General features: G+C 36.4%; 2 protein-coding genes across 4 annotated transcripts in view; one reads left to right on the top strand and one right to left on the bottom strand.

Annotated features, from left to right (window-relative positions):
* The first annotated feature begins 12303 nt into the window (after positions 1 to 12303).
* LOC114049826 (gremlin-2) lies at positions 12304 to 144426 on the top strand. Of its 3 annotated transcripts, none has more exons than XM_027871243.1 (2): positions 12304 to 12577; positions 142654 to 144426. In XM_027871243.1, the coding sequence occupies exon 2, from the start codon at positions 142655 to 142657 to the stop codon at positions 143159 to 143161; it is 507 nt and encodes a 168-aa protein (XP_027727044.1). In that variant the 5' UTR covers positions 12304 to 12577; position 142654; the 3' UTR covers positions 143162 to 144426. The 3 variants fall into 3 exon arrangements, with proteins under 3 accessions (XP_027727044.1, XP_027727046.1, XP_027727045.1); XM_027871245.1 differs by lacking the exon at positions 12304 to 12577 and adding an exon at positions 50860 to 50878; XM_027871244.1 differs by lacking the exon at positions 12304 to 12577 and adding an exon at positions 51083 to 51125.
* Positions 144427 to 175112: 30686 nt separating this feature from the next.
* The window catches only part of LOC114050000 (formin-2-like), a 473042-nt gene continuing 393202 nt past the window's right edge, over positions 175113 to 254952 (bottom strand). Inside the window, exons 13-15 of the mRNA XM_027871502.1 lie at positions 225978 to 226127; positions 177511 to 177592; positions 175113 to 175221 (exon numbers count right to left, since the gene is read on the bottom strand). Of these exons, the coding sequence (XP_027727303.1) occupies positions 175195 to 175221; positions 177511 to 177592; positions 225978 to 226127 (259 nt within the window). The 3' untranslated portion in view covers positions 175113 to 175194. The remainder of the gene's footprint in view (positions 175222 to 177510; positions 177593 to 225977; positions 226128 to 254952) is intronic.

The following is a 254952-nucleotide window of genomic DNA, read 5'->3' as shown; positions in this document are numbered from 1 at the left end:
TAGATAGATAGATAGATAGATAGATAGATAGATAGATAGATAGATAGATAGATAGATAGATAGATGATAGATAGATAGATAGATAGACAGATGATGGATAGATAGTCTCCAAAGTCTTAATGATATGTGTGAGTGTGGTATCTCTATGTGTGTGTATATTTGTAGGGAATTTACCAGTGTTTTCATTATTATAGGGAGCTCCTAGGTAGGGAAACTCTATCAATTCAAGCTAGTACTTTCTCAGGAACTTATATTCTTAGAGAATTTCTAGAGCACTGAGACATTGTGACTTTTCCAGGGTCACCCAGCCAGCGTATGTCAAAAGTCAGACTTAAACACAGGTCTTTCTGACTTTAAGTCCAGCTCTCTATCCATTGCACATTCTGCCTAGTACATGTGTAAGTATGTGAACGTATACATACATGCATATTCACATACATGCATGCGTATTTATCCCCTACAGAACTCTGTCCTATGCATTCTTTGTCATTTATGTTGCTCATTATTTTTTCCCAGAACATATGAGAATGAAATGAAGAAAGCAGGATGGAATTTGATTAACCTGGACCTCTTCAGGGGGCAGACAGGTGGCACAATGGATAGAGAACTGAGTCTGGAGTTCAGAAGATGTATTAGAATTTCCTCTCAGATCCTTATTAGCTATGTGACCTTAGACAAGTCACTTAACCTCTGTCTACCTCTGTTTCCTCAACTACAAAATGGGAACAATAATACCACTTACCTCCCAGTGTCGATGTGAGGATCAAATGAGATAATATTTGTAAAGCCCTTAGCACAGTACTTAGCACATAATAGGAACACAATATAAATTCCTATTTCCTTCCTTCCTTTACCTGTTTTTTTTTTTACTAAAACAATGAAGCCATTCTCAGAAAGCTCCCTTTTCTGTCCTGTTCCTCATTTCACATCACTCAGATGCCAAAGAGGACCCTTCTCCTCATGAAGGCAAACTCCTTTATGAGCATAAGTGACCCTATCCCAACCTATCTTCATTAGCAAATTGCACTCTGTATCATCTCTATTCTGTCACTAATCTTCAATTACTCCCAGCTTACTGGCTGCTTTCTTACTATCTACAAACATGTCCATATCTCTCCCATCCTCAATAAACTTCCCTCAATTTGTCCAACCCCTGTAGCTATGACCTTATATCTCTCCTCCCCTTTGTGGCTAAACTTGAGAAGGCTGTCTACAATAGGTGCTTCCTCTTCCTTTTCTCTCACTTACTTAACTTTATGTAGTCTGGTTTCTGATCTCACCATTCAATCGAAACTGTTCTCTCTTAATTTACTAATGATGTCTTAACTCCTATATTTAATGGCATTTTCTCAATCCTCAATCTTCTTGACCTCTCTGCAGATTCTGATGCTGTCAATTGCCCTGTTCTCCTTCAGGCTGTCTTCTCTCCAGGTTTTTGTAACACTGCTTCCTCCTCTTCCATAGACATCATGAAGTCAAAATGTCCAATGAATACATTATTTTCCCCTCTTCCTAACTTCTCTAGTACTGTCAAGGGTACTACTATCTCCCTAGTCACCTAGACTTACAAACCTAGATGTCATCCTGCTCATTTTATCTTCCCCTCTCATCCCCATATCCAAATTAATTGTCAAGTCCTATCATTTTTAGCTTTATAACATCTCTCATATGCACACCCTTCTGTCCTCTGACAATACTACTATCTTGGTGTCGAATCTCATCACCTCACTCCTAGACTATTTAAGTAGCTTGCTGTTTGGGCTTCCTGCTCAATCTTTCCCCAGTATAATTCATCCACTACTAAGATGTCAAACTGATCTTCCTAAAGTGCAGATTTGACCCTATAACTCCCCTAGTCATTATATGCCAGTAGCTCCCTATAACCTCTATAATCAGATTGAAAGTCCTCTGCTTGGCCTTTAAAGCCCTTTTTAATCTAGACCCTTCCAACTTTTCCAGTATTTTTATGCCTTATTTCCCTCCATGTACTTTGTGATCCAGTGACCCTAGCGTCTTTGATGCCCACACACACAACACTCCATCTTTCAACACTGAGAATTTTCTCTGACTGTCCTCCGGGCCTGGAATTCTTTCCTTCCTCATGTCCACCTCCTACCTTCCCTGACTTCCTTCAAGTCTCAGCTATAGTCTTACCTTCTTGGAGAATCCTTTTCTCATCTTCCTTATTCTTAGGGTCATTCCTCTAATACTATCCCCAACTTATCACGTAGATAGATAGATAGATAATGTTGTTTGTACAAAGCTGTTTGCATGTTGTTTCCTCCATTAGAATGTGAACAACCTGATGGCAAGGATTGCTTTTTGTCTCTCTTTGTACCTCCAACTCTTAGCAAAGTACCTGACTCATTTGTTGTTTGGTTATTTCAGTCATCCAGTCCTATTCGTTGTGACCCCATTTGGGATTTTCTTGGCAAGTAGTTTGCCATTTCCTTCTCCAGCTCATTTTACAAATGAGGAAACTGAGGCAAGCAGGGTTAAGTGACTTGCCCAGGGTCACACAGCTATTAAGTGTCTAAGGCCCAATTTGAACTCATAAAGATGAGTCTTCCTGAGTCCAGGCCTGGTGCTCAATCTGCTGTGCCACCTAGCTGCCCATCTGTTGCATAATAAGTACTTATTATGTTAATTGTCTGAATTGTGCTTATTTGTATGTATTAATAATTCCTTTCTAGTACCTTTTGGAATAATACAGTCATATCATTGCCAAAAGCATACAAGAGAGGCAGGAGTAGCTCTGGATAAAACTTTTCTTTGATCGTATTATTTATACAAGCTCTCCTTAATTCCTTATCATATGTTGCAATATTCTCATACCCACCACATCTCTACCTGGGCCTCTTAGTAACATTCACTTTTTAGAAAATTCTCCAGTCAACTTCAACCGCAAAAGTCCACCAGTAGAATATTGGTATTAAAAAGTTAGGATTTTGTTCCTGAGAGAAATATACTCAAAGTTGTTATTAATCTTCCATCAAATTGAATAAGTTTATGTACTTCAAAAGTGATGAGTAAGACAACTGATCTCTATTACCAAATGACAAGAGACCCAGACCCAGGCTCATCTTCTCTATAAGACTTTCAGAAAAACTAGGTAAGAGTAGTGTGAGATTCTTCTACCAATTTCTCATGTACATCTCTATACCTCAGCACTTAATCTTTTTATAGTTTGTTATCTTTTACATCTGTCTCATAAGTGCTATTAGGATATCTTCTCTGTGTTACAAATTCCCCCTAAGCAAACCTCTAAGCAAACAGTATCACGCCAATGACCTTTGTGACATTCAATAAGCATAGAATGAAGAACTGAAAATATACCTCACCTACTTGTTCCCAGGAGTGGAAAGAGAATATAGGCTTCAAATGGATTATGTGGCCTCTTACTCTTTTGTTAAATTGGCATTTGTTTTTCTAGTTCTTCTATAGATGAATTGGAGGTGTCAGACCTGCCACCCCTGTGGTATGCAGAGTGTAGCTAGAACCAATTAAAATGCAATTGGGAAATGTTTTAAAAAATTAATAAAATACAATATAACATAGACATTGTTAATTTGTGGTTTTCTAAGTCATTATGTTTCTGGTAGGAATCCGTTTCTTTTGAATTTGACACCATTGTCTTAGACTATCTGTACTATTGCAATGACATGGAAATAACAGATGGAATTATAATACTCATGGAGAGTGACTAGGTCATAGCATAATGTTAGGATTATTTATTGGGCAACTATTCCTAATACTTTTAAATACTCTGAAAAAGAATATTGTGACTCAAGAAGAACATATTCTGTTAATCAGACTACATGAGACTTATTTTAGAAGAGAATATATGTATACATTATCTGTTTATGTGCACAGAGAAAATATTTCCCTATAAAATATAGTTATAATAATAGCTACCATTTATAAAGCACTTCCAAGGTTTGGAATGCACTTTGCAGATATTATTATCTCATTTATCCTCTCAACAACCCTGGGAGATAGGTGCTATTTTTTTTTATCTCCATTTTAGAAATGAGGTAACTGAATTAAGGAAAAGTTAAAGAGTTTTGTCTAGGGTCACAGAACTAATAAATATCTGAGGCCATATTTAAACTCAGGTCTTCCTGACTCCAGTTCTAATGTTCTATCTATTGCGCCACCTAGTTGTTTCTGATAAACTGGTGGTAGAAAGAAATAAGTTAAAAAAATATATTTTTTCTCATTTACTACTATGATAATCAGTCTGGTGGAGTGAATACAGAAGTGCCCCATGAGTCAGGAAAATCTGGGGAAAAGATCTACCTCTGATAAATACTACCAAGAGGTTACTGATTTCTCAGTTTCCCTGGCAACTTTCTAATCCTATAAATTAGAAGCAGTTACAGATCTAAACTGGTGCAGGGAATATTTTCACTTGAAGATCCCTATGCTCCCTAAGGTTTGCCTCCTAAGCCCCTAAATGAAAAACAATAACCACAAATACTTTAAACATTTTAAAGTCAAGTGATGATGATAGCTTTGGGACTATGGTAGTTATAAAAGAGAAAAGGGTTTAGTGAGTGCTTATATGGTACTCTCTAATCTGGGATATTAGTGATATGGATGTTTCCACTAATGATGCAGATCAGAAACCATTAATGCCCACCAGTCCTCTTGTATTCTTATGTATAGCTTTCTATATTGTCACCACTAGGGCTTGGGAGAAAGACTCTCCAGCTAGCCAACATCCTGAGGACTTTTTTCCCTTTTTCCTGATGTTGTGAATATAACAGCAAACCCCCAGAATATTGGTAATTCTTCACTCTCTAAATGTGAATATCTCATCTTTTTTTTTTAACTTATGCTTTTTTTGTTCACGTTCTTTACTCTGGTTCTCCTTTGATGTACCTGGTTATGTGTTATAGCCTGCTCATACCCACCACACACCTCACTCTAGGCCTCTGAGTAACACTCATTTTTACTTCTTCAGAGTCTATAGTGTAATTTGTCTTGCCACCGTATAGTACCACCAGAAGAATATTGGTATTTTTAAAAATGAGACTTTTTGGGGCAGCTAGGTGGCACAGTGGATAGAGCACCAGCCCTGAAGTTAGGAGGACCTGAGTTCAAATTTGACCTCAGACTAAACACTTGACACTTACTAGCTGTGTGACCCTGGGCAAGTCACTTAACCCCAATTGCCTAAAAATAAGAAAAAAAATTTTAAAAATGAGACTTTTTAGATTAGCATCATTAAAAGAACTTTAAATTTGTATATATACATGTATGTGTATTTTATATGCATGTATATAGATATATTCCTGTTGTTCAGTCATTTTTCAGTCATGTTTGATTCTTTATGACCCCATTTGGAATTTTATTGGCAAAGTTACTTGAGTAGTTTGCCATTTCCTTCTCCAGCTCATTTTTACAGATGAGGAAACTGAGGCAAACAAGGGTTAAGTGGCTTTGCCCAGGGTCTCACAGCTATTAAGTATCTGAAGCCAGATTTGAACTCAGGAAGAAGAGTCTTCTTGACCTCTGGCCTGGTATGCACTCTATCCACTAGCAGATAGGTAGGTAGATAGGTAGATAGATAGATAGATAGATAGATAGATAGATAGATAGATAGATAGACAGGGAAGAAAGTGTAGATTTCCTTTAGGACATTTTAAACACCATATAATGACTCCATTATTTTCTCATAAAGTCTTATTTAAAATATTCTACATATATACATATATGCACACATATTTGTAATTATACATATGTATAGATAGAGCTTTATAGGTTGTTAATCCAACTAGAGAGCACATTCTGGACAGTAGAAATTCACTTTCCACTTGGTTTTTCTTGTGTGCAAGGTTATCAAATTCTTTTGAATTAGACAGGATCTTATTGAGTAGAGTACAATGTTTCAGGGTTTGATGTAACTGGCACAATGTCATTTGCAAACAGGAGCATTTGGAAGACCTCACCATATATAAGGAATCCCCTTTCTACTTGGTTTCTCTGTTGGTTATTTTTTGTGAGAGTGGCAAATACCTTTGCCAAGTATAAATCTCCTTGTTCTATGTCTTGCCTAATATAAATGATCAGAGGGTCATCAAATCAATCAATAGACAAGCATTTATTAAGTGTCTATTATGTGCCAAGCATTGTGCCACACACTGGAATTATAAGACAAAAAAAGATATTGCTTTTAGTGAGTTAACATTCTATGAAAGAGACAATAAGAATACAAGCACATACAGAATAAATACAAATAAATCCAAGACAATTAGGGAGGCAGAGTCGGAGGGAGGGACCAAGAAAAGCTTCATGTACATTATAGTATTTGTGTCTGTTGCTTTCTCTTTACTCACACAACTATCACCTTATTGCAAGTATTCATCACTTCTCCCTTAAGTTATTGCAATGGTTTTCTAAGGGGTTTTCCTCAAGCCTCTCCTGACTTCATTCTATCTTCTATACCAGGTGTGGTGATGTTGCAACCTTGGGGCCACCTGCCCTCTAGGTCCTCAAGTGCGGCCCTTTGACTGAATCGAAACTTCAGAGAACAAATTCCCTTAATAAAAAGATTTGTTCTGTAAAACTTGGACTCAGTCAAAAGGCTGTACCCAAGGATAGTCTATACAACTGTCAAAGTGAATTACCTTAAGTACAGATCTGACCATGTCATGCCCTCACTCAATAAACTCCAGTGGCTCCCGATATTAATATTATTAACTATAAACTCCTTTTTTAGCTTTTAAAAACTCTGCATAACTTTGCCCCACTCTATCTTTATATCTTTTTTCTCTTTCTTTCTTTCTCTCTTTCTCTCTTTCTCTTTCTTTTTTTCTTTCTTTCTTTCTTTCTTTCTTTCTTTCTTTCTTTCTTTCTTTCTTTCTTTCTTTCTTCCTTTCTTTCTTCATTTCTGTGTTTCCCTCTCTCTCACAATCTGTGGTTTAGCCCAGCACTTCTTGAACTGTGTCACAATCCCATATGGGGTCATATTTTGACAACAGTAAAAGGTTTCTGAACACAACAACCAAAAATTAATTAAAAATCAAACGTTTAATGAATCTGAGGTGTTTCTGACAGCGCTTGCCCATGTTGCATCGCAACTTTACTGTAGCCTTGCTTCTGAATGCAAAGCATGTGCAAAGCCAATGAACTCTGTCCAAATGTGAAAAAGGGTCGCAAATAGAGAAAGTTTAAGAAGCTCTGGCTCAAGTAGCCTCTTCTTTACACAAAATACTATCTTTCCCATTGATGGGGTACAGGCCCAAGCCAAGACCTTTGGGTTCCATTTGTCTATGGGCCCCAGAAGACCCTTAAACTTTCCTTGAACTCACTTTGTCAAAGAAGTCTCAAGTGGTGCCTGAGGCTATAATCCACTCAAATGGCCTTTCCTTATCCTTCTAAACCCAATCTCCCAATTCTTTATTATCTTAATTAAACCTAGCCCTCCAATATCTATTCCCAGATGACCCCATTCAACCTCCCAGACACTCCCATCAGGATTCTCCCAGGACCCTTTCCCCCAGTCACCCCAGCTTCAAGATCCTCCTTCAAGTCTCTCCTCCTATCACTCCAAACTACTTGGTTGTATATAAGATCCATCTTGGCCACCATTTAGGGGCTAAGACTTCCTCATACCCGCTCATCCTTATGAGTGTCACAAATGTTCAGATTCCTTAAGAGTCTGGCTTGTATGGTTCATCTGTAATAAACCTTGTCTTTGACTGAAGAAGGCTTGGGTGAAATTCTTTCGGGCAGGACCCACATGTCATGATTTTGGGGTCAAGCACCCCTAAGCTTCTAAACCTCAACACCATTTGTGTTACTTTGCACTGGCTTCCTGTCCTGCTTTGAATGTACAACCTCTTCACCTCTACCTTTTCAAATCTCTCTCTTCTTTCAACTCAAATACAATATTCTATATGAAACCTTTCCTAACACCTCCAACAACTATTGTCCTCTCTCAAAGTACCTTGTACTTAACCATTTTATATTTGTTCTTTTTTATGTTTACTCTGTGTATTCTTAAATATATGCTTCTCTTCCCCATGAAAATGTACAAGCTTTGTATTTGTATTCCTAGTGCTTAGCACACTGCCTGGCATATAATAGGCACCTAAGAAATATTTGTTGTTGATTGATTGACTGCATCGAGTCTTAAAGGAATTCAGTGAGACACAGGTGAGAAGGGAATATATTCCAGGTATGAGTATTAGTACTGCAAGGGTAAGAGATGGGTAAAGAATGGAATGAAGGTCAGTTTGGTTGTATTATAGACTAGAGGAAGGAAAAGTTTGCGTTGCAAGTCTGAAATGATAGTCTGGAACCAAGTTATAAAGGTCTTTAAAAGACAAAAGGAATTCTGTTTGATCCTGGAGATGACAGGGAGTCATTGTACTCTGTTGAGTAAGAGAGTGACCTGGTAGTTTTGTAAAAGATGGATTGGCGTGGACAATGACTTGAGGCAGGAGGTGAATTTGGAGGCCATTGAATAGTCCAGTCAAGAGGTGATTAGGGCTTGAATGAAGTGTCAACATTACTGTCCCTTGCCTTTTTCTCTTCTCTTTCCTAGTCCTTCAAATAAATGCCCATTTATAAATTGATACCCCATATAATATGATCCCGATGTCCTTTGCCATCCTGGTTGCCTTCCTTAGGACATTCTTCAGCTTTTCTGCTTCTTCAGTTACAAATATCAGTGGATAGAATCCTGGATCTGAAGTTAGGAAGACCTGAGTTCAAAAGCAGACAGACACTTCACTACTTGTCTGACCCTGGGCAAGTTACTTAATCTTTCTACCTCAGTTTCCTAGAGTATAAAACCTCGCAAGGTTATCATAAGGATCAAATGAGATAATATTTGTGAAGCATTTTGCCAGCCTTAAGATGTCGTGTAAATGCCAGCTATTATTAGTTATTATTAATACTCCTGAAATATCCTAACAAGGCAAAGCCCTTCAGGATAGCATTCCTCATAGTCTTTCATCGAACTTTGCCACTTCTTGGCACTTCTACCATAGTATGGAATGGAAAAGGGTAAAAGGGAACACATTCCAATTATCCATTGTTTGGTGCCGTGCTAACAGATGGGATAAGGGGCTGACCTGTGATTTCATTGCTATTGGAAACTCCCAGATGAGGATTTTCCTACCAATGCAGGTCAACACCTCTGCATGTTAGAGAATTGTCCAAGACAGAAGTGTTAGACATTAGGCCTACTGGGTACCTGTAGACCAAAGTACTCCCCAGTGTGGTGAGAACCAGATTAAAATATAATTGAGAAATATTTAATAAAAAATAAAAATATAATGAAACATAGACAGTTTTAATATGTTTTATAAGTCACTCTGCACCTGCAAAGATCCTTTTGTACAGTTTAGTGGCCCCTGTTTCTACTAAGTTTAAAACCCACTGGTCTAGAGCACTGAGAGGCTTGCTCAAGATCACATGGTCATTATGTATCAAAGGCAGGACTCAAACCCGTGTCTTCCTGGCTCCAAGGCCAGCTTTATATCCATTATGCCGTGTTTCTTTTCCAGAAGTCGCAGAGAAGTTAAAAATAAAATGTACCGAAAACAATAATAACTGATATTTTTATGGTATACTACAAGAACTTTTCTTTTACCCTGTTTCATTTGATCCTACCATTAAAACAATGAGGTAAGCAGTACTAGTCTTCACAAAATAATTCACAGATAATCGCAGAATATCAAAGTTGAAAGGTCATTTATCTATTATTTACACCATCCCCATTCACAGACCCAGAGAACTAAAATTGCTTATGTAGCTAGTAAACGGCAGAATCAGAATTTATTTTCTGATTCTAAGAATGTCTCTTTCTATTGGACCATTATGTCTAATTCACAGATGAGGAAATTGAGGATCATAAAGGTTAAGTTATTATAGCTAACTAACATTTGTATAGCACTTAAAGTTTTGTAAAGTATTTTACAAACATTAACTTTAACCTCACAACCTTGGAAGGTAGGTTCTATAATTATCTCCATTTCATTGATGAGGAAACTAAAGCAGACAGAAGTTAAGTGATTTGCACAGGGTCCCAAAGCTAGCAAGTGTCTGAGGTAGGATTTGAACTCAGGTTGCATAGAAGATAAGTAAAAAAGTAGAAGAGAAACATCAGTCTTCTGACTGAAAATGCAGGGTTCATTCATTATACCACAGTAGCTGGCCAGGAAGTATACAAATTATCAATTGCTTTCAAATGTTGATTGAGAGTTGCCTATTATTATTATTGTTGTTGTTACTATTAATTATCATTTGAGTCATGTTTTAGTCCTGGAAATGCAAAAATAAATGTAACAGACCTTGGTCCTTTTTTTAGGGCAGTCTTTCCGGATAGATGGCAAAAATAATAAAACAAATTCTTGGCTACTAACCTCCAGGATAGTGCATAAGTAATTATTTCCAGAGTTGGCTAAATGGTTTCATGAATGCAATTGATCTCCTGCATCATCCCTTCCTTTCCTTTGAGTGGCATAGCAAATATGCAATGCTAATTTTAAAGAGGGAGGGAAGGAAGCACCGAAGGAAGGGAGAAAGTAAAGACTAAGAGGGAAGGAAGAAAGAAAGGAAGACACTTCCAGCAGATAGAATAAGCTTTGTATTTCAACTTGGTGCTGTTATTTGCAAAAGTTAGAAACAAATCCCTTTACCATTCTGTGACTTTTTTATTCCATAAATCTAATACCTATTTTCTGCTTTCTTCACAAGACTGGTCATCTGTCATTAAAAAAAAAGAAAGATAGTTTACAAACTCAGATTGGAAGATTTACAATGATGAATTTAAAAATGTGTTGACAAAAGGAAAATGGGTCTATTTTAATTCTTCAGGTAATAAGGGAATGTCAAATGAAGTTGGAGTGTGTGATGGCAGGTAACCAAATGTGCAATGTTTGTGTAACTTCCAGCTGCTGTTAGGTTAATCATTCCTGGAAATGAGTGTTAGATTCATGAGATTTGCCTAGCTAGAGGAAGAAATCAAATAGCCTATATAAAAATGATCAATTCCCAGCCCTTATTTTTATTTCTTAGGCTTTTGCTACTCTTTGTGTGTATGCATGTATTCATGGATGATGATGATGATGATGATGATGATGATGATGAACTTACCTCACATCAGCTCACAAAGTCAGGGTAACTATTGTACCAAAGGCCTAACAGGAGGTTGAGGATTTTGTTCTAAGCTGAAAATCAAAATAGGGCAAAGTAATTTGTGTAGCAATGGCTACTTGTCAAGAATAACTGTCATTAAAATTTCCATAAGCTCCAGTGAAATTGATGTTGTGGGAAAGGCTTCGGGAGGGTCTATTACAAAGCACAGTGAATTTCTTCCCAATTTTCCCAGCCAAGTTTGGAAAATCTTAAAAGATCTTTTTCCCCCCTTGGGCTCTTCCTCTGCCCACAGGCCAAAGGTCTATCTCTATTCATCCCCATGTATTCAACATTTGAATCCAGGAGCATATGTCAGCTGAGGCTGAATTCTCTCCTCTGGTCAGAGTACCACCTTAAAAAGCAGCCAAGAGCAGAGAAGATGAAAAAAAAATAACAAAAAGAGAAGGAAACTAGCAGGCATCACTCGCAGACCCTCTGATATAACCAACTGAGTTTACTGAACAGAAGAATTGGTCTGGCGTCATTGTTCCAGTTTTTCCCAATGTTGCAGGGTCTGATTTGCATTAGAAACCTCTGCATTCAATAAACAAAAATAGGGATAATAATGACCGAATCGCTGTTGGAAACACAAACCAAACTCAAGCAATGAACCCTTTGCGCTGCCTTAATTGAAGATTTTACTGAAGGAGCCCTCACTTTGGTCAGGAGGCTCATTGGGCTTTTAATTTTACTAGCCTCACTCAAAACAAAAGGACCACGGCTTGCGTGTGTGTGTGTGTGTGTGTGTGTGTGAATGTCAGATCTGTCACACAACGGGCTGCAGCCTTCTTCGTGCATTCTTCACATTGCAAGCCCATCAACAAAAGGAGGAAGAAGATCTGAAGGGAACGAGCGGTTTTTGCGGGCTGGGCGATGGAGAATTCCTCTACATAAACAAGAAGGTTTGGGTTGGAAGTCTGCTAAAAAAAATGTTAGAGCTGACCACAAGGTTGTAAATCCACAGACTGGAAGGAGGAAAAGAGAAACATTGCAAGCGACTGAAGTGTGTGTGGCTGCAATGTTTGTGGGTTAGATGAGAAACAAGCGCTGAGTGAACCAGGGAGGGGAGGGGGGCGGGGGGTGGCTGGTGTGATTTGTTTGGTAATCAGAGCCAATAGAAAGCCTAGATTGTGATAATATACCCATGCAGTGACTGAGAGGAGTCAGAGCTAAGACTCCAGTGCTCCTTTTCACGTCTGTAGCCGGAGACAGCCTGAGACCGTGCAAAGCAAGGCACGGTCTCCCATTTCCAGCTCACTTAGCCTGTGCTCTGTCTTATGGGCATCTGCCGCAGCCTGGCTAAGGCAGAGCTGAACCCGGCCGCAGGAGATCAAACTTAGGCGCCCCTTTGGACTATATCACCCCCAGAGGAGGGAGAGAGAGCGAGAAGAGAGCTGAGCAGAGAACTCCAACAGCATTGCAGGTACGAGCTCATCACAACTCATCTGGCACGGACATGGTTTCTCACTCGCACGTTTTCTGTAGGTTTTGCTCGGTTCTTGCCTTTGCCTTTCCTTAGCTTTTTAGAATAGAACACATAGAATAACTCTCTCATTTCATTCACCCTATATTGTATGCTGTTGACATCCACCTATTGGATTTTCAGGGAGTGTGAATTACATACCTGCAAACTTAGCAGTGTCTTCTCCACCCCCAATACAACCAAGAGATATGCTGTCATGATACCTTTTTGGGGGGGGTGGCACATATTGATGTCCTAGATGATAATTATGTGTAATAGGAAGCAAATAGCTGTCTGACTTCTGTAAAGCAACCTTTTAACATTCCCTGTGGTTTTATTATGTCAAGTTACTATCAGACTTACGTAATCCTCCTGATATAATCAGCGAAATGGAATGACTTTTGCTTGGTTTTGAATCGAATAGGATGTGTTAAGATGCGCTAACTTTATACATATAATGCTCTCCTTTTGTTATAGAAGTTGATAAAAAAATTTTTTTTAAGTTTTTTTCCAGTCCTCTCTTCCTGTGCGCCTGAATCGATTTTTAACATTTGAGCTTAAGATAGATTTTCATTCTATATCTCCATATAGAATGACTTCAAGGAGATCTGGGATTACATTTACAATTTAAAGACTGGGCATACTGATTAATATAATACTTCCAAGGAAATGCCAAGGATGAGTTTGATATTGATGCTAACATGAGAAGAATCTTTGACTTTTGCTGTTGTTGATATGGAGGTTGTAAAAAGAAAGGAAGAGAGTATTGGTAGTTTACCGATGACTAAATTATTTTTCAGTTTTTTGAATCAGGTGACTACGTAATTTCGTTTTTGTCTGTGGATTTCTCAGGGTAAAATTAACAGTTCATTGTAACTCCAGCCTTTCTCAACCAAAGGCAGAACAAGCTGAATGAAAGCTCAGTTAAAAGCCTGCTTTGAATGCTTTGAGTGACTCTGGAGTACATGTGCTCAGCTGCTTTGAATCTCTGTAGAAAGAGTAGCTCCTGCAGTGGGAAAAAAAAAATACAGATTAGGTAGGATTGACTCCACAGTCTTGCAGAGAATGGTTCCTGCAGCAGGTGCAGCTGCAAGTCCAATGCGTTCTCCGAGGCCTAATTAGCACTTTGCATAGCAGACCCCATCCAGACCCCTGCATGCTTAATGCACTGCAAATTTCCCATCTGTTTAGAGCTTCAGCCAGTGCTTAATTCAGGTGTCATCCCCATTCAGTGCCACTTGCCTGTCCAATGATGAGAAGCAAGTCTTGTCAATGATACTTGTTTCATCTGCCTTTGCACATTCAGGAAGGAGAATTTGTATTGTTGTTACCTTGACCTAGATTCTTCAGACTAAGGCTTCTCTTATTTATGCAGGGAAACTCTGGCTTAGCTATTATGTAAATTGACTGAAAGCTGTTCCCATTCTCCATTAATAACTACTCAGTTTGATTTGATAGAGTCTTACTGAATTCCACTAAAAAGATATTTTGTTGGAGGGAGGGAGAGGAATAGATGGAAAGTAAATTCTCTTTTGGGGGGTTATCAGCATTGATCCATTATTTTACTCTCTATGCATCATAAGGGTTTTTTTTTATTAAAGAAAACTTAGTGGCAAGAGGGCAATTGACAATGCAAATTAATGTAGCTAAGACCCAATCAAATACTATCAATTGAATCTAATGGACACGTTTTTTAGTATATATAGTATACTCTTAACCATAAGTAGATTATGTGCAATAAATTCATACTACAACACATACAAAGTAATGAATTACTAACAATGCAACAAAGTTGGAAGGTGTTGAGGGCTCAGCGCAGAGGGAGTGACTCTGAATGTCAGAATCTTCTCTGACAAAATACTTCATGCCTTGATTTTGTAATGTGTGTATCCAAAACTAGCCTATGTGACCTTGGATAAATCCCTTAACCTTTTTGAGTATTGGTTTCCTCATCTGTAAAATAAGGATTAGAAGATCACATATTTACATCTGGAAAGGACCATAGAGTCCATCCAGGCCAACCTCCTCACCCAGGGCCACACAACTAGTAAGAGTCTAGGGCAGGGGATTGGACTAGTGGATTTAAAAGACTTTTTCAAGCCCTAAAACCCAATAATCGGCAGATTGTCGGTTGTTTTGTATTATTTGTACAGTTCTCCAATGGGATAAATAATTCATAGAGTTGACTACAGTTCTATTTCACAGCCAGCCACAGCTTAAACTTGAGGCTTCCTTGAATTGCTAGTGAGGTAAAGTTTAAACAATGTACACTCCTTCAAATCTGCTATAAAATAAACACTTCCTCCCTCAGCTTTCTCCCACTGGAACAAAGAAAGAGCATTAGGCTCTCAAACTTAGCATGGTATTCTTATTGATATGAATAGAACTGACATACCTGGTCAAGGACAGAGTTACTCTGGAGGGTTGTGGAGTTTTGGGTACACTATCAGATAAGGTTGGACCTTCCAATCTGCTACATGCAGGAAAACTTTTATATTTGTTTCCTCCTTGTTGGGGGTACTTTAAGAGTTGGGTTTGTGGGCACTGTGTTTAAAGCCATGATTTATTGTCTTGGCCAGGATAAATTCGACAAAAATTGTGCCTGTGGCAGGAGGGGAAAGATGGAAAAGGGGTGAACACAAAATCATGTTTATGAGAGAGTGCTTATATGACTGTAAATTGTCTTGGGCTCCCTTTCTTATTCCACCACTCTTTTGGTAGTGGACTTCCTTATTTTCACCTCATTGTCTATGTAATGAGTCTTGTGAATGAAATGGGGGGGAAGAGATGAGAAACAACCATTTATCAAGCACCTAATATGTGCCAGACACTGTGCCACGCATTTTGCAAGTATTATCTCATTTTATTCTCACAACAACCCTGAGACCTAAGTGCTATTATGATTCCCATTTTTACAGTTGAAGAAACTAAGGCAGGTGGAGATGAAGTGACTTGCTCAGGGTCTCACAGCTAGTAAGTGTCTGAGGTGAGATTTGAATTTAGGTCTTTTTCACTATGTCCATTGCTCTTATTCACTGATCCTAGTTGCATTTTACCATTCCTACTAAATAAAATGTTAAACCACTCCTCCTGTTAGTAAATGGCTTTGGGGCCATGGAGAGTATGCTAGTCAATGACATTACTCTAGGGTTCTTGCACGCATTCTTCAAGTTATTTTTAGCTCCCATTGTTCATTTTGTAAAGTGCTACATGTTTGTGTTGTATGAATTTTCCTTTCTGAGTTGGATACCTTGAATGTTTGTGGAGTTTCAACTGTCTACTGAACCAGATCCTATTGGGCAAGGCCCATCGATTGGCATTTGGCCAACCAGTGTCATTCAGAAAACGTACTTTACTTAAGCACTTGTTTGAAGAGCTATGTCCTATGTCCATTTGTGGATGAAATATTCACAGAAGGATGTTGCATACAAGATGTTTCATTTATTTATGACATGACAGTAGGCATCCTCACTCTCAAAGCAAGAGGTAAAAGGATTAATGAGTATGTAAAAACAAAACAAAACAAAACAAAAATCGTCACCTGCAAGGAAGACCACATTGGAAGATTACCTGAGACAATAGAAGTGGGAAAATTTTATTGAAGCATTTACCCCATCATGCACAGGTGGGCAGTTAAATATTATCACTTGATTGTGACAACACATACACATAAAGACCAGGAGAGGGCAGTCTTCCAACTCTCAAAAGTGAGTACTACTCTAGTTGGCCATAGAGAGTAGAGAAACAGCTCTGTTTCCAGCCAATCTGAACATTTTCTGCCCTATTAAACGTACCCCTGTTGCTCCTTAATGTCAAGTGCAGTTAAGTTTCTTTTATTTCCCCAAATGGTATTAGCCTTGTCTGCCAGAAAAAGGAAAGTGAGAGACACTAAAAATAGAGCTAGCTTTACTTATGCTTTGTACATACTTAGCTTTGGTCTCTCCCTGCTGCTTTGCTGTTTGTCTTCTTCATATCCTTTTAATGGGGAAATGGAGAAAGAAAGGAGGAAGGAAAAGGGGAAAGAGAAGAAAAAAGGGGCTTCTTAAGCTGACCTTTAATGGTAGATGGTCTCAGCAGCCATGGACCAATGCCACTTCTGGCATTGGATCAATGTGAAATATACATTTGCAGAAGATGTGCTGAGTGCGTTTTCATACCTCTGGTAGTCACCAGTACCTAGGGTACTGCTTGTTTGTTATATTGAGTTTGGGATAACCAGAAGCAGGTTTTTGACAGTGGTTTTAGGAATCCTAGGCATATTTTCCCTAGAGTATGTATAGTAGGGAGTTGTAATTTCCAAGTATCTGGAAGATGATAGATAGCCAATCTTAATGTTAGAGCAGAAAAAGTATATGTGTCTCTTTTTCCTTTTCATAATCTCATAGTCTAACTGATTACTTTCCTTTTTTGCCTCCACATTTCTGGATCAGTCATAAGTCAGAGTTAACTAAGAAATGTCAGGGTTGAAATGGAGGGTAATTGTCATTAATGTTTATGACATTATGTTGCTCCATTCAGTAAATAGTCTGATATTCTGGTAGGTTAGTGCCAAGGTTTGGGAATATCACTCTTTCCTCTTTTTCATTTCTAGATCAGGCACTATAGAGTAAGGAATCCCAATATGTCTAATAGAAGAAAGCTTTAAAAAGTCTTATGATCCCACAGAGATTCTAGTGGAAAGAACTAGAATTTCTCCTGATCCAAAAGAGAGCTAAGGGGAATTCATAAGATACAATAATAGAAGAGAAGCTCCAGAAACTTACACAGAGGTGAATTTTGAGAGGTCTGGAAGTCTCAGGATCCTTTTGAAATGGCCAACACCAAGAATATTGTGATCTTTGTTTTTTGCACTCATGTTGTTAGGAATGTGACACACACACACAAATGATTTTTTGTTTTTGTTTTTTAGGCAATTGGGGTTAAGTGATTTGCCCAGGGTCACACAGCTAGTAAGTGTCAAGTGTTTGGTCTGAGGCTGGATTTGAACTCAGGTACTCCTGACTTCAGGGCCGGTGCTCTATCCACTGCGCCACCTAGTTGCCCCAACACAAATGACTGAATTGTGACACAGACTACTTTTTCAGGAACAAAGAAAAGGTTCCAGTGTGTCTAGAAGGAAAGGGAAGGTAATGTGTCTTATTGTCCTCTCTTTATGACAAAATTGCTCTACCCTTCCCTTTACCTCCAATTTAGTATTTGGCAAAAAAAATAGTGCTCTGATGACCTGAGAGCTTTGATGAATGTAAGTTATTTATTCTTCATCACCAAAAGATCAAGGATAATGCAGTAACAACATGATATTTAAGTAGGAGAGTGGCAAATAACAATTCTGGATGATTGGGAAGAACTGAAGACGTAACAGTGAACATAAAAGACCCTACATCTCTCTTCCTATTTTCAACAGTTAGAATAGCCCTTCACTGATTGTTCTTCAGAGACAGAAATACCAATTCCCTTCTCCTTTTTTTAACATTATTTTCCAATAAATATATTTAAGTCTTAAAAAAATAAATCTCTTTGAAGGAGTTCACCCCATTGAGAGGGAAAAAAAGTAAATAAGATAATAATGTTCTGGCCAATTCCATAAATCTCACCAGAAAATGTATTTCATGGTACAGAATACTATGAAAACACTCCTGGATAATGAATACAGGGGAATTAGACATAAAGAAAAGACAGTAACTTATGGAAAAATTCTCTTGGAAAACAGCTTTTGAAGGACATGACACCTAGAATACAAATACTCCTGAATATGATGTTCATGTTATGGATTACCAGCAATGCCAAACTAAGATCCTCATCTCCTATAATTTATTTAAACAGTGGGAAAGAGAAAAAAAAATACATTGAACTGGGGAACACTTGACTAGCTCGTGTGAAATGCTAAGTTGACTTTGTCTTGTACAAACATTGTCTGCATTAAAAATATTGTTCAACCTGGCGCTGGGACTGAGACTCCAAAGGGCTGGGAGGAACCTAATCTTATCATCCATGGAAAGTTAGCTGCCTTTCACTGTTTTTTTGCAATTATAACACTGACCCTGGGTAATCCATTATATTTTCTTATTATAACAGCAGCATTTTAAAGAAAGTAGGCAGTCAGATACTTTGCTTGAAAGCTCATAAAAATTTGGTAGCCCTGCAGTGAGATTTCCTTTCAGCTTCTTTTGCTCTGAATCTCAGTCTCAGCTGATTGTAGTGTAGTGATTTCCCTTTATGATGCATTTTGTGGTTCAGGGATGACCAAGCCTAGTGCTGCCACAATGTGAAAGGTATGTAAATTTGAGTATTGGCAGTTTTCTTGAATGATGGTGTCTTGCAAGTTATCAGTCCCCCAAAGCTTCAGTTTATTTTAATTACTTACATTTACATAGCCCCTTAAGCTTTACAAAATGTTTTCTCAATGTATCCTTGCAAAAACTCTGTGAGGTAGATAATACAAGTATTATCCCCATTTTGCAGATGAAGAATGAGGAAACTGAGTCTTGGAGAGGTTGTGATTTGAGTAACGTTACACAGCTAATGAGTTGCAGAATTGGAACTTGGAAATAAATCTTCAGGACCCAGATCCTATGCTATCTATGCCATATCATAACTGCCTAGGCTATAATGATTTTTTTATACTGGTGTTCTCATTTTATACTGGTGTTCATAAACCCCCTTGGAACTGATCTTATCAGTCTTTCACAGAATGAGATAATAAATTACAGTATTCTCTAAGTAGGAATTCATTTGTGCATGTATTTTTTGAATGCCTACCCTGAGCAAGGTACTATATTCATCATACACTCCAATGTCAAAGAAGAAAAAGGAAGTTTAAAACAAACTAAAACAGAATAAAACATGATGTACATAGTAAGAAAACTGCTGAAACACCCTGCCTGTCCAAAGAAGATCTGAAGATGTGGAAAAGGCATCAGATCTATGAAGTTAGAAAATCTAGGTGTTAATCTTGGCTTTTCTACTTAACACATTCATAGGGGCATAGATTTAAAACTGAAAGATACCTTAGAGGTCATCTAGTTCAACCCCACCCCTCTCATTTTACACATAGAGAAACTGAGGACCAATAAGTTTAAGTGACTTGTCCAAGGACTTAGAAATAGTAAGTGGTAGGTAGACCCATGCTTCAAATTGAAGTCCTCTGACTCTAAATCCAATGCTCTTCCTACTGCAATCATGGGCCTGGATAAGTCATGTAAGCTTTTTGGGCCTCAGTTTCCCTATCTATAAAATTAAGGTGTTGAACTAAATCAGACGTGTCAAACACTTGAATGCCACCTGCCACTGGAGCCAAATCAAAATGTAATTGGGAAATATTTAGCAAAATAAATAGAACTATAATAGAGAAGAGATAATGTTGATATGTGATTTTTTAAATTAGTATGTGGCCTGTAGTAATCCTTCGGGATGATTTATGGCCTCTGTTTCTATTTGAGTTTGACATCTTTGGACTAGGAAACCTTTGAAGGTCCTTTGCAGCTTTGAATCCTATAAACTGTTTTTCAGTGTTGGTCTAGGCTAGGGAAGGGAATAGCTTAGACCCATGGAGGGGAGCTCCCAGGAGTAAAGACATTTAGCACTCATCTCTTTTCTTAGTTGTCAAGTGGATCTACACATGACCATTACTCTCCTGCCTGGTGCCATGTGTTATGATACCTTCCATTTCCCTTGGGGTCCTTTGTGGCACACTGCAACCAGATCTAACCATCTTATGTGTGATATTTTTGCTTATCTTGGAGCTGTACAAAAAAAAATGTATAGGAGTTGACAGCTAGTCCTAGACCATCTGTTATGTATAGGTCAGGGGTTAGAGTACAATGGTAGGGCCCAGTTTCAGGGAGAGTCTAAGAAGGAATGCTAACTACACTTTTCTTTTCAAAGACCATAAAGAATGTGGTTTCTCCAGCAGTCAGGTAAGGTTTGCATCCATGTCTAAAACAGAGGACAAAAGGTATCATGAATGACTTACATAGCAGAGAAGACTGAGATATATGGCATAAGTATTTACATAAAACTGTCTCATATACTTTTATTACCTCTGATAATGGCTCACATTTATATAGTACTTTACCAGTTGAAACATGCTTTCCTCAAAATAGGCCTGAGGAATAAAGAGTGTGGTTAGTATAATCATGAGTTTACAAATGAATAAACAGTCTCAGGGAGGTTAAGTAATTTGTCCAGTGACACACATCAGCTCTGGACATTTTCTGTGGCAGTCCCACATGCTTGGAATGTTCTCTCTCCTCATCTTTGCCTGTTCGTTTCCCTGGCTTCCTTCAAGTCCCCCAAATCCCATCTTCTATAGGAATTCTTAATTCTAGTGCCTTCCCTTGCTTAATTATTCCCCATTTCTCCTGTATGTAGCTTGTTTTTACAGAGTTGTTTGCTTATCATCTCCTCTATTAGATTGTGAGGTCTTTGAGGGCATAGGTTATCTTTTGCCTCTCTCTGTATCCCTAAGTGCTTAGCACAATGCCTGGCACATAATAGGCCTTAAATCTTTTATTTAATGTTTGTTTATCGACAATGACTAGGTGATGCATTTTCACTTGGGTATAAATTGGATTTGAGTGAGGCAGAGTTGTCTGAAGTGGTCAACCTCACCTTCTCTTCCACAGTTATTAGAGCCCAGTGGCAAGACAAAAGTCAAGAGGACTGGCAATAGCTCTGTGTTCAGTGGATCACTTTGGTGTCTTGAGTGTCTAACCAAGCTCCAAGGGCTTCACAGCACCTGCTTCCCTGGTCTTTATGGCCCATTGAAACAAAATGTTCACATCCACCTATTCTGCCAGGGAAGTTTTCACAAGCTTGGGGTAGACACTCCCCTAACTCATTGACTGGTTTGAGGCCTGTCAATTACCCTCAGACTGGTTTAGCCCATCTGCCTATACATTTTATCGGGTATGACCACTACACATGCTACACGCTTCTTGGAGCCATAAATGACAGCTGGGTGGCAGGTGGACACCAAAGGTATATAAACAGCCCTGAACAGGGCTTGGCAGCCTTCACAACAGAAGTACTAATCCTTCCATGAATGCCACTGACTTACCAGCTACCACTGACATAGCTGGTAAGTGGCCAGGGTGGGCGACAGAACCCTGCCTTTTGACCATAATTGCAGTGGCCTCTAGTGTTACTTCACCAGTATGTTTGCCTATGCCCCTTTCCCCCACCAATAACTGATGTTATAACTTCCTCCAATCTCTTCCTCACTCCAGTCCATCCTCTATGTAGCTGCCAAAGTGATATTCCATTGCCCTGCTCATGAAGCTTTCTTGGTGTCTTATTGCTGTTAAGATAAAATAAGAATAATAATAATAGCTAGCACTTACATGTTGCAAAGTACCTTACATGTTTTATCTTGTTGGGTCCTCACAGTAGTTCAGTGAAATAGGTGCTACTATTATCCTCATTTAGCAGATGAAACTGAGACCCACAGAAGTTAAGTGACTTGCCCTGACTCCAAGTCAAGTGCTCTTTCCATTGGGGAACCTAGACACGAAACTCCTCCATTTTGGTGCCGTTCACAATTAATCTCCAATCTATTTCTGTAGCCTGGTTTTCCATTACTCTCCCCTCATACACTCCATATTTCAACTCAACTGTCTGCTTCGATGTTGCCCATTCCATTTCTTGGTTCTATGCCTATGTTCAGGCTGTTCTGCACACCTAGAATGCTCTCCCCATACACCTCTCCTCCTAGGAATGCCTTCTTCTCTTCAAGGCTTAGCTAAGGAGACCCTTCATATGCAAAGAATTTCTTGATATCTCCAATTGATAAGTGTTCTTTTCCCTAATCTCATACTCAGAAATTACCTTGTGTCTCTTAGTCATTTCTGTAAATTCTATTTTTCCCTCAGTAGTGACTTTGAGCTCCTTGAGACCAAGGTCTATCTTATTTTTATCTTTGTATCTCTAGGTCCTAGTTCAGTGCTTTGCACATAGTAGGTGCTTAACATGTGTTTACTGAAACAATTGAATTGAATATAGTTGCATTGTTATCACAAGAACTCCACAAATAGTGGGGCTGCCCATGCTACCCTACTCTCTGGAAACCATAGGATCTTTCTTTTTATCAATTCATAAGCATATTTTAAGCTTCTTTGTAACTTGATGAGCCTGATATGTTCTGCAAATGAATCTCTTAATTCGTCTCAAGTTATGGAAATGGTTCTAATGGGCTGGGCCTCTGTTAGCAATTGAAACAACATACCTAGGTCAAAATTTGAGTGGGAAATCTGTTTTAGAACAGCATTTTGATAAGTGAATTTTCATTCACATTGATAGGTTGATCTGGGAAAGGAAAAATTAAATCCATTCAGTATAGTACTAACTTGTAGCTCTACAGTCAAAACCATTTTCTTGTCTGCTGTACTCTAAAGATTCCAAATATTTTAGATACACTCTAACACTTGAGAGACAAAATGCTAATGCAATGCTAACATAATTGAAATAGTTTTAAATACAGATATTTTGAACTTAGATATGTTAGAGAATAGAGCTTTCACAGAGCCTCAACCAAACATGTCTCTCATGATATTCCTGAGAGCCTTTTGCCCTGTGTAATAGTTGGAGACTTTTTGATACCGAAAAAGTACTTAGTAATATTGTTTATATTTATTTTGGCTTCACTTACATAATCCCTAAGCAGCTGGACAGAACAGTCATTTCAATGAGAAAATCAATGTGTTAAAAAAAATTGATTCAGTCAAGATTTCAATAACAACCACAAAATTTTAAAGCTGGCAGGGATTGCTGTATCTATCTATATACATGAAATGTCTGCAACATGCCTGGCAACTTATTCTTGAAGCTTATTCTTGAATAGCACTGCCCCACCCCCACCCTATAGTGATGGAGAGCCCCCAATCTCCTGAAGCAGTTCATTGAACTTTTCAAGAGATCTGACTTTTAGAAATTTGTCCATGAAGTCTAAGTGTGCCTCTTTTCCTTGCCACAGCTCTTTAACTAGTTAAAGAGCTGTTAGGTTCCCTTTGCATCTTCTCTTCTTTAGGCTAAATTTTTGCTGCTCCTTCAGTATGCAGGCTGTTCTGTGGAGGTTCTTCAGCTCACCAGTGTCTTTCCTACACTGATTTGGCCATAACTGAACATAATCCTCCAGGTGTGATCTGGCAGAAGAAAAGTATAATGGGACTCTATACTCTAATTCGGGAAACTCTGCCTCTCTTAATGCAGCCCAGATTTACATTAGCTCCTTTGGATGCATTGATTACATATCACATGGTTGAGTCACATAGCAGATCAGTAACCCAGAAAACTCTTTAAGACTATAAATTTCAGAAGTATATTGGTGAAGACTCTTGCCTATATCAAGTAAATAACAGAACTGATCAATAGCTAAAGCATCATAAAGTGCTAAATGATTATATTTGTTTATGTAAGTATTCTACCAAGCTGTAAATGCCTGAAATTCTCCTATAGTTTGGAGGCCCTGAAATTTAACTATGTACCACTTGACTGAAATGTTTGTTTGGGGAAGGACTATTCAAATCTAAGAACCTTAAATCACTGACATAACTCTTCTGCACACGAAGAGGTTTTGGTGATGCACCAGACTTTTAGGATAAACTATAGAACTCACAGTGCCTAAGCCAGTTAAATTTTAGACTATATGAAGGCAGGAAGTATTTCTTCTAACTTTAAAAAAAATTGTCAACACAGCCAACCACAAGGCTTGTATACTGCAAATGCTTAAAAACTGTTAACAATCAAATTGTAATTTAAAAAGAAAGCATAGTTACATATGAATAAAAACTCTTAGTAACTTTATAAGTCATTAATCATTTTGTTATCCTTTCCTGGGTCATTGGGTCCCAAATTTTAGTGTTTTCTGGCAAGAACCAGGAGAATTCATCTAATCTAGGTAATCACTAAAGGGGATCCAGGGAGGTGATACCAGGACTGTTTTGTTTATATTTACTTCTCTCCAAGTGATCATAATTGTTGTTTTTTGTTTTTTGTTTTTTTGGAAAATATGAAACAAAAGTTCTTAGCTCTGAGGTTAGGGAAGGGGAAACAATGGGGAGTTTGAAGAGGGATAAAAAGCTTTGGAAAAGCTGATTTGGTAAGAGGAAATAGTGAATTGACCAGGAAATTGTAAAAGGATTGTTGCAATGAGGGCTCAGTTGAGATTATGCATTGTAAATTTGTAGTGGACCCAGTCAGCAAAGTTTTGTAATTTTTTCCTGGTTTATCCAGCAATATGTAAGTAGGAACCAAGACTGTGGGTAATGGAGAGTAATTCAAGGCTGAGGTTTAGGAAGGCAAGATTGATGATAGGCTAAAAGGGCAAGTGACTAGAGAGAAAAAGACAATGTAAAGTTGAACTGGCTCACCAAGGGGTCAAGATGGAGGAGGGAGGAAAGTGTAGCTAGTGCAGGGATGATGGCCTGGGAAAGAATGGAAGAGTAGAGAAATTGAAGGTCACAATGAGGACAAAGAAAAGGATTAGGGGTAGTAAGGCAGAGGGAGAGGTAGAATGACAGCCTATTATGCTTAGCCAAGGGACTTTCATAATTCATGAATGTCGAAGATGATTACTAATGGGTGATGGCAAGATCAAGGCTATGAGCATCTCTGTGCATAGCTGAAGTGAGGTAAAGTAGTAGGTCATGGGGAATTAGTAAGTTAAAGAACTAAAAAGTTAAGGTGTTTAGGGAAATATCAATGTGCCTAGTAGTATCAGAACAGGAGTTGGGGAGGAGAGAAAAAAACTGTGAAAAGGCACAGAATTCATTAAGGAAAGGAGAGGTTGACAACAGCTACCAGAATTTCAATTTTATGATAAATACGGACATTATGAACCTTAAAAGTGATGGTGGCATAGGGAGAGCCCAGAGTGGCATTGGGGAACAAGGAGTATTCAGATTCCCTGACTGTGACCAGCAAGTTGGTGGTATGAGTAAAAGCGTAACCAGTGCCGGAAAAAATGGTCAAGAAAATTATATAATTAGGAGAAAGCCAGATCTCAGTAAATGTGAGATTGAAGGAACAAGAAAAGGAAAGGTTTAAGATGAAAACAAATTTGTTACCTATAGAATTCCAGGTAGCACAATGGAAGGTCTGGATAGCTTTAGACTGAGGAACTGCATCCAAGGGAATGGGAATAAGGGAGTAGTCACAGTGGATGAAGAATGGAGTTTGAGCAATAACAGCTTGAGGTTTAGAATCACTGGGATGGGTGTGGCATGATGGGGTGAGGGTAGGTCAGTCATTGAGGAGCAAGTTCAGCTTGGATCTCATTATCAGGGTGGAGTTAACCTATGGTATCATGTAGCAGTGTGTAGTTAGAAAGGGGGCAGGTGTAGGCAAAGCCACTGGGGTGGATGTAGAGCTATAGGTGGCTTAAGGATGATGGGAGCAGAATGGCTGGCTGGCCCAGAGAAGTTAAGACACTTCCCTCCTGTCTTGGCAGCTGGTAAAGCAGCTGGTTTTATTGAACAAGCAGCTTTATTAGGTATCTACTATATGCCAAAATTTGTGTTAGATGCTGGGGATTTTTTTCTTTTTCTTTTCTTTTTGTTTCATTTCTCTTCTTTTTTTCTTTTTTCTTTTTGGATGAAGCTGCTTTTATCAATGGAGATCAGTACCTTTTTTGCAGTCTGTGGTCTCAGATGAGGCAAAAAATAGACAGTTCCTCTTTTGAAAGAGTTCACATTCTGTATTAGGGAGAAATGGTATGTACTTAGAAAATTAAAATTAAAATGCATTTATGGAGAGAGCTGTTTGTTAACAATGGAATAAGGGTTCCAAAGGCCATAATTGAAAAATAGAGTTGAGTAGGATAGAGACATGGGAATGGTAGAGTTGATATGGATGGTTATAAGAAAGCAATGAACAATAATAAAAATTAAGGACTCTAAGAAAACATCTTTGATTTTTATGTTTATCTGCAATATTTTCCCTGTGATGTTCCTGGTAAAATATAACATAAAACCCAGAAGATCATATTCTGACTGTCTTCTGTATGTAGGTGTAAAACAGATATTATCCTGCAAAGAAACAAGGATTAATTTTCTTATAAGATTCTGCTTTTCCCTTTCATGCTCTCTCCCTTCACTCCACCTGGCTTGCCACTCCGGAAATTTTCAATCGGAGATCTTGATGTGGCATTTGTTAGTGGTAGATTTTCTGAACTGTGAAGCAACCTGCGAGCTACCCTCTCACAGTAGCTTTTGACAACATTTAGTATCATTATCATGAATAAGGAGCATCTGAACATTAAGGCAATTTGTAGCCAGTCTGTTCCTGCTGGAAGTCACTTTTGCAGAGGAGCCAAGAAGAGACATATAACTCTTCTGGATGAGTATTGTGTTTGTAAAGTATATGTGTAAAGGTTCCATCCCTCAGTGAATTGTATACTTTTTCTGAGAGCTCCCACCCTGCCTGCCCTAGTTTTGGAAGCCTGAGACTTAGGTTTGAATTATGAGTCTGTTCCCTTATTCCCTATGTGACCTGAGGTAAATATTTTAACCTCTTTGTGCCTTAGTTTCCTCAGTTCTAAGGGGAGTTGAACTAGAAGAGAGCCTTTCTAGGTCTAGGCTATGTTCCTCATGATCTCTAGAATCCCTAATAGCTCCAAATCCTCTGATCCATGTCATAGACTTTTTAAATTGCCTCCTTCTCAATGAAGCTTTTCCTTATTGCCTAGCCCTAGACAAAGACTTATTTCTCTGTCCACTGAACTTCCATGGAAATTATTATTTTTATCATTAACATGGGTCTTAACATAAGCTGCCTTATATTCCATACATATTATATGTATTATCTCCCTAAATAGTAGTCTTTTACATATGGTAGGCACTCAACTATTTGTTGGATGAATGAATGAATGATATCCCTATTTTCAGACTAACTGTGGAAAAAGTATGATATACAGAATGTTAAACCTGGGCAAAGGTTAGGATACTAGTCTCAGTTCTGATGTTAGTGTGGAATAGTGGATAGAGTGTTATACCTACAGTCAAGAAGATAGATGTTCAGTCGTTTTTCAGTCATGTCCAACTCTTTGTGACCCCATTTGGGATTTTCTTGGTGGAGAAACTGGAGTGGTTTTGCCATTTCCTTCTCTAGCTTATTTTACAAATGAGGAAACTGAGGCAAACATGGTTGAGTGACTTGCTCAGGGTCACATAGCTATTAAGTGCCTGAGGCCAGATTTGAACAGATGAAGATGAACCTTCCTCATTCCAAGCCCACTGCTCTGTCTATCCACTCTGCCCTAAGGCCTGGGTTCAAAATGCAGCTGCCCTTAACCATGTGACCATGGGCAAGTCACATAACCTCTGAGTCTGTTTCCTTATTTGTAAAATGAGGAGGTAGAAGTAGATATCTTTTGAAGTCCATTCCAATTCTAAATGCATTATTCTATGAATCATTCTAAGCTTCAGTTATCACCAGTACAAAAAAAGGAAGTTGATTTAGTTGATTGCCAAAGTATTTTTTAACCATATTTTACCTGTGTAAAAAAATTGTGACGTAGGCATAATAACCAGGCAAAACTTAAATGCATGGATAGAGATACTTTTAAGCCTGTGTTTGGACGATTTTATTGTTGTTATCTTTCTCAGTCCCCATATTCAGTGACAATTCTGGTGAACCATACATTCTATCCTGTACTCCCAGTTATTGCTAAGCACCCCCTATGTGCCAGGCACTGTGCTAAGTGCTTTACAGATATCTCATTTGATCCTGTCAACCCTGGAAGCTAGGTGCTATTACAGCATTTACGGTTGACAAGCCTGAGGCAAACAGAGGTGAAGTGACTTGTCCAGGGTAATACAGCTAGTAAGGGTCTGATGCTGAATTTGAACTCAAGTCTTTCTGCCTCCAAACCCAGAACTCTCCACTGGGCCACCTAGCCTTCTGGTTAGGCCATGCAGGGTCTAAGACGAATAACATTATGTGTTTCTACTCCCACTTTTTCTCCTCTTTGCTCAACTACAATTATACATTGTTTATATTTTAGTGAAATTTGTCTAAAATTGCAGAATTTTAGAACAAGAAAGTATCTGAGAACATGAGCTGTCCCCCTCATACAGATGAGGAAATAGGCACATAAAGATTAAGTAACTTGCTCCAGGACACACTAATTTAGTGGTAGAGCTAGGCCTAGAAACCAGGTCTTAAAAACAAACAAACAAACAAACAAAAAAAAAACAGGTCTTCTGATTTCTAATCCAATTTTTTTTTCTTTTCACTAGACTGGACTACCTAAGCCCTAGTGTCTGGTCCCTACAGCAACTTAGAAAACATCCCCCTTTCCCAACATTGAGGCCAAATATTCCCAATTTTCTGGGCTATGGCCATGGTTATGGTTTCTGTATCAATAGTAGCTGTTGTTGATTGCTTCAATCAGTCAACCATGTGCTAGGCAAAGAGTTGGGGATCATAGATGAGATGGTCCTTCTGTCAAGGAGCTTACACTTTAATGAAAGAGAAAAGGGGGAGAGGAGCTGTATGTGAGTAGCCAGCATTTGATATAAATAATAGCTGTATCAGAAAAGAGAAAAAGAAGTTGAGAGGGAGGAGGGAAAGAAGAAGAAATGAACATAGAACTGGCCATTCAAAAATACATTTTCAATTCTGTGAATTAGTCTATCATCTTTCTGTCATGAGGTGGGCAGAATTCTTCATCAATTCTCTGGAATCATAGTTGATTATTTCCTTAATTAAAGTCTTTTAGAATTATTCATTTTTACAATATTGATGTTGTAGTATAAATTGGTCCTCTGACTCTGCTCACTTCACTCTGCATCAGTTCATATAAGTCTTCCCAGGTCCAGCTGAAACTATCTCTCTTAATTTCTTACAGCACAATTATATTCCATCACATTCATACACTATAATGTTTTTTAGTTATTCCTCAATCAGTGGCATCGCATTAGTTTCTCAGTCTTTGCCTTCACAAAAAGAGGTGCTATAAATATTTTTAGGTGAAGCTAGGTGGCCCAGTAGATAGTGCCAGGCCTAGAGTGAGGAAGACCTGAGTTCAAATCCAGCCTCAGTCACTTACTAGCAGTGTGACCCTGGGCAAATCATTTAATCTTGTTTGCCTCAGTTTCCTCATCTATAAAATGATCTGGAAAAGGAAATGGCAAACCACTTTAGTATCTTTGCCAAGAAAACCACAATTGGGGTCATGAAGAGTTGGACACAACTGAAACGACTGAACAACACAAATATTTTTGTACATATAGGACATATTTCTTTGCTGTCTTTGGGGTATAGGCCTAGTTGTAGGTATCCCTGGGGCAAAGGGCATCCACTGTTTACTGACTTTGGGGGCATTATTCCAAATTCCTTTCCGGAATGATTAGACCAATTCACAACTCCACCAACACTGCATCAGTGTGCCTATTTTCTCACAGTCCATGAAAAATTTTTTTATCAGATTTACCAAACTGATGGGTGTGAGACAAAGCTTTGGAGTTGTTTTAATTGACATTTATCTAGTTAATGACTTAAAGCATTTTTTTTTTTGCATGGCTTTGGATAACTTGGGTTTCTTTCTTTGAGAACTACAAGTTCAAATCCCTAAACTACTTATCAATTGAGGAATGGACCTTGCCCTCACTTTCCAGCACCAGCCAGCACATAAGACAATAATTTAAACTCCATAGGAAGATGGAGCCTTTGGCTCACAGATCCCCAGTCATGTTTTCAAAGAATGACCTTCCCTATGGGAAAAATTCCCCCCTCTCCTTAGTGGGATCAGTGCAGCCTAATTCCAAGCTACTCTGCAGCCAGGCCTACTGGAAGAAATGCTGGTCTCAGAATCAGAAGTACTGAGTTCCATTTCTGGCTCTAACATTTACTAGTTGAATGACTGGCAAGACCGTTTAACTTCTCTGAACCTTATTTTCCACATCTATAAAATGGAGGTATTATTTCTTAATATACTGACTTTTCAGGGCCATTATGAAGTGATTTATAAATAGGGAAGAAACGGTATGTTAGTACTTAATGAATGTTTGTTGACTGACTGAAAGCTCCGTAGGAAAGTTTGCTGCTTACCTAGGGAGATGCAATATTCTACTGACAAGTTATCTCAGTTATCTGACATAAGTAAGACACAGATAGGTGTAGAGAAGGAGCATAGGCCAGTCAGTATGTTTCCAAAGCCAAAAAACCCTATGCCATGGCTACTAACTAAGGCCTGCTGTTATATATCACTTGAAGTTTATATGCCACTGATTTTTGGTAGCTGGCTCATGGAAGATAAAACTCCAAACTAATACTAACACCTCATAAAATGTTCCCTTTATCTCAAGTTTGAGTCGAGGATTCTGACTGTTGCCTTCAGTGTAGCCTGAGCGCTGAGTAGTTTAAGATTGATGTCTGAATAGGCACCATGTGAATTGGTACATGGAGAAGGAAACAATTTTTTGATGTAAAAATGTCTTTTGCTGTCTTAAGGATAATATATACCCACATGTTCTTGGCAGGTGGTTTTGCTATAAATGATTATTCTTGGACTGATACAAAAATCCACTTTCAAAGAGATTGTACTTTTTTTTTTTTAAGATTATCAGTGCTGCATGCAAAATCTAACCACCTCTGACTGCAAAGATCAAAGGTAGAGAGGTCATTTAAGGTTGGAGACTCAAACTTCGACACTCAAGAACAATCTTTTGGTTACCAAAAAAAAAGTCATTAATAGGAGAGATTCTACTTTTATATAGTACCAAAAAAAGCATCCGTGGAAAGGGAAATATTATATGTCATAAACTCATTCATGTTGTCAAAAGAAAGCTAATTTAGTCTGTATCTATAAAATTAAAATTCTGACCATCTGGTGTTTTGGCCTTTCTGAGTTGCCAGTTTGGATTGCTGCACTGGTGATCTGATTGACTCTGCCAATTTAAGACATACAAAGTGATCAAATCAACCAAAAAGTGTTCATTCTTGTGGCTGGCTAATCAGAAGCCCAACTGAATTAATGGATAAAGTTAGAAAATTTTTGAGCAGGAAAGGGTTTTTGAAATCATTCTAGTCTATTTCTCTCCACCTCTCACCTTTAAAGATGGAGCAACTGAGACCAGAGTAGGGAATGTGTTTCCAAAGGAAAAATAGCTAATTAACATGAATTAGAGGCCACGCTGTTCTCCACCAATCTATTGTTCTTTAGACTGTTTGAAGAGATGACAGAGTCTTCCTTGTTGATGTCTTAGTTTTTTCCCAGTCTTTCTCTATTGTTTTTTATTCTTTTTTTAAAATAGCATTTTATTTTTTCCAATTATATGTATAGACATTTTTTAACATTCATTTAAAAAAATGAATTCCAAATTTTTCTCCCTCTTTAAACTGGTAAGCAATTTGATATAGCTTGATATCTTAATGTTAACCAATATTTTTACTGAAGGATGTCAACTTTGACTCTAACGAATCAAAAATAGCAATTTGAAAGACAGATTTCCTTGGTAAGGAATACGCCATGTTGCCTTGGAAGAGAAAAAGACAAGCCATTTCAAAGCTTTAATAGCTTAAAACTGCACTAAAACTTTTAGAATACCTTGTAGATTGAGCTTTATAAATCAGTCTCCTCCATCTTCTGTTTAGCAGAGTAGACATTTTTCTGTTATGGTTTTTCTAGTTTTTAAAAGTACAAGTAGACCTAACTTGTGACATCTGAAATATTCTCCTGATTTTATTGTCTCTCCTGGCTCTGAATCCTACCTTTGACAAACACAGCTCAGAAAACTGTAAAGTTCTGCCTTCTGAGTTCTGTTTATCTCTGGAGACTGGTTTCATTCCTGGTATTTCTTTTTAAGTCAAGTATTGCAGCTATGGTCATAAAACGTGATTTTTGGAATCCAAGCAACCTCTATTCAGGTGTAGTTCTTTGGAAAATGTGTTCTGCACAAAGGGAATGAAGAGTCAGACTCTGTGTTTCTGGTTTCATATCTGGGAATGGCAGGATATTAAGTTGTGAAAAAGAATGGTAGTTCAGGTCTGTAGTTTCCAGGCTTTATTTACTTGTGTATTGGCCAGAATGCAAGATGGAGAAAGTGAATATCAAAAGGTCATATCCTTTTCTTTTTTTCCAAGTGCGCAAAATAAGATAACCAAATGTTTGTATAGAAAAATGAGATAACCAAATGTTTGTTTTTCTATACCAGCACAAGTGTGGGTACATCTACGTGACTAGAAGCAGCTAAATTGAAATTCTCTTTCCCAATGTAGGCTTCCTCAGTGTGTTATAACTTGCTCTGAATATCCTCAACTGACATTTGAAGTGAATTCAGCTTTCTTTTGATCATTTAGCACAGAAGGAAAACTATTACCTGGAGCAGACGAATGGATTTACATTCTGGGCTGGACTGATGAATTGGGGTCTCTTGGGGTCTGTGTTTATTTGGTGTCCACTAGAAAACAGTGAGGGCAGCTAAGTGGTGCAGAGGATAGAGCACTAGACTCATCTTCCTTAGTTCTAATCTGGCTTTAGACACTTTACTAGCTGTGTGACCCTGGGCAAGTCACTTAACCATTTTTGCCTCAGTTTCCACATCCATATAATGAGCTGGAGAAGGCAATGGCAAACTGCTCCAGTATCTTTGTGAAGAAAACCCTAAAATGGGGTCACAAAGAATTGGACATGTCTGAACGACAGCAAGAAAACAGTTAAGTATCCTCAAAATTTTGTGTTGTTACTCCCATAACAGCATGCTGTATCAGAAAGCACACTCAATTTGGAGTGTGAAGCTCTGGATTCAAATACCAGTTACCTCTGTGACCTTGGACCACATACTTCTTTTCTCTAAAACTCAGTATTCTTATCGTAGAAAGAGAAAATTGGACTAGATGATCTTCACCTGTGACTCCCATTAGTGTGTGGGCTCCTCAAGGGCAAGGATAATGTCTTTGCCTTTCTTTCTATCCTTAGTACTTAATATAATATCTGGAACATAGTAAATGATTAATACATCCTTATGGACTATCTCATCCTATATTTTACAGGGCATAACCCATATGATGATACTCTAAAAACATCCAGGCCAGATGTTAAATATAAACAGATTAGGTGGAATGATTTAAAATATTTCTTTATTGATGTTTTCTATATCACCAAAATATCCCCCAGTAACCCTTTCTCCTTCCTTTCCTAAAGAGTCATTCCATAGAAAAATAGAATTTTTTAAAGACAAAGAAAGAAAAAGAAGAAAAAAATCAGCATTAATGATAAATGCATCAAAAAAGTCTGAAAAATATGCATTATATAAGATTTGTGGACCTTCCACCTCTGGAAAGTGGGGATGGGGTGGTGGTGAGGGTTGTTTTTCCTATCTTGTTTTAAGCCATACTTGTCCTTTAGTCCTTTTGTGGCATTTCCTTTTGAATTTTTCTCTAGTTCTTTCCATTAACATTTTTATAGTCATTTTTTTTTAGCTCTCCTTACTTCTCTTTGTGTCAGTTCATATTGAACTTTCCATGTTTCTCTGTATTCATCATATTTGTCATTTCTTTCAGTGGAGTAATATTTGTTTACATTCATATAACACAATTTGTTTAGCCTTTCCTCAACTGAAAGGTATTTCCTCTTCTTTTCTGTTCTGTTTTTGTTTCTAGTTTTGGTTCTAGTTCACACACAAAAAATTGTTACTATAAAGATTTTTGTATAGAGGGGACTTTCTTATCAGTGGCCTCCTTAGTGTATAAGCCTAATAATAGAGCATCAGGGTAGTATATGGACATTTTATTCTCTTTGCATAATTCCAAATTTCTTTTCAAAATTGTACTAATTCGCAACTCTATTATCAATGTACTGATGTCCATCAATCTTTTCAAAACCCCTCTAACATTGACCATTATTTCATTTTTGTCATCTTTGCCAATATGTAGTATCTGAGGTAGAACCTCAGAGTTATTTTGATTTTCATTTCTCTTGTTGTTTATTTTGAGCATTCTTTTATATGATTATTGGTAGTTTTTTTATTCTATTGAGAATTATTTGTTTATATTCTTTGACTAATTTTCGGTTGGAGAATATATACATATATGTGTAACTACATATATATGTATATATTTGTATTAATTTATCATATATCTTATATCTCAAACTCTTATCAGATAAATTTAATACAAATATTTCCCCTCTTCAACTACTTTGCTTCTTATCCTAGGTGCATTACTTTTGTTTCTGCAAATACTTTTCAGTCTCATATAATCAGTTACCCATTTTATTTTTTGCAATTGTTTCTATCCCTTGTTTAGTTAAGAATATATATTTTACTGATATATGTGCAAGGGATGTGGTCTTTTTCTCTTCTAGTTTTTTTATAGTTTAATCTTTAATATTAACGTCAGGTCTTCTTTTAGAAGGTATTGTGGAATATAGTATAAGGCATTTATCTAAACCTGATTTCTTCTAGGCTAATTTTTAATTTTTCTAGTAGTTATTTTTAATCAGATCAGTTTATTCTTATGTATTATGTATTTAACATTTTATCAAACACTGGGTTATTGACTTACATTATTTCTGATTCTACCTTGTTGAATGTGTTTCATTAATCTACTTCTCTATTTTTGACAAATACTAGATGATTTTGATGACTGCTGCTTTGTAATATAGTTCAAAGTCTGGAAGTGCTCATCTTAGCTCCAGCTCTTCATTGTTTCTCTTAAAATGCTAGATATTTTATTTTTCTAAGGGAAATTGTTATTATTTTAGCAAATTCTGAAGTTTATCGAGTTATAAAGTATGCTTTTGATTATATAATTTGATTGTAATAGCATTCAGGGTTTAAATTAACTTTGAAAATATTGTTTTTTTAAATTTTTGTTTACTTTTATCATGTTGGCACATCCCAGCCTTGAGCATTAAATAATCTTCCAGCTATTTATGTTGCTATTTATTTGTTTATTTATTTATTTTGTTTTTTGGCTATTTATTTATTTAAAGAACATTTTATAACTGAATCTATACAAGTATTTTATGTGTACTTTGGTAGATTGATCCTCAGATATTTTATATATTTTGTAGTTATTTGGAATAGGATTTACTTTCTATATTGCTACCTGGATTTTGTTGTTATTACATAGAAATTACTTTTGAGAATCTATTTTATGGCCTGCAACTTTGCTGGAGCTATTGTCTCAACTAATAACTTTGCTGATTCCATAGAGTTTTCTAAGTAAACAATAATAATTTCAAAGTTAAGGTTATTTTTATCTCCTCTTTACCTGTATTTATGCTTTTGATTTCTTCCTATTGTCTTATTGTTATTGTTAGCATGTCTGAAACTATATTGAAAAATAGTAGAGAGAGTAGACATCTTTGCTTTACTTCTGTATTTGTTGGGAATATTTCTAATCTATCCAAAATGCATATGATGTTTCCTATTGTTTTTAGATAAATACTTTTTAGGATTTTAAGAAAAGATCCTTCAATGCTTATACTTTCTAGTTTTTTCCACTTAAATGAGTGTTATATTCCTTTGTCAAAGACTTTTCCACACATCATTTGAGATACTCATGTGGTTTTGGATATTTTTATTTTTTAATGATTAATTATGTTGATTGTACAAGGCTGAATCATCCTGGCACCCCTGGGTATAAATCCAATTTGGTCATAATGAATGATTTCTTAGATCAATCTCTGTAGTCTGTTTGATAGGATTTTATTTACAATTTTCAATTTACAATTACAATTTACTTCTCCTTCATTTTATCTTTCCCAAGTTTAGGAATTAGGACTGTATTTTTCTCATAAAAAGAATTTGGTAGGATGCTTTCTCAATTTTTGAAAATAATATGTATAGTGTTATTATTGTTATTTGAAAGTTGATAAAATTATCTCTTGAACTCATCAGGACTGGGATTTTTTTATTTTCTTATTTTTCTCCCACCTTGGGCAGTTCTTAATAGCTGGCTCTATTTCCTTTTCTAAAGTTTGGTTATTTAAGGTCTATAGTTGTATTTTTTTAGTTACTGTTTTGTACTTTGGGAGGTGTTTCTCTTTTTTTCGTGCTTTTAGTTTTGTAAGCATTTAATTGTGCAGAGTAGGTTTCTATAATTCTTTTTTCTTCTTCTGATTTTGTTGTGATTTCACCTTCCCCATTTGCTATTTTATTATTTTGATTTTCTGTCCTTTTCATTGTAATCAGATTAGCTAAAAGTTTGTTAATTTTATTAGTATTTTCCAAGTTTTGGGTTCATTTACCATTTCAATGGTTAGATTTTTTTGGAGGGGTTGTCAGCTTAATTCTCTAACTTTTTTTTTAACATTTTTTTTGTACTTATTTTAGATTTGTTTATTTGTTGACTTTCTATTTTTTCAAATGCATATTCAGTTCTTTAATCTTCTCTTTTTCTATTTTGTTAATATATGTTTGTAGGAATATAATTTTTCCCTTGACTGCTTTAGCTTCATCTCAGCAATTTTGATATGTTGTTTCATTATTATCATTTTCTTTAATATAATTTTTAATTGTTTCTATGATTTGTTCTTTCATCTATCCATTATTTGGGATTTCATTCCTAGGTCTCCATTTGACTCTGTCTTTTGTTTGCTTCCTGAACCATTTACTTTCTTTCTGCATGATAATTTGTAGGGGATGTGTTTATGATTTCCACTTTTTTTTTACATTTTTTATAATAGCATGGTGCCCTAAGATATGGTCTTTTTTTTCTGGTAAAATCATGAACCCCTGATGACACCTGCTTTTGCCTTCTTATCCAATTCTCCTATGGGCTCTCTTTTTCCTGAGAGACTATAGGAGTTATTTCCTATTCATCATTAACCTGTGACTTGATTAGGGTATAACAAACATCCCTATCTTCTTTCTCTTTCCCCTTGTATTCATCCTGTTCTTCTGTAATTTAGCCCCACAAAACACTGACTCACCTGTAGGAGGGACTGTTGTGAGGTTTATTCATGATATTTTAGGCTGTTTCTCCACCATCATTTCTATTTGACTTCTGCTTTCACTCTTGTCTCTTTGTGTGCTTAAAAAAATTCTGTTAATAGTCTCATGATCTCTCTTTTTTGTTACGGTTGTCCTTGGGTACTTTATTTGTTTATCTTTGTTGTATTTTTTTTGGGGGGGGGTCTGGAGTGTTTGCAAAGTGAATTTTATTTTTTCAGGCTTGATTTTCTTTCCAGGAATGCTTCTAAGGTCACTATGTGTTGAACAGGCTCCTTTTCCATTAATGGTTAGATTAAGATTTACAGGATAGGGAATCTTAGTTTGCTTCTTTTTTTCCCCCTAAACGTCTCCCAAGTCAGATCCCTAGTGCTTAAAATTTGCTTAACAGGAGACATAGCCTTTCATTAAACAGTTATGAATGAAAATGAAAATAAGACTACTTGTGGGAGGTTAATTTGAATTAATTATTAATGAGAAGCAAATTACTGATATCAGTCCTTTTAGAGATGATTTTCATAAATAAAAGGGGGAGGAAAACAAGTAATTGAAGGTAATAAGATAAGGCTACCACCAAAGGTAGAAAAGGATGCAGAAAAGAAAGGCTTATGATGGCAGGCTTGTTTTTTTGGCCAATTTCAATTTGGTTCGTTTCAACAAATATTTATTGTGCAAAGCAATGTATTAATTCCCAGGGAAAATACAAAAATAAATGAGAGACAGTCCCTGCCCTCATAGAACTCATACTCTACTAGGGAGACATAATGCATGGAAAAAGTTATTGTAATACAGATTTAGTCCATAAAAAAGGCTTAAATAAAGTGCCAGCTCTACAAAGGACTCTCATATCACTGGTTTATTAGGATTAAGAGCAAATAAATATAACCTAGGTTGCTTTGATATGATTCCTGGGAAGGATGTCACTAATAGGCAGTTATAAAATGGTACCATATACAGATTAGTAACTCGGATTGAATACTTGATTTTTCCTTTGAATCTGTCCTTGAGCTAATCATTAAACTACCCGACTTTCCCACATGTGTATCTTTCTACACAATCCAGATAGCAATTGTAGTATTTGTGAGGTCTGTTGGTTCAATTCTCGTTATCTCAGCTTGGAGACAAGGAGCTATTTCTCTCCACTCTCCCTGAAATTTAGGGCTAGTAAAAAAAAAATAAACTGATTGTATTCATTCTGTAATATTTTTGGGGAGTCAACTACATGTAAAGATATCAGCTCTTTGTAGCAACCTTAATAATGAGAAGCAATGTGGTACAATGGAAGTAGTAGTAGCAGTAGTAATAGGAAGAGGAATAATAGCAGTAGTAGTAGTAGTAGTAGTAATAATAGTAGTAGTAGCAGAAGTAGTAGTAGTAGCAGTAGCAGCAACAGCTCACATCTCTATATATGGCACTTAAAGGTTTGCAAACCACTTTACTAATATTATCTCATTTTATACTCAGAAAACCTTATGAGGTAGGTGGTATTATTATCCTCATTTACGGATTGGAAAGCTGAGTCAGGCAAAGGTTAAGTGATTTTCCTAGGGTTGTATAACTAGCAAGTGTCTTGTGATACTTGAACTGACTCCAGGCAAACTGCTCTATCCACAGTGACACCTACCTTTGAGACTAATGGATTTGGTGTCATAGGACTTGAATTTGAATTCTGGCTCTGTCATTTATTACCTATGACCTTGAGTCATCTATCCTTTCTGGACTCAGTTTCCTCAAATGTAAAATAAGGTTGTTGGAATAATGACCTCTAACACTTCTTCCAGTCCTAAAAATATGATCCTATAAATGTTTCCCTTTCTAATATGGGGCCTAAAAATGGGCAGAAAGATATTGAGAGTGCCTTCCAGAATACTGAGAGAATAAGTTAGCTTGTTAGGTATCTTTGGCCTATCAATACTGGGATTATATACTTCATTCTAAAGCTAAGTATAGCACATACACACAGGGATATGTCTATGACTATGTCTATGTCTATGTCTATATACATACATATATATATATATATATATATATATATATATATATATATATATGTAGTACTTGTGCAAGGAAGACAGACATTCTCAATTCCATTCCTCCCAAATATAATAGCTGAGTTGATTGATGCATGTTTATACAAAGTTTGTTCTCTTCCTCTTGGGAGAAGGGGATTGGTCTCAGTGTTTACCAGAAGTTTGGAGATATATCAATGGATAATGAAAACTATAACACAGTAGTATTTTTAGGTTTCATGATTGGGGTGATTTTTTCCAAATTGAGGTATGAGAAAAAAAATTTCTAAAGTGGGGGTCCCAGAGGGGAGACAAATTGGAATCCATGATTTCCCAGTCTTTGTTCAAACTATTTCTAATGCCCAGCAGATCTTCCTTTTCCGTTCTTTGCCTGTTGAATTCCTATCCACCCCTTAAAGCTCAACTCAAATGCCACCTAATCCAGGAGACTTCCCTGATCCTTGCCCCTAGTAATGACCTTCCTTCTCACATTCCACAAGCACTTTCTTGTGTAAATCTCTACTGTACTTTTTCTTCCTTTATTTTTGACCCTAATCTACCTTTAAGCACATGTTGCACTGATATGAACATACATACTTGCTACCTAACAGTCTAACTTGTCCATCAAGGCCTCTCAATGGAGAAAATTCCCTTTGCCTGGGAAGATTAGCACCTGTTCTGGAGTTTATAGTCTTAGAGTGTTGTCTGGGGACACTGAGAGTTTAAATCATTTTTTTTCAAGGTTCTACAGTCAGTATATCAGAGCTTTGGGTTCATGCACTTTTCATGTAATACTGTTTATTATAGTTATCAGTATTTGTATCTTATGCCTTTTTGTTGTCAAGTCATTTTTCAGTCTTGTCCAACTCTTTGTGATCCTGTTTGGGGTTTTCTTGGCAAGGATACTAAAGTGGTTTACAATTTTACAGAGGAGGAGCTGAGGCAAACAGGGTTAAGTGACTTGCCCAAGATCACTAGTAAGTGTCTGAGGTCAGATTTGAATTGACGAAGAAGAGTCCTCCTGACTCCAAGCCCAGCGCTCTATCCACTGGGCCACCTCGCTGCCCTTATACCTAATACCTACTAGATTGTAAGCCTCTTGAAGATGGGAGCATTTCAAATCTGACCTTTATGTCCCTACAGCATATAGCTGTGTATGGTAGGAACTATATATGTAAGAAACCCTTCTACAATATATCATAAATAGTGAATAGTAATCTGTTCTTTTCTTGAAGACCTCACCCAAGGAAGTCCATTCCACTTTTAGAGAGCTCTAATTAATAGATTGCTGGGCCTAGAGTCAGGAAGACTCATTTTCCTGACTTCAAATCTGGCCTCAGATACTAATTAGTTGTGTGACTCGATGCAAGTCACTTAACTTTGTTTGCCTCAGTTTCCTAACCTGTAAAATGAGCTGGAGAAGGAAATGGCAAACCACTCTAGTATCTTTGTCCAGAAAACCCCAAATGGGGTCTTGGAAAGTTGGATGTGACTGAAAAAAGACTAAACCACAAAAAATTAATAGGAAGTTTTTCTTTATATTGAATTATTTGACATTTTTGGAATATCTACCCATTGTTTCTAGTTCTGTCCTCAGGGATTAAACAAAGTAACTCTAATATGTCTTCTATCTTACAGCTTTTCAAATACTTGAAAGCAGTTATCATGCTCCACTTAATTTTTATTTTACACAGTTTAAACATTTCCAATTCCTCCAGCCAACTCACATGTGGTAGAATATCCTAGCTATTCTCTGGATGCTCTCTAACTTTCCTCCTCAGAAATGATGCCTAGAACTGAACACAATATTCCAGTTATGGTCTAACTAGGGTAGAGTATAATGGGAGTATTACATCCTTGATACTAGACAAAATGCTTTTTAAAGTCCTAACCAACCTGGCCCCATCCATTTCTAGCCTTATTACTCATCATTCCTCTTCATGGACACTGTGGTTTGGCCAATATGGTCTTTTTGCTATTCCTCACACATGGCACTCCATTTCCATCCTCCACTGCTTTCTTCTTTGCTTAGAATATATTTCTACCTAACCTTTACCTCTTAGAATCCCTTCATATCTTTCAAGTCTTAGCTAAAACACCATCTTCTCCATAAAGCTTTTCCTGACTGACTCAGCTCCCAGAGCCTTCCTCCTAAAGTATTTTTCTATATAGTTTATGCTGTCTCCCTTCATTAATCCATAAACTTCTCAAAAATCAGTAGTTTTTCATTTTTATCTGAATTCCCAGTAATCAGGAGGTGTTTAATAAATACTGACTGAGTAATTTTAACATAGCATGAGATCACATCAGTGTTTTCAGGCTGCCATCATTATGTAGTTAATTCATCCTGAGTTTGCAGTGCACTATAACTCTGACAAAGGAGATAGCGTGCTGCTGTTGAAGTCAGGAAGACTTGAGTTCAAATCCTGCCTCAGATACTAGCTAATTGTGTGATCCTAGTAAGCCACTTAACCTCTCTCGCAAGCTTCACTTTCCTTATCTGTAAAATGGAGAGAATACCAACTGTCTCACAAAGAGTTGTTGGATCAAATGGCTATGCAAAGCACTATATAAACTTTAAAATATAAATGTAACTGTTTATACTCATTGTCTTTTTTAGATGACATGATGTCTAACTCTGTCTTCCTCATATTTAACTTGTTAAGATGATTTTTTGGACACAATATAAGACTTTCTACTATTCTATTAAATTTTATCTTATTAATTCATCCAAACACTCTAGCTTGTCAATGTATTTTTTGAATACTGAGTCCTATTCTTCAGTGTGTGATCTACAGGTTTTATAAGGATGCTGTCTATTCCTTTATGCAAGCCATTAATAAAATTATCTAACAGCAAAGGGCCAAACACAGATTCCTAGAGCACTCTTCTAGAAATGTCCTTTCAAGGGTACAGTGAATTATTACTGATTATTCATTTAGTTCAACCACAAATTTCACATGTAGCTATTTATACTTTTGTCTAGCTCACATCTCTGCATATTTTTCAGGTTTGCTAAAATCTAGATAAAATATCTTAGCCGTATTACCCTGACCTACAAACCTGTCAAAATGGAAATGAGTTAGTAAGGCTTAACTTGTTACTGATGGTGTGTAGACTTTTTGTGGACATAAATTCTTCCTATGTATTTATTTATTTAGTGAGGCAATTGGAGTTAAGTGACTTGCCTAGGGTCACACAGCTAGTAAGTGTCAAGTGTCTGAGGCTGGATTTGAACTCAGGTTCTCCTGACTCTAGGGTCAGTGCTCTATCCACTGTGCCACCTAGCTGTCCTCTTCGAATTTATTTTATGGAAGACACTTGTATGCAACATGCAATTCATATTTCTCTTTCTCGCCTATTGGTTTGAAGTGTAACTATATTCCATGTCATTTTTTGTAAGAGTCAGTGAAGGACACTATATTATTTCCCCTCCAGTACCAATAGAATCAGCATAGGGTTTTGTTTTTTTTTTGGTTTTTTTTTTTTGCTTTTTGGTGAGGCAATCAGGGTTAAGTGGCTTTCCCAGGGTCATGCAACTAGTAAGTGTCAAGTGTCTGAGGCCAGATTTGAACGCAGGTCCTCCTGACTCCAAGGTTGGTGCTCTATCCACTGCACCACCTAGCTGCCCCTCAGCATAGTTTTTAAATTCTCATCTGAAAGAGATACATGGGATCTGTGGAGGCCCCATTATCTGAAAGATTGGCAGGATCAGAAGGCATGGCTTCTCAACCTCCCTGTGATGGTAACTACTTATGTAACCTTGGGCAAATCACTTGAGTTCTTGACCTCAGGTTTCCCTGTCCATAGACCGGAAAAGTTAATAGTCACCCTACTAATTTCATAGATTCATTGTAGAGACTATGAATGGTAGTCAAGTGGCTTATTGGCTAATAGAGCACTGGACCTGGAGTCAAGGACACATAGGTTCAAATCTAACTGCAGACATTTACCAGCTGTGTTTCCTTGCACAAGTCACTTCACCTCTGTCTCTCTCAGTTTCCTCTTCTGTAAAGTGAAAAGAATAATAGCACTTTACAGCCTTGGGTTATTGTAAAATAAAATGAGATAATATTTATAAGTAACTTATAAAATTTAAAGTGCTACATAATTGCTAGCAATGATGATACTATGGTGATGTGTATAAAATTTTTTTTTAAAGTATAAAGTGCATGTAAACTACAGTAGGCCTGAACCAACCATTATACATATTTTGGGGAACTAGATAATTTTCTCATAATCTTTCTGCATGTAGTATGGGGCCTTCTATGACCTATGAGTGATAACTGTGCATGTAGCACTACTAGAGAAAAGAGATAGGAACAGCTAGGTGGTGCAGTGGATAGAGCACCATCTCTGGAGTCAGGAGGACCTGAGTTCAAATCTGGCCTCAGACCAGATACTTGACACTTACTGGCTGTGTGACCCTAGGCAAGTCACTTAACCCCAATTGCGTCACCACAAAAAAAGAGGTAACATAAGATCAGGTCAGCATTTAGGGGTTGAGGAGATTTGGAATGGCATCTACAATAACCTTTTCCATCTTGGTGGTCAAAATATGAAATAGAATTTTTTTACATTGCAAAAAAATAAGTTATTTTGACATTTGGTCATCCATGAATATGTGAAAGGCCTGTTATTTTTGCCAGTATCAGAAACTCCCTTCACTAATGTGAATCATATAATCTTTAGGCTCTTAAGATTATGGATTTAGAGCTAGCAGGTACCATAGAGGCTACCCATTCAATCCCTTTGATTTTACAGATGAGGGAACTGAGGCCCAGATAAGTTAAAATATTTGTTCAAGGTCATTCAAGTAGTCGGTATCAAATGCAGGATTCAAACTCAGATCCTCAGACTACAGAGCCAACCTTATTCCATTGTCTGCAGCACAAAAATATTAAATGTCCAGGGTCACATAGTTTGTAAGTGTCAAGTGTAGTATTTGAACCCAGGTCTTTCTGACTCCAAGCGTTGCATTCTATCCCCTATGCACCATGTTCTAAATCTGTCTAAACAGGTAGCTTGCACTTTTCCATGCCCTTGACGATCAACCTATTCTAAATTTAACATCATGATATATAATTCAGTGCAGGAAAACACATAAAAGCACATACACAATTACCCAAATATACAGATTCCAGAGTAGATTGGGATTGTACCAGGAATATCTTTAAAATATTTTATAGTATATCTAATAACTCCCCTCTAATTGTTCATGTAAAGTAATTTGTCTTTGTACCCTACTCTTTCTCCTTTCTTCTACTTATGTCATTTGTTTTCAGGGGGAAAAAAGTTAGGTCTTACTACCTTTATGTGAAATCTCAATTATGTATTTTAGGACCAGAAGTTGCCTTGTCAAAGGCGTCTTAAATAGAGATAGTCTAGGGAACTGAAACTAAAACTTCTGAACTTCATTCTTTGAGTCACCTTGTAGTGAGATAAATACCCTTTCAGCTCTCTGAAAGGAACGACAGAAGCATGCACTTGGTAATCTGACTAATCCTAAATCAGTATTCCCTAAAGCAGTGGTTCCTAATATTTTTTGTTCCTTGAATTCCCTTTCTTACAGCAACAAAAATGCACTGTGAACCACTAGGGTAATTGAGTTTACTACTCATAATATTCTTTAAAATTACTTACTGTTCATGGTAATAAAAATAAATAATTTTTAGTGCAAACTCCACTGTACCATTATCACAAACCCCGAAGCAGTCCGCAGACATTAAATGGGAACCCTTCTTCTGAGGAAATCAGAGTGAGCGCATATTGTTTTATTTGTTCTTTCTGTTTTAAAGGGTATTGTGACAGGTACTTTAATTGTTGTTGTGAATATCTCTAGGCCTATGTGGGGAAAATACAAACAAAATAACACCTTGTCTCAAATATCTTTAATTGGAAATCAGGCCTTTTCCTTCCAAAGAGTAACCTTCTTATCTGGGATAAATTTGTACAGGCCATGATCTTCTATTTGTAGGTTTTTCTAAGAACTAAAATGGAACCAATAGTACAGGGTATACAATCCCAACTCCTGATAAGTAATACTCCAATATGGATGATCCCTAAGGTTGTACTAATTCTCCATGTGGGAGGTGGGGTGGAGTGGGAGCTTTCATTTCTGTTTGAAAGTTCTAAGTATCTAGAAGAGCCTGCTTGAGTCTGGCAGAGAAATAAAAATTAACCTGTCCTTTTGCTAGCAATGGACTTCCAAGACCAGGGAGCTTTACAAGTATTAATAGCAATCTAGGTCTTGGCATATGGCAGTCATTAGTGAGCAAGTAACTTTATCCTCTAGAAATGATTTCGCTTTGTCACTATGTAGTAATCTTCATACTCATATTATGTAGAGATGGAGACAGAATTCTTCTTAAAGCTTGTCTCAAAGCATGACAGTCTTTTTCTTTGTCATAGTAAGTTATAATTAAGGCCTTCTTATTTTGGAAATTCTACCTAATTGTTTTTGGGTTTTTGTTGTTGTTGTTGTTGTTAATACGTGGGTTCTGTGTTAGAGAATAATTATTTTAAAGCAAATTTTAAGGGATGGGGCAGAGATTGTGGAGTGTTCTTTGGGTCAAGGTTGTACTAGAAGACCTCTGAGATCTGTTTCTAAAACTATTATTCCACACTCATGAGAGTCAAATTCTTGCTGAATGAGAGAGCTTTTCCATTCTAGTTTTCTTATCTCCATGTGCCTAAAATCCATTTGGACTGATGGGTAAAGAAAATTGGCTGCCACCTACCTGGAATAATTTCATGGAATCTTGCCTCCCCATCCCCTCTAGCCCTAGGTGGGAACTTTTTTCTTTAATTTTAGATTTTGAGCTTTGTTATAATATAAATGTACTGGGGAAGGGGACTATGAGGCTTATCAGTTATTTATACTTTAGTGTGAATGAACTCTAGACCCTATCTTGAGAATAAGTTTTGGTAGAGACAATGGGAAAGGATTGGGCTGCTGAAAGGTAATGAAGGAGAAAAAGGATTGCTACAAAAGAAAGCAAGTTTCAAAATTAGGAGGCTGGGTAAGCAAAAGGTAAAAATGTTTCCTAATCGAGAATTTTTCCCAAGGTCTCATTGCTCCAACTTATTTTACAGTCTAGCTCTTATTTGAACTATATATTTGTAGATTTTTTTTTACTTGCAAATATCATATATTTTATGTATTATATACCCATGTACATATTATATTTAAATGCCACTTATATTTATATATACATGTTCTAAACAGAAGTTCACAATTTCTTATGTTATCCTCTTTCCTGCTCTTTTTGGTATATTAAAATATAAGTGGTTGATTATAAATTTACAATAACAGCATTTTTAAACTAAAAACAATAATTAAAAAAAAAACTCTGCATACTCTACCTTACTTTTTTTTTGTATAGCCAAGGGAAATACAGTAATGGAAATTTTTAAAAAAGATAGAAGAGTAATAATAGCTAAGGCTACCATTATATGTCTCCATGGTTCTTTTTTCTGGGGGGGAGGGTTGCCTTCAGATTCTATATCATATTCTTTTGAATACTCAGAAGTATTACATCTTCATAATTTATAAATGAATTTGATTTTCAGGAAAATGTTTCTTAAAAATATCTATTCAGAGTCAAGCCTTGGTGAATGAAGAAGTAATTCACTTGTGTAATAATGACCCCAGTCATAATTGAGACGTATATGATGTTTCTGGTCAAATAATTTATTATATGCTTAGTATGTATCTCAAATGACAACATCAATTAATGTTTTATTTGGAAAACATTTGTTCTTTTAATAAATTCATTTTCAGGAAGTGCTTATGAAGTTATTCCTGCCCTACCCAATCTATGTTTTACATAAGCCTGCTCTACAACAAAAATTGTCTATCAATGAGTTATTAGCAATTTAAAAACTTATGAATCTACATATTTTAAGCTTCAGTTAAACATTTAGATATGTATAATATTATAGCTAGACAAAAAAATTTCTAGACTGACCAAGTAATGTGTTACATATATGTTACAGCTAGAGCCTTAACAGAAGCTAATGATCATAGCAACAGTTAACAATTTAATAAATCGGGTTCTTGTTTATGTAAACTTCCTTTGTTATTTAATCACTTGTTTTAAGTAAAACATTATATCTTGATTAGAGATGTCAGCACACTAATATGTTGATTGACCCAAGATTCCTGATGTGAAATGTAAAGCTTTGAAAATTCAAAGATATCTGCATTTGTTTAAAGTTACTTATAAATCTAATTGTTAGAATATTTAAAACAAATATAACTTCAAAAACAAAAGTGTGAATAGAACAACAATTAATGTGTCTACTACATGTTATTTTTCTGGGACATATATTCCATTTTTTGACCCTTAGCTTTGGCATGTATCTTGCCCCCGGCATAAGTCTCTTCACTGAAAGGAGAGTGGACTCTCCTCTTATAGAGGTATGTCATCTATTGATTTATGTGAGGAGAGGAAAAGAGTGTCTATTTTCAAGTATTCTGCTCACCAAGTTCTTGAGTCATACTGATCTACATAAATATATAACAGCAATGTGAGGATAAGGCTTTGGCCAATCTAGTCTCTACTTCCTTTCTCCCAGTTCTGGCCTCTGGGGCCAATCAAGCAATTCTAAACCCTCTTCCATGTGACAGCCCTTAAATAATTTGAACAATTTATGTCTCCTAAGTTTTCCTTTCAACAGAGTACATACTCCAACTTTCTCCAACTGATTCTCATGTGATTCTCAGCTTCCTCGTCTGTTAAATGAGAAGGCTAAAGGATTAGTCCCTTTGCTTCTTCAACGTTGCTTGTTTTCATGTTTTTAGAATTTCATCTTGAGAGCTTCCTATCCTTCTTGGGTTGACTTTTCCTATAGAACTTTTGCTTAGGGGATCATGCCTATTTATCCTTTCTCTGAACCCTTTGAAATCTTCTCTCCTAAAATCTACTATGCATGTCAAACTATGTTTGACTTTCTTCTCCTCTGGGGCCAAATTCTAAGAAAGGTCACTTTCCCATAAGGTTTCCGTGATTTCCAGCACTTCTTTCTGTTTGTTGGTGAGAATCAGATCCAGAATCTGCTTCCTCTACTTTTATTGAAGAATGCAATTATCCTTAAATCAAGTGAAATAATTTTTAACTGATGTGCTTTTGGTAACAAGAGAGCAAGAGTGGATCTCCAGGTAACTGAAGTCTCCTATTGCTCACTCTATTGTATGTGGTTAAATTAATCCTGTGTTCTTTCAAGATTTTTTTATAGGTGATTCATTAATCCTTGAAGATAACCACATCCCTAGAACCAAAGAAATTTATGTCTGGGCATTGGTAAACTTTATAACTAAAATCTGTTTTACCATTAGTATGATACAAATCATGTAACTTGAGTAGAGATTGGACTGACATGAATAAATAAAAGAAAAAATAAATAACAAGGTAGAAGATTTAACGTATCTACTTACCCAATGAGTGCGCCAATGAGGCAGACAAGAAGGGCAGCAAGCACTATTTCATCTCCATTTTAGAGATGAGCTAATCACAAGGAAGAGAATTATTTTTTTCCAGGGGAAAGCAATGGAGAAGTCATAAATGTAATTCATCCTGTAGACTAGAACAAGCTTCATAGATGTCTGTGACTTGAGCCTATGCCACTTATTGACAAAGGTGATTAGAAACCTCAAAAAAAACCCCTCCATCTTTACATGCACCTATATTTCAGGGCAGGGGGTGTCAGTAGTTTCCATAATTTAAATTATGCATAGTTAGTCACAGGCTGAACATTAACTTAGTCTGTGTCTACTTCTTTTACTTGGTGAGCAACATGTATAAGCAAAAATTTTAAAGTCCATCTATTGCTTTTATTATAGTAAGCTAAAAGTGGAGGTTTTTAACATACATTTTTTACAAGTTGCTAATATTTGTAACTAAATAGTTTGACAATTAGGATCTGGTGAAATTGTATGCAAACTGGACACTGGCACTAATTCATGCAACATTATTCTTTTAAGAGAAATGTGCTTTGTTGAAATCCACATTCAAGAAACACGTGTGTAAATACAAGATCCACCTCCCATCATCACTAGTTTATGCATACCTCTAAACTTCATTTTTTTCAAGCAACATTCAAATGGTGGGAATCAGTTCTGAAAAAAAAAGTATTTTTCAATACTCAGAGTAGCACAACATCTTTATGTGTGTGTCATTGTTGGAGAAAGTTATGTTTATAGTAAAGGAGAGGAATCTAAATTAAGAACATACTAAGATTTCCTTTTCTTCCATTTCTGCCTTGTATGACACATGACAGAAGAAACATGTTTTTAATTTCAGAACTTTTCTTTGTTGAAATAAGTTGCGACAACATCACTTTTATAGTTGGCTCAGTTCCATGTTAGTTTTCAGGAAAGAAACTTCTATTTATTTTGATATTGACAATGCCAGGAATATTTCTTAAGCTCAGTTAAAGGAGAGAGCCTGATTTTGCATGGATCTTAGAAGAGAATTAATAAAGGGGTTGCTTTGAATGCAGGGCTATTGTGATGCCTACTGGAAATTGAGACAAAAGAAATTTATTTGGGAAATTAAATTTTTTCCCCAAAATGAGGTTTATTAAATGTCATCCTGAAGGCTATTTTGGGGGTGAACAAGTGGTTGGGGGTTAGCACCTCAGTGTTAGCAGTCTTGCTAAAAACACATGTTCTAATCAAAATTCCAAATCTTACATGCAAAAAAGTTCTTGTCAAAATCTTTATATTTTTATTTTATCACATTAGAAAAATAAAAGTTTTAAAAAATAATGCAAACACAGGTGAGCAGATTTCAATAAGATCAGCATCATTACTGGCCAATTATATTTTCAGTGGATTTTATACAGCAAATCAGGGACTTCAAATATAAATTAGTTTTAGTCTTTAGTATTGACTATCTTATTAATATTTTGACTTCATTCTTTGACTATGATATAATGAGTTAAGGATAGAAAAGATTTTCTTAGAATAATACTACTTTTTTTTTCTTCATCTTCATCGTACATGCTTTCATTAGTGTTCTATCTAGGTCTATCAGTATGGTTAGAAATTTTAATATCTGTAGGTTTGTTTTGTGTTTACATGGAGTTTTTATTTGTTTAAGAAAGAAAGAAAAAAAATATTTTGAAACCAAACCAAAGTCATGATTCGAAGGGATTTGTGGGTTTGTCTGAAATCTGAACAGGAAGTATGGGCTAGTGATGTCCAGCTGTCACAAAGGTTTCATTACAATCCCCAAATGAAACCAGGAAGCTCAGTTAAGAAATATTTCAGTCTATCTAGAGAGGAAAGGCAGATTCATTTCCAAGTTCAATGAGAGACCAAATTTGGGAGGAAGGAAGCGGAGGTGCAAACCAAGGTGAGGACAGAGCATGGCCAGTTTAGTTGCTGGGCTTCCTGCAAAACAAACTGCATGTGATTTCCAATCTCAGACTAAATGTACATGCCGTCTTAACTCTGAAATGTTTGTCTGTCATTGAGCCCGTGGATTTTTTTTCTCCATTACTTATGTAGTCTAGCACTCTAGTTCAACAAGGTGCATGGATGTGTGCCATTGGATTACATTCCAGGGCATGTTCACGCTGCTTACTTCTTTGAGACATATGGTAATATTATTTATCTTTTTATATTTCTTTTGGCAGATATGGTTCCTTTTGTGGGTTTTACCATTGATGATACTGTAACTGATTTGACTGGATATGGTCCTTTCTTTCCTCATTTATTCCATGTAACATATGTGGACACACAGTCCAAATCTTGACATTGTTAATGTTTTTGCCTTTATACTGGCAATTTTTGAAATGAGTCTCGTAATATTTTGTATGGATGTTATATTAATAATACTATGTGTGGCATAATGGATAGAGAATTAGAGGAATATCTGGGTTCTGACACATAGTGGTTGTATGATCCTGGGCAAGTCATTAAAATTTTCATATCCTATACCAATAAAATAGCAGGGTCCAGCAAATAATTATAATAATGGTAAATGATGATGATGATGATGATGATGATATAGAATGGAATAAGCAGTCATATAGTATCTACTATATGCCAAAAACTATACTAAGCACTTTTGGAAATATTATCTCATTTGATCCTCACCACAACCCTTCAAGTAAGTGCTGTCATCCTCATTTTACGGTTAAGGAAACTGAGACAAAAAGAGATCAAATGCCTTGCCCAGGGTCACACAGCTAGTAAGTGCCTGAAGTCAGATATGAACGCAGTTCCTCTTTTTCCAGGCTTACTGCTCTATCCATTGCTGCTGCCTTCCTTTTGAGGGTATCACGAAAGGCTGAAAAAGAAGTTTTTTTTTTAAATTGACTATATAGTCAACTGACCTCCATTACAAAATCAGAGATATAGTCCATATGGTCCCACTTCAAAAAAATCTCCCAATAAAACCTGATAGTGAGAAAAATGTTAAAATAAGGAGGGAATTCTAGCAGTATGGTAGGAACTGCGTTACAGCAGAAATCTTTGCCTTCTAGGTATTACCACCAATTTTAAGTCACTTTCATTTGCCACACTTAAGGTACTTTGTAATACTTTTAAGCCTATAAGTTTCTATTTTTATTATTATTTACCCCTAAATTCAGGACCACAGTAATTTTCCTAGTGCTATGAATCTCCTCATGCTACACTGTAAAATTGAGCACAGTTATTCTATATTTCTTCCATAGTTTATTTTTGCAGTACTATAGAATTTCAGCTTTAGCAGGAATTGCAAACTCCTTCTTGTCCAACCCCTGCCTAAATAAGGATTTTTGCTATGGTAGGATAAATGATCACCCATCTTTTACTTAGAGATTTCTATTGACAAGGAATTCACCACTTCTGGAGGGAGACTAATCCATTTTGGGATAGCTCTTATGGTTAAAAAGTTTCTCTATTAATTGAGCTAAAATCTGTTCCTAGTTCTGTCCTTTGAGGCTGGGCAGAACCAGTCTAATACCACTTCCATGTGAATAACCTTCAAATACTTGAAGATAATTCTCAATGACTTCCCATGTCTTCTCTAAACTAAAACTTCTAGCTCCTTCAATTCATTTTCATATAGTATGGTCTTAAGGTCCTTCACCGTCCTGGTTGCTCTCATCAGGTAATTGCTTATCAATATCATTCCTTAAATGTGTTGCACAGAACTGGGCACAATACTTCAGAAGTATTTTGACCAGACCAGAAATGATGCAGTTTCCAGCATGATCAACACTCTTGTCCTAGATCCTGTGATTTTTAATTTAGCCTAAGATCACATTAGAATTTTCAGTTGCTGTATCATATTGCTAACTCATGTTGAATTTGTGGTTCACTAAAACTCCAAGACTTTTTTCTTTTTTCAGAATATTTGCAATGTCTAATATTACTGGGTTGAAATTTTATACTGGAACTAAAAAAATACTAAATACACTTAATCCTGAAAATTCCATAGGTTTGGATCTTTAGGTTATATGTAATAAGCTAACATCCTCCTTTAACAATTCTATATATATGCAATTATGAATGTGTATATATATCTGTATAGATATATAAATATATCTATACATATATCTCATTATGCCTATAATGATACACACCACTCATACACTGAGATACCGAGAGAGAGAGTTGCTTTATTTAGATAAAAGAATATATGTAGAGCTGAATTTGTAAACTTCGTCCTCTCCAGTTCATCCTTCCCTCTTTTCCCCTCACTTTGTAAATTCCATCTAGATTGAGAATGCCTCATTTAATCCCTTTATCTCCCCCAGTTCCAAGCACAATACTTCACATAAAGTAGGCATGTAGTATCTGTTGAAGTTCCATTACAAGTCCTTCATAAACTTGCCTGTTCCTGTCTTTGTAGTTTTCTTATATTTTATTCCCATTGTATCTTATGATTGAATACTTTCTTGCTTGCTGTCTCTTGCATACTACATACTTTATCCCAATTTTGTTCCATTCACTGGCTATCCATTTCTGAAATACTTTATCTTCTCACCTCTATTGACTTCTCTGAATTCCTTCAAAATTTAACTCAAATCTCACCTTCTTCAGGAAGCCTTCCCTTACTCTGCCTTACCCTTGTTGTTAGTGACTTCCCTCTAAAAATGCCATATATATGTATGTGTGTATGTATATATATTTACATGTATATATACACATACATGCATATATATGCATATACGTATCTTATAAATACATAGTTGTTATGTGTTATCTCCGCCATTTGAATTTGTGCTTCTTGAGAGTAATGTCTATATTTTTGCCTCTCTTTATATAACCAGTGCATAGCATAGTGCATTGTATAGATTAAGCACTTAATAAATGCTTGTTGACTGACAGGTTCCAATATTTGTGATTTCTTAAAAAATGTAATATGATGTAATAAAGTGTAGATTGTTCTCCCATCCAATGATACCTGTATTAAATTAATTAAATTTAAAAAATATGACTCACCCACTGTAGATAATGTACTGTATCCTTGTAAAATCTTAGTTATATTGATCTCTTACTGATCCCCTATCACATACACTAGAGGCTCTTCAAAAATGCTTCTGTAATCATCATTCTTCAAACCACACTCTTAACTTGCTCAATCTCAACCCATGACTTCAGACCTTACTTAGCAAACTCTGAGTAGATGCTCCTTATCCTGACCAGAGACAGGGAACTAGATCCAGTTAAACCATATGCATTTACTTGCACACATTTGCTTCCAGGCTCTTGAATAGTATAAATGAGAGTCTGGTAAATTGGGAGGTAACTCTGTCATGCAGACTGCCTAGCAAAGAGTACATGGTTAATCAATGCTTGTTGATTGATTGGTTGCCATGAACAATGGTATAATTCAGATCTTGGAAAATTCATTACCTTAAACCTATAAATTCTCCAGATCCACCGCAAACTAGTGAATAACTGGCCTCTATTCATGTAGGCTTAAAGTATATGAGATACTCTCTTGTAAGCAACAGAAAGGGCACTATCATTTTGTAATGGTATGGAAAATATGTATTCCTGAGGATAAGTCATGGTGATAAGTGGAGGATGTATATGTTTCTGTATTAGTCAGAAATGTTTCCCAGTAACACTAAGAAAGCCAAAAGCCTTTTCCTTGGAAGAAGAGGTAGAAGAATGGCCTTCAATGGAAGAATAGCATTTGTATTCTTATCTAAAGAAAGAGGATCAAAGCTTGAACCACCCACTGCAGATGTATTCCAGAGGCTCTGCTTGTGATTGAATCAGGGAGGAGGAAATATTTAAGCAAGGTGTTAGTTCAATACATAATGAAATAAAACTGTCAGATTGATTCAATTTGTGAGTTTCATAGTATGAGGGAGAGTATAGAAATATGTGACCAGGTAACTCTTGTTAACTTGCAGTTGTTTGGTTTTAGGGGGTCCAGTAACTTTTCCCACTTCCTCCAATAATCATTTTATTTCCCTCCTGGCCATTGAACTTCAGGAGAGGAGCTCAAGAGCTAGGGTTAATGGCCTTTCTATGTTGTCTCAGTATCTCCATAGTTGGGTTGCGTGATTCCAAGGCCCAGATACAGTACATTAAAGAAGATATTTGGGTATGAAGATGTGTCCTGCAGTGTTAGCCATGTATTTTAATCATTTGCAATTGAGTTTAATCTATAGTATCTTGGAGAGGATACCCATCTGTGCTTATCACAGTATTACAGATAGTTCCACTGTTCTATACTTTGGTTAGATCACATGTCGCATACTATAGTCCATTCTAGATACTACATTTTTTTTTACATAGGATATTGAAACTCTGGAGCATGAAAAGAAGGAAGGTACTAAGATGGTGAGGACCCAATAAATCACACCATAGGAATTTGATAGAAAAAAATGTAGACATTTAGGCTCAAGGAAAAAAAAAACAGTGGCAGTGATGTGATGGGGATAAGGGAAGACATAATTTCTGTCTTCAAATATTTAAATGGTTTTGATGCTGAAGGGAGATTAGCCTTTTACTGCTTGATCTTATACAATAGAATAATTATATTGTGTCAGCAAGTAGTAAGTTCCCTTTCACTAGAAGTATTGAAATGGAAACTGAATAACCCCTCCTCAGAAGTGTTACAGAGCCAATCCAAGTTCAGTTTTGTATCAGGCTAGAGATTCCCATCTAATTATGAGATTCTGTGATTTCATGATACTTATAAGGACACAGAGACTATCTCATCTGAGATATAGATCAGTATCTTGTCCATAGTAAAAATGAACTAAATTAATGAAAAACCAGATCCTTCACTTTGATCTCTACTTGTTTCATATTCTATGATTTTTCCAATGGAGAACTAAATCGAAGAAAGTGATTTTCTATTCTAGTCCACAAAAGATAAATGATCAAGGATATGAAAAGTTTTCAAAAGAAAAAGAAATCACTAGTAAATTACATGAAAAAACTACTTAGCCTCAATAATAATCAAAGAAATACAAATTAAGGTAAATTTTAGGTACTACCTTGCTAGAAAAGTAACAATTAAAAACAATGAAACAGTGCCAGCAGAGATGTAGAGATAAATGGGTACATTAATGCATTATTCTTGGGAGTACAAATTTGTTGAATATTTTTTGAGGAGCAATCTGGTAATACATAGTAATTGTCCTACAAATAATCAAATCTTTTTACCCAACAATTACATTCTTGGGAATGTATCTTGAAAGTTTTTTTTTTTTAATCCCCTCCAAGGGATATCTGTTTAAAGCTTTTTATAGCAGTCCAACAAAAGGGGAGTGATTGAATAAATTATGGTACATTAATAAAATGGAATGAAATTAACATCAATAGATATGGAGAATATAAAAATATGGAAAGAACTTTATGAACTAATGCAATGTGTAAAAAAAAGAGAACAAAGTACAATCTAATTAGGGCCATGTAAGAGGAAAAGCAATTGTGACTGGATGAAGAACCCTGATGGAGAGACTTAGAAGTGATTGATGTTTTATGTGCTGAAATTCATTTATTTACATAGAAATAGTTTCAACAAAAGTCTAAGTTTTTATTAATGTTTAATATCAAGTTTATCACTAATGTTTTTTAAAGAGGAGAAAAAGAAAGTCACTCTCTAAATGTCTTTTCATTTTGATGGCTCATATTCAATTACTCACTAGTTCCAACATAAGATCAATGGCATTATTTGATTGATGCCAATAAAATTATAGGTTTCTTAAGGCATTATAAATTCACACGAATTAGTTTCATCTATGCTGGAGTTCATAATTATTATTGTTTTTCAACCCATTTCCCTGAGCCTATGGCTCATAATAATGAAATGCTAAAAATAATTTGATCATTTCAGTAAAACAAATAATCATATTTGTTTAAAAAAATCTATGCGACCACGAGTTTTAATTAACTGATTGAAATTGCCAATCAATTCAATGAAGATGGTTGATTCAATAGTACATGCAAACACAACCTCTGAATTAAGGGTATGGGGTAGAATAGTTGTATATGAATACCTTAAACATGTAGGGTTAAGGACAGGAGGTAGCCTAGTACTAAAAACATTATTTCTAAAGCAACAGTCAGCAGAAACCTGAACTTGGTATTGACAATGCTTCCTCTGTTATAGTAGAGATTCAATTTGTCAATAGATGGAAAGACTTTGTAGTTTTTAGGTGGAATTTTGAGGTCCCAGTAGTTTATATGTTTCTATTTAGTTCAGAAGCAATACTAGTTGAACAAAAATAAGCCACAAGTATCCTAATACATCGTAATTTTGCTATGGTCATGTCATAGCATTATGGATCACTAACTTCACTAATCACTGGACAAAGTCAAATATGCATGGCCAGTCCAGTGCTTCAGAGAAGAGTCCAGAGTGCTTAATTTGTGGGAGTTTTCTTCATTTGAATATGCCAATTTTTAAGCTTTTTTTTAGTGAAAAACGTACACAATGCCACACATGCAAACACATAATCATGTTTTTCTCCTTTTTTAAGAAATAGAAACTGTTACAAACTTTCTTGTGTCCTGAGAACACTTTTGAGATATTCCAGCTGTAATTAAAACCTCAGGAAGATCACAAGAGCTAAGGAAGAAGATGCTTATTTATCCTCCTCAGTTCAGCTTCAATTACATCCTGAATTTAAAGGTGTCAAAATCCTCAAGGGATCATATGAAGATGTAATTAGAGCCAAAGTTAGATATTCCCCAGTGCAGTCATTCACCTCAGAGCAGTGATGGTGCCTAGTCCTGGCAGTCAAAAATGCTCAGTAATGATTCTTTAGAGGTGGTAGTCCATGAGGCAGGATCATTTAACTGATCTGCTATCATTGTGCTCATGGATCAAAGAAAGCTAAAATGGAGACTTCAGTTAGAAAGCTGAGAAGCCACTGGTAATGACTATTCAATTCTCTTTTGCAGCTGTTTTCCAAAAAAAAAAAAGAAACAAACAAACAAACAACAACAACAACAACAACAAAAAACTTTTGCAGGGAAGGACTGTCTATGCATACCAAGCAAGAAATTGACCCCACTGTTATTTAATAAGCCCACTCCTATAGATTAGTTGTAAGCATAGCATTTCAGAGCAAGAAGAGCCCTTAAAAGATCACCTAGTCTGACTTCCTGTTTGTACAAAGGAGGAAACTGAGTTTCAGGAAAGTTTAAGTGTTTTTCCCAAGGTGACATAACTAGTTTGTGTTTAAGTTGGATGTATATAATACAATCTTAAAAATAAACTTTTGTTTCAGTAGGATGACCTAGAAGAAAAATTTTTAAATTGATGGAAAAATATCTTGTCTTCTGACATGTAGTTTTCAGTCTTCTAAATTTTAAGTGGCTGGATTACCCATTCAAAATATACTTTAGCTTTTCCAATGAAATAGATGATTTTTTTTTTACAAATATTATCATTGAACAAAATTGTGTGAAAATGGGTAAGAAATATATTGGAAAGGTACTTCTGCTTTCCTGAATGGATGAAATTTAAAAAGTAGGAAATGAAAAAGTACTAATTTCAAAACAATATTTATTTGCTCCTAAAATGCCCAAAGAACAAATTCATTCTTCAACATAACTGTATTGTAACTTTACCCTTTTTCCTATCTGGAAAAGAACATTTCCCCCCAAAATAAAATTTTTTGTCTAAGTTGGGGACTGTCCCCTCAAATCTAAAATACACTTCTCATGCCTTTACCTCTAAGTTACCTTATAAATGTATTCTGTCCCTAACAGAATGTGAGCTCATTGAAGGAAGGGACCTTATTTCTGTCTTTGTATCTACAGCACTTAGAACAGTGCCTGGCACATATGATGCATTTAATACTTCTTGATTAGTTGATTGATAAAAGAATACAAAATTCTCCCCTTCTCCCAAAAACTCTTATTTGTGGGACAAATATTTGAATACTCACTACTGTGCAAGGCACATGTGGGCATCATTTTGTCAGACCAAAGAACAGAAGTCTCTACATTATCATTGGCAGAGAAAAGTCAAGACTGTCCCAAAGACAATTGTATATTTTTTTGATGATGACTTATGGGAGCTAATGCACATGAAAGTGCTTTGTAGATGTAAATATTATTTATGTTTATCATGATCATTATTATAATTCAAGAGAGTTAGGGAGGGAACATAGGACTGCTACCCTAGGGTTGTCTGTCAAATAACCTATCTTCATACAAAGTTGAATAGTCTGCTTTGAGGAAGTTGCCAAATCCTTCCTATTCTGTTTTAATAATGTATGGATTCACTTGCTGAATTGTATGGCACATCATAGGAAACATATAAACTGGTAAAGTCTTCAGTTACATTCTTTCTGATTTTCTCCATCATATGGTTCATTCATTCAGGATATACCAACACAGAACTTCTGTCCACACACAAAGATAAAGCATTCATACATAGAGATGAATAAAACTGGGGCTTTATGTCACACCATGTAGCAAACCCACCTATCCCTTTCCCAAACTATCATCTCCTAACATACGCAAGAGTGTGTGCGTATGCGTGCACACACACATACTTCTTCTATTGTAGGGAGAACACTTGAACACTCAAAAAAGGAAGAGGTAATCATTGTAAGGTAACATAAGTTTAGGGGAGAACTAACCTCATGTCCTTTTTCAACAGTGATGCTTGACTAGTAGAGCAGGGGAGTGCTATAAGCATAGTATAACGAATTTTATTGGAGTATTCACAGCCTCTCACAATATGCTTGTGAATAAGATGGAAAGATGCCCAGCTAGTTTACACAGTGAATAGTACACTGGGCCTGAAGTCAGGAAGATGAAAGTTCTAATCCAGTCTGAGACACTTAACTAGCTTTTTGACCCAGCAAGTCAAAAAAACCTCTGTATGCCTCAGTTTCTTCAATTGTAAAATGGAGATAATAATAGCATTTACCTCCCAGAGCTGTTGTGAGGATCAAATGACATAATGTTTGTTAAGTGCTTAGCGCAATGCTTGGAACTAATAATAATAAGGATAATTATTATTGTTATTGTTGATGTTGTTGGATGATAATAGTGTCACTCAGAATCAAAACTGGTTGCATGTCCAGACCCATGGATTAATTAATAGACTGTTGTCAAATTGGAGCAATATCTCTAGTGGAGTGTCCTAGGGATCTGTGCTTGGTTCTGCCCCATTCAGCATTTTTATCAGTAACTCATATGAAGAGATAGATGAAATGTTTGTCAGATTTATGGATGACAGAAAGGTGGGAGTAGGGATAGTTCATGTGTGGTATGACAGCATCAGTATCACAAAAGATTTGACAGGCTAGAATGGGCTGACTAATAAGATGAAATTTAATGAGAATAAATGTAAGGTTCTATACTTGGATTAAAAAAATATACAGGATTGGGGAGGCATGGTGAGACAAAGGTCTGTCTGAAAAAGATCTCAAGGTTTTAATAGATATCAAGCTACATGTGAATCAATAGACAGATACAGCCACCAAAAATAAAAACTAATTTGAGCTTGCATGGCGTTAAGAGGAACATATCACATACAGAACAAGAATGGTTATAGTTGTAACCTTATCAAACTACATCTGTAGTATTATAGTCTACTCTGCCCGCCACATTTAATTTTTTTTAAGTTTTAATTATGACTTTTAAAAATACCATAGTTATTTCCTCATCTGATTTATCTGCAACAGAATCCTCCCTTGTTACAAAGAAGAGCAGTTAAGAGAAACAAACTAACATAGTGACAGAGTCTGACAGTGTATGTCATATGTCCACTTCTGTCCCAAGAATTCCTGAGGAAATGTTTCAACATTTGTCTTCCAGAAACAAGTTTAACCATTACATTTAACACAAAGTTAGTGTTTATTTCAACAACAACAACTGAAATTGTTCTGCTAGTTCTACTATCTTTTATCTCCATTAGTTTATACAAGTTTTCCCAAATTTCTAACTATCTTTGGGTAGAAATGAATAATATTTTATTACCTTCATGTACTAAAATGTATTCAGCCATTCTTCAGTTGATAGGAACCTGCTTTTTTTCCCAGTTCTCAATGAAGGTCTTGCTATATTTTGTTATAAATGGAACTGTTCTTTCTATTTTTGACTTCCCTAGGATATATAGCCAGTGGTGAGATTGCTTGGTCAAAATGAATGAAGAGTTTAATAATTTTTTTCTCCAAATTCCAAATAGGCAGAATGAATCTAGAATAGTTGTACTGATTCACAATCTAATTGGCAGTATATTAGAGTTGCTTTCTTCTCACAGTCCCTCCACACTGACTCTTTTCATCTGCCAATTTTATGGGTATAAAGTGAAATCTCAGAATTGTTTCAACTTGCCCTTTTCTCATTAATAGCAATTTGAAACATTTTTATGTGGTTGTTGATAAATTTGCTTTTCTTCTTTTGAAAACTATTTATATCCTTGAGCACTTATTTATCGAGCAATAGATCTTAGTCATATATTTGTGACTATTATAGCTCCTTTATATGTTAAATACCTAATTGAAATAATTTATGCAAATATTTTTCTACACTGACAGTTTTCTTCTCATTCTAGTTACATTGATTTTGTTTGTTCAAACACTTTAAAATTTAATGTAATCAAAATTATCTATTTTATCTTTTGTGCAGTCCTCTGTCATTTGTTTAGATATGAATTTTTCTCCAACCTTAGCTTTGAAAGGTACCTCTTTCCAATATATACATAGATATGTGTGTATATGTGCACACATACATATATACATATATGCACATGTGTGTACATATCTACTTATGTCTTTATTATATTTAGCACATGCTTTATAGGTGCATATTACATAAATATACACACAAGCCTTCGAATAGACACGATGGCTATATCCAAATATTAGAAGGACTGACATGTGTAAGAAGGATTTTACTTATTTTACTTAGCCCAAGAAGGCAAACCCAGAACTGTACCCTTGGCAAATTCCAGTTTAATATATGAGGAAAACCTTCCAAATAAATAGAGCTATCTATAGGTCATATAAATTGTCTCAGGAAGTACTCACTTCCCTGTCACTATAGATCCTCAAAGGGAAGCTGGATGTTGCTTACATTTGGATAGGAACAAATGACCTCTGAGGACCTTTCCAACTCTGAGAGTGCAATATCCTTTGATTTGCTGAGAGCCATGTTTATCACATGTCTGCTGTTTTGGTACTGTGGTGTCAGGGCTCACAGAGTAAGAAAATGTAGTAGTAGCTCCCTTGATATGCTTTCAACCTAAACTTCCCCTTAGACAATGGGATGTAAATGTTAGAAACAAGGAAGAATCAAGGATTCATAGAAATTCCTGAACTAATAGAACTGGGAGAGGGCCCCTTCAGCCCATGGAATCCAACCCCCTCATTTTATAAATGAGGAAATTAAGATTCCGATAGGTCAAGTGATTTGCCAAAGGTCATATAATAAGTTAATGTCAGAATCAGAATGCCTTCCCATGGACTGTGAAATTTATTAGAGTGACTAGAGTCTGAAAGAGCTAGTTGAGAAAGATAGAGCAAATTCATGTCATCCATTTATAAATTAAATGAGCTGCCAGCGTGTTTTAATTAAGAATGCACCGGAAGATGGGAAAGAGTGCATATGTTCAATTGATGGCACATGAATCATTTTGCTTAGTTATATAATATGATAGTATTAAAATGTGTCAAACATTAGGCATTTCGTCTAACTATGCTACCTAGAGTATTATCATCTCTAAAATGTTCACTTGGCCAAAGGACGATAATGGTTAGTCATTCAACTGATTTCTCACCATGTGCGCAATTTTTTACTTGGCCAGGTAAGGAAAGGTGGTTTTAGACTTTGTTATTACTTGGCTATATTTTTTTTTAACTTCCATCTTTGGAGTGAAGAGAGGAGAAAAATAGGAGATAAGAGAGTACAGGGATACTTTCTTAACCAGATGCCTCAAATCCCTTGGATCTCTAAAAGATGGATACTTCTTGAATGGTACACTAGCATGTTACCATTGGATGAGATTTTTTGTGGAGATTTCTAGATTTTCTGAAATGAAATACTTTTTTTTTCATGGCGAATCTGTCTACCTATCCTATTCTATTCTATCTATTCATCTATTTATTTATGCATTCTCTCTCTCTCTCTCTCTTTCTCTCTCTCTTCCTGTATATTCAATCATTTATCTCCATATATTTATTTAAACTATGGGCCTAGAACAAGAGATACTAACCATTTTTGTATTATAGATTACTTTGTTAGTCTGATAAAGCTTGTGAAACCCTTCTCAGGAAAAAAAGTTTTTAAATGCATAAACAAAAATACATAGGATTATAAAGGATGCCAATTATGTTGTAATATAGTTATCAAAATATTTCTAAGTTCACAGAATGCAGGTTGAGAATCCATGGACTAGAATATCCTCAGGGTTTCCAGCAACCATGTCTTTCTTAATATAGCAAGTGGCTCATTTTATCAAGCTATAGTTTATATAGTTTACACAAGTTATAAGAAGGTGGCTATTTCTGAAGCCTTGACAGAACTTTCTTAACTCTTGAAAACAGGATGACTTAGACATGATCATTATCACCATGAAGCCAGCAAAGTAAAATAGAGTTCCATTAGAGTATTTGTTAGGTTTTAAACAACTTAAATTTTTTTGATACTAAGCTTCTTCCTTTTCAGAAAAAACTGGCAGTTTCACATTATTTGTGCATGTATACAAAGTGTAAAAAATTATCCACATAAATACCATACCTATATCAAAGAGTTTAAAATATTTTGATATCACTTTCAAAAGCAAAGTTAATGCCCCTGATTCAACATAATTGGGTCTGTTATGTATGAAATCTATCTACATACAATGTATAGGCCTAATATATATGACACGGTATTTTAGAAATAGCTTAGAATATAATGGGGCAACAGAACAAAATCTGATTCATAATAAAACAAATTCAGAGGCAAAGAAACACAAAATAAGACACACAGTTGTAGTCTTGGCTTACCTCCTACCCCTGCCCCTGTGACCTAGAAAAGGCCTCATTGTACACTTTAAGTTCCAGTTTTCATGTACATTGAGACCTTACTGTAAGGACCAGGCATCTAGTGCCTTGCCCAAGGGCAGCAAAATTTAAATAATAGTAAGGTTCATTCGTCAATATTGGAGGTTCCTGAATGGGATTCTTTACCATCACCATCACCTCACTCAACCATGAGTGAGACCCTTTCTGACTAGAAAGGATCCATCGTACTTGTTCCTTACTCTCCATGAGCCATATTATTCATGGCCAGCTTCTCTACCAGCAATCACATGATATCCTAAGGTCCTTTTCTCTTTAGTGCACCCCCACAACTGAACAAGGTACTTAGACCAGTGATATTACGGGAAGCTTGCCTCAAGTGCAAAAATACAAACTACAGTTCTACCTGCATGAGCCACTTGAGGAACACCACAAGAGACTTTTTCATATAGAAACTAAAGAATGAGATTGGATAAATGAAATTATTGGAAAGGGGTAGGTTGGTTAAGGAAGGTCACCTGAGAGAAAACACCAGGAAACCTCTAGAACACCGAGACAGTCACCTTTGCTCCTAGATACCTTGGCAGTTACCATGGCAACTAAATGGGGTCTTCACTAATGTGAAGGAAATGCAGACAAAAGGTAGCAACCCTATCCTATACTTGGATGAATAGCTGAGCACAGAATGACTTTTCCTTCCTCAGCTATTTCATTCTTGTCTAAATCAATTTGCTATGCCATTATGTTGCAGAACGTATTCATCAAGAAATTCTTGGTAATTCATTTAGTAGTCTTTAACAAGGAGCTTGAAACAAACTTGATTCAACCTTCAAGTTGACCTGGGGAATATATTGTAATTTCTGCTGGTTGTAGGTTCAGCTATGTTGGAGGACATGGAGAATACAAAGAGTTTATGGTAAAACAGACAGATCTCTGCTAATCAGTTACATGTGTGTATGCATATGTATAAACACATGTATATGTATATATACATATACACACATACATATGTAGATATATTTCCTTCACTGTGTGCACACACACACAACATACACACACACACGTACATAGTGAAGACGAAACAAAACAACACAACACAACATTCCTACCTTAAAGTTCTCAGCATGCTTAATGGTAAATCCCAAGAGAAAAACCCTCTGTCAGTCATAAATAATTCCCTGCAGGAATCTTGGAAATCCCAGGGCATTCTCTAGGATCCTGTCTCTTGGTGTCTTTCCCACAGAGAAACATTAAACTAATGGCAAGGATTACACCTACAGTGAAAGGGGAAATCGAACACCAAGACGGCCCCTGGAGGATTAAGTTTTGATTCCTGACACCACCTGTTAGTGCAGGAATCATAATCCCTGTGAGCCACAGAACGGCAGTGTCTCAGACACAGGGCTTGCTTCTAGAATTCAGAAGTGACCTTGTAATTTTTCAATTTCAATAACTTCATTAGCCTGACAAGGTATACAGTAAAAGGTTCTGATGGGAAAAGGACTATCGCTTTAGGTTTTTTGGAGCTAATGTGCCATGGTTTTACAGCAGGGTTAAAGGTTTTAGGACTACTCACCTCCATTTCTCATTTTTCTCCATTTCTGAGTCAATTACAATTATTCAAACTACCACCTTTAAATATTAATAACCATTTCCTAACCCATCAAACTCCACCCCCTCTCTACCTGTGAGAAAACATTCTTTCTATTGGGTCATTATCCATAAGCACAATATTTTATATTGAGAAAGCACTTTGTGGTAGTCATTCACAATTCTTTTTTTATGTATCTTATCAAGTAGTAGACTAATAGCTTTTGTTTGTTTGTTTTTTAATCTTTACACCCTAAAGCAGATTTTTCTCACTTGTCATTTTAGAAGTTATTATTATGCTGATTATAAATTCTGACCTCAAGTTTTTAGAGATTAATTTGGAGGAAGCTCATCTTTCTTGGAAAGAAAATGGAATATAAATGACTGATTCCGAGAAACTTGACTGTATTAAATGAGCTGAACACTGTGATATAATATATTCATGTGTCCAAGAGGACCTAGAACCACTTTATCTATTACTGCTGCTCATATAAGCCTATAAGTATAGAAAAATAGGATGGAAACAGAATATCAGAACTCAGAAATGTATGTTTTCAGCTGGGCTGGTCTTGGACTAATGGTATAGTCCTATGGTTACCAAATTATGCACAGGGACACCTCTCACAGGAGAGCAAAGAGATATTTTAAATTTTTGAGGGAAAACCTGCAATACTCAATGTTTGCTGACACCACTGCAAGAACTAGCTGGAGTTAGTTCATAGTTTCAACATTAGATCATGCTACATTCCTTTAGATGTTCTTGATGTTCGAGATTTTATATTTTTTACTTGAGCTATGCTGATAACTTCTCAAACTTTCTCATTTGTGACATATTTTTGGAAGCTGGGTTTTTAGTAGCATGTACAGTGTGAAAATCAGTGTGAAACAGGAAATGAGGGTGGTGGGTCCAATCTGATTCCAGGATTTGAGAGGTTGTACATTGCCTCCAAACCATTTATAAGCAATTGTGATTATTTGAGAATGATATAAAATGCTATTTTTTCTTTCAGTTTATGAATATATTACTTCTTCAAATGTCTACTAAGTTGTTAGGATATAAATAAAAGTTGGGTGAACCTAACTACTTAACAAATTCAACTAGTAGGTTCTTTTGGCCTTTGAAACAGTTACTGAAATGCTAAAGGTTTTGTGAACTGATAAAGTCTGGGAACCTCTGGTATAGATATTTTCCCATCTCAGCCACCCAGTAATCTCAATCTTAAATAGACTCCTACCTACTTCATTTAATCAGCCAGTATTGATGGATTAATTATCATATGTCAGCGCTATGGTTTACCAAAAGAATATATGAAATGTGTTTATGAAGTAGTAAGACATTTCCTGAGCCAAAAAGACATTCAAACAATCTCATCAATTATAGTTATACTTTGTAGGAAATGGTCCATTGCCTTTGAGAAACTTATAGAAACTTTGAGAAACATTTTAAGGAGTTAAGACACTTTCCTTTTGGTCTGGATGTGTGATTTCATTGATGTAGAGTACTTAGTGTGAAAAATCCCTTCAAGGACAGAGGTGGAGGGAAGGAAATAAACAAGTACAGAGTACCTACTATGTTTCAGGCACAGTGCTAGGTGCTTCATTGTTATTTCATTTGGTCAGAGATCAGCAACTCCTATACTGAGAGTTGTCTGGTTCTCTGAATGGTCAAGTGACATGTCTATGGTCACATAATTATTTTGTAGCAAAGATGAGATTGAATCCAGGTCTTTCTGATACCAAATACACCTCTTTGTCCACTATGCTGGAGCTTTGTATTTGAATAACATGGAAGCAATAAATTGTAGTATAGGATCAGAGGTTTAAAGGTGTGTATAATAGGCAAAGGTGAGTATAACAGGCATTCAGAGAAGAGAGAGGTTAATGGAGGTGATATGGACAGGTACAAGACTTATGATTGTGCTCATAGGGAACTTCTAGTTGAGAAAACTCCCCCTACCAAAATGAGTTGACACTTTATTTGCAAATTGTAGTCTTAGATTCACAAAAGTATTCCATTACTTTCATATACCGCAGCTTGTTCAGCCATTCCCCAATTGATAGGTATCCCCTCAATTTCCAATTCTTGGTCACCACAAAAAGAACTGCTATAAATATTTTTGTACAAATAGGTTCTTCCCCTCCCCACCCCACCCCCGCCACCTTTTTATCTCTTGGGGTTACAGACCTAAGTAGTGGTATTGTTGGATCAAAGGGTATGCACAGTTTTATAGCCCTTTGGGCATAGCTTCAAATTGTTTTCCAGAATGGTTGGATCAGTTTACAACTCCACCAACAATGCATTACTGTCCTAGTTTTCCCACATTCCCTCTAACATTTATCATTTTCCTTTTTTTGTCATGTTAGCCAATCTGATGGGCATGAGGTGGTACTTAAGAGTTGTTTTAATTTACATTGCTCTAATCAATAGTGATTTAGAGCATTTTTTCATATGACTATAGGCAGCTTTGATTTCTTCATCTGAAAACTGCCTGTTCATAATCTTTGGCCCTTTATTAATTGGGGAATGACTTGTATTTTTATAAATTTGATTCAGTTCTTTATATATTTGAGATATGAGGCCTGTATCAGAGAGATTTGCTGTAAATTTTTTCCCAGTTTTCTACTTTCCTTCTAATTTTGGTTGCATTGTTTTTATTTGTATAGAAACATTTTTTTCAATTTTAAATAATCAAAATTATCCATTTTATATTTTATAATGCTCTCTATTTTTTTTGGTCCTAAATTCTTCCCTTATCCATAGATCTGACAGGTAAACAGTTCCATGCCCCCCTTTAATCTTATGGTATCACTCTTTATGTCTAAATCATGTACTCATTTTGACCTTATCTTGGTATAAGGTATGAGAGGTTGGTCTATACCTAGTTTCTGCCATGTTGTTTTCCAGTTTTTACAGTAGTTTTTGTCAAATAATGAGTTTTTGTCCCAAAAGCTTGGATCTTTATCAAACACTAAATTACTATGGTCATTTACTACAATGTATTGTGTACCTATTCTGTTCTACTGATCTACTACTCTGTTTCTTAGCCAATACCAGATGTTTTGATAATTATCACTTCATAATACAATTTGCAATCTGGTATGGCTAGACCACCTTCTTTCACATTTTTCCCCATTGATTCTCTTGATATTCTTGACCTATTGTTTGTGTTTTTAAATGTATACCATAAAATACCTAGGATTACCAAGGAAACAAATTATATTGAATAAAGTTATCAAAATAGTTTAAAATCAAGTTCACAGGTTCCAGATTAGGAATCTCTGGCCTAGACTCTGTATATTCATTATTATGCTTTTATTTTTCTCTCTCTCTCTCTCTCTATATATATACCACCTAACTACCTGCATTACTTTCTCTAATTTTTTTACTGATTTTTATGATTAAAAGAAATGGAAGGGACTCACCATTGAATTAAAAAAATAACATTTATTAGGTGCCTACTATTTGCCAGGCCCTAGGCTAATTGGAGGACACAAATAAGAAAATAAAACACAGACCCTTCCCTCAAGTAGTTTACAACCTAAGCAAAAAGGAAATTGTAATTCACAACTTCTAACTTCTCCAAATATTGATTGATTTTTACACATTAATTTTGTATAAATGAATTGCTACAAGATACCTATAGAATGCAATATAATCCTAATATTAAATCTTATTACATTTTTTCTTCTGCTTAATTCTATATAGGAGGTTGAAATACTGTGTTTTTATTAGTTTCGAAGGTCCTTCCCCATTTTAAAATACCTCATTTTAAAGTCATTTAAATTATATTGGCTTCAATATGCCAATAATAAGGGAAAAATGATCTTGGATAATAAACGATGACTAAAATAAATCTATTATCATTGTCAACTACTATGTATTGATTTCATTGAGTAGCTCTGCATGATGGCTCCTATGAACTGGGAGCAAGTGTCATGGAGTAACCCTTGCCTATTGCCTTATCTTAGAAAAATAAATGTCATGAGGGAAATTAAGAACCATAGGCTCACAAAGCTGAGGTAGCTAAACTCCCTTGCCAATTAAATCACACTTTGTGAATGCTATGACTGTATCCAATCCCAGCTGTAGTTCTTGCATCTGTAACCAATGATCTGTGATTCTCTTAGCCCTGCTGTCTTCCAAGGATGGCTGGGGTGAATGAATGAGGAATTACATGTTAATTCTCCAGACCTTTTTTTGGAATATTTGGAAAATTTCTCATGTTTGGGGACTAGTATTCCCTCACAAGGTCCACTTCACACATCTCTCTTAATTTTGCATGTAAGTAGATCTTTTCCCTTAAAAAAAAATCCTTTATATTCAATGTTTTGTAACAACAGTGACTAAGAAGTTTTACTTTCAAAGTTTTGCCTAAAGACCCAGACCATAAACATAGGCATGAAGTTTGGAAGTCAAATTAGGAAGTCACATATATGCAGTGCCTAAAGCTAAAATTGGTCTTTTGGGGAATTATAATGGACTATATAATAGAATGCTTAATAAGGAATTCTGGTACTTAGTAGTAACTGAACTAGTAATGTTTCTGTCCTCAGCCAGTAATCTAGATTTCTAGAACTAGGCCCATTTCTACAAAAGGCATTTCTTGCCTTTGGAATAAATATGTTTCCAGGACCCTGTGAATTGCCCAAGGTAGAGTAAAGGCATTGCATACCCTTTGGAATTATAGCTCATTTTTTTTTTTTATTTTGGTTAATGATTATTCAACTAGAGCTTTGCTTTACTTTTTTCTTTAGGAAAAAAAAAGTACTGACATAGACTGAAATGACAAGATTTTAAACTTGAAACTGATTTTGAAATCTGAATGTGAAATACTTCTTCTCAAAGACTGAAACTTAAATGTGCTGTTTCCCCACTGAATTTTTCTTCATCAGGCCCAGACTTTCCAGGCATCCTGCTTCTTAATATTTAAACTCCTCCTCTGGAGTCTTTGGGATTGACCCAGGGGAAGTACACTTGGCAGATTACTATGGTGTGATTTGAAGGGCAGGTCAGGACCTCTTCTCTCCCATCCACCACTGTAGTCACCACTGCTGGGCTACTGAAGTACTTGAAATTTTCATCGGTAGGCTCTTCTTTGGGTTGTCTACATTGTTTCTCTAAAAATGTCAGTGTGCTACCAGGGATGTGTAACACAGGTTTAATTTCTAATTCTTTAACGTAGGATATTAGTGAAGAGGTAAGGAAGGACCCTCAGAAATCAGCTAGTCCAGCAATCTCCTTTTAAAGATGACGGAACCAAGGCACTTAGTGTATACAGTGCCTGGCACATAGTAGGCACTTAATTTATGTTTACTGAATGAACTTCAAGGTTGTTACTAAGCATCATAGATAGGATTTGAACTCAGTTCCTCAGATATGGGAGCCATTTCTCTTTCCACTGTACCACTGTGCCTCCTTGTGGTATTGTAGGGTAAGTACCAGGAAAAAGTCCTATTTTGGGAAGGTCATGGGCTTCAGGAGGACACCAGGTGCTGGCAAGAGGAGGTATTGCCAAAATAAAGAGAGAGAGAGAGAGAGAGAGAGAGAGAGAGACTGACTTCCTAAAGGGATTTACAGTGGTATCCCAAACGAATTGTGTCACCTTCACAATTTTCCTGAGGATCAACTCTGGGTTGATGTATTTCCTCCTTGTTGCCTAATTTATCTGTAGTATTTCCTAAGTAGGCTGGTTTAAGAGGTGTAATGTAACAGCTTCTCTTCTTACCTCTCTTACTTTTTGGAAAATTAGCCTGAGTCAAAAAGGTTTCCCTTTCATTTTTTATATCCACCAACATTAAATTGAGTTTTCAGAGCCAGCAGATCTACTTTATTATGCTTAATTTGCTGCTGTTGTTGGTTTTTTGTTTGTTTTTTTTTTTTTTGCTTTTGGAAGCAATCAGGGTTAAGTGACTTGCCCAGGGTCACACAGCTTGTATCTGAGGTCTTATTGAAACTCAGGTCCTCCTGATTCCAGGGCTAGACTGTATCCACTCTGCCACCTAGCTGTCCCAATTTGCTATATTTTAAAATAGAATTCTGGGATTCAGTGAAGCATTTTGCTATGGAACACTAATGTTCCTCTTTCCTGAAAGCTAATCTGACTATGAAAGAAAGTAAAATTCCCTTGGGGACTACAGCTACAAGTGGGTAGGTGTAGTTGGGAGAAAAGTAGCTTCCAGAGATAGAATAAGAGATCAGGAAGAGGATGGGTCACTGCTTCCTTTGGAATCAAGGAACAGACAAAGCAGAGATGGAATGGGTTCTTTTTTGTGCATATTTCCAGGTTGGAAAATGATAATTACTACACCTCAAGATTTAGGGGTACTCCTGGGCAGTGGAAATCAGGCAACATTTTCTAAGAGCCAAGGCTAAATTTTCTGTTGGTTTCAGATTTCTTGCTGTAAGTTTCACACAGCTCTGTTCTGAATCCATAACTGCCTGGAATGGGTTATTCACTTACACATTTTTGTTAAGGCATCTTGAGTCAGATTCTTATTTTATATAAATCTGTGGGGTCTTGTCCATGGAACAATATGAGACCAAAAAAAAAAAAAAGGTGGCCTAGAAAAGATAAGAGTTCAGAAGACATCCTTAGAGGAGTATGAACTCTGCATTAAATTACTGGTTTGAATATGTGTGGCTTTTTTTTTCTCCCCTTATCTCCTTGCACTTTCATTTCAATTGGTCTCAAAAGTATTTGATATGTATAAATAAACTTTGGCAGCCCCAAGACCTCACACTGCATTAAAGCATGAAGTGTTAACTGTTTAAATTGTGTAAGCTAGTCTGTGATTGCTAATTGGGGGCTTTGCGTAATTAAAAGTGGAGCCTGTCAAACTGTGTAAATATCTACATTTCACATTAGTTTCAGGAGACTTTTATTCATTTGTCAGGTTTTAAGGACCAAGCCCTAAATAGGACCCAAAGAGAAGTTCACTTAGTCTGAATCTTGAAGAATGCTAAATCATGCCTTTTGGACTGTAATCTTGAAACTGTGAATAGTCACATATTCCAATCCAACTTAACAAGCATATATTAAGTGCCTACTATGTGCAAGGTGCTAGGCTGTAGTTGGAAACACAAAGACAAAAATGAAGCAGCCCCTGCCTTCAAGGAACTTACATTCTTTTAGGGGAACACAGTATTTTCATGCATAAGTATATTCAGTTAGTTGTTCAATAGATATCTGTTAAGCACTTATTTACTATATGCCAGAAACAATATTAAAGGCTGTAGATACAAAAGGAAATTTCTTTTTTCTTTCTTTTTTTGGCTAGGCAATGAGGTTAAGTGACTTGCCCAGAGTTACACAGCTAGTGAGTGTTTTGTGTCTGAAGTCAAATTTGAACTCAGGTCCTCCTAAGTCCAGGGCCAGTGCTCTATCCAGTGCGCCACCTAGCAGCCCCAACAAAGGGAAATTTTAAGAGAAGCTAGGAAGCCTTAAGAACTAAGGAGATCAAGAAGCTTCCTGTAGGAGGTGGTACAAGCTAGAGGAGCTAGAGAATCAGTAGGTATCGAACTCCTTTTTAAACTTCCCATGGTAGCAGATTTTACTATCAAATGACAAAGTCCCTTTATTCAGCCTTTGTTGCACTTTGGTTGGGTCCCATTAACACTGTATAGTGTGAACTGGCAACTTGATGACCAGAGATAAGCTTTTTTTCTACTGAGCCAGAGATAAGATTATCTCAAGATAATATAAGATTTAATTATAAGATTATGCTCAAAACTCAGCACAGCTCATAATTCAAAAACTTCACAAGCCTTGCTGATGTGGCTAGAGTAACTTTCAAAGCTTTTTGATCCGAAAGCATGGAGAAATTAAACTTCCATACAAGACTTTTCAGTAATATTTCATTCAGGTTAAAAAAAAACATACCACCAAAACTGCTTCTTTATGGAATATTTTTTGGGGGGGTAGGCAATGGTGTTAAGTGACTTGCCCAGGGTCACGCAGCTAGTAAGTGTTATGTGTCTGAGGTCAGATTTGAACTCAGGTCCTCCTGAATCCAGGACCAGTGCTCTATCCACTACACCACCCAGCTGCCCCTTTGGAATATTTTTTTAGAACATTTTCTTCCTATCGATATTGTCTTTGCCTTTGGCTTATATAACCTTGACCTGTATTATACTTTTCTTTACTCCTGACTGATTTCCCTCTCCTTCACTGATCTTTTTTCCTTCTCGTTAAGTGTAAGTAGAGCCCCTAATGGGATTTTGTTGTAAGCCACATTTTTATTTCCTTCATTATTCTCTTGGTGATCTTCTTGACTCTAATGACCTCAATTAACAACTACATGCAGAGTCTTAGATCTATGTCTCTAGCCTAATTTCTTCTTTGAGTACCAGTTTCACAAACCCAACTGCCCATTGGATATCTCTACATCAACCTCACCATGTCAAATAAGGAAATAGGAATATTCTCACCAAAATATGTTGCTTTTCCTCATTTCTTTATTTTTATTGAAGGTGCTATCATCCTCACAATTAGTTCAGATCTTTAGAGTCACTTTTCATTCTTCACATTTCCTCATCCTCCATATCCAACCAGTCACTGAATTCTTCCTTCTACCTGTGCAATACCTCCCATATCTCTTCCTTCCTTTCCATTACCATCATCACAATTCCTGTTCATTCAATCATTATTTCTTGTGTGGATTATTGTAATAGTCTTCGAGTTTTTCCTGTCTCTATTTTTAGACATCTCTGATCCATCACTGACACTTCTAAGGCTTTGTTTATTCTGTTAACCACTTTATGTATCTTGATTTCCATCCGGAATGGATTATCCTCATTTCTGAAACTGGGGCAGCTAGGTGGCTCAGTGGGCCTGGATTCAGATAAACTGGTCCTGGAGTCAGAAAGCAGCTGAGTTTAAAACTGCTCTTAGATTCTAGCTCTGTGACATTGGACAAGCCACAACTGTTGTTTGCCTCAGTATCCTCAACTGTAAAATGGGGATAATAATAACTACCTCCCAGTGTTGTCATGAGGATTAAATGGGATAATAATGGTAAAGCACTTAGTTTATAGCCTGGCTCATGTTGATGATGATGATGATGATGACGATGATGATGATGATATTACTATCCTGCCCTATCCTACATCAGTGCTTTTTCACTCTTCAGTCCTCATATCCATGGGTTTTCTCTATATTTCTCCATGTTGAAATCTTTTCATTCTTTCCGGAAAATTGCCGCTTTGCCTATTAGAGAAAGCAGAGATAGTGATAGATGTATAAAAACCTATATACCTCTTTCATTCAGATTTCCCACTATTTCTGATCTAGTTTCTTCTTTTAGAATCCCTGTGGTCTGCTCCTCAGTACTTCTTAATGTTGGAGGCAACACCCTGCATTTTACATTCCAAGCTAAGCCTGATCTTCAGGTCTTGAAAGATGGTGCTTCTAATTGGTAGGTCAGTTATGACCTGCGAAACAGGAATCTATGTTCTCAGACCATTTGTGCCTTTGCTTTCTGAGATCTTATCTGGCAGAAGCCAACTCAGGTTTCCAATGATTTGAAAAATACCTAGAAGGTAAGGAATTACCAGCAAAAATTGCAGCATGGTAGAGACATGCTTACTTGGAAAGTTCCTAACCAAGGAAGGCCAGGTCAAGTCAACAAGTACATATTAAAGGCCTACTATGTGTCAAGTATCGCTCTAGGGATACAAAGAGAGGCAAAAAGCAGACCCTCAAAAAGTTCACAGGCTGATGGGAGAGACAACAAGCAAACAAATATACACAAAGAATGCTCATCCAGGATAAAATGTAGATATTCACAGTGGGAATGACCTAAGATTAAGGACCTAGAAAGGCTTCTTGTAGAAATTGGGATTTTAGCTGGGTAGGTCACTTAAAGGGACTTAATAGTTACATTCAAATGTGTAAATGGTGGTCATCAGGTATTCTTTATGGCAATGGAAGACTAAATGAGACATTATGATCTTAAATGAAAGCATAAGGGATTCTATTTATTCTATTTATTATAAGGAACCATTTGCTAAAAATTAAAGATACTTAGCAACTGAAATAAAAAAGTGTCTAGTTTTCTTCAGTGTGGGTCTTTAAAATCAGCATATAATTTCAACCATATGGTATTCTTTTAGTATTCCTTCCTGAAAGCAGAGGCATAGATTAGATGGCCTTTTGAAGTTCCAATCCTATGTTCAGTTGATATTGCAGCAAGAGAAATTTAGACTATCTGGGAAAAACCTCAAAATTTTAGGAAACTAAAAAGTTAGATAAGATTTTGCAAGCTGTCCTAGTGTTGGTGAAAAAGTACTGACCTAGAAGTCAGCATGCCTGCAGTCTAATCCCAGCTTCCAACTTACTAGTTGTATGACCTTGGATAAATCATTTTGCTTCCCTGGAGGCTTAAAGTCTTGTGTAAAAAAAGAGAGAATTGGAACAGATGACCCTCAATAACCCTCCTATCTCTAAAATGTATGATTCAGTGCATCTGCTTTTTGTCATTTTTTATTTCAACACACATTAATTGAGCACCCCATATTAGGTATTTGGTGACTAAAAAAGAAGGGACCTAATAACTGACGGGACAGAAGGAGCACTTCTGCAGGGTTTGGCTGGCTTTGTGTGTTAAATAAAGTAGTTGGTCCATTTCTTATAAATGAATCTGTTAAGTGTCAGATTCACTCACCAGAAATGGGCATTCTTCTCTAAACTCAGTTTTTAGCACAAATCAGTAAAGTCTTTTTAGTCACTAGGAATTTAAGACCTTCAAGCCATCTAACTCCCAAGGACCAATATTTAATCTTGCTTTGAACCTCCATGGAGCATGTCCAAAGAAAAAAGTCTCCTCTAACACTTAAGAAGGCTTTGAGCTTGGATCAGCTCCATAGAAGTCTAGGAAAGAGATGAAAAACTTATCCTATTTCAGAATAAGGCAATATAAATCAAACTTTAGAACACTAGGAAAGATGTAGCACACCATAGAACAATTTTTAGCTGCTTCATTTTGTCACCAAAGAATTATTTTGAGTTATTGCTTTTTTTAATTCCAAGTTTCCATTCCAATTAACCTTCCTGACTCCTCTGTATTTAAAGCAATGTGGCTAAAATATGTACGACCTTCTTTAAAGCAAGTATTCTGCAAGTGTTTTGAAAATTGGCAGACATTGTACACTAGAATATGGTATTGCTATTAAGCAAAGGTTACATTATTTAATAAAAGCAATCTAATTTGGGTTGGGTCACCATCTAACAATAAAGACCATCATCAAAAGATTTTCAGACTGGCCCCAAAAGGCAGTCCTATAACTTAAATGTGTAAAGAAAAATGTACTGAAATGTTACAAAAAAACCAGGAAAATAAACTGAAGATGTTTCTATACATGACATCACTTCCCTGAAGTCCTGTGCAAAGACAGAGTGGGATGCTCATTTTTTATGTTCTCTTCCAATTCAATTGTAGAAAAGAAAGGGTAGGCCTATCTCATGACCCCAAATACTATTCCAGTACCACCCTTCAATAATTTAATTTTTAAAAAAATTCCATGCTATTGGTTTAAGCTTCCTTGCTTACATCCTTCCTGACCTCTTCTAACACTCTCTACTGTAAAATGGGGATCATAATAACTCCTAACTCACAGGGTTATTGTGAGGATCAAAGGAAATAATATTTATAAAGCACTTAGAACAGTACCTGTCACATAGTAGGTGCTGAATAAATGCTTGTTCACTTTTTCTTGTTCTCTGTCCCCTCCTCTTCTGAGATAAACTCCTTGAGAAAGCTGTTTATGCTAGGTATTTCCACTTCACCTTTCAATTGCTTTTCATTTTTCTGCACTCTGACTTCTGACCTCATCATTCAACTGAAACTACTCTCTTCAAAGTTACCAAGAATCTCATAATTGCCAAATCTAATGGCCTCTTCTCAATCTTCATATTTCTTGATGTCTCTAAAACTAACACAATTGATTATTGTCTTCTTCTGGTTACTTGTTCCTTTATAGTTTTTAGTGACATTGCTCTCACCTGATTTTATTACACGTCCAACAGCTCCTTCTCAGTCTCTCTTGCTGGATCTTGATCCATCTCTTGTGCCCTAACTCTGAGAATCCGTTAAGTTTTTGTACTGGGTCTTCTTCTCTTCTCCCTCTACTATTCTTGATTGGTGATCTCATTATCTTTCATGGATACAACTATCATCTTTAGATAATTCTAAGATCTACATAACTATCCCTAGTCTCTCTCATAAACTCCAGTCCCATATCACCAACTGCTTTTTGCATATAATAATAGTAATAATAATAATTAACAATAATAATTAGCATTTATTAAATATTGGCATATTAAATGTTATGTTATCTTCTATTCACAACAATCCAGGGAAGTTGGTGCTGCTATTATCCCCATTTTATGAATGTTGAAACTAAGAAAGCAATTAAGTGAATTGTGGGAGCAGAAAGAGGGAGGAAGGAAGGGAGAGAGGGAGGGGAGAGGGAGAGATCAAAAGAGAGAGACAGACAGACAGAAAGAGACAGAGACAGAGACAGAGGAGGGGCAAGGGGGAGGTGGGGCAGAAAATGTGAATGTTCTTTCTCCCTCTGCCTTTTGGCTTCCCTGGCTTCTTTCAAGACTCAACTCAAATTCCACCTTCTGCATTGACATTTTCCCCATCTTCTTCCACTACTATGTCTTCCTTCTGAAATTACTTTCTTTTTTTGATGCATATATTGTTTATGTGCATAGTTATTTCCATATTGTCTCCTGCATTATAATGTAAGCTTTTTGAGGACAGGGAAAGTGCTCTTACATTTCTTAATATCCTCAGTACTTAACATGGTGCCTGGCACATAGCAAATGTTTTATAAATGTCTATTTACTGGATGACTAATTGAATCTTTAGTTTTTCCTCTCTATTGACTTTTTTTGTAACTATAAAAGTGATTCAGATTCTCTTATTTTGTCATTTTTTTAAAAAAGTTCCTTTGATCCTTCTTCCTTCTCAGTCTTCGTCTTTTCATTCTCTTTCCTTTAATAGCTAAATTTATTGAACACATTTCTGACTTATTTCCCCAACTTCCTTATCACCAGCTCCCTGCTTACCTCATTACAAGCTGACTTTTGCCTCTAAGGTCACTAATGACCTCTTTATTCTAGCAATTTCTCTTAGTATTCATTCTCTCTGACCTCCCTAAAGATTCAGTACTGTTAATCATCTCCTTTTGGAAAAATCTCTCTTCCCTCTGTTGGCTTCTAAGATACAATGCTGTTCTTGTTCACTGCCCACTTCCAAGTCCTTTGCTTTTTTCATTCACTGGATTCAATTCCTTTTCCCATACCCTCTGTATGAATGCACACTGTCTCAATCCTTGCCTTCTGGTCATGGTCAACTCTATATACACATATTCTCTCTCTGTCTCTGTCTATCTGTTTGTTTCTTCCATACCTTATCTTTCTCCTCCTGATCAACATTTTTACTTCAGACATCATATCTATGAGAATGACTGTCATCTATTTTCTCATGCTGTACTCTCTTCTGAGTTTTGTTTCCATTTCTCTAACCTCTTCATGAATATCTTTTTCTATCACCTCAGATGCAACATGACAAAAATAAAACTTATCCTCCTTCTCCCCCTAAAAATAAGCTCAATTTCTCCTCCAAACTCCTCTATTTCTAACAATACATTCATCTTTTTCCTTAGTCAACAAAACTTAAAATCTTGATATATTCCTTAATTACTTTCTCCTTTCCAATGTCCAGTTTGCCTTCAAGTCCTGTTTGTTATTCTTGCCTTGTGAAGTGGGACTTCCTTTTCCATTCTCACCTATCACCATGTTCATTTACCTTATGTCTGAATTACTGTAATTCTCTATTAAGTGGTCTGCCTGCTTTAAGGTGTCATGAAGAGTAGGACACAACCAAAAATGAGTGAACACACACAGCGGCTTTAGCCTCTCCCATCTTTTGGTGCTGTTAATTCAGTTATGTCCAACTCTTCATGCCCCTAATAGGGGTTTTCTTGACAAAGATACTGGAGTGGTTTGCCATTTCCTTATTCAGCTCATTTTACAGATGAGGAAACTGAGGCAAGCAGGATTAGGTGACTAGCCCAGGGTCACACAGCTAATAAATGGGTGAGGCCAGATCTGAACTCAGGTCTTTCTGACTTCAGGCCCAGTGGTCTATCTATTGCACCACCTAGCTGATGAATCTTAAAAATAAACAAAAATCAAAAAAAAAAAAAAACACTTCCACAAGATAAAGCCACGTGAAGTACCTCTTTGCATATATCACCATCCCACTCAAAAACTTCAGTGGTTCTCTATTGATTTATAAAAAGAAGGCAAATGTCTTAGTCTGGCATTCAAAGTCCTCCATGCTCTGATCCCTACCTCCAGATTTATTGTTGATTAGTTCCTTGAGCAAATTCTCAGCTAGAGCAAAACTTACTTATCTGTTTCCCCACAGGAGACATGCTTATCTCTTCACAAGATGTTCATACCATTTCCCCTGTCTCCATTTTACTTGCCCAAGTCATGCCCCTTCCTTCAAGATCTAGGAGAAATTCTACCTCATCCATGAAGCTTTCCCCAGTTGCCAAAGTACTTTGAACTCCTTCCGTGCTCACCAGCTATACTACTCATTTGGTAATTAGTCTCTTTTGACATGTATTTTTATATACAAACATGTTACCCTGCACATAGTTGACGTTTAATGACTTTTTGAATTGAATTGTTGTTTGTGTATCTGTAGGCTGGCTTCTCAAATAATTTTCAAGTGTCTTTATGAACAAATACCATACCTGAGATCTGCTTGTATGCCCAGGTGGTAGGTTTTTGTGCCTACCATAGTACCCTAGACTCTCTATAAAATTTTAAAAGTGGTTGTTGATTATGGTTACTGTCAATGAGTTATACATTTCCCTTACTTCTCCATCCATAAAAAAATACCATGGACAGTGCCTATGACTCATTTAATAACTTTTAAAAGAAGAGATATATCAATTAGAGGGAAAAGGTTATTGTAAATATTCATATGAATAATGACTACCAAAATCAGCAGGTGTTGTTTAAAACAAATACAAAATAAATGGGGAAGTTTATTTTGTACCATGCTGGAATTCAGGAAGACCTAAGTTCAAATCTGGTTTCAGACACTTACTGGTTATGTGACCTTGGGCATATAACCTCTCTCTGCCTCATTTCCCTCAACTGTAAAATAGTGATAATAATGGTACCTACCTCACAGGATTGTGATAAAATGAAATAATATTTATCAAGTTCTTAGCACAGTGCCTGCCACAGAGTAAGTGCTATAGAAATGCAAGTTATTATTAGGGAGATAATAATAGTCCCTATGTTCCAGGGTTGTTGTGAAGATCAAATGAGATAATAATTGTAAGGCACTTAACGGAGTGCCTAGAACACAGTAAATGCTATGTAAATAGTAGCTATTTTTATCTTTTTCCTTTTTAAAAAACAAAACAGAACATATACTACATTGATATTTTTAAAATAGTATAAACATAGGTTTTAGTCTTATTTACGAAAGGTACTAGTATGCCGTAATTGGATTTTGGGGCTCAAGCATTTCTAAATTGGGAGGCTGATGGATGGGGTAGTTATAAGCACCTTTGATACTATCTCTTGCCCTCCCTTGAGGTCCCCCACACAAATAAAGTTTTGAGAAACTTACTAGTCATACACACACACACACACACACACACACACACACGAACAATAAACAAAGATGCAATAGCCAAGAGAAGTGTTTTTTGAAAAATATGTGGGCAGCAAGGTGCCATAGTGGATAGAGTGCTGGGCCTGGAATCAGGAAGACCTGAGTTCAAATCCAGTCTCAGACATGTACTAGCTATGTGACCTTGGGCAGGTCACTTTACCCTGTTTGCCTCAGTTTCCTTATCTGTAAAATGAGCTGGAGGAAGAAATGGCAAACCACTCCAGTATCTTTGCCAAGAAAACCCCTAATGGGGTTATGAAGAGTCGAACATGGCTGAAATGACTGAACAACAACAACAATGTAAAGATAATTAAATTTGTTTTTTTATTTTATTTTATTGGTGAGGTGGTGAATGGGTATTCAAGTTCTGGCAAATATTTCAAACAATTAAAAGTTCTAGTATGGCGTGATTGAGGTTACCAAATCATTTTGATGGCAACATAAGTGGGATGACCCCAGATTGCTGGCTGGCTTGACAAGTGTTATTAGGTGGTATTAGTAGGGTCTTTCCAAAACACTACTAGACTTATTTTAAAATGTGTACTGCCTTTGTTATAGCTTTAGTGTTTCATATAGGCCAGTAGTGGGTGTGTGTGTGTGTGTACGCATGCACGCGTGTGTGTATATAATTAACTATAGTTTACTTATAGTTAACTATACACATTTGTATATAGTTAAAATTCTTGTCTATAATGTGCTACTGAATTTATGATTTTGAGTTTTAGATGCCATAAACCTGCATTTTAATTCTTTTTTTGATTTTGACTATTAATAATTATAAAGGATCAATGTAAATTCGGAATTAGTTTGATGAGTTGATAAATATGCTGTGCATTTATATCAAAGATAAAGATGGTAATAAGATTTTCCATTCCATGTCAGAGGAAATATTTAGGCTGAGTTCTTAGAGCTATACTTACTTCAATAATTAAATAGATTTTTGATTTTATATCTTCTCATTCTGTGCTGTTCTTGTCCCTATTTTTCCACAGCATGATGGGGCCATCACGTAAGCCCCCTCTTTTTTTTTTACATGTTATGATTACCAGTGCAACATTCTAGTTGTCATGTAATAACATGAATTTCAATAAAGATAAATGTAAATTCTTATACTTGTTCAAAAATTAACTTCATAAGTTATAAGATGAGGGAAGGTGGCACTAAATAGCAGTTCATCTGAAAAAAAATGAGGGTTTTAGTGGACTACAAGCTCAGTCTGAGTCCACAATATGATATGGGAGCTAAGAAAATGAATACAATTAGGCCAGGACTATGGATGTGAGACTGGCTTTCTTGCTGTTTCATGAACAAGTCATTGACTGACTTCTCCCAAGCAGCCAACTAAATGGTTGCTTTTGTCTGATGGTGCCCAAACCTGGAATTGGATCATGTCACTCCTATTAGATAATCCCTGCCTCCCTGCCATCTGCCTCCCTCCCACCTTATAGATGTAGTCTGCCCAGTTCAGAGCTTGAAGTTCTGAACTGGCCAAACTACATCTATAATATTTTATTGAGTTCTAGGTACCACATTTTGGGAAAGATATGGATGAGCTAGAAAGTGTTCAGGGGAGAATTTTTTTTAAATATAGTAAAAAGCCTTGAGTTAACTTCATGTGAAGATTGGTTCAAGGAACTGGGGATGCTTAGCCTAGAAAATAGAAGATTTAAGGAAAATATGGTAGCTGATTTTAAGTATTTGAATGGCTGTTATTTGGAAGAGGGATTAAAATTGTTCAGGTTGCAAAGAACAAAAATTAGGTTTGATGTAAAGAAAAACTTATTAAGGATTAGTGCTATGGAAAAATGAAATGGGCTGCCTTTGAAGACAATGCATTTTTCCATATTAGAGAACTCAAAGCAAAACTTAGATGACCATTTGTCATGTGTTTTAGAAGATATATATACATTTTCATGTATTGGTTGGATTAGATGTCCTTTACAGTTTCTTCCAAAACTTTGATTGGAGGATTCATCTATTATTCCTTCTAATTTTACTAATTCTTACCACATGACTAACCTACCACTTTCCCTGATCATATATTTCTGTGAAGTCCTGGAAATATAATCAATCCTAAAATGAGCTTTGACTAAGTACAATATTTAGGATTAGATAAAGAAGAGGGATCACCTTGGCACAGAAATAATGTTTTTGTCTGAATCAGAAGCATAACAAAAGGTAAGGAGAGAAGGAATTGGTTTAAGCTATATTTATGTAGTGCCAAAGCATCTGGCCGACTCAGTAAAGTGAGTTGAAACTTCAAGCAGATGGTGGGGAAGTAAGTGTCATTTAATAGGAGTGACATGATCCAATCCAGTTTTGGGCCCCATAAAATGAAAACAACCATCTGATTGGCTGGTTGGAGTCAGTCAGTCAGTAAGCACTTATTAAATACCTACTATGGGCCAGGCACTGTGCTAAGTGCTGGGGATTCAGAGGAAGGCAAAAAAAATATAGTGCTTGCCCTCATGGTGCTCATAGTCTAAGGGGGAGACCACAAGCAAACGTGTATGTACAAACAAGTTATATTTAGGATAAATAAGAAATTTTTAATGAAAGGAAGGCACTAGAATTAAGGGATTAGAAAAAGGCTTTCTGTAGAAGGAAGAATTTTAGTTGGGGCTTGAAGGAAGAAGCCAGGAGGCAGAGATGAGGAGGGATGAATATTTCAGCAATGGAGCACAGTCAGAGAAAATGCCCAGAGCCAAGAAAGAGAAATAATGTCTTGTTCATAGAACATCAAGGAAGCCAGTGTTATTGGATTGAAAAATATGGAGAGTGGAGTAAGGTGTAAAAATATTGGAAAGATCAGGGTGGAGGACAGTTAGGTTATAAAGATCCTTGAACACCAAAAAAGTTGATTTTAAAAAAAATTCAGCTGCTTGCTTTTTTTAAAAAAAATTCTTCGATACTTTAGTTAACAGAAGCCTGGAGAGAAAGAAGTCTGCCAATAGTAAATAAACAGATCAATGGGATCAATCTGTGATCTCATATGGGAGGGTTGCAGAAGGAAGTATAGAATAAGAGAAAGGAATGAGTCAATGAAATGAGAAACCTTGTCTACCACAGATGATTCACCTGGAAAATGCTGCATACATTAGTTTTAATGACATGGCACAGACCCTTGGCATCACACTCCCTCTACTTACAGTTTTCTCCAATTTATAAATGGTAACTTGATCCATATCCTCGCCATTTTAGAAACAACATAATGGGGTTTAGTCAGTATTGTTTGCCTTGGGAATATGTCTTGACTATGTACAAGCAAAGGGTTTCGAGATTCTTCCAATGCTTTATTGACCCACTTACAGTCAGTTCAACTCAACTTAAAAGGACATCAACCAAAAGAAACATATTTAAGACAAAAGGCAGCAGTAAAATGAAACCTGTCATCACATCCTAGCAAACTAATCAGTCTTTTTCACATGGCAAACAGTTTAGAATGTTTTGGAATTGGAACTTGTTAAGCAGAAAGGTGAAACACAGCATCAGGGGGTGGGGGTTGGCTGAGCAGAGCTTTCCAAGTGCGCAAGAGCCTCCATGGATGCCATCCAGTTCTGAGGCTCCCTGGGCCACAGTGGCTGCTCCGGATACTGGGAAGCCAGTTTGGCACAGGAGCCATTTCAAGCTACCATAGACAATCTGCCGCCACTTGTGTGGATCCCCTCCCTTTCCCCAAGGCCACTGTGGAGCAGTGAGCTCTGATCTCCACATTGAGGTCAATCTAAACTGAACCTCAGGCTTCTAAGGAGTGTTAAGAGATAATGTGATTTGATTCAAGTTGAACTCACTCCTTTATCCAGGGAAAGTTTTCAAGAGGGCCTTGGGCCCAAAATATTATATTTCCCCTAACATCTTAGCTTAAAAAGCCAAGGAGAGGCCTGGGTATCTTACATGCAACCCATATTCTTTCATTATCCAGGAATCCAAATTTAAAAAGATGTCTCAAAGAAGGCAAGCCAACTAAGGAAGAATCAGTACTGATGAGAAATGTTCAGGGTAGCCATAGGAAAGGAGTTGAGTGACTGTTATTTCCCCTTTTGCAGATTAACAAGGAATAGCTCTGCTTCCCTCCCTTCTCTCCTCCCCCCTTCTCTTTCTTGTTAGTTGTAGTTTTTCCAAGTATTATCATAGAGTCAAGACTCTAGATGTGTTCAAACTCTCCCTTTGGTAGTTACCAGCTGTCTGACCACTGGTGAATTGCTAAACCTCCCTTGAATTTGTTTTCTTATTTGTAAAATGGGAATAACAATTTTTGTAGGATTTACATCACAGGATTCTTGTGAATATCAAATAGGATAATATATGTAAAGCCCCTGAAATTCTTATAAATGTCAACTCTTATTATTACTAGAACAATATTTTGGTGTCTTTTATGCCTTGTGCCTTCTCTTCTCCCCCACCAACAGCAGTTACAAACTTTTCTCCCCACCAAAAAAAAATGTTTTAGGAAATAGCTTATTCATGGACAAATACTTTGGTTCTGTTTTGTTTATTTGTTGTTGTTGTTGTTTTTTCTTGGTCCTATTGATGTTTTTCTCTCCTCGTTGGTTGGCAGGAATTGAAGGACTAACGATACTTCTTTAAAAAAAAAGTAGAGGTCTTCAGTGTATTAACTTAGTCTAGACAAAGAAAATTAAGCTAATTAGCAGAAAGATTGGAAATGTGCTGTGTAGGAGGCCCTGTCATTATGGTCCCTCACCCAGGCTCCTGTGGTTTGGTGTGTGTTCAGAATGATAGTTCTGGTTTTCCTCTCTACAGAGAGGAATAAAATAATCCTGGGTTTCAATTAGAGACATAGCTACAATTCAGTCAGGGTCAGAGGGCCAGGGAAGATGACTGCTATGCCAAGCTAATGTCATAAAACATGAAATCCCAGCACATGGCAAAAGATCCTGAGGCCCTGGAATTACCGCAGCCCTCATATTCAATAAGAGACTAAGACTGCCAATTAGGATGCAGACAGAACAAATATTTACATTCTGAGAAAACAAGAGAGAAGGCATCAACAAACAGAATGAATCAAAAGCCACAGGATCTCAGATGTGGGCTAACGAAGTGTCACTGTCAGTGTGAAGCAGGAAGACCAAATTGGTTTCCAGTATTTGCAATGTTGGAGACCTAGATTACTGGAAAGTTTACAATAACATTTCATTGAAGAATCACTGCTTCATCCATGTTACCCATGGTTTAGAGTGTTGAGAAAGCTGCCCTTTTATTTCTTACATCCTCCAAAGCTCATTGGTAGTTCCAAGCTTTCCTTTACTCCATATCCATAGGGTTTATGATCTTGTGGATCTGAACAACATGCTACTAGTGATGCCCTTAAAAGACCTCAGGGTTTTAATAAACATTTCAATGCTGTTTATTGGGTCATCATTTCCATTTAAAAAAATGAGACTGATCATCTGATTCACTTACTGTTCAACCTCTGGGATAAGATAAACTCACACAAGGAAGCCTTCTATAGCTACACATAGGTAGTTTACAAAGATTTGGGGGAATGAGAAAGGGAAACAATTTGGTTTCTCTCCTTTAGAAGTTGTAGATTAAGGATTAACTCCCCTGAGTAACTTTATGGAGTTTTTTGTTGCATTGTGTATTGATGTGTATTGAGGGTAGAGAATGTGCAATTTTTTTCATCTTCTATGTCTCAGACATAGGTCAGGCCTAATTAATGTTTTCCAAACTGATTTGAAATTAGGTGAAATTCTTGGTAAATAAACATACATACAAATGCTGTCACCAAATCAAGAGGCCCTAAGATAACTTTATATAACTTAAGCAGGATTTTCAGCTTTGCCCTTAGTGTCAACTGTCAAGTTGTCCCAAGGAACTTAGGGGAGAGTAGCAAATTAGGATGGAAGGACTAATCAATCACAAAAGGAGCCTAATATATAAAGCTTGTCAATTATTGCTATCTTTTCTCACCTCAAATTTCACTAATTCTGAAACTGTATAAGCATGATATGATATCTCAGTTTTTTCTGTCCCATAATGGATAACTGCCATAATTACAGAATTTATACTTGGGAAAATGACTTTGCTGCCAATTATATAATACTGTGATTTTATTTCTACAATACTGCTATCTAAAATTGTTCTTTTGAGATTTTGCTTAAAGTATTGTTATCTGTTGTGCCAAGAGATAGGTTCATTTTGGGGTATTAATACTTACTGTTTGGGATAGGGGAGATGGAGAAATGTTCTAATTTTCATTTAATTATGGTCTAATAAGAATTCATATCTTTCCACATTAATATGAAAGTTTTGGGGACAGAGTAAATTGTTGCCTTTTTTGTTTTTTTTAAACAAAACTATGTGAGTTCACGTTGCCAAGGTTATCACATATACATAAAAAATATGGAGAGATCAACTCATAAAAGTTTAAGGAGAGCATAGTAGGAAGGATAAACAGTAAGAAAGTCAAGTCTGGTCCACAAACCACAGAATTTTAGAGGCACACCCAACCTGAACCCCTGAACTTTGAGGTTAAACTATAAGTAATAAGAATAGTGGTAATCCATGTCAAAGAGGCCAACAAATTCTGCTTTCTAGAGAGTCTGACCTCAACATGTCCCTTTATTTATTGACCTTTATTTCTTTGCATTACAAGATTTTAAACATATGAAACTCATTGTGGTTCAATTTTTTTTTCCAGTTTAATATTGGAAATATCAGTCCTTTTTAAAGATACTGTCAAGTAACTCAAAGATCAAAGTCTGAAGTAAAGTCTAATCAAGTGGGGATATCATGGCAGCTCTTACATAGATCATGGATTTTTAAAGTGTTGTTTTGAATTCATATAACATTTGACTATATTCAAAAGTCATGTTTTATTACTTAGCTTTTAATGAATCTCTTCTTGTGTTATTGGCCTCACATTAAATGCATGAAAGAAACTAAAGAAATTCTTAATTATTAGCCCCATGAAGGTCTGAAAGAAGTCTTTTAATTTTGAATGTCCCTTAGGTTTCTAATAAATATGTGTTGAATTAATTATTGAAGCACAGTTTAAATCATAGAACTATTGAGAATGCTACTATTCAAAATATAGTGTTCAGTTTCTTTAAAATTTCTCAAGTTGATACAAGGATCAAAAATATTTTGTTAATAATTGTTTCATGATTTCATTGACATTTCCTCCACCAGTATAGACTGCACTCCATTTGTACCTTCTCATCCTATATGATTCTGGCTCATGTCTTTCAATAATTGCTCCATGATTAATCCATATATTTGACTATTTCTTAACATTAGTGTGTGTGTACAAACACACACATGCATGATATATATACACACATATGTACACATATATGTATATATACATATATAGATATATGTATATATACATATATGTGTACATATATGTATGTATACACACATATGTGTGCATATATATGAAGGCTATATGTAAATTAGATATAAAGTATACATATTTATGTTTTATGTGTGAATATTTACCATACATGTATATATCTCTATATATTTCCATATATATACATGTATATATATAAAATATTTCTACATTTCCACATATCTATACAACTTCTTATATATGTACATATATATAAAATTAGAGGTATTCAACTCTTTCTTTATCTATCTATGTGTCTATCTATCTACATGAATTCAATACCAATGTAGTAACAAGTTGCCATTTATACTTACTCTCATAGCTTACCTTCTGTTTTTGGTTAAATATGTCATGATGTTATCTTTTATGTCTTGTATGCAAGTCATTATTTGTAATATACCTGCTGTTATCAACTTTTTGTCTTTGATTTGCCTTATGGATCACTTGACATTTTGATTCTCCTTATAGTGAGGTGTTTTATGGTGCAGAGCCGTATAGTATCACCAGGAGAATATTGGTATTAGAAGGATAGCATGTGACAGTAACAGTGCTTATGACCTTTCAGGCTCCTCCTCTTAAATTAAAAAAAATAATTTTTTTTGGTACTCTAAACCACTGGTCTCCAAAATGAGGGCTATGGCATTACTCCACGTGACATATGATCAACCACTCAGAGATTGGGGAAATGGTCTGGATCCCATCTTTCCTGAAATAACCAGTCATGGGGCTTGTCTTCAAACCAACTGGACCTACCTTTTGCCAATTATCTACTCACCCCCACTATAACCCCTATATGTTACACAACTATCTAAATGAACTACTTAAATAGTGGAGTTAGCTTTTTGGGATAACTATAACATGACTAGCAAAGGGAATCCACAGTAATAGTTGTACAGATACTATTGGGAAAATAACCACTCCCTGCCAACCATATTGCCTTATGGCTATGGTAGTCACCCCTTGGAAGTAGGGTTTTTGTTATGGGGCAATGATCATGAAAAAGAAGCCCTCCTCACCATTTTGCATCTTGGATAGAATAGACTAAGTCACATGGGATGAACAGACTTATTACATAATCTTTCCCCCATCCCCCAAGCCCCCATTTCTTCCAAACTTCTAGCAATGGTGCCACTATGTTTTTAGTCTCCCAGGTTCAGAACTTTAATGCTATCCTTGATGCCTCACTCTCTCATTCACCTTACATATTATCTTAACCAAGGCCTTTTTGTTTCTATCCTAACAATAGATTTTGTATATACCACTCTTAATCAGACCCTCATCTTTTACATGGACAAACCTTCTAATTGTTTTTACCTCCTCAAAACTAATAATGTCTCTCCAATCCATAGTCTACATAGCTGTCAAACTAATTTTCCTAAAATGAAGACCTAACCATGCTACTCCTTTAATCAATAGACTTCAGTGCTCACTATTACCTCTAGAATCAAGTATCATTTTATCTTTATCTTATCTTTATAACTTTTTTTGGTAAATTTCATAATGTACATAATTATTAGTATAGTAGTACATGTATATAATTTATAAATATAAATATGTATTAATTAGAGGTATTCAACTTTTTTTTTACTGTTTATAGGTACAGAATTTTTAAAAATTGGAAATCATTGTAATGTATTATGGAGTAGTAGATGCTAGTTGACATGACATTGTCCAGATATACGCCAGGCCAGATGGCAACTGCATGGACAAACTAACAAGTATTTATTGATTACTTATCAGGTGGCTAGTACAAGACTTAAATCATTCATCTCAATTAATTCATTGTCTATACAACCTCTAGGACCCATCTAGAAATATACTATGAGTTCATGGCAGCCCCAGGGGGAAGAAAATCTGAATATTTCTTCAAATCAAGTAGAGTTAGAACTTCCTGGAACTATTTTGGGATACCTTTATCTTCCTTAAGGATCCTTTATCTGGTCTAGTACAGATACTAGCAGTGATCCCAAATGTGACCAGCTTCCAAAGTTAAGGAAGAAGAGGTTTTTTCTTAGGGCTTTTATTTTTCCCTTGTTACCAAGTATATATGTAACTATGTCTTTATCTCCTAAAGCAGAAGTCCTTAATCTGGAGTCCATGGCATAGTTTTGTTTTGTTTTTAATGATAATGTATTTCAATATGAATAGTTTCCACTATAATCCTATATATTTTATTTTATTCATGTGCAGTATTTGTATGAGAAGTGTTCATCAGACAGCCAAAGAGATCTATGACATAAAAAGGTTAATAAGCCTTGCAAAGGATACACAAATATTATCTTTCCATTTCTCTCCCTCTTTTCTTTCTCCATATATATATATACATATATAAACATATATATATATATAATTATGTAGTATACATGTATTTACACACACACACACTAGGGCAGCTACGTGTTGCAGTAGATAGTACACCGTCCTTGGAGTTAGAAGGACCTGAGTTAAATCTGGCCTCCCTTATTGGCTGTGTGACCCTGGGCAAGTCATTTAACCATGTTTGCCTCAATTCCTCATTTGTAAAATGAGCTGGAGAGGGAAATGGTAAACCACTTCAGTATCCTTGCCGAGAAAATCCTATGTGGAGTCACGAAGATTCAGACATAACTGAAACAAGTAAACAACAATAATATACATAATGCAAATATGAAGTGAATCTCTGTATTAATAGATAATTCTAGCTACAATGATGGAGGGAAACCCCAGTGGCCATTATATTTAAGAAAGAACATATCACATGGATTATGACTTGTAGTCAGAAGGTGACAAGATGCCAGATGGGTGGAGAAACAGCCTTACCACATACCCAAATGCACTATACTATTTTGTTTCTTAATTTCCTTTGTTTGGAAGATTTTTTCCCCAGGAAAGGAAAAATAACTCAATGGAAAATTATGAAAGACTATTACACACACAAATATGATTTAAAATTACAGTTACTTGGTAAGCACTAAGTTGAGGAGGACACATTTCCCAGGTTTGGTATGCTGTTTTTTGAGGTTTATGAATCTTACCACCATTTCTGTCCCAATTTAATTATCTTGCCTTTCTATCCCCTATAAGGAGTCATCTTGCAAGTGAAAAAATAGCGTTGTATTTATATCATCAATTTCCCTGAGTTGTTCTAACAGTTTAGAGAGAGCCAATCTTCTATAAATAGAGATGGAGACATAACAGCAGAACAGAGAGAAAGTGAAAGGAAAAAGAATGATTAATACCAATCAGAAAGGGGAAAAAAGAAAGAAGACAAGCCTGGTTGACAGTATTCCTTCCCTTTAAGAGAGTCAATCAAGTCAATAAGCATTTAGTAAGTGCCTACTGAGTGCCAGGTATTGTGCAAGGATAAAATTTATAATGCAGTGACTAAAATTAAAATTCCCTGTACCCAAGGATCTTATATTCTACCTTTCTATTAGAGGGAAGCAACATGTTCAAAGATAAGTCAATAGAAAAATATCCAAGGCAAATATAGTGCAGATTGATGTGGAACTAACAACAGTGGGGAGGGTAAAGAAACACTTCATCTATGAGGTAGCTATTAAGCTGAAACTTAAGGGGAATTGGGATTTCAAAAAATAGATGCAGGAAGGGAGAGCATTCCAAGAATGGAGGACAGCCTGAGGAAAGGTAAAGATAGAAGCAAAGGAATGCTGTGAAAATGGCAATTAGGGCTATTTGTTGGAAATATAGAGAATGTGAGAGGTAGTAATGTGAAATAAGCTTACAGTTAAATTGTGACATTAGAGAGTCACTGAATCTTCTTGAGCAAGGGAGTGGTATGGTCATAACCATGCTATTTGAATATCATTTTGCCAACTTAGGTGAGGATCAATTGGAGAGAGGTGAAGCTGGAAGCAGAGAGACTGACTATGAGACTTTTGTAGTAATCCAGGTAACAGGTGATGGGGACCTGAACTGTGTGGTGACCAGGTCAGTGGAAGTGAAGATAAATATGTAATGAAAGTAGAATCAACAAGATTATGCAATTAATTGGATATAAGGGTTAAGGAAGAAGGAGCACTCAAAGATAACTCATAGCTTGTGAACCTGGCTGAATGGAAGGATAGTAATGTCCTCAAAAAACATGGAAGGGGAAAAGATATTGAGTAATGTTTTAAACATAATGAGTTCGAAATGCTATGGGGAAGCCAGTTCAAAATATCCAGTAGACAGTTGGAGAAGCAGAAGTAAAGTTAAGCAGATAGATAAGTGAAATCATGAGGACTAGCGAGGCCTCTGAGGGAAAGTGTAGAGAGATAAGACAAGACTGAGGACAGAGCTTTTGGGTACACCCACACGTAGAGAGAAGAATGAATGATAAGCCAACAATGGTGACTGAGAAAGAGAGGTCAGACAAACCACCATTCTTGACCCTGTTACCACCTTAAGCTGTCATGTTCTCTTTCCTGCCATTCAGATTAATTTCTAGAATTATTATTTCAGACTCACTGTTTCTACCTTTTCTATACTACTTACTCCTTAACCTCCAGTTTGACTTTTGTCTTCATAACTCTGCTGAAACTACTCTCATCAATGACTTCATTCCCAAATACAATGGTCTTTCTTTCTAAGTATCATAACTTTTTCTATAGATTTGATAATAGATTCTCTCTTAGATTCCCTGATACTGTTCTTTCTTTGCCCTACTCCTACATCTTCTCCTATTTCTTTATGAGTTTGTAATCTTCTATGCATTTAAACATTAACTCTTTGGTTAGTTTCATTTTTTCTTCATCAGCCCCCTAAATCGGAACGTTCCTCACTCCCCATCTCCATCCTGCCCCACCATAGACCTTGTTTTCAGCCCTCATCTCTTTTCTTCTCCCTCAGTGTCATCTTCCTTGGAAATCTTATCCACTATTATGTCTTGAATTATCACCTGTATGCAGATGACTAATATATCTTTCTCTCTGTACCCAACCTCTACTTTGATCATTAGTCCCACATTTCAACAATTTGTCATTCATCTTAACCTGAATTTTCCACCAGAATTTCAAATTTAACATGTCCAAAGTTTAAATCTTTATCTTACTTCTATAGCCATTCCTCCAAATATCCCTATTTTTCTTGATGGTGCCAACATTCTCCCAACCACCCATGTTCAAAACTCTAGATTCATTCTTAACTCTTACCTCTCTCTCATTATTTACCACTTCCTTCTATTCAATGGATTTTCCTGTGAATTTTTCTCTCCATAATATTTATCTTTTTCTCTCCATCCCCCAAAGCTGCCCCTCAGTTTAATTTTTATCTTTCATAATTTATGATCATTTCTCAACTGGTAACATTCCAACCCATTATTTATCCCATGAGGAAAATAATCTTTCTAATGAGCAGAGGCGAATACAGTACTGCCTAGTTTTAAAAAAAAAACAACCAAAGTGGCTCCTTTTTGTTTACTAAATAAAATGCAAATTTTTTGATCTATTGTTCAAGGCCTTTCAGAATTTGGCCTCAGCCTACCTTTTCAGGTATATTTCATACTATCTCTACCATTACCATCCCTCCCCTCCATCACACGTTCTCTGTTACAACCAAATAGAACTACTCACTGCTCCCTGACCCTTTTTGTGTACATCTCCTTTCTTATACCATGAAACTGTTAATTTACCATTCTGTCTTTGTTTAAGTCATAGATCAAGAACTTGCCAACACTACAATGCTTTTTCTACTCCTCTAGACAGATGTGTTCTCTTCTTCCATCTCTCAGATCCTTGTGTTTGGCATTTCCTATATACTTAATCATTTTCTCTCTTGTATTATAATCTTATTTACATATTTTACACCCCCTTTAGAATATAAACTGCTTTAAGAAGGTGACTATGTCATTGTTCATGGTATCCTCTATGTTTAATATGGTGACTTGCATGTATTAGGAACTGAATAAATATTTATTGAATTTGGTGATGAAGTTTGCAAGTGAAAAAGAGTAAAGAGATGGAAGTGATTGCTGGAAAGTAGAATTGAAGAATTTTTTTAGTGACTAGGAGCAGGGCATGTTTTTAAGCAGGAGAGAAGAGGCTAATAAAAAGACAAATATTGAAGTTACATTCTTCCTCTACTGCAGGAAAAAAAAACAGTAAAAACAACAAGAAAAGAAAATAAGAATAAACTCAACCAACAAGAAATGAGACCATTTTTACGGATCAAACTGTTAACCCACAATCACCTGGACATTATACTGATTCATAAAATCTTGAAAATGACCCTTTTTAAGGAAAATGATAAATGTTGGAGAGGATGTGGGAAAGTTGGGACACTAATGCACTGTTGGTGAACTGATCCAACCATTCTGGAGAGCAGTTTGGAACTATGGGGCAACCAAACTGTGCATACCCTTTGATCCAGCAATACCACTGCTAGGTCTGTATCCCAGTAAGATCATTAAAAAAGAAGGGAAAAGGACCTACATGTGCAAAAATATTTATAGCAGCCTTTTTATGGTGCAAACATTGGAAATTGAGGGAATGCCCATCGATTGGGGAATGGCTGAACAAACTGTGATATATGATTGTAATGGAATACCTTTGTGCAATAATAAATGATGAACAGGAAAATTTCAGAAAAACATGGAAAGATTTGTACAAAATGATGCAAAATGAAATGAGCAGAACCAGGAAAACAGTATCAGCAAGATTATGTGATGATCAACTAACTGAATAACTCGACTCTTCTCAGCAACACAGGGATCCAAGACAGGTATGAAGGATTCACAAAGGAAAATGTATCCACATCCAGATAAAGAACTTATGGACTCTGAATGCAGATTGAAACATCTTTTTTTCATTTACTTTATTCTTTTTTTGTGTTTTTTTCCTTTTGATCTGTTTCTTCTTTCACAACTGTGATTAATATATAAACATGTTTTATATGATAGCACACGTATAACCTATATCAAATTGCCTACCACTTTTGGAAGAGGGGAGGGAGAAAAATTTGGAGCTCAAAATCTTGTAAAAATGAATACTAAAACACGTAATCGTGAAAAAATAAAATACCATAGAAAAGAATGACCCTTTTTAATAGGTACTACCATCACACATACTCTATCTTTGAGCTACGTGGAACTAAAAGCTTTCAAAATATAGAGATATGTATGACAAGACCAAAATTATATAGGAACAGGATGAAATGTATGGAATCCCTGTTCACCCTTATACCACTGGAGCTCTCTGTGATCATACAGAGCGTGAGCTTATATCCCAATACTTTGATTCAACTACTAAAGCAGTGATTTTATCTATCTTTGCAGTAGTGTATAGAATCTTAAATACGAAGGAATAATCACAGTTTAGCAGCTTGCCATATCAGATCCTTATTTAAAAATGAGGCAGCTAGGTGGTAGAGTGGGGAGAGTACTGGGCACGAAGACAGGAAGACCTGAATTCAAATATGGTCTCAGAAAGTTACTTGCTTTAATGACCCTGGAAAAATCACTTAACTTCTCTCTTCCTCGGTTTCATCAATGTGTCAAATGGAAATAATAATATGTACCTCCCAGAGCTTGTGTGAGGATCAAATGAAATAATATTTATAAAGTGCTTTATAAACTTTAAATTAACTATATTAATGTTAGATGGTTATAAGGAGATAATAGAAATAGTTATTATGATGATAATTGCATTCAGCTACAAAAATCAGATATTTTACCTACTTGTCTAATGTTCTAGAGCAGGGGAGGGGGGAACCTGTGGCTTCAATGCCACATGTAGCTCCGAAAGTCCTCAAGTGCAGTCCTTTGGCTGAATTCAAACTCCCCCATAAGGAGATTTGTTCTGTGAAGTTTGGATTCAGTTGAAGGGCTGCACTTGAGGACCGAGAGGGCCACATGTAGCTTCAAGGCCACAGGTTCCTCACCCCTATTATAGAGAATACTAAACACAAAATAAAAAAATTATTGTTCAGTTGTATCCAACTCTTTATGATCCCATTTAGGGTTTTCTTGGCAAAGATACTGGAGTAGTTTGCCATTTCCTTCTCTAGCTCATTTTACAGATGAGAAAACTGAGCCAAACAGGATTAAGTGACTTGTTGAGGGTCACATAGCTAGTAAGTGTTTGAGGCCAGATTTGAACTCAGGAAGATGAGCCTGGAAGCTTGATGCTCTATCCACTGGGCCACCTAGCTGGCCCGAAATAAAAATAATAGGATAACAACTTGTCTCAGAACTGTGTCTATATGAACCTTATTAAAATGATGAAAATGAGATACAAATAATTAGCAGACATTTATATAGTCTTTGATGTTTGCAAAACACTCTGAATACATTATCTCATTTGGGCCTATATATAAATTTATAGTACATTTTTTCCTCTAAATAATATATTCAAAAGAATGAAAATTCCAGTAATTGACCAGACACAAACCATTTTAAGGCAAAGTATTTCAAAAGTCTGCAGTAATACTTATATTCTTCTTTCTGCTTATTAAATGCACATTCCAGGAAGAATTAGGTATTGTGTCTGTCTCAGAGTGTGTGCAAGTAAAACTAGAAAAGAAAACAATACCTAAATAAATGGAATAGTGACAATCAATAGAGAGGTATGTCACTTGGGCCTTTTAGTTTCTGGTTGTTAAAAGCAATTTGTAAGTCCAACATACTTTTTCTATTTCCAATCACTTTTCTGATGTATTAAGAAAACATTGAAACCAATTATAAAGAAATTAAAACTTGATAATTGACAAGGCATCTGGGGTATCGCATTGTCTTTTCCATTCTTCTGTCATGGCAAAAATCTATGTTGTTTTATAAATGGAGATCTGTGGAAAATATGCTAGTACCTCACTATAAGAGTATTTGCTATATAGTGGAATTCCATATGAGGCAGATCTGCATCGGCTTTCATCCAATGGTATTTAGTTATTGAGGGACCTCACTTTGAATATGGTTTCATTCTAGTCAGTGTCTTGGCATAGGCCATGAATGAGGACAGCCCAGGAGTTGGTGCCAATGTTTTGTTAAATGAATTGTCTTTTTTTTTATATTCTGGTTGTAGGCTCTGCCCTTCTATGCCTTAGTATTATTCTCTGGATTCTGGAATACAGATGTGCAGTCATAAATTTAGTATTCTCTAGGGGAAAGACTCATCATTGGAGAGGGAGAGAGAGGGAGAGAGGCACAGAGGACTTTTAATCGTTTAATCAAGTAGGCAAAATGTGTTTGGCCTGACATCATTTTAACCCAGCTTCAGGGAAGGTATTTATTTGTCTTTTGTTCTGTACCCAGACTTACTAGAGATGTCATGGGATCAGAGATTTAGGGCTAGAAGGGACTTTACAGCCATCTAGTCTATTTTACAGGTGAGTAAAGAAAGGTCCAAAGAGCTTAGGTGACCTGTCCAAAGTCACACAGGTAATTGGCAAAGCCAAGATTTTAATTCAGGTCTTTTGATTTCTAATGCAGAACATTTTCCTACTGCTTCCCAACACTGTTACCCTTCTACTGATCTTAGGATAAACTGCGAGTTTTCGTTGGTTTTTGACAGATACAGTAACATATGAAGATCTCAAAGTCTATATTGATATTCTTAACCTGTAGATATTTTTGGATTCTGGACACAAGGATCCACTGATTTCTGCCTTCACAAAAGCCCCAGGTGCCCTTTCATAGTACTACAAGAAATACAAAATAACTCAGGTTAAATGATTTTCCACAATGTTGTTTTGGCAACCCTTACCCTTAAATTCAAAGCTTACTGTGGATGCAGAGGATGACTTTAAGGCTAGAAAGTAATAAAAGCCCAGCAGTCATACAATTTATCATTGCCTTGGCAAAGCTCTAAGGAGAACTGGCACGGAGAGGACCAACTGATTTTAAAGGAACACTTTTATGAGCGCTGAGAGGATTGGCAAGGCATACTTTCAAACAGGAATTTGCCGAAATGATTCACTGAAAGCATAGAGGATTGAGTGGCATCAGGGCATAGTGAAAAGAGGACAGGGACTGGGAATCAAAAAACTTGAATTTGTGTCCTGGTTCTATCCTACTTAAAAGTCCTATGAACTTGGCCTAGTTATTAACCTCTAAACTCACTTTCTTCATCACTAATGTAAGAATGATAAAATTTCCAGTAAGTATTAAATCACATATGGGAAAGACCATCTATACAAGAATGCTTTGTAAATTGTTAAAAATGCTTCATAAATATAATAGATCAATAAATCAGCATTCTTTTTAAATTTGTGGCATGGATCTCAAAGAAATTAAATGACTTTCCCATGATCACAAAGCTTGTGTGTGCCAAAGAGAGAATTTGAACACATCTTCTTTACTCAAAGACCAGCATTCTATGTACCATGAATCTTTCATAAGCCATTATAAATTACATGATAATAATGACCTTGACAATTTATTTTTTGTTATTTATTTTCAAATTTTCCCCAGTTACATGTAAAACAATTTTTAACATTGATTTTTAAAGCTTTGAGTTCTAAATTCTCTCCCTTCCCCCCCCATTGAGAAGGCAAGCAATTCTACATAGGTTATACATGTGTAGCCATGCAAAACATATCCATAATAGTCATGTTATGAAAGAAAACATAGACAAAAAACCTCAAGAAAAATAAAGAAAGTAAGAAAAAGTATGCTTCAATCTTTATTCAGATACTATTAGTTCTTTGTCTGGGGATGGATAGAATTTTTCATCATAGGTCCTTCAGAGTTGTCTTGGATTGTTGGATTGCTGAGAATAGCTAAGTCATTCTACAATAATGCTATTACTTTGTACACAGTATATTTCACTTTGCATCAGTCCATGCATAACCTTAACAGTTTAAAAAATTATTTTTGTATTTCCTTTTGATTCTCATAATATCTAGCAAATATTTTAACACACTCATTTGCCAATCTGCTTTGAAGTTCCTCTTGATCTCCCTAGTTGTTAGTGCTTTCTCCCTTATCCCCATGCAGAGAAATTATTTTATATTTACTTTGTATTCATTCTGTTTTAACTAATTTATAGATTGTTGTTTCCTTTCAGTTGAATGTAAGCTCCTTGGAGTCAGCTGCCATTTTCATTTTTATCTTTTCATCCCCAGCACCTAGCACAATGTCTGGCACATAGCAGGGATTTGATAAATGATTGTTGAACGGGTAGCCAAATAATTCTTTCAAAAGTTAGGGTGACTGGGACGAAGGAGGATTACTTAACTAATGAAAAGGTAATGATTGACAGTTACCTTTCATTTCAAGTATCATAGTAAAACTCCATCAAATCTATATATTGCAAAATAGTGCACCAAAGAAGAAATTTCAAAATCCTGATAGAAAATTAATGTATAAAAATGGAAATAAAGTCCACCTAATGAAATGTGATTTGGGGAAAACACATATTTGATCTGTAACTGAGGAATTAGTATAATATGATTTCTAAGATGATTCCAGGGCAGCGAGGGAGTGCAGTGGATAGAGTTCCAGGCCTGGAATCATCAGGAAGACTTTTCTTCCTGAGTTCAAATTTGGCCTTGGACACTTACTAGCTGTGTGACCCTGGGCACATCACTTAACCCTGTTTGCCTCAGTTTCTCTATCTGTAAAATGAGCTGGAGGAGGAAATGGCAAACCGTTCTAGTATCTTTGCTAAGAAAACCCCAAATGGGGTCACAATGAGTTGGACTGAAACGACTGAACAACAACAACAACAAAGATAATTCCCAGCTCTAAGTCGATGATTCTATGATGCATATTTCACCAGAGGTGTTTCCTAGCTCTTTCCCTCTTCCCCCACTGCTTAATGTACTTCCTATCTCTTTTCTTAAGAGCTGGAAGCATAGGAGCATAGATGCAGGGAAAGGATGTCTTCCCCTTGAAGTTGGTCCAAAAGATAAGAAAGCAGATAAGAATCCAGCTCAATGATGATGAAAATTCCCATTTCCTTTAAAATAGAACATTTAAGAAGATTCTCAGTGAGGCTCTGGAGCATTTTCAAATTAGGAATTATAAGAACAAGGTTTGATTATAAATTGTCTGTATCTATTAATAATTTTAAATTTGTGCAGAGTAAGCTTCTTTTGTAGGTTTCAAATATACTGAGAAGAAATGTCAGAGCTAAACAAATAAATATTTATACTCAATGACTATGGGTAAATCTCAATTTCTTCATCTGTAAAATGGAGGTTGGACTAGATGACCTGTAAGGTCCCTTCTAATTCTGAATCTATGATTACTGAGCCCAATATTCCTCATTTCCATCACTTCCACTTAAAATCATAGATTTAGAGCTAAAAGAAAACTTAGAAATCATTGAGTTCAACACTCTTATTTTAGGGTCTAGGTAACTGAGGACCAGAGATATTGAATAACTTGCCAAAGGTTGCTTGGCTAGTAAGTGGTAGAACCAGAATTCTTCCCCACCACCTCACGTCTCACCCCTTATTTCTGTTCCTTTTCTGCTGATGCCATAAGCCTGTTATTGGCACCCACAAGCATTGCTTAGCTAGTAGTACTCCAGTTAATGGGGTTAAAGAGGTAATGAGGTAATTGACCCCTGTCCTAGAAGCTCATGTTTTCCTTCACACCAGGGTACTTGGGCTATATCTGCACATGCCCAGTGAAGTAAAATTTCAAAAATTTTTTCTCAGGGTGGTAGCATCTATGTGGCTTTTATCACAATACCAAAAAATGGAATGTTTCAATAAGACAATAGATTTGTTTGTCAAAAGAAAGAACAATGTCAATACTCCTCCTCTACGCTCTTCAATACACATACATACACACATATGTACCAGCAATACCATGTGAAAGAATTGCAAACTAAGCCTGGCGCATATCCAAAAGAGCTTGGTAAATAAGTAATAGAAAACTTAAATCAACATAGAAGCTATGAGACTTTTATTCCAATACAAGAATTCAGACATTTCAATAGGTCAATAGATTTGTAAAGCAAAGGAAAGGGCAACATTGACATGTTTCCTAGACTCTCTTCAAAATGCAATGTAGATACATATATATCTACATATATGTGACCAAGCATTGCTATTTGGAAGACCTGCAAAATGAGACTGGCCCAGGTCAGAGAGAGTTTGGTAGATCAGTAACAGAATATTTAAATCAAAGTACTTTCTGGGAGGAAGCCAAGTCAGAGAAAGATGACAGGGGAAACCTGATCTATGATTCTGGCACTGATGATAATATGAGCAGCTGCATTGAAAACCCTTTGGACTGTTTGATCGAATTGTCAAGAAGTTCATGGACTACAGAGTTATAACTGCTTTGATAAAGACATAGTAAAAATCGGATTTCTGAGTCTTGTGGGGCACTCAGTGGGGAGAAAGAAACACTTTAACCCACTGTGCTAGTGATAAGAAGTGCCATAATGGCAGAGAAAGAGAAAGAAAGAGAGAGAGAGAGGGAGAGAGAGAATAACTTAAGTTTTACAGATTCATTTTTGTGGTGGTGTGACTTGCAGATATAGGTCCTAAGGCCTCATGGAAAACTAATTGCCCACTGGCAAAGTTGCCTCCTTTAGGGGATGGATGGTGGAGGGATTCTAGATTTCGACCCATGTCCTCCAGAAGTCCTCCAGAATCCCACCTTGGGAACTATGAAGGATTTTAAGAGCCATTTCACAGACTGATTTAGTTCCAGCTTGAGTTCCCCAAAGACATATTGGAGAACTTTAGAGAAAAGAGATGGGCAAAACCCCCTCCAACTTACTCCACACCATCCTATCCTCCTGAATCCTCTACTCTTGCCTCCCCTGGATATGTAATACTTCTTTCTGAAGCACACAAAAACTTCTATCTCTGTTGATAGGGTTATTCTCAGTGACTAAGGGTCTAAATCACCAAAATTTCATGTAATTTCCAACCTGGAAAGTGTTTAGAGTTTAAGATTGACTAGTAGAAAAGGAAACAAACAAATTATCTATATACTCTTCTTTATATAATACCTCCCTTCTCCAATCCTGTGATAAATCTTCACAGATAAAAGGTTGAAGATAGCTGTATTCATTATATAAATAAATTTTATATATACACACATATATGTGTATACATGTATAACTATACATACATGCATACATAAAAGTATGAGTGTACATATAAATATGCACATACACATGTATATATGTATAGGATCACAGATTTAGTGTTGGAAAGAACCTCAAAAGTCATCTAGTCTAACCTCCTTATTTAGCAGATAAGAAAATTAAGGCCTAGCAAGGTTAAGTAATTTGCCCAAGGCTAGTTTAGTAAGTAACAGAGACTGGATTTGAATCTAGGCCCCTCTGGCTGCAAAGGCAGTGTTCTTTCCATTATAACCTGCAGCTATTTTATATATATGTGTGTGTGTGTGTGTGTGTGTGTGTGTGTGTGTGTGTATGTGAGTATAATACATACTCACATATACCAGTGTATATACACATGCACATATATGTATGTACATACATGTATATGCATATATATTTATATGCATATACTAGTACACATATGTGTGAGTGAACTAGATCTGTAATTTCATTGGAAACTTTATATTTCCAGTGAAGAAACTCTCCCAATGCTGATCAGCACCTACCATGCAATCTAGAGAGCTGCCTAGGCTACTGAAAGGTTTCGTGACTTGCTTGCCCAGGCTTATACAGCCAGTATAACAGAGGCAGAACTTGAACCCAGGTCCTCCTGACCCAAACTGGCTAGAATCTATGCACTATGTCCCATTGACTTTAGTGGTGTGACTTTGAGCTGAAGGAGGCTCTTCTGATTCAGCTGTATTACTGAGCTGGAGCCTTGGGGTAAGAAAGTTAGGAAAGACTGGCAAAATGACAAAGACACCTCACATTTATATAGCACTTAAGATTGAGCAGGCACATGCTCACCAGGATCCAGGCAGGTAACTTGTACAAGTATTTTTATTCTCATTTTTGAAATAAGGAAATTCAAGCTCAGATAAGCATTTTTCATACTATAGAAAGATATGTAAAATCTTTGTTTCTTCCAAAGCTTCTATTGTTTCACTGGAATCAGGGACCTATACAATGACTGTTTCACTATATTCTAGATAAAGGGTTATCTACTGGAAATGTAATGTTAGAGCAAAACTATTTGCATGGATTATAATATAAGATTATAATATTTGCATGGATTATAATATAAGAAGGGACACTAGAGAGATGGGATTTTTACCTTTCTTAGTATCCCCAGGACTTAGCTCAAAGCCTAGCATATCATAAGTGCTTAATAAATGCTTATTGAATTGATTAGTCCAATCTAGTCATTGTAGAATGAGGAAACTGAGGCTCGGAAAAACTTGCTCAAGGCCTCTCAGCAGCAAAGCTGTGATTGAAATCTCGATTCTGTGCCTCCATATCCAGGGTCATTTATTTGTTTGGAATGGTGTATTGTGCTATCCAAATGCCTAGGCAGATTATAACTTAAATTATCAAGGGTTTCAAATGAACCACTTTTCTTTTATTAAAAGACATAGATTTCTTTCAGAAGGTATCATATAAGGTAGAAGTGACCCAATTAAAATTAGTAACATTAATGTCTTTCTTGATGAATAGTTGAAAGTTTTATGGATATTATTCTACTAATTACAAATCTCTAGGGAACTACTGCACATCAGATGTTAGTGGCTACTGTTCCACACCACCAAAAGAAATTCTAGACCCCTAGAATTGCCCTTAAATGTTGGCTTCTGTTCTTCCAATTTTCCAGGGGCATTTAGGGTTGAAGATCACCATGATAAAAGTATTGCATCCATTCCCCAGTTGATAAATGGTCAAAGGCTATGAATAGTTTTCAGATGAAGAAATGAAAGCTATCTATAGTCATAAGAAAAAATGCTCTAAATCACTATTAATTAGAGAAATGCAAATTAAAACAACTCTGAGGTACCACCACACACCTATCCCATTGGCTAATATGACAAAAAAAGGAAAATGATAAATGTTGGAGAAGATGTGGAAAAATTGGACACTAATTCATTTTTGGTAGAGTTGTGAACTGATCCAACCATTCTGGAGAGCAGTTTGGTACTATGCCCAAAGAGCTATAAAACTGTGCTACCCTTTGATCCAACAATACCACGACTAGGTCTGTATCCCAAAAAGATTGTAAAAAGGGAAAAGGACTCACATGTACAAAAATATTTATAGCAGCTCTTTTTGTGGGTGCCAAGAATTAGAAATTGAGGGGATACCCATCAATTGGGGAATGGCTGAACAAGTTGTAGTATATGAATGTAATGGAATACTATTGTGCTATAAGAAATGATGAGCAGGAAAATTTCAGAAAAACCTGGAAAGACTTGCATGGACTGATGCTCAGTGAAGTGAGCAGAACCAGGAGAACATTGTACACAGTAATAGCAACCTTATGTGATGATCAGCTATGATAAACTTAGCTCTTCTGATAAACTTAGCTCTTCTCAGCAAGGCAATGATCTAAGACAATTCCAAAAGACTCGTGATGGAAAATGCTGTCCACATTCAGAGAGAGAACTATGGAGTGTGAATGCAGATCAAAGCATACTATTTTCACTTTTGTTGTTTTTTTTTCTTTTTCCTGGTTTTCCCTTTTTGCTCTGATTCTTCTTTCACATGAATGTGGACATTGGAAATATGTTTAACATGATTGTACATACATATCCTAAAAAAAAAGAAGAAAGAAGTATTGCATCTCTGGCTGTCTTTAGCAAAGCATATCATTTCACATATTATTAAGTGACTTGCCTATGACCACACCCAAAGGAATAAATAAAGGAGGTAGAATTCGACCACAAATATTCCAACTCTGAATTCAGTTTTGTTTAACATGGTCATATATAACAGTCCCATGTTCTGGGATATCTGTATATCTGAGAACATGTTAATGAGGGAATTAAGTTTTCCTGTATATTCAAGGTTAACTTTGCAGAGAGGTGAAGTGAAAAGACACATAGTATAATTTGAGGGTTACCAGGAAAGAGGTTGGTAGGTTTTTTTTTTTTCACCTGATATTCACAGTGGGCCAATGCCCCAGAGCCAGTGCTTGTCCTCCGAAGATTACTTGGCAAAATAGTTGATCTGGGGGACAAGAGTAGGTGGGGATCATTTTCTTAATTGTATCTCTACTGCTACTGATGTAGGTTTCCCAGGAATTGGTTAGGTTATTATTGCCCAAAGAGTATGGGAGAGGTCAGGAACTTGCTCAGAGGAAGAAGGGGACAGATTGGGGGAGCACTGGGGAATAAAGTAGATGTGGTTGTATTGGAAAAAAACCTCCATGGCAGCATGGGGAAGGATGTGACCATTTTCCTATCCTATAACTGACTGATCACATACCACTTGGGATCAAACCCTGCCCTTCACTTTGGAAACCACTCATTTAAGATATCATTTTACGTTTTAAACTGTGAATCTCCCCCATCATAGAGATTAGCACAAAGTAGATGTTTAATTCAACTTTTATATACACACACAAATGGCATTTCTTGTTTTAGATTAAATTGATATAAATATACAGTGTGTATTTATAAAACTGATAAATTAGATAAGTCACCTTTATCTTTTGTATTTCAAAGGTATTCATTCACCAAAGCTTTCCTTTAATTTAACTCCTCTAGTGCACTTAAAAATTAGTCAATTTACTTGCTCTCTCCCCCTGCCAAAAAAAAAATTGCAAAAACACTTTACACACCACTATCTTTTCTAGGAATGGCTATGTTTTATAAAACATTGTCAGTGGAAGATAGCAATGAATAATTTCCTCAAACTTTATATCTTCACCTTTTGAAAAGATCAATAGATGATAGAGATGATAAAAAGATGAGAGACAGATTGATCGACTGATTGATCTATAAACTGTTTAGTGTGCTTATAGTAAGCTGACATAAAACCTAGAATATATAAAAACATTCAGACTTATTGAAAACTTTCAGACATTCTGAACTTGAGAACTAGTAGTCATTTTTGGACAGTGACCAGTCAAGAAATACATTTCAGCTGAATGTCACAGACAAAGATTAGTCATTCTAGCAGTCATGTTTTGGTGATAGATTATATTGAACCATCAACACTCTAACTCAATTCTCTGGTGATTTTTTGTGACGACTGGGACAGAATGAAATCTTTGATTTTTGAAAAGACCTTTCTGTTCATGACTTGAAGTGCTCTGCATGGGGGTTGAATTCATGACTTCCTTCTCATGCAGATTGAATCAGATGGTTAATAAGAAGTCTCTTATGTTTCTTTTAGAAGTGTTATTATTGGTATAAAACTAGGCTTTTCTGGGTAAAATATAAAGAAAAAAAGATTACATCTCATTCATTGCAATGTTTGCTGAAGGTTTGTTTTTTGTTCATGACCCTGTGCTTCTCCTTTAAGAAGGAGAAAGAGGTAGTTAACAAAAAGCTACTAGTTCCAAGGTTCTTGATTTTGACCTTTATAATGGATTTAATTAGCCCAGTCTCTCTGACTGACAGCATATTTGATATATTGACTATTTTTAAAAACTGCTGTGATAGCTTCTGCATTAGCAATTCTAGGTCTGGCTCCTCTTAAAGAATGCATATTCGCTTCCAGACTGTCAATGGGTGTCTTACAGCTTGATCTCTCTGAGGAAGCAAGTATCTGTGAAAGAAAGGGCCCAAGATACATGAAATCAGCTCCTTGGTCCATGAGAAAAGACGCAAACATTGATGTGACTTCCAGAAATCACTGAGACGTTTTCAGTATTAAATAAATTGGAATTAGTGTCTAACAGACAGTTCCTGCTGTTTCAAGAGGAGCTTTTATAATATATGGCTCTATTGAAAAATGTTGAATTAAAGTTATGTGAATTTGGGTGTTTGGCAACTGGGAGAAATTCCAATCTGTGGGGAAAAAAAAGTAGCATTTCAAAGACCACAATTCATATAGTATTGAGAAATGAGTTCTTGATACAACATGTTTGTTTGACTTCTACTTAATACCATTAGTTTTTCCTAGCTAGAAAGTCTTGTTTCTTTGCTTTTTTTTTTTTTTGGCAAGGCATTTGGGGTTAAGTGACTTGCTCAGGGTCACAAAGCTGACGAGTGTTGTTTCTGAGGCCGAATTTGAACTCAGGTCCTCCTGACTCCAGGGCCAGGGCTCTATCCACTGCACCACCTAGCTGCCCCCCTTTACTTCTTTTAAAAATATTTATGCCTTTGTTTTTCAAACCCATTTATTTTCAAACATATCCCTCCTCCCAACAAGCAAGTCATTTCTTATGACAAAAATTTTAAAAGAAGAAAAAAGAAAAAGCAACCCACATAACCAACTTTTCTGAGAGTACATGGAATATTCTCCACTGCATGGAAAATTTAGTCCTCCAACTAAGCAATGGAATAAAAGAGATATATTTTCTTAACTGTTCTCTGGGGTCCCATTTCATATTTAAGAACCATGTAATCATTACTGAAAAATTCTTAAGATTTCTATAGAATGTTTTAAAACACATAGCATAATCTCAACAATGCCTTGAGTTTGATTGATTCAAGAAAATCTCATTGTTTAATACCTAACCTTACCATACTCTATAAGTAAAATATTTTTTGCTAAAATATTATTACTCACAATATTATTGCTATAATTTACATCCTCAGTTTTGTGAAGCCATGTATTTGAGGGTAGTAAACCTACCAAATTCAACATTAAATGTAATATTCTCCTTCCCTAAAAATGATATATATGTGTGAGGATAAGGGTGGGGAAGGAGAGGGAGAAAGAGTTTTGCAGGTTAAAGAGGATGTTTCTCCTCTTTCTCAAAGTGTGGTCCAGGGACCCCTGGGAATCTCTAGGACCATTTCAAAGGTCAAAACTATTTTCATAATAATACTAAGACATTTTAATTTCTAATATGGCAAATATCAATAAATATGATTGTCACTCCCTCTACTCAATAAACTTCAGTGGCTCCCTATCATCTCTAGGATCAAATACAAGATCTGTTCAGTATTCAAAGACACTCTCCATCTCTCAGCTGCAGGCATTTTCTCTAACTGTTCCCCATACCTAGAATGCCCTCTCTTCTCATCTCTGTTTTCCTGGCTTCCTTCAAATCCCAACCAAAATTCTACCTTCTTTCTATAGGAATCCTTTGCCAACTCTTCTTACTTCTGGTAGCTTCCCTATTTTAATTATTTCTTATTTATCCTTTAAATAGTTTGTTTATACATATTTGCTTGTCGTCACCCCCAAAAGATTGTGAGCTCCTTGAAAGAGTAGAGTATCTTTTGCTTCTTTTTGTATCCCTAGTGTTTAGGACAGTGCTTGATACATAGTAGGCACTTAAGAAATGCTTATTGACTGACTAACCCAAATAAACAAAAGTTCAATGTAGGGAAGGTGGGAAGAATCCTCAGTAATTTTTAAGAGTGTAAAGGGGTCCTGAGACCAAAATGTTTGAGAAATGCTATTCTAGACTAAGACAAGGGACTGATAGTCCCTAACGTCATTATCATTAATAAACAATAAATTCTGAATTATATATTGTAGTTCACACAGAAATCTAGATAAACACTCCTAACTTCTGGACCTCTAATTTTATTAAGCTTACACTACTAAACATATTGGGATAATAACAATGTCTCTGTCATTTCATGATAACATTGTTCATATGTAATAATGAACCACCCCATAGTATTTTGAAACCTACTGTAATATATTTTGGAGACCAGTTGTCCATTTATAAGATTTTTGTTTCCATATCTGAGTCCTCTGCCAGCAGAGGCACAGACACCCACACAGCTAAGGCGTAGGCAGACTGATAAAGGCCTGCTTTGAACTTGAAGCCTCAGAGTAAGTAAATGTGTCAAGGCCATGGAGCAAGCTAACTGTATGCCATCCAAATCTCTGTTTGCTCCCTGAATACCAGAAAGGACCTATTTGTTGACCCTAGTCTGATAGTTTCACTTGATGTCTGTCCATCAATGATTTTCCTGCTGACTTTGTTGTTTCCTTTCAGCTTTCCCCTTTAGACTTTGGTCAAAAATTTCCCTTTCTTGTTTCAAATTTCTCTGTTAGATTCCTGTCTGATGCGATGCTGATGGATTTTATCTTATTTGAATTTAACAAATGAAATTGGGGAAGGATGAGGCATGGCATGATATGAAGAGCTCCCTAGATTTGGCATCAGCTGGTGGTGCTGTGGATGGAATTGAAGACCTGGAGTCAGGAAGACCCGAGTTTAAATCGAGGATCAGACATTTACTAGCTCTGTGACTCTGTGACCCTGGGCAAGTCACTGAACCTTAGTCTGCCTTAATTTCCTCATCTCTAAAATAGCAATGATAGCATTTGCCTCCCAGGGTTGTTGTGAAAATCAAATACCATAATGTGTATAAAGCATTTTTGCAAATTGTAAAGACAGACATAAATGCTAATTGCTGTTAATATTATCATTGGTTTGAATCCTGGGTTCTGCCACTTACCATCAGTGTAAACTTGTACTAATTACTCAACCTCTTGAGATCTTAGTTTGCTTGTGTTTAAAATTGGGGATGAGGGTTAGACTAAGTGACTCCTAAGTTCTCTTTTAGCACAGAATCTAAGATCCTATGAAATGACTGAAGACTTAGAAGTTCCTAAGGAACTATCTGCCCTCTTAGCATCATCTATATAAAACTAATTAAAGATGTGGGACAGAGGGGAACAAACTGGAGAAATTCAACAAGAGTAGGCTTGCCAACTCTTCTGTCTGAATTTCCTACAATGTTTCAAACACAAAACAACAAAGCTTTGCACTGCTCTATCTCCTTTGACTACAAGCCCAAGGAGAAAATTTGAGATGGCCAGAAAAGTTTACCCTTGGCCCCTGGCAGGTCATATCATTAAATGCCTTCCAAGAGGAAAAGGTACAAAATCTTGCTAGAAAGTTTGTCAGAAAATTTCAGCCCTACATGTAGTTGCTAGTAATATCTGTGTTGCATTAGAGGAATGAATTTTGAGAACTCTGTACCAATATTCAAATCTCTTGACATTTGGATAGGAGCATTCCTGTTTCACTTTTGTCATAAATTCTAACAAGGACTTGGTGCCCAGGACATTGAAAAGCATTGTGTGATAGTGGAAAGGACAACCCTCAAAGTCAGGATATCAGATTGTAATTCTTCTCTGTCCATAGCCATAACAGCCTGAATACTGCCAGATCTTGTCTGATCTAGGAAGCTAAACAGCACCTGACGTGGTTAGTACTTAGATGGGAGACTGCCAAGCAGCTAGGTGGTGCCATGGATAAAGTGGTAGGCCTGAAGACAAGAAGACTCATCTTCATGAGTTCAAATCTGGCCTGAAATACTTACTAGCTTTGTGGCCTAGGCAAGTCATTTAACCCTGTTTGCCTCAGTTTCCTCATCTGTAAAATGAGATAGAGAAGGAAATGGCAAACCATTCCAGTATCTTTGCCAAGAAGATCTCAAATGGGGTCACCAAGAGTCAGTCATACGTGACTGAACAACAACAAATATAATGCCACAAATTTGTCTAAGGCCCTAAAATTTCTTTATGGGCAGCTGGGTAAAACAGTGATAAGAGCACCAGGACTAGAGTAAGAAAAACCCAAGTTCAGATCCAGCCTCAGACACTTACTAGTTGTGTGACCCTGGGCAAGTCACTTACCCTTGTTTGCCTCAATTTCCTCATCTGTAAAATGAGCTGGAGAAGGAAATGGCAAACCACTCCAGTGTCTTTGCCAAGCAAACCCCTAATGGTGATATGAAGACCCAAAAGGCTAAGCAGCAACAGCAAGAACAACAGTTCTGTCCTAATAATTAGTTGCGTGAAATTGGGCATCACTTAACCTCCCTAGGCTTGTAATATATCTGACCCTCAGTTGCCTCATTTGTGCTGAAGGAACAGATTTTTATTTTGAGACATTAGCTACTGTATGTACTTTTTGTTGTTCAGTCGTTCAGTTGTGTCCAACTTTCCATTACCCCATGGACCAGGCCCTTCTGTCTTCCACTGTCTCCCAAAGTCTGTCCAAGCAATACTGTCCATGGGGTTTTCTTGGCAAAAGATACTGGAGTGGTTTGCCATTTCCATCTCCAGAAGATCAGAACTCTCCATTATGACCTGTGCTTCTTGGGTAATCCTGTGCAGCATAGCTCATAGTTTCACTGAGCTAAGCAAGCCCTTGCCTCCACCATGATAATGCAGTGATCCAGGAGGGGCCTGTATGTATTAGTGAATTCTGTTAGTTGTTGTAGTGACCTAGGTTGGTGTAGTTGTGAAAAGAGGGTTACTTAATGCCAGTCATTTATACTATTTGGGCCTCATTTCCCTCATCTGTAAAACAAAGTGCTAAACCAGGTGATCTCTCAGGTCCTTTCAAGTCTGAATTCTGTAATTTGTCTAAGTTACTACCTCCAAAGGAAGAGCTGGATTACTAGAGGTAATATTGCCCATTTTTCTGTTTGAATCCCTCTAATTCAGTATTCTAATCAGTGCCTGCCATCTAGCTGTCCAAAGAGTGTGATTTCAGGGATACTACGGAACACTGGTGTTATCCAAAGAAATCTCTTCCTTTGGCTTCCCTTCCTACCATTGGAGGAGGCCTCAATTCTATTGTTCTTTATAGTCAATCCTTTGACAACTACGACTAAATGTTACTGTTTCTTTGCTCCTGTCAAAATGCACTCATTTTTAGGAAAGGAAAGAAGACCTCCATACACTCTTCCAAACTATTAAAAAATCTTGGAAAACAGAGGGCTTCTTCCTGGTAAATTTCAATACAGAAAAGGTTCATCTTGCTTAAAAATTTTTTTTTGTTGGACCCCTCCCTGAATCTTATCATTAGAGTGCCAGTTTTTTCTTGGTTGAATAAGTGTTTAATATTGTTAAAGGATATTTTGGGAAGCTTCAGTTTTGTGAAAAGACAACATTTTCTAATATATACAATCCTAAATTAAAGGAATAGGTTAAAAGAAACTGAGTTGGGATTTTATTGGTAACTCCCTGAGTCACCTTTAGGCCTGACTGCCAACCCACTTTCCACCCTTTTATTCCAACCTCCTCCCCACCCCCATCCCCACCAGATTTTTTTTTTACCTTAAATAGATCAATTTATAAAAGAAGAAAGCAATGCAACATTATTATTCAGAAGATTCAAGGGGAATGAGAAAGAGAGTTTCTAACTTACCAAAAGAAATGATATCAAACTCTATACTAAAACACCTCAACTTTTCTTCTAGCATATATTGAATGGAATATCTCCTGAAGCTAGCATGTACTAGGCATTATGGGTAATACCAAATAGATATAGAATGTGATACCTGACCTCATGAGTTCTAGTCTAGCTGGGGAAAACAAAGCAACCTATATGAAACCCATAGATGTGAACTGTCCTGATCGGCCTGTAAGAAATAAAATTAAGTTCACTGTCTTAAGACCTATTCAAAATTCAAAGAAGAATAGACTTAAGGAAGTTAAATTTTTCTTTTTTTGTTTGTTTTGTTTTTTTGACTAGGCAACTGGGGTTAAGTGACTTTCCCAGAGTCACACAGCTAGTAAGTATCAAGTGTCTGAGGTCAGTTTTGAACTCAGGTCCTCCTAACTCCAGGGCTGGTACTCTATTCACTGAGCCACCTAGCTGCCCCCAAAAAGGGCATTTAGTATTTTTTTTTTTAGGCAATTGGGGTTAAGTGACTTGCCCAGGGTCACACAGCTAGTAAGTGTCAAGTGTTTGGTCTGAGGCCAAATTTGAACTCAAGTCTTTCTGACTTCAGGGCTGGTGCTCTATCCACTGAGCCATCTAGCTGCCCCTTAAATTTTTCAGATACATCCTATTCGGTTTATATTCTAAAACAATTTGGTGCTGGGATTGTGATTAATCATAAGTATTAAGAACACTTTATTTTGAAAAACTATGCCTACTTCTAAAGTATGAGTTCCACATAGATTTAACTTTGTCACTCTTCAATATTTCTGTCCACTTCTATTCTATTCTGAATTCTATTTCCAGAATCTTAGACTATATCCTTGTTTGTTCCTTCTTTAGTCTTTCTGTGGAGTTAAAGTTAGTCAACAAGCATTTATTAAGGACCTATGTGCCAGATCCTTTGTGGAGTGCTGGGCATACAAAGGTATGCAAAAAAACAGTCCCTTCTCTCAAAGAGCACCCAGAGGAATGGGGGAGAAGACATGTTGTAACAACTATGTACAAACAAGATGCAAGATAAATTGGGGCTAATATCAGAGAGAAGGTACCTGCATTAAGGGGGAATCAAAAGGATTCTTGGAGATGTTAAAGCTTTAAGAGAGGTGAAAGTTTGATCTCACTCTTCTGTTTTCTTCTATCTTCTATTTTCTATAGTGGATCCTGCTTTATCCGTCTTCTTTTTAAATTGTATTAGAAATGTCAATTCATGAGGGAAACAATAGGGCAGAAGCAGCACCATGAGGGATGCTATGCAAGTAAAATAAGATGATGAGATAGTGTGTGAGAGATGCTTTGTGACCCTACAATATAAGAGAAGCCCTCAAGAAACATAAAAATAAGATATTATTCTTAATGAGAATCATTAATAATAATGTCATTGGAGAACAGTGCTTGGCAGGCCCTACTGTATAAAAGAAAAAATTAAATAAAATATAAGCAAGAAGAATAAGCAATATATAAAATATGCAGTATTATAAAATGTTTTATACCAAGAAAAAGAATGGTTCAGTATTAGAAAAATTATAAGTATAATAAATCATATCAATAACTGCTCATCTATATGCTTACCTTTCTACTGCTACAAATTTTTAGGAGAGTTATATACTCACACATCAAGGGTAGATATTTAGTGAAGAGTAAAAGTACAAAAGCAATTCCAAATAGATGGTGAGGTTATCAAAGTGTTTATAGAAAACATGTTAATTGCCTCAAATCCTGGAACACTGGAAGACCTTCCAATTTCAGTCAATAAAAACTTGCAAGTCTTGTAAATAAATATAGAAAAGAACTTTGATAAACCATGCCATCCATTTATATTTAAGAACCTAAAAGGTATAGGAATGATGGAGTTTGTCTTAACATGCTAAAAATAATTTATTTGAAACCAAGAGTTACAGATGCATGTAATAAAGAAATATTTGAGACATTGGCCCTAAGGACAAGACCATATATGCTCACCATTATTATTTTATAGAATTTAATAAATTCACCCCTACATATATACAAATTGAGTCAGAAAATATCATTAAGGAACTAAGAATTGTCAAAGAAGACTTTATATCATCTGATTTCAGATGATAAAACAGGTTTGTTTGTTTGTTTGTTATTAGAAAAACCAAGAGAATAAATAGCTTTTAGAGAATAGTGGGATACATGATAAAAAGTATAAAAATGATTAGCATTTCTCAGTCGCAACAGAAAACAAAATAAAATGTATAGAAAGAGAAATATCATCTGCAATAATAAAAATATATCAGATACTTGAGTATTAACTTACCAAGACACACATACACAATACCTATATAGAAACAATTATGTATCTCCACTACTTATCAGGCGCTGTGGCTTGGTTGGCTAGGGCTCTGGACTTGAAGTCAGGAAGCAGTAGATTCAAATCTCATCTTACATGTACACGAGCTGTGTGAACCTGAGAAAGATATCTAATCTGTCTGTACCTCAGTTTCAGAGGCCTGGAAAGGACTTTCCATGTATATACATGTATATGCATGAAACCTGAGTTGCACATAGGGTGAAGCAACTTGCTTAAAGTCATAGTAGCACAACTGAGAATGGACCTCCAAACTTGGGATTCTAGTCCAGTGCTCTTTCAACTACTTGCCTTCAGAAAGAAAGGAACAGAATAGGAGCAAAACTGAGGTCTTTCTTTTTGTTGTTGACTTAGCACATGTTTGTTAAGGACTTCTTACTGATTTATTGCTGCTTCATCAATGTTGTCATCATCATCATCATCATAATTTTCAGCTGTCATTTCTGCCATAGCCTTAAGGAAACAAAAGAATTAGTTTATTAATAACATCATAAGAGGAAGGAACAATGGGTAAAAATAATTTATTGCTATACAATAGAGAAGGAAACATTTTTAATTAATTTTTACTTAGTGAAGTCATTTTAATTTGTGGTACTTAAAAAGACACTGCTTTTCCCACTTAAGACTTTAGAATAGCTATCAAGTAAGCAAACATTTATTAAGCACCTACTCTGTGCTAGGGGGACTGCAGATACAAATACAAAAGTGAAAAAATATAGTTATAATTATATCCTAAAAGGGACAACATGTAAATATATAGGAAAATACCAAATATATATAAAGGGAGACACAAGGTAACCATGGGGGAGAGGAGACACTAACAGATATTAGTACCCAAAAAGTCTCAGGCACAAAGAGGTTTTTGAACTAATTTTTTAAGTCAACCCAGGATTTCAAGAAGTGGAGATGAGGAAGATCACACCAGGGATAGAGACAGCCAGTGCAAAGATATGAAGGTTAGATGGGTTATTGTATATTCAAATCTAGCTTCAGAAGCTTACTAGCTGTGTAATCCTGTGTAACACTTCACTTCTGTTTATCTCACAATTTTCTCACCTGTAAAATGGGGATAATAATAGCACCTATCTCTCAGTGTATTGTGATGATATAATGAAATAATATTTATAAAAGCACTATGCAGACCTTAAAGTGCTTGTAAATGTTGCTGTTGTTATTATCGGTGGTGGTCTTTTCCTAAAGGTTTGCTTCTCTGACTCTGTAAAAATTTTGTGGTCATATGTCTCATATAAGAAGTGCCTGTGAGAGTGACAAGTCAGAGAATTATAGCAGATGCAGGCAATTTACCTACTGTAATATTTGGCTGCTTCATCATCATAATTTCCAATCATTTCTGCCATAGCCTTAAGAAAAAAAGGAATTAGTGTATTTATAACAACATAGAAGGAAGGAGTTATAACAATGAGTAAAAAAGAGTAATACTGCTATCCAGTTCTCCATATTTCCTCCCTATGTTCCAGTAACAGGTCTGACCTATTCTCTGGGCTATATATGATATTAAATTAAGGCTGTCCCAGAGACTGAAAGCCTATGACTTGGCTAAGAACAACTCAGTGTTTTCTTTCATTGATCAAAGCTTGTATTTCTTTGGAAAGAAAAATAATTTAGTGTTTTTTCTGCAATAATCATAGAGTTTCATAGAATGTTGTATCTGGAAGGAGCAGTGGATATTATCACTAGTTTCTAGTTCTCATTTTATAGATGGGGAAGCTAAGACCCAGAAAGACCAAGAGACTTGTCTAAGTCTAGTTCCTAAGGAGCCAAGTCAGCAAAGCCAGCTGCCTTGATTTAAGTGTTCTTTCCTTAAACCAGGACACCACTTCTTTCTAACAGAAATATATTTCTTTGGGCAAATCCTGTGCTGGCTCTTCAATTCCAGAACATTCATGTAGAATTTCTTAAAATTTATTTTGAAAAGCAGCTCTTCTCCCTCCCCCTCCAAGAATCTCTGGATCTAAGAGAATTAGGCTAAATGTTACTGTAAGGAGACATATGGTTTATCAATGTTAAAGTTCAGTTAGTAAAGAAACAGTCAATTCAGAAATGTGTCACATTGTTACTGCTAGACAGGAATTTTTCTCATTTTTTAATAAATAAAAAATAACAGTACTCAACCTTTATTTAAAAAAATATTTCCATACATATTAATTTTTTTATGATTCTGGAAGCATTATTAGATCTCAGTTTCACTGACTGAGGTGAGAGACTGAATGATTTGCACAAATTACATGAAAGATAAAAGACAAAGTTCATCAAACCAGTTTCCAGAGTTGCATTTCTCTATATGCTCGTTACTTCCCACTTCTATGCTAGAGAAAAAGTCCTGGGTTCATTTTTTTTCTCTTGATTAATTTCTTGATTAATCTATTGAAATTACCTTTACACGGAAGTAAATTGCCTTTATACAGTAGAAAAAAAATCAGCTATAGATTATGAAATTAATCACAACTGTTAATGTAAGGGTAATGGTGGTAACTACCCCCATTTGACTTTGATGCCTTGATTAGGTGCAAACACTTTTTTGATTGAATCAAACAATCAGAACTGAATGAGAACAGGGCCTACACGTTGCCTTGAATCGATCAAAGCCACTAAGTGAGAGACTGGATCACATTCTAGGCACTTTATATAAAAGGAAGATGGTACTTCAAAATAGGGAAGAGATTTTGATTGTCCAGAAAATGGACCAAGCAGGGAAAAAAAGAGAAGACCGAAGTGTAGCAAAGAAAGGGGATACTGTTTTTTCTTCTGTTTTGTTTTGTATCTTCTTTCTTGTGTTTCCTCCAGTTCTTCTTTACAACATGACTAATGTGAAAATATGTTTAATAGAAATGTATATGTAGAGGCTATATCAGACTGCATGCTATCTTGGGGAGGGAAGGTGGAAGAACTAAAAATAAATTAATTTTTTTAAAAAAGGGAATACTGAGGAAAATCTTTGACTCACAAAGTTAGGACAACACAAATAGGAAAATCCAGGCTGAAGGAAGGCCAAAGAAAAAGTTGGTTCCTTCCCCAACTTCCCCTTACCCATACTTCTCTTATTCACAGACACTATAATTATAATCTGCTGTTTCATTACCCAGATGTTTCCAGTAAATTGATTTTTGCCTCAACCACAGAAGCCAGGTGTTGATTAGAAATAGACACATATGAAGTTGGGCAGAGACCCTAACCTTTGCCTAGGTGATAGCAGTTTTTCCCAATGGAGGTTTTTTGTAACATAATTTTTTTTAAACTCATAACTTTTCATCTAAAACAAACAGTCTAAAGTTGAAGAGGAGGAAATCAAAATCTTTATGTTGCTTCATAGACTTAATTATTATAGGAACTAATAAAAAGGTATTGCATTAAGCTTTGATGTGAACTAGGCTTTGTAAAAACTGAGTTTCATTTCAAAAAAAGCTTAGAAGTTGCCACTTTTATGTACTGTGTACTATAGTGGGTGTTCACGATATGAAGACAATGAAATCATTCCTGCCCTCCTTGTGTTTTTGCATCCTATTGGGGAAGAGAAGAAATATGAAATGTATACAGAGCAATTTGACTAACAGCTGGGGGAGGGGATATAGTTATAGGCATCCAGTAGGAGGACGCTTCAACTTGCCTTTGAAGAAAGCTGGGCATGCTAACAGGCAAGAGGTGACGTCAGAGTGCATTCTGCTACATTCCAGCATGTGCAAAAGCAGAAACGGGAGGTGGAATGTTTTTCTAGCGAATAGCACGCTAGTCAGGTTGGCTGGAACATTGAGTACATTCAAGAGAGTAATATGCAGTAGGCCTAGAAAGACTGGAGCCAGATTGTGCAAGGATTTCAAAACAGAAATTTGTAGTTTATCCTAGTGAGAGCACCTTGAACAAAAAGGAGCTCCTTGAGTTTTAAGGTCAGCCCTGCACTTTGGGGAACACAAACTTGATGTCTGATAGAGGATATTGGAGGATTGATTGAAGAAGAGACAAAATAGAGACAAGGAAACCCAGTTGGAGGGAGGATATTGTAATAGTTCAGACCAGAGATGATGACTGGAGAGTAGAGGATAGATATGAGATGTAGAGGTAAAATCAACAAGACCTGACTACTTATTGGATGCAAGAAGTAAGAGAAATAAATGGAAGAGCTGAAGATGATTCTGAGGTTGAGCACCTGGGTAATTGAAAGTTAGGTGTCCTCAACAGAAATAGAGATGTTGGGGAGGGGCGAAGAGTCAGGTGAAAAGATGAACAATTCTGCTTCAGACATATAGAATTTAAGATGCATATGGGACATACAGTAGTCAGCTGGCTGTGCAAGACTGGAGATCTAGGGTTAACTATGAATATCTGGGAGCTGTTTGCACAGATGTGATAGTTGAATCCATGGGAACTGAGGAAAGCTTAAAGAGAGGGAATTTAGGGAAAGAAGAAAGCATGGGAAAGAAAGTATCCTTAGATTTTCTGAAAGCAAATAATATTTAAAAGTAGACAGGTTTTCAGTGATTTCTTTTACCTTGAATACTTAGGCTACTCTCACCCCAACTCTTGTGTACTTAATTTTCTATTTGTAACTTATGTACTTTTATCACTCATTTCATTCTCTACTGGATTGTAAGTAGGAATTGTCACTTTTGTATACCTTTGTGCCTAGCTTAAAGTAGGTAGTTAATCAACATTGGTAAGATTTTAAACTTTACTAGTAATGTTTTCCCAAAAAATCACATTTTAAGACACAAAAGCTTTATCATTCAAGTTTAAGGGAGGAAGAGGAAATTCAAGAAAAATTGACTTGAATTCACCAAATACACAATTGGCTTCACTAGCAGTTTCACCAGAGACAGTGTTATGTAGTAGCTAGAGTTCTGCTGTTCTTGAGTCTGGTAAACCTGAGTTCAAAATCCTGTTTTTGACAATCATTAGTCATAAGCCTTAGTTTCCCCCTGTGTAAAATGGAAACAATGTAGTCCCTACCTCAAAGTTTTTGTAAGGATAAAATGAGAAACTATATACAGCATTTGGCAAAATTTAAAGAACTATATAAATGATTGTTATTGTTGTGAAAGAAAAATGACTTCCAAAATGTATCCATTCCTTTTGGATTTTGAATTTTCAACATTCTCCATTTGCCCCTCTTGTGGATGACACACTTGGGTAAGCATAACAAACTAACCTTAGAAACCTAATCAAAGACAAGGGTATTTAGAAATCTGATGATTTTAACATCCAAATTATTGGTATCTGAAAAGCAATTTTTGTAAAGATCTTACACATCATTGTGCATGCCATCATGATACACAGATTTGTCAATAACACTTCACTGTCATCTATGAAAATTATGGACTGGAAACTTTGGCATGAGAGTCGCCCTGTAGCTTTTTTAGAATTGTATTTTAATAGGAAAGGTTAGAGAGAACTCTATAACCTGACTCTAAACTGCAGTTCTAAGGAGTCCATGGAATAGATGGGAGGCTCTATCTCCATGGGAGGTCTACCATAAAGGCTTAGATCTTTTCTCATTATATGAAAGATTCATGATTTCAGTGACTGAGATTTTAGAAACCTTTAGGAACCAGAAGAGTCATCATCTAGTAATTTAGCATCAACTGTGTGGTTTAGTGGTGGGCTTTTTCATGTTTGGGAGTAGGGGGTGTGGGGGATTATGCAAACAATATAGCTGGTTTGAAACCCATCCAGGACCAATGCAAACACCAAGTGGGCTGACTGAAAAACCACACATTGTTTCCTTCAGACAAAAGATAATGATGCACTAATGAGTTTTACCCTTTATTACCCTCCCTGAAACATAGCCTCAGGAAAGAAAACCCACAAAACCAAGTTGTTAGGTTCAGAATTTAGGTTATTTTGCAATGACCCCTATCCCTTTTTCCTCAAGCAGTAGTATATGTATTGTTAAGTGTGTTGTTTAACCCATAAATTCCAATCCCATGTAATCTTGATAATGCTCTCACAGGAAGAGAAAGGAAATGAGGAAAGGTAATAATGGAACCATTTTTATATGTAGTGTTTCTCTATGGGATATGAAACTCTTCACTAATTCTAATTCCATTGAAATGGAAAATCATCAGAGACTAATATTCTTATTTTATAGATGGAGGAGTAAAGGAAGAGAAAGGTTAAACAATAAATCTAATACAGCTAATAAGTAGGACAGGGACAATAAGAGAGGACAAGTTAGTCTACTTGACAGATTCCAAAAGAATGGCATAAATAAAGTATTTACAAGTTTCCTCTAACCAAATTCTATATTTCAATAGAGGATGCTCTTGCATATATTCCTTTCACTGCTTCCATCCATTGGAATTTCTAAGTGATGACACAAATGTAGTTAAATGAAGAATTTAGGAAATAGAATCAGGGCCTACAATGTGATTGATTCCTTCTATTCTCCCATTGCTCCTTAGGTCAAACCAAAATATGAATCTAGCTTCTCTTTCTTTTAATCTACAAAATGTAGAATATTGTAATATTTCAGATATTATACCAAATTTTCTTTTAGATATAGGGAGAATAGATTAATAAATATATTGTCAACTAACAAGGAACAGCCTAGTTAAAATGGAAAGGGCTGTGGCAAGTTGGAAAAAATGGCTCTCCATTCAAAAAACCTAGATTCAAATTCTTCTATGGATACTTAATAATTAAATGATCTTGGTAAAGTCATTTAACCTTCTTGGTTGGGTTTCAGTTTGCTGAACTGTAAAATGAGGGTGTTGATCTCATCTAGATCTGTGATCTTGTATTTGCTTATTGTAATATTTGTTTCCAAACATTAGTCCTTCTCATTATGTTAGGATGAAGAAGGAGAAAAAATTCTGATGTAGTCAAAGACTAATGGTAGATTTGTAGAGGGTGATGCCCTAGTCTTCCTTTCTAGCTTTATTTCTACTATGTAGTTACTAAGCAATCTGGATAAGGCATCTGATTTCTTTGCATCTTTTTTTATGCAAAGTTTTTTTTTTCAGTTTGGATAATGGGATATTTTCCTAGTAGGTTTACAAAAATTGTCTCCATTTAAAACTATTTCTCGAATGCTTTATTTGTTGCTGTTAAAATGAAAAGAACTGTAAACTCATATTTTCCTTTTCTCTCCCTCATATCTTTTCCTATGACATGTCATTTTTAGAAGAACCTTTTCCTATAATCCACTCTTTTCCATACTTTACTTCTCTGTTTTGAAGATGCCATCACTGCTGCCAACTGAGACCTGCGTGTGGAGGACCTTTTGCTTTTCCACTAGAGCAAAGAGGTTAATTAAAACAGCTGCTTCCTGTGGTTGGGGGAGAGAGGGAAGTGGAGAATTAAGTCAGCTTTACACCTCCATTGAGCTTGGGGTATTGGTCCTCTCATGTATCTCTAACTCTGCTGCTTTAAACAGAGAACTTGAGGCTTCAGAAGTAACTTGGTCCATATTCCCCTAAGCTTCGAATCGTAAATCATAGACTATCAGATCTCGATAAAACTGTAACATGTTAACTAGTAGAACCTTTTACCTAATTCAGTAATTGCTTCTATGCCATTCTTGACTACTTTTCATGTTTTCCCCTTCTGTGATTAGAATGCTCTTCTTTACATTGAGCCAAAATCTGCTTTCTTGTAGCCTCCAATTATTGATTCCATTCCTAATCCTGCTCCTTGTCACAACCCAGAGTAAATAGATACTGTCTCTTCTAGGTGAAATCTCATCACCTGTATAAAGATAGCTTCAATTTCTCCTTAGTTTTTTTTTTTGGGTGGGGGGCAGCTAAATATCTGTAGTTCCCTTAAATATTCTTTATGAGTTATGGTGTCTAGGTCACCAACCATTCGAGTTACCCTGGTTGTGTTGTCACCAGTCAGTGCCCTTCTTAAGTAAACTCCACAATTGGACCGAATACCTACATACCTCATGTGTCTCACAGGAAGGTTGTAAGGATTGAATGAGTTATTGTATGGGAAAGCTATGAAGAACATAAAGAGCTGTATAAATTAAAGATTATTGTTTCTGGGTCCTAGACTGGATTCTGTGGATAGTGGACATTTTTGCTGTGTTTGAATCATCCAGATAGTATTCTTGACCATGCTGAGGAAATTTCTGTAAATGTTAGAAAGAAAGGAAATCCTAAATCTAAATGAGCACATCTTGATCACTTGCAAATCCTCCTCCTTCCATTGTCTTTTTGTTAGAAACAATGAATGCGATCTTTCCCACTCAACAATGAGGAATAGGAAGGAAGGAAAGGCGAGGGAAAATATCTATATTACAATTAATTGTTACTGATTGCTATGTAACTCCAGGTGAGTCATTGTTCCTTATAGAGTGGAAATAAGAACAATTAAGGTTGCCAGGGAAAGACAATACATATACTGTTATAATTCTCCCTTCCCTTAACCTTAGACTGAAAATAATGAATAAATATGGAAAATATAGTCAACTGAAGTTTTTTCTGAAGGAATGTGACATTTCTTGTATTCGTATTATATCATATGTTACAGATTTTCTATAAAGTTTGCTTAAGGCACATCCAAACAAAATGAATGCATCTTATTAAAATTATATTAGAAATTACTAGAATTATATTAGATAAGGTCAAATACAAAGGAAAAACTAGAGTCTGCCATATAAAGAGAATATATAGAATAGGTTTTTTTTGTGATTTCTTCTTGTGCTTAGTGTATATGTGTGTTTTTTAAGATATGGTCTCATCTTACCTAGGCTGTGGAAATACAAGAGCTCATCACAAACCTACTCCTGTCTTGATTGGTATAGATGTTTTGACCTTCTCCATCTCTAACCATAGGGACAAATGTGGTTGCCTCTCAATTCCAGAGCTCACCACACTAAGGTTGAACTTAGTGTGCGCCCTCTGTTGGCATAATTGGCTCACTGCAGCTCAGAACTCCTGATCTAAAGAGATTCCCCAGCATAAGCCCTCCTTAGAGGCAGGGATTATAGATATGAGCCATCATTCCATGCTGGACTAGTTTTGAGTTTTGTTTGTTTTTGTTTTATAAATCACTTTATATAGATATTTCATTTAATTAGAGAAAGAGGGTTCAGTATACTCTTGGGATTTGAGAATATGCATATCATAGGCAGTCAATAAATGTGTCACATGCATAAACAATTTACTTCATTCTGCTACAGTTTCCAAGACAGAGAAACTTTTTCCTCACAATCCCAGATGGTACCTTATGTATGTATCATCTTGAAGCAGTGTCCTCTCTGTATGATTGCCTGGCACATACTATCTCCCAAAGCTCTCTTAAATATTATGCTGTTGTCTAAAGTGACTTATGCAATCTCTGATCTTATGCTAGTTAGTTGAGGATCATCAACCTTTTTCAGAACACTCGGTTACCTTTTAACACAAGGATGGACCCACACCTGTTTGTAGGGCAGATTCACCCACTTGCTTTATTTCCCTCTGAACCTCAGGGTGATATTATGATGTTTGCTGTTTTGCATCCCAGAAAATCATTTCTGCTGCTTTGGGGCTATTTTTACCAATCTCATTCAAAATTAAAATTTGGGAATTAGAGCAATTGAAGAACTGTGGAAAAATAGGAATTGGCTAACTGACATTTCTAATGGCAGGTAATGTCACTTTGATTACCATATATAAGCAACACCATATTAGAGCTATAGGGTATCTGTTGGGTCCAGACAGAAAAAGTACAATGGACTAGGTGGGGACCCAGATAGCCAATGAGTAAGAAGCAGAGATTGGGGCAAAATGTATATCAGAACCTGCATAGACCAACAATGAAATCACAAAATACCAGAGGATAGCACAAGATGAGAAATCTAACATCCAAGAAAACAATCAGGAACAAGGACACCTACAGATATTAAAACAACCCAAAAAAGTAATCATAAAAGCTGATGCAGAATCCCAACAAGGACATACCTTAATTACAAGACATCTTTTCCATCCTAGGATGAGTGTTTTTAATATGGTTCTTGAGGAGAGAACTTCATTTCAAAATGACCATTCCAGTCTGAGTAAGCAACTGGAAATACTTGGCTGATAGTCCGCCACCCTTTGTGTGTGAATATCCCCCAAGGCTCTGTCCTTCTCTTTCCATATCATCTCTCAGGGATCTCATCTCTCTTGATCTAGGTCCAGGGCTAGAGTTTTACATCACCAATAGTATGCTGGATATCACTGCCTGAAGGTCCCATAGGTATCTCAAATTCCATACATCCAAAATGAAACTCATTTTCTTTATCCGAAGACATTTCTCTCCTCTAAATTTCCCTATTTTTGTTGAGCATCACCATTCTTCTAGTCAGTGAGGCCTTCAACTTTGGAGTCATTCTTGATTCTTCTTTCTCCTTGACCCCAATTCCACCTTGTTAACATGTTTCCCATCCATCTTCTACTTTCCACTTACATGGCTGCTGTCCTAGATAAGGTTTTCCTCAGTTCTCATCTGGATTTTTCCAATGGTTTTCTAACCTGTCCCCTGCTTCTCATTTCTTCCCCTTTAATCCATATTCTACACAGCTACAAAGGTGATTTTTTTTTTCTAATTCACATATCTGAAAATGTCACATTGCTATTTGAGAAGCTGTGGTGGTTCCCTAATGCCTCTTGAACAAAACCCTTGGGTCCCAGTTTAGCTTTCTAGATAAATCATGCTGTTCCCTCCTACACATTGGATACAGTGCTGGGCCTGGAATCAGGAGGACCCTAGTTTAAATCTGGCCTTAGACACTTACTAGCTGTCTGACCTAAGCAAATCACTTAGCTTTTGTTTGCCTCAGTTTTCTCAAGTGTAAAATGAAGATAATAATAGCATCTATTTCATAGGGTTGTTGTAAAGATCAAGTGAGTTATTGGTAAAGCACTTACACAGTGCCTTGTACATAGTAGACACTATATACATGTTAGCCATTATTTTATTATCATTATTATTTATTACTTGTACTACTGCTACTTTGAGTTCTAGCCAAACTAGCCGACTTGCTATTTCCCGTACATAATTTACCACCTCTATACCTTTGCATCATAGGCAACTAGGTGGCACAGTAGATAGAGTAGTGAGCCTGAAGTCAGGAACTCATCTTCTTGATGGCCTTAGACACTTACTAGCTATATGACCCTGGACAAGTCACTTAACACTGTTTTCCTCAATTTCCTCAACTGTAAAATGACCTAGAGAAGGAAATAGCAAACCACTCCAGTATCTTTGCCAAGAAAACCCCAAATGGGGTCACAAAGAGTTGGACACAACTGAACAACAACATACCTTTGCATTGGTATCTTTTATGCATGGAATGTCCTGCTTTCTCACTTTCTTTTCTTGAAATTTCTGGTTTTCTTCAAAAGTCAGCTGAGGTGCCCTCTCCTTCAAGAGGGATTTCTTCATCTTCCCTCTCTGCCTTTCCCTATTATCAAGTTGTTAGCTCTCTCCTAACCCCAAAAATATTTTCCATTTACTTTTAATTTCTTTATCTGTGTACATCTTATACCAATCCAGAAGAATATAAACTCTTTCAGATCAGGACCTGTTTTGATTTTAATCTGAGTATAGATTTGGAGATGAAAGGAAACTTGGGGGTCATCAAGTCAACCACCCTTGTTTTACAGATGAGGAAACCAATGTCATCAGAATGTTTGCCTAGTAATAAATGACTTCTAAATGGCATAAGGTAGGAAACCAAAGATAAACACATTGTACCAAATCCTCTGCTATCTCCAGGGTATTTATAGATAGAAGTTTTAAACAAGAGTATTAAAGATGAGTCCAAACTGATTCAAACTGATGATCCAAACTGATAATTCTGATTCCAGATACACGCCGATTAGTTCTTATGTTCCCTTTTTGAAATGTATCAACAGTATAATAATAATGATGATGAGCGGTGGTGGTGGTAGTGGTGTTCAGTTCTTTTTCAGTCATATCCACCTCTTCATGACGCCATTTGGGGTTTTCTTGGCAAAGATATTAGAGTAGTTTGCTATTTCCTTCTGCAGATCATGTTTACAGATGAGGAACTAAGGCAAACAGGGTTTTAAGTGACTTCCCCAAGGTCACACAGCTAGTAAGTGTCTGAGGCTGGATTTGAACTCAGTTCTTCCTGACTTCAAACTTGGCACTCTATCCACTGTGCCACCTATCTGCCTTCATGAAATAATACCACTACACTTTGCTGGATCCTCATGCAGGTCCTGTCAGCTAACCATGGGTATCTCCCATATCTCTCTACTGAGCACTCTTTTCTGCTCCCTTTATACTATTGTGTTTGGTGATCTCATCAGCTCCCAAACATTCATTGAACATCTCTATTCAAATAATTCTTAGATGTATTTTCCAGCCCTAATACCTCTCCTGACCCCAGTCTAGCATCTTCAACTTCTTGTTAGACATTGCAAACTGAAATCAAGAGAGTAGTTGGAGGAGAAACAGGAAAGGGAAGAGAGAATGCCATAATGAGGGAGATAGAAGGTGTCAAAGGCTGCAGAGAGATGAAGGATGAGGATTGAGAATCTTATTACATTTGCAGTTGAAGAGACATTGGTGACTTTGGAAAGAGCAGTTTCAGTTGAATGATGAGGTCAGAAGCCAGACTATTGAGAGATAAGAAGAGTGAGATGAAAGGAAATAGAAGCACAGAATGCAAATGACCTTCTCAAGTAGTTTAGCCATGAAAGGGAGGTGTGATAAAAGGGGAAGAGCATACCTAGGGTGAATGGACAGATTGAGTGAAAGGTTTTTGTTTTTGTTTTGTTTTTTGTCTTGTTCTGTTATGAGGTTATGGGAGACCTTAGTTGTAAGCAATAGGGTGGCAGCCAGTAGTCTGAGAGAGTGGGGGTAATAGAGGTGACAGTCTGCTGGAAATGATGAGATGAATCAGATCATGTGGAGGGGTTTGCCTTGGCAAGAAGAAAGACCACTTCTTCCTGTGAAACAAGCGTAAAGGAGAATATACAAGGGAAAGACAACTGAGTGATATAAGATGAACCAGAGGGAAAAGATGGAGTTCCTTGTGAATGACCTTAATTGTTTCAGTGAAACTTGCAGAAAGGCTCTCAGTTCAAAGGGTGGTAGGTGGGGAGAAAGGAAAACTATAAGAAGAGGTTTGAGAAAGAATTAAAAGATTTGGAAAAGCCACTGTGATTAGCCTTATCTCACAAGTTGACTAGGTTATAGAGTTTGTAATTGAACACCTGTTTTCTGCATACAAATCCTGTGGGTTTTTTTTCCAGTTTGCAAAAATTAAATAAAATGAAATAAAGGTGCAATAATTAATTGTATTTGAAAATATTTACACCATGTAGAAAATTTTATGTAGCATTTACAGATCCCAGTGAGCATTTTTTCATTTAGTTCTGGCAAACTATTCTTGTTTTATTCCAATATTAAGACAAACTACTTGAAAAACATGTGTCTGCTATAATCTTTTCACTTCACAACCCCAGCAAATGTGGTTGACCTCTTACCCACAAATATCTACCATGATAGCCATTTTCTAAATTGTAAGATTTCTACATAAAATCAAGAAGAGACAGTTCTAGCCTGGGAGGGATTTGAGCTTTAGGGTTATCTGCAGATTCTTTACAATTTATTCCAGATATTACTGTTAACAGATGTAGTGGGGTCTGAAATTGATGTTGTGGTAAGTGAAAGTACTGGTTATAATATTTTCAAGAAACCCAGTTGCGTTAATTAAGTAGGAAAGAAACTCCTCCTACTTGTGAATTACCAGCAGAAAATAGGGAACTATTTAGTAGCTAAGCATGTTAAAGCCAGGGTCAGTCTAACTTAACAAAGTGTTAACATAAGCCAGCCATTGCTTTACTAAGAGCGTTGTTGGGTTAAGCTCTCAAACTTTTTGAAGATCAGTTTCTGTTTGTTTTAAAGGAAATATCTCCTCCTTATGAACACAGATTGTGATTTCAGACTCTCTTCACCAAGTCTAAGGTGAAAACATCAAATCTGGAAACCAGTTTCCTAGTTCAGGCCTTGATACCAATGACTTTTGTCTAGATGTAGTTTCCTAATCAATAAGATAATGAGTTGTGTTAGATGATACTGAAAATCCATCTTTGAGCCATGACATTCTGTGCCTAATGGAGTGAAGAAGGGAAGGAAGGAGCATAAGTAGACTACACAGTTGCATGCATCTTAAAATCATAGATATTTTGATTAAATTGCTTCTCTTACTTTTATTAATTCATTATTTGGGGGGTTATCTATACTGTTGTTGATAGTTACATTTTGAATGTTCTATTGAATGATAGTCTACTCTTCTGCAAAGTGATCACAATCTTAAAACCTGGTCAGAAGCCAGTTTGTCACATTTGTCATATTTGTCATTTTATATGTCTGGGCTCTTTGGTGTGGTACTTAGTTTGACTAATCCTGCTTTGGGTGTGCTTCAGACGGTCAATTCCAGGATTACTAAACCAGAATTTTAAAACTCTTACTCCCCAGGAAGAGGACCAGACTTGGAACAGAATTCTCAATAGCTCAAAGATAAATAATTAGATGTAGTCACGTGAAGGACATTGTCATTTCCTTCTTTATATCAAGCTTGGAATTGAAGTGTGAATGATGTAAGGGTGGATTTTAAATAGTACAAGAGCTGGTCTGCATTACAAATCACATCTGGAAATGACAGAGGCAGAGCAATAGCTAACACTTCTGTAAAGTGGGATCCCTCATGGTAATACCCTAGTACCATGTGGTGGGGAAGACAGATTTCAGGACATGAAAAGACCTCTGTTTGGGAAGGGAGTAATGGGGAAGGTAGACCATGGATGAATGTACCCAGGTGTTAAGAACAAGTATGCCATCTGTCAGCTTCCTGTTTTAACCAATTACTTCCTTGAGGAGCAATATGGTAACTTAGTTGTTTCTTCAGTGATGCATATTTGAGTTTAAATAGATGACTGTTCCGACAACAGAAGGCTCACATCTGTCAAAAAATTAGTTTAGTACACCGATTTTTTGGGCTTACCTAAGGTATTTTTAATTGTTTGTACAAAGTAGGGTGGGGGATTAGGCCATCAAGCAGATCACACAGTCATGCTCAAGGTAGAGTATGATTGGCCAATTCATAGTCTTTGTCTTAAAGACAAAATAAATTGAGGATGGTGAAAGGTGCATGGGGAGGCATATTACAGGGTTTAGAGATTTTTGAAGGCATGCTAAATGGGATACAGTGGCAAAATTTTGGTTGGACATGCTAACAACAAATACTTCAAGTTGAACAAGTGTTTTCCGCTGTCTGTCTAGGACAACATTCTTTCCAATAGAAATACATTTTATGTTAGCAGTCCCTAGTCCATATGTAGGCTTTTGCAGGGACTTCAATATCTCTAGAAGCACAATAAAATAGGACAAGCCTAGAGGCCTGACTCCTGACATTTAGGCCATTTCTACTGGTCTTCCTAGCCACAGAAATGGAAGGTTGACAGGGATGAGAAACCTGCCTCTTTTATGTCTTTTTCATATCTGGAGTCAGTTGTTATATAGATGGCAGCTCTTGTGTGTCCCTCCCCTCCTATGGAAATTCATAATGCCAGAGGTGGCTCTAAAGTGACTCAGGCAGTCCATCAAAAAGTATTAGGCACCTACTGTATGCCAGCCCCTTCTGGGCATCCGATACAATGAATGAAACAATCCCTATTCACAAGGAGCTTATGTTTCTAATGCACAAAAGACTTAGAGGTGTGTTATTGTCAGTGGTTTTGTTTTTGTATTTAATTCCAAATGTTCCCTAGTCCCTACCTCCCTGTTCCCTGAGATGATTTCAGAGCTTTCAGTTGTGTTCTCTTATGCTTGTTTCCTTTGGTTAAAAGTCTCCCATTTGCTCTTCAGGTACTTCAAATTCAGCATTGATAATAATAATTTTTAAAAAGAAACATTTAAAAAAGGGCAGAATATGTAAGACATAACAGCAATTGATGTGAAGTTATTGTTTTAATTAACAGAACTAAATAGAGACTCCCTTCCCCCCATCTTCTCTTTAGACCTTTTGGAATCAAAGAGCATATTTCCTCAGATTTTCTTCAAATGTGAGAAGCTAATTCATATGAGAAGCATATCAGTGAGTATGACAGGAATAGTATCCCTAAATAACTTATGTCTGCCATTCGGGAAATAAATATTGCTATTCTTTGTCATGAATTTCTTTTTAACCTTACTGTTCAACATTATCTACTTTTAAAAACTTTTCTATTGATCTTCTTTGTTTGTATATTGTCCCAAATCCATCCTGTTTCTCCCTCCTAGAGAGCCATTCCTTAAAAGGAAGAATTCCTCAACTAAGAAGCAAAAAGGAAAGAAATAAATTCTGTAAAACTGATTATCACACCAAGAAAACCGAATTTTATACATAATGCTTAGGCAGCTAGGTGGCACAGTGGACAGACTACTGTGCCTAGAATTGGGAATACCCAAGTTGGATCATTGTCTTGATCAGAGTAGCTAAGTCTTTCACAGTTGATCATCTTTACAATATTGCTGCTACTGTGTATGATGTTCTCCTCCACTTTACATCAGTTCATCTAAATATTTCTAGGTTTTTCTGAAACCATCCTACTCATCATTTCTTATAACACAATAGTATTTCATCACAATCCTGTACCCCAACTTGTTCAGCCATTCCCCAATTGATAGGCATCCCCTCAATTTGCAATTCTTTGAGCCTCTTCTTTTTTCCCAATATAGCAAAAACAACAACAACAAAACAGTACCCCCCAAACAAAACAATAAAAAACCCACCTATTTTATTTAGCTTTCCACCAACCTCAGGTCATTTTGAGCTTCAGGTCTCCTGACAGTTCATATAGGCCCATGTATGCTTTCCAAAAAAAAATGGAAAGCATTTATTAAGCACTTACTATGTGCCAGATGCTGTCCCAAAATGATGGAAATACAAATACAAAACTGAAACAGTCCCCATCCTCAAGAAGAGTGAATTTAAATAGGGGGAGATAACTTATATGTGTAGGTGTTGATGGTGGAAGGGAGTTCTGATTTTGGGAGTGACAGATGTTCACTTGCTCCCTCAGTCATTTGGTTGACATGTTACTTTTAGGAATAATGGTTAATATTGATTTGATTACTGTGCCTAGAACAGGAAGTAAAAAGCAAGAGAAAGAGGGTTTGTGCATATCAACAAGGTATATAGCAAGATAGTCTAAGTGGATAGATGGATGGGATGGGAAGCAGAGTCTGGTATGGTGGGCTAGGTTTAGAGCAGCTGGGTAGCACAATAGCTGGAGCTCTGAGCATGGAATTAGGGAGACAGACCTAAGTTCAAATATTGCTTCAGATACTTACTACCAGTGTGACCTTGGGCATGTCACTTAATCTCTATCTGCCTCAGCTTCTTCATCTGTAAAATGGAATAATAATAGCATCTACTTGTTAGGCTGAATGTCTCACGGTCTCATGAGAACTCTGTTGAGGGAACTTTCCCATGGGAGTTCTAGCTTCTATCAGTAGAAGCTGAGGGTCACAACACAGTTGCGTGGCAAAAATAAGGAAGTCTCCCAGGACCTCTCCTTTGCTGACATGCAGCTCCCACGGTTGGTTTGGCTCTCCTCTCACTGGGGGATGAGTCCTGACACGAGCTCCAGCAGACCTGATGATTGGCTATCACAGGGGGATCACGCTTTGAACATGCATCACTAGGGCCATAAAAGTCAGCTAACTGCACTCAATAAAGGGAGCTTCTGCCACCTTGCTGTCTCCTGCCTCATCCATGCGTCTCTGGGTTGCAGAGCACTGAGCTGGTCTCATGCTCATCACTGCAGCAGCCGCGTCATCTACCTGTCAGGGTTGTCATGAGGATCAAATGAGACAATAATTATAACATGCTTAGTGTAGTGTCTGTCACATAGTAAGCACTATATAAGTGTTAGCTATTGCATGTGCTCACCAATAAAGACAGCCCAGGGACAGGTTCCTCTAGAGCCTGAGGCATGGTTTCTAGGAAATTCTATCTGAAGTGTGTTTTTGTATTAATTCTCTCATATTTGCCTTAATTTATTTAAAAAAAAACATGAAGACAAAAACAAAATTATCAATTACTTCCCCGTATATCTACCTCAGTTTCTTAGATAATTCTACCAAAGGCCTTTTTTATAGCATTTAATTCTTAACAGTTTCCTCTTCCTTCTGGGTCTACTTTCCCTATAGGGTTTTAGTCTATCATATCCAAATTGTCCTTTCTCTGAATCCTTTGTAATTTGCCCTCCCCAAATTTAGCATACATGCAGGACTATTCATTGTTCTCTTCACCTTGATTTCAAATTCTAAAGTAGAGAGGTTACATATGCTCAGGATTTCCATCATTTCTACCGCAGCAATCAATTTCATTAATTGCACATGAATCATATCTAGAACAGAATTCCTCCTTGTTGGTTCCTCCACTTTTTGAAGATGAAATTATCATTAAGACAGCTCAAGAAATTATTGGCTACTCTGCTTTGAGCAGAGAGAGAGAGAGGGAAAGCTGGCCAAAGAGAGAGAGCCAACAGGTTCCTGAGTAACTGAAGATCTGTCATCTTGAGGCCATGCCTCAGTGCCAGGTTTTTTATCTTTTTTACAGCTGCTTATCTATTTTCTTATTCTATCTATGTAGCCTGTAGCATAGAACAGTGGCAATATTACTTTTGTTTCTGCCTCTGTTTATCTTTACTCAAATGTTTATACCATCCCCTCTGCCTCCCTCACCAATTGCCCCCCGCCCCAGTCTGGTTCCTAGATTTCTTCATTGGTCTAGTTTAAAACAATTTTTTTTTTTTAATTTTTAGGCAGTTGGGATTAAGTGACTTGCTCAGGGTCACAGCTAGTAAGTGTCCAATGTTTGATCTGAGGCTTGATTTGAACTCAGGTCCTCCTGACTTCAGGGCTGTTGCTCTATCCACTGCGCCACCTAGCTGCCCCAGTCTAGTTTCTTTTTCTTTCTTTCTTTTTTTTTTTTTTTTTTTTTTTGGCGTCAAGTGTTTGGTTTGAGGCTTCATTTGAACTCAGGTCCTCCTGACTTCAGGGCCAGTACTCTACGCACTGCGCCACCTAGCTGCCCCTCCCCCCGTCTAGTTTCTTAATATGTTGTACTACTCTACCTTTTACCTATTGTGAGCCCAAATTTGCTTCCTTGCATTAACATATCTCATTCACTTTCCATGCTAACCGTACTTGAATGTGTGCATAGCCATCTGAAGTCATGTTCCTTCGGGTTAGTTTCACTTTGATCTCTGAAACTAAACCAGAACTAGCTCAAAACATTTAAGTTGATATCCTCTTGAGTTTTTTTAATCAATAGGATTGTTGATGTTCATTTCATCCCTAAGTCAGCCTGAGTCTTAGTTTAGACTGAAATCAGTATACAAAGTCAATAGAATAGGATCAAGAGTTGAATTTTTATTTTTGTCACTGAATCCTTCTTAATATTAAAGCCTTAGCTGTGTCTCTGGGGGCCAAGGCATGAACAAAATCTTTCCCCCCAAATAATTGTAAGGCTAAGGTCATGGAAATGCGTCTAAGGAGGATAATGGGTGGTGCATAGATATAAGGTCTTGGGTCCTGACAGTTGGGGCTGTGACACACAATTAAATCTGTCTGAGGGACAAGTGGTCTGGGTTACATGATTTCAGTTGGTCTTTTCCAAACTGATGGATAGCAATAATATGAGAATCCATTTTACGAAGTGTTTTAAGACTTATAAAGCCTGGCGTGCATATCATTTCACTTGATTTTCAAGATGTGACTGAGAAGTAGTTAGGGCAGATATAACCATTCCTATTTTATTGATGTCTAAATGGATTTAACATACTGAAGTTACCAATTCAGTATGTGACCTTAATTGTGTCTTTTTATCTTTCTGGGTTTGTTTTCTCATCTGTAACATGACAGGGTAAAACTAGATGATCTCTAATAGTCATTGGAGTTCACAGAAGGTAGTGAAGTAAGTGTATGAAGTTTATTGGAAAGGGCAATGAATTCAGAGGACTGGGGTTCCAATCTCTTCTCCTTCATATACCAACTATATGCAACCTTCATTAAGTCCCTTCTCTCAAAGGCTTGGTGCCCTTGTATTTGAAATTGAAATACAAAGCCTGCATTATCTATCTCACAGGAATGTTTTGAAGAAAGTGCTATAGAAACATGGGTTAAAAGTGTTATTATTTCCCCAACTGACTTGGCAGCAGTCATGTAGGCCATCAGTACTAGGAGTGAGATTCGAACCTAAGACTTTCTGACTCCCAGACTAGTGTTCTTTCTGTGACACCACAGCTGTCTCCTGTAATATACCATTGGCTTTTAATGCCTATCAGAAAGGTTCGCAGCTGTTGGGCAGTGGCTAGAATCACTAGATTTTTTTTTTCTTGTGAGCTGCTTTGAAGAACACAAAGGTCGACTTCACTGGGGTGTGCTGAACCAGGAAAAATAGGGAAAGGAAAGAATTCTTCATGTGTACCAGAGAAAGTACAAAGGGGAAGCGGTTCTGCCACTCCTTGGTTTATCACCATCTCCACGACTGGTCACACTGTATACAAAGCAAATGCAGCGTGAAGCAGTGAGCAGCATACCGGGTGGGTCAGACGGGGTGCATGGGTAAGATGTTTTTGATTTTGTGGAAAGCATTTTAAACAGGCTTCTTTAATTTTTACATATACAAATGCAGAAACTCTCTGTCTGCTCCAGGCCAAGTGGAAACGGTTGTTCGAAAACTTGTCTTCAACACACAAGACTAACACTAGGGGAAAGGGAATGCATTGGTGGAGAGTAAATAACATTTTTTTCCCTGCTCTTATTTCAGCAGCATTGTTTTCTCAGGCAAGATCCTAAAAAAAAAAAAAAACCAAAAAAAAACTATTTATTGGAAAAAATTAGACAGCATAACAGCCTCCAGAGAACAATGTCCCCAAACAACAAAAGCCTTAGAGAATTTATCACCATTGTGATCCTTGCTTCAAATAAAAGTAATGACATTTCTCCCTGTCTCCATCCCCACCCCCCATAGTTGGATTACTCCAGGATTCAACACCACATTGCTCATAATATCCCCGTGGAATAGGGTGGTGGCAAGTACCATTAACACTGTTTTACAGAGGAGAAAACTGAGAAACAGAGAAGTGACTCATAGTTTGGGCAGATGGGAGAACAGAAATCTTTCTCCTGACTCCTGCTTCTTTTTCATCCCCAGATCCTGCTGACCTTCCTTAGAAGCCTATTTCCCAACTCCCCCCCCCAGTTTAAATGTTTTTTTCCCTAAATTGGATATCCCCACTCCTGACATTACCTCATTTAAAAAACAAAACAAACAGGTGAGTGATACCAATGTCAGGACTCGTCTGATATTCAAAAACAGAGGGAAATTGTACTGGTTTGATTCTTCTGTGGTTGGAAGCTCCTTTATGGAACATAATCTCATTTTTCCAAGCAGGAATCAAACCTCTTCTGGAGGGAAGTGACACTCCTCATTCCACTTGGGCAGTATTACTTGGAAAAGGAGATGAAGAAATTTTCAGTTCTTTCAGTTGAGTCATGCAGGATGCCCTGGTCATTCCACTACAAACTTGCCTGCCTCTAATAACTTCCTGTCTTTCTTTACCACATTATACAAACTTACTCTCAGTATTTCTTATTTTGTATTTTCTGCTATTTTTATATCTTTCAGGAGATGTTGGTTAAATTCGGCTATTCTTTTTCATCCAGCCATAGCACCCTCAGACTGAGGGTTTAAATTCTATGGCCTCTTACTATATTTTCCTTCAAATAGAGGTATGGAGGATCAAGTGACTCTTCTCTTATTGCCAAAGTGAATCCCAAAATACAAACAATGAACTTTGTCATGCACAAGCAGGCTCTGTCAATTGGCCAAGGGAGATTGAGGTAGAGTAGAAACTAGGGTTGGGCACTGGGGACAACACAAAATGGAGTGTAACATGGGACACTTTTGGTAACACTTCTATAGAATGAGGAAGACAAGTTCAAATCTTGTCCTCAGATACTTATTAATTATATTACTGTGGTCAAGTCACTTTATGTCTATTTTCTCACTTATAAAATAAATCTTAATAATAGTACCCACCTTTGAGGTTTATTTTGAGGGTAATATGTGATAATATATTTTGAGTGTTCTGCAAACTTAAAGGACTATGTAAATGCTAGTAAGAGCAAAACACAGATACGTTCAGGTTTAGAGAATTGAGGTCTCAGTGTTCAGTTCAGGGGGACAAGGAATAGGTGCTACCTGACAGAGAAGCAATATGGCACATAAGCTTAATGCAGAATATTAGAAGAAAGTCCCTATCCGTCATGTTCATATAAGCCAGGTGGGACTGTGAAATGGTGCCACATCAGAAACTGATATTATTTTATCAATTGAAATGATATTAAAGAAGACGGAGATATTAACACCTGCTTTGCTCCTTGCACATGGACCATGGGACTTTTCCATCTGATTTGCAGCTGAAAACTTTTCTGTTAGAAGATGAGCAGCTTGAAAGCAGGGACTGTCTTTTACTTTATTCATTTATTTATTCTTTCAGGTCAGAGTAGAGAAGCCACAGACACTCCCATCCTCCCAGCTATTAGCCAAAGAATTTAGCTCATATATGCAACAGTACTTTCCAGAGAGGCAGAGATTCCTAGATATACACACACCTGTTGAGGAATGACGACTCAGCGCTCCTATTTCCTTTCCTTGAGGTTACAGTCAAAATTGTCTCTCAGTCCCCTGTCTCCTGGGGATCTTTTGCCTTAGGCTATGATACTTCCTGATGGTGAATAATGTTTTAAATGACTACAATTAGAAAGGCTTGAAAGGTGCTTCCTTTACTCTGGGCAGTCTGATGAGGAGACTTTGGTACCGTCCATCCCACTCTGTGGTAGTTAAATAACCTGCACCAAAAGCAACTCCTTGGGATGAAAGGACCCCATGGTCTTTCTGTTTGCACAAGGGTCTTTGTCCAGCCCAGTCTGCTTAGGCCATCTGCATTTATAACCCTGGTTCCCCTGCTGATTGACAACATTGTCAGACCAGCAGGAGAGTTAATAAAACCAACAGGATTTATTTATGAGTTTCTCCAGATAACAGCTGAATTCAAGATGTGAGGGCAGAATAAAGTAACCTCAGTGTTATGGATGGTAGCTATTTCAAACATTCCTGAGAGGCCAATCATTTGTCTACCTTTAAACTACCACCACCACCACCACCACTACCATCACCAACACCACATCTAATGCATTGCTAAATCCTGTTGATTCTACCTTGAGAAAACCTCTTACACCAGTCCCATTCTCTTACCTTGCAAAACTACTAGCCTGTTTCAGTTCCTCATGGCCTCTTGCCTGGACTGCTTTAATAGCCTCCTAACTGTTTACCCTACCTTCAGTCTGTCTTCCTGCTCCCTTTGCCTATACCTTTCAATCCAGTCTTCTGTATTTCACCATTTCTATTATCCCATCATGTGGGCAGTACCTCCAGTGCTACAGATGACAACCTATCTGTGCTTTTTCATCTTTTTTGTGACCCTTTTTCTATGTCCTTCTACAAATCGTCTGAGATGGGTGGTCCATGTAATGTGGTTTTCTCTAGGTATCATAATACTACTTTAAATACTCCTATGTAGCTATCAGTACAGCATGGAAGCTATGCTGGTCGCCTGCTTGTTGGCCCTTGTTTTCAGTCCATGACTAGCCCATCTCCATGTATAGTCATGTAGCTCTTTGATTATCTTTTATATCTTGTTAAGGTCACTTACTATCTTAGTAGCAATTCATACACACAGTTGCCAAAATGAACTTCCTAAGCAAAGATCTCATCACACTCATGCCCGCAAATATTTAGTAGTTCTTTATTACCACTAGGTCCGATATAAATTTCCTAAACTGTTCTCCATGGGTGCATAGAATGATCAATCTAAACTAGGAAGGAACCTCAGAGTTCTGTCATCTATAGTAGTCTAACCCCTTAACTTTTTTACAGATGAGATTAAGACCCAGGAAAGTAAATACCTGCCCATGCTTACCCATGTAGTAAGCATCAAAGGAGGAATTGGAACCAAGGTGCACCAGACCCAGTGCTTATTCCATTGTGCTAAGTTGTATCGTTTCCAAACTCTTCCACTGTATGCTACACAACTGTTATTAATACCAGTGTTCCAGCTAAATTAGAATATAAACTGTTTGCCTAACTTGACAAAACTGGTGACAAAGTGCAGAGAATATTGGCCTAGGAGTCAGGAAGATCTCAGTTCAAGCTTCAGACACTTGCTAATTGTGTGACCCTGACCAAGTCATTCAGTTTTACTCAACATCTGTAAAATGAGCAGGTTGGATGCAGCAGACTCTAAGGTCTCTTTTGGCAATAGTCCTGTGACATATTAGGATAGCTAGGAGGGTTCAGTGGATAGAGTGCTGGGCACTCGCTAGCTCAGACACATATTACCTGTGTGACCCTGAGTAAGTTACTTAGTCCTGTTTGCCTCAGTTTCCTCATCTGTAAAATGATTTGGAGAAGGAATTGGCAAATATCCTTGCCAAGAAAACCCCAAGGGGGAACATGAAGAGTCAGACACAACTGAGATGACTGAACAACAACTATGGCAAGTTGGGGGGCACTTGCTTACATTCACACCAGTACTCATGCCCAGCATGAATCTCTTCTTCATGTATCCTTTCCAGATTCCTTTTCTTCCCTCAAGCCTCTGATAAAGGGCCACTTCTAACATGAAGCATTCTCTGATCACCACCAAACCAAAGTGTTTCTCAAAATTTTCTAGAGAGCTTTATCCGGTATTTCCTTTACCCTATCCCATTCTCTGTTCTGTCCGTTTACCTGTAATATCTGACACTGCCCTCTCTATTATCACTTAAACGTGTTAAGAGAAAGGACTGTGCATTCATCTTTGTATTTCCAGCACCTTCCGTGATACTTTGGACATAGGTTTTAGTAAATGCCTGTTTATTGAGTCAAAGTGCTTGAGGAATAGACTAGGGATTCTGGACTACTGAATGAGAAGCTTCCATCACCTACTTTGTAGAACTTAACTACTGAAGAGCACACTCTCTCCTGGTTCAGTTCTGAACACATAGAAAAAAAAATCATCCACAGCAGCTGCCTCATACTGTCACTAAAGGAAATTGAATGAGTGCTAAAGGAAAAACTATAGTGGAAGAGCTTTTAGTCCACCATTAGCCTTATCATTTTTCCATTTTCGATTATGGATGAGAATAATATTTGAAAGAAAGAGAAAGGGGAAGGAGACCAGAAAGGAGAGGCTGCTTTGTCCCACGCAGTGTAGTCTGAAATCATAACATTTTCTTCTCATCAGCTTCATTTTCTTCTTCTGAGAATTCAGCAGCTTTCTTTTCTTCTTGGGCTCTTATAAGGAATAATTTCTAAGGAGGATCACCACATCTTTTACAAATATTTAAAAAAAAAAAGATGTGCCCAAAAAAGCACACTAGTTAACCACCAAACCAGCATGATGGTTTCCAAAAATATTTGCTGCCCCCCCCCACTGATCTGAATATATTTCAATGCTATTCTCAAAGACAATTATTAGGATATGCTGAGGGAAACATAGATTTTTGTTCTATCAATGATACGTGTTTGTTTTGGGCTCTGGAATGGATGGATGAGGGCTTGATTTTGTAAATGTTTCCTGGCTCCAGCTTATCAAGTTTGGGTCACATTTACTTAGAATGCTAATAATTTTGGAAATTATTAAACAAGGAACCAGAATGCTTTCCTTCTAAGAGACCACTGAAAGCTCAAATATAATATAAATATGATGAGATATTTTTGCAAATATAATGAAATAATTAAACATAACAGGTTAAATATTTCATGTTTGCCATGAACCTCTTGGAGGTGTGACTGTTTTTATACGTGTCTTATGTGTATAGAAACAAAATGGTATAGAAAAAAGATCTTTAAAAACTTGACCTAAGACTTTCAAAAATATTATTGGCTAAAATAAAAAAGAAAAACTTTTGTCTTCTTCCTCATCTTCAATTCTTCACTTTCCCTTGCCTTTTTCCCACTCTCTTGTCTTCAGTGAAAGCTCACTAGATACTTTTATATTCATAGTCATCATTATTATGCCTGTATTTAATGTCCATTTTCATGCGTTGCTAAACTAGGTACTATACCAAGCTTTCTTTGATTTTTCCTACTGGAAAGAAGTGATAATGACAAAAAGATTTAATTAGGATATTCATCAAATATTTCTATTAATACTTGCCTATTATCAAAGAATAATAATAATAAATATTTGTTGAATTTGAATTGAATTTGTTCAATTAATTCAATGATGTACAGAATCTCTAAGTTGGAAAAGACCAGTGAGATGAATCCAGCTGAACCGTGTAATTATTGTGTTTTCCTAAGGAGACAGAATGATAGAGTGGACAGATCCACAGGGGGATGAGAGGAACTTGGTTCAGATCCCACCTCTAATGTGGGAGCTTAGACAAGTTGTTTAACTTCAGTTTCCTCATTCATAAAATGAGAGGGTTTGGCTAGATGGCCTCTGAAGTCTCTTTTACATCTAGATCTATGATCCTTATCTTCCTTTCTTCACTCTAAATATTTCTGCCCTCCTCCCACCAGTTTCTTAACTACTTTTCATACAATGTCGATTTCTACACATTTATGCTGTGCATCTTCATTAAACATCCCTAAAGAGCAAAGACACCATTTATCTCATGCAATACCTAGAATACTAGAATATATAAAATAATTCTTAATCAATACTTTGGAGGATAATAATAATAATAATGCTTTCATTTGTGGAAGGGAATAGAAGTAATTTACGGGATGAGGTAACAATAACAATAATTAATAGTTTATGTTTAAGTAATGCTTTAAGGTAATTCCTAAATGTATCATTCTTCTATTTTATAGACGAGAAAAGGGAGGTGTATAAAGGTCAGTTTGTGCATGCTTGTCCATTAAATCCCAAGAGAAGTTAGTTACTTTAATTTTTCAATTCATTGGCCCTTTTTAATTTTTCCTTACAGAGTAATATCAAGGACACTGCAATTTTTAAATTGTTCTGCAGGTCGTCATTAGTCAGTTTACTTGTTCCATGCATGGCCTCTGTTACGGCGGAATGGATGATATTAAGTGAACTTGTCTTGGGGAAGCCTGGGATTTCCCCTTTCCTGGAATTTTCTTCTTCCTAACTTTCACCTTCTGTCTTCCTTCAAGTCTCAGTTAAAATTTCAACTTCAGCAAGAAGGTTTTTCTACTCTTCTTCAATGCTGGTACTTTCCCTCTGAATTAACCTCCAATTAGCCCTGTATAAATTTTGTACAATCATAGTTATTTACGTGTTGTTTCCTCCATTAGCGTGTGCACTCCTTGAGAACAGGGACTGTTTCTGCCTTTCACTGAATCTCCTATGCTTAGCACAGTGCCTTGTACATAGTAAGTACTTAACCAACCCTTGTTTCTGACTGACTGAGAACTCTAAGGCACAGGAGTCAATATAAATACAGGCGTACAAGTCTATTTTCTTATCTACTGAACAACGGCTCTTAAAGGTCTTGCTGCTTCTAATTGAACTCTGTGAATGGTTATGCGTGAGCAAGTAACATGACTTCCTTCCTAATCTATGCTTTTTACTTTTTTCCCATTGCAGGATGTTTTGGAAACTTTCTCTCTCCTTGTTCCTGGTAGCAATGCTGGTGAAGGTGGCTGAAGCCCGGAAAAACCGGCCCCCAGGAGCCATCCCCTCCCCGTATAAGGACGGCAGCAGCAACAACTCGGAGAGGTGGCAACATCAGATGAAGGAAGTGCTGGCTTCTAGCCAGGAGGCCCTGGTAGTCACTGAGCGGAAATATCTGAAGAGTGATTGGTGTAAGACCCAGCCCCTACGGCAGACGGTCAGTGAAGAAGGCTGTCGGAGCCGCACCATCCTCAACCGCTTCTGTTATGGCCAGTGCAACTCCTTTTACATCCCTCGGCACGTAAAGAAGGAGGAAGAGTCCTTCCAGTCCTGTGCCTTCTGTAAGCCCCAGCGGGTCACTTCTGTGCTGGTAGAACTGGAGTGCCCAGGGCAGGACCCACCCTACCGACACAAAAAGATTCAGAAGGTAAAGCAGTGCCGGTGCATGTCTGTGAACCTCAGTGACTCAGACAAACAGTGAATGGCCTCAGTGGCAGGGTGCTGCTCAGCATTTGGGGGGTCCCCTCACCCCACCTCCTGTCAGATTTGCTGCTGCCTCTATCCCTTTCCTCTGAGCAGATTCACGCACTGGCTGGTCCCTTCCCTTTCAGCAGGCAGTTCTCTCGGGGGATGCAGGTTTCCGTGTCACCTGTGACAGGAAATAGAAGCTTGGCTTATGTGTTCCCAGGTGCCCCTTGGCAAGATTCCTGCATCCAAGACCAGGCTGTGAAGCAAGCCCTAAGGAAGAAGATGGAAAACAGTCACCAACCAAAAAGAAAGAAAGAAATTGGAAGGATATTTTAGGTGATGCACTGTTAAATCCAGCATTAACGTTTCCACTGTGTGGGAAAAAAAAGAAAAGAAAAGAAAAGAAAAGAAATATCTCCTTCTCAACCCTACACTCCAACCATATCCATGTGAAGTGAAAGATGCCTCTACGGCTTCACTGTCAGTGGATTTCCCAACTGGGAGCTTTTCACTTTGTGGATTTCATGCCACCACTTCTGCCTGAGGCTGTGACGTAGACAAGCAACGGTTCAAATAAAAACAGAACAAAACTACTGGGAGACTCTTTGACAAGCCTGATTGCAAGAAGACGCTGGGAGCCCTTTGAACCAATGATTTGGCTTCCCTCGGGGACCTTGCTCAAATCAAAGGATCTTAGGATCATAGCTCATAGCTTTAGAGCTGAAAGGGACCTGTCAGGTCATCTAGTCCAGTCCTCTTATTTGACAAACGAGGAAACTGAGACTTGGAGCGGCAAAGGGATTAGGCCGAGGTCACACACATAGTCAATGTTAGAGGCGGGGTTTCAACATGTTTCTCTGACTCCGGATTCACTGTACCATACTACCTTCTCCCTCCACCCTAAAGCATGGGTTGGTGTCAGCTTCCTAACCTTTTAGTCATTGTTTTCTCGCCCAGATTTTGGTTTTGGGTGCTTTGTTGCTGCAATTAGAATATTATTACACACAAAGGTCTCTACATTAACGCTGGTTTTTATAATCAACCTGTAGTAAAGAGCTGTTAAAAGTAAAATCATCCTATCCACGTATTGTTTCATGTGTCGATTTTGACTCTGGCATTGGCTGACAATTCTGAGTAAACACCAAGTTGCTGGGGTTGGAATCTCCTTCCACATAGACCAGCCTCATGGTAGCTAGAGGTGCAGAAGCTTTCCTTGGAAATATTTCCCAGCCAGCCATTCATTGCTAAATATCTATGCTTAGGGATGGGCAGGGTGGGAGAAACACTAATTTCACTTAAGGTACTAGAGCATCTTGGCACAGGGTGGGGGGAGGGGGGAGGCTTAGGGTGAGAATGAATGGGGTTATTTGTTAAGCTGAAGAACAAAAGCCCCCTTAACTTTTTAAGGTGTGTAGATACAAGAAAGAACACTATTTTCACTGCCATGACACTAAGCATAGACCTTTCCTGCTAAAAAGAAAGAGGAATTGAAGAGACAAAGGATTTGGGACATTTTTCTATGCAGAGAGAAATGAACAATGAAACACATCCAATTAAAAGTAAGTTAAGCCATTAAATCAGGGATTCTTAACCCTTTTGTACATCTCATGGACCTCTTTACTAGTCTAATGAAGCCTATGGATCCTTCTCAGCATATTGATTTAGAATCATAATGAATAGAAATGCTAAATTTTATTTGGAAATTAGTAAAAAAAAAATTTACCCATTCATCTTCAGGAATACCTTGAAATCTATCCCCTTGGGATTCCAAGGATCCCAGGTTGGGAACCTTTGTATTAAAAACTAGATGCATGGGAGTTCCAGGGACAAAGTTTTAACTTTTCCCAAATGGGCTCTCATTTTCACAGTGACATATACAATTTTTCGCATCAGTCAATTGGCTAATAAAAGTTTAGGTAACTAAAATGATTCATTTAAGTTCAACCAATACTTATTAAGTGCCTATTTACTTACAAGTTACCATGGTAAGAAGTGGAGTTACCAAGACCAAAAAATGAAATATTCTTTCAAAAACATTTTCAAAATATGAGGTCCCTGGCCTCAAGAAAATGACATCCTACAGGTTTTTTTTAGATTGCAACAGTACCATGTTTCTCTTTGTGAGAAAGAGAATTTATAAAATCTTACAAGTGGGAAAGAGTTGCATGTTTTTGGACCTAGCATCTTCTGAAACAATTTTGAGTCATTTCTCAAGAAGTGACCCTCTTATTCTCCCAAACTTAAATTGTTAAGAGACTCCTGCTAAGGAGGTTCATGATGGCTCAGTTCCCTGTTCCATGAGAGAAATATTCTGTCTGAAACTGTGAGGATTCATTTCTTTCTGACGTTCACCGGTTAAATTTAAGACGGTCTTCACAGGATTTCAGGGAGAGGCCTGGGGAGCTAGAAATCATTATCCTGTTTCCTTTCCCAGCCTCACTGCTTTAATTTCTATTAATGATTCATATTTATGAGGATGGGGAATGTGGTAGTGACCAGATAGTTGGCTTCAGCACCTGCCTTTGACATGCTTCTCAATTAAACATGTGGTGGCCCTAAAGGGAGCAGCACTAAATCACAATCTTCATGAAGGAAGCTGGGGAATGAGGGTGGGGGTAGACGTAGGCAGGTAAGAGCAGCAGGGGAAGGAGGATTGGCAAATCCTACCTAACTTCAGAACTGACATTCTTATACTTAGTGATGAATTAAAAGCAAGATTCTGAGATTACGAAGGTCAGCAGAAAAGCTGTGTAAGGAAGGAGTTCTGAGGAGCCTGCATGGGCATCCTTTGGTGACTCTCTCTTGCAAAGCCAATCCCTGTGACCAAGTTAGCAGAAGATCATGCAGATTAAGCTATACCTAAACACAACACAAACGTGCACACTCTCCAGGGGTATCAATGAAAGCAATATGATATGCTTCAGTGTGAAGCCCTTTCTGGAGGTTATTGTATGTAAAAACTAAGTTTACCTTATAATGGTTCAAACTGTATTTAATTGTGTTTTTTGTTTTACAAATGAAGAAAAAAGCTATAAGTATAATGTAATTATTTTATAGGTGTACTATTAAATTATAGAACAAATAAAGATACTCTAGGATTATATGTAATTGAAGTCTCATTGTGCCTTGGAAGGTTAATTGGGAAGTTGTTTGGGGTGGTGTGCTCATGGAGCCCAACCTTTTCAGCACACTAAAGCTGACCAAAGGCTGCGAGTCTAGCCCCAGGCTCTAGAACTGGTGATGGCTGTGGGCAAGATCCAGAGGAAAATGTCAGGGCAGTCATGTGGCAAAAGTGACCAGGGGTGGTTTTCTGGGGTTAGATGGATTATATAGGCCTCAGGAGCAGTCAAGATTTGTAGCCAAATATAAGATCACATATGCAGAGGTGGAAGGAACAGTAATAATAGGGAGGCAATATGTTGCAAGGGTGACTCTATAGTGAGAGAGTCTAGATGCAAACCCTAATTGACACAAAAAAACTGAGTAACTATGGGCAAGTTAATCAGTTAAGTATTTATGAAAAGCTTATTACATATAATGACAAAAATATGGTCCTTACCTTCAAGAAGCTCATATTCCAGTTGGGGAGACAAGATGGAAATTGCTATGTACATTTAAGATGTGTAAATGCAAGAGGGAAAATACTAGTAGTGGTGGAGGGACCAGGAAAGACATCTTGCAGAAGGTTGAATATTGAAGTATGCCTGGGAAGCTAAGAGAGAGAAGTGAGGAGAGAGAATATTCCAGACATAGGAGATAGCCAGCCAAACAGCCATGTGGGGATAGTGTCATATTTGAGGAATATCCAGAAGGTTGGATCATAAGAGTTTATAGAAAGGAGTAAAGTGTAAGAAGACTATAAAGGTCATAAAGGGACAAGATTGTAAAGGGATTTAAACACCAAATAAAGGAGTTTAATCCCAGAGGTAATAAATAGCTACTACAGTTTACTGGGGAGGGGGAGGGAGTGATGTGGTCAGACCTGTGCTTTAGGAAAAACATTTTGGCAGCTGAGTGAAGAATGCATTCAAGTATGGAAAGATTTGAGGCAGGAAAACAATAAAGCAAAGGGATATTGTAATATTTCAGGTGTGAGATGATGAGAACCTGTGCTAGAGTAGTGGCTGACTGACTGGAGAGAAGGGGATGTAGATGAGGTTTACTGCAAAAGTAGAAATAACAAGATTTAACAACAGATTGTATATGTTGGGTAGAAGTGAAGAATTAAGGGTGACACTGACCTTGTGAGCTTGGGTGAATGGGAAAGTGGTGGTACCCCTAAAGATGTTGGAAAGTTGGGAAGAGGGGGAGGGTTTGAGGCAATACAACATTCTATTTTGTTCATGTTGGATTTGAGTTGCCTATGGCAATTTGAGATGTCTAAAAGGTATTTAGTGATAGAAGTTTTCTAGGCTGAGCTTCTTCACCTGTAAAATGAAGGCGGTTGGATTAAATGACTTTTGAGGTCCCTTCCATTTCTAAATCTGTTATCTATTTAAATTCAGTTTACATATAGGGAAACTGAAAGTTTAAGTGATTTGTTCAAGGTCACAGAGGTAGTAAGTGGCAAACCAGAGATTTTGAAGCCAGATTCTCTGCCTTTAGAAACAGAACTTTTTCTACATTATCATAAACCTCTTTCCACTTATGTCTCCTTAAAAAGAGTACTGCTTTCTATTTCCTCCCTGAAAGTTAGCTCAGAGAGCAGCCATTGGTGAGTTGCTAGAAAATCATATTTTTCTTCTCTACTTTTGTCTTTAGTGCCTCAATATCTCATATTTGCCTTCACTGTACCCTCATCTGCCAAACAATAAATGACCAACTTATCCTAAACTGTCCTTAAATTATACTTTTTTACAGTTTGAGCACTCCCAGATGTCTTTTCTCATGATGTCACTACCTTTTCTAGTGGATGACTCAGCTACCATTTGAGGAATTAGAATAAAACTGAAGAAGGTTACTTTGGGGCATGCTCATCAATATGACTCAATAAAACTATTTAATGATTTTATATTTGTTGACTGAACACAAGAAGCTGTACCAGTTTTAAGTGATAAACTCCAATGCATTTGTTTCTGAAGTTTCCAAATTGGTTTCATGAGAAGAAAATTAATATGACTAAGATGACTCATCAACAGAGGGGGAAAAAGCAATAAGAAAGTTTAAGAGGTTGTTTGCAGAGTCACCAACTTGCTATCTGAGTGGGATGTTTGGTGATTAAGCTATCCACGATGATTATTGGAAAAGAAGGTTTTTTTCCCCCTTAAGTGGCACCATGGGAGTACGTGTAAAAAAACTAAATGAAAATAGGCTTTTATATTTTTGAATATCCCCCCAAATATCCACCCACCTAATACATTTGGTCCCCATGTCCCCAAGGAATGTAGGAGTAGCAATTCAAATCAAGAAACACTTATGAAGTCCCTATAATAGGCAAGGCATTATAGTAATGCTGTTTCTTAAATTTATTTTCTCCCCAAGGTGCCCATGAATACTAGGACAATCACCAACTTTAAACTACAGGCTAAGAACAAGGTAACTTAAAAACTGTAAGGCAATTCTTCCTGTAAGAATTATGGAATCTCAGAAGGTCAGAGGTCGGCTAGTCCATCTGAATCATGAATTCTTTAGTACCACGATTCTTTGAATTAACCAAGCTTGAAAACTTGGGTAATAATAGCTTGTCCTCACAAACGTTCCTTCCTACTCCTATACAAATGATTGAAAGTCATACTGCTTCTACCTCCACACTATTTCTCTCTTTTCACTTCTAATTATCACAGCCATTGCCAACACTCTAGTTTGTAACTTCACTACCTTTTGCTTGGGCAAAATCATCCTAAATGTTGTTCCTGCTAAGTCCCCTTCCAGCCTTCATTTGAAAATATGTGCTGAATGAGAATGTATTGTTGTTTGTCCTTCATTCTGGGAGAGAACCATGACATCCATCAGCTCTCTGATGTCATGACTTGCAAGTGAATTGGATTTAAGTGAGGGAGGGCTGTGCAAAGTCACCAGTCTCACTCTCTCCTCTAGAGTCATCTGGGTTTAGTGGTAAGACATAAATCAGGATGACTGGAGACGGCCCCAGCTGAGAATTTACTACCTATTTCATTATTGAAGCCAATAAGTATTTATTTAGCACCTGTTGTGTGACAAGCCTTTTGCAAAGTGCTTGGTTTACAAAGTGAAGCCAAAACAACAACCACAACAACAACAACAGCAACAGTGTCTGCTTTCTAGGAGCGTACAGTCTAATCGAGATACCATATAAACAACCATGGACAAAAAAGCTATCTGCAAAATAAATTAGAGATATTCAATGAAGGAAAAACAATTTTGAACTGCTTCCATGGTTTGAAAGGCCATCTTTTTTTTTTAGCCAAGCATGCCACCCTATAACTTCTACTTAATTAGTCCTAATTCTGCCTTGTGGGAACAAAAAGAACAAGGCAAATCCCTCTTTTACGTGATAACTCTTCCAACCCTCTAACTGTTGGCCCTGATCAAGCTTTTAGTGGCAGACTGAGTGGAAAAATTCCAGAAGAGAACAACAAACAACATGAAAAGAGTTGGAATGTAGGCAATGTGTCAATATTCAGCACGAAAGATGTCAGGCAAAATTTTTACACTCTCGTAATTCAATGCGTCTTTGATACATTGGTATGGGTACTTTCTCCACAAGTACTGATGAGGGCCTAACCATGCCTTCCTAACCTTCACAATTCTTGTTTACATCCTACTATAAGTGCTTCAAAGGGGAATTTACCCCAAGTACTAGATACGTTCCTCCTGTGTACTAAGAGGACTCAGCTGGACTCTGAGCTAGGTGCTGAAGGTGCAAAGATTTTCCCTGCCCTCAAAGGTTCTTCTATCTTAATGTAAATGAATTTATCCAGTTCTTACAAGTCTCCAGGAGACTCATGGCAATGCTTAAGGTCCTAGAAAAGTGGTGTCAAATTAAAACAGAAACCAGTCCCTTCTTATCTGCACATTGGCTTAAGAAACAAAACTCAAATCAGGACAATTTATGTTTTATTGTACTTTTAAAAATTTTGTTAAGTATTTCTCAATTGCATTTTCATATGATTTAGTCATACATGAGAGTGCTTGTGGAGATGGGGCAGAGCTAAACAATGAGGAGCAATGGTACCAATGGTAGTCTTCAAAGGGATTCGACAATATAGTGACTAACCTACCTGAAAAGAGAATTTGAGTCACTAGTGTCCCATTCTAATATTCATGCTAGCTGAGTGATGCTAGACAGCAGAATGGTATGAATCAGTCATAAAATGATGTTATCATAGGGTTAATAGGGGACTACAAAAATTTGACTAGTTTTTTCTGCTTTTCTCTGACTATAACATCTAGGTTACCTCACACAAATGGACAATCTACTACTTTAAAATGTTGGGAAGGTGATTCCATTAGACCTATTATAGTCCATACTCATGACTTTACCCATCAGCAAATTTTCCTGATGTCTAACCTAACTGGTGATACCATTTGTCAAAAAGTCTGCAAAGAGGGGCAGCTAGGTGGCAAAGTGGATAGAGCACGGGCCCTGGAGTCAGGAGGACCTAAGTTCAAATCACATAATGCTTACTAGCTGTGTGACCCTGGGCAAGTCACTTAACTCCATTGCCTAGTCAAAAATAAATAAATAAAAATTTGCAAAGAATTAAAGCTTCCTATCACTCAAAGAGTAATGGAGAGACACATGGTCAGAGTCGCTAGGTTATAACATATTATGGAAAAGAATGGGAGAATCATAAAAGCTATGATTAAAGAAACATATATCCCCTATGAGTAGAATGATTTCCCTACCTCACCCCTCTAACTCTTTGAGTACCTTGGTCCGTTCAAGTCCCAGCTCAAGTAGATAGGGTATTGGACTTAGAGTCAGGAAGACAGATTCAAATACCACTTCAGACATATAACTAGCTGTGTGACCCTGGTTTCCGTTTCCTAACCTGTATAATGATAGAGCTGGATTCAACGGCCTCTTAGATACCTTCCAGCTCTAAATCTATAACTTCTTCCTCTTTAAATAGGCAAGAGAAAGAGAGGCAGATCACTCCAACCCAGAGAGAACAATAAGTAATAAATATTTTCCCCCATATCTCCTTAGACCAGTGATTCTAGGAGTTACATTTCTATGCTCCACTATTTTCTCTTCCTTTTTTTTTTTTTTGTTTTTTTGGATTCTCTATCCTTGTCTTCTCTACACTTCCGCTAAATCATCCTCTCTTTTAAAATTCTCCCCTTACCTAGCTGGCCCTAGAACAAATATTCTTACCTCAATCCCTAACACCGTATAATATGCATATCAAGTTGAGTTAACAAAGAATTTATTAATTGCCTACTGTGTGCCAGGCACTGTTCTAAGTGTTAAGGATACAGAGAAAAGCATATTCTCCTCAAAGAGCCTATATTGTTATTGGGGAAACAACCGGATACATACAAGATATATACAGAGTAAATGAGAGAATATCAAAAGCAAGGCAGTAGCATTAAGGGTGAATGGGGAAAGGCAGCTGGCCCCAAGTGGGATTTAAACTGAGATTGTGGGAAGCCAGGGAAGCCAGGAGGGGGAGGGGAAGAGGGAGAAAGAATCCCAGGAACAAGAAATAGACCAAGAAAAGAAAAGAAAAAAGCATCTAGAGACATTGTTTTATTGGAGAAAGTGTAATCCAGACTCTGTGGCTGAATTATAGAATACTTGAAAGGAGGTAAAGTATAAAAAGTATGGAAAGGTAAGAAGGGGTCAGGGTGTGAAGGGCTTTAAAAACCAAACAGAAGATTTTATATGTGATCCTAGGGGCAACAGAGAGTCACTAGATTTTTTCCTGGGCCTTAAGGAGGATTGCTTTTACAGTTTAGCGGAGATTGTAACAGAACATTGGACTTGGAATCAGAAAGATCTGGGTTCAAATACTGCCTTGTACACTTACTTGTCCTTGTTTTATTTTAGATAAGTCATGTGATCTCTCAGCTTCATATTCCTCATCTGTAAAATGGGAATAACTCAAGTCATAGTGTTGTTGTTAGGATAAAATGAGATCATATATATGTAAAGCACTTTGCAAACCTTAAAGCACAATGTAAACATTAGCTCATCATTAAATACTTGAGGCAGAGTTTTGACACTTCCTTTCAGGTGTGTTCTCACTTCTAGAGGTTTGATCCTCTATCCAGAAACATGAGAAATTATCTCTATTCTACATTCAGGTAGTCTGGTCCTAATTCTTCCTGCTTTCAATAACAAAAGCTCATATATGTTTGAAAGTTTTTAGTTTTGAAAAGGTCTTTCTTAACAACCACTTTATGAAGAAGGAAGGTGATTTAAGCATTATTCCCATTTCACAAATGAGGAAACTAAGTCTCATAGAAATTGTGGCTTGCTTATGATCAAATAATCAGGAAATGACAGAAGCGATCCTTAGACTCTAGTTGTCCCCAAATCCTCTGCTCCTTCTACAACACCACCATTTCAAGTGTCATTATGAAAGGTTAGCAAAAGGAAGTTATAATAAAAGCAAGGAAATCCAACAATAGATACTGTTCAACCACAAATCACAGCAGTTCAAGATCTCACAGTGAACATTACAGAGTGCCGCTACAGCCCTTGGGGGACAGTTCAAATAGGGCTACCACACACTCTTGGTGTCTTAGGTTGAAATAGTTTCTTTGAACTATTTGAACTTTGTACTATTTTTAATTGGATATTTGGAGAAGGGGCATAGGAAATGTCTGCAGCACTGTCCTGCACTCAGTCACAACAGACAGTATAGAAACAAGAGAAGGGATGGATTCTCAGGGAATTTAGATTCTAGGGCCTACTCTGCCACTATTGAATTCAAGCCAACTCAATCCAATAAGACTTTAGTAAAGAACCATTACTGTATGTATGTATATATATATATATGTATATGTATGTGTGTGTATATTTATATATATATACACATATAAAGATATTATGCTAGTCATGGAGGAAACAAAGATGAAATATTGCTAAGTCCTTGCCTTCAGAAGGCTTACATTTTATTAAGGATAAGGGGGAATATTATGTGGACATTTATAAAAATAATATGAGGTAAAAATGACGTGGATGGGGCAAAAAGGTTTAAGAAAGTTGCTTTAAGAAAATTAGGAGAAGACATAGAGCTGGGGTATGGATCACCCTGCACTTATTAGAGAGGGTGGGACCTAAGGTGAACCTTGAAAATATCTAAGAATTCTGAAAGACAATGATAGGGGAGGAGGGGAAGTTGAATTGCAGAAATGGAGTGTAAGTGTACAAATGCACAAAGGTAAAAGAGAGTATGTTAAGTTGATGGAATAGTTGGGACCTACTGTCTAGAACTCAATCTCTCCTATACACTTTTCTTGGGGATGGAATCATGAGAAGGCTGAACTTCCTCCTTCAGCATTACCGACAAGTAAGTACTAAGTACGTAAATAAGTACCAAGTAAGTACCACCCTTACTGATGGTCTCACTTTATGTCAGAGTCCTGTTTTCCAAGGCATGATGGTCTAGTATCACCTTCTTAGCATCAACAGCATCAGGATTTGCTCCTTCCTGTCAGTCTCTGGGCAGCTAGTTGGTGCAGTGGATAGAGTGCTGGGCCTGGAGTGAGGAAGACTCATCTTCCTGAGTTCCAATCTGGCCTCAGATACTTACTAGCTGTGTGATGCTGGGCAAGTCACTTAATTCTGTTTGCCTCAGTTCCTCATCTGTAAAATGAGCTGGAAAAGGAAATGACAAACCACTCAAAATCTTTGCCAAGAAAACCCCAAATGGGGCCGTGAAGAGTCAGGCATGACTGCAACAACTGAACAACAATAATCAGTCTGCCCTAAAGGCATAAGAGAAATAATTTCTTCTTTTCAAAATAAATTCTCTTCCCCAAGAGAGTACCAGTGAGTTTGTGAGTGTGAAAGTTAACTTACTTTGACTCTGAGTTTTTCTTACCTAGAAATTGAGGGATTTAGACTAGATGGTGCAGAGAGTCCTTTCAACCTCTAATAATCATTTAGACGACTTCTGGACCCTGTCTATAATTTTTCTGGTTTCTTTAGAATCTTTCTTCCAAAAAATCTGGCATATATTATATATAATATTATACCTCCACTTTTCCTCTCCTTATATATCATGAACTTAAAGCACAAAGTTCTCATGTCTTCTCAAGATACCTACATTAAAGTCCACTAGAGCAGATAAGAAAGATACTCAAATAACTGGATAGAAATGGTCCTTTATTGGGAATTAAAGCACCTGAGTTAGAATTTTGCCTCTACCACTTAGTAAACTACTTGCCACTTATGTGACAATGATCGAATCATTTCCCCTTCTGAGCCTCAATGTCCTTATCTACAAATTGAGGAATTTGGGCAGTTAGGTGGTGGAGTGGATAGAGCACCAGACCTGGAGTCAGGAAGATCTGAGTTCAAATCCAGCTTTAGACACTTACTAGCTGTGTGACCCTGGGTAAATCACTTAAACCCTATTTGCCTCAATTCCTCATCTGTAAAATAGCAACATACTAGAGAATGAAATGGTAAAAAAAAAAAAACTCTAATATCTCTGCCAAGAAAACCCTATGGACAAATCCATGAGGTCACATGGAATCAGAAGCAAATGAATAAACAACAACTAACTGTAAGGTCCCTAGTAGCTATAAATCTATGATTCTATGAACTTTGGTACAAACTAGACCATAAGTGAGGCAAGTAAAGCATTCCAACAGTGAGATGTAGTATTACTAAGCCTGCCAGAGGAGGGAAAGATGAGGGAGATTCTCCCCAACTTCTCTGCCACTATTATTAAGACTGTTTATATTCCAAATCTTTTGGGTCCTTTACTTTCAGGGTGTAAACATTGGACATTAGAGTGCCTTGAACTAGAATCTTACCCCCCAAAAATATAAAGACAACATTGTTCATCCTTAATGGGAAGCATATACCACATGGATTATAGGATTAATATCAGCTTAATAACAAGCCATATAAACTCAATATAAGTTAGAAGCTCTCAAGCACATATATCAGAGACATTTCCTAGCATAATAAGCCATTCAACTCCATAAAAATTACTTCTTTGTAAAAATAATCTTTAATAATAATCTTAAAAATAAATAATTGCAATTACTACTGAAGAGAGTTTGATACTGGCTTACCTCTTTAGGGTTCAGTTGCACATACCTTGACATGAGGCCATGCTGACATTTCACCTCTTGGAATAAGTAAAGGAAGATGGGCTAAGAAAAGACTGATGGTTACTACTTTGTTTTCCAGAAGAGATTTAAAAAGGAGGGAGGGGGAAGAGGAGAGAGAGGATGGGAGATGAAGAGAGAAATGGTGAGGGAGGAGAAGTTTGGAAAGACAGAGGGAGAGAGGACTAATTCAAGAACAAAACAAAAAACTTCAGATTACTGTAACTGGTCCAGGGAGGTCACATGTTCCTAGTCATCTGCTTTATTAAAGAATCCAAAGTTTCTCCTCATCAACTTGCCCCAAAATAAAACAAATACCTTTATCTTTCTACATTATAATCACTGTCAGTTCTGAAGGTCTAGGAAGGTTGTTTGTTGTTTCCTTTTTCTAGGGAAGAATTTTGTTTTTAAATTGGAAGGGTCAGCAATATCTTTGCCAAGCCTCTACTCCAAAAGAGATCAAAGAAAGAGAAAAAAAAGTCAACATATCCAAAAGTATTTTTAAGAACTCCTTTCATTATAGTAAAAAAAAAAAAGGAAATTAGAATGGTGCCCAGCAATTGGGTAATGGCTGAACAAATTATTGTATGTCAATTAGTGTAATATTACTGTACCATAAGAAATGATGAAAAGAATAGTTTCAGGGAAATGTGGGAAGACTTGAATGAACTGATGCAGAGTGGAGTGAGTAGAAGCTGGTAGAAAATTTCTACAGTAAATACAATATTGTAGAGACAAACAACTTTAATAGATTTAATAGCTGATCAAAGCAAATGACCAACCATGATTCGAGGGGACTGATATAGGCTACCCATTTCCTGAGAGGTGATGGATTAAAGATGCAGAATAAGGCATAAATTTTTAAATATGGACACTATAGGAAACTGTTTGGCTTAACTATGCATATTTATTATGAGGGGTTTGCTTTTCTATTTTTTTTTTCAATTGGTGGTTGGGAGGTGGGTGGGATAAAGGGGCCAGGCACAGGATTATAAAAAGAAAAAAGAAAGAAAGAAAGAGAGAAAGAAAGAAAAAGAAAACCAGGTCCTTGAAGCACTTTCTTCAAAAATATAATGAAAAGTTCAGAAGGAAAGTCAGTAGAAATTAGTGACAGGAAAAGATAGCTTTGAAAATTACATATTAACATTATTATATACTAAAAAAAAAGCAAGGTTTATATAAAAGAGATTCACAGTTTCACGTATAGCCAACATTTTCTCTTCCACTGTGAATAGGGAAATGATCATTTTATTTGATGTTAGGTTCAGGATTTAAATTTTTTTTTTAATTTGAAGGGTCCTCTTCTGCCTAGTGAGCAGAAAGCTATATCCTCAATCAAATATGCATGATTCTCTGGAACCATAGCTTTGATTCAAAGGGAATCTACTCATAATAGAAAATAACCCCCTATATCTATTACTCAGTGGTAATCATTCCTATACTAGCTGGAATTAAATGAAGCAAGGGTGGGTTCTTCTTTACCCTTATTCCCCTTCAAATCTGTAGAAGCCATTAGTTGTTCTGGTATTGTCAAAGATGATAAAGAAAAGGCATATAGGATGGTGTCAACAAAAGAACAGTTTTAAGAAAGTATGCAGGGAGCAGAAACTAGTTTACCTGATCTGAAGTACAGTATACATGGCTGGGATTAAGTTGTTTGATCTAATATTGGTAAGGTAAGTTGGAGTCAAATGCAGAGGACCTTAAATACCAGGCTAAGGAGGTTAGACTTATTCTATAGACAATGGGATCTATTATAAATTTTTTTAAAAATTCTTTTAACCATGGAGGGATTTGATAATGGCTGAGGACTTTGAATAATAAATCTGACAAGGGTAAATGGAGTGGGGCAGGAGTTACAGGAGATTGAGGTATGATGGAAGATAGATTGAAGTATGACTAGAGATGTTGATTTGAGAGTCATCTTCTTAAAGATGATAGTTAAAATCATAGAGGTGTATAAAATCACTAAGGGAGAGGGTTCTGGAGAGGGAATGGCAAAAGTCAAGAACAGAATGTATAGGATCGACTACATATTAGTTAATTATATAGAGATGTGTTCATAGAGAAAATCAAGAGATGGCAGTCGTGAAAGCTAAGAGTATGTACAATGAGAGGGTCATTAATAGTGTCAAATCTTTTACAAAGGTAAAGGAAGAAGGAAGTTGAGAAATCCCATTGGATTTGGCAATTAGGTTGCCATTAGTGTTTTGGATCAACAATGGATATGGAAGCCAGAGTTATGAGGGATTAGCACTTCCAAAGAGGTTGGGTGTAACAAAGACTTGATAGTAGTTCTTTAGGGTGGAAGGTTCAAAGAAAGGGTACTTTTTTAGGATGAGGGAGACCTTCCTTTGTTTGTAGAAAGAGAGAAAAGAAACATTGGAATGGGAAAGAATGAAGATGAAAGAATGATAGAGTAATATCCACAAGGAAGCATAAGGGATTGGACATAGTCTTGCACCTTTACAATGCAGTGTTAACTTTAGCTAGAAGTACTACCTTTAATTTTGAAATTGGAAAGGAAAGTTAGCATGGTTGAAATTATGAAAAAAGTTTTAATTTAGAAAAGCAAGGAGCAAAGAGACTGAGGGAACTCTTTTAAGATGAACTTGATCTCCTTAGTAGAGTAGGTAGCAAGGTCATCACCTGAGGGCAGGAGAAGCAGGAGGCTTGGGGGCTCCTATATTTATACTCATTTCAAATTCCCTGAGGAAAGTAAACAGCTTCTGAATGAGCTAAATAGACAAGAAGGCATTACCCCAACTATAACTCCTGAAAAGACTACATTCTACATTTGAAAAAAAAACCTGCTTATTTTAGAAGTTGAAACTTGCTCATTTAGGGTAAGGACATGTAGGGCATAAATTACCACTTGGGTGTCTCACCATAGTTGGAAACTTAAAATTCCATGTTTAAGACTTCAGCATAACATTTGAGAATTATCAAAATATTTATAGTTATAGTTTCTTGTTTTATTTTTTTAATTTTTGTGGTAATGGTGTTTTGTTTTCTTTGGTTTAAGGAGACAGAGAATATACTACTAGTGTTACCATAGGCACCACATTGCCCTGTTCCCATGTATGGGAGGCATTATATCAGGAGGGTCTATTTTTGTCTTTAATTCCAATTCTTTGGTCACTTTGCTAAACAACACTTGAATGAATCTCTCTCTCTCTCTCTCTCTCTCTCTCTCTCTCTCTCTCTGTCTCTCTGTCTCTTTCTCTCTCTCTCTGTCTCTCTCTCACTTCCTCTCTCTTCCTGCCATCCTGAAAAAAAGTATTATATGCCTTCTAACTTAGGAAGGTGTTGAATACTTAATGACAGGTGCCAAAAAGCAAGGAATTGGATGTTAAATGAAATACATTTGATATAGCACTTACTATGTTCCAGGCACTGTGTTAAGTGCTATGCAAACAACAACCCTGGGAGGTAGATGTTATTATTATCCCCATTTTATAGATAAGAAAACTGGTAAAAAGAGGTTAAGTGAGTTTCCCAAGGTCACACAACTAGTAATTATTTGTTGCTGGATTTGAAATCAGGCATTCCTAGCTCCAGGCCTAGCAGCTGTATCAACTGTGCCACCTTGCTGCCCCTAAAGCCAATCACTATAATAATAGAATCCCTTAAAATATGGCACATGGTTTTATCACCAGTCAAATCATGATCTCCCCTTAAGACAAGCAAAAATTGCTTCATGTAACATGGTTAGCCTATAAAGTACGTGGTAGTCCTTTTTGCTGACACCAGAATTATATAGAGTTCATATTTTGTAGCAATAGATGCTAGTTTCTGGAAAAAAAAAATAAAAGTGACATTTAAAAAATAAACCCATGACAAGATTGTAACATTGTGATGTGGTGGAAATTATCCTGGCTCTGGAGTCCCTGGACCTCAGTTCAGAAAGCACTTCTGTTGCTAGTAAGCAATATCTATGTGTGATATTGGGTAACTCTTAACCTCTTCCAATCTGTTCCTCAACTATAAAATGAGAAGGTTTTACTCTGAGGCCCATTCTAGCTAAGATCCTTTCTAACAATTTTAGACAGGGAACTAGACATATATGTAATTGAGAGAGATCTACTACTGGTATTGAGAATTTATTGTGGGCCTATCATGAAAGAAAAGGCCCTGGAGTGTAAATATTAGTCCATCGTAGGAGGTAATTGAGTATTTTCCTGAATTTGTTATGCTTTTCTAGCAACTGTAAGTAATGTTCTATTACTCCAGGAAAATTCTGACTAGTGGTTGAGCACCGGGGAAATCAGAGCTTGGTTTACAATGAAAATGTCACTTGCCCCTAGTTATAGTGGTGTTTTCAGGAAAATGAAAATGAAAAATGATTGTTTGTATATGAATTGAGTGGTAGGGACATAAAGAATTATGTAGGGGAAAAATGCAAAGGGTATAATTGGGGAGATGTGTAACTGGAAAAGGAAGTGAGTGATTTGTGTAGTATAAGGAAAGCATAATGGATAGGCAACCTTTGTGCCCCTATGATATCTATGCAGCAACAAAAGATCTAGAGGAAGACTGATATATTGAATGGGCACCCTGGCAAGGACTTATGAAAGGACAAGGACCAAGAGTCATTTAGGATGAGATGGCATACATGATTGTGATCTGCACAGTTAAAAACAGTACCCACATGGATAAGATCTGGTATCAAATTATAGAAAATAGACAGTTGCTTTATATTCAAAACTACATTTTATAGGTGATATTTCTAAAGCTAGGATGGACCTAAGAGATTATTTAGTGCCATGTTTCTGAAAGAGTGTGCTGAGATACGCTAGCGGTTTGCTGGGGCCATGGCAAATCCTTGAGACTTCCTCATCCACAGGCTTCTTGCTCTCTCTAATCCCCCAACAATAGTTTGTATTCTTTTCCTGGCATAGACACACAACCCTCGACTTCCTGAGGGGAAGTAAAGAAAGAACGTAAGGGAGCAGGTGTGAGGAAGGAGAAGCAAAGGTATGCCTAGGTAACAGGTCTGGAAGCCTGACTGCCCAGGACCCCTTTTTTTTGACGCCAACTCAAATTCTTAGTCTCCCATGGTTCCTCACAGGAAAAAAAAAATACTGTGTCCTGAGAAGAAAAAAAATCTGAGAAACACTGATCTAGTGAACTCCCCTCCATTTACAGAGAAAGAAACTTGGGCTTAGAGAGTTTAAATTACATTCCCAAATTTATGCAGTCTAGCCCAGACTCTCTGACTCCAAATCCAACACTCTTCCCTCTGCTGTGCATTGCTTCATGTTTTCATCAAATGTGTTCACCCAAAGAAGTATGAAATTCTAGCTCATTCTGTTGCATTGGTAGAAGGAGTTTCCTCACTGGGAGGTTCATCAACCACTTAAATGTACACATATTTCAAACTTGAGGTTTTCTTTATCTTGCCCTTTTCCACATCTGACTATCTGGATCATTTAAAAGGCCACATGAGAAAAGCATGGTGAAATGGAAATTGTTGTTGTTTGCCCTTCATTTTCAAAGAGGACCAATGACATTATGGCTAATGTCTTAACTTGCACCTGAATTGGATTTAAGTGAGGCAGAGTTACACAAAGTCATCAGCCTCACTCTCTTTCAGAGTCATCAAAGTCCAGTGGCAGGACAAAAGTCAAGGTGACTGGCAATGACCTGGGATGCAGTGGATGACCTAGGAGTCTTTGATGTATGACCCAGCTCTAAGCACTCCACAGTGCCTGCTTCAGCTCTCTTCATGGCCATTGGAACAAAATGTTTTCATCTGCCCATTCAGCTGGAGAAAGTGTTCACATGCTTGGTATAGACATCCCTCTAACTCACTGATAGGTTTGAGGTCCAATGGTTGCTCTCAATTTGGTTTAGTCCATCTGTAGAGATGGCTTTATGGGGTGTGGCCACTGCACATATTACAGCTTCTTGGAGCCACAAGTGGGAGTTGGGTCACAGGTAAATGCCAAAGGTGGATAATCAGCTATGAAAAGGGCCCTCATACCAGAGATGTTAGTCTCCCCTGAGTACCTCATGAAACAACAACAACAACATAGCTTAGAGAAGAAGTAGTCTATTGCCAGACCTGCACTTGAAGCTTTTCCAACTTGGAAAGGCCTTGTAGAATTTGGAGGCCTTTGGTAAAGCCTTGGTGTATGCAAAATCACCTCTGTACTATGATGAAGCAATGTCTGACTAGAACTTGAGTAGAGGAAAAATAAAAATACAAATATATTTCAATACTAAATATAGTCAATACTCTTATTCATGTGTAGATTTGTGGATTATTTATAACCTGTTTCTTCTATATCCTTAGCACTTAGTACCATACCTGGCACATGGTTGTTGTTCTTTTTTCTTGAAGAGGACCAAAATGACATCACTATATTGCAGGCAAGTTACATTGTGTCCATCTGTGGCCAATCAGACCAATACAAGCTCGGAATGCTCTACCACAGGTCAGGCGCAAATAGTCCATGTGAACATTTGAGGTGGGTTCTCTAAATTTGCACATCTTGCCTTTCTTTTGAGCTACTTCAATTCTGCTTTGCTCATAGAGCACAGCATCTTCTCTGATGATAGCACACCATGCTAGGTAGTCCTGTGCCAGTATCTCCCATTTCACACAATCAATTCCAAAGTTTCTTCTGACCTGGTACATAGGCATTTAATAAATGCTTATCGGTTTGATTTGAGTTGTACACCACCTTCTAGTTGGGCCCTATACTACCAATAGTAATATATCAGAAAGAGGTTGGAAGAGCTTTGAAATGGAAATAGCACTACATTGGTCTGCTACTGTACAACCTCAAACAATATGCTTAACCTCTTAGATCCTTCATTCCTTCATCTGCAAAATGAAAGTCTAGATGACTAGTAAGGTTTTCTCTGGTTTTAAATCTATGATCCTGTTATCCTTTGATCCTATGAAAATATAATAAAATGAAGGGTTCTCCTACTCAACATGAAGTATAAATGGCTTCAATTTGACAATATGCATAAGAGTATCTTTTGACTCTCAGCTTATAACCATTTTTTTTTATGTGTAAGAGGATAGTTATGGGACCATTGAGAGAAGTCTCACTGAAGAAGTCTCTTCAGGTCCTGAGAATACCTTCAGCAAACTAAATTATACCTCTTAAGATAATAAATCTGTAGAGTATGGGGTTCTAGAAAATCACAGTGGAGTAATTTTGTATTAGTTGAAATTCAATAATTTGTCTTTGTGTCCCAGTGCCTAGAATATCCCAGGATTCATGATATGTGCTTAATGAATACATGTTGAGTTGGATTGAGAGGAATGCTCCTGTGCTTGTTGACTACTTAATCCATTTTTTTTTTACTAAAGCTTAGGTTGCCCCACCCCCCCAAATAGTAGAATGAGCAAAATAGGATTAATCACACTTATTTTTTGATCAGTTTATTCACAGTGAATCCTCCCTTTCTATCAGTAACATTCCTCCAAGTTCCCCTGGCCTGATCTCTAAGGCAGATCTCCCTATAGAGAACTGTGATTAACTGTTGTTGAGTCATTTCAGTCATGTCTGACTCTTCATGATCCCATATGGGTTTTTCTTGGCAGAGATACTAGAGTGGTTTGCCATTTCTTTCTCTAGCTCATTTTACAGATGATGAACTGAGGTAAACAGGGTTAAGTGATTTGCTCAGGGTCACACAGCTAGTCTGAGAGAATGGATTTGAACTCAGGAAGATTCATCTTCCTGACTCCAGGCCTGGCACTCTATCCACTATGCCACCTAGCTGCCTTGATACATTAGCCTCCCCTAAAATCTTAACAGATGGCCAATATGTACATACAGAAAGGACTTTGGATAAAATTACTCATCTTATTTTAGTTAACATATCTTCCTAGAAATTTAGATACATGACATTGCTCATATAAGTCTAGTTACCTCTTAAAGGCATTTGGTTGGCTTTTTTGGCACTCTAGCTATCCAAAAGTTGATAAAAAACAAGCTATCAAAAACAAACAACAAACTATTTCTTCCCTTTACTTTTTGCAACTTAGGATGAGCTTATTATATTTTTCTCAGAATCTTGGTGAATAGATTTTTAAAAAGTCATTTTAAGACCCAAATGGACTGCAATGATAAAATGCTTCTATTCCTTATGGAGGCATGAATTCATCAGTGTGAGTATTCCTTTCACTGGCAAAGATTGCAACTCTTCTCTGAATTGATAAGAATAGCTTTCAGATATGTTATACCAGAAAAATTCATCACCTTCTGGTCAAACTGGTAATAAGCCTCTCTCTGTATTTAGCTGGCTCATCCATGAACAATAGACTAAATTGGCCTTGTTCTCAAAGACTTTGCATATTGATAGGACTTGTCAGAGCTTTTATAATTATAAAAAACAACACACACAAAAAAAGTAATTGCATCTGCAAGACTCAGTTTCCTCATCTATAAAATGAAAGGGTTGGAATAGATTCCCTTCTAACAGCTCTTTCTGCTCCAAATATTTAATCCTATAATTAATATTCTTTAATAGTAGTTTGTAAAAAGGTGATAGAATGGTCATAGTACATATGGTTTAGTTGTTCTCAGTCTGCCTCTCAGACCTCATTATCTAGGCCAACTTCAGTGCTCCCCCAACTCATTTCCTCACTTTTGTCACTCAGCGTTATTTACTGGTACACAAATGTTTTAAAGTCACTGCAAGAATACAACATCCTGGGTACTCATCATTATACAATTACCCTGATCTCATCATGTGGGAATTCTAGATTGTGGTCAGCCTTGCTGGCATTGGCAGCAAAGGAAATCTTAATGGATTCGTCTTTCACCATTTGAAAAATAATTTACATAGCACTATGTTCACCATTTTGGAAAACTAATTCTCACCAGGGTGCAATATGCAGTCAGAATCGACCTTGCTAGCCAGGAATAATAGCAATGCCCCTGACCTGGCTGTCAATACAACTTATTCAGATGCTAAAGTAGCTTTCTTCAGGAAAATCAAGTGTTCTGTACGTAGATTAAGGCATGGATTCCTATGATGATGCCTCTTCTTTCCTTGGAAGGGGAGGTCACTGAATAAGTACAAAGCATCATTTTTTTTGAAGGGTGGTGACACTAGTTGGAGAGTTTATTTCTGAATCAAGGAAAGAAAAAATAATTTCTGCCATCACACATGGGGGAAGGGAGACATCACAAGCAGCAGTGTGGTAAGTTTTTATTTCTTATTTTATTTTAAGCCACCATATTAAAAACAGATGAGCATCATCACTGGAATTTTGTGGGATCTAAATCTCCAGAGAATAATAACTTTATGGCATAATATAACAACATTACACACACATCAAGATGGCATTTTAAATCAAATTTGACACTCTAAGACTTTATAAAGAATCTACTATGGTCAAGACAATTTTTACCTCTTTGTAGAAGGAGGCAGGAGCCTCCCTTAGAGTTCAAAGATAGGAGGTCAGAAAAAAAAAAAACTTCTAGGCTCTGAGTCTCCCACTTAGGGCAGATTTTTGTTTTTGTTTTTGTTTTGGCTGAAATATGACATTTGGAGCCTTAACCTAAAAGAAAGAAAATTAACAAACGTGGCTTACTTGCATTTTCAAAAGAACACTCTTTGTGTTTCTAGACTTGGTACAATTTAAGGAGATAGTAAAATAGAAATAGAGAAACTTGGGCAGGTTAGAAATCATTTTCCTTCCCTCAGATCTAGAGATTTCTTCTCTCCACCATTAGAATGTAATCTTCTCAAGTGCAGGACCAGTTTTTACTTTTGATTTTTGTATTCCCTGAACTTAGCACTGTGCTTGGAACATAAGCACTTAATAAATGTTTTTAGCTGTCTGATTCTCTTATATAATATTTATGCTCTATTTTGCACTGCATGATTTAGTGATAGAGTGCTAAACTTGGAGTCAGGAAGGCTTGGGTTCAAATACCATTTAAGACACTTATTGCCTAGGTGACTTTGGGCAAGTCACTTACCTCTCTGATTCCACCTCTATCCCTTCCCCCTTTCAGCTTCCTTTTATGTGTTATCTTCCTTCGTTAGAATACAAGCTCCTTATATGACTATCTTTCTTTTGTATTTGTATATTCCCAGTGCTCAGCAAAGTGCCTGTTATACAGTAAGCTCTTAATAAATGCTTGTTGGCTATTAACTGACTGATCCTCATTTGCTCTTCTGGAAAATGGACATAATATTATTTCACATGGTTGATCTGAGTATCAAATGATATATCTGTTAAGTGCTTTTCAAAGCAAGATATAAATGTCTATAATTATAATTATTTGCGTATATGTATTATTTCTTCTTACAGAGTTATAAGTTCCACAACAGAAGGAACTATGTTTTAATCATCTTAATAGCCCTCTCCAGAGCCTATCCTAGTGTTTTATAATACATATTTATTGCATTATTTTTCCCAGCTTTCAAAGTTGAACAGTTGACAAGATGGCAGACAACCCTTGTCACCCTGACTTAATAATAATTCTTTATATTAATGCTAGAGACTAAAGTTATTCATGAGGTGTTCTGTATTTTTTGGCCATTGAAATCCTACTCTGCTGCCTATCTCCTTTTAAACCAGGCTCAGCCCTTGACTCCCAAAATAACTTTTCTTTCTATATTCTAGAGGCCTTCTCATGCTGGCAGCATCTCCACCCCTATGGCCTCCTACAATTGGTGACTCCATTTTGAGGAAACATCCATACCAGCAATACTCATCAAACCCAGATTAGCCTTTTATATGTTGTCTTTGCCCATTAGAAGGTTACCTCCTTGGGGGGGGGTTATTTTTTATTTTATTTATATTTCCATCATTTAGCACAGTGCCTGGAACATTGTAAGTGCTTAATAAATGTTCTGTCTGTCTCTATCCACCCACCCACCCATCCATCCATCTGATCTAGGCAAGGGAGTGAATTTGCCTTTCCAAAGGCTATGTCAGTAACACAAACTCTGGCAGATTCTTCCATCCTGGAAAGGCTTCACATCTGGTCCTCACAAATGACTATGTCTGTTTCATGAGAACTAGCATAGCTAAGTATATAGGAGTATCATAAGTGGGCTGGCATTTGGTGATGAAATATTTGCTTATGACAAACCAGAAAAATACCAGGGAAATAGGTAATGCCAATGCCCCTAATCTGGCAATGGTGATAGGAGACAATGTTTAAAAAGCAACTTGCAACAGAGTCCCACTTCTAAGCCATACTTTTCTAATAGAAACAAGCATATTAAAAATACAGATTTACAAAAATGCCACAGATCATGACGCTTCCTAAATATTTCCAGTAAAAAAGTGATTTCTCCTTTTTGGAATAGATGCATCCCAATGAATTTCACTGCTAAGCAAATCTTATTTTTTCCTTGATTTCATTTATTTAATTGGCAATGTGTTCTCACAGAGAGAGAATCGCCACTGGTGATTGAGAATAAGAAAAGATGCCACTCTCTGTAGAATGAGTTAATGGTGTTTGGCAAAAAAAGATTTAAGATGAGAATTCAACCTTTGATATGCTAGATGTTACAGCAGAAAAACAGCTTGGTGGGAGCATTTTATTCCTTCAGGATACCTCCAACTCAATGACTATTTCTCCCCTACCCACAACTCAAATTCATTGTGTCATAAACTAAATTATTATTATTATTATGCCCTTAACTTGTTTTCCCCCTCTGGCTTCATTGCTTCTTTCTGTAGCATCATTGTTTACCTATTCTTCCAATTTTAAAACCTTCAGATTATTGTTGATTCTATCTTTTTCATTATTTCCAACTAGTTTCAAAGTTCTCTCTATTTCACTTCTGCAATAATAATCTCATTTGCTCTCATACATTCATTTTTTTCTGTATTCCCACTTTAAATACCTTAGCTCTCATTATTGTCTACCTGGCCTGCTATAATATTCTCCTAACATGTGTCTATGTTTCTGTTTTCACCTATCCATCTATAATCCAACTTTGCTACTAGTGTTAGAATAAATTTTCTTTTTCATAACTAAGGTCATATATCATTCCTCTGCTCAAAAACCATCAGTGGCTCCTTATTGCTTACTTAATAAGTCAGACTACTATTCCTCATATTCAAGACCTTCTACAATTTGCTATGAGACTTTTTCTTTAAAAAAATTACATTTAATTGATGTCTTTTTTAATAGCACCAACATTTCCTTAAGAAGCCTTCTCCCTTCCCTCCCCCACCCTCAAAGCCATCTCATATTACAAATAATATTAAAAAAAAGAAAATGAGGTTAAAAATCAGAAAGGTAGGACAAAAACCTGATACATACCTAAAAAAATTCCTCTAATAAATTGCAATATACCATACCATTGACCTCTCATCTTTGCAAAGGTGTGGAATGAGGGGTAGTATCTTCTCCCATTTCTTCTTGGGAGCCCTGTTTCTTTGTAATTTTTCAACATATACTTTTGATGTTTTGTGGTTTTTCTTTCTGTTTACATTGTTATAATCACTGTGTATATGGTCTTCTTGGCTCTGCTTACTTCACGCTATATCAGTTTATGAATCTTTTTTCCTTGTTTCAATGTATTCATTACATTCATCAATTTTTACAGTATGATCATGCTCTATTACATTCTTGTACCACAATGTATTTAGCTATTCATCAATTGATGGGCATCTATTTTTTTAAATTATTTCCTGTCACAAATTGGGACTTTCTCCTTATGCATGCCTCCTTGGGATATAAGCCTGGTAGTGGAATCTCTGTGTCAAAGGCTATGGACATTTTAGTCATTTTGCTTACATAATTCCAAATCACTTTTCTAAATGGTTATATTGATTCACAGCTCCACCAACAATGTACTAGTATGCCTCTTTCCCCACAGCTCCTCCAGCATTGATTATTCCCATCTTTTTCAATTTTTTTTCCAATTTGCAGGGTATGAAGTCATACCCCAGGGTTCTTCTGATTTGCATTTCTCTTATTATTTTGAGCATTCTTTCATATGTTGTTAATAGTTTGCAGTTCTTTAGAGAACTGTTTGTTCATATCATTTGATACTACCAGGCTTTGATGCATACCTGGGTCACCCAAGATGGAGACTGTTAGGCAGCTCAGTGGATTGGGCTTGGAGACAGGAAAGCCTGAGTTCAAATATGACTGCAGAAACTTAGTAGTTTTGTGACCCTGGGCAAGTCACTGAACCTCTGTTCACCTCAGTTTCCTCAATTAGAAAATCAAGATAACTGTAGCACCTACATCACAGAGTTATTAAGAGAATTAAAGGAGATGGTATTTGAAAAGTTTTTGTCAAAAGTGCCTGGCACATAGTATGCATTATATAAATGCTTATTACTTCCTTCCTTTGACAATTTAACTATTGGCAAATGGCTTATATTATCTGTGCGTGTATTCTATACATATGTACACATATATGTCTTTGTATATATAACAATATACACATATGTGTATATATGTAATTATATTTCTTTCTAAAATTCAACATTATTGTCTTGTGCTAAACACCACGGTGGTCAATGTTCATACTTTAATTGATTGATATTCAGTGACTGGGCAGATTTCATTTGTATTCCTAGCCTTAAGAACATCCAAAAAAGATTTGATGTATATGTGACAGTTTTGATGTGACCCTGCAAGAAAAACTTCAGGAGATAGATCAGGTCACCAAGTAGCCAATCAAGACCTCTTGTCTAAAAATGTGTCATCCAGAAACTGTCTCACACACATACACACACACACACACACACACACAATAATGACTGGGTGACCTGTCTCATTAAAACGAAAATTACAATTTTATTACTCAAAAATCACAAAATTTAGTATAAAGGAAATTTAAATAATTAAACTTTCAAATAATGTTTTTGTACATTTATAGCACTTAAATTTGTGAACTTAATAAAGCTTAAAACTGTTCAATTGTTGTTTAGTTGTGTCCAACTCTTTGTGATCCCATTTGGGTTTTTTTTTTTGGCAGAGATACTGGGGTGGTTTGCCATTTCCTTCTCCAGCTTATTTTTTACAGATGGAGAAACTGAGACAAATAGGATTAAGTGACTTGTGCAGGGTCATACATTTAATAAGTGTCCGAGATCAGATTTGAACTCGGGAAAATGACTTCCTGACTTTAGGCCCAACGCTTTGTCCACTGTGCCAACTAACTGTCCTTAAAACCATACTAAGACTTTTTAGACATCTTTTAAATGTTAATTGATTCTATAGTTTGAATACAAAACCATCATCAGAGAAATTCAATACAAATATGTATATATTTTTTTCCCATTTGACCACTTTACAATGCTTGTCTCAGATGCAGTAATTTTATTTTTGCAGAAGCTTTTCAGTTTCATGCAAAGTTATCTAATTTTCTTTTGTAATTGCTTTTATCCCTTGTATGGTTAAAAATACATCTACTTATAGTTATGAAAATAATATGATCTCCTCCTAATTTTTTATGGTATGTTCTTTACTACTGTATCCATTTAGACTATCTTGTTAATATGCTATAAAATTTTGGTCTAAGACTAATTTTTCCCAGACTGCTGAATAGTTTTCCAAGCAGTTTTTTTAATCAAATAAGGAGTTCTTTCTTAAGTAATCTATATTTCACATTTTATCTAATACTTTGTTATTAAGTTCCACTGTCTCTCATTCTCCCTTATTTACTCTGTTACATTGATGTAACTCTCTATTTTTTAGTCAGTATCAAATGACTTTGATGACTGCTGCTTTACAATATAATTTGAGGTCTGGAAGTACTATCCTCCCCCACCATCTTTCCCTAATTTCCCTTGATATTCTATCTAGATATTTTGTTTTTCCAAGTAAATTTTGTAATTATTTTGAGTCCTATTAAGCAACTCTTTGATAATCTAATGGGTACAATCAGGCTTTGGTGTATGCCCAGACGACTGGGCAACAGATATAAATAGGAGCAACTTCTTTCCATTTCCTGGATCTTTAAAGCTACCAGAACTGGATAATTCTCTCTTCTCCGGCCCTCCTCTCCCCTCCTTCTCAGGCCTTTTTTGTGATATTAAAGAGAAGAGGTAGACCAGATTCCCCATACTATGTTTCCAGTTCCTACCTGTCATCTAGTGACAAACAGTACTCCTTCTTCCACACTTCTGCCACATAGAATCCCAAATTTCTTTCATAGTTTAGTCACCTCCATCAAGAAGACTCTCCTAATTCTCCTAGTAGTTGGTATCTTCCCACTCTACCGTTATGTGGGTTTTCTTTTTTGGTTGTACACTCGATCTGTGAACATTTTGTATCCCCTAGTAGAACGTAGGCTTTTTGAGGGCAGGGACGGTCCATAGTATTTGTGACCTCAAGGCCTACCTATTAAGTGCTGGCACTTAATAGGTACTTAATCAATGCTTGTTGATTAATTGTAACTTAACTCCTTCCTTTTCTGTCACATAAAATGTCTCTAAGTGGTAGGCTATAATATCATATACTCTGGTGGGTGCCAATGTCCAATACAGTGCTATTCAATTTAGCAAATTCTTTAAGTTCAAAGCATATATAAAATGAATCATTTCTTGACTTTATAAGTTTGAAATAACAGAATATCAATTAAGGTAAGAGATAAAGGACATTTTTTTGCATCACGTTAATGAATCACAGTCTCTACAAGTGTTCTAAAACATCAGAGTTGTTTGCCACCATCAGGAAAGTGATCATTTGGGAACAAATCATTATAGCAATGTCTTTTATGACCAGGTGTTATTGTGGCACATGGCATATTAAGCTCAAGCAGAAAAATTGTGATATCACAGTGCACTGTGATATGGCTCTACAATGGTTTAAAAATCCATGTTATCAAAATTAAAATACAAGTATATATTATGGAAATATAAAGTTGTTTCAAGGCCTTAGAATTTCAGTGATTAAAGATAACCTGTTAAGTTCCCAGTGCAAATGTGTGGAACTTCAGTGTTTCCCAATTGTCAAAGAGGCAGAGGTGAGAAGAATGAAAATTATGATTTTAAGATGTTTTCCTTTCCTAAATGGCCTCGTAATCTAAAGTTGTACATTAGCTACACCCCTGACAGGAAAGAAGTGATCAATATTACCAATAATAGCATGGGTAGGATTTATTTATGAAAGCAAAAATGCTAGCATTCTTCTTGGGATTTTTTTCTTTTTCTCAATTCTTTTACTGTCTTTTTTTTATTATTCCTATCTGCTTTCTTACTCCCCAGCCACTATATTGTCTCATATGCTGTAGAAACACACAAAAAATGAATTGTTGTTAAAAGAGTTACCAAATATAGTAATTCTATTTTTGTCTTCCATATACCAAGGAATCTGTGATCTCATTAATTCTCATCCATATTCTCACATATATATATATATATATATGGTATATCTATATATATATATACACACATATATATATACCAGAGGTTGTCTAGCCAACATGCTGAGAGTTTTGTCCTTTACTTTCCTCACATGACTAGCTAATCTTAGTGTTTGTGTGGATGTATGTGTGTGTGTGTGTGTGTCTGTTCCTGTGTGCACACACATGCTTACCCATGAACTTACATTTTTGTACCAGTAAACCTTCATCTACTATTTTATCTTTGGAAGGTAATATTCTTTCTACCTGCATCTAATGTTTAATATTTGTGAATGCTATTCATTTTCTAATAAAGCAAATTACCAAGATAAAGTAGAATAACTAATAATCCTTGTAGTTACACAAATACTGTATCTGTATCTATATCTATATCTATATATCTATATCTATATATATATTTATACATATATATGTGTATATACCATTAACAATGATCAGGCCTGCAATAGAAATTCAACTTTCCTGTTCCTTCTAAAAATAGTAGATAAAAGATTTTATTTCTCATTTTTTCCTGGATAAAAAATAAGACTAGAGATTTAAAGATATTCTTAGGCAACACATGTAACATAAGAAAACAATTTTATTATTCATTTTATTTTCATATAAATTAACATTCTAGAAAAATTGAAATAGAAACACTAAATACAATATTGCACATAGTCATCTTGTTAAATGTCCTATTACTTTAGTATAGTATGGTAATATACAAGTAGTTGAGGGAAACAGGAAGGCTATAAAATAAACAAACTATCTTTGCACTTAAAATAAATCTCAAATATAGGAGCATCAGTCTATACTTTACATAAATACAAACATAATTATGAATCAGTGCCATTGAAGTAGCCTATTGTTTTTAATTGCTTTCCACAGCTGGTTCAAAATAGCAAAACTTATCCCCCTTTACCACACAACACTAATATGACTACATACTGCTTTTTTATTCCCTTAAGGAATCACCCTTGGTTAGGCCTACTGCCATCATAATGCATTTTAAAGCCTATTAATTTTTTCTTCTCAGCTAGAAGACAAGAAAGAAAAACAAACAAGAAAAGCTTTTAAAAATAATCTATTAGATAGCAAATATAACTACATTCTCATTTTGCATCTTTTAAATTATCCTGGCATATTATTAATTCAGAGAGAGCCAAGGACATTTATGATTCCTCTTAGTATTGCCCAAATACCCTGGCAGGTCACAAATAATAAAATGGAAGTAGGTTGCAATTCAATCAGGGGCTGATTTTATTCCAGTTCTTGCCATGAGCTGAAAGTCTCTGGGCATCAAGCATTTTAATTCCTTCCAAATACTGATAAATGGTCATTTGAGAGGGTATGTGAAACAGTAATGAGGAGGATAGGTTGCTGCTTCTAAATGATTGTACCTAAGAAAATCATTAGTTTCATTTAGGATGGAAAATATAAAACTAGATTAAAAATATCCTCATTAAAATGAAAATTCCTTTGCTTTCCTGTTAATCTCTAAGAACAGTTTCTTTTCGTTGTGGTTGGGCCTCCTTCCTTACTTGCCTGTCCCCATTCAGTATCTGGAATAATGTAACAATTGGAAAAAAAATACCCAAAATCATCTTCTTCACAATTATTTGGGTATGGAGAGCAACCACAGAGTAGGGAAAGCATTGTTTATACTGGGTAGACAGCACTTAAATATTTGAAATACAAAATACATGGACATGTTATTGATGCAAATAATTCACTAGGAAGAGCATTTTCCTTTCTGAATCTAAGTGCAGTGTGGTAGAGTCTAACTGCTACTGGAAATGGAAACATTAATTCACATCACAGCAATCTGAGGCTTAAACTGAAGTTTAAGTTTTACTAGTTTCAGAATCTTTGTAGATGTTGTTCCATGTGTGTTCTTTTTGTACTATTCCATAGGCTTAAAAATAAAATAGAATAAAATATGTGATACAATAAAAAGAAAGGTATGCCTGCTAGTCTCCTTCTGGGTGGGTCACTTTTGCTGTTGCTTTTGAATGTATTGTGGTGTGGTATGTGAATTACTTGGGGAAAATAATAATTTTGATCTAGTTTCATTTTGGAACAGTTAATGGTTGTTGTGTTACATGCTTCTAATAACATCAAGCTGACTTAAACCATTAATCTTTAGCCAGATGAAAATGGATTGAGCTGATTTCCTTGTATTTAGTCATATTTCTGTCATTTAAGTGCTAGATTTCATGCCATACATGTTTTATTGCTCTCTCTTATTGTTTTTTTTTAATTCAGTGGTTTTTTAAAATGGATATTACTCTGAGAAAATGTGTAAAAGTTGTAATTCTTAAAGTGCACGCTTTAATTGCTGTTAGGGATACTATAGTAGCTTTCGACATGGGAAAATCCAGGATAATTCCAGCCCCAAATTAAATATCAGTTACACCAATGTGCAATGTGAAATGTGGATAAAAAAAAAAAAACCTTATACACCCCAAACTGATAAACGGCTGCTGTATAACAACCTAATTAATTCTCAAAAAATGAACAAAGACCTTGGGAGAAAGGGGTTGCCAGTTGGAGCATTTGCTGTTGATTCCTCTGCAGTGTGTATATGCTTAAAATTGGAAGAACAATGAAAAAACAAATTAAAAATCAGATGCTAACCATTGTTATGAATAAATAATGCTTATCATGGGTAAGATGATGCAAAGAATATAGTACCAAAGATTGGGAAAAGTTATTTTTTGTTGATAAAACTATGTTTGTTTGTTTTTTTCCCTTTCAAAATTCTAAAAACGGTGCTAAAATAAGTCCTTGTGAGTTTGTAAGATCTGGAAATCTTTATCAGACTGTAAAACATCTGCCTGTGAAGAATATTTTGGAGACTTTTTTTTAATCTTTCAGAGAACCTAGAAGTCTATGCCTATTAAGGGAATGATGAATTCTGATAAATATCTTGATATACTAAGAAACAGGATTGTTCTAGAATTACAGGAATTACCAAATGGAGATGGAATATTTAACCACTGCTTTGAATGATAACATATCATGAAAGGATAGGAAATGTATCCAAAAATGTGTAACTATCCTGGAAAATTGTCTAAGCTAAATCTATTTAAAACTTTTAGGCAATGATCAAGAAAAAAAACCTGACTGTTAGTCAAATATACACCTAAAAATCAATGTGACAAAATGGTTGTTTTATAATAAAGAATTAGATAATACTTGTCAAAATTTTAGGAATTCAGCCCAAATAAAATTAAACAAATGATTGCCGCAAAATGAGGACATATTGCATGTAATAACTTTTTTTTAATGTAAAAAGTAGTTTATTTTCTGGGTCAATAAATTTAATTATTTTACTTTTATATTTAATTTGTGCACAGTACAGAGGAATTGATCAGTGAATCAGTCAAGAAAACAGAAACTAGACTTAGGTCAAGATGAAAAAAAAAACAATGATCCAAATGATGTAGTTTCCTTCCCCCCTAAATACATTGAACTTTGTTGATCTAGTGGCAATGATATATCCATTCTGACTTTTGGCGATCAGATTTTCATGCTTATCTTTGCTTTCTGAAAACAAACAGACAAGATAGGAAACAAAGTTAGCCACCAACATTTCTAAGAAGTTTAATGGTATCAATTCTCCAATGTTACTAAATATAACTTTTCTACTTGGAATAGATTCTAAGGAAGATACTACATACCTTTCATGAGCAAGCTTCTTTTCAGTGTTTTCATTAGACAAGATAAACTATATGGTAAGTGCTTCTAATGTTCAGCTTTGGATTGTGTAAAAAACATGTTTTCACCAACATATGCTTCTGCCCCCAAGTCAACCAGACTCTCCTCCAATTTTATGTACCATGTTTCTCCACCAGTCTCAGAGAAATGTGACTAGAGTTAACAAATTAGTCAATGTTCCCCTTCACTTATGACCTTTTAAACATATATTTCAATTAAGGAAAGAAAGTACTGAAAAGAGGCTGTCTGCACAATACATTTCAAGCTGAAATTTGAAACCTGATTCAAATTAAATGAATTATGATTTGTAGGAATAGGAAGGAAAACAGTGTTAGTAAGTAAAATATGGTTCCTAATCATCTCATTTTCCCCCTTTCTAATCCTATTCCATTTTAGGTTATTGTAATAACTTGTCTTTGTAGACAATGCTGGCAAAACCCAATTGCCAAAGTGCTTCACATTTAGAAATATAAACCAAGGACTCATTTAGTATCTTCTGTCTTTGGTGGCACCAAACCATTTCCCAAACTTTATAATTCAATACTTCCATAGATCTCATGGATGTGAGTGCTCCCTCCAACTCAACAGAGGCTGGTGCAATAACAGAGACAATGATGAGATAGCAACTTATCTGCATGGTCTCAATCTGTATGACATATTCATATGCCTCCATAAATCCCCCATGAAGAATTTATGCATCGCAATAGAGAGTTTAATAGATAGATCTAATGTTATCATTAGATAAGTATCAGTGTAATACTTGGGTGATCCATTTCTTATCCCTTACTCTTACTTCCATGCCTTTTCCTGATCATCAATTTCTAGGATGATTTCTTTTAAGCCATTTGTTGCAGGCAAGTCATCCTTGGTAATTTACTGTAACCTAGCTACACTCAGTGATAAGTCTTTCCTTTGGCATATGTGAACTTCACCTCTGTGAAGTGTGAATTTGATCAAAGGGCTGCACTTGAGGACCTAGAAGGCAGAATGTAGCCTTGAGGCCACAGGTTCCCCATCCCTGGCACAGAGGTTGCCTATAATTTTGATTTCTCAGAGATTATAGTGTTGCAGCCATACAGCAATCCTAGGAGAATATAATTTTGTATTTTAAAATACAGGTTTTGTTTTAGAAAACAGCTTATGACTGTTTAAAGCACAAATTTTCCAAATTTAGCCCAATTTGCTGTGTTCCTTGTTCAATCTGGGTCCAGTTCATTGTCCATTTGCAGTGTCAGTTCAAGGTATATGCACACACACTAACTCAATGGATTGTCCATTCAACTGCATATCATAGTCTGATGAAAAGACATTCTTTATCCATTTGCTTTCTTTTTCCCGTACTAAAAATTAGACCAAACTCTTTTGAGCAGTTGTGGATCCCATTAAGGAAGATCTGTAGTGTTCTTGGGCTTGATACAATCAATACAATGTGTCACCTAAACAAAATCATCTGCAGAACTCCTTATGATGAATCTCCTTTCCATAATCTAAATTTCAATACTTTAATTATCAGTTTGCATACTCCATAACATACACATTATACAAATTATTTGCTTCACTGCTAGTGAAGCAAACTTGTAAGCTTAATGCTCCCTTCCCCCGAATAATAATTCGTCACATTATTTAAATGGATCAAGTGGGCAAGAGGAAAATCTTAACTTGGGTGGTTAAATTCAGCTCATTATCTGACATCTGTTAAGCAACCAACTTTGTAATGCCACTCCTGGTTCTGAATTTCTTTTTCACAGCCCCAGGCAAAGGACAACACTAGTTGGAATTTCCCATTTTTCTCCCATCCCAATAAAGCTAATCAAATTGTAACATTTACTCTAACTTCAAAGGGAAGTCTGGAGAAAGTTTGAGAAATGGGTTCCCTTTTGTCAATAGTCTCATCCTCTTTTTCAGTCTGAAGATTCCGAACACCCTTAACCCAGCCCAGGCGCAGCATTCTGTCTGAGCAATTGTGTGAGCTAAACAAGAAACTCACAACTGATATCAGCACGAAGGGAAAAGAATGAAATAATAGATCAGTTTAATTGTGCATGTATTCTTACATGCATTTTAAGACCAAATTCTGAAAACCACAGGTCATAAACAAAGAGTATGCTATATACTTACAATTCCAGAATCATGTTTCGGCTTTATTTTATACAGAGATTTTTCTTTTTTCTGCCTACACACTTCCTCTGCTTCTTTTACTCTAGAGAGGGAGAGAACACATTTTGAAACATAAGCTGAAGAATAATAAACAATTCCTGCTATAGCAAGTGAGAATTTTATAACCAGTAAAAGCTTCACAGAGGAGCTTCTAACTGGTATCCCTAGAGATACAATGGAAACTTGCAAAATGGTTCCTATCAAAAGTAATAAAGACAAACTCCAAAGTCTCCATTTGGAGACAACATGAAAGCAGGAGAATGACTTCTCCTTATGCAAGCCTAAGCTGGCAAAGAGTAAGTTTAGGAAGACTTCACTAGGCTGGAAGTGTTTGGAATATAATCAATATTTGCTTTTCACCCTGTTTTTAAAACTTCATTTTCTGAAGAACCACCTTGGAATGTCTCATCAGGGAGATTCACAGAATGTCTCTCAACTGTGAGCTTGAAAAAAAAATTCACACTTTAGCTTCATTTAAAGATTCCCTTTTCAAATTCATACTTTTAGGAAATACTTCTTTCTTCATGGAAATAGAAAAAAAAAGTATCCCTTAGATTGGGAAAGAGAAGAAACTAACTTGTTGTTGAGTGATTAGTGGTGTGAATTTGGCCAAGTCACCCACTGTAGGCCTTAATTTCCTCATCTATCACGTAAAAGGATTGAACTAGATAATCTCTAACATTCCGGACCTTGATACTCTAATGATCTATGAGTCTGTGAGGCTACTTTATGTTTAAAAGATCATCTTTCTTTTTAGAACTGTGCATACTGTGTTCCTGGAAAAATAATAACAACAAAAAAGTCAGGCACTTCACATCTTAACCAAATCCTTTTATGCAGCTCTAGAAGGCCAATTTATCCAAAAGAAATGTATAATAAATATACTTCTCAAATCCTGTCTGTGGCAAAGCTCTGATGAAGGAATTCATCTTATATACAGTTGAATGAAACATTTACTTTTTACGATTCAATGAAACAAATACAATCCAATATCAGTGGCAAGAAGATTAATGATACAGTATACATTAAAGCATGACAAATGAAAGCAATTCCTTTGGACATAAAAAGCCTGATCTTGTTAGTAATTCCAGAAAATGATGACAATTTAGAAGACACTCCATTGTTGTTACTTTTATTACTTTCTACCCAAGCAATAAATTGTCTTTAATCCTCCTTCTAAACATTTGCAGAAGAAAAAAAAAGTTTCTTTATAACAAGCTAATGATTGCAAAGACCACATTTCCCCCTGAAATAGCTACCAGTAAATTTAAGTTGAAGTATTTGGATGAGACATTAAGAGAGAACTTTTTGTGCACTTAGTCAAAATCCTGTAGATCCCTCTATTAAATTCACTTTTGACTCTTTAAAAACATTTTTTCTTTTCAAATTTTGTTGGCATTTAAAAATATATCTTACAAGTTTTTAAATAATCTGAAAATCCTATTTTTTCTACCTTTTTGTGTCATTCTCTAAATACATGATGGCTATTTGTGAACAGTTGAATGTAATGATAAAGAATTTTTTTTCCATTTCACTTTAAACTAATAAAGAAATTCCTATGTATCAGAGTCATTTTGAGGTTTTAAAAAAGAGAGAGAATCAAAGAGATGAGAAAGATGGTAAGAGGGTTTTATGAAGCATCCTCTTTTACTTGGGCTGGATTGATTAGAATTGCCAGAACCCAAAGTTCAGAAATAATCTAGTTTGCCTATATTCTTAAACTGGGCAATATTCCCACGTGAATTAGCATAGTTAGGAGCCCAGTAAAGCCAGCTTTTTAAAATTGTGTCATAGAGCTGTCAGTCTAGGAACTTGACTCCCAGGTGATGTATTCCTCAGAATACATAGGTTTTCATAAAATTGTGATGGAAAAAGCTTTATTAATTTGGACGAACTGGATGTGGTGGTGGTGGGAATAAAGGGAGCCAATATGAATCAACAACAACTATGAGAAAGAAATATTTTTTATAAAAGATATGAAGTTTGATATTTTGAAAAACACTCTAATTCAAACTATCTGCTAACTTCATAGTTCTAAGTAAAAATCCTAAGGGGCTCCCTTTAATAAAAGATGAATAGATTAAATTTATAAAGAAAAACATTGATGTTCAGATAAATTAATTTGCATGTATTGAGACAAAAAAGGAGACTCAGTAAGCCATAAGGAGCTTACATTCTAAACAATCAGATAAACAGCTAATATGCTAAGTCTCTCAAAATAACCTTTTTAATAGGACCCCATGCAACCTGATTAATATTATTAATTTCATTAGGAGGCAGAGTAGGAACAATCAAAGGTTTACAAAATGGGAGATTTAGATACATAAGAGTGCCACTGAAAGATTACAGGCAGAAGGTTTATAGAGGAGAAAATAAAACCAGTTGTCAGCTGTGATTTTTGAGGTTCTTTTAGAATATCCAAGTGAAAATATAGTTGGAAATGAGTTCTCAAAAGAGAGGTAAGGGATGGAAAGCCACATTTGGGACTCAACTGCTTAGGTCACAGTTGAAGCCCTAGGTGTGAATGATATTGCCAAGGGGAAGATTGTAAAGAAAGAAGAGGTACAAAAATATTAAGAGGTCAGTGTGTCAATGAGGAACCACAGTACCTGGCACATGATGAGTATTCAATAAAAGCTTGTTGGTTGGTTGACTGATTATTTGATTGATTGAGTAAATTATATAGGGAAAGAATGACATGAGAAGATCCAAGAGATTGTGGTGCCTTATAAGCCAAGAATAGGAATGGTTGTCCATAATGTATGCTGTATGCTGTACTGAGGTCAAGAAAAATGTGGGTTGGAAAAATGCCTTTGGATTAGTGATTAAGAGGTTATTGGCAGCCTTAGAACACTTTTAGCAGAATGGACAAAAACCAGGTTCCAAGAGCCCAAGACAAGGATGGTTAAGGATCAAAATGGCAGCATTAGTTGCAGACATTTTCAAGAAGCTTAACATGGATAGGGAAGAAAAAGTTGGGGTATTAGGAGCAAAGAAAGGCTGTCAAGAAAATTTTCTTGAAATCTGTGATCCTTTTTGAATACTATCATTTTATATGAATAAAAAAGAACAAATGGTTTTTTAAAAACTTATTTAAAGCTGGCTTCTATTATTATTTTCATTCCTAGTATTCAAAAACTCCAATTATTAATTGTCTGGTGTTTAATTGGGTTGGTTCCCTTCCAAAAACAGGTCTTCAAATTTCTTATCTGTGTGGTGAACTCAGGCTTGGTTCTCTGAATTGGATTTAACAGGAGAGCAAATGACTCCAACACATCAAGGCAACATATAATAAGAAGTGAAATTTGTATCAAGACTAAAGCAGCTAAAGGATCAAAGATGTTACATCACATGTAGGGCCATGGAAGATAAAAACAGAAATTCAGCATGCTTTTGCTAGCAAAATGAAGTAAAGGGTAAAATAAGGAGCTGTAATAACATAAGAACAGAAAAAGAGACACCACTCTATTTTATAAACAAAGAGAATATTGAGGGGCAGCTAAGTGGCACAATGGATAGAGCATTGGCCCTAGAGTCAGGAGGACCTGAGTTCAAATCCAGCCTCAGACTAGACATTTGACAAGTACTAGCTGTATGACTCTGGACAAGTCACTTAACCCCAATTGCCTAATAAATAAAGAAAGAACAAAAAAAAAGATAATTTAAAAAAAATAAAGATAATGTTGTCCAGCATCCTACTTGATCAAAAACTTCAGAACCAGAGGTAGAAATATCATAGGAGGCAAAAAGTGTACATTATAAAAGGGAAAAAAAATCCAACCAAATAAAAAAGACACCTTTTGTCTCCATTAATGCCTGGGTTTAGATCTTCAGCAGGTATAGACCATCACCTCCTTCTTCCCAGGTAAACATCTGTGCTTCTGTGAAAGACAGCCCACTTCTCCCTCAGAGACAGGATTGATATGAAGGAAAGGAACCAGAGGCTAAGTATCCTATAAACAATGTCAACCAAATTAATCTCTTCCTAAACGATAAAGTCAAGATCATATATCTACACTTTGTGAACAGATTTTTCTGTTCAATTCAACAGTATTTATCAACAAAAAAGAAAAAACCCAACACCGTACAGGGTCCTGGGAGTACACAGACAAAAACATATACTGTTTCTACCCTTAAAATGCTTACATTCTATTGAAGGGACATAAATGTACAAAGAAAAGCATATACAAAGTAGGTATACATGAAGTAAATAGAAAAGTCTTTTTGGTTTGTTTGTTTGTTTTTAATATTTTTTTGGTAAGAGGGGAAAGACAAGAACATTAACCAGTGGAAGGATCAGGAAATGTTGAAAAATAGTACCTGAAGTTAAGCACTAAACGGAACTAGAGATTCCAAGAGATCATGTTGAAAGAAGACAGTATTACAGTTGTTGGGTGCAATCTACCTCAAAGTGGGAGAACAAATGCTATGTACAGAGCACTCAGATATGTGGATCTTGCTTCTCCCCTGTAATTGGAGATTTGGAGGAGAGAGCAAAAAACTCCCTACACCTCTCTTTGAAGAGGATTTAGAAATTCCAGCCAACTCTTCATTTCCCACCAGCTGCTATGCTTGCTTTTAACTCCATTAACATCATGTCCCTGAGCTGGGTTACCTTCTAACACCCCTCCTCCTTCCCTCCTTCCCTCCTTCCCTTCTGTGTATTATCTTCCTGATTGGATTGTAAGCTCATCATGGGTCAGGGACTGTTTTTTTCTTATTTGTAGCTTCAATGTTCAGCACAGTACTTGTTGTTTCAGTTCAACACTCAGTGATCGTTGTGCAACTTCAACTACTCTGTAGAGGACCAAGAGGAGGCACTCTTGAGAAGAGGCTTGCTTTCTGGCACCAAGGGGGAGATTTAAGTGTCTAAACAGTCCTCACAGAAGAATGACATCAATCTATTAAAAGCCTCTTACAGGCCGAAGATTTTTGTATTGCCCTTTCCTTCCTACTGCCACTTGGTTGGTCAGTCAGTCAGTAAGTAGTCAGTCAGTCTATCTTTCTCATAACACCTCTCTCTCTTCATATATATATATATATATATATATGTATATGTATATGTATATGCATATGTATATGTTTTAATGGATAGGAAATAACATCATGTATAGGTAAGTCACTTCTAACTCAGCTTTCTTTATACAGTTAGACTGCCTTCTTAGAGTAAAGATCAACATTTTTACAAAGCTAGAGTAATAAAAGTGAGAAAAAATATAGTATAGTGAATATCATACAGTTTTTTGATCTTCTGTAAACTTTTAATTTAGTTATATTCTTTTCCACTGGCCTAACATATACTACCAGAGCAACTGAATAGAATTATCTTGGCATTCTTACTATAAATGAAATCAGAAGAAAGTTGCATTTAAATGAAAGGATGATTCACAGGTTGTTCTTGGAGAGGCAGAGAAAGGTATTCATAGAATTGGCTTTATGATTTTCTTTGAATCAGCAAGAAACATACTGCAGAATTCATTATAAATATGTGCAAAAAGATCACTTTAAAAATAATTTCTGCAGATGGAATACTATTGTTCCATAAGAGATGATGAGCAGGTGGACTTCAGAAAAAACCTGGAAAGACATACATGAACTGATGCTGAGTGAAGTGAGCAGAACCCGGAGAACATTGTACACAGTAACAGCCACATTGTGCGATGACTAACTTTGATAGGCTTAGCTCTTCTCAGTAATGCAAGGATCTAAGACAACTCCAAAAGACTCATGATAGAAGATGCTGTCCACATCCAGAGAAAGAACTATGAAGTCTGAATGCAGATTGAAGCATAGTATTTGCTCTCTTTTTGTTGTTGTTATTGTTGTTGTTATTTCTTCTTTCTCATAGTTTCTCCCATTGGTTCTAATTCTTCTTTATAACATGACTATTATAAAAATATATTTAATATGAATATATATGTATAGCAAAAATCAGATTACATGCCATCTTGGGGAGGCAGGGAAAATTTAGAACTCGAACTCTTTTGGAAATGAATGTTGAAAACTAAAAATAAATAAATAAATAAATGTATTTTAAAAAGAATGGAAGCATATCAAGGATAGGTCTTATTTTGTAGTTGTGTCTCTAGCACTTAATATGGTGCTTGGCACACAGTAGCAACTTAATACTGACTGATTGATAAAAAAAAAAAAGAAAATAATCAAAGTTTATTCCCCAACATTTGTTTCAGAGAATGAAAAGGTAGAGAAATTCCACAAAGAACTTGATAAGATCCTTCAAATTATTTCAATATATATTTTGACAATTGGTGTCTTCAATGGAAAAATGGGTATAGACAGGAATGGCAAGAAATTTATTATAAAACATGGATCCAGAACAAGGAATGAGAAAGACCAAAGATGTATCAATTACACAGAAACATCCTACCCATACTTCAGGAATACTTTCTTTGAGAAAACAATGAGAAGGCACTAGATGTACTGAACATTAAATAACATTGCAAAAATTAAATTGATTATATTTTAATAGATAAGAAATGACTCATTACTTATATGGGAGTCATACCCCAAATTAACTATCTAGACATAATCATAGCAGTGGTCTGTTTGAACAAGGATTAACCTCTAAATAATTAAAATGACATGCAATGGTAACATTACCTATTGGTTACTCTCTCAATTTATATTCATACAGATGGGTTGATTTCCCAGAGGGTAGATGCTACCTTGAAGTTCAAAGGGTACCCTGTGGATATTCACTTCAAAAACAATAGCTGATTAGTCCTTATCAGTATGTGTCCCCTTAACAACCTGAGAGTAGACACAACTAATTCAGAGCAAAGGTATTCACTAAGGAGATGAGCTAAAAATATTCCTCTCATAATACTGTGGGGAGAGCAGGCACAAACTTAAGAACCAAGGCTATTTACTCCTTCAGTATTGCTGAGCCTTGAAATTTTTTCTCTGTTGTTGCTATTTATTCTTAATTTTTGAAGAGGACCATTGACATTACAGGTTGATATCTTGACTTGCACATGAATTGGATTTATGTGAGGCAGAGTTGCACAAAGTCATCAGCCTCACTCTGTCTTCCAGAGTCATCAAAGTCCAATGGCAAGACAGAAGTCAAGATGACTGGTATTGGCCTGGGATGCAGTGCCTCTTGGAGACCTTGGAGTCTTCAATGTCTGATCAAGCTTTAAGCACTCCACAGTGCCTACTTCAGCTGCCTTCATATCCATTGGAACAAACTGTTCTCATCTGCCATTCATCTGGGGAAGTCTTCACCTGTTTGGGTAGACACTCCCCTAACTCACTGATGGATTTGAGGTCTAATGATTACCCTCAATCTGGTTTGACCTGTCTGCTGAGATGATTTATTGGGGTGCGGCTGCTGTGCATGCTACAGCTTCTTGGATTCATAGGTGAAAATTGGGTTACAAGTGGACACCAAAGGTGGATGAGCAGCCTCCTTCCTGAACACTCCATACAGTGCTCTCTACTAAAGGGTTCTCACAGAGCTTTCTCTTGGATGCAGTATTTGGGCCGTGTGTACTCAGATGGGTTTCCAAAGTCTGCTCCTCTCTACAGCTCAGGTATTAAATGCTGAGGCTCACCTTCTTGTTAGTGGATAGCTGACTTTTGATGTTACAAGGGGTCACAGTCCTTTAAGCCACTTTTGGACTTGAGTGACTGCCTCTCTGTATAGAGTATGTCTGTGCTCTCTGAGACTCTATGTCCCAAATGCTCTAGCATTGACTCTCCACCTGCTGGATGCAGTGGTCTCTTTCTGGGAAAGTGGCTTTGCTGCTGGAAACCATGGCTCATGTGTGTTGGAATGTTGGGAGAATAGAAAAAAAAATCCTCTAAAAGATGGGTTCTGCATTTATTTTTCTTTAACTGACTCTTGATCTTTGTTTTTAGGGATTGATACTTTAAAGCTCTGAAAGTTAATTTATGTCCTTTATTTTGATAATCCAAAGAAATTTTTCCCTGTTGATTCAGAAAAATGTTCGTACTTTATGAGGGGGATACTGGGATGGTTAACACCTTGTTAACATATTATAACCATATTAGCTATGACTACATTCTGTAAGTATATCAAGTGAGTTGAGAGGGAGTGTCCTGCCTTTATATTTTCTCCCAGTTAAACATTTGATGGGCAGCTAGCTGGCAAAGTGAATAGAGGAGTGTTTGGCCCAGAGTCAGGAAGACTGTGCTTCCTGAGTTCAAATCTGGCCTCAGACACTTACTACCTTTGTGACACTGGGCAAGTCACTTAATCTTGTTTGCTTCAGTTTCCTCATCTGTAAAAGGAGCTGAAGAAGGAAAGGCAAACCACTCCAGTATCTTTGCCAAGAAAAGCCCAAATGGTGTTATAAAGAGTTGGACATGACTCAAAAATGATTGAACAATAACAAAAACAAATTTGAATGTCCCAATCAAATCAATGGAGTTGCTTTTTTGGAAAAAGTCACATGTAACAGTTCAAAAACAGCCTGGAAATCACAATTTTCCTACCAAAATACAGACTGACTCTAAATGGTGGACCTGGGAATTGCACTCACTTTCAAATTCATTGTTACACAATTTTTATAATCAGCCATCATTTTGCAATATGCTTAAAGTGTTACCCCTGTAATGCAAAAGTCTGATGAAAGCCAGACTGTTGGGAAAATATAAAATAAAAAAAAGCCTCCTCTTTTTGAGGGAAACTTGGTCCCTACAGGGCTCCCAAAAGACGTAGAATTCTCCCCACAAGAATTAGGGATCAGGAGTAAACTAGAAGTCACTCCCCTATCCTTCAAACAAGAAATTAAACTTTTCTGGGTAAAAACTCCTCTGGCTTCCAGTAATACACAGAACACCTGAAATTTCCCCAGACATCTGCAATACATACATATACTGGTTAATATATAAAAATGCATCTTGAATATTTTAGATTCCATTATATTTTGAATATGTTTTCCCCAGCTATTTTCTTTCTTTTGGGTTTCTCCCTATAAACTGTCTCTTTGCTTTATCTATTAAGCAAATGTTGATTTGGGTGTTCTGAGAAATACTGATGTTAGGCTTGTGTCAATTTTCTTCTTGCTTGATTTTTTTCCCTCCAATTCTGTCATCTGACTTTCTTAAAGTTCAAGAATGAAGACAAGGTCATTGCAGAAATGATAGTAAAAATGAAGATTCTGATGCAAAAGGAGTCATTGCCAGATTAGAGATGAAGGATATGATTTTTTAAGCTGCCAAGTACTACTTTCAATTTAGTTCTGATGGAATACTTTCATTTCTGAAGCTTATAGAATTAATAAATGGGGATTTCTTTCTCATATCGGTTGGACCAAATGGCTCTAAGTTTTCTTCACTCCCTCAAGTTCTGTGATTCTATGTGTTTAAAAAAAATCGATGGCAGACTTTTTTTTTATTTTTTGGCTGTGAATTTAACTCAATGATATGTGTGAAATTTTAATTTCTGATTTTGCTATCCTCAGTACAAAGAAAGCTTTTTTTTGAAAAAAAGGAAAAATAAAAATAAACTTTTTAAAAAGTACCAAAAAAATATATCTTTAAAATCAAGGCATTTTGACAGTATAAACTGGTGATATCTTATATGTCAATGAATAAAAAGTGGGTAGATTAGATTTACCTTAAATCATCAAATGTTTGTTCAATGCAGCTCGTAGCTTTTTGCTTAATTAAGGAGAAATTGGGGGAACTATATTAATGGTATAATAGAATCAAAGATGTTTAAGAAATACTGTTACTTCAGTAATGTAAAGATGATATGGTAATGAATCATTTAGTTTTGTCCAACCAACAGGTCAGAGAAGAGTAAAAGACTATAATAAACTGGATAGAAATTTGATATTAGGAGGCTAAATTTTATGTTATAAACACTATAAAATCTCTAACCTTCTCCAAGATATTTCTCTACTTCAGTGTAGGCTATAGAGTAGGGAAATAAGACCTAAAAAGGAAGACTAAAATAATTCAGTTATTTAGAAAGCAAGGTAAAAAGGGAACTTCAGAATTTTCAACTCTCAATCATCTCTGCAGGCGTTATTCTGAGTGAATTTTCACTCCTTGGTCCATTTGCCTATCTAAGATCTGGCATGCTGCTCTCCACCTTTCGTCATCCAACAAGGGTGTAGTTATGGAAAGACAATTAGTTTGATGTTAACCTAAGAATTATATCATGTGAAAGTCTGGAAGGCAAATTAGTGCAAATGTATATAAAATACATAGTATGTAAACATATATATTATCAGAAAATGTGCATGTATCTATATACATTTGGTGTTGTTATTCAGTTGTTTTGGTCATGTCTGACTCTGCATGACCCCTTTTTAGATTTTCTTGACAAAATATTGGAGTGATTTGCCATTTCCTTCTGCAGGTCATTTTACAGATGAGGAAACTGAGGCAAACAGAGTTAAGTGACTTGCCCAGAGTCACATAGCTAGTGAGTGTCTGAGATCAGATTTGAACTCGGGGAGAAGAGCTTTTCTGATGCCAGGCCGAACACTCTATCCACTCCAACACCAGCTGCCATAAACATACATCCATACATATATACATACATACATACATACATACATACATAAATACCTATGTCAGATTATCTCTCCCATAGCATAAATAACTAATAGACTACAAGCTTCTTTAGGGCAAAAATTGTTTCATTGTCTAGCAAAATAAATGACCAATATACTCTTGAATTAATCAGAGTTAAATAGCTACATTGTGTGAAGTGTAAGCAGATTCCATATAGTCAAATGAGATTTGTCATTTTAAAAATAACTACAATTCATATATTAAACACAACACCCACTATTTTATATTTTCTCCTGAAAATTAAAGTGAATTAAAAAAACTCCATATATTTAATTTATGTAGTTTTTCCCTAATATTTTCAGGGCAAAATCTACATTATTCTCTTTGAGCTTCACTACTACAGATATCACTATCATCCTCATTTTACAGGTGAGAAAACTGAGGATCAGAAAAAAATATATACGGATTTGATTGTAATCACTAGTAAAGGACTTTACAGGATTTGAACCAGGTCTTCCCAACTCCAGATACTGTATTCTAGAAGCCCTATGTCATGTTGCCTTCCCAAATGGGCTTTAAAGGAACTAGGAATTATTAAGGCTAGAGTTAGGGGAAAACTTTCTGATTCCATAGGGAGTATATGGGAGCTATACAGTGATGATATAGAATAATATTCTACCATCTCTGAAACTTTGGAAGAGATAACTGGTCAAATAATCAAGATATCCTTTAGCTGGTACCATCAGTTGTTACACATTTGTGAAAATAATGCAAGTTTGCCCTTTGAACTTCAATTCATCATCTTATCCATTTTGATGTAAATCTTTCTCAAATATATCATACACTTCCCTAACTTCTTTTTTTTTATTTTGCTTTTTTGGTGAGGCAGTCAGGGTTAAGTGACTTGCCAGGGTCACACAGCTAGTAAGTGTCAATTGTCTGAGGCCGTATTTGAACTCAGGTCCTCCTGACTCTATCCACTACACCACCTAGCTGCCCCACTTCCCTGACTTCTTGAGAAGAGATAGTGAACATCACTTACTCAGTCCTTGATGAATGAACTTCCCCTGATACACTGTACTGTGCTCTGATTCCTTCAGGAGCTACTGAAACATTAGTCTGCTTATCCAGTACTAAGACTGAACCCAGTCTGCTCTGGTAGTTTTGTACCTGCTTTTCAATTTTTCTCTTTCATACACTGATTGCAGGCTATATATCAGTTCTCACTTCTTATGGAGCTGAGTGACTTCTTCTGATATCATTCTTTTATTCCATTTCCTTCTATCATCCTCTCTTCCCCATCCTGTTTTTGTGGACACTTTAAATCTGTGCCAGTCTGGAAAACTTATGTCATTGCAATAACCAAGTTGACTTGGAATATATGTTAAATAAGAGTTAGGACAAAAATAATGTGCGTAGTAAGCCTTTAATAAATGTTTGCTGAATTGAATTAGGAGACAACTCTCCCCTATACAATAAAGTACACGAGTGTCAGCTGTCTCAAGATTTTTTTCTTTACTTCTAGAAGGCTGGTAATGTCAGTCTGCCTTGCAGATAAAGTGGAATTACTGTAAATCTAGCTATCATGGTCAGACTTCCAACATACTTACACAGTGGTGGCATACGTAAAGAGAGAAAGCTATACAGATATGAATTTAAAATCCTGAAGTTCAAGTTTATTAAGGAAACATGACACCACTACTGGCCATAGCAGACTTTTATGATACAATAGAAAACTTTCTGACCAGCTAGTAATGCTGAGACGCTGCCTGGTAGGGAGCAAACCATACAGTTAATCAATCACGAAGCTGACCTGATATTCTATCATCCAGAAAAGAGATCATCTGGAAAGAACCACAAAGTCTTTAATGGTTAAGATTTAACCATAAACCTGATTAAAAAACATTCACAGACATCCTCTCCCTTGGTTTTAAATATAACTCAAGAGACTGTAGATTATTTTCAATATATGTTTGGGGGTACCTTTATTCTTCCATGGAAATACTCTTTAGTAGAAATAGCTTTACCTAATTAGGGGGATTGGTAGCACAAGAAAGTAAGTTTATCAAGCAGAGAACATTTCCCTTTAAGATGGTCAATTTTTTTTTAAAGAATAATTGAATAGAATAAAAATCAGCATCAGCATAGTGTTAGCTCAAACTAGCTAACTTGAGTGTTTTTTTATCTTTGGCATCTTACAGAGCAAAACAAAGATTCTCCAATTCCATTCTTAGTAACATTTGCGGTAAGGGTTAATCTAAACAAAGGGAACATTTTCTTGTTTCTGTCCTAATAAAGCTGTGGTTTTTTTTTTTTCTCTGCACTTTTTCCTCCCTACCCCCAAACTCATTTATTGTCAGGCAAACATACACAAAATGTTCAGCATGATTAACTTTAAGGACAGTGTGCAAGATGAATAAGGGAGATACACTTTGGCACAGATACAGGAAAAAGAAACCAGACATCCCTGCAGCCGGCAGGCAGAATCATTTTTATCTACCTTCTATCCCAAATGCCAGGCTGGCCACTGTCTTATCAAAATAGCAGATATGCTCCTTCATCATTCAATCTGATTATAAAGGCCACTTTTTAACCACTAAACGTTCAATAATTTTGTCTAAATACATATCCATAGTAGACAAATGAATTTCCTAGTGGCTCCTTCTCCATTTGGTGGAAAGACCTTAACACATCATTGAAATCTACCAGCCTAGGACCAATCTAAACCATGCTGAAATGGACACATACATTAGGTACTGGTATAGCAGTAGGGATTCTAACAATCCTTTCTAGAATAAGCTAAGAGTAGACACTATTATCATTACCAGCTGACAAGGCACGTTTGTGAAAGCTTACACCATCCTGTCTATGAATTTGAAATTCTGAAACTGAAAAATAGAAAGGGGAATGGGGTACAAGCGGAGTGAGGTCGCGGCAGCATGCTTGAGTTTTATAATTGGGTTTTTCACTAGCTAAAAAGAAGGTGTTGGAGACTTGTAGGATGAAAAAGAGTCTCTGGAAGTTGACTCTTAGCTTAGTCTGAAACAATGATAATGGAAACAAAGTTGTTTTTTCCCCCCTTTTCTTAAATACAGGGAATTAGAAGCATTTTGTTCGAACATTTATGGCTTCTGCTAAAATTTTCTGAGTTGCAGCTGAGTTTCCAAGTCTTATCAGTGAAGGTCTGGGCCATTTGGTCAAGAAACACATATTATCACCTCAAATGATTATAGACAGAAATTAAAATTTAATAAAGTAAGCTCTAGGTGGCATAGTAGATAAAATCATGAGCCTGGAGTCAGGAAGACTCATCTCTGTGAGTTCAAATCCAGCCTTAGATACTTATTAGCTATGTGATCCTGGGCAAGTCGTTTAACTTTGTTTGCCTCAGTTTCCTCATCTGTAAAATGACCTGGAGAAAGAAATGGCAAACTGCTCCAATATCTTTGCCAAGAAAATCCCAAATGGGGTCACAAAGAGTCAGACATGACTGAAAAAACAACTGGACTGAGCCGAACTTAAAGTTCTGGAGACACAGGCAAAACTCTCAAGTTTCTGTACATGTACCTCATCCCTTCAAAAAATGGTACCCACACTAGATCATTGTGGCCAAATTTTATAAAACACTTTCTTGGTCCAGGCAACAAATCTTAATTCAAAGACTAGGATAAATGAATTGAAAAAATATTTTTATGTTATCTGTTTTAATATACCTCATTCTTTCTTACCTGGCTGCTCTCCTAAATGGTCTGCAGAAACTTATTTTCCCATAAGATCACATCAACTCTGAAACTCACACCTCCTCAGTACCACTTGTTCCTGGGGCCCCTCTTTCCCTCTGATGGAAAAGTCACAAAATATCCTTTTGTACATGTTGTTTCATACCTATTAAATTGTAAGCTGCTTGAGAACAGAGAATATGCCATTTTTTTCCATTTTAAAAAATTCTCTTAGCATCTAGTAAGCAGTTGATAATTTTTCTTTGAAATAAACTCATAAACTACACTGATAGAAATGGATTCTCCGAATCAAGAACAGTAATACTTTGATTGTACATTGTGCTGCACAGATAGGACCTGCAATAATATATACAGTTTGTGCTGCCATACTTTAAGACAGACACCGGCTAGTTTGAGATAACAATAGAATGGGCTACCTTGAGAAGTAGTGAGGTCCTAACACTGGAAGTGCTTGAGCAGAGGTCAAATGACTATATCTCTGGGATGCTGGAAAAATTCTGAAGTTATTTGCTGCATTGAGCAGGAGTCTAAATTAAATGATGACTAATGTTCTTTCTAAATTTCAAATAATACAGATTCTATTAAAAATGAAAAAAAACCTCTTAACACTAATATCTTCTGAAAAAAAGGAAGAGGATAATCACAGTTCTCCAGCTAAGGATTTAAATGAATAGTATGGCATTAAAAACAACTAAGATCTTAGTGTTTTGATGTAGATGGCTAACTTGCTTCAATGATTAAATTAATCAAGTCAAGTCTTTCTTCTATTAGGATGCATGTACCTTGAGGGCAGGAACTGTTTTCTTTTTGCATTATGTCTTTATTTCCCTAATGCCTAACAAGTGCTTTATTCACAGTAGGTTCTTAAAATGCAATTGAGGACTGACTCCTTGTAAATATATGTTGGAATTATTTAGTCTTGGATCAAGACTGATATTTTCTTCCTATGAGAACTTCTGGAAAAGCAAAGGAGGTTTTTACTACACAGAATTGAATTTATGACCATAATAGATACATTGCCATAAAAATAATCCCATTAGGAAACTTACAGGAACTGAGAGTGATTTAAGCAGAGCAGGAAAATGATACATATGATGAGCACAACAATGGAAATGGAAGGAACAGAAAAAAAGAAATGGAGTTGCTGTATAATTACAATTACAAGCTTGTCCCCAAAGACAACATGAGAACCCCCATCTCATCTTTGCACAGGTGGGAAACTGTGGATGTGGGATAGGATCAATGTATTAGTTTCACTGAACTGCTTACTCCTCCTCCTTTCATTTTTTTGTTTTATAGATTCAAGGGGTAGGTAGCTCACTGGGCAAGAGAAGGAGGCGGTGATATATCCATAAATGAAGATGATATAAAAAACAAAAGATATCAATAACTCACATAAAATGTTATAATCACCATCCTCTTTGTTTTTTTTTTTATCAAGTTTAGTCTCAGGAGACTTTTTTTCTAAAGAGTTCATATTCATCTACAGTCTGGATCAAATCCTCATAAGAATGATAGACATTGAGTATACCTTAGACCTGATCCAAGTGGTAAAACAAAATGCATAGATTCTTCAATTACACAATAATATAGACACTCGGTCCTTAAAATTGTTCACTGGCCACACAAGATGGCCAAGATAACTGTAAAATCATATTTGACAACAAAATTCATTTTTTATTATGGGAGAATAGTTTTGTTTGCTACATTTGACATTTTACATGCAAACATATTTTTACAATTACCACCTGCATTGAAATCTTTTCAGGAACCTAGTGTTTCTTGGCATACACTTTAGTAAAGGTTTTGGTTATTGCTATTAAAATATAAAGTTAAGATGTGCTGGTGCTTATATTGTGGTTTTTGTTTAGATACTGTTCTAGTATGGGTTCCATGTCTAGATAACATCGTTTCCTTTCTTTGGAGATAATTTATTTTGGTATGTTCAAGGACTGATATGGCAGTGGGTTTGAAAGGGCTTTGTCAAATTTCCTTATCCATGAAATTTACAAAGAAGCATAACTATGCCATATATATGCAATGATCTAGAAGGATCCACTCTCTTATAGACGCAGGGAAATTGCTTAAATGTCCACAGAATGTCTATTCCTGTACGGTTTTAATATGTATTTTTCACCAAAAAGATATCCATCATTTTCACTTTCATTTATCCTTAATTAAAAAATAATTGTAAACCACAGAATCTGAAAGAGAAGAAGGATTGTAGAAATAAACAAGTCCATTTCCCTTTGGAAGGGAAAAATCCTCTATGCTATCACTGATAAGTGGTAAGAAGTTGCCTTAACCGTATTTCTACTTCTAATGGTACAAACTGATTTGGAAAAGCAGACATAACACCAGGGCATATTTTATTGCTTTGAAATTTAAAACACAGATGGAATGCCTTTGTACAAGATTTAGATGACAACTGTAGTTTGGTATCTGTCACAGTTATATTTCACTCGTCTCTTATAATGTAGCAGCTTTTAACTGTAAACATGCAGTTACAGGAAAGAGAATAAAACCATAATCAGAGTATTATCTGAACTAGACAATAAGCACTTTGGGGCCAGGGAACATACCATCTACTCTTTTTTTGTGATTCCACTAATATCTAACATGGAACACAAGAGTAGCTCCTAAATAGAAAGGGATTATCCTGCTTTCTATATTGCTGTCCTCCTAAAAAAAACAGGGATAACACTGAAGCATGAATATGAAAAATATGTTAGTGGTGGCAAATCCCCCCCAAATGAAAGCAAATGGAATTATCTACCTAGTCCAATACGGCTACACTATGTAACCCCACCACACTACACTCACCTACTTTGAGATAAAGAAGGCAGGAAAGAGTCAGTAACATACAAAAATAGGATGAATATTTTGGAGAAGTTTTCACTCAAATAGAAATATTGAAATGGAAAGTTTCTCCCCAAAATAATCAAGAGGCCTATTTATTTCTTTATTCATCCCTGTAGTAACAAAAAAGGAGAGGGAGATTCTAGTAGTAAGATAGCTCTAGAGAAGAAGGGTCACTATTTATTGATCGGGGTTGGGGGGGAGATGTTTGCTATTACTTACCACTTGCTAAATATTATCTTATTTGTAAAATCTGGAATCAAGCCAGCAATGCCAAGGCAAATGGCTTAAACCCTGAACTAACAATCTCAGATGAATGAGGAGAGCATGGGTAGAGATGAAGTTATAGTGAAGAAAAAGTATTCATCTTATATTAGAGCCATGGTGTGACTGTTATCAGTGTCTTACTAAGTGCTATAAGCCAGGGCATCCTCGAGTCAGCATTCTGATAGAACGAAAACACGGGTTTGAACAGGAGGAATAAAGGATAAAGGAGGACCCTGAGCTTGGAGCAGCACATAGTTCAGTGGCGAGGGATCATTTTGGCCCAGATAGATGGCATAAGGGGCTATGTGGCCTTCAGAAAGGTGGGAACATTAATGCCAGTTTCGGGCAGCAGAGTAGAAAGCCAACTTCACAAAAAAAGTACCAGCCATTTGTGTCAAGTGATCAGTACATTTGCTTCAAAAAAAAAAAAACAACCAAAAACACAAAAACCCCAACCAAGAGAAAACATGGGTTTAATAATAAGTAGCTCCCAAGGTCAAAGATCTTGTCAAGGTCAATACACAAAAACCAAAGCTGAAAAGTAAAACTCATTGGCTAAAGTTTTCCTTACCCAGATAGCCTTAGGGCAAAAAACCAGGTTTCTAGGATGCCAGCACTAGAGTGAGGGAGGTTACTGTTTCTTATAGATGGAGGTTTGGAAGTCTGCATTAAAGGTGGGGCTCTCATACTCAGTGCTAAGGCCTAAGGAAATAGATTCTACAAGAGTTTAGAAACTTAGTACTTTTCCAAATAAGAAATGAGCTGGTTAACTATAAGGGCAAAAGTCTAATAGAAGCAGGAGGTCAATCAGGGAGGATAGATGGAACTAATTAGAAACAAGGCTTATTATCCTGTAAGATTGCGTGGAGAACCATGATTGTAAAAAAAAATTTTTTAAAAATTATATATATATACATATGTGCATATATACATATTCAGACATTTATATATGCACATGTATACACATACACATACACACACACACACACACACACACACGCACACATTTTTTTGGTAAGTCAGGGAGATAACCTAAATAACACTGGATTCTCCTAAGCCCCAATTAGTTCAAGGTATATCTGACCAGGAATCCTCTCTTCGAAAGCCCTAAGCAGTCGCCTAATCTCTGTTTAAAGACTTTCAGTGATAAGTAATTCAATCTACCTCTCTCTAATTTTAACTTACCTGAGAGTTGAGAGACATAGGTTCAAGTCTTGGTTCTTCTGTGAACTGGCTGTGTGACCTTGGGCAAGTCACTTCATTTTCTTGAGTCACGTTTTCCTCATCTGCACAATGAGTAATTTGGAGTGGAAGATCTCTGAGGTCCCTTCCAGCTCAAATAGTTTATAAGCCTGCTTGAAGAAAACTATCATGTCCCTTCCTATGTCCTTTTATTCTCCAGGATCAATATCCTCAGTTCTTTCAGCAAATGAATGCCTTTAGAGTCTCCTCACCATTCTGATTGTTTTTTCTAAAGCATGGTGGGCTGCTAGGTGGCACAGCAGATAGAGCGTCAGGTCTGGAGTCAGGAAAACTCCTCTTCCTGAGTTTAAATCCAATCTCAGATATTTACTAGCTGTGTGACCCTGGACAAGTCACTTAACCCTGTTTGCCTCAGTTTCCTTATCTGTAAAGTGAGCTGAAGAAGGACATGGCAAACCACTCCAGAATCGTTGCCAAGAAAATCCCAAATGGGTCACGAAGAGTCAGACCTAATTGAAACAACCAAACAAAGTGTGGTGACTAGAAAGAGATACACATTCTACGTGTGATTTGTTCCTCCAGTGCAGAGTATAGTACGATGATTATCTCCCTAAATCCTGGGCCTGTCAGTGCAGCTATAAATCACATTAGTTCGTGTCATGCCATTGACTTATTTTGAACTTGGAACTTCAATCCCAAGGTCTTTTTTCACGTGAAGAAGTCAGCAATCCCCACTCCACTCCTACCACCTCCTCTTTGTCCCTCTCCTAACCCTCTACCATCCACCAAGAACTTGGGATTAGGTAGTGGATCTTTTCAACCAAAATGTAGGGCCTTACATTTATCTCTACCAAATTTTATCTTATAAAATCTGATGTCTTATTTGAGAGATACAGTGGGTAGAAAGATAGTCTTGGAATCAGGAAGATTTAGGTTTGAGTCTCATTTCTGACAGATACTGAATAGGTCATTTAACTTCATAGTGTATGAGAGTGGGTGCTGACAAGGCTTCATTAGGGAGAGTTTCTTAATGCACAGGTAGGGACGGGGTAGGGGAGAGAAAGGGGAAGATTTGGCTTACTGCCCTAGCCCAGAAGGTCTCAAATTTTTTGGGCTCAGGACTACTTTACACTCTTAAAAAATATTAAGGACTCTCCTTCAAAGAACTTTTGTTTATTCAGGTTACATCCAGAAATGTGATGGTGCAGTGGATAGAGTGCTGGGCCTGAAGCCAAGAAGACTCATCTTTCTGAGTTCAAATCTAGCCTCAGACACTTACTAGCTGTGTGACCCTGGGCAAGTCACTTAATCCTGTTTGCCTCAGTTTTCTTGTCTGTAAAATGAGCTAGAGAAGAAAATGGTAAATTACTCCAATATCTTTGCCAAGAAAACCCCAAATGGTGTCATGAAGAGTTGGACATGACTGAAATGAATGAACAACAAACCAGGAATGTGCTGATAAATATTTAACAGCAGTCTCTCTGAAAAACAAAACAAAACAAAACAAGACAACAAAAAACAAAAAACAAAACTATAAACACAACACACTTTTTTTTTAATTTTTAGGCAATTGGGGTTAAGTGACTTGCCCAGGGTCACACAGCTAGTAAGTGTCAAGTGTTTGGTCTGAGGTCAGATTTGAACTCAGGTCCTCCTGACTTCAGGGCTGTTGTTCTATCCACTGCGCTATCTAGCTGCCCCAACACACAACACACTTTTAAACTTAATCTGTATTATTAACATCTTCTCCATCACTTAAGTTTAGACCAGAGGTTCCCAAACTTGTTTGGCCTACTACTGCTCCCTTTTAAAAAATTATTCAGCACTCCCTGAACATTTATTTTCTTTAACCCTTTAATGGTTTTTTTTGAAATTTGCATAATTTCAAAAAATATAAAATATAGTTTAAAAAATGACAAAAATGACATCTAATATTTAATAATTTATTGTAAATTTGTGGTTTTTTTCTTGTATTGAAATTTTGATGATGCAATATTGCATCACATAGTCATATGGTATTGTATTGTAAACAAGTTGTGCTCACCTGCCAACACTTGCTTGTTAAGACCTGTCAGGGGATTTGACCACTGATTGGTTATAACTTGCATTTTGTGTGCTTATTTGGAAAATAATATAATCACTATGACTTTAACTCTGTTACACAACAGATGAAACATATACGAATGGTTTTCCAAATTTTCGTCTCTTCTTTCCTTATGCTTTCACCTTCCCCTTATTTTTATTCAATGCCCTCCCAATTGCATCTCCCCCCTCCCCTGATCATTTCAGCACCCCCTAGAGGGAGGGCTTGCCCATTTTGGGAACTTATGGTTTAGACTATCAAGAATATAATAAATCAAGGCCTAATTTGTAGCATTTGCTGATTTCTGAGGTATAAAGGCTCACACTGAATATTTAAGAACAGGTTCTTCCCAGCCAATTTGAGTTGGCTCCCATATAACACTGGTCATATTTACCAATATTTACCATATTAGAAATTAAAGCATCTTAATATTATCAGAAACATAGTTTTGATTTCACAGACCTCCAAAAGGGTCTCAGTACCCTAGAGGTCCCTGGGCCATACTTTGAGAACTGCTATTCCAGCCTATCAACTTTTTTTCATTGCAATTCTATTATGTAGCAGTAGCTTCTCACAACTGTCATTTTCTTATTATATACATATTGATAAGAATTACCTCATTTAAATCCTTGATAAAAATGCTGCAAAGCAAAAGGCCAAGAATAGAGCCCTATTAAAGCCTAATATAAACTCCAATTTAATATTTAATGGTCAGTTCTTTGGGTTTGATTATTCAATTAGTTCAGACTTCACCAAACTCAAACATGGTCTAGCCCATATCTTTCCGTCTTGCCCACAAGAATATCATGACAGTATCATATACCTTGCTGAAATCTAAGGTTACTACATATGGCCATTCTCTAACCTACAAAAGAAGATGTTATGAATTTTTCTTGGATAAATTCATGTTGGTCTTTATTGACTATCACTTCACTTTCTAGGTGTTTACACACCCTCCTTTTAAAAATGTATTGTAGGTTTCTGCCAGGAATCAGTGTTAAAATCATTGGCCTACCATTTAAGAAACCAAATGTATTGCTCTTTTTAAATTCACGATACTATTTGTGAATCCTCCAGACCTCCAGGAGGCACTTCTTTCATTCCTCATAAATCTTCCAAAGATGATTGATAAGAGCTTAGTGAACACATTCTCCAAGTTCCTTAAGTAACCCAGGATTTAGGTGTCCAAGTCTAGTGATTTAAATTCTTTAAAAATTTCATAGTTCTTTTTCCCCACTTTTCTTATTTTTTCTTTCAGTATTTTTCCCTGGGGTGTTTCATAATAAAATCCTTAAACTAGCTATCATCATTGTGCTTCAGACCTACTGGGTACCTAATAAATGTTGAACTGAATTGAAATCATCTCAAAGAAAAGATATATACTGTTTTCAGTAGGCCTATATCCTTCTCTTTCACTTATTGAGGGATCTAGACTGAAAAAAGGAGAGATGATCGAACCTAGAAACCAAAAATGGCAACCATCACTATAAGGCCAGAGACTTGCTGGGGTAAAAAACGAGTAAGCACCTCAAAGGATAGAGTGTTGGACCTGGAGTCAAGAACTCTTGACAGCTTTAGACACTTTCCAGCTGTGTGACCCTGGGCAAGTCATTTAACCTTTGTTTGTCTTAGTTTCCTCATCTGTAAAATGGAATAATAATAGCACCTACCTCTCAGGGTTATTGTGAGGATCAAATGAGATAATAATTGTAAAGCACTTAGCACAATGCTTGGCACATAATAGGCAGATATAAATATTAGCTATTATTATTGTGGAAAGAAATGGCCTCTTGGCATCACAATACCACTGCTGGATGCTATTTTCAAAATGTAATAATTAAAAAAAAATAAAAAAATGTAATAATTATTTATATACCACAAAAAGACTATGTAAATGGTCTCAAAATTCTATGGACAGTACTTGATATGGACTCAGAGAACTGGTGTTCAAATCCTGCCCCTAATAATTAAAGTCTGATAATAATTAATTAATAATTAAAGTATGATCTTAGACAAGTCATTAAACTCTGAGGCTTGATTTTATCATTTATAAAATGAGGGGGATGGACTACATGGACTCTAAGGTATTTTCTAGCTCTATAGTTATAATTTTTAAATCATAATTTAATTAATTAAATTATTTAAATAATTTAAAAATAATTTATTAATACTTTAATTATTTATACACACACACATATATATATATATATATGTACACATACATACACACATATATATTCTTTTATATATTTTTTCTTTTGAGGGCCAAGTTTGAACATCAGGGTTGCACTGTAGATTGGGGGAAATTGTTTTGTTTTTGTTTTGTTTTTGGTAAGGCAATTGGGGTTAAGTGACTTGCCCAAGGTCACACAGCTAGTAGGTGTGTCAAGTGTTTGATCTGAGGCTGGATTTGAACTCAGGAACTCCTGACTTTAGGGCCGGTGCTCTATCCACTGTGCCACCTAGCTGCCCCTGATTGGGGGAAATTGTCACAAAGTAAATAATACACCGTGTTAGCCTCTCTCAGTTAGGACCCAAATCAAAATAGTTCTGTAGGGATCCTAGGTTTGCGTGCTGCTTAGAATGGTGCAAAGCACGTGATAGGTTTTCATACCCTCTCTTTTTTCTCTTTTTAACCATAGTTCCTCAACAGGCAGCTACAACTTTGGTAAAGGAGTCATTAATACAAAAATAAAAAAATGGTTATGCATATGATTCTGAGAATTCCAAAAATGAAGAATATGAGTTTATCAAATACATTTTTCTTTCCATGTGCTAGGAAATTAAAAATTATTTTATTTTATTTATTTTTTTTCATAACACATCAACTTAATTCTATTGATCTTCACCTTTCTGAAAAAAGAATCATAACTGAATATTTATGGCATATGCTTGCATGGACTAGGTTTTAAAATGAATTGTATCCATAAAAACAACAACAAAAATAACTTATCAATCATAACTACCATACTGTCCTCCTTTTCTTCTGTTCTGCCTTTCATAAAAGCATTCCTTTACATCCTTTCCACTTATGGTTATACTAGAAACAAAATCTCATTTAAATATTCACTTATACAAGAAGATGTGCTCAGTGTGTGTGATGGAGGCAGATGGGCAGTGAGGTGGGTGTGGATAGAAAGATGATTAAGGCGATCCATGCGCCAGCTAGAAAGGTAAGACAAGCCCACATAAAATTAGAATTCAAATTGAAACAGGTTAGATCAGGAACGGGAAACCTGTGGCCTTGAGGCTACATGTGGTGTTTTAGGTCCTTGGGTGGGGCCTTTTGACTGAGTCCAAGTTTTACAGAACAAATCCTTTTATTAAGGGGATTTGTTCTGTGAAGTTTGGATTCAGTCAAAGGGCCGCACTTGAGGACATAGAGGGCCACATATGGCCTTGAGGCTGCAGGTTCCTCATCCCTGGGTTAGACACATAGTAGATAGAAAAATATAAGAGATCTGAGGAGGGAGAGGTTATTTCCAGCTAAGAGAATCAGAGGACTCTTAGAAATAGAGATACTGTTCTTCCCTTGAGCCGTCCTATGCAATCATTTAAAATGGTGAGGTATTCTCTTGATCCAGAGAACCCCACAAAATCATGCAAGTTAAGGGATTCAAATCTCCAGGTCCACTTCAAGAACACCTGTGAAACCAGCCCAAGCTATCAAGGGCATGCATATCTGAAAAGCTACCAAGTATTTGAAAGATGTCACATTAAAGAAATAATGTGTTCCCTTCTGGCTATCTAATGGTGGAGTTGGCAGGTGTGCCCAGGCTAAGCAGAGGGGTTGGACACAGGGTCATTGACCCAAAAAGCATGCTGAATTCTTGCTGCATGTGTTTAAAAATGCAGAGACTAACACAGAACTGAAGGGTTTGGATGTGGATTCTCTTGTCATTGAGTATATCCAGGTTAACCAGACTTCCAAAATGCAACCTTGTGCTTACAGGGCTCATGGTCGAATCAACCCAGACATGAGTTCTCCTCGCCATATTGAGATAATAATTACATAAAGGAACAAATTGTTCCTAAATCAGAAGAAGAGGTTGCTCAAAAGAAAAAGATATATCAGAAGAAACTGAAGAAACAAAAGTTTATGGCATAGGAGTAAATATGACATTAGAGTGCAAATAAAAGTGAAATGAAAACATTTGCTACAGTAAATTTTTTTTTGGTTTTAGGTAATTGGGGTTAAGTGACTTGCCCAGGGTCACACAGCTAGTAAGTGGCACAAGTGTTTGGTCTGAGGCCGGATTTGAACTCAGGTCCTCCTGACTTCAGGGTCAGTGCTCTATCCACTGTGCCACCTAGCTGCCCCTACAGTAAATATTTTTAAAGTAAAAAAAAGAGATACCAAAGCTTCATATGCAAGTACTGTGACTTAGGTACATGTGTCTACTTGGATATATATTAAATAGATTCTATCGTGTATTTGGGCCAAGCTCTAAAAAAGGGCGAGGGGCAGAGTTCATGAGAGGAAAGCTTCAACTTTACTTAAAAAGATTAATCATCATTCAAACCATAATAATTCTTTGAGTGGCACAAAATGCTAATCCAAAGGATGATGTATTTGCATGGAAAGGGATGACTTTCAAAGTGTTCAAACCCAATATCTCTGTCACATCCTTAACTCCCCCCAGAAGAAGGCTTCCCACTATACCCTAACCAAGTCATCAATTCCCCCTTCATTCGTATTTATTTTACAAAGACCTAAAGCCCTGCTCGTGGAAGGAGAAACTTTTGGACAAAGATGAGGAGGTTTCTCTTTGGAGATAATTTAGAGAGAACAGAAGATAGTTTATGTACCAAAGAAAAAAGAAACTATGGGGTGAGAGAACGTGGTTGCAGAGGGATGGCTACTGAAAATTCCCTGTAAGTCCCTCTGGAAACATAGCCCTAGTTTGATAAACAGTGCCTTAAAAGGAACAATTTAGCACTTTGTCTCTCTATGCTTCAATTTCTTCTGTAATGGATAAACATCACTAAGTATTTCACATAGATGATCCAATTAATCATAAGCTAGAATTCACAAAATGCAAAATACTATACAAATAAAGGTCAGTGTTATGATGAACACTATTTTCCATTTAGGAAGAAATTCAATTTAAAAGCAACAAATGAACCTAGGGCATATTTGTTTTTTTAGTAAGCCTAGGCCAAGCCTGAGTTAACCAAAGAGAGTCATTTGACTTATCTGAACAAATCTAGGACTTTTCTTAACTGATGAAATAATTATTTCCAAGTATTCTTCATCCCATTTACCTCCCCCACACACTTGAGAAACTTTAAAGTGGCCAAATGGAATTTTATCAAATTTTCCAAAAATATTCACCCTTAGGCCATAGGAATTTCCACCTCAAAGGTTAATTTTTTGCAAGAATTCCAACTCATAAAGACAAAACCCAATACAAGTATGTTTCTACTTACTGAAAAGGGCTTTATGTCTGATTCAGCTCCTCAATTTAGCAAAATGTGTTGTTTCTAATGACAAATTAAAATATGTAAGATATTACAATTCACTGTTGCAAAATAATTCATTGCTACATGTTTGGGAATTGGCCTGTTCCCCTAAATAAAATCACAGGATGTGTTTCAAAAATGTAGTTGATTTAGGAATATTATTTTTCTAATTCTAATCTTAATTGTTTTTATTCTAAATAAACAATTATATATGCTATACATATTTTATCTGCTCTTTTAAAATACAATGGAAGACTGCACACGAACTGTATTATGAGTTTAAACTTGGCTGTTTTTCAAAGCTTTCTGGCAAGATAGCACATCACTCAAGATGCCCAAATGACAAACTAAAATCCCAGGTGCACAAATGTTTAGAATAGGATGACTATGCAGTTAACCAATATTCATTATTCATGACAACAATGTACTGATTATTTTCCATGAAAACTAAAATGAGGTATTACCAGATGCTACTACACACTCCAACAATGACAGTAGGGAAAACTTTTTTCTAGCCTAATTTTAATGCTTTCTAATACTCTGGTGGAATAAATCAAATAAGCTTTATTGTATCAAACAGAGAGGAAAATCAGTGCGGCATAAAGGATTGAGAGCTGGCTTTGGACTCAGGAAGGCCTAAGTTCAAAATCTATCTTTGACACTTACTAGCTGTGTGACTATGGGTAAGCCACTTCACTTTTTGGTGCTGAATATTAAATTATAGATACTGTATTAGTAGGTGTTTCCACACCAGGACTAGATTCAGAATGTACTCCCTCAAACACATAGAAAATTTTAAACCCCAATCCCCCAAAGCTACTTGAATAATTTCCTTCTGATCTATATGACTAGAGGTTCGTTGGTGCACATGCCAATCCTTGTCACGTTTCTAGGAGCATCCAAATCCTCAAGGAATTGTTCTAAGGCAAGGAAACAGGGAAGGGGGTGCAGGACAGAAAAAAAGGCAATGTGAAAATCCAAAGACGGCTTAGCATTAGCTTTCCCCCAAATCAACAATTAGGTATGTTGCAAGGAGGCACAGGGCAGGGACTGGCTCAAGACAGACATCATTAGAGGAGATGGAAGCAATTACTTCCTGCACGGTCAAAGATTTCCTGACCTTTTCCCATAAAATCTACTGCTAATTTGACCTTGCTCTCTGCATCAATAATATATAGCCCAACTTCCTGCTCACTACCTTAGTGTTAGGACCAAGTAAAAGTCATTTTTGCAAGAGTGGACCTAATCCAAAGTAACATTTACTTTGCATCTCACCTCTAGGACCTAAGCCTCAGTGTAGCATGGTAATTCTTCCATTTTTCCTTAATTAGATTTCTATTACATTTCCTACATTATCCATTTCATATCTCTTCTTTCCTCAGGTTTCCTGTACCACATTCCCTTGAAATCCCCTGTAGAGGACCTTATCTCATATTTGATTAAGAAATAGAGAACACTCACAATGAGTGCCCTCTTCTCTCCTTCTCTAACTCTCAAAATGTCTTTATATAATTCTGTGTACTTTCATCCTTTATTTTAGTGTCTGATTAAGAGGTGTTCATTCTTACCATGGGTAATATCCCTACTTCTGCCCTTGTTCCAATCTCAAAGATCTTCAATACTTCCTTATCTATTGGCTGCCTACAAACATGCCTACATTTCCCAAATTCTTAAAAATTCTTCACTTTGCCATATCTTCCCCTAAAGATACTGTCCTTTATCTCTCAACTCTTTCACAGTCAACTCCAATTAGAAAGCTGTCTAGACTTATTGCCTCTGTTTCTTCTTCACTTACTTCTCAGTCCCTTTAAATATGGTTTCAGAGTTCATGGCTCAACTGAAATGGCCCACTCTTAAAAGTTACCAATGATCTCTTCATTGCCGCATGCAATGGCCTTTTCTCAGTACTCATTCTTCTTGATCTCTCTGTAGTATTTGACGCTATTGACCATCTCCTTTTCTTGGATATTCTCTCCTCTTTGTATTTTCATGACAGTGCTAACCTCTGGTTCTCTACCACTCTCTCTGGTTATACCTTTTTAATTCTCTGTTTTGAAGGATACTGAAAACTCATCATCATAAAATCATCAAATTCATCCCTCTAACTATGGGTGTACTTCAGGCTCTTACCTGGCCCCTCTACTCTGCTATACTCTCTTTCCTGGTGACTATTAGCCTCATGGGTCAGTTTTTATCTCTAGGCAGCTGACCTCCAGATCTATCTATCTATCTATCTATCTATCTATCTATCTATCTATCTATCTATCTATCTATCTATCTATCTATCATCTACCTATTCAACCAATGGCTCTTTTCTGAGCTCTTGGCTTCTATCACTCACCCAATTTTAGACATTCTTAACTAGACATCTATGAACATCTCAAACTCAATGTGTTCAAAAAAGAATTCAATATTTTTTCTGCCAAACTTACCCCTCCACCAAAGTTCTCCTATTTCTCTTGGAAGTCCACCTCGTCACCCAAGTTTGCAGTTTTGGAGCCATCCTATTATCTTCTTTAGCAACTCCCTCATACCCACTCATGTGCCAAGTCTTATCTATTCTACCCTCACAATATCTCTCACATCTGTTTTTTTTTTTAATTTTTTACCATTCACATAGAGACCACCACAGTTCAAACTTTCATCACTGCCATCCCAGACAACAATAGCCACCTAATAGAATTCTCTGACTCTATTTTCATTCCATGACCACCAATACATACTCTATGCAGATGAAAAGTGATATTCCCAGCACAAGTCTGATCATGTATTCTATAATAAAATACAAATTTCTCTGTTTGGCATTTTAAGCCCTTTATAATCTGGCTTCAGACACCTCTTCATCCTGTTACATTTCAGCCCAGATTGGTCTATCTGCTGTTCCTTACAATTTTCTGTCTGCTATTTTTCTGCCTTTGTACAATATCCCCTGTACTGATAATGAACTCTTCGTATCTGCTTCTTAGATTTTTTTGATTTCTTCAGAGCTCAACTTGACAGAATGTATGCTCCTTGAAGGCAGAGGATGTTCTACTTTTGTATTTTGTATCTCCAGAGCCTAGACCAGTGCATAGATCAGAGTAGGTGCTTGATAAATGTCTGCCCATGGATTGAAGTGCCACCTCCTCTAAAAGATATTTCTTGGCTGCCTTGGTGGCTAGGGCAACCTCTCACCTTCAGAAATTTCACCATGTGTACTTTCTATGTCTTGTATTTACACTACTTCTATGTATACATTTTGTTTCCCCGATTGAATATAAGTTTCTAAAGGGCAGCAACTGTTTGGTTTTTACCTTTGTATTTCCAGGGCTTAGAACATAGCAGCTGCTTAATAAATGCTTGTTTTGTTAAATGTAGAGTACCTATACGATTCTGCAAGTCTTCATTATCACTTAAGGCTATTATGCCTTAATTCACCTGCTGTAACCATTAGTAAATTCCTCACAATGCAGCAGTAGGATGTGGCTTGCTCTAGGAGTGATTTAATGCCCCTTTTGTGCATGCAATAGTGGTGGCCTCCCAGTATGTTTTTCACTATTCAAGGCACAGCTATCCAATGCCAGACTTTAAATTACTCAGTAGCAAGTTTTAAATCATCTAGCTAAGGAATCTGTAGGGAGACATACCAGCCTTTCTCCAGAGAGAGATCAATGAGCTGTGGAGACATGTTGGCCAGGAATCTCCTCTTTCATCTAGATATACAGAGTGACACATCAGGTGCCAACTTTGCTGCTATTCTTAGGGGAATGGGGCAACTTTTATAATCAATTGGAGGAGGGGGAAGCTGATGGATTATTTAAAGGATGTTAGGAATTACCCTAGTAGTTAAAATGACAGCAGGAGTGGATTAAATGAAGTTCTCAAACTTAGCGTGATGTTTAAGATATCTGGGTTCCTAAGCATTTTTGACTGTAGATCTTTCTCAGGAGGAAAAAGAAAAAAACTCTCATAGGATTTATTTAAGACAGCAGTCAAAAGGTATAAAAGAGAAAGCTTTGCAGCATAAATATGTATATTATTAATAGTCAGAAAGTCTAACAGAGTTTTTATATGGCAAATACCAATGTTCTGCATTATTTTGGGATTTATACTGAGTGGAACATTCTTTTCTTTTCATTTTTAAGTTCTACAGAGTCTTCAGCTTTCTGAATTCCAAAATCATAGCTCCCAACACATCAGAAGCATTTGAATTTGAAATGAAAATGTAGCAAGAATTACACGAACATTTAAAACATCAGTAAAATGAGAGAGGAACAAGATGAAAAATCATCCCTGACAAACTGAAGATCCCGAATGATCACAATCCTGTTTTACAGCTCTGGTTAGCATCCAGAATGTTGGACATTTCAATTCTAAGCGATTCAACATTTTTCATTTTATAAGGTCAGATTTTCATTCCATACCAAGCTCTTCATGTCTTCATCATCATCATCAATCTTACTGAGTGCCCCTGGATTGTTGGCACCTCCATTACTGACAAAACAAATATCTCCCTCTTCCATGGCTAAACATTCTTCTCATGACACAGCAGTGGCCCATGGTTTAAACTTTCATGCATTAGAGAGTCTGATGAGCACAAGCATGAAGCCAGAATAATGATTCAATAAAGAGACTACATGTTGTACTACAATATGAGGCCCTGTAACAGCAACCAAAAGACAAAAGGGACCAAGGAAAAAAGCGCTCTGAGCAGTGAATTGTAAACCTGGACTATTAACAAATAAAGGAATGATAGATGACAGTTAATTAAAAGCACATGGCACAGCCCTAAATCAAAGGCAGAAAATCTTATTCCTTTTCCGCTTCAAAATATTGTTATCTGGCTGTATTTTTGTCTACCCATGAATCCTATCTCTCTTAGATTGAAAATTTCTAGGAGTCTGGCAAGTTGAGTCAACAAACATTTATTAAATGTCTATTATGTATGTGTCAGGTATTAGGCTAAGTGCTAGGGATACAAAGAAAGGCAAAACATAGTCAAGGAGTTCATAATCTAATGGAGGAGACAACAGGCAAATAACTATGTACAATATCAATGATATACACATATATCATGTATACATACATATGTACATATATATGTATACATACATATGTACATATATATGTATATGTATATGTGTATATATATATATATATATAGGAGCAGCTAGGTAGCTCAATGGATAGAGCACTGCTTGAAATCAGGAAGACTCTTCTTCCTGAGTTCAAATCTGGCTTCAGACACTTACTAGCTGTGTGACTCTGGGCAAGTGACTTCACTCTGTTTGCCTCAGTTTCTTCTTCTATAAAATGGGGTACAGAAGGAGATGGCAAACTACTTCGGTATTCTTGACACAAAACTCCAAATGGGGTCATGAAAAGTCAGACACAACTGAAGCTACTGAACAAAAAAAAAAACCATATTTATATATCTGTCATCTATCTAACTATATGTATGCTGCAAAGCTTTCTCTTTTATACCTTTTGACTGCTGTCTTAAATAAATCCTATGAGAGTTTTTTTTTTCTTTTTCCTCCTGAGAAAGATCTATAGTCAAAAATGCTTAGGAACCCAGATATCTTAAACATCACACTAAGTTTGAGAACTTCATTTAATATCTATTTAACTATCTAGAGATGCACACATTTTTATATGTGTATGTATATATATATATATATATGTATTATATATGTTAAATTAGAAATACTGAACAGAGGGAATGCACTGGCATTAAGGGGGGGGGTCCAGAAAGGCTTCTTGAAGAGGTTGGGATTTTAACTGGGACTTGAAGGAAGCTGTGAGGCAGAGATGAAGAGGAATAGAATTCTAGCGATGGAGGAGAGCCAATGGAAATGCTTAGAGTGAGGAAATAGAATGTTTTCTGTGAGGAACAGCAAAGAAGCCAGTGGCGCTGGATTGAAGAGTATGATAAAAGATTGAGGGAAGGGGAGTAAGGTATAAGAAGACGGGAAAGGTAGGAGGTATCCAGGTTATGCATAGCTTTGAAGGCCAAGCAGAAGATTTTATATTTGATCACGAGGATGTTAGGGAGCCTCTATAGTTTATTAACTAGAGATGGGGGAAGGGAACACACTCATGTTATTCAGGAAGCTGAGTGAAAGAGGGACTGTAGTGGGAAGGGACTTTAAATGGGAAGCCCAAACAGCTGGCTATTGTTGTAGTCCAGGCATGAGATGATGAAGGGCTGTACCAGTGTAAGAGGAGAGAAGTCTGTGTAAGTGAGAAGTGTTACAAAGGCATTGAGTTCATCATACTTAATTCAAAAAGATTCAACAAGAGGACTAAAGGACAATACCATACAATGGAGGTACTTGTAATCTATAATTTTATTCTATTTAGATTCTACAAACTTGAGCTTTGAAATAATTTTCCTCTTTGACTACAATGTCCAGTCTTTACCATTTTACAACATCTCCAAGACTGCTCTTTAGTCTCAAAGTGAATTCCAGGTCTTCATTATCCCTCCTCAATCTCTTTTCTCTTTTAGCTTCACTTCCCTCTATTCACAGTGTTGATCATCTCAATGATACATTTTCTTCTAGGCTAAATGTCCCATCCTTTGGACGTTTTGCTTTACTTCTCTGCTTATCCCTAATCCTGAATAACTCCCACCATCTACCTTTTCCCATTTAGAATGCAAGTAATATCATACTGATGCAGGAATTAAGGAAAATGCACTGACTGGATCTACTGTGAATTTATGCCATTGTACTTTATCATAGTATCCCAGCCTATGCTTGAGCACCAGTCCTGAATATCCACCTGCTCACTAGACATTTTTGTGTGAGGTTCCTGTAGGCAACCCAAGCTCAAGACAGCCGTAACTGAATTCATTGTCTTCCCCATATATACTCTTTCCCCTAAATTTACTACAGTTGTTGATGGCATCACCATTGTTCCAATCAGCCATGTTCAAAAAAGTCAGTTGTCTTTGAATCTTTCTTCCCCTTGCTCACCACCCTAATTTTTTTAGTATTTTATTTTTCCCCAGTTACATTTAAAAACAATTTTTAACATTCTTTTTTTTAAACTTTGAGTTCTACTATGGCCAAAGGGCTATAAAAATGTGCATACCCTTTGACCCAGCAATAGCACTTCTAGGGCTGTATCCCAAAAAGATCATACAAATGGGAAAAGGACCCACATGTACAAAAATATTTATAGCAGCCCTTTCTGTGGTGGCAAAAAATTGGAAATTAAGGGGATGCCTATCAATTGGGGAATGGCTGAACAAGTTGTGGTATATGAATGTAATGGAATACTATTGTGCTATAAGAAATGATGAGCAAGCAGACTTCAGAAAAACCTGGAAAGACTTATATGGACAGATGCTAAGTGAAGTGAGCAGAACCGGGAGAATGTTTCAGTCACATTGTGTGATTAACTTTAGTAGACTTAGCTCTTCTCAGCAATGCAAGGATCTAAGACCTCTCCAAAAGTCTCATGATGGAAAATGCTATCCACATCCAGAGAAAGAACTATGGGGTTTGAATGCAGATCAAAGCATATTAATTACTCTTTTTCTTCTGTTTCGGTTTGTTTTTTCTTTCTTGTGGTTCCTCCTATTGGTTCTAATTGTTCTTTACAACACAACTAATGTGAAAATATATTTAATAGAAATGTATATGTAGAGCCTATATCAGACTGTATGCCATCTTGGGTGTGGAGGTAAAGAGGGAGGGAGAGAAAATTTAAGACTCAAAAGCTTATGGAAGTGATTGTTGAAAACTAAAAATAAATTAACAAAAAAGAATATCAAAATAAAATAAAATAAAATGAGGAAATTAAACAAAAAAAAACCTTTGAGTTCCAAATTCTCTCCATTCCTCTTTCCCCCATCCCCACCCCCTATCGAGAAGGCAAGCAATTTGATCTAGGTTATATATGTGTAGCTATGCAAAACATATCCATAATAGTCATATTGTAAAAGAAAACATAGACATGAAAAAAAAACTCAAGAAAAATTAAGAAAGTTAAAGAAAAGTATGTTTCAATCTATATTCAGACATCATCAGTTCTTTCTCTGGGGATAGATAACATTTTTCATCATAAATCCTTCAGAGTTGTCTTGGATCATTGCATTACTGAGAACAGCTAAGTCATTCACAACTGATCATCTTACAATATTGCAATTACTTTGCACACAGTACATTTCACTTTGCATCAGCTATGCAAGTCTTTCCAGGTTTTTCTGAGAGCATCTTGCTCATCATTTCATATAGTACTCGATCATAATCATAATCGATCATAATCACATACCATATAATCACATACCATATGAACTCAGCCATTCTCCAACTGATGGGCATCCCCTCAACTTCTAATTTCCACCAGGAAAGAGCTGCTAGAAATATTTTTGTACACATAAGTCCTTTTTCCTTTTTTTTTAAAATCTCTTTTGGGATACAGACCTAGTAGTGGTATGGTTAGATCAAAGGGTATGCATAGTTTTATAGCCTTTTGGGCATAGTTCCAAATAGCTCTACAGAATCAGTTCACAATTCTACCAACAGTGCATTAAAGTCTCATTTTTCCCGTATCCCCTTTAATATTTGTCATTTACTTTTTCTGTCCTATTAGCCAGTTTAACAGGTATGAGGTAGTACCTCAGAATTGTTGTAATTTGCATTTCTCCAGTCAACAGTGAGTTAGAGTATTTTTTCATATGGCTATAGATAGCTTTGATTACTTCATCTGAAAACTGATCATATCTTTTGATGATTTATCAATTGGGGAATGGCTCTTATTTTTATAAATTTGACTCAGTTCTCTATATGTTTGGGAAATGAGGCCTTTATCAGAGAAACTTGCTTCAAAATTTTTTTTAACAGCTACCAATGCTAACTATATTTTTCTCCATCCTATCACCCCCCCCTTTATTTTATTCTCTCTCTCTTTTCATCCTGTCCCTCCTCAGGGACTTGCTTATGACTACCTCCCCTCTCCCCCAATCTGCCCTCCTTTCTATCACCACTCCCCTTTCCTTATCCCCTTCCCCTCCTACTTTCCTGTGGGGCAAGCAAGATAGATTTCTATACCCAATTGAAGATGTATGTTACTCCCTCTTTGAGCCAATTCTTATGAGAGTAAGGTTCACTCTCCCCCTCACCTGCCCCACCTCTTCCTCTCCACTCTAAAAGCTTTGATCACCATGCTCATGAAAGCATCTGCCAGATTATCTTCATTCTAAATATCTCTAGACTATATACTCTTCTTTGCACCCTATTGCCAACTGCCCAAGATCTTGCCCTTTCTCCCAAATTACTATTATAGCTTCTTAAATTTGTTCCCCTTCCCTCTCTCTGTCTCTCTCTTTCTCGCTCTTCTCTCCCTCTCTCTCCCTCTTCCTTCCTCTCTCTCTCACTCTCTTCCCCCCTCCTCTCCTCTTTCTCTCTCTTCTAATCCATCTTTCATACTGCTGCCAAACGAATCTTCCCATGTGATCACGTTTTAATCAGTGTCACTTATCTTATAAAGTCACTGTGATGTGGTAAAAGTGACTTTTCCATGATCCTTCTCTGATCCTCCAAGGAAGGAGCCATATTCTCTTTTTAAAATCTTTCAGAACATTCATTCTAACTTCTTTTCATTCAGTCATTTTCTAAATTTTACTATATTTACTTTTATAAAATGTCCTCTCTTACTACTAGGGTATAAACACCTTCACAGATATTTGTATCTTTTAAAAAAAATGTTCATCTGAGGGTTATTATATTCCCTTGTACATAGCATGTAATTTAAGATGTATTTGAAAGACAAGATATAAAAATGTGAAGCTAATGCAATGTTTACACACACATATGTATACATACTTATACATATATGTATTGGCCATATCACATATGTAATTATTTTAATAAATGTTCTTTTAACTAATAACTTCAGGAATGAGTTTATATAGGGGAGTCTTTTCAATCTAGAGTCAATTATTGATTATTTAACAAATGAAAGCATCTATGTCTGAGATTAATAGTGTAATGTCTTTGACAGTACATATATCAATTATTACCTTCTTTGCCTAATGTTAACATTATTTCATTCTCCTTCAAGCATAGGCAGTCCTGAAATATACTGAGTGTAGGGGAACTGGGTGTGGGGCAGGAGGTTAGCCAAGGACTAAAAAAAAAAAAAAAATCTGTGAAAAATCTTCACTGAGATCATTGACAGTTGACTTTTTATGACTTTGATCCATTCTTATGACTAAAAGTATATTCTGAGGCTTCTGCTTGCTTTCTTGAGTCAATATTCTCTCTGATTCTTTCCACTGCACATAAATCATACGTCATTTTCTTTTTATATTCTACAAAGGAATTTACATTCTCATCCCCCTCCTTATTTACCCACATCCTCTACCCTGTCCTCACTGTCTTCCAAAGCATGTATATACATACCCCCAGAGTTCCTACTTCCAAAAATCACTCTTTATCATATTACTTTTAAATCTTTTTGCAAGTAGAATGTTAACCAGACTAGACAGAGCTAAGAGATACTGTTGCATTTTGTTTAACAGACCTTAAACCAGAGTGAACCTCTTTTCCATTAAAATAGTTACATGCTCTACAAGGGTTTTCCTGACCACCCCAACCCTTCCTTAAAGTTCTTCCTACTCTGAAAAGTAAATCTGAATAAAGTAAATAAATAAATTACCAGTTCCACTTTTGGCCTAAGGCTGCTTTTCATACTTTCATTCCTATCCCCTAATCATCACTTTAGTTGTGGGGAAATCTTTCTTATCTGTACTTCTTAGTCCAACATTGAGTCATAATACTCTGTGTAGTAGAAATATACATTACTGTAAAAGTTTAAAACTGTACCAAGACTTTTGGAACACCCTTCATTGCATTATTGCCATTTCAAATGGCACATGGTGGTGTGACTCGTATAACTACATTATGACCAATCTCTCTTTTCCTACTGTCCACATATGGAGAATACTGTTTGTTTGGAATTTGCAGCTGCTGCTGACAGAGCATGCTTGCAAGTCTTTATCAGACTCCTGGTTTCCCTAAAGGCTTTATTAAAAAAAATCACCGTGATTCTTTGTTTGATACATACTACCTCAACCAGTTTACTTCTCTAGCTTCCCAGCAATTGTCTGAAAATTCATACTGTCTAAAGATGTTCTGATATGTTTTGAAAATCTCTCTGGTGCATAGTTTTACCTCCTAAAAAGGAAACAAAAGCCATCTTGTTATCTGGCTACTTAGGTATGCTGACATGGTATAGTAGTTACAATAGTAACAGTTGCTGACATTTACATGGTCATTTAAGTTTTTCTAAGAACTTGATATAAATTATCCCATTTCTAACAGTGACTCTGTAAAGAAGGTGGTAAAATAATAATTATTATAATTATTTCAAATTTACACACGTGAGGCTCACAAAGTTTGAGTTGCCCAAGTCACAGAACTTTTAAGAGCCAGGCAGGATTTAAATTAGGGTCCCTGACTGGGTTCAGGGGTCTAAATCATGCTTTTTGCTCTGCCAGACCTACTCACTCAGCTCAGTGGATCTGTATAGGAATGGACACTGTTTCAATGATGATGTATTGGTTAAATTATTTTGTAATTGTAATGATTATCAGACTCATCAAATATTCATCATACTCAATTTATGCCATGACACAATAGTCATCTAGGAATTCAGGTATTATCAACTGCCCAAGAAATGACCAGTTTGGCTTGAAATCTCCCTAAACTCCCTAAGTTTCCCAAAAGATACATTGAACTTTAAAAAAAAAATCTCTTTTTCACGTTTAGTGTATCATTGAGCACTATGTTTAATGTGAGAATCTAGTGGTCATTTTCAGCTTTCACCAAGTTACACTGCGGTGCTTTGAGAGGCACAGAAAGGCCCATAAGACTAAAAATCTTTTACTCTCACTCTGCTTTGGTGCCTCAGCTGCTCACCATCAGCACAACTCCTTAAGGATATTCTAAAGACACATGCTTCAACTGAATTAAAGCATTGTAGTATCCAAGTGGAAGTTCATGCATTGATATTTATTATTTTACTTCATTCACTAGAGCATGAAGATTCAAAACCTTTGGAGTGCATCTAAATTTGAGCATTAAACACCTGGATATTAATGAGCATGCCATTTTAAAAATACTGCATCCTTGTTTCTTGTATGAAGTGAGATTAATAAAGATACATGTACTTACTACAGCTATGTACAGAATAACCACAGTAATAGTAAACAACATCAATAAAAGCAAGAAAAATAGAAGAGCTTAAAAGAGACACAGAAGTGAACAGGACATTTTTGTTATTATCTTGTTAAAGTTAATTTATGCTTAAAATAGGAAATAAATCATGGAAATTTACGATTTTATGTAGAGTCATTTTTATTCTTGTTTGTATATGAGTAGCTTGCCTTTGTTGATTGCTACTAAATTTGGAATAATATCTTTAAATAAGGTTAATAATATATGCCATATTTATCTCATAAAATCATTTTGATTTTAGCAAAATACTGCTGGAGATCCTTTGCAAAGCTTAAAATAAAATCATAAAGATAACACAAAAGATGAACAGATTAAATAATAATTCCTCCAGTGTTAGGCTTTTAATACTGGAAAAGACTCCCATATACTGTATTGAATGAATGCATCACCTACCTGATGTTCACCATACTAATTTTAACCTCCCCTTGTACTTGCCACCTTGTCCCTATGGAGCCAGTTCCTATCCTAAATATTAAGCTGGTCACATATGACTTTCAAAGTCATCAAAGTTCTGTGTATCAATGATAAACCTGAAGATGAAAACAAAGCTAAACAGAGGTAAGGTCAGACTTAGGAAAAATGAGAGAGAGTAAAGTGTAAAGGTATAAGGAGGGATATCAGCCTAGCTAATTATCTCATCCCATTTAAAGGATTCCAGGTGTGTGCTGGCATAGAGAAGCTTCCAACCAAGCTCTCTAGAAGTATTATTTGGGGTTGGGGGTGTAAGGAGAGGACTTTAGCTTCATTCTCCTTCCTTCTCACTCCTGCCCCAACTCATCCCATTCTTCACCTAGAGAAGGACCTTCAGAAAACTGAAGAATTTGGATTTTTCCATCAGTGCACCTTGCCACATAGCTAATACAGCAGTGGCTGGCAACAGTGGCATAAGCAGCTGAGAATGAACTGAAGGCAAAGAAGAAAGGCAAGTTCAACTGGCAGAAAATCTACACTGTACCTAAGGGGAACATCTTGATGACACCTGGAAACTGAGTTATTCTCCTTCCACATGTGCTCTATAAGCTTGTGCACACTTTCCCTCTATATACTTGAGGGAGTATATGCCATAAGGTATAAGGAGTAGGTTACATGAAGGAGATGGAAGGGAAGAGGAACATCAGTCAGGCTGTTTTTTGTTCATTTTGTTTCCACATTTTATGAAGTAAGGACCTATGGTATTAAGTTATACAGACTAGTAAAAATTCCCTGCTTGAAAACTGGGAAAGAATTTTTACAACCAGTGTCTCTGATAAGGGCCTCATCTCTAAAATATATAGAGAATTAAGTCAAATTATATAAGAATACAAGTCATTCCCCAATTGATAAATGGTCAAAGGATATGAACAGGCAGTTTTCAGTTGAAGAAATTAAAGCTATCTATAGTCATATGAAAAAATGCTCTAAATCACTATTGATTAGAGAAATGCAAATCAAAACAACTTTGAGGTACCACATCATATCTATCAGGTTGGCTATCATGACAAAACAGGAAAATGATAAGTGTTGGAGAAGATGTGGGAAAATTGGAACATTAACACATTGTTGGTGGAGTTGTGAAGTGACTCAACCATTTTGTAGAGCAATTTGGAACTATGGCCAAAGGGCTATAAAAATGTGCATACCCTTTTATCCAGCAAAAGCACTTCTAGGACTGTATCCCAAAGAGATCATAAAAATGGGGAAAGGACCCACAAAAATATTTATAGCAACTTTTTTGTGGTGACAAAGAATTAGAAATTGGGGGGATGCCCATCAATTGGGGAATGGCTGAACAAGTTGAGGTATATGAATGTAATGGAATACTATTGTGCTATAAGAAATGATGAGCAAGCAGACTTCAGAAAAACCTGGAAAGACTTGTATGGACTGATGCTTAGTGAAACGAGCAGAACCAGGAGAACATTGTACACAGTAATAGCCACATTGTGTGATGACTAACTTTGACAGACTTAGCTCTTCTCAGAAATGCAAGGATCTAAGACATCTCTAAAAGTCACATGATGGAAAATGCTATTCACATCCAGAGAAAGAACTATGGAGTTTGAATGCAAATTGAAGCATACTATTTGCTCTTTTTTTTCTTCTGTTTTGTTTTGTTTCTTCTTTCTTGTTAATATGAATATATGTTTAATAGGAATGTATATGTAGAGCCTATATCAGACTGTATGCCATCTTGGATAGAGAGGTGAAGAGGGAGGGGGAGAAAATTTAAAACTCAGAAGCTTATGGAAGTGAATGTTGAAAACTAAAAATAAATTAATTAATAAAAAAAATTCCTGCTCAAGATCATCATGTTCCCTTTTGCTACAGTTCTAGGAAGGTGAATAAAAAGTCCAGTGAGCTGATAATAAATGTGGAAAAAAAATTAATTACCATAATAACATTAAGCCTCAGAAGTTTTAGTTTTAAGAAGGTCCTTCATTATTTTTTTCATTGTTCTAGTTCAAAAAATACAAATACAAATTAGCATGGTTAGCTCTGTCTTGTTTCTGAAACCATGACAAAGGTAGAAGTAGTTTTCCCCTCCTACTTTCAACAGCCTCAAAGCAGAGGAAAACCAGGACCAGAAAATTATTTAATTATTATACTCTTAATACCTTCAAAGGAAAGGCAGCATTGCACAGGAGACAGAGAACTGGCCCCGAACTCAGGAAGTTGGGGGTCCAGTCTTGCCTCTGACACATTATCTGAGACTGTAGGCAAGTAAGCCACTTCTCTAGCAGACTGCCATTCTCTCAGGCACATTATCCCTCTAACCTTCAGTCTCTCTCTACATAATGACTCCTTCCCTTCTGCCTACACACATGATCACATCTCCTTTATTTTTAAAAACAATTTCAGGGTACCTTTTATTATTCTTTTTCAGTGTAAATGATATTTTATTTTTTTCCAATTACATGTAAAGACAATTTTCAACATTCATTTTTTAAACAAGATTTTGAGCTCCAAATTTTTCTCCCTCTCTTCCTCCCTTCCCACCTACCCCTCACTTGTTCCAGCTATCCCTGCAAGTTATCTTCCTGCATCACTCCTCCCTGTCATGTCTAAACTTGAGAAAGCTACCTCTATTCTCAAGGTGCCTCTACTTTCTCTTTCCTCTCACTATCTTCTAAACCTTCCGAAGTTGCCAATGTACTTGCCAGATCTAACGGCCTTTTCTCTACCTCTGCAGCATCTGACACTTGACTACCATTTCCTGGATACTTTCTTTTTTTCCTAGGTTTTCATGGCACTGCTCTTGCCTTGTTTTCTCCTCCTACTTGTCTGAACTTCTCAATCTCATTTTCTAGATCTTCACCCAGCCATACACATTGCAGGTGTCCCTCAAAGTTCTTTGTTGATCATTTTTCCTTTTCCTCTGCTATCTCATTTGGTGATTTTAGCTTCCTGGGGTTCAGTTATCATCTCTGTGTAGATAATTTCTAGGTTACAACACCAGCCCTAATCTCTCTCCTGAGCTCTAGTCCTACATCACTCAACTTTTGATTATTTTAAACTAGATGTGTTATAGGTGAATTTAGTAGGTCCCAGACAGAATGCATTATCTTTTTGCCAAACCCCTTCCTTCTTCACAATTTCCCTATTAGTGGTGATGGCCTCATGATCCTAGTCACTAAGGCTTAGAACTGCAGCCATATCATTCTATCCTTCATTCATTCATACATTAAATCTGTCACCATATATTGTTGTTTGTTTATTTTTCCCAATATAACATCTCTTGTACAGATTCTCTTCTCTCCACTTACACAATGAGCACTCTAATACATCCCTTATTTAACTGCCAAAGTGATTTTCCTAAAGCATAGGGTCTGCTCCCTATTACTTCCAGGATCAAATATTAAGTTTTTTGTTTGGCTTTTCATAGCATGACTCCTTTCTACTTTTCTAGTCTTCTTCATCTTCTCCAACATGCTATACTGGGCTACCTGCTGTTCTGCCTACACAACACTCTTATCTGTTGTCTCCAGACCTTTGCACTTGCTATCTACCATGCCTGGAATGCAATGGTCTCCCTCCAACTTTCCACCTCCTAGTTTTTTCTGGTTTTCTTCAAGTCTCAGCTCAAATCACACTTTTTATAAAAGGTCATTGCTGGTCCACTTACTTGTAGTACTTTCTCCTTTTAGGTTCTCTCCCATCTTCTCTGTAGGTACCTGGTTATTTACATGTCATCTTCCCCAGAAGAACGTGAACTCCTTAAGGACAGAGAGGATTTTTGCCTTTCTTTGTATCCTTAGGACTTAGCACAGAAGCTGGAACACTGTATGTGTGATTAATAATTACTCACTGACTGACAAACTCAGAGTGTCCCAGGCAAGTCTGCAAGTTGATGAGTTGCAAAGCAGGTGAAGATATGCAGTTGTCTTAAAAAAAAAAGTTCCTTAGAATCTGAAATCACAGATATTGTAATCAACTCCACCCAGCAATACCTGCAAAACCTACATAAAAATGGCAGCCTCAACTTGAAAATAGGTGGTACAGTGGATAGAATGCTGGGCCTGGAGTCAAGAAGACTTATCTCTGTATGGATTGTGAATGCTTTTGGTTCCACATGCATGTTCATTTCTCTTGTAATAAACCTAGTTTTCACATAAGTTTTGTGATCTGTGATTGCCTGTTGATGAAATCTGGTCTCAGACACTGACTATGTGACCCAGGGCATGTCACTTAACCCTGCTTGCCTCAGTTTCCTTATATGTAAAATGAGCTGGAGAAGAAAATGGCAAAAAAAAAACCCAACAAAACTCCAGTATCTTTACCAGAAAAACCCCAAAAAAGATCAGGAAGAGTCAGACATGACTGAGAAATGACTGAACAACAACAAAATGAAAATTATTCCATTATGTGAATAAGCTCATATTTTCAGATAAATCTATAACAGTAAACTACAACTTCTGAGCTTGTAGTGTTGTGCTTTCCAATCCCACTTCAGATATCTACGAACTATATGATTTCAGTATTGACTGCAAGACGTTGGAGATGCTGGCATAGGACTGCCCAGCATGGCATGCCCACATCAAAGAAGGTGCTCTGCTCTATTAGCAAAGCAGACTTTCAGTAGCACAAAGGAAATGTGAGATTCACAAATCCAGAGACACCTCTATTTTACATGTTTAAAAGAACTATTCAAATGGACCCTCTAATAGTCCCATGGTAGAGCCTTCCAAGCTTGTATTCGACTGATCACCCACCATCAATTCCACTGTACCTTGGCTCCAACATCATGATGTCATTGATCCTCTTAGAGTATGAAGGACCACCACCACCACCACCACCACCAACAACAACAACAATGTGACCATGTACAGTCCCTTAACCATGCATAGCCTTAGTGTTCTCATCTCCAAACTGGGTGTAATAATAGTTGCGCCACATTTATCACATGTATGAAAGAGATGCACAAAGTACAAAATTGCCTTGTGACTTTATTAAGTCAATAAACACGTAGTATTTACCATGGACAAAGGACTGTACTAGGTATGTCAAAGTATATGAAGAAGCTTTAGACGTGATCTCTAATCCTAAGGAGCTTATAATTTAGTTGAAAGGAAGGGAGAGAGTTAAATGATAAAAAAAATAAAAAGTGGAAAAAATGTCACAAAGTGGTCCCTGGTGATTTGCAAAATAAATTAAATAAATAGAAAAGGAAGACGATGTTGTAGAACAGAATATAATTTTCTATGATAGTCATAAGACATTTCTATGCACATTGATAGGGGCTTGACAGTATCATTAAGAAGGTCCAGGGTATTAAGAGCTTTATAGAAATGTCCTTCTAAGGGGGCAGCTAGATGGCGCAGTGAATAGAGCACCAGCCCTGAAGTCAGGAGGACCTGAGTTCAAATCTGGCCTCAGACCAAACACTTGACACTTACTAGCTGTGTGACCCTGGGCAAGTCACTTAACCCGAATTGCCCCCCCCCCCAAAAAAAATGTCCTTCTAATTGCCAAGTGCAGAAAATATTTATGGAGCTTACAGAAAAGGGAAAAGTTTTGAAGAAGTATGACTTCAGTCATATTGTTTTCTTTCTCACAGTGGCTGGCCAACAATGGGGCCAATATTAGCAATATATTGCAATGGGTACATTCGGTCAGAAGGGAACAAGCATTTATTAAGCATGTACCAGGCAACGTGCTATGTGCTTTACAAATATTATCTTATTTGATCCTCGCAACAGCCCTGGGAGGTAGGTGCTATTACTATCCCCATTTTATATCTGAGGAAACTGAGGCAGACAAAGGTTAAGTGACTTTCCCAGGGTTGCATAGCCAGTAAATATCTGAGGTCAAAAGTCAACCAGTAAGGGACAGCTAGGTGGTGCAGTGGCTAGAGCTTTAGCCTTGGAGTCAGGAGGACCTGAGTTCAAATCTGGCCTCAGACCCATTACACTCACTAGCTGTGTGACCTTGGGCAAGTCACTTAACCCGGATTGCCTCACCAAAAAGCAAAAAAAAAAATAAAAACAAAAAACAAAAGTCAGCCAGTAGAGTCATACTCTCCCAACTTTCTCCTGCCTGGCTCAAACTAATGTTGTTAGGAAAAGCTCCCAGGAAATCTGTAATTCAGGTACTCAAAAAATGGGAACTTAAAAGCTTGTGGCAAGCTTGCCAGCATGCAAAACCCAGACAGAAGCATCTAAGAAAGCTACTTAAAGAAAAATAGTAATTGTGCAACCTGAGGAAAGCTGGCTCTTGTCAAATCAATATCCTAAGATTTCATAAAATATTGAACTATTATTGATAGATAAAATCATGTTTGGAATTCTTTCTAATGAAGCAGATGTTATGCATGAGTTATAGCTAGTAACAAAGAGCTTTCCCCAGGACATTTAGGATTCTTAGTCTTTTCCCAGAAATGTCTAAGAAGACATAAATGTCATAGAGAAAGCATAGGTGACTATTTTGATGGGATAATTTTAAAGATTTCAGAAATGCTGAACAAGAACAATAACAAAAAAAACATACTTCCATCCTCTAGCTAATATCTGAAATTCTACCATGAAAACCTAATTCCTTTAGCTTCAGACTTTGATCCTTCTTAAAACGAAAATGATCCTGTTTGGCCTCTAGAGTATAGCCCAATTAACTTCCCAACTGTTCCCAGGCTGGCCCTCAAGTTTGGAATGCACTCTTTCTTCACCTCTACCCCTTAGAATCCCTAGCTTCCATCAAAGCAAAGCTAACATGTCCTCTTCTAATGAGGATTTTACAGACTCTACCACCTGTTAGTGCTCTTTCCCTTCTCAAATGATCTTGTCTTATCTATTACATATTTTTCCCCTTAGAAAAATGAAAACTCCTTTAGGGCAGAAATGCTTTTGATTTTTCCCTTTGCATTCCCGGTGCCATGCATGTTCTAGGCACTAGCTATTCAGTAGGATCAGAAGCATTTCAGGCTCTTTTTCTTCAATTTCGTTCACCTTAGACACAATGATTTTCAGACCTTTTCCTGATATCATGTTTTGATATGGATCTCTGGAGGTCATGAGGATATTGCTTTTAGAAGAAAGTCAGGGAGTGGTTATTGTCAGATGGAGGTCATAGGAGAAATAAAGAATGTGAAGCCTGGAAACACTAAAAAACAAACTTTTTTTACTTGTAATCTTGACAATGACAAGTTCTGTTTGGGAAAAGTCACCTAACATAGTCACAATTTAATTTTCCTGTATGTAAACTTGAGACTGCCAACTTTTCCACCTCCCTTAAGGCCCTCTCACAGGTCAACTCTAGGACAAGGCCAGGGCCACCTGCCTTCTGGCGTTCTTTGTCACTGTCACCCACTGATGTGCTTCTGAGGCCTCCAAGGCCTTTGCCAATGCAGATTAGACCCCAGACAACATCCCTTCTGCCTCTGTCCCTCTTCCCAGACATGTCTTCTATGGAAAACAAGATAAAACTAGGCTCCTATACTTTCTTCTCCTGCCTGCTGTGAGGCAGGCATCCTAAGGCTTCAAAAAATGCAATATCCACCCACTAGGAGGTTAGTCCAGGGAAGCACTGGAATGACTGAATCACATGATTCCATTTACAGACCTTTCTCTAGCTACTAATACCCTGCCTGGACTCACTCCTCAATTGTTAACATACTCACACTCCATTATACTTTACAAATTCCATCCCAGGGATTCTGGCTAGCTACAGATATGCAAAGCCCATTCTCCATGCCAAACTGTCCACTTCCCTTTCCGTCCACTTCAACCCTATCACTCTAACATCTGAATTTCAATTCCTTCCACTGTGACTTCCAGAACGCCTAATTCATAATTAACTAAGTTACTTTAATTTTAATCCTCATCTTGTTCTTTCCATGATCTGGCACTCACTGAGATCTGGATCCCTCCTGATGACATTGCTTCTGTTGCCACCTATTCCACTACTGGGTGAATTTGCTTTCACACCCCCAGCTCACTTGTCTCAGTGGCAGAACACTACTTACTCCCCATTGGCATACATATATGTATGTGTGTGTGTGTGTGTATATATACATATATATATGTATACACACACACACACACACACATACATATGCATATACACATACATATATATCTATATCTATTTATCTACATAGATATGTATATATAGATATAGATATATAGATGCTCTCTCAAATACTATAAATTTTCAATTTGTCAATTTAGTCAATTCCCAAAATCAACTTCTTTAATGCACCTCAGCTATACACAAAGATGGTTATACTATTGATTTTGTCATCATCCACAAGGGTCCCACTTCCACTTTTACAAACTCTGAAATTCTTTTATCTTACCACAACCTTTTTATGAATCTATTTTCCCCTATGCCTTATGACTCCTAATCCTGTGGAAATGTGGAACATCCTTGAAAGGTAGAACAGTTCAAGGTATTATGATTACTATTAGTCAGTACTCCTAACTGCCCTTTTCTATCTCATCTATATAAACTTGTGATTAAAACTCTATCACATATCGGTCTGTATACATAGATTTAGATTTATTTTTTATTTTAAAGTTATCACTTAATTTTTCTTTCCTTTGTATGCCTTCTGCAACCCATCCCAATTATTTTTTATATTTCCTTTGCTCCAAAGTAATGTATTATCACACATCAAAGTGCAAGATTCTTTCTATAACAGAAATACACAGCATCTCTATTGCTTGTTCCCACTGATGTAAAGTGATGTCTTGCAGTCGCCTTACAAATGAAAACTAAGTGGATGATTGTTGTTTCAAGGAAGCAAAGCATTGGGAAATTTTGTAGTACTGATGAACAAGGTCCATTGGGATGCTACAAGTTTTCTAGAGGTCTCAGGCAAAGCCACTGTTGGTAGGGAGTTGTTAGAAAGCACACTAGGTGGTTTGGTATTTTGGTTTGTTGTATAGGGCATATTAGGTTTCCTTTGCTCTTTCCCACAAGACACAGTTATTTCTGGATATAACACTGGGAGGTCTAGGTTTCTTCATGACTCAATATTGAATAAGGCTGCATGTGAACAGAGGGCTCCTCAGTGATTTAATAAACTCATTGACCTGTATTTTATTTCATATGTTCACACAGAACACCTTTTTCCTCCTCCTCACTTCCCAAAGAGTTATTCTAGGAAATATTGTTCAGGACAAAAAGGTCTCAAAATTATAAAATGATTAGTCAATGATGATTTTCATGATCTTCAGACTAATTCTGAAATGTAAACCTTGATGGTGGCACTGTCAAAACAAAAAATGGCAGATAATGTCCCTAAAGTCTTTCTGCATTGCTTTATAGTGAGCTGAACTTATCTCCCACTAGCAGATTCCATCAATGTTTTTCATCTAAACTTGATTCCTTCTCACAACTAACTCATCGTAGGGACATTTTTTTCCCAGACTAGTTTCCAGGCCAGTCTTCATTTCAGCTACTCTACAGCAGCATCCTAGCTTTTCCTATCCCCTGGCCTTCCTGAGCTCTACCTTTTGGCAACTCTCAACAGCCCTCTTAGGCTACCCTTTGTAAAGAATCATTCAGTTTTCAAGCCTATAAAAGCTGGCAAACTTAGTGATGTCTCACCTCATAAAACACCAGTTTTAAAATGTCTTTATGAAAACAACCTACCTTTCTTGGAGAATAAGTTTGTTCTCTTTTTTCCAGAAATCTTTAAAGTCAGAGCTGAATTCGTGCCAGAGGCTGAAGAAAACATTTGGGGACACTTCCTTCTCTCCCATTTTTGGTTTCATGAAGAAATAGGCTGTAGTTTCCAAAAAGCTGTCAAAAAACAACAACAACACATACATACATTTTACACACACAAAAGTAGCAACAGTTCTATTACTTTTCAATATGAGGTATTCTTTCTTCATCTAAACACTAATTTCATTCACACATAGTTTTTACCACCAAAAACACTAAAACACTTCAAACACCAACAGTAGCTCTGCTACATTCTGATGTCAGAAACTTGGATAGAGGTTATGGATGACAGCCGCAAAGTGTCTCCCATCTCCTGGATGACTATACCTAGTTATATGGAATTTTCAAAATAAATGTTCATGTGAAACTTACAAAACTACTCCAGTATTAAAATATGAAGTCAACTTGAGAAAAACAGGAAAAACAAATTTCCCTCCATGCAATTCCCTAAACCAATATAATTTTGGTGATTTACCCCAAATCTAGGACTTACACCTCAGCCAACTTTTCATCAGACAATATGCAGTGGTTAGTCAACCCTTTCACTGCCTATTCCCTTTCCAATTCTAGAAATAAATTCAAATAAATACTACCATTTCTCTTGGAAAGGGTGTGTCAGTCTCCTGTCCTATGGCTCTACTCATTATCCTCCTAACTTTTGTAACCAAAATATCCTTCCTTGGTCACTGGTAGGAGTTTCTGGAGTATGGAAATTGTTTCCCCTTGTGGTGTTGCATCCCCAGGGCTTAGCACAATGCTTACTACATGTAGCAATAATGTTAATAAATGCTTTTTCATTCATATTATATTTATATATTTATATCAATATACAGCATTAGGTTTACCAGTCCATGGATGAGAAACAAAACAAGGCATCATAGGCAATGTATATACAATTTCTCACATGATGGGTCATAATAGACCTATCATATTGCCACAGATATAGTGAATCTGAACCATAGCTTTCATGATGCAGCGTCACTTTTTATATGGCTAACATAATCGTGGCATGATAAGTATGAATTTATATCACCTGCTAACATGTCTATATATGATATTGGCAAATATCTTCATCCAAAAAGCAAAACATTTGACATCAACAAAATATTTCAAAATCCTAACTATATTTGATGCTGTACTCTTCTATTTAATCTAAGTAGAAATTGGTTCTGCCCTTTAGGAGCTTACCATCTAGGACAGACACAAGAGACCTGTTGGTATCTTATCAAAAAAGGAATACAGTATTGAAGAAAAAGTAGTGAAGGCATTTTGTGGTGTTCTAACTCTAAGTAGAGTCATTAAAATCATATATTTAGAAAAGCTGGGATCTGCTAATATTCTCTGTGTATGAAGGAGGTCAGATATTTAAATGTGATCTGCTTCACTGCCATCTTTCTGCCTTTGCACTGACTGTTTCAAATCCCTAGCCCTATATAGGGTCCTCTGTTCTTGTCTTTCACAGTTGATCATTGTTACCTCAATTCCTATCTTAATACCTAGTTGTGTAACAAGGATCATACTTATGTAAATTAATTAGGGAATCAAGATTTACCTGAGAAAGAATTAAATGATTATTGGTATTTAAGACATATGTTTATATATACACATGCATGTGTGTACACATACAACCATCCTTACAAAAGAAATGTTTATGAATAAACAGAATGGTACATTAAATATCTTCTATGGACCTCAAGGGAGCAGCTGAGTGGCATTGTGGATAGAGCACTGGGCTTGAAATTAGGAAGACTCATCTTCCTGAGTTGAAATCCAGCCTCAGACACTTACTAGCTGTGTGACCTTAGGCAAGTCACTTAACTGTGTTTGCTTCTGTTCCTCATTTGTAAAATGAGCTAGAGAAGGAAATGGCAAACTACTTCAGTATCTTTGCCAAGAAAACCCCAAAATAGGGTCTCAGAGTTGGACGTGACTGAAATGACTGAACAGCAAAAACAACATGGATCTCAGGAGTAACTGAATTTATATTCTGAGGTGATTCTACTAGCTTTTTATTGAATTGGTTTGAAAAATAAATATTTATGAGGTTAAACCTAGATTTAATACCATCACATAATCTCTTCAGTTTCATGAGATCTCTGTATCTGAGGTCACTTCAGAAAGATTGATTCAAAACAGGCAATGTTGCAGGTCAAGTTCGCATTCTAGTCATTAGGTGGTCATGGAATTTACTCCATGATGGCTTTAGCCTTAACATCATTAATCTTTCTTTTTAAAATAACTTATGATATTTACATATGGGTATTGTTCATATCCAATGAGATAGGACTATCATGTCTTAATTCTAATGGCACAACCATCATCCATAAATAAGAATTATTTAGTCATCAAACACTTAATTTACTTGAAAAGTAGAGAGATGTGAAGGCCGAGGATGACACCAATTCAGTAAATAAGCTTATTTGTAAGAGCTTATAAAAGATGGCGGAAAGTTATTGAGCAGTTATTGTTGCTTATTTGTTTCAGTTGTGTCTGCCTCTTCATGACAGAATCTGGGGTTTTCTTTGCAAAGATGCTGGAATAGTTTGCCATTCCTTTTCCATCTCATTTTACAGATGAGGAAATTGAGGCAAACAGGGTTAAGTGATTTGTCCACGGTCACACAGGTAGTAAGTGTCTGAGACCAGATTTGAACTTAGGGAAATGAGTCTTCCTGACTCCAGGCTTGGTCTTGGTACTCTGTCCACTGTATCACCTAGCTGCCCAGTAAGCAGTACTAGAGGTAAAATCTAGTTTATAGAAGTCTTATAAGAGATCATACTAAGCAAAATCATTCTGAAGGTCTTTAAGGATAAAATTGGAAGGAGGGCAATAAAAAGACAGAAGATAGAAAAGATCAGTAATTACTTTTATAGCAAACTCTTTTCAACATCAAGGACATGTGCATCCCAAATATGCTTATAGAGAAAATAGAACTTACATTAAAAATTTCATAAGATCAGATAATTACTACTTTGATAAATTACATACAGTATAGAGTTCAAGACGAGGAGAGATTCCCTAAAAAAGTCAGTCATCCAGATGCTTCTATTTGTCAATGATATTGTGCTGATTTATTCAAACGCTGGAATATTCCAGAGCCTTCTGGAAGAATTCCATAGCCACAAAAAAACCCAAACAGATAAAGAATACTTTTTTGACCTGTCATGAATTTGACATATTGATCAGACTGATATACCAACAAATGGGAAACTTCTTCTTTACCTTTTCTGCTCCTCATAGCTTTATGTAATCAGGAATTTCCTTGAAACTGACATTTTAAAAAGAAAGGTAAAGAGAGACTTCTATTTCATGAATAGCAAAACAGAGAGTATAGGTCTCTTTGGTAATAACACTTTTAAATTGTGAGATGCAGTTAGCTGGGTGGTGCAATGGATAAACAGTTGGACTTAGAGTTAGCAAGACATGCATTGAATCCTACCTCACACACTTATTAGCTCTGGGCAAATCACTTGACCTCTATCAGCCTCATCTGTAAAGCAGATGAGGCTGATAAACACCTCCCTCAAAGGGAGTAGCTGTAGTTAGGATCAAATTGAGTTAACATGTGTACAGTACTTTGCAAACCTTTAAGTGCTATGTAAATGCTAGTGATGATGATGATGATGAAGATGATGAAGTTCTAAAAGGTGTTTTACCCATTTCTGTTTAGCCATGCTGTTTATTTTGTTACTACTTCTAATATAAAATTTAAAGCAGACTATTCTAAGAGATTCCCTCTCACTTCATTTGATATATAGGGGAAGGGAAAGCAAGTAGTTTTTACTCATATCACAAATGACTATTAACAAATACACATATACACACACACACACACACACAGAGGTTTTAACTTTGTTCCCTGACCCTTAACTTGCCAGCACTCAGACAATAATAGTCCAAGACTAAAAAAAGTGAGGTGAATGATGAAGGAAAAAAAAATCCAAACCTTATCATCCATAAAAAATAAAATCCCCAAACAAAACCTACCAATAATACATGTATAGCCATAAATACAGCTACTATCACACATCTAAGTCTGAATCATGCTTATGCTTTGTGGGGCCCCCAAGTCTATGCACAGGGAGGAATAGACTATTTATTAATTTCCTCTCCCACTGATTCTGATGCCAAAGGGGCCTTGAGATCAAGTTCCTCCCTCTCCAGTTCTACTGTTAACGTGGCAGATCAGTCTAATCCAGGCATTGCTATATTTCTGCTAGTGGAAGGGGCCCCAAGAGCAAGGGAACTTGGGAAGTCATTTGTTTTAAATGTATCTAAGATCAGATGGGCCTCTCATTTGGCTAACAGTTCATTTTAATCAGACTTTATCCTGAATGTGTCTGCAAAGACCTTTGGATATCTTTGTTTTGCTCTTTTCTCCCCAATCTCCCATTTCACTATCTTGCCTGATCATTCAAAGAATCACAGGACCCTGAATGAGGATTTTTGCATAGAGCTAGGATTGTACATGTTTAACTCAATTTAGTTCATATAGGCAGAAACAGGGACATAAAGCATCTCAGTATTAAAAACAAGGCCAAGTGAACATACCAGTTTAAATGAACTGCCAAGAATCATCATCATCAATCTTCCCTTGCTTTTGCCTTTTTTATTGTGCAATGTTAGATTTTGTAATATTATTCTTCAGAACAAACTAAGGTCTCAAGAGAGAAGATTTATTTTCAGCAAAAACCTTCCACAAGCAACTACAATTTTTGGAATCCTAAATCATCTTCCTCATTTTTACCTCCTTCTTCCACCCCCAATAGAAATTTATATTAAGTGTAACAAATCTTATTGCTCCAACAAAGGAAAATAAAGCTTTTTTTTCTTCATTATTTAAAAAGCCTTTAGGGGTTGTCCATCATTTGCTAAAAAGTACAAAGAATATTCTTATACCTGCCACTTCCCTCCAGGCAACGGAAGATCAGTGGGTCTTAGAATGATATTAGGATAGAATGGTATTTTTGTTCTGCTAAAATGATGGACTGCCTTATTTACACCTTAAGGGTTCTAGTATTCTCATAGCAGTTAACAAACCACAAAAAGCAAAAAGGGCAATGTAGTACGGCATCAGCTCTGTTCACCTCATTTCACTACATATGAGAAATGTATTTTCTGACAAAAATAAAATCTCCAAACAAAACCCACTATTATTATATCTATAGATAAAAACACAGCTAATTTCATTACATATCTAAATTTGGATTATGCTTATGCTTCTTGCGGCCCTCAGGTTTATGCTGAAGGAGGAATGAGTTATTGGTTAATTTTCTCTCTTACAGATCCTAATGCTAAAGGAGATACAGAAATAAAATAAAACACAGACACTGCCTTTAAGGATCTTCTAATCCCAGCCATGCTACTGTAATATCTATGTGACCTTGGGGCATCCTGCCCCATCACCAGTCATCTTGACCTTTGTCTTCCCACTGGACTTTATCAACTCTAGAGGAGAGAGTGAGGCTGACTTAAATCCAGTTCACTCGAAAGTCAAGACATCATCCTCAGGATGTCATTGGTCCTCTTCAAGAATGAAGGACAAACTATAGTATGTGACCTTGGGCAAATCATTTAAGTTCTTTGGGATTTTGTTTCCTCTTCCATTAGAGTCAATGATCTCTCTGCTCTAAATCTATGAACCTGTCTGCATAGATAATTAGAATACAAGGTGGAACATACTATGTCCAAAGGACAGATCCAAAGTATTACGAAGACTCTCAAGAGGGAGATTAGTTTCAGATGGGAGTGGGTAAAGAGGGAGTTAGAGAAGACTTTTTGAGTGGTGGGACTGATTGATCCTTGAGGGAGGGAGGCAATTTAACAGGTAAATCCTTGGCAAGGGGATTAAGGGAACACATTTCAGTCATGGGAGATGGCAGGAGGAAAGATCAAGACAGCAGAAGGTAGGATGACAGTGGAGAACACAGGGAAGTCCAGATTAGCTAGAACATTGAATCCAAGAACGAATAGGATGTGGGATTCAGCTGGAAATGACAAGTAGGAGCCAGATTGTACAGTGACTTAAATGGCAGGAAAAGGAGTTTAAAGGTGATTGGGGAGCCACCGCATGATTTTCAAGAGAAGAGAAACCTGGTCATAACGGTGTATTAGGAAGACTACCTTGTTTGTCAAGGTAATGGATGGATTATAAGAGGGTAGGAAGATCATTTAAGAGGCCAAGGAAGATGACGACTTGATTGAGGATGGATGCCATGGGAATGGTAGGAATTGTTAAAAATATAAAGGTGGCATAAAAATAGTACATGGCAACTGAATGGATATCTGAGGAATAGGGGAGAGGGGAGGTGACACAAAGGGTTAGAAACTAGTGATCTCGGAAGGTAGGTGCCATCAACAGAACTATAGAAGAGTCCTATTCTCTGTCCTGGTCAGACTACATATGTAGTATTGCACTTAGTTCCGGGCATAGCGTTTTAGGAAGAACTTAGATAGATAGAGAACATCCAGGTGAGGACAACCAGAATACTGAAGGGCCTTGAGATCGTGTCACCTGAGCATCAGTTGACAGATTTTTACCTTGGGAAGGAGAGGACTTAGGAGGAACATAATATTTGCTTTCAAGTGTGCTGTCATGTGGAAGAGGGATTAGCCTTCTTGGCTCCAGAGAACACTACTAAGTACAATATATGGAAGCTGTTGTCGTGCTTCACTCATTTTCAGTCAGGTGTCCCACTCTTTGTGACCCTTTTTGGGGTTTTCTTGACAAAGATCCTGGAGTGGTTTGCCATTTCCATCTCCAGCTCATTTTACAGATGAGGAAACTGAAGCAAAAAAGGTTAAGTGACTTGCCTAGCATCATACTGCTATTAAGTGTATGAGGCCAGATTTGAACTCAGGAAGATGAATCTTCCTGACTCCGGGTCTTCCGCTCTATCCACTGTGGCACCTTGTTGCACAATAGGTGGAAGTGATATAGAGGCAACAATAGGTTTGATGTAAAGAAAAACTATTCAAATCAAAATGGCTGTAAGAAGTGAAAAGAGTTCTCTTATTAGAGGTTGCAGGTCCCTCTTCACTGGAAGTCTTCAGGAAAAGTCAGGATAATTACTTGTAGTTTACATTGTGGACAGAATTCTTGTTCAGTTAAGGTTTGTATGACAACCTCCAAGATCCTTCTAAATCTATAATTCTGATAAAGAAGCTGGAGGATAACTTTTGAGAGGACAGAGATGATGAGTTCAGTTGTATACATGTGGAGTTTGGGGTGGTGGCAGGATATGCAGAAATACATCTTTAGTAGGTATGAGAAAATACAAGACTGGTACTCTGAGAAGAGAATAAAAGGGCGTGCGTGTGCACGCGCGCACGTGCACACATGTATTTCAGAGGCATTTAAACAAAGGAATAAGTGAATGTCATCAGAATGGATGAAATACTAAAACAAAACTAATAAGAGAAAAGCAAGAGAAGAGAGACAAGGAGAGAACCTTGGAAGAGGGAAGAAAGTGAGGAAGTATGAAAGGAATGGTTCAAAGTAGGAAAAGAACCAGGGATAGTAGTGTCTCCACACCTAGTGGAGAGGTCTGAGATAGTATGGGAGTTAAAGTGGTAGTTGTGGTTTAACACATCTGGAATATGCTACCTCTTGCCTCTCCCTTGGAGTGCCTTGCTGTTTACTAGCAACTGAACTTTACCCCCAATAAAGTTGTCATTGATCTGTCTTCATTTGGCGTTTTGGATTACTTATGAAGATTATTATTCTTGGATTGACTCTGGGAACACAGAAGTTTGAGGTTAAATAAGTTGTCACCACCAAAAATCCTCGGGCCTCACATAAATAATCATGATAATAATGATGACAACACCAATACCTTATGTCTGTATATTGCTTTTAACTTTCAAAAGTTCATTAATATTAGAGGCACTTAGTGGATACAATGGATAGAGGTACAGTGGATAGAGTTTTGGACTTGGAGTTAATAACACCTGAATTAAAATCTGGTCTCTACTAGTTGTGTTACCCTGGCCAAGTAATTTAACCTTTCTTTGCCGCAGTTTCCACATCCATAAAAATTGAGATAATAATAACATGAACCTCCCATGATTGTTCTGAGGATAAAATGAATAATATTTGCAAAGCACTTTGCAAATTTTAAAGTGCTATTATTATGAGTTCTTTTTTTAAACCTTTGTCACAATGACAAAATGTCACATGAGGCAGATAGGCCAGTTGTTCATATCTCCATGAGATAATATTAGGAAACTGAAGCACAAAAATATTGTTTGCCTCACTTGAAGCAACACAACTACCTGTGTAGGGCTCTTGTATTAAACCATGCTGCCTCACCTCTCTGAGATACTCTGATATATCTGAAAATAATAGAAGTCATAAAAGGTTAAAAAGAGTAGAATCTTCAGCTGAACTCTCCCAACATTCCCCTTTAAACAACTTTAAAACAATGCCTCAAATCAAAATCTGGAGCAGGAGAGCCAACAAAGCATCACAGTAAGACGTTCTTAAAGCCCAAGACAACTTAAGAGGTGAGAAAGAGAGGTCAGTTACATGAGATGAGGGCTGGCCTGGAACCTGTGTGGAGGCAACATCAGGCCTTGGTGGTGGTGACAATAGCAGCAGTAACTTTGGGAGTTCTTGAGCTAGAGACAGTAAGAGGATCAGGCAACTGGTCAGAAAGTGAGTGTGGGAGACCCCTGTGCCAGCACTGGGCACAGGACCAGATGCTGTTTGGCAGCTCCATTGCCTATACCTACTTCTGGGTCACAGTTCAAGGGCAGAGAGGAGTACCTTCAGTCACAAGGGATCAGAAACCCTGGAAAGCACTATTGCTTGTGCCAGCAAGGGATCAGGGGCCTAGTGACTACACCTCTCTCTATCTTCCTTTGAAAGAACAAATACCTCTAACCCCCTCCCCCCCATAACTAGTTCTGAAAACAACAGTGTGAAAAAAAGGGTGAAGCTTGGGACAGTGCTCCTGACAGACCCCCATGCCAAGAACAGAGCCCAATTTTAACATAAAGTTCAAAGTAAAGAAATAGGCTAGAATGAATAAGCAACAAAAAAGAACCATAAAGCAATACTATGGTTACAGGGAAGATCAAGACACAAACTCAGAAAAAGACTGATGTCAAAATATCTATAATCAAAGTCTCAAAGGGAAAAAGTGTGAACTACACAAAAGCTCAACAAGAAATCCTGGAAGAGTTAAGAGAAGTCTTCCAAAACCAAATAAGAGTAGTAGAAGAAAAATTGGGAAAAGAAATGAGAGCAATGCAAGAAAATTTTTAAAAGACAATTAACAGCAAGGCGAAAGAGGCACAAAAAATACTAAGGAAACTAACATTTTATTAAACAGAATTGGCCAAATGGAAAAAAAAATACAAAAGTTCACTGAAAAAAATAATTAGAAAATTTAGAAATTAGAAAACATTAGAAGTTAAAAATTAGAATTGGGCAAATGGAAGCTAATGACTTCATGAGACATCAGGAAAAGTTAAAAGAATGAATAGAAGAAAATGTAGAATCAGAAAAAGAACTTATCTGGAAAATAGATCAATGAGAGATAACTTAAGAATTAATGGATTACTTGAAATACATGATCAAAGAAAGAGCCTAGAAATCATATTTCAAGAAATTATGAAGGAAAACTGCCCTGATATGGTAGAACCAGAGGGCAAAATAAAAATGGAAAGAGTCTACAAATCACTGTCTGAAAGAAATTTCAAAATGAAATCTCCTAGGGATATTATAGTCAAATACCAGAGCTTCCAGGCAAAGGAGAAAATACTTTCACTAGCTAGAAAGAAACTATTCAAATAATGTGGAGTTACAGTCAGGATCATACAAGATTTAAAAAGTAGCTACCACATTAAAGGAATGGAGGACTTGGAATATGATACTCCAGAAGGCAAAGGAACTAGGATTACAACCAAGAATAACCTAACCAGCAAAACTAAGTATAATCTTTAAGGGGAAAAATTGATACTTAATGAAATAGAGGACTTTCACAAATTTCTGATGAAAAGACCAGAGCTGAATAGAAAATATGACTTTCAAATACAAGATTCAAGCATAAAAAGATAAACGTGAAAGAGAAATGATAAGGTACTCAGTAAAGCTGAATAGTTTATATTCCTATATGGGAAGATGATATATGTAACTTCTGAGAACTTTACATTATTAGAGCAGTTAGAAGGACTCCACATAGAGAGCATGGGAGTGAGTCAATTATTTAGGGATGATCTAAAAAAACGGATGGTTGAACAAGAAGGAGGCACTGGCAGAAGGGGAAGGGAAAATAGAAAAAATTATCTCACATTAAAATTACCTCACACAAGGAAGTGCTTTTATACTGCAGCAGATAATGGTAGGGGTGGGGTGGACAATGCTTGAGCTTTATTCTCATCAGAATTGACTCAAAGAGGGAAAAATATATGCATATACACACTCAAGTATAGAAATTTATTCTACCCAGCAGGAAAGTAAAAGGTAAGAGGATAAGAGAAAGGTGGAGTAATGAAAGGGAGGGCAGATAAAGGAAGGCAGTGGTCAGAAGCAAAACAGATTTCTGAGGAGGAATAGAATAAAAATGAGAAAGAAAAGGAAAAACAAGAAGAAATAAGATGGAGAGAAATGAACAGTTAGTAATCATAACTGAGAATGTGAATAGGATGGACTCACCCATAAAATAGAAACAGATGCCAGAATGAATTAGAAACCAGAATCCAATAATTTGTTATTTATAAGAAACACATTTGAAATAGAGAGATACAAACAGAGTTAAAATAAGGGGCTGGAGCAGAATCTATTATGTTTCAGCTGAAGTAAAAAATGCAGAGGTAAAAATCATGATCTCAGACAAAGCAAAAGCAAAAGTAGACCTAATTAAAAGAGATAAGCAGAGAAACTACATCTTGCTAAAAGGTACAATAGACCATGAAGTAATATTAATACTAAACATATATGTACTAAATAGCATAGCATCCAAAATTCATGAAGGAAAAGTTAAAAGAATTGCACGAGGAAACACATAGTAAAACTATGCTACTGGGGGACCTCAATTTTCCTCTTTTAGAGCTAGAGAAATCTAATAATAAAATAAATAAAAAATATGGTAAGGAGATGAATAGAATTTTATAAAAATTAGATATGATAAACTTTTGGAGAAAATTAAATAGGAAGAGAAAGGAGTATACCTTTTTCTTAGCTGTATATGTAACTTTAAAAAAAAAAATCAACCCTTTATTAGGCCATAAAAACCTTACAACCAGATGGAGAAAAACAAAAATATTATATGTACCCTTTAATGACCATAATACAATAAAATTATATTCAATAAAGGGCTATGGAAGCATAGGATAAAAATTAATTGGAAACTAAATAATCTAAACCTAAAGAATGAGTGGGTCAAAGAACAAATCATAGGAACAATCAATAATTTCATCAAAGTGAATGACAACAATGAGACAATATATCAAAATTTGTGGGAGGAAGCCTAAGCAGTTATTAGGGGAAAATTTATATCTCCAAATGCAGACATCAATAAAAGAGAGAAAAAGCAGTTCAGTGAATTGGGCATGCAACTAAAAAGAAAAAAAATAGAAAAATAAGTAATTACAATCTAAATTTAAACACCAAAATGGAAATCCTGAAAATCAAAAGAGATATTAATAAAACTGAAAGTAAAAAAAATGAATAAACAAAACTAGGATTGATTTTATTAAAAAAAAACAATAGGCAAACTACTGATTACTTGATTTAAAAGAAAAAGAGAAGAAAACCAAATTCCTTGTATTAAAAAATGAAAAGGGTAAAAGCACCACCAAGGAAGATGAAATTAAAGTGATTATTAGGATTTATTTTGCTTAATTATATGCCAGTGAAACTAGACAATCTAAGATGATTTTTTCCAAAAAATATAAATTGCCCAAATTAACAAGAAGAAAGAGAATGCTTAGATAACTGTATCATAGAAAAATAAATTGAAAAAACCGTAAATGAGTTCCCTAAGAAAAAATCCCCAGGACCAGATAAATTCATGAGCAAATTCTGCGAAAACATTTAAGGACCAATTAATCCCAGTACGATATAAACTATGGAAGAAAAAAAGGTAATAGTCCTACCAAACTCCTTTTATGACATAAATATACAGGTGGTATTTATATTCATTTTTAAAAAACCCCCATCAATTCCTTTGCTTTCTAGTGTTTTTTAATAGGAATGAGTGTTGTGTTTTGTCAAAGGATTTTTCTATATCTATCGAGATAATTATACGATTTTTGTTGTTTTGTTATTGATATGGTCAAATCTGGTGCTAGGTTTTTTTTTTAATATTGAAGCAGCCCTGCATTCATGGTTATAAATATCACGTATGATCTTTATGATATATTGCTGTATTCCCCTCACCACATTTTATTTTAAAATTTTATGTCCATATTCATTACAAAAATTCTCCTATAGTTTTCTTTATCTTTTTTCTCTCTCTTTGGTTTAAGCATATTTCCACTAAGAAAACAAAACTAGAAAAATAATAACAAAATTCATTTGGAAGAACAAAAGGCTGAGAATATCAAGACAATCAATGAATAAAAGTGAAGGAAGGGGGACTTACAGTTCCAGATTTCAAACTATATTACACAGCTAAAATCATCAAAATGATCTGGTAAAGATTATGAAATAGAGGTGGATCAGTGAAATTAATTACATACATTATACACAGTAGTGAATAATCGTGGTAATTTAGTGCTTGAAGAATCAAAAGATCCAAACTTTTGGGGCAAGCACGCACCATTTGAGAAAAATCGTTATGAAATTTGTAAAGCAGTTTGGCAAAGACTAGGAATAGACCAACATCTCATACCATATGCCAAAATAAGGTAAAAAAAAGGGGGGGTAAATGATTTAGAAATAAAGGTTGATATCATAAATAAATTACAAAAGCAAAAAAAGTATATATCTGTCAGATCTATGGATAAGGGAACATTTGTGACCAAACAAGATATAGAGAGGATCATGGGAAATAAAAAGGAAAATTTTAATTACATTAAATTAAAAACACAAATTTAGTGATTTAGTTTGGAAACTAAATAATTTAAACCTAAAGAATGAGTGGGTCAAAGAACAAATCATAGAAATAATCAATAATTTCATCAAAATGAATGACAACAATGATACAACATATCAAAATTTGTGGGAGGAAGCCAAGGCAGTTCTTAGAGATAAATCAATGCAGCCAAAATTAGAAGGAAAGAAGGTAACTGGGGGGAATATTTTACAGCAAGTTACTCTGATGAAAGTTTTATTTCTCAAATATATAGGAAATGGAGCCAAATTTATAAAAAAGAGCCATTCCCCAATTTCCAATTGTCTAAGGATAAGAGCAAGCAGTTTCAGATGCAGAAATCAAAGTAATCTGTAGTCATATAAAAATATTCTAAATCACCATTAATTAGAAAAATGCAAATTAAAACAAATCTGAGGTACCACCTCACATCAAATTGGCTAACAAGGCAGAAAAGGAAAATAAAAATGCTAGAGGGGATGTGGAAAAATTGGGACACTAATGTACTGTTAGTAGAGTTGTGGATTGGTCTAACCAATATGTAGAAGAATTTGTACTATGTCCAAAGACTTTTAAAAATTTACATGCCTTTGACCCAAGCAATATCACTACTAGAGATCAAAGAAAAGGGAAAAGGACCTATTTTTACAAAAAAAAATATTTATAGCAGCTCTTTCTTGTGGTGCTAAAGAAATAGCAATTGAGAGGCTATCCAGCAAGTGGGGAATGGCTGAACAAATTGTGGTATATGATTGTGATGGAATACTATTGTGCTATAAGAAATGATTAGCAGGATGGTTTCAGAAAAACCTGAGAAGACTTATATGAACTGACACAAAGTAGTGTGAGCAGAACCAAAAGAACATTGTGCACAGTAACAGAAATGTTGTAAGAATGATCAATTGTAAAAGACTTAGCTATTCTAATGAATACAATGATCCAAGACAAGTCTAAAGGACCCATGATGGAAAATGCTATCCATCTCCAAAAAAAGGAAGTGATGAACTCTGAGCGCACATTAAACCATGCTCTTTTCCCTTTGTTTTCCTTTCTGTGTGTATTTTTTTTTTACAACAGGGCTTATATGGAGATATGTTTTGCATGACTTTATACGTATAATCGATTTTATATTCCTTGCCTTATCAATAGGTTGGAGAGAAGAGGATGGGGTGGGAGAGAATTTGGAGCACAAAACTATAAAAGTTGAATCTTAAAATTTTTTAAATGTAATTAGGAAATAATTAATGAAGTAAATGAAAAATATTAAAAAGAGGTTAATCCTCAGGTACATGCACACTTTAACTCAGTTTATAAGGCATCTAGAGTATATTTTCTTAATACTCCAGAGGGAGACGACTCTTCCAAGTATTGAGAAACTGGCACCATCTTAGCATTTCAGGAAATTCAAACTTTCAGTCAATGCTACACGAATCTTAAAGTGTTGCTCCCAAAATGACCATAATTCTTAGGGAGATTTATGATTGCTATAGGTGATAGACTAACTGATAGTTAAATTATCATTTACAATGGAAGAGACTGCCTCAACCTCTTTCTTCATGCATAGTAAAGAATAAATGCTTAATAAAGGTTTGTTGATGTATTCTCTAGAAACATTGAAAAAAGCAAAGCAAACTTTCTTGGATACAGCAAGTATCCTAAGTGTCTCCAAATGTATGTAGGCACTGAAGGTGCTTCTAGAAAGAGTATGGTCCTGGAATGGTTTTAGAGAGGTTTTCTAGGAAGTGAAATCTCACTTTGTACACTAAGTTGTATTCAGCTGTTCAGATATTATTTTGTTGTTTTTTGTTCAGTAATGTCTGTCTCTTCATAACCCAATTTGGGGTTTTCTTGGCAAAGATACTGGAGTGGTTTGCCATTTCCTTCTCCACTTCATTTTACAGATGAAAAAAAATGAGGCAAAGAGAGCTATGTAACTTGCCCAGAATCACACAACTAAGTGAGTGTCTGAGGCCGTATTTGAACTCAGGGAGAAGAGTCTTTCTGACTCTAAGCCCAACACTCTATCCACTGTGCCATCTAGCTGCCCCTTTCAGATGTTATTGAAATTGATAAATGAGTGGATAAATGGAATGACAAACATGAAGCAAAGGATTTTATTAAGCAAATAGAGAGGCAGTTAACTATCGGGGGGGGGTATTAAGAAACACTTCCTGTCAGACAAAGAAGTCCTTGATTCTGTGCTTTTTTAGGAAGCTATGAATTCTTTGAAATGAAGGAGATAAGAGACAACATTCTATGCATACAGGACCACCATGCAAAAACACAGAGCTAGGACATAGAATATTATATACAGGGAACACCCAGCAGCCCCATTTTACTGGAATGAAGTGTGTGTGAATAGCAGTAATATGAAAGAAAACTAGAAAAAGGGTGTAGCAGCCAGATTGCAGAGACATTAGATGTCATTAGAATACAGATTCTATATTTTATTCTAGAGGTAATAAGAAAAAAAAATAGAAAATTTTTGAGTATTTGTGCTGGGGAGGGGGCTGAAACATGGTCATAACTGGTTTTAGGAATTAATTTGACAACTATGTAGAGAATGGATTAGAGAAGAAAGAAACTGAAGACAGGAAGAATAATTAGGAGCCTGTTACAATAGCCTAGGTAAGAGGAGAGGCTTCCTGAACTAGAGTAGAGCCTATGTGAGTGGAGATAAATAAATGGATGAAAAAGAAAGTATAAAGGTAGCATAGACAAAGTTGATTGGAAAAAGGAAGTTAGGGAGAAGTATTTCTTTAAGCAGAGACATTTCACTGTGGTTGTTAAGATATCAAAATTGTGACCTAGGATTACACAATAACACCAATTATGCAAAATTTAGCATCTTAGGAGGTCTGATTCTTCTCCCTTCCTTTTTGCTGATCTTAAAGAACTCAATTCAAATTTCTCTTTACATATCTCTATCTGGAAAATGGGGCTTACATACTTGCCCTATTCTTTACAAAGGTATAGTAAGTTTCAGGAAGCCAAGACAGGAACAAAACTACTCTAAACCTTAGTGATACAAATAGAAGGCAAAATTCCAACTTATATTTCATTAACAGCTTGGAATTTTGCAAGCACCTTTTCCCAAATGCAGTGATCTTTCCTTTCAAGCCAGCAAAAGAACCAACCTAAAACTCACCCTGAGGTATATTTAGAGATCTGAGCTTGGGAGTGGGGGGGAATCATCAAAGTGACAGTTAGTGTTTGTTAAATGTACTTTTAGAGCCTGGATAAATCTTTGTTTTTTAGTGGCCCAACCATGTCTGTGAGGTATGCCTGGCATGTTTAATACTGCATAACACTGTTGTCCTGAGTGGAATAACTTCTTTATAAGAGGAAAAATGAAATCTTGCAATAAGTGTGCACATGAGAACTACTTGCAATCTAACCAAATTCTCAGGTGTAGAATCCAACTATGTTAGAAAACTTGAAACTCCATTACTCTGGGGAGGAAAATTTGCTCCTCCATTCTGTGATAACAGAAGCCTTCTAAGATTTTTAGAATTCTTGAAAAATAGCCTAACGCTAGGGAGAAAGAATACTTCTCTAAGGTTAAATAAACAAAATGAACATATTTGATCTCTTTCATCCATCCTCTTTTCGGTTATAACATATCTCTCATATAACCTTAATCTTTGCCTTAAGCAATATTCTCATATTCTTACTTTAACAAAAACCTGGTTTTCTCCAGATGAGAATATTTCCTCAGCAATGCTTCCTTTACCTTTTCCCATTTTCTTCAACTAAGTAGAAGAGGGTTCCACTTCTTGTTTCACAATGTGGTTTGGGTCCCTGTCCTATTTCCATTATTCAATAATGAATCTTGTTTTGAAGTCCATTCTGTCCTCTCCACATTGCCATCTTTATTGTCCATCATTATCAATGATGCTTTTGATTAATGAATTCACATCTGGCTTCCATTTTTCTTTCTGCTCCCTTTCTCCTGCAATTATCTCTAGAGACTTCAAGATATACATGGATGAACCTTCTGATACCTTGAGTTGTTTACTCTCCTCATCTACTACAGCCATCATCTCCACCTGACTTCTGTCCCTCAGTGGTACTAAGTCCCAAACATCTGGTAAATTGTTATTTCCTAGAACTTGTTTATTTCCACAATCTCAATTTTGGCATATGTACTACCTATTATAATAATCTGTTTATTTTACACCATTACTCTATTGTCTTAAATCTACTGATTCAGATCTTTGCTTGCATAGTGGCATCTTGTGATAGGATTATAAATTTAGAATGTGAAGGGGCCCTAGAGGTCATCCAGTCAAACTCCATCATATTACATATGGATAGAAAGAGACTTGGAGAAGAAAACTTACTCATCCATCATCAGACAATAAATGACAGAACCAGACAATAAATGGTAGCGTTAGTATTTGAATTTTTAATTCCAATTCCAGCACTTTTTTTTTCATTTTTCATTTTTTTCTTTCTTTTTGTGGAGGCAGTTGGGGTCCAGCACTCTTTTGACAGCAACATGATCTCTTTTGTTATCTCAGTTGGTACTCAATCATGTCGTTTCAGTTGCCTCAATTAACTCAAATATTAAAGAGTATAATTGTTCTCACTGATGTGGATGTTCCCTCTTCCAGGGCAGATGTCAACCAACCCATTCCTTTACATTCTGTGTGTCTCTCATCCATGTCCTGCCGAAAGTTCTCCATGGAGTGTCTACTATTTATCCATTTCTCTTGACATTGGAAGGATATCAGTGGAGCAATCTAGCTATCTGTGTATCATTCCTTGCTCTCAACATGGGATCAGACCATTTTGTTTTTCAATAAGATATTTCTTTGACACCTTTTATTATGATTCTCATTCACATGCCCTTCTTTGCTATAGAGTGAAGCCTGCTCATACCCATCATATGCCTCTAGCCTTTGCTCTTTGTGTGATATTCATCTCTAATTTCTGAGAGAATGTAGAGTTCTATTACTTGCAGCCAAACAACAACCCTGGGAAAATATTGATACTAAAAATAGATAGACTTTTAGAAAGGATCATCAAGATGGTAAATTGGCCACTTTTTCCAAACTACTTTAACTCTACTACCTTCCAAATATAAGGGAGGGGGGAGAATTAGGCACCATATGTAGAGTAATTATAGCTAAGTGTACAAGTGAAAAACAGAACCCCAACAAGGAAAATCCTTATGAGTTAACACTAGAGAAGTCTAAAGTTTGGAATTTGAAACCTCACTCAGTATCTCTTCCCCACATGCACTAATGGCAGCAGCACAAGCTAAACTATTGAATTGTTCAGGGACCTATCTTGCAATATCCTATAGATGTAGACACTCTTCCAGAAATATTCTTCCATTTCCCAAGGAACGACAGACACATCTATGTAAAGCAGGAAAGGAAAGAGGACACTGAAGAAACTTGCAATTTTTCTGGGGACTAGCCCTACTTAGGGGGCCACTAAAGCCACAGAGACTTCCAAGAACATTGCAACAAGTGACAGACTGTTTGAACTAAACTATAAAAAGGAAAATATATTCTAAGGAATAAACAGGGTGGTATACAGTGTGGTTGACTGAGCTTGGTCTAATGACCTAATGGAAAGGGGAATGAAATCCAGCTAGGGAGAGTTGTTTACCCCTCTCTGAGAGCAGGCAGCTGAGCCACAATCTCCTATAATCCCAACACAATGAGATAGAGATAGTCTCACTGCCTGGCTTTGGGGGAATACCCAACATCAAAGGGAGAGGAGCCAGAAATTGAGTAACAGGGGAATAAAAAATAAAAGCTGAAACATCAAAGATTTCAAGAGAAAAGATCTCAGTAAAACCCCAAAATATATGAAGATAAATCAATAGAGAGGATCCTAATTAGGTTCAGGAGAAAGAATAAGCAATTAATCTTCAAACAACAAAAAGCACTCAACAATTACTATAAGAAAAAGAAAAAGTGATCCTATACTTTATGAAATATAAAATCCTGTAGGATCCTAAGAGTTCATGGAACATCAAGAAATTCCATAACAGTTTAAAAGAAAAATGAAAACAAAAAAGGAGGAAATTAGGAATAAATTTAGGTAAGAATTTAGAGTTCTCAATGCAGAATTTTAAAAAGCCCTTAAGTTATTAGATTAGAAAAACAACTGAATCCACAATAAAAAAATCTGTCTAAAAAAGTTAAAGAGATTAGCATAACAGAAAGACAGAATACTGAAGTGGAGGAAAATCTTATAGATGATGAATACAATGAAATAACACTAAATAACACATTAACTGTGGACAAGTAAAAGGGATTGACTTTAAAGAGAGGATATACAGAAACAACTTAAAGATTATAGGTCTCCCAGAAGCACACGCCAAATTCAGAAAACTTCAATGCTATCATTTAGGAAAATAATATAAATAAACCTTCCCAGAACTACTGAATACACACAGCAAAGCATCAGTCAAGAGAATGCATAGATGGCATGCAGAAAATCCCTGAACTTCAAACTACAAAACACAGTGAAATTTTGCACTTTAAATGACAAATGACAAATTTTGTAAGCAGACAGAAGTAAGAACTTCAAACATAAAGGAATGAACATTGAAATAACAAAGATCAGTCTTCGGTCTCAGGAAAGTGTAGAAGGAATGAAATAGTATATTGAAAAAAGCAAAGAACCTCAAAATAACATGCTCTGCCAATGGAAGCCTACCCATAAAAAAAAATAAAGATATCTTTTTAAAAAGAGTCAATTGAGATATTTCTGCAAAACAAAACAAAAAAGACAAATAGAAAATCTGATTTGCAAACACCCCAAAGAACAGAAATAAACAAAAAGTAACCACAACCATAAAGAAAGAATGTTTAGAGGTTTCTTTGTTCATTTTTTTAAGACAGAAAAATACTAATTTATGGGGTAAAAAGAAAAAGAAAAGCAACACATGAACAGATAAATAAACATATAAGTAAATATAGTACTGTATCTTAAATAAACAAAAGTGACAGTGGAAGAAGGGAACTGAAGCACCATGGACTAAATCCCATTACTCTCTTTTAAATTAATCATTGTATTTTAATGTCAAGTTCAGAAGCATTTATTAAGAGCTGACTTTGAGCCAGACTGTGCAAAATGCTGGGCATACAGAGTCTTTGCTCTCAAGGTCACAGGCTAATGGTGGAGACAACATGCAAACAACTACTGTATGTACATATATGAAGATATAGACAATCAAGATATACAGATGATCTCAGAGGGAAGGCACTAGCATTAAGAAAGATCAGGAAAGACTGAAGGTGCAATTTTTGCTGAGACTTGAAGGAAGCCAGGGAAGCCTAGAAAAATAGGGAGAACTCGAGACATAGGGGACACACACTGCCTCTAGAGACGGAATGTCCTTTGTGAGCAACAACAAGGAAGTTAATGTCACTGGATCATAAAGTATATGGAGGGGAGTAAGAACACCGGAAAAGTAAGAAGGGCCAGGTTATAAAGGGATTTAAAAGTCAAACAGAGGACTTCATATTTGATCAAGAGGTAAGAGGAGACCATTGGAATTTGTTGAACAGAGTAGGAGGAGTGACATGATTAAACTTATGCTTTGGGAAGATCAACTTGACAGCTGGAAGATGGACTGAAGTAGGGAGGGACTTGAGGCAGGGAGATCAACAAGAAGACTATTGCAATATTATAGGAGTGAGGTGATTAGGTATGAAATGGAATGGAATTTAATGATATGGAATTTCAAAATAGGAGGATGCATAAATGAAGGAAGGGGATAGATAATATCTATCATATCAAGAAGATTAAGGTACAGAAGAGAAACTAAAATAGTTATGGGTGACTGAGAAAATATGGATGAAGTGAGAAATTCAATGGCATGATCAAGGTGAAGAGTCAGTTCAGGAAGAATAAAGCACAGATAATGGTGGATGAAAAAGATTATAATCAGAGAAGAGAATTTCAGAGGCCCAGATTTTGTGCAGCTCTCTGGGGTGATGGTGATGTCTGAAGTATAAGCATCCATGTGGGGGTAGAATGTAGAATGAAATTGGTACTCTTGAAGGAAATACATTAGAATTATAAAAAAAAGATATGTTATGAAGATAAACAAAGCATAGGATGGCAACTTCCTAATTGATATTAATTTACCCCAACTTCCTGGAAAAATAAAAATATACCTCATATTATCTCTTGAGATTTTACTACTCTTTTCAATATTTTGAAATTAGTTTTCTTGCTCCACTGCTTAACTCATCTCCCAATATCCATTTTAATTTCTTTCAGGATTTTAGACATTGGCATTTATTACTACAGTCTTCTGGCTTGCTGTCTTGTGTGTTTCAGTACTATGCCAAATTACAAAAAATTACACATATGATAATTCCAATCTTTCTTCTTTCATTTGTTTTCTGTCTTCTCAAATCAAGTTATCTTCTTTTCTAGAGGACTTGAAATCTCCTCATCCCTAGATCACCCATGAACCAAATGCTAACTACTTAGCAAAGGCCGCACTGAAAAGTAGAAAAGAATGTGCACATAAATAGCAAAATGATATAATTCCATAGCCTTTTGTAATAATCTCAGTGTAATTTAGAAATGTCTTAGTGCACTAAATAATATACACTCAAGGCTGACAACCTTTCTGAGGTGGCAGGCAGACTTCAAGGTTTCACATGCCAATGGATGGCAATCCAACATATTGAAGTATATCTGTACTGTAAATGGTAACATTTCCCCAAAGAAGACAAGACCTTGAAAATGTGTGTGTTTTCTGCACCATTCAGTTGGTTTGCTTATACTGAGGGATGGGAGCACAGAACTGTGAAAATACTTGAGACTTATAGAAAACCTGTGATACCAGAAGTAGAGAAGTTGATTTAAAAAAAAGACCTGAGTTCAAATCCTGATTCTACTACATACTACTCATGTGACTAAGCAAGTTATGTATCCTTTTCAGACCTCAGTTCCTCAACGGAAAAATGAAAAGGTTGAATTTGATTACTTCTGAGGTCACTTTGAATTCTTAAACTATGATCTTATGATTTAATATATGATGGATAAGTACTGTTTGGCTAACCTTAACCCTATTTGATAACAATGCTCCCTCTAAAACTCTGCTTACAGCTCTATCAGAGAATGAAGCTATTTAACAAACTGAACTATATAAATGGAGACATTTCTTTTCATGCAATTAATCAGATTACTGAGAGCGCTACTGATAATAATATCCCTATTTCCCATAAATTCTTTGAAAAAACTCCTATATTGACTATTTCAAAATATGAAGGTGATCTTGGGTTCTCAGTGGCTATCAGAGAACTATAAGCCTTGGCAAGTTTTACTACTATGGTATAAATGCTTCAGGTATGATCCCAGAAATAAAAGATGGCTATTTCCTGAGGATCAACCTAGTTTACTACAGAGAGGTATGTCATTAGTAGGTTAGCCATTCTGTAACATTTTTTTTCTCCTCTGTTCATGGCAACCAATGAAAAAAAATGGAAAAAAAATTAAAAATGGCCCTCAGTTCACTATGACCTTTCTTCCACTTCTGCAGTGATAGTGGTAGAATGGCAGGAAATAGGAAAGATAGTACTAAGAATCACACAATCTTTATACCATAAATGCACTTTAATTTGATTATTGCTACTCAAATACTTTTAGTGAAATCCTTGCCCAGTGACCAACAAGAAGACATTCTGATGGAGGGGCAATCATATCAGTCATGACATTATTGCTCTGTTATCCCAGAAGAAAGAAAGAAGTTGCAGCTGTATAGGAAAATGGCTTATAGGTACTCTGTGGAGGAAAAGCAATGAGTTGGCCACATAGGTTTTATTGTACCTATAAAGGTAAAAAGAGACATCAGTTCATGAAATATTGGATCATCATGGAATGTAGCATTAATGACAAATATTGATAAAAAAGACCACGATGAAAATAATTGTAGCTTATTCGCCAACAGTGGTTACTGAGAGTGAAATGGTAGAGAAATTCTACAAAGAACTTGATAAAATCCTAAAAATCAAATTAATATATACACTTAGCAAAATATATAAACTTAATTCAAAGCTTGGAAAAGTTAAGGATGAGAAGAAAGCTTGGTTTATAAAAGCAATGAGAATGGCCAGAGATGGATATATTGCATAGATGGCTTACATCTCTATTTCATGAATACTTTCTTTGAGAAAAGAATTGACAGGTACTGGATATGACAAGCAATAAATAAACACATTAAGAATAAAAGAGATATTTAAACAAACATAAATTTTGCTACATTTTGAGTTAGCAATAGATTTGAAACTAATATTGAAGTTACACTTGAGTTAACTGTCTTGGTAGTGTCAGTTCATCAGCTTGTTAGAGCTAAGATTTTAATTTATAGTAAACAAGAAGGATAATGAGAAAGAAAATGTGGTGCACAGCTGAAAGAACTCAGACCTTAACTTTTAAAATCCATTATTCAAAATTTCAAATTGACAAAAGGTTAACATAAATGACATTGAAATCAACTAAAATTATTTTATCAAGAAGTCCAGAGAACCAATGATGGAACTTGCTATTTGTTATAAAAGGGTAATGGAATTAGGGTGCTGAATGAGATATTTTTGTATATAACCAATGAAGGATTTTTTCTGTTTATTTGCATATTTTTTATAAAAAAGTTTTTCTTTTCATTTCCCCCCCCCCGTAAAGGATTGGGGTATTTGAAGGAGAGATCATAGCTTTCAGTTCATTTTTTAACAATATAAAGGTGAGGGTGCTACAGATACGAACTGTTTCATGCAGACATTGACTTAATAGTTTTACTTAACTCTTACACTTTGGTATGAGTCATCTCCTAAAGTGGGAGTAATCTGTAAATATTTGTAATGTAAAAAATCAATAAAATTTAACACAAATAGGTGACAGTGCAAGTTGAGAAATATTATATGAGGGGAAGCTAAGTTCTCACAACTCAATAATGGGCTTCATTATTTGATCTCTCAAAGACCATACTTGTCAAATTATCATCTTCTGATATTGTAACTCCACAGTATCATTCAGGGGAACAGCTCACAATGTTTTAGTTTAGCCTCTCTCTAGAAAAAATGTTGGCTACTATACCAGCCTAGGTTGGTGAGGGATGGAGTGAAGTAGATAGAATAGAGTTTGGGCATTTGCCAGAGATTATACTTCTCAGGATAATCAATATGAAATTATTCATAGCTGGAGATTATTGAAATTGACTTTGTGGTTTTGTTATGAAGATGTGCAGAAGGCAATGCTTTTAAGTTTATGGATGGTGAGATGCTTGAGGGCAAAGATTAATTCACTTTGCTATTTGTATCCCAAGCACTTAGCACTGTGCCTGACACATAGTGGGGTATGTAATAAATACATGCTCACCATCTCTCCTGAGACCTGGATGGAGATAGCCCAGGATCCAAGAGCCTGGGGAATAGTTGTGTTTCCTAAATCCTTAATATTGCCTACAGTCGTCAGGAAGGAGCCAGTCTTCATTAACAATTACCAATCAATTATCACTTACAGAGCAGGCAAATTAGGCTAGCTTATGCCACAAAACACTCTAAGGGAGAGATGGGAAGTGGCTACCAACATCACCTGCCCACATACTCCAGTAGGAGGTAGCCCAGGACCCTTAACACCAGAGTCTTAGGAATATGAATGCCTTTCACACCACCTGGACTATGTCTAACCTGGACTCCACAGTCATCACTGTGGAGATGGATTCACCTTACTCCCCGTCGCCATCACCAACTACCATTGATTGTCAGTTAATCCAGGAGCACCGTGAATGACAGCATCACTCAGACAAGCCTTCCTGCTCTCAGCACAGCCCTAGAAGCCATCATTGTGGGAAGCAATCCATGAAGAAACATGGCCTGGCAACTGCTTTGTGAAGGTGCTATAGCCACAGACATTGAAGACCAGAAAAAAAGTCCTTGCTACCAAAGTCCTTGGCACTGTCAAATAGTTCAAAGTCAGAAACTGATATGATTTTTTTTTTTGTGGAAATGACATTAAAGATGATATATCTGCTTTTACCCTACCATTGTACTTCAAGGATGAAGGGAACTTTTCACCTGACATAGCTGAAACTTTCTACTTGTTATCTTCTCTATTAGGGTATATTTGTGTCAAATGCTAAACAGAGTGCATTGCACATAGAAAGTACTGAATAATTGCTTTTTTGTTCATTCATTCTGATTGAGTAGTTAATAAAATAGTTGATGAACAATGAAAATACCACAATTCCAAAACTAATCTATACTAATTTTCAATAAATCAGAAGGGTACTTACAACTTTTTTCTCTTCCTATTTAAAGCTTAGTACCATTACTTTAAGCCACAAGTAGATGCTCCTTTATTTGTTTTTTTGTTTGTTTGTTTTTTGTTTTTGCTTTTAGGCAATTGGGGTTAAGTGACTTGCCCAGGGTCACACAGCTAGTGCCAAGTGTTTGGTCTGAGGCTGGATTTGAACTCAGATGCTCCTGACTTCAGGGCCAGTGCTCTATCCACTGCACCACCTACTTGCCCCTAGGTGCTCCTTTAGAGTCTCAGTTATAGAGGGAGCCATGTTTATGCCACAACTGTAGTTGGGGAAATCACTATTCTTAGTCCTTCAATCATGGTCTCAAAAATGGGACAGGACATGAAGAGAAAACTGAGAATGATAAATTTATTAATGCTCCATTTTAGGTCTACATGATACACACACACACACACTCACACACATACATGGATTTTTAATTTCTCCTTAAGAAAATATTTTACAAAAGTGATTTATTCCTTCTATAAAGTTGTTTTTTTTAAAATAAAAAGAAAGACAAAATGAAATTGAACATGGTATAAATTATAATATCAAGCTTGTCTCTGAAGAAAAGAGAATAACCTATATCTCTTTCCCTTATTTGCAGATGTAGGAGACTAGAGGTGTGTAACAGTGTATACGTTCTCAATTTCAACTGATATATTGGTTAGTTTTGCTGTACTGCTTTTTTTTAAAAATTCTTGTTACACTTGGGTTGGAGAGTAGAGGCGGGACATTTAGAAATAAAAGTGATGTTGAAACAAAAGATAATAACTTTTAAAAGTTCCTTTCATAGATCTTATTCCTTAATCTATCATTACTTCATATAGTCAAAGAACTTCCATTAATTACTAGTTCAAAGTAAATGTGGAAGACTTTAATACTTTCCCCTAATATTTTAACACAATAGTGTTTCAAGGCAGCTCAACTCTCTAATCCTTGGTGTTATCTCACTAGGTAGCTGATGCCTTCTAGTTTTTTGAATGGATAAGAGCAAGTACAAGGTCACTTCCCCTCACCCCATCAGTTTTTCCTAGTAGGTACATTTCCCCTAAATGGGTCACAGGATTAAAGGATTGTTTTCTATCATGGATACAGGGTAGGACCTCTAAGATCTGGAGATATGATGCCCAATGAATAATGTGCCCTGGATTGAGAAGATGGATTTCTATTTCTTAATGAGGTCAAACCATTGTGATCCATCAATGATTCTTGATAAGGGTTTACAATAAAGAGATTTTTCCTCTTTAGGATTATAATTGATGCATTGTTTTGAGTCTTAACTAGGTTAGTTTATGATTGCATGTTATACCTAATTTGATCACAAGTGGTGGATGTAGTTTCAGCCAAATCATTTAGAGTGTTTATTTTGACTTCTGTGTCTTCTTTCCTTTGCAGTGAGTCATGTAATGGCAGTTTAAACTGGCTCTCTATCAGGGATGCTTTTTTCTGCAAAATATGATAGAGAAGTGGGGGAGTTTGGGAGATCCATTAGTTTCTCTGTTGGTAAAGGTAGGCAGAAAGATACTTTTCTTTTTTTAATTAATTAATTTGTTTTTAGTTTTCAACATTCACTTCCACAAGATTGAGTTCCAAATTTTCTCCCCATCTTGTCCCTTTTCCCACCCCAAAATGGCAAGAATTCTGAATAACCCTAATCTACCCTCTCTTCTATCTCTCCCCCCCTTCTCTTATCCCCTTCTCCTTCAATTTTCCTGTAGGACAGGATAGAGTTCTGTACCCCATTTCCTGTATATCTTCTTTCCCAGTTGCATGTAAAAAACAATTTTTTTTATCTTTTGTTTTTAAAATTTTGGGTTCCAAATTTTCGCCCTTCCTCCCTCCCCACACATCCTCATTGAGAAGGCAAGCAACTCAATACAGGTTATACATGTGTAGTCATGCAAAACACTTCCATAGTAGTTATGTTGTGAAAAACTAAGTATATTTCCCTTCATCTTATCCTGCCCCCCATTTATTTTATTCTCTTTTGACCCTGTCCCTCTCTAGAAGTGTTTGCTTCTGATTACCCCCTCCCCCAATCGGTCCTCCCCTCTATCATCCTCCTGCTCTCTTGTCCCCTTCCCCCCCCCCCCATTTTCTGTAGGGTAAGATAGATTTCCATACCCAATTGAGTGTGTATGTTATTCCCTCCTTAAGCCAAATCCAATAAGAATAAGATTCACTCATTCCCTCTCACCTTCCCCCCATTTCCCCTCCACTGTAAAAGCCTTTTCTTGTCTGTTTTATGTGAGATAATTTACCCCATTATACCTCTCCCTTTCTCCTTCTCCCAGTATAATCCTCTCTCACCCCTTAATTTTATTCTACAGATAGCACCCTTCCATCTTCAACTCACCCTGAATCCTCTAACTATACATATATACATACATACATATATATACATACATACATGTAATTTTTTCCCTCCAACTACTCTAATACTGACAAAGGACTCATAAGTTACAAATATCATCATCTTTCCATGCAGAATGTAAATAGTTCAACCTTAATAAGTCTCTTATGATTTCTCTTTCCTGTTTACCTCTTCATGTTTCTCTTGAGTCTTGTAAGAAAGATACTTTTCTGCTGAGTGTAGAACCCTTCTCTTCCCCTTCTCTTTCTGTCTTTTAAGAAGTATAAAACCCATGTGGCTTCACGTTCAGGGAGAATGGCCCCATTGGGCCAGAAAATAAACGTATTGATCTCTGATTAATTGTATATGTAACATTCATATGACAAAGACTTATACATATTCTTATTGTAGTTGCTGAGAATTTGAAAGGATCAAGACCCAAATTATTCTGGAGAAAGGGGTAATAAAACTATACTCCATGTGAATGAGGTCTATAGCTACTTCTTGTGCCCCATTAACTTCTGTTATGAATAAATGCTTTTCATGATTCAATGCCATTGGGAATATTGGTTTGGTAGTAGTTATTGAGGCATCTAGGTGGTGCAGTGAATAGAATACTGGCCCTAGAATCAGTAAGATCTTGTTCAAATTGGGCCTCTAATACTTCCTAACTCTATGACACTGGGCATATCATTTAACCTCTGTTAGTTTTGCTAAATTGCTATTTTTTTCCTGTATTTCTCATACTTTGTTATAAGGGATGGCTCTTTAGGTAAAGGAGCAGAAAGGGACATAATAAAAATTATTGTGACATTAAAAAAGATTAATTTTTAAAAGCTCCTTTCTTAGCTCTCAATCATGAGTCTGTCTTTTTTTTCTGTGAAATTAATAAGCATTTATTAATCACCTACTAGCACAAGATTATTGAAGAGTTATTAAACTCTAATACTTGTTCCTAATATGTTAACATAGTAGTACTTTAATCTAGCTCAAATTTTTAATCATTGACAACATCACAGTAAGTAGCTCATACCTTTTAGTTGTTTGAATGGGGAAGGGTAGTAGAAGGCTACCTCTCCCACCTCCCCAACTATTTCTTTCTAGAACAGTCATTGCCTCAGTTTCCTCACATGTAAAATGGGATAATAATAGAACTTATTTGTCAGGGTTGAGAAAATAATTGTAAAGCACTTTGCCAACCTTAAAGTGTTAAATAAATGC

Source organism: Vombatus ursinus, unplaced genomic scaffold (genome assembly GCF_900497805.2).
Source record: "Vombatus ursinus unplaced genomic scaffold, bare-nosed wombat genome assembly UNPS02014798.1, whole genome shotgun sequence".
In the NCBI taxonomy this organism is placed as follows: Eukaryota; Metazoa; Chordata; class Mammalia; order Diprotodontia; family Vombatidae; genus Vombatus; species Vombatus ursinus.
The sequence above is the reverse complement of the archived record's forward strand: the minus strand, read 5'-3'. Positions and strand labels throughout refer to the sequence as shown.

Bases quoted from the DNA above. Each gene is read 5' to 3' on its own strand.
- LOC114049826 (XM_027871243.1), top strand. From the start codon at position 142,655: ATGTTTTGGAAACTTTCTCTCTCCTTGTTCCTGGTAGCAATGCTGGTG.